The following is a 233,094-nucleotide window of genomic DNA, read 5'->3' as shown; positions in this document are numbered from 1 at the left end:
GATTTTTATTCAATTTTCAAAAGTTATGCAGACGGCTTATGTTTTTATTAAAGAGCCATTATCAGCGATTTCATGTAAGAAGCGGCAGCAAGCGAGGCATACAAATGCCAATCTTTGTTCGTACCATCCAGGTAATCACAAATGACCCAAATCACTATGAAACTCGTTTCTGTTGCCTTAGAAAGATCACCAGATTAATGAATCGATAATGACAATCTTCCCCGTTCCTGGGAAAATTCTCAGAGAAACATCACCATCTGTTCCATTTTCCACCTTTTCACCACAAGAGACGAGCACTAACGCTGGTCATGCTAAATAAAGGTGCCAACAGGAAGAATTTAAAATGGCCTACAAAATGTAATTCGCAGGTACTCTTCTAGGTCAGGTTATCCTGGACTACACCAATGACTTGGTGTTTCTTTTTAATTAATGGTATACGAACGAATAGTGCGTTAAACAGTACCTCACTTCAGGCCTCCTATCACATTATGACAAACACTCATCACCAAACAACATGACAATTTTGTATACGAAGATATATTTATTTACCTAAAAATATGGTTTAGAAATGAAATGTACCATGTACATAAATCAAACATCACAAATGAAAAACACTCCAATCAGACTATTCAAACTATCGTAAGAACAACCGTTCGCTCAAATACTCATTTCTATTTGATTGACCGAAGACAATACATACTTCGTGTACGTGAAATATTGATAAGGTATTTCATAGGTTCAGCGTTCCAGCAATGCTATTTAACAATTAGAACCACGTTGTTTTACAAATAACGTTTTTCAAGAAATACAAAACAAACATGTATTTCCATTTGTACAAAAATAAGTACATGTATTTAATTGTTTGTTTTCATTGTTTGTTATATGTTATAATTGGCTCAATTATATTCGTGTAAACGAGAGTATCGCAGCCATTTCACTGTGTTCCTAAATTAAAATTAAACAATCGCCAACTTTATTTCCATATAATATGTGACGACATACTCCAATATTGGTCAAATTTCAGACGTAAGACATTTTTCACATTGAGAAAGGTTAATTTCACATGTAATCTTAAAATACTCTTCATTTTATATCAATTGCGTTAGAATTATTTTGATTGACATAGAATATTGTTTAAAAATCACCAAACTATTTAATGTATTCGTAATGACAGGGTGCGTAATAAACGAATGCCCACGGAAACTGACAAACACTGCTTACTAAAACAAATGAACATAATTAGAAAATAGTAATATGGTAACTTCTCATATTCGTGTATATATAATACATTATAATCAATAATAATTAGTCTTATCATGTTCAGCAATAATGAAAAAGGCGAATTCATATATCTGTTGAAACAGCAACGGAATCGTACACAATTAAATACAGATAGTGAAATTCCAGAATAAATTATTGTCACCATTCCGCAAGTTTGTTTTGTTTTAAAGGCATACCACCTATACAGTTCATGACAATGCATACACCACATTATGTTTAAAGCTAAAGCTGCCTTTAAAAACAGTTGATCGGTATGCCGAACCTCATCATTATCACTTAATTATTTTTTTAAAAAAACGTTATCACGTTAAAAGAACGAGTTCTAGGCGCTAGACAATTTTCGGCCGATGAGATTGTTAATGCATCCTGTGTACGCTAACGTATGATCAGCATTATCCGTAGCAATGAAGTCCGAAATAGAAGAACGTTAACACAGAAAATGTAACATTGATGAAGAATATCACTATCCATGTAACCTTTTTGTAAGTACACAAATAAAATGCATAAACAGCATAAAAATACTATACAAAGACGAAGGAAGTCCAGTCTGAAATATATACAATAATAAGGTACATGTATATGCAATATGTATATATACTAAAACACAATTTGAATAACATATTTAAACTATACCATACAAAAACACAAAAGGCACATTCAATAAACGTGCCTGCGCTTTAAGTAAAATATATATTTGGTTTCACTAAACGTATAATAAAAATATATAAGAATTCAAAAGGATCATGAGTTTAATCAAACATGGGTTATAAAGGAATTTGTTTTTACAGAAATGCAAAATGACGATGATCAAATATGTGCCAAAAATTAAAATATGCATTGTATTCAATAAGCGTACGACTTAGAAAAATATTAACTAAAACGTCACGTTTATAGAAAAAACTTAATCAAATAAAATAAAATAATAATAATGTGTTTTACAATTTTCATCTGCACGTTTGAAAATATGTTTAAGGTCCATAAGCATTGCGATTTTTGCATGCGGTGAAGTTTGAAGACATGCATTGCCCAGTGATCATGAAGATTTACGGCATGTCTGCATCTCGACTATTTTTTACTTCTTCAACAAGTTTATAAAATCTAAGGAAGGCAAATTAATATGAAAATTTTTATATATACATCCACGTGTAAATGACAGATCTAGGTCACGTATGCTAAAGGAACATTGAATATGTATATTGCCATATTGTTTGAAATAGAATCCAACCAAAATACACTGTTTTACAGAATACAATCGGTATATGAACAATTACAACATCAAACATACAGCAACAAAAGAATACTTAAGTGGAAAAGCATAGGCTGGTATGTAAGAAACTCAAACCCTTGCAACAGATCATTTCATTAGATAATCAAGATGCTTTGATATCATACATCAGGGTTGTTTTTTGCAATAACTGTTATACTTGAAATTGAGGTAAAGCGCTAAAACGACTTCATTAAGGCTAACAAAAAACATTGGTCAAAACCCATGCTTGATCATTCATCGTAAAACAAATTTGGATCGATATAAAAGCAAGGACATGCACCATATATAGCACCATAAACATTACTGAATAATTAATGGTAATTTATATATCAAAAATACAAATTTTAAACAATTTGATAAAGATCTACAACACACTTTGAAGTAGACATTTTGCTCTAAACTTTTGATGCAATTGACTTTTGAAAACATACGTCTATGCACATTTTATATCTATATAAATTATTCACATAATTACATATGTACAAATGATCCTGGTGCCATTTTGGATTATGACCTTTTTTACAAAATTTAGGGTAACCATATTTTTTCTAACTGGCCAGTAAAATATGTATAACTAACTTTCATCATTAATATAAATATTGCTTATTATGTATTATCTTACTGAATAAGGTTTCAATTAAACTGCGGCTGGATTAATAACAATGCAAGTAGTATATTATAGACTTTATAAATTAAACGAATTCCGTTTATATTTTGGTTGTTCTTTGCAATTTCTCGAATACGTGTTAATGAGAAATGCGAGGTATAATGTTATTTCTTTGTATCGATTTTTTGGCCTGGGGCGTAGCCCTTAGGCCATAGCAATGATACAAATTTCTGAGACAGTCAGAATTGGCTGGCTGCCAAAGCCCACGAATGAATGAATTCCCAAAAGTCCGATTTACCACTTGGCGGTAATTCATGCGCAATCAAAGAAGTTCTCAATAACCCGAATGGTAAATACAGAACATCACTATATGACATGACAGAGACAGTAAGAAGAATTTTTTTCTGATACATTTTTTGAAGACATTACATTTGGTATTTATACACATATTTTAAGATATTGTTATTTTATTTTGAGTTGAATGTCTCATTCAAGAAAAAAGAAAATGAAAAAAACAACAACAGATATTCATGATCATTCTCGGAAATATACGAAGTTACCGGATATGATATTTCACTGCGCAGATCGAGCGCGCAAATCGAGCGCGAAAAGTTCTACGTGAGACAACGTACACAATCTGTACACCGTTCATTATCAGGGTAAAGGCCCAGTCTCACTATGATGCCGGCGGAGCCCCATTGCGTGATCCGGGATCTACCGGGATGAACCGGGTCCCTACCGGGATGAACCGGGGCTCCATCGGGGACGACCGGGATGAACCGGGGAAAACCGGGGCTCCACCGGGAAAGTATTAAAATGTTAAATAACTCCGGGATAACCCGGGAGTCACCGGGAAGGACCGGCAACGACCGGCGCGGTACCGGGAATAGACCCCGGCAGAGCTACGGTAGCGCCACGGTGAATGCCGTTAGAGTCCCGGTATAGCTACGGTATATAAGAAAACAGGCGTTCTGCCGGACCGCCGGGGCATTACCGGCGACGACCGGGGTAAAACCGAGGCGTTGCCGTAGCTCTGCCGGGGTCTGATGCCAGTATAGACACGGTGAGTGCCGGCGGTGTTACGGTATACCGGGGCTCTGTCGGCTTTCACCGGTACTCAACCGGGCACTACCGGCGACAACCTGAGCTATGCCGGGACGCTGCCGGCTTTCACAGGGGCACTACCGGCGACAACCGGGGCTCTGCCGGGGCTTCACCGGGATAAACCGTAGCCAGTCCGGGTTGACCGGGACTCTGCCGGGCTGTTGACCGGCTTCAACCGGGGCGGCACCGGGAAATAGTGTGACTGCGTTAAACAAAATTCTACGAATCATCCCGGTCCTCGCCGGTCGACCGGCGTTAGCAAACCGGGATTGGCCGGGGCTCTTACGGCAAAAGTGAGACTTGGGCTTAAGTGGATTTTCTTTTGTATACACATTACAAAGGAAGTATGAGTGTTTTCCTGATCTGTTAATTATGTAATAGAAAGCTATTTTAGGCTATTGAAAGTGATTTATTTGACGCCAACAATAACAGTTTTTGCGGCCATGTTGTTGTTGTTGCATATCTTCACCGCCTATGTAGACGAACCTCTACCAGATCTGCAGAGTTGAACAAAAGGTTATCGTTCCCACAACCAGTATCGTGTTGTCCTCCACCGTCTATGTACACTATAGTATATACACAACTATTGTCTTGTCTTACAGTCTCTGAGCTTCTGCACTCAACCGCTAACTGATCCACAACTGATCACAGGGGAAAGATCACAGGGACTGGGCAAATACGCGAAACTTTCTGGTTTTGTATAAAAAACAAATGATGTTTTGTATAAAAACAAAACATAATCAAAATATATTTATTTTGTGTTTTTTTTTCAAATTTGATTATTCAGTGGAGAATCAATGTAGTACGATAGTTGACGACATATCGCGCAAGCAAGTTTATTTGAAGGCGTATTGGTACAAAAACGTACAATGTATTAGTTTATTAATAGACATATAATAACGATCGCTACGTACAACTTCACCAAATAGCAGTACATAAGTGAATGTCAGCCGGCGGAATAGCTCAGTTGGGAGAGCGTTAGACTGAAGTTGTTTACGCAACAGTCATCTAAAGGCCCCCGGTTCAATCCCGGGTTCCGGCTCGAACGGAACTGACAATCTTTTCAGTCAGGTTAATAAATATAATAAAGCTTTATTTTATGTAGACATTTTAAAATCCATTTTACTACAATTGGACATTTTTATTAAAATTAATGGATGCAACGTGGTGACAACGTTAATTAACATTTCTTACATCACTTAAATATCTTATAAAAATACACGTGTTTTTATATTAACAAATAAATGCAAACAACACATCTATTATCCATGTATTTTTATGGTTGTCTATCATAGGCCTATCCCTACCACATATAGAGCCCTAAGCGCGACACGTATTATTGATAGTAACAATGAGTTGCGATAAAGGAAGCAGCCGCTTATCAAGGAGGAGCTGTGTTCCCAAACTTTCACAGGGTTTTTTTTTTTATCAATGAGGACCCAACTCAAACTCTATATGAGCAATATCGGACCATAAGTCCAGAATTATGTCTCTTTGAATTAAAAAATAAAAGTGAAAAACTGCTTGGTTAGGTGATTATGTCAACATTTTTCATCAGATTCTTTCCAAACTTACAACGAGCATTTTTACCTCATTTAAAATGAGAAACATCGGAACAATAAGTCCAGAATATTTTTTATTAAATTTTACAAAATAAACAATTTCCACTTGTTTAAAAGATTTCACAACTTTCGTCTGAATCTTTTCAAACTTGTTAAGTGTTTTTATATCAGTATTACTCGAACCCTATTGAAAATGATGAATATCGGGGCAATAAATCTTTTATGATCTTTTACTGAATTTCAAAGTATTGTGAAATGCAGCTTCTTTATACAATTTACAGTTTTCATTCATTTTTTTTCAAACTTTTACAGTGTTTTCATATCTATGAGTACTCAACCCCAATCGTAAATGAGCAACGTAAGAATAAGTTCAGAAACATCTCCCCTTGAGTATGAAATTACGCTTACAAGATGAAGCAGATTTTTTTAAACCTACACAGTTCTGTTCCATTAATGAAAACTGCACACGGATACCAGTAAAAAAAGGAAACCAATGTAAATAAAATGAACTATGAAATATTTGGGAGTTACAACACAAATTCATAGATAATGGTTATTTGGGAGTTATAACACTACATCATAAATAATGGTTATTTGGGGTTTATAACACAAAATCATAGATAATGGTTATACCAGTATCTTTTTTCTATTTTGTTTAAAATAATCGGCCAATAAATTAATATTTACAGTAGAAAAAAATCGTTCCATGTAACTTCATTGAGTGCCTTTTACACTGAAATTCCCGACGCTCTTTGATGCTTTGCAACAATACTTATCTTGTTTACAATAGTAATTAATTTGTACATGCAGTTTATATTAAATAAGGATCGCATATGATGTCATAAAACAAAACGATCTAATACACCTTCTGAACTCGAGTAAAGCTATTGCAGCTAGATAAATTGAGCCTTATTTTCAAATTATGGAACAAAAATACACTAAGAAAATATCAACTGTTTTTCAATTTTTAATTAAGCCTGGCACTCAGATCGCTTTGTCTTCCTGCTAATCTTTTACGGTGATATTGGTTCACAGTCTAGCTAAATTTTAATTATTTGCATACATGCAGCGATAAAGCTATGACATGACACGCGTATGCAATGCTTCTCTTATGCAATAACTAGCCTATGCAATGACTCCCCTATGCAACGACACGCTTATGTAATGATTCTCTTATGAAATTACTCTCCTATTAAGTGACACGCCTAAGCAGAGACATGCGAAATGCAGTGAAATGCTAACGCAGTGACATGCCTATACAATGATTATCTTATGCAATGACTCGCATATGCAGTGACACGCCTCAGTAGTAAAATGCTAATGCAATGAACTGCTTATGCAGTGACACGCCTATGCAGTGACACGCCTATGCGGTGACACGCCTATGCCGTAAAATGCTAATGCAGTGAAATTCTAATGCAGTGACACGCCTATGCAGTGAAATGCCTATGCAGTGACGCGCCTATGCAGTGGCATACCTATGCAGTGAAACGCATATGCAGTGACATGCCTATACATTGGCACGCCTATGCAGTGAAACGCCTATGCAGGGACATGCCTATGCAGTGACAGGCCTATGCAGCGACATGCCTATTCAGTGAAATGCCTATGCAATGACACGCCGATGCAATGAAATGCTAATACAGTGACACGCCTATGCAGGGACACGCCTATGCAATTAAATGATAATGCAGTAACAAGCCTATGCAGTGACAAGCCTATGCAGGGACAAGCCCATGCAGTGACACGCCTATGCAGGGACACGCCGATGCAATGAAATGCTAATTCAGTGACAAGCATATGCAGTGACAATCCTATGCAGGGACAAGCCTATGCAGTGACACGCCTATGCAGGGACACGCCGATGCAATGAAATGCTAATGCAGTGACACGCCTATGCAGTGACAAGCCTATGCAAGGACAAGCCTATGCAGTGACACGTCCATGCAAGGACACGCCGAGGCAGGGACACGCCGATGCAATGAAATGCTAATGCAGTGACACGTCTATGCAGCGACATGCCTATGCAGTGAAACGCCTATGCAGTTACAAGCTTTTGCAATGAAATGCTAATGCAGTGAAATGCTAATGCAGTGAAATGCTAATGCAGTGACACGCCTCTGCAGTGACAGGCTTATGCAGTGACTCGCACATGCAGTGAAATGCTAATGAAGTGACACGCCTATGCAGTGACACGCCTATGCAATGAAATGCTAACGCAGTGACAAGCCTATGCAGTGAAATGCTAATGAAGCGACACGCCTATGCAGGGACACGCCTATGCAGGGACACGCCTATGCAGTGAAATGCAAATGCAGTGACACGCCTATGCAGTGACACGCCTATGCAGTGACACGCCTATGCAGTGAAATGCTAATGAAGTGACGCGCCTATGCAGTGATGCGCCTATGCAGTGACACGTCTATGCCGTGACACGCCTATGCAGGGACACGCCTATGCAGTGAAATGCTAATGCAGTGACACGTCTATGCAGTGAAATGCTTTTGCAGTAAAATGCTATTGCAGTGACACGCCTTTGCAGTGGCATGCATATGCAATGAAATGCTAATGAAGTGACGCGCCTATGCAGTGACACGTCTATGCAGTGATATGCCTATGCAGGGACACGCCTATGCCGTGAAATGCTAATGCAGTGACATGCCTATGCAGTGAAATGCTTTTGCAGTGAAATGCTAATGCAGTGAAATGCTAATGCAGTGGCATGCCTATGCAGTGACACGCATATGCAGTGGCACGCCTATGAAGTGACACGCCTATGCAGTGACACGCCTATGCAGTCAATGCTAATGCAGTGAAATGCAAATGCAGTGAAATGCTAATGCACTGACACGTCTATGCAGCGACACGCCCATGTCGTTATATCGCCTTTAACATCGACCAACACGCACAAAACACATGTTTGATATTTGAAATATTTGTCATTAACTCACAGTATGAATTCCTAGCAAAACGTGACACCATCTAACATTAAAAAAATATTTTTCATTTTTCTACATGTATATTGAATTTTTAATCCATTTATGCCTAGCGTCTAGCGAAAAAGGGCCTTGGCAAACAGCGTAGGCCCAGGGTCTGCGCTGTTTGCTTGAAGAAATTTCTGTAAGAAATAATATAAATATAGAAATAAATATACTAGACATCCCTAATTTTGGAAATAAATTGGTCCAATTTAAAAGGATGGGAGAGTCCACTAGGCATAAATGGTTTAAATTATAAACGTTAAATGTGTATCTTAAAACTCTGTAAGGCTAGACAATAACTCAATGTGGTTTAGTTATGGTTTAAATCAAACTTTTTAATATATCCTTCAATCAATAGTGCAACAAGTTCCAGGGCAATTTATGTTAAATGTTATTTTTGATGAAAAAAAAAGCTTCTTTGATTTTGCATCAAAGAAAGCCTTTCAACAAATAATAACCATTATAAAACTAGACCATTAATTGTGGCAATTGAATGTTAGGACGACGCTGCTTATACGGCATTTTTGTTTTGACCATGTACAGATAATCAACTAATTTTGAATCCCTTTTAAACCCTCGTATATTTCGTTTATCTACACAACCGTCAACCATTATACTCCCATTAAAGATAAGATAATTATTATATTGATTAAAGATATTGAAGTACACAAACATAGTATAAATACATGCACACATATTATTAAGTAAGACGCTTAAATATCATAGCAGTCTAATTGTTTTGTGTTTATTTCTTTGCTATAACTTCTGCAAAACATGATGAGTGCAGCATTTCCTTAAATGCATGAATGCTTATTATAAATAGAAAATAGGAATAATACAAATAAATAAATTACCTTCGCATACGAACGAAAGTTTCTGTTCACATTGGCGAACGTTCAGCGATGCATTATATTTAGGATAAGTAGCTGTTACGCATTCGTATCGGTCATTAATTGGATGGCCAGTGTTCCAGAACCGACTGACATTATCTCCATCTAACCATTTTATAATTTTCGAGCATGGTTTTCTTCTTGCACCAACCCAAAAACCTCTTCCCGTATCTGCTCAAATAAATATGTTGGTTACGACTAATAAACATATAAATTTCATTATTAAGCAACACATTTCTTGATAAAAATGAACCTATTTGTTTATATCATATCTTTTATTTAAAACAAAATAAAGTACTCATTACATACGAGTGTTGATTGTACTGGATTAAACATTTTCAATTCCTACATTTTGATCAGAGAGGAATTATCAGTTATCATTACAAGTTTCGTTAGCTTGATCCCAAGAGACGTGATAGGCAAAATATTTGTAACATTTGGTTCCATCTTCTTTGTAGCATCGTCTGCAGGAACCCTCTCACAAAAAGGACATAACTTAAATTTTATTATTTATTTTAACTTCTAGTCTTTTTTCTGAAACGCAGTTTTTGGTATTTGAAAGGATTTTCGTTTCTTGCTACTTTAAAAGTATGGCTAACCTGCCGAAACTATCAATTTAAAAATAGATACGTAAGTTAATAAAACTCTGAAAAACTTCTTTCACGATTTAAGCAGGAAAATATTATCTTACACTAACAAACAAAGTAACATGGGTTAAAATAGCGAAAGGCATAGTACTGTATATTGCCTATCAAATATCCAGTTAAAGAAAACATACACAATTCATACAATGGCTGCGAATATATTTAATATTTACTTGAAAAGTTATTATTTCTTTTATAACTTCATTACAAGGGCTTTCCGATAATATAGTAGAATATAGCAACATAATAAGATCTATTCATATTAATATAAGAAACTTTTTACAGTTTTTTGAATAGACGATTTTTAGATTTTATGTAAACTAGGAAGTACCAATCGAAGTTTTACTTATACATGCAGTAAAAAAAGAACAATTTCGATACTGTATAGTGAGCTCAAGATAACGTCTTTTTAAATTCCCAACGGCAGAAACACTTTATGTTTGCATAAAAAAAGCATGTTAATGAATACATGAATATCTGGCGGCGTAACAGCTGTAATTTATATTGATTTAATCGCGGAATTCGTGATGAAAAATGTATGGCTTGTTGATTGCACATGCAGTAGCGTTTTACCAAATGTAATCACGAATGATCGTTGTTGCTAACGCTTCTTGTTTTGATGGAATTTCGCAGTTTAGTCTCTGCGTTACTCCAAACCTATGTTAATTTTAATTTGACTTGTTAAAGTGCCTTTTATGATTCATATGTATATGTTAATTTTAGTTATTCAACAAATGTGTAAACATGACTTTTGATGCGACTTAAGGTCAATCATAATCATCCATTTTTGCATTTGTCGATAGTAATGTGCTTCCGTATAATATGCTCAAGACGTGTTTAAACGCGAATAAGTTCAAAGCGCATTTGTAAAATGATATAAGAAATTATTGTCGGATATACTCTCGCTACTGCAATCCTTATGACATTAACGTTGAAATTTCTTTAATTTCATCGCACTTTAACACTTCATTTTAACTTCACAATATTTGATTTCATAATATACATATATATTTTTCATGCGCCGGTTTATCATGCCACTTAGTATTTCTTTATATGCATACATTTCATATTTCACATAAAATCTGTTGCAAATGGCTATTTGGAGACCAACTTTCTTTGTTAAAATTGTTTGGTTATAATATTAAGGCACTTGACACAAATATGCAATGTATCTACGATATTCTGAAACAGCTTATATGTATTGTACGATGTAAAACACGAATCATGTCTCAATAACTTATTAAAGCTTACCGCTAGCTTATACATACAAATACAGCTTGTAAAAAGAATATATTCAATCTTAAATATAACTTGTTGAACTACGGATTGGGTGGTAAATCAATTAAAAGAAACGAAATTTGAACAAAGTTATGACACAAAATATTACTCACACATATAACAAAATTCCAAAGCCATGTATAAGTAGACGGAGCGCGAGCAAATAGTTATTGAAATGAATATTCATATTGGTCTCACTGGTACCAACTAAACTACACCTCTATATCACCAACTTTAATATATTTATGCATTTGGAAAGCGAGAGGCCCCAAACATAAGTGTTTACAACGTTCGTTTGAAGTGAAAATAATACTCCCATATAAGTGTCTGCTTAATCATATAATTATAATTATATCTTTAATTAAAATAATTCCTTCGTCACTGGTAAGACAACAGTGGGCACTTTCAAGTCCAGGATATAAGTGCATATCAATAGTTACTGAATTTGTAATAGGTACTACGATTCAATTTCTCTGTAAATTCACAATCGATTTGTTTACATGTCTGAATTCTACGGTGGCATAAAGGGGACATAGGCAATATTTTATTTAACAGTCTCTATGACGTGCGCACGTCATAGCTATGACGTGCGCACGTCATAGAGTTGCATACAGGGGCATAGGCAATATTTTATTTGACAGTCTCTATGACGTGCGCACGTCGTATCTATGACCTGCCCACGTCATAGCTATGAAGTGCGCACGCGATAGATATGACGTGCGCACGTCATAGTTTATGACGTGCACACGTCAAGGCTATGACGTGCGCACGCGATAGCTATGACGTGCGCACGCCATAGTTATTACGTGCGCACGCGATAGATATGACGTGCGCACGTCATAACTATGACGTGCGCACGTCATAGAAATAGTTAAATAATATAACATAGGAAATATTTTTATTACAATTTCTATGACGTGCGCACGTCATAGTTATGACGTGCGCACGTCATATCTATGGCGTGCGCACGTCATAACTATGACGTGCGCACGTCAAAGCTAAGACGTGGGCACGTCATAACTATGACGTGCGCACGTCATATCTATCGCGTGCGCACGTCATAGCTACGACGTGCGCACGTCATAGCTACGACGTGCTCACGTCATAGTTACGACGTGCGCACGTCATAGCCTTGACGTGCGCACGTCATAACTATGACGTGCGCACGTCATTGAAATAATTTAACAAAATATTTCCTATGTCCCCTTTATGCCGCCGTAGAATTCTGCTTATGGCCAAGCTAAGTAGATTTCATTTATTATGGGTTGCTTGTTTGTAGAAGTGCGTGAATACATGTGCGTACTGTTTAAAATACGGTCTTGCAATATTGCTTGAAATAATTAATTATACAAAATACATAATACAATTTCAAAGTTTTTATAGACAGGAGCAGATTGCATAACGTAGCCAAGTAAATATGAGCAGACATTTACGTAAAACATGATATTTAATGCGATTGAATATGCAAAAAAACGTTTCTAAACATATTTTATACTAGCAAAGAAAACACTTGCACCGGTAGGCAATGAAATTAGCCTTTTCATATTACTTATGTGTAGGGCTTAAACGCTTTTGCTTAGAGGAGGCCGACTAAAAAACACATCAGCGATGACGAAGCATCTATTTTATACGGCTATATTATTTTGTGATCGGGTCACATCCATTCATCAACCCTTACTCCCGTCTCTCTTGTCTACCAAGCTAAATTTCTGCCACTACAGGAGTAAAAAGAAAAGTTGTTTCATAGTTTCAATAACAAGCTACTGATTCTTATGCAACAATTACTAAACATACGCTCATAAACATGCTATTTTTACAATAACAAACATATACATGAAAAAAATGGAAAAACAAACTTTAACAACGCATATTATTATTCATAAACTTTGATATCCATGACTGTTGACAATTCAGTAATATCTTAGCCGGTTAACTAACCGAAACGACCACTTAAACTGTTACATTTTCGAGAAAAGGTTAACCTTACAAAAATGAGAATGTTTTTCGTGGTATAACTGGTACGATTTTATGTCTTCCGTGCGACATACTGCCAACTTGCGCTGCCGACTAGTTAGAACAACATGCCGCACCATCGACGGTAATAAATAACGTGTCAACAAACAAAGTAGTAAAGCAATAATTCAGTACCTGTGTGGTTACAAACAGAGGGTACGTTTTGATAATTGGCACTTTAGTTATGTTTAACTCGCGACCATTTAACTAGCGAGCTGCGGGGAGTAGGGGCAATTAGCGAAAACGTAATGGACACATTTATCTAATTCGTGATACAAATCAGTTGAGACATTGGACGGCTTATGTTGATGTTTTGTCAACTGATATCCAACAATCATTGCTCGCGAAAAAAAGTATTTTTAAGAAACAATTTTATCAAGAATTGCATTTGCAGTTAAAATCTCGTCGAGTTAACGTCGTATTTGTTATATCAAAAATTAATATTAGTAGTAGTAATTTACGTCACCAAGCGATGCCACCACTACCGTCTGAGGCATGTTGTTATTGAATTAAGCAAATTATTTAACTCATTTAATTAATTAATATCAATTGAAAAGTTATTTAAAATATAAAATCATTAAATTTAGAATTCGTGCAATTGCTACAACGTTGCGCGGTACGGTGCGTAAACAGACATGCGCATGCATTGTCAACCCTTATACATAGTGGTTTGAAAATAAACAACGTTTCCCAACTATTGCGCATACGGCCCGGAAGCTTGCGTCCGTTCCATCGACAGCCGTGCCATCGGAGCCAGTGTTATCGAAAACAGGTCGTCTTGTTACCAAGGCTCGCAATCGCATCCGCAACAAGGTTGACCAAGTCATTTTCTTGACCAAATAAACACGATTGTTTTGTGCTTGCTCTGCATATACATGTATGTTTGCTGATTTGTTTGTGAACTGTAAGGTAGTCTTGCACTAGTTTAACGATTGTTTTTATTTTTTTTATTAAATTAATATGAGTTCAAACATTTTATACAGAGTGAACAAAGAAACACAACATTATTGTGAGCAATACGACGCGAACGTCGTAAGGGTCTCAACCAAAAATAAATTAATTACACGTGGCAATGGATATAATGTAGTTCTTATAACTTTTAACATATATGTTTAACGCGGTATAACAAAAATTCAAAATAAGCATACATTTACAAAATTATGAAAATACGTGTTATAATATTGTATACATAAACATTTAACTACTAAAGGTTTTTCGATTGACCGGTTAATAAACGATTACGACAAAAGGTTAAACCGGTTAATGTTTTTGTCATCTCGTGCATCCCTAATTTATATGGATATCCACAGATATACATCATGACAAAACTAAAAATATTAAAGCAGGTATATACGATTTTGTCAAATATTTATGAATTTATATAAAATGTGTAAAAAATTATTATATATATATTTCAATATAAATTAAAATAAAAGTTAAGAAGAACATGTGTCGAAAAATGCGAAATGAGCCAGATATTTAATTCTGAAATTGAAAACGGCTGTACAGCCGAATTCGCCAGCATGTATACCATACATGTACGATGTGAATCTTAACTTAGTTTAACGGTTTATTTGAATTCCCGCAACGATATCTATTCATATGACACACGAACACTAACTCCGATCCTAATACAAAGACGAATGCTTCGGTTATTGTAGGAAAATATGTACGTCACAATCGGCTCGGGGCGCTAATTTGTCTTTGCTGCATTTTATGAAATTCGGCTTTAATGTATAATTTTTCTTTCCCATTTTATGTTATTGTAACATATTTTATCAATTTATTACAATTAAACACATATAAAAAATCGTATGTATACCCGCTTTAATATGCATACTTAGAATTATCATCAAATTAAATTAATCAAATTGCTTACAAATGGATAAATGTTTGTTTAACAATAGGAATGTGTCATTGCTTACATGATATTGTGGGATTCCACACAGATTTGCAACACGGATTATAGCATACAACCCTTTACTAGATCTTAACACACATTTGATTGGCTTTTGCACAGCAACACTGATATTTCATTCGTATCCATTCACATATGAACTTGCATGTAAGTACAATTTGTATGTGGACAATGTATTCATTGCAGCTGATCTTCTTGATTATATTTCTTCTTGGCCTATAATGATTTGAAAAGTGTAGGTGTGTGATTTGTTTAGTTTTGGAAATATTTGAGCGTCGCTTCAGGAAACCCGGGCTTAATGAGTTCGTGGTGTAAATGTTCTCCCAGATTAACCTGTGCAATCCGCACAAGCTAATCAGGGACGACGTTTTCTTTTGTGTCCTCTTTTCTGCAGCACACGTTGCAGGAAAGAGACGAAAGAGAGTAAAAGGGAAAAAAAAGTTTCAATCAGACTTTGTTTTGTAGTATTATCTGATTACCTGATGTACAGTAGTTCAGGGGATATTGTCATGTTTTATTTTCAAGTGACGTTTTTGTGGGTAAACGTTATTGATAAAATCCTTTAGTGAGGTGGGTGTGATGCTGTAAAGATTTGCGAAGGCCAAACATCCGCGACATAAGTCAAAGCCACACTGATTTATCGCATTGATTTTACTGATAACCTTTCACCAACAAAACATTATCATCGCCGCAATCCTTCAACAAAATATTTATTTTTTGTCCAACATAACTTATCTGCAGCAAAGCATGAAACTGCGAATGTTTGTCAGGGAGTCGTATGTCGCCTTTGTGAACTTAATTAAATGTATACATATATAAATATTGATTAAAGCAGATAATTAACGTTCTAAGAGAGTCGTTATTCAGCGCATCATATCAGCATTTCTGTTGATGGGGATGCGATATCGTATTCTCTTTGCAGTTCCGAATCCGCGATTGTCGTAGTTTATTAAATGATTAGAGATTGAAATCAACATTTAATTAATTTCATGTAATTAACTGATTGTAACATATCCGTATTGTTAAAGGTCACATACTCTAGAGATTTGTCATTCAGCATTGAAATCAAAATGCTTTTACGATCGTAAAAGATACGTCTTTTTGTGTTAAATTAAAGCCTTTTTAACGCTCAAAATCAACGACAATTTCGTAAAGTATTTCGTAAAATAAAGTTAACACCTAAGCAAACTGTGTTCCTTATAGCAAGAGCCACAATTTCAACGCTAGATGTGGTCTGATTACATAGATTTTTGTAGAAACAAAATGCTAGTTTTTATTTATTTGTGACACAATTAATTCCATTTTAATTTCCCGCGAATATTTCTATTCATACGACACACGAACACTAAAATGGTATCATGTTAGTGTTCATGTGTCGTATGAATAGATATCGTTGCGGGTAATTAAAATGGAATTAAATATGCAAAACAATAATAAAAACGAGCATTTTGTATCTACAAACATCTATTTTACCAGACCACATCTGGCGTTGAAATTACGGCAATCGCCATAAGGAACACTGATTTGCAATTGTTTAACTTTATTTTACGAAACATTGTGTGAAATTTTGATTGATTTTGAGTAGTAATAGACTTTAAATAATGTGTTCATTTATAACTGTTTGTCAAACAATAAAAAACGAATCAATTCATAATGGCTTTGCATTGATTTCGTTGCATCTATATTTGATTTGCATTGTTGGCATTGTTAGAGAACTATGTTGGACTATTTTGTTTGAATTATATTGACTGCTGTTGCATTTGTTCATTCAAAGTTAGACAATTAGTATGAATCTGCTCGTGACCCCAGAGGATGCATTCGATATTGTTTTTTGCTTTATATTTGTATCATATGTTATGATAAATATATAAAATATTTGGGGTTGCTTGAAGTAATATGAAAGTAAAACACGTTATTTGTTACGTTGTAAAAAAAAACTTTAAAAACAAATATAATTGATCGTGTCCCAAGTTTCCACTATGTAACTGTATGCAAACGATATAACCCATTTGTTGGTTAGATCTATTTAATGTAAATTATGGTGCCTCATTTGTACGGAGCTGTACATTTGTCAAGTTATGTAAGTTTTCAGAGTTTTCCGTTTGTTTGTTTATATTAAGGGTTTTAAGCAAGTGTTTTGTTAGACACATTATTCAGTGTGGTAGAAAATACATTTTAAGCTCAAACACGATTAAAGACGTTTAGTTTTAATAAACTACGATTTTCATATGTTTGTAAATTGTTTAGTTTTTCTGTTATGTAAGACTAACGGGCCTCAGTAATTCACACTTACTCAGGTGATATGTACATGATCGATTCATGTCTATTTGATTGGTAAGTTTGAAAAGCTGTTCAGTTCGAGTTAATGAAAAGCATGTTTCTCGCTTTGGCGGTAAACGCTGCCGGGCGATTACAAGTATAAATCGGCAGACGATTCGACATACACGCACAGTTACAGACTATCTAGAGCACTAGTTGGGAAGCAACATTTGGCATTTAGGTAAGCTATTTGATCTTCCACTACATTTTTATACTCTTTTTTGCTAGGCATGAAATTAATTGTTGATTTATGATAAGAATATTGACATTATTTTTTTTAGGAATAAAGTTAAGTGCTGTTTGTCAGAACTTAGACATAATAGTTTGCATTTTTACAAGTTAACGTCGAAGTCGTGTTTAATTTTAAAAATATTTGTCAATGCGGAAACTTACATAAACCTGTTTAATTGTTTGCTTGTGTACATAATCCTACGTATACAGGCATGTATAATAATGACTTTGTAAATGTCTGTATCATTATCTTGTGTAGACGCTTTATGTATCAGTTTATTTAAAAATAAATTAGAGTTTGATTTAATTGAATATTACGCATATCGATGGAGTTTTACATTTATAATTCACATGTTAGTTGGTGACCTGAGTATTATATGTGCAACTCTAGCACACAGTGCATTTACGTTGTGCACGTATGGAAGCAAACAAGTTTATGATAGTCTTATAGGACATTGTATCATATATATTTATATTGTATGAATGTAAGTAAGTCGTTAATGACAATGTATTTACTAATGTCATATATTTTAGCCGTTTCAACGTGGTGAATCGTATGTCATAGTAGACGTCAGGTCGTCAACGCACCGATAGCGTTACGATGAACATCTCAAGTCTTAAGAGCGTCATATTAGTTGATGAGACCTACGACACCACGTTATTAGGCGGCGATAATGGGAACCGTTTGCACCGTTATAAGACCGGTCACGTGATACGTCACCAAAACGTTCTACTTCCGGGCATAGTCTGCTCGGTGTTTGTCAACCTTCTACTTCCGGGCATAGTCTGCTCGGTATTTTAAGTCCCCTACCGGTTTCACCGGAGGGGACTTATGGTTTTGTCTCCGTCCGTCCGTCCGTCACACTTTTCTGGATCCTGCGATAACTTTTAAAGTTCTTTATATTTTTTCATGAAACCTGTAACATAAATAGATGGCAATATGGGCATTATGCACGTCATTTCATTTCGTTCCTACGTGAAAAATTATGGTTGCTATAGCAACAAATAGACTAGACATACTGCTGAAAATGGTGGTTTTCTGGATCCTGCGATAACTTTTAAAGTTCTTAATATTTTTTTCATTTAACTTGAAACACGGATAAATGGCAATATGGACATGATGCACGTCATTTCATTTCGTTCCGACGTCAAAAATTATGGTTGCCATGGCAACAAATAGACTAGAAATACTGCTGAAAATGGTGGTTTTCTGGATCTTGCAATAACTTTTAAAGTTCTTAATATTTTTTCATGAAACTTGAAACATGGATAGATGGTAATATGTACATTATGCACGTCATTTCATTTTGTTCCTAAATAAAAAAATTTGGTTGCTATGGCAACAAATATATATTTTAAAAAATCTGGAATTTCTGACAATGGTGGAGCCGGTAGGGGACTTATATTGCTTGACAATAGTTTTGTTCAACCTTCTACTTACGAGCATAGCTTGCTCGGTGTTTGTCAACATTCTACTTCCGGGCACAGTCTGCACGACGTTTTACAGAACACTTCTTCTGGGCTTGTTACAGCTCAGGTTATCTGCAGTCTACTTCCGGTCGTGATACGGCTCGTAATTTGCTACTTCGCAAAACACTACTTCCGGGGCTCACTTCCGGCTCGCGTAATTGACGTCTGAAAATTAGTTCTGGTCTAGACTCTCACTACTACTCCACCACTACATCTACCGTTCATCTACAGGTCGATTACTTGATCTACAGACAAGATATAACATAAGTATTGGAGTTTTAAATAGCCATTAACGTTGATACTTTGTTGTTTCTTCTTTTCATTGGCAAATAGTTCACGTTTTTTTGTATCCGGTTCCGGAGGGATTATTGCGCTGGGTTTTCAAAGCTTCTGCCGTCCTGACTCGTTACATGGTGTCAGAAGTGGGATGATAACCAGGGGATAACACAACCAGAGTTAAGATACATTGTAAATGTTAACTATTTCCGAAGTAAGTAAGTTCTAATATTGTTGAAAGTTTTCGATTTTTCCCTTAGTATATTTTCAGACAAAGCAAACCAGTTGGTGCTGCTGTAGCTACCAGACATACCGTTGACCTTGTGCCGTTGAAATCATTCACTATTTGCCTGGTGATGAATCACACCAGTACAATTAGTGTACTTCATCTACAGTCCGACTACTTCATCTGCAGACACGATATTACACACATATAAGACGTTCACTTTTAAATGGCCATTAACTTTGATACTTTGTTGTTTGTTTTCATATCATATTTTCAATTTTTTATTGATTGTTCAAGATTGTTTGTATCTGGTTCTGGAGGAGTTATTGCGCTGGGTTGTCATAGCTCTTGCCGTCCTGACCGTTACACACTAGTTGAGTTTGTTGTTATGTTTTTAGACATATGTGTCCTTTATTTCAACAAAGAATTTTGTAAATATTGGTTCATACTGAAATATATTTTTTATTGATTTGAACAGTGGACGTGTATACACAGTCTGAGGATACAACAAACATGTTTGCACTTAAAGGTGGCCGAGGTGATGTTGATATATTTTCCCATTTTTGTAATGTGTCGCAAAAAAAAGTGATTATGAGTCAAAATGTGATATTATTTATGTCAGATGTGCAAATATTTGGTCAAAATCGGTCAAGAAATGCCCAAATTCAGTACAAAGATACGGCTTTTCATTTTCTGTGCATGCACAGATATGATCTAAATTTAAAAGACGCGCGGGTCACATGTAAAATCACGTGACCATTGCATCATTGTTTACAACGCCATTTGCAATGGATAAACCGCGTCTAGGTAGGCCTCCAACATTAACGCAATCAGCTCGTAAACGACAAAGAAAAGCATCGTACGACAAAAAGAAGGCCAGAAGTATCGATCTGGGAGATTCGCTAGAGGCATGGACTCGCCTGAAGAATGAAAATAAATGCACATACTCGGAGTTGGTGAAAATGCATCCATTAAAGAATTCATTTAAAAACGTAATAAATGAAGGATAAATTTAGGAATCGTCTCGTGAACATTTTCATATTTTGGAGGGAAACACAAGGAAGAAGAACTTTCGAGTTCCAGAAGGTCGTGTGGAGCGGGCCATCCAGTGTAGATAAAGAACGGACGTCTTCACTGGAAGGGCAAGAAGGAAGGTTCTACCCCGGTTTTAGTATACCCCGAAGGACACAGAACGACGACACCAGGCCGTTTAGACAGGGAATTTAGTGCAACTAAACCCGAACGAGTCTGCACTGAGGAGAGGAAACAACCGGGGAGGTTCTTCCAGAAATCCCCTAAATCTTCTTCAGTGGTAAGATTATTCAAAGGTAATCCGGGTTTTATATATCCGAAAACAGCTACAGTTCATGGCAAATTTACAAATACCCATTAGATTGCATTATTTCAATTAATTGTGGCATTAATTGTTTAAATTTACCTAAATTGTTGCATTTTCCTATTCTTTTGCAATTTGTGTAGGGTTTATAGTAAATTTTGGGCTAAACAGGGGAGGTAATTTCTTTGATTACAATTTGATAGTTCTTTGTTTGACATCAAGGGGAGCAATCGTGTTTGTTTTCCTTTTGATGACCATTGTGGCAGAACTGTAATCATTTTTATGAACAAATTTGGTTAATTTTTCCCATACTGAGGCCAACTCTAACTGTTTATATATTTTTGTACATTCCATATCGGGTAATATTAAGTGTCGTCATTGTTACATTTTGTTTATAAAGTAATATTGTTATAGCATTATAGATCGTTACTTTTATAAGTAATTCTGTATTGGCACAGTTACATGATGATCTGATAGTTCTGTTATTGTGTGAATACAGAATTGACAGTATAATTAGAAGTCACAGTGTGAATAAAGAAAGTACATATTATTTATTTGTTTGTTGAATAAATGTACTTGTTATTTATGATCTAAGCTGATTATTCATTTACAGGATTGCATTATGTGATTAATATTGATCATTGAGTGATAAAACTATAATTGTATAGTGTAAATAATAGAATTAATCATTTTTGTGCAATACGTAACTGTGTATATTATTTATTAATTAAATAAGTGCAATAGTTTGTAGTATATATTGTGTAACAGTAATTTTTAAATATTGAAAATGGTCATTCACGTTTATGTTGCCACTGTTGAACAGTTTTGTACATTACCTGGAGTTGATGAGTCTTTGGCTGTTCAACTGATTAAATTGAGAAACAGGCATGGAAGTTTAAATATGCTGTTAATGTCCCAGGTATTGGGGTTTTGGACCGAAAATCTAATGGGGCATGTAGATTTTAATTCAGAAGAAGAGCTGAGTACTGTTCGGAGAACGCCGCTTGAGCGATTGGGACTTTCGGAGGACATGAGCATGAAGTCGGTTGCAACTTCACAACGATCATCCAATAAGACTGGTGGGATTCCGGTTTCCTTCATGGCGCAACTTGACGAGATGGATTGCAGATACAAAGCGATGGAGGAACAGATCAATCTGAAAATTTCGAGGGTATCTGCGAGGTTGCATGCTGTCCCAGAGGTAAAGCCCAAATTGCATGTCGAACAATCTTCTTCTGATCAAACCATTAACCAAAATGTCAGCAATCATAAGGATTTGGTTTTTACCTCTTTAACTGGACATTGTCAAGATCCCATTGTACAGTTAAAGTTTAACGATGAGGCAAATTACAAGAAAATGGAATGGCATGCACATAGAAAAATGCTATCTCCTATTCGCCCAAGTCAAAATGTTATTGATTATCATGAAAACACATATCAACAGCGTGATCACATGGAAATGAAGCCATCTATCTTCAACCAGGGTCAACGGGGTATGGATTATCATGATAGGGTCAATAACCTACCTCATCAACAGGAACAGCAAAAGAGGGTACATGCAATGCATCAGGAAGAACGGGGTATGTATATGTACTATCCCGATGAGACCAGATATCAACAACATCAAGAAATTGTCCCAGGTGAACCTACGTATCAAAGTACTCAAAGACAGGAACGTAGACGGTTGGGTGCAGCCTACACTGTGGATACAGATCATGCCAGGGATCATTCTAGATCAAGAGCATATGACTATTCACCAAAAAGAGGTATGCCTAGACACCAACCGAACAATCTGAGATATGATGGGTGTACCAATTGGCTGTCTTTCAAACAAAAATTTGAAAGTTACTGTGCCGTCAATCGCTGGTCTGATAGTGAGTGCAGAGACTATTTGAATTGGTGTTTGGAGGGAAAGGCTTTGTGGACTACTTCACCATAGAAACCAGCATGCGAGAATGGCTGTCCTATACAGACATCATGCTGAAGATGAAACGAAGGTTTGGGACCAAAGAATTACCTGAACTGAGCAAAGTAAAATTCCACCAAGTCATTCAAGGTCAGCAGGAGTCTCTAGAAGAATGGGCAGATAGAGTACTTACTCTAGCCACACCTGCTTTTCGAAATCTCCCAGAGCAATACAAAAGAGAGGAGATTGTATCGAAGTTCTGCCAAGGATGTATGGACAAAGAAGCCGGGAAACATGCCTGCCTTCAACGACCCAAGTCCATACAAGAAGCTATCGACCTGGTACGACACCACCAGTACATTACCCAGGCGGTGGAGGGCAACAAGGTACCAAGGGGCAGGGCAGTCAATCTGGTCAGCAGCAGTAATGAGGATTAAATGGCTGCGTTTGAAAAAATGCTCAATAGTTTATCCTCACAGATCGAAACGCTAACGAAGCCTACACCGTTAAGGGAGAAGTCATCACCAAAAAAGACTTTTAGTGGCACATGTTTCTTTTGCCGGAAAAAGGACATATGAAGAGAGATTGTAGACAATTTAAGCAACTGGTTTCCGATCAGGAGGGAAGAGAGCCAAATAGAAGACCTTATTTAAACTCCAAGAGACAGGAGGCAAAGAGCCGGGCATCCTGTCAGAAGTAGAGTTGGGCTCATGCAATCTCTATGAGGATCTATCAACGTCTTCATGTGCCGGAACTTCTCCAAAAGCAGAAATTGGGATTGCAACCAATCCCATACGTCGGAGGCAGCTTCCCAAGATTCCAGGATCACAAGGGGTTCTCACCAATCCTACACAACGGAGGCAGCTTTCTATAATTCCTGGGTCAAGTGGGGTTCCGTCAAATCTCACCACTTCAACAACAACAACACGTTCAATGCAAAATCCGGATATGCCAAGTAACTCAGATGATGGAAATGGAAATCAAGAAAGCAATTCAAATGTACCAATTTCCCATAAAATTTCATATGAACAAGAAATTCCACAAAAACATATAGTTCGCGGAGGTTCTTCTTCAGTTGAGATCAAGGTTGGAGACATTCCAATTATGGCACAATTGGACTCTGGTGCCGAAATCACAATAATATCTACAAACATTTATGAAAAACTGAAAAGAAAACCATCCAAAGTTCAAGATGTTGAAATGAAATTGGCAGATAAAGATTCAAATATAAAAGGATTCATCATTAAAGCTATTTCCATGAAGTTAGGAAGTCAGACCTTTAAAGAACGGGTTTATGTGGCACCGATTAGTAATGATATGTTGTTTGGACATGACCTATTACACCATTTAGGAATTCTGCTGGACATGGCTTCGAATACTTCAATACTGAAAGACTGGTGAAAGAATACCTGTGCATTGTACTTTAAAAGAAAGCGCACCCACCGTGGCAAGAGTGACCATTATCCGAAGAACAGTAATTCCACCGAATACTGATGTTCGATTGAAATGTGCGATGTCATCAAAGCTGGATACAGATTACCATTTCCAACCGAATGAAGACTTGAAGCTGGTTGCACCCAGGGTGGTAAGGAAGAAAGTAGAAGACTCCATAGTTTGCTTGGTTAATCCCACAGAAAATTACCAAACTTTGAAAAAAGGCAAATTAATAGGACACGCCTTTACCTGTACCACAATTGATGATTCGGGGGAAGATGACATGGCACAAGTAGTCAATTGTCGTCAAATTTACATAAAGATACAAAAGAATGGGATGTTTTCACATTCCAGCGAAAACAGTGCTGCACCAGAAGAGAATGGGATGTTTTCACATTCCAGCGAACACAGTGCAACCGAAAAGAATGGGATGTTTTCACGTTCCAGCGAACACAGTGCAACCGAAAAGAATGGGATGTTTTCACATTCCAGCAAACACCGTGCAACCGAAAAGAATGGGATGTTTTCACATTCCAGCGAACACAGTGCAACCGAAAAGAATGGGATGTTTTCACATTCCAGCGAACACAGTGCAAACGAAAAGAATGGGATGTTTTCACATTCCAACAAACACAGTACTGCAAACACTACAACAGTTCCAGATCATCTTAAAGATGTGTACGAGGCATCCTGTCACAAGTTAAATGATGAGCAGAAGGTACAACTTGCAGGACTTCTTATAGAATTTGAAGATGTCTTCGCGAAGAAAGAGTTTGACTTGGGTAATTTTACCGAAATTGAACATGCAATCGATATCAAGGATGCTCTTCCATTTAAGCAAAGAATTAAAAAAACTCCAGGCTGCTTTGCAGGGGAAGAAAAGGCACATCTTCAAAAGATGTTAGACGCTGGAGTAATAGAGGAGTCTTCATCAGAATGGGCATCTGCTTCTGTTTTGATAAGAAAGCGTGATGGAACTGTAAGATGGTGTATAGACTGCAGACTACTCAACAACGTAACAGTGAAAGACAGTTTTCCTTAACCATTGGTAGAAGATTGCTTGGACACATTATCCGGTAATATTTGGTTCTCCAAATTAGATGCCAATTCAGCATACTGGCAAATAAAGATACAGGAGGAAGACCGGAAGAAGACAGCTTTCATAAACCAAGTATGGCCTCTTTCAACATGTCCGGATGGGTTTTGGATTGACGAATGCCCCCGCAACGTTTTCAAGAGTCGTCAATCTGATATTGAGAGGTCTCACGTGGAAAGCAGTCCTTGCATTTTTAGATGACATATTGGTTATGGGAAAATCTTTTACGGAGCATTTGAATAAACTAAGAACGGTTCTAGGAAGGTTACGGAAGCATGGTCTAAAGTTAAAACCGAAGAAATGCATCCTTTCCAGGATGAAGTTGAATTCCTAGGAAGAATCGCGAGTGGCAACACAATGAAGATGGCCAATAAAGATACAGAAGTTGAGGAAAATTGGCCAACGCCCACCTGTACCAAAGATGTGGAACGATTCCTAGGATTTGTCAACTATCACAGATAATTTGTGAAAGGGTTTTCAGACCTTGCTACACCATTATACTGCCTTACTGGAAAAACAGCTTTAAATGGGGATTATAGCAACAGGAAGCTTTTGAAGCCTTGAAAAGAGCTTTGGTTCAACCTCCTGTGTTGTCACTTCCCAATGGTATGGACCAAATCATTATGGACACCGACGCGTCAGATGTAGGAATTGGAGGCGTACTCAGCCAGGTTCAAGGAGGAGAGGAAAAGGTTATCGCTTACAGCAGTTTTTCTCTTACATCTGAGCAAAAGAGGTATTGTACGACTCGCAAGGAACTTTTGGCAATTGTGAGGTTTACCCGACAGTTCAAATACTATCTATTAGGTAGGATATTTACCATCCGAACGGACCATTCAAGTCTTACCTGGTTTTTGCGGTTTAGGGATTCACAAGGGCAGGTTGCCAGATAGATGAAAGAGTTGTCACAGTTTCACATGGTTGTCAAGCATAGGGCTGGTGTTCTACATGGAAACACAGATGCACTCTCTCGGCTTCCAGACGGCATGTTGCCTTGTTCTTCATATTTACCCGGGTTAAAGGTTAAGGATTTACCCTGTGGAGGATGTCCCTATTGCACTAGGGCAGATCAGCAGTGGGGCCAGTTCATTGAGGAGGTAGATGACGCAGTTCCTTTAGCAACTGGGGGTTTGACTGTCGAAGCAGCAATAGAAGCTGAAGATATCACAGCCAAAAAGTGTGTACTGACTACAGGGGAAGATGCAACTGTAGAGGAACAGGAGAATGCAGTTTTCTCCAACCTGTTGCTGGATGAACAGGAAGGTTTAAGACTGTTCAGAACTGTTTGGGATCCAGGAGGGAACAGGAAAGAAGATCCAGCGGGGTGGTTTCATGATCCCGTTACCAGGATAGTCTCAAAGCCGGGGTACTCTGGAGAAGAGTCCCGTGAGCCTATTTCTGGAGAGATCTACTCAGGAGGTAACAGGAAAGAAGATCCAGCGGGGTGGTTGCACCATCCCGTTACCAGGATAGTCTCAAAGCCGGGGTACTCTGGAGAAGAGTCCCGAGAGCCTATTTCTGGTAAGATCTACTCAGTAAGTATAGAAGGACCTAATGGACATCAGGATTCCATATGCATAAGTCTGCAAAGAAACTGTGCCTGTACAGTTAGACGGAGCTACATAAGTGCTGGGGATTCACTTTCCCAGAACTGAGTAAAACCCAAGAAGAAGATGAATCCATGAGGTTTTGTTCTGAGATGGTTTAAGACCAAGACAGTTCCTGAAGAAGGGGAGCTATTTTTAGCAAGTCAGGAAGCGAAAAGTTATTGGATCAACAAGGAGATGTTTCAACTTGTGGACAACGTTCTTTTCAAGATCCATAACAATTCTCATGACCTACTGTTGGTATTACCAGTTAGTTTCAGGGAAGTTGCCATGCAACTTCATCATGACATTCATTCTTCTGGTCATCAGGGTGTTGCTAGAACCAAAGCAAAGTTAAAGGAGAAGTTATACTGGTATAGTTTATCCAAAGACATTGAAAGATATGTTCTGACATGTGAAGTTTGTAGCAAGAATAAGAAAAACAAGAGCTATGGAAGGGTTCCGTTTACTGAGTATCAAGCGGGCTGTCCAATGGAAAGAGTCCATATTGATTTCTTGGGTCCTTAACCCAAAACACCAAGCGGCAACGAGTACTGCCTAATGATGGTCGATCAATTTACGAAATGGGTAGAGTACATTCCATTACCATCGCAGAAAGCGGAAATGACGGCTAAAGCGGCTATAGACACCTTTTTCGCAAGATTTGGTTATCTACTACAGCTGTTCTCCGACCAAGGGCGCAACTTTGACAGTTAATTGTTCCAGGCAGTATGCGAAGCTCTAGATATACACAAAACAAGGACAACTCCATATAGACTTGCAGCAAATGGACAAGTAGAACGTTTTAACCGTACTTTGATGGACGCTGTTCGCTGCTTTATTGGCAAGAACCAAAATACATGGGACAAAAACATTCAGCAGATTGCGGGTGCACTCAGGGCCTCTGTGAACAGAAGCACCGGTTTTACTGCCAATATGTTAATGTTAGGCAGAGAGGTCAACACCCCAGCGCAGTTAATGCTTCCCCATGTTCCCTGTATATATGACAACAAGGAAGAGTACGTGTCCAAGTTAATGCAGGATATTCAGTAGGCTCATGACACTGCCAGAAAATTCTTGAAATCTTCAACAAAACGGATGAAGATAAATTATGACTTGAGAGTTCTACTAAGGCCATATGCAGAATGGGACGTTGTGTATATTTTTGACACCGCCGTCTTGAAAGGGTGCAAGAAATTATGTCCACCATGGAAAGGTCCGGCAATAATTATACTAAATTTGTCTGCGTACCTCTACCGTGTTCGATTGAGAAACTCAGTGTTTGTCGTTATCCATGACCGGATGATGCCCTGTAGGGATCGGAAATTGCCTAACTGGGTCAAAGAAAACGGGTTAACAAGTTCCCCAGCGGACGCTTCAACGGACACCGCAGAGATATACTGCATATGCCGTAAACCATGGGATGGAAGATTTATGATCCACTGCGACTATTGTGATACTTGGTATCATGGATCTTGTGTAAACATTACACAAATAGACGCTCTGGACATTGACAAGTACAAATGCACTTCATGTAAAGGGACGAATGGGGTTAATTCTTTTAATCCCAATTAAAGTAAAGATTACAGCATTAGCTAAGGATCTGATGAGGAAAGCCAGCTCGAAGGATAAGCAGAAGTACAGCTCTTGGCTTGGGAAGTTTGCCAATGGTCTGAATACTGACAACGTTTGGAAGTTGGCTCCAAAAAGGACAAAAACAGTTCAAGATTATCAACCTGGGACAGGATCAAAAAACCTTCGTACCAATGTCGAACGGAGGCAGTTCCTGGTATCCAACGAAGGGACTAAGGAGGTCAAAGAGGTCGAGGTGGATGAGGACGAACTGCTCAAGACCACACAAGGAACCAATACTGTCTACGAGTTCGATATTGATTCAGATGAACTGTTCGACTGTTGGCCAGTCCCAAACCATTACAGGGAAAACCAAAGATGAGTAGCCCTGCCAAAACAAGGACCCTCACGATCCAATTTAGTCCTCAGACGGTCAAACTGGGGCTCTCCAGCGATAGCCCCACTGTGAAGGAACCTCACAGAAGAACGCCAGACAGAGGATGTCCTTATATAAGGCCAAGAAACAGAACCCCAGTAGGTGAAAGGGAAATAGCATGTTCCATTCCAAGAAACAGGACTACATCAGGGGAAAGGGACTTAACATGTCCCATCCCAAGAAGTAGGCCAAAGAGAATAAGTCGAACACCTGAACGGGAAAGGGACTTAACATGTCCCATCCCAAGTCCCCATTCGTCCTACGAGCGCTCAGGAACATAGGCAACCAAAAACACAAAGAACCTACGCGGAGGTGTGCAGAATGGATAAGGAACGTACTTTGTATAGAGACCGGAATGTCCGAAGTCGTGAAGGGGTTAAAGAACGTTCCTATGCCAGGACTCAAGGAAGGGATCAAGCGCGCCCTTATCCCAAGAAAAGATCACCCAAACTGGATAGGGCACGTACATTACAACGAGATCGGACACCGGATAGAACATCAGAACGTTCCTCGGAAAAACCCATTGCTGTCAGCTATTCTCCGAAAAGGGACATACCTCCATGCTCGGTACCTAGTAAGTCACGGGAGGAAAGAGAGTATCCAGCAAGATCCATTATATCGGGAAGACAGTTGCCTCCTCTGAGGGTTACTGTTGGAGAAACCGAAGATCTACAACCTCCCCGAAAGGTCCGGAAGATAGATACCCACTTACTTACTAGGAACGAGAGAAGAAGGATCGTTAACTGTTTATTCCTGGATGTGCCGGAGAGATCAAATACCTTAAGACACATGTGTTTCATAATCATGTTCCTGGCATCTTCTCGGAGAGTCTTCCAGAAGCTGATACAGATATCATTCAAGGCCGTATCCATGCTTTGGAGATGGTAGTCTCATGGCTGAAAGGACGTCCGGGTACCTTGGACGCTTCTGGAGTTTGCCAAGATGCATACTCTACTCAAAGAACACGAAGTAACTCCAAGACAATCGGAAATAATGAAGCACTTTTGCCAGTACCTTGGTCGTTCTGTTCCGGATAAGTTTCAGATACTGCCGCCAAATTATGTTGCTGTATTACATCACTGGAGAGTATTACACCTCATTAGTGCCAGTCTTCAGGTAGAGCGTTGTATGTTCTGGAAGAACTTCTTCACGGGACCTTTTTTCCAAAAGCCCCAGAGTGATCAAGAAGAGGATACGGCCAGTATGGAAGGAATGCATCCAAATGAATGCCAGGAAGTAGAGCTCCCCATGGCGGTGGATAGTCATTTTCATCCAGATAGGTTGTCCGAGAAAACATCCATCCCATGGGCAAAGGATATAACCAAACTTCTATATGCTGGACCAGTGGAGCCTAACCATCTAGTACGTCTAGGAGGGTCGGTAGCGGTATTTTGTGACCCATCTACTTACCCTACCATCAGTCAGCTGAATGTACTACCCGGCAACATCGTTGTAGCATTAGGCCTCCACCCACATCATGCCCGGAAGTCTCGCCGGTTACTGGATGAAGCAGTGGAGCGTCTACAAAGGTTGTTGCGGTCAGAGCGTGTAACGGCGTTTGGAGAAATTGGGATAGACCACTCCGACCCAGAATCCGAATGGGCATATCAATCGGAACTGCTTCGGCGGCTAACACCCCTGGTAAAACAGGAACACGTTCTGGAAATTCATTGTAGGGGGATGAAGGATGAATGCGGGACGGAAGCCTACCTACTTCTTCTTCATCATCTTAAGAAAAGAATCTCCCGCATGCAGAGGATCAACCTACATTATTTTACTGGTTATCCATATTTGTTGGAGCGATGGTTGGAGCAGTTCCCCGAGACGTGGTTTGGGTTCACCAGCATGGTAAAGAATTTTGACCGGAATCACCGTGACTCTTCGAATTTGGTAAAAGAATACAGACTTCTGTTGGAAACCGATGCGCCCTACTTTACGCTAGAGGGACAGCCATTGTCTTCACCAAATCAAATTTACAGGACAGCAGAGATCGTGGCCGAACTTCGACAAGTGTCAGCGGACCACATCCTGTCTGTAACTGCAAAAAATGCCAAGACGTTGTACCGGATCAAGGATTAATACTTCAGCTAGGTCGGTATTGGGGTTTTATTTAAAATCCCATTTGCTGTCAATTATTAAAAATCCGTTGTTTTTGTAAAATGGGGTTATGAATAAACAATCCGATTGAACAAAAGAAAAAAGTGTGAAGTATTGATTTTAATATTGGGGTTTTCAATGGAAATCCTATGCTGTTAAAACTTTAATATTGGGTGTTTAACATATCCCAGAAAGTTAAAGCGAGAGTTTATTTTAAAATATATTTTAATTTTGTTTTTAAGTAAATTGTCCGTGGAATGTTAATGCAGTCCTTTGTATGTTGCAGTCTGCATCTTCACTTCCGTTTCCGGTGCTCCGGGCCTCCCACACGGTAGTTGGTCCATCTACATCACTACTTCCGGTTCCGGTTACTCCCACCTTGCAGAGGGTCCGCCTCATCAAAGTCGGGGGGAGTGTTGTGAAACGTCGTTAGACGATACCGGGCCAGACGAGGCGGGGACTAGGCCAAACCGGAAGTGTTGTCGAGAGCTGCTCAGACTAGCATGGGCATAACACGACCGCGAGACGAAGCCATTACAACTCTCTAATTTTACTGTACATAAACCAGAATAAAGCATCTTAGTAAATTATCAAGGACTTGAGTTGTCTTATTAAGTAGAAACACTTTAATGGCGACGTGGCAAAAAAGAACTGTGAATGCGGGAATGGGTCTGAGCTGTTAAATGGTTTCTGGGAGGGCCATGCGGATGCAAGACATGCTGTAGCGGGCGTGTCTGGGCCTTGAAACATTTAAAAGGGGGAGGAGTGTAGTGAAATAAGGTCACTTCAAACAGCCTTGCTGTTGTGCTAGCTCTTTGGCGACGTGGCTTAAGTGTCTGACTACCACTCTGGAGGTCGTGGGTTCAATCCCCGGCCTGAGCTCAGTATTTTCACATTAATGCTCATCGCATCACATGCAAAAAAAAACGTCTCGGCCAAAGAAAAGTACGTATAGATCTAGGTCTATAAACTATTTAAATTGTTACGTTCTTTTGTTCATTTAATTTTACTTCTTTATGAATTCGAGAATTTGATAATACGAAAGCAACTTGGTTTCCGATTGTTGTTACATCGAACATTACTGGTGCAGATCACTCATTTAGCTATGGGGCCAGATAAATGTATCGAGTTATCAAATTGTTTTCTTAACATTTAGTTTCACAAAATCAACATGTAAACAAACTTTGTGACAAATATATGTGTAGATTACATTTGCACTGTTTATAAGTTGAATATAAAACATTGCCACATAATTGTGTTAATAAATGGCCGTAAGAAGTCCTTACCTTTTAATATGGTTATGCTTCTTAATACTTATGTAAACTCTGCTCTTCACATAAATGAAACCACCATAACACTTATAAGGGTTTTCAACTGATATTTTTTTCTTTTTATAAGTTATACATTATCCTATGTGTATCTAGTATATCACGGTAAGAAATGTAGTTCACATATTGCCTTCATTTAAGACATTCTGAGTCAGAGGAAAGTTCAACTTCAACACACTCAAAAAGAAGAAAGCTGTCTACACCAAAGTCAAAGCTTGTGGAACAACCACAATGGTCAAGTTAATTGTCAGATGTTGCACAAGCAAGTGGCAGGTATGATTATAAAAGTGATAGATATTGAATTTTAATGGCATTGTGCAGAGTTCTCTTACACGGCGTGCGAAATTCACACTAGTGAAAATCCATTCGGGCTAGTGGGAATAAAACAATTTATATAGTCGGGCTAGTAACAAAAATTCTTTTTATATATGTGTATTAGAATTTGGGCTATTACTTTAAAATCTAAATGTTGTTACTTTTATAAATATATGCAATTATGATTGCAGTTCAGGAATATCTGGCGTCCAGGAGATGTCGGACTTCACAGACATCGACCATAATAGGTGGGATTTGATAAAAAATATGAATTATGGAATTACAAACTTGTCTTATCACCACATAGCTCAGTTGGTAAGAGCTTCGTTTTATTATTCCAGGGGTTTTGGGTATGACCCTCTACCCAGCGGAACACACAAGTGGTAATTGGTCTTTAAACTATTTATATTGCCATTTGCCCACTAGTAGGCACTACCTCTGAATAATGATCTAAGTAGGGCAGCAGTAAGTTTTTTGTATGAGTATGTGTGTGTGGTACTTGCAAACTGCTTAGATAGGCTAATAGCTTTGCCAGGACTTGTGTGCAACACCATTGACTTACAGTGGTGATATGACCGAACTACTAGCTAGCAAGTTTTCTGGATTCTACCTTGACTATCAACGATCATTGAAAGTGTCTAACATTCTGCTCATTTAAGTCATTGATGATGAATGTTGATTGTCAATTTTTCAGACTAGTGCATAATGCCTCAAGCGTTACACATTATACTAGAGAAAGTTTTCTTCCAGTAGAATTAAACCAGAACACCCTTGCACTCCAGATTAATAGGCCATCTACCAATAACTCAGCTTGCTGTACCAGCTAAATGGCATATATGTTACAATTCTTTGTTACTGTTCATGTTGAAATACATTCTTTTTCAGTCCGAACAGAAGTGGGGAAAGAGCTTTCATAAGTTATGTGATAATTCACAAAATATAAATATATAAACATTTACCTTGTTCATGTGCTTCAGGCTTTATCCAAAAACAAAACATAAATCATAGTTTTATCATATTATCATGTAAATTGAAATATTTGGACATGTATAGAAATAAGTGCTTTAAGTTCTTTTCTGCCATTTTGCCAGATGGAATAATCCAGATCCCCCGTCCAGTCCAGATGCAGGTGCCATCCGTGATAGTAAGGACGCAACTTTCCAACTTGAGGAATGCCTTGACATTTCCTTTTCACATATGTTAGCATAATATAACATAGTTTGTTGCAACTTAGCTGAAAGTATAGATAGAATTTTCTCTTTTTAAAGTAGGATTGAATAGTTGTACTTTCTTTTTTGACTGAGCAAAAGTTGATGTGATTTGGTTCTTTTTCATAATAAACATCACAGGCTTTCTTTAAGATGAGAAGAAATGATCATAAGTAGTAGAACAAAAACGAGTTATTGGTCAAATCTGCATAAAGAGTGCATCTGCAACTAGATACACATACACTTTCCTATGACTACTTAGGGATGAACATTGTAAACCTTTTGAGTATCTTTTGGTGTATATAATCACATGTCTTGTTTTGTTAATTTTACCTTAGTATATTATAAACCTTTTACTTGACATAACAGGGAATCAGACATTGAGGTGAGCAACGTGCCAGATGTAGGGCCGATTGAAGCTGAGGTGCATGGGGACTTTGGTGATGAAGAGAATGATGAAGATGAAGAGGACAATTGTTCCCCCAAGCTTCAGAAAATTGAACAGCGTCACTGAGGAACACTGCAAGCAGCCCATGTACCTGCTCACAGATTCTTGTTTGGTTTCCCTGCTGGCTGACATCCCAGTATCCTGTAGATGTGGGGAAAAACGAAAGCCGACAAAAAAGAGAGTTGGGTCTGCTGTCACAGTAAACTGGAAAGGATATGTGACAAAGTGTAAATGTCTGTTAACTAAAATAAAAAAAAACTCAAGAGTATGAGATTTTCCTCCGAAAAAATCAGTAGTGGTTGTAGTAGTAGTAGTAGTAGTAGGAGGAGGAGTAGTAGTAGTAGTAGTGGTAATGGTAGTAGTAGTAGCAGTAGTACTAGCAGTATTGGTTGTAGCAGTAGTAGTAGCAGTAGTGGTAGCAGTAGTAGTAGTAGTGGTATTGGAAGTGGTGGTAATGGTTGTGGTGGTAATGGTTGTGGTGGTGGTGGTGGTGGTGGTGGTGGTGGTGGTGGTGGTGGTGGTGGTGGTGGTGGTGGTGGTGGTGGTGGTGGTGGTGGTGGTGGTGGTGGTGGTGGTGGTGGTGGTGGTGGTGGTGGTGGTGGTGGTGGTGGTGGTGGTGGTAGTAGTAGTAGGAGTAGTAGTAGTGGAAGTGGTAGTGGTTGTGGTAGTAGTATAAGCAGAAGTAGTAGCAGTATTGGTTATAGCAGTAGTAGTAGCAGTTGTGGTAGCAGCAGTAGTAGTAGTAGTGGTGGTGGTGGTGGAGGTGGTGGTGGTGGTAGTAGTGGTAGTAGTTGTTGTTATTGATGTTGTTGTTGATGTTGTAGTGTTTCTTCTTGTTGTATTACTAGTGGTCGTATTTGTGCAACTAGTAGTAGGAGTAGTAGTTATTGTTGTTGTAGTAGTAATAGTAGTAGAAGTTTCAGTCGTGGTAGTAGTTGTTGTAGTCATAGTAGTGAAAGTAGTGCTTGAAGTAGTTATCTATTTAGTGGAGGAGTATTAGCAGGAATAGTGGTGGTAGTGGTGGAAGTAGCTGTAGTGTATTAATATAATAACCTTATTATACTCTTTCTTCTTACAATAATAAATAATAATATTAAATGATGGTTTGTTTTTCTTCAGATTTGTGATTGTGGGAAGACGGTGAAGTCTTGGGCAAGCCAGCCAGAATTGCGTTACGGCTCTTTTCTGGGCAAGTTTATGCTCATGGCATCAACAATTTTGTCTTGCAACAACTATCAAAAGGTTGCATTGCTGGCCAAGATCATAAATCTTGGTCTCCCTCATAGAACAACCTTCCAGAAGATCCAGAGACATTTTGTCGCTCCTACAGTTGAGCAGTACTGGAGTAATATTCGAGCCTCAGCCATTGAAGAGACCAGAGAAACAAATGTAGTCATTTCAGGTGTGTTACTTTGTTTCATGTCACTGTGTTTTGAATTTGTATTAAATAATGTTTAGAAAAACAATAATGCCGAGTAATATGAACACTTAAAATGATCAAAGCGCTGAAGGCACTGTAGGTGTTCGCTGTTGTATAAGTTTAGACGCAACTTTTTTTTTTAATTATGTAATAGCTTTTTATATTGCAAGTTTTTAATGAACACAACCCATTAAAATTTATAAAGAGTGTGTCTTAAAGCACAGGTTCAGATGTTGTTGTTTTTTAATCAATAATAAAAAATATAATTTAAGCTTCATTTTGGGTAAACAGGGCTTAACGCATATGCATTAATTGTCATCCCAGTACCATAGACTCTTTAAACGAAAAACATTATAAATATCAGAAATGTCGTCCTTGATTAGCTTGTGCGAATTAAACAGGCTAATCAGTGTGCACAGGTAAATCTTATTTGACATGCATTAAGCCCCGTTGTCCCTGAAAACAGCCAATATGTACAGATTTCAATGATAAACACTTAGACTGGCCAATGTTGTCTTACAAGCTGTTAAACACTATTAGTCATATACACCCACTGCAGTGAACAGGCAGATGTGGTGGTTATCTTTCCCAGCAGACGCGTCTAGCATAAATGTGTCGTCTGCTAATAATGCGTAATAATAAGTAATTTTACTGAAACAGGCAGTGGTTGTCTTTCCATAGCGTAGTTAAGCAGTTAAGCGCATACTGATTTGCAAACTTTGCTCTGTAACATTAACGCTCACACTAAAAACTGATAGATGTCTTAACCTAGTGATTAATATGAATTGCATAATTTACATTGTGTACATGTGTAATTAAAGGTGATGGACGCAGGGACATCCCTGTCCATTGTGCAAAGTACTGCACATACACCTGCATGAACCAGCAGACGAAAGGGATCCTTGCCATGGAGGAGGTTGACAAAAGGGAATGCCAGCTTAAGGTATTTCAATCATGTGTGCCTTTTGTTTATACACAATTTAACTACTTTTTTAAAGAAAACTAATGAAGAATGTACAAAACCCAATCTGATCTGAAAACATCAAATTGCTGAGCATATTCTACACATGCTGGCAGTGATATTCTTAAAATAGTTAAGGGTCATCAATTTTTTTGTCGAGACCGCTTGAGGTGAGCTTGAAATAGTTGTCACAATGGCGGTTGAGTGTAGGTGCGTCCGTCCGTCCGGCTGGGCGTCCTTCCGGATTATGCTTGTCCGAACGTAACTCAAATAACTTACCATAAATGTTCACAATAATGAGACAGCCTGTTATGCGCAAAAACTGTGGAGCTATGAAAAGGTAAAGGTCAAAGTTTGAGGTCAAAGGTCAAAATTAGGTAATATTTTGTTGTCCAGCTCGTAACTTTGCCATACCTTGGTTAATATTGATATTACTTGGCACAAATGTAAAGTACAGTAAGAGGAAGTGTCGGGAATAAGACCCAGGTATCTATCTGAAAGGTAAAGGTCACACTTAGCCTTTCAAGGTCATATTTCAATATTGTGTTTAAATAGGCTTGTCCCTTCCATATCTTTGTAATAAATTGATGGATAAGTAGCGGGGTAGAAATATGATGATTAAATCAGTAAATTCTGGCAATTATGCAAAAATCATGCAAACTTTCCGATGGTTTGTGCATATTTACACATTTGCTAATACTAAGATATATTTTTCGTCAATTTATGTTGGTAAATATCATAATGGGAGATTTTAATATAAATACAGGACATGATAGCACATTTCAGACAACAATGACACAGATGGAATGTCTTGTGTGCGATACACTGTCTCACCGTGTTCACTATCACAATCCGAAAGCTCCAGATAAATGACTTTGCCAAAAGAGCAAACATTACGCTTTGTCCCAATTTCGCTTCTTTTCTTAACCTATTCACAGTCAACGGGCTCAATGTTGGCATTGGGCATCTAGTTATTACTAATTGTCTCGAGTAAAATAACTGAAACATGTATTGAAATGTTAAGGATACAGTGGTCAGTAACAAATAGCAAGATGTTTTTACTTCTCATTATTCATTAGAAATAATTATTTTACACAACCAATTGATGTCCTCAACTTCCAAGTTTTGTTTTTATACTTATAGTCTACAGTGATGGAAACATTTGCCTTCAAGAAAGCGCTTTCGAGGTTGTTGAAGGAGGGTGTGCAAGTGGTGGAGGTCGTAACTGATGCCCATTCTCAAATCTCGTCGCTCATGAGTAAGATTTTCTCTTCTTCCAATAGTATTTCTTACTTAAAAATGTCTTTTTAGTTCTTTGATTGAAAGGAACACTTTTGTTTTTTGTTTTTTAATTTTGCCCCAAAAGCTGTGATGTGGAATTTACTTGCTGAAATGAATTAGTTGTTTACAACTGTTTGCATAAGTTATATTCTTTTGCATAGAAAGAACATGGCAAGATTAAACATAGTTGGGACATGTGGCATGGTGCGAAGAATCTCGGAAAAAAAGCTATTTGCAGTAAGGCTTCAGTATATATTTAATTTGTTTCAGATACATTTCTATTTTCATATTCTTTATTTCTGAATTTCAATGATTATGACCCCCTTTGAAGAAGAGGGGGTATATTGTTTTGCACATATCGGTCTGTCGGTCGGTCCGTCCGTCCACCAGATGGTTTCCGGATGAGATTTCAAGAACGCTTAGGCCTAGGATCATGAAACTTCATAAGTACATGTACATTGATAATGACTGGCAGATGACCCCTATTGATTTTCAGGTCACTAGGTCAAAGGTCAAGGTCACAGTGACTCGAAACAGTAAAATGTTTTCCGGATGATAACTCAAGAATGCTTACGCCTAGGATCACGAAACTTCATAGGTACATTGATAATGACTGGCAGATGACCCCTATTGATTTTCAGGTCACTAGGTCAAAGGTCACAGTGACTCGAAATAGTAAAATGGTTTCCGGATGATAACTCATGAATGCTTACGCCTAGGATCACGAAACTTCATAGGTACATTGGTCATGACTGGCAAATGACCCCTAATAATTTTCAGGTCACTAGGTCAAATGTCAAGGTCACAGTGACTCGAAACAGTAAAATGGTTTCCTGATGATAACTCAAGAATAATTAGGCCTAGGATCATGAAATTTCATAGGTACATTGATCATGACTGGCAGATGACCCCTAATAATTTTCAGGTCACTAGGTCAAGGTCACAGTGACTCGAAACAGTAAAATCGTTTCCTGATGATAACTCAAGAATGATTAGGCCTAGGATCATGAAACTTCATAGGTACATTGATCATGACTGGCAGATGATCCCTGTTGATTTTCAGGTCACTAGGTCAAAGGTCAAGGTCACAGTGACAAAAAACGTATTCACACAATGGCTGCCACTACAACTGACAGCCCATATGGGGGGCATGCATGTTTTACAAACAGCCCTTGTTTATTTGGATATTGAATGAAATTATCCACCTAGGTTGTTGATCATACGTAAAGAATATAGACTGATAATAGTTAACAGTTTGATTTTTTATATAATTGATATATGTTATATTTCGACCATAAGAATTAGCAGCTTCATACAAAATGTAACAGTTATAGATCTGTTTCAATGATAGCAGCATGATATGTGTATTTATATTTGTTTGCACTTTATTGTTCTTATCAAAAACTTGCTTTGCTAAAGGTTTCTCAAGAGAGAGGGAATGAGGCGCTAAGATCATGGGTGGAGCCTGTTGTCAACCATTTCTACCATGCAGCAAAACATGCAAAGGGGATGCTCTGAAACTAAGTGTAAGAATAGCTCAAGTTAATGACTTGACATTGGCACAAATTAGAACTTTATATACTTTGAAAGTCTAACAGCCTGATAAGTATTTGTACATTTTTTTTCTCGATTGTTTGCAATATGATCTTTTTTTAGATGAAGATGGTAGCAGTCCTCAACCATACTGCCAATGTCCACAGATGGATACTGGGTGAATGTGACCATGAAGCTCTGGATGAGGATCAAGACAGGGGAAACATGCAATGGCTGGATCCAACAGGACACGAGATAGTGGCCCTGGAGAAAGTTGTACGTGAGACAAGATTCCTTGGAAATCTTCACCACTACACCACATGCCAGTATGTATCTGCTTCGTTACGAAAAGAGTGCTGGATGGGATTTTACTATCAGGATAAATGAAATAAAGCAATTTTGTAAGAGTAGTTGATTTGTGATTTGGAATATATACATATATAGTGTTATTTGTTTCGCATATATCAAAGTACATACAAACATCATTCTGCTTTTTGCTTATACTGCTTTCAGTTGATAAGAAAACCAACCAGCCTCAAAAGTTGTTCTGTACACTTAAATACAGTCTTATGGCAGACATTTTAGAATATTTTTAGATACATTTACAGTGAAAGTTAATCAATACGTGTATTTGCTTTTAAGGACAACATCAGAGCTTGAGTCATTCCACAACCACTTGTTAATGTATGCATCTAAAACACAGGCATACACGTAAGCATTTGATTTAATTTGTTATTTAAGTTGTACATTCACATACTTTGGAAAGATAATCAGATATCTAGTATGAACAAACCGATTTGATATCTTTCTTCTGTGATTAAAGTTAAAAAATTGTAGTCATGCTTTATAATTGATTTGAAAGTATTTTCTCTTAAATAATATTGGTTATGCATTTATATTTTGTTCTAGGTATCCAATATACAAGTGCAGATGCCAGCTTGAAGCCATAGATTATATGCAACATTTGGACAGGCTGTACAAGAAGGATACAAACGGTGAGCTCTGGTAAGTGGAAGAATGAATTATTTTATTTATTTAAACTACTGTGAAACCATTTATTTTCGTCGGCACAAAATTTCGCCCTTTTCATAAAAATGACTATTTCGTCCGCTCTTAAATTCGTCCATTTCTGGTTTTGAAAAAAAAAACAAAAAAAACGTCCGATTTGTTTGTAATACATGTAATACACGGTTGCGAAAAAATCCTGCTGGGGAAAGAGAGGTGACACTTGGTAGTCACTTGCAGGAGGTGGGCCTTGTTTGGCATATGCCAATTAACAAATCTGTTATTTTAGGTGATAGTAACTGTCCCTTATTATTTTATGTCATTGACACGTTCTTTGTTATGATTAGCGGATAAGTGGGACTGAATAATCGTTAACGAGTGTTTTAAACAATGAAGCCAATTGCCAATTAGTCTTTTTCCATTACTATCACGGTCAAACTGATAATAAGGTGTTGATCACACATCGTCATATTTTAATTGCGTTTAATAGTATTGTCTTTAATCCGGATTCGTCGCGTGTAGGCTGTATAAACTGCAACACCCCTGAAAAACACAATACACACAATGGGTAATCGATACAGCCTTATTGCATTCGCGTTTTACAGGAAATGTCAGTTGTCAGTACACTGTATAATGAACACCCCTTTGTGTCAAAACCGGATTTAACTTGAGTGTGAATAGTCGACGGTTTCATGTTCTTTGTATCAATACCATCTGTGTATCTGTATTATAAGTATACCAGTCAACAAACAAGGTGCGCGCTTCCGCATATGGGTATTCGGACGTTCAAAAAATTGACTTACATTTTAGCGTTCACGCCGTCGAACGCATTAAGCAGTATAACTCGTTTTTTTTCACTATTTCTTTATTTGCAAAAAATACTAGTGGCTTATAACTTACCTTGCAATCTTTTTTTCTCGCATGTTGCAAGTGTGCGAGTGTTAATTTCGAGCCCTGTGTATATGCGTGGATTACGCTGGATTTAAATGCCTCATGCCTACGGTAATTCAGTCTTATTTTTTTCAAATATGGGACATAATTGTTCGTTAGGATCTTGATTTCGTCCATCGGTCGAAGGACGAAAAAGGCGAAAATTAATGTCGGACGAATAATAATGGTTTCACAGTACTTGGAGTGTATTTTGTGCTTCCAAAAGATCTTTCATTATCAGATTATTTGCTCCTTTTATGTTGACTTCATCTCGTTATGTACATGGACTTTGTGGTCCTATACCACTTGCAATGTTTGTTAAAGTGTTTTAGCTTTTTTTGTTGCAGTATATCTATTTGTTTTAGCTACAAAAGGCAGTTTTTCAAGAGAGGGAACAAGTGGACAGTGTACCCAGTGTAGGTGACGAAGGCTTACAGCTACATTGAAAAGCTGATTGTTGCAGCAGTCAACGAGTACTTCACAGGCCAGAAACGAATCTACCATCCAATCAAAAGACAGGCTGGCGATCCCAGAAACATTGCTTCCACCATTGCTTCCATCGAACCACCACCGACTGCAGAACTTGTCGCTCAAAGGAAGTCAAGATTGGCAAAATGGAGGTAGAATCTGAACTAGGCAGATTATCTGCAAACATTCAAAGACACTGATGTCTATTGTGTTGGAATTTATTGAGTTTTTTGTTTTATATTTGTCAAAAAGATTCACAGGCAATCTAAAACATAATACTTTCAAGCATTAACACAGTATTATTAGCTCGGCTGTACCTTTACATTGGCTCTAAAATTAAAGTGCTTCCACCTACAACTTTGAAACTTCATATGTGCATGCACCTTGATGAGTTCTACACGCCACACCCATTTTTGGGTCACTAGGTCAAAGGCCAAGGTCACTGACCTCTAATATAAAAATTTAACTTTGCTTCTAACATCACAATGCTTCCACCTACAACTTTGAAACTTCATATGTACATGCACCTTGATGAATTCTACACGCCACACCCATATTTGTTTCACTAGGTCAAGGACACTGTAACCTCTAAAAAAATCTGTCAAGCTTTCGCAGCCGAGCGTGGCACCCGTTATGCGCTGCTCTTGTTTTTTTCAAACTTTGATCAAATGTTCATATCAACAGTGCTGTGAAGAAATTATGCCACCCTTGTGCTAGCTCCTCGATGTCAAGGTCTACTGAAGGATTTTTTAAATGCCCGTTCGAATATGGGTCATGCAGGATCAAAAACTAGGTCACATGGTCACTTAGTGCATTTCAAGCATTTAGCATTGTGTACGCTCTCTAATTGAAGTAGTTTTCATCCGATCTTCACCAAATTTGGTCAGAAGTTGTGCCCAGATGATATGTAGGTCAAGTTTAAATATTGGTCATGGTACAGTTATAAAGTTGTCCAAAACTTCAAACGGGCGTATCTTGTGACAGTTTGGCACTCTTGTTCACTTCTGAAGCAAGCTGTAGCTGTTTATGTCCCCCACTCTGTACTGGGCGACATATTGTTTTTGCCCTGTCTGTTGGTTTGTTTGCTAGTGTGCGTCAAACTTTAACATTGGCCATAACTTTTGCAATATTGAAGATAGCAACTTGATATTCGGCATGCATGTGTATCTCACAGAGCTGCACATTTTGAGTGGTGAAAGGTCAATGTCATCCTTCAAGGTCAAATATATGGGGGACATAGTGTTTCACAAACAGATCTTGTTTGTTTTTTTCAAACATAACATTTTCTTCTAGATCTTCTTATTATTCTTGACAAGTATTATGTAATAAACAACAGTTGCATGATTTGCAAATTTACACGTAGAATGATGGTGGTTATACTGCCACCACATAAAGATGGGAGTGGTTGGAGCTTTAGTGGAATCACTGTCCTGTCCATCCATCTCCAATGTGTCCGCTAAATAAATCCTATACCCCTAAAAGGATTTTCATCAAACTTTGTTTAATGTTCCCCTCAACAAGGTATGTGCATAATTTAGGCCACCTTTTTATTGGCTCAATGTCAAGGTCCCTTGAGGGTCAAAGGTCAGACAGCCAGAATTTCATGTTATGTCCATACCCATTAAATGATTGTTCTTCCCACTAGGCTCAATGTTCACCTCAGCATGGCAATGTGCATAACATATTTGGAAGTTAAGCCAGCTAAAGGTCAAGTTTATAATGTATGGTTTACGTGACAAACGGTCAAATTTGAGACAGTCATATCAGCACTATAAATCCCATACCCATTGATGTATTTTTCAAACTTTGTAAAATGTTCTCATAGATAGAAAATGTACATATTTTTTGTCTTATATTTTATTCCTATGCCTCATACACAGACTTTGTGTCTAGTCAAGAGTTAAATATGGTAGAAACTGAGGTAACAACGGTTGATTATTATGAAATTATATAATACATCCTTAAAATAACAATGCTGCAAATTACCTTTTGTTTTCAAATTTAAAAAGAGCATATTGTTTCCTAAAATAATTCTACAATTTCATTTCTGGTTGCCATTGTAATTGCTGTTTTCCAGCAATATATATATATAATGATTTAATAAATATCAAATAAATCTGGTGAGTTTTGTCAAATAAGCCTACATCCTATATTTTTTAATTCATTAAAGTGCTTTGGATTCAGAGGATAACTGGTTTGTTCTAAATACTGATGTTTATTTGCAACTTGCCAAGACTCACAGCTTCCTAAACTTTGGTTAATTTACTCCATTTTAGGTACATAAAATGTGCTGACGTACTTGAAATTTGAAAAAAAAGTATTTTAGTGATTTTATAATCACTAATCAGTTTCATGCTGATGGATATACCATACAAGTTGCTCAAAGTTATTCAATGCAATCAAAACTGCTCGAGACACTTTTATCCATCCTCACTATTTAAACATAAATCTCCACATGCATTCCAGCCATCTCTGTTACTTTGTTTACATTTTAAACTTAATGATTAAAATCATTATAATAACCTTTTTAAGCAAAAACTACTGACACATTTGACAACGCGTAGACAGTGTATTTATTATACAAAATAGCAATGAATAAACACATTATATAAATGCAATGAACTGGTCTTTCACCAAGAAGGTTCATATGGAACATAGAATCCATCTGGATCAGGGAAGGTGTCTCGTATGGCCCAGGTGCAGCAGGAAGGCACTGGTCTCATCATGCCCAGTCCCAGTCGGCGATGGTGAATAAGGATGTACTGGCGATAGCCAGCATGTCGATACGACTTGTTTACACCCTTTTCTGATGCTGCATGTCTAGCAAAAACATCGTTCCTGTACAGCATCTGGGTGCGCAGGACACCAGCATCTAGGATCATTAGACGCATCTCCTAAAATGTTAATAACACGTTTAAACAAAAGCTGTCATCAGAGGACAGCGCGCTCGACTATTCGAGTGCTTGACAGTATAACGTAACCCATCATGGGGAAATTGCTCATATTCAATAAGGTCAAGGTAATATAGTCATAGTCTAAGTGGAAGAGGACCATAATTGAAAAATATTGATCTATTATTGTTTACAAAAGTTGTACTCTATAGACAATTCTGAGTTCAGGTATATTTTCCACAATCTATTGAACATTTGTAGAGACATAAAACAAACTAATAGATTTTATTTCAAATTTGATAGCAAAAGCGATGGTTGGAAAGTCCTTCAAAAATAAAATAGTGTTTTTTTTTCCATATTTAAAAAAAATATATTTTGGAGGATGGTTTGGGTGGAGTCCAATGTGGTATGTCAGGTAAGTATTGTTTTGTCAACGTATGAATCAAATACGATCATAAATAAAGAAGCTATGGCAATTTAATCAAAATTTATTAATTTGACCTTGAGAGTCAAGGTCATTTAAAGGTCAAGGTCAATTCAACTTACCAAGTAAAGTACCATCATGATAGTAATAAAGTATTTGAAGAATGAAAGCAACAGCTTTGATACTTTAGGAATAAAGTGACCCTAAACACAACTTAACCAAATATTCAATTTTCTAAGTGAAAAAAGGGCCTTAATCCTTACAAAATGCTTGATACAGTTGTCTGCTCTTGTTTATAGATTGGGGTCATGTTGGTAGAGAAGCATGCAAAATATAAAAGTTATATTTCAAGGGACATCGAAAATATTTGAGGTGGTATGCAAACTTAAACATAGATTTATCAATAATGTGCAAATTCTAAGTGAAAAAAGGACCATAATTCTTACAAAATGTTTGATACAGTTGTCTGTGTTTGTTAATAGATCGGGGTCATATTGGTAAAGAAGTATGCAAAATATAAAAGCAATATGTCGAGGGACATAGGAAATATTGGAGGTGGTACGCAAACTTTAACATTCCAACGCTCACACACACGGGAACGCCAACGCCGGGGCGAGTAGGATAGCTCCACTATATATATTTCATAAATTAAAGTCGAGCTAAGAAATGCAAACATCAGGGTTATCAAGTACAAATATCTAATAAAATACACAATGAAGTAGAACAAATGGTTACTAACTAAGTTATACGTTATAAATTCAAAGTTATATACGAACAAGAGATGTGTTTGTCAGAATCACAATGACCCCAACTGCGCCGCTTTGAAGCCATATATTTGACCTTGAAGGATGACCTTGACCTTTCACCACTAAAAATGTGCAGCTCCATGAGATATACATGCCAAAAATCATGTTGCTATCTTAATTATTGCAAAATTTATGGCCAAAGTTAAAGTTTTCTGCAGACAGACATGCTGACTGACTGACAGACAGTTCAACTGTTATATGCCACCATACCGGGGTATAAAAATTAAATGTGTTTCTTTACAAATAACTTACAGCATTTATGCTATGGCACAGTTCTGGGCGCATACCACAGCACACATGCTGCTGCACTGTCTCTATGGGTCTGCACCGTGTGCAGATACATCAGTCCGGAAAGTCGCCCCGGGGCGGTGTAGATTGTGGACCAGCCAGCAGTTTGTCCGCAACGTCAAGTACGAGGAACGGCATCTTATTTGAAATCTCTTTAAGGAGATCCTTGGCTTCTTCACCAGTGAGTCGGTCCACCAAGGCCTTGAGTAAAGAAAACTTACATTGATTGGACACCAAACTAAAGCTCTTGTACTTATACATACAGTACCAGTTAAGCAGGTCAATTTTATAATAATACTTATACCACTATTTGTGAAAATGTTTAATTTTAATATACTTTATCAAAACTTTTCTTGATTTTTTATGATAAAAGAAAACAATCCTAACTAAGCTGAGAACATGACCTTGAAAGTTTCCGCTAAAAAGTACCTTTAAGCCATTGAATATTAAAAGGATTTTGTACATCATCGTCCTCATAAAATGAGTAATCTCAAAAGTAAAAATTACGAAAATTTACTACTTACATCACATTGCTCCTTTTTTTGTTGGTGTGTCAGCTGCAACCTGGTAACATCGTTTGCTGACAAAGTGAAAGCCGTCTTTGCCTTGGTTTTCCCCCGCTTTCCCCTGGATCGCCCTCGACCAGATTCATTACTTGGTCCTGGACGGGGTTCAAGCTGCCTACTGACTCCTCGTCCTCTTCCCCAATCAGGTGAAGGAAGAACAAAATCATATGATTCTGTAGTAGACCCTGAGCCTTCACTCCGATTCGATGATATTGAGCTCTGTAAAACAAATTACATGTAAACACATGTATATTCAATTTGTTAAGTTTAATATATAACTGAAATCAGAGATAAAGCACTTTTATCAGCCATTGATCTGGGTCAAAGCAAAATAACTATTCCACCAAAAAATCCACCAGATTGATAAACTGAAATATTTTACTTGAAAATCACAACAAGACACTTGAATCCAATGTTATTTGAGGTAGCAGTCATCATTATTAGCATTTTAAACCACTAGTCTATATCATTATGCATTAATAGAAACAGATAGAAAAATCTACAAGCCTGACCATATAAATTAATATTTTTTACTAGCTGGAACAACAATCCACTAGCCACGGGCTGTCGGACTAGTGGTTAGCATGTAGACTGGGCTAGTAGTCCAAATAATAAGACTTGTCAAAGAATTCTGAGATAATATATTTAGGTAATGCAGGATACACACATCAATATACAGGAAAATGGAAGTATCCGGTGCTACTTTTGCACTATCTTGACCCCTAAAAGAATTATTGATTGTAAATTTAACCCATTTATGCCTGGTGGACTCTCTCATCCTTCTTGGATTAATTTGTTTCCAAAATAAGGGATGTCTAGTATATTTATTTTTCTATTTATAATATTTCTTATAGAAATTCATTAAAGCAAACAGCGCAGAACCAGATGAGACGCCGCATGATGCGGCGTCTCATATGGGTCCACGCTGTATGCCAAGGCCTTTTTTCTAGACGTTAGGCATAAATGGGTTAATAAAGTTGTGCATTGAATGATAAATAAACATTTAATTACCCGTAAACAATGGAACAAGCAAACGGACAGGACTCGGCATAGCTAAAGAAACTTCAGCGTACAGTTTATATAGTATTGACAGACCTGTATAAAGTCGCGCCAGTCAAAAATCATAAAAAGCGACATTTAAAGTTATGGTAGCAAGAACTAAACTCGGCAAAGTTAAATAAACTATCATCAAGCATGACAAAAACTCCTTTTGTTTTCAATCTACAAATCGACCTTCTTGAATTCGCTCTGATATGAGAAATCGTTTTTAATTTTATGCGATCAGCTTGCATTCTCACTTTTTTCGAACATGATATTAAATACACAATGATCCTCGTTTATCCATTAAGACAAAAACATGTTTATACTCACGCACTTTGCTAGGGCTATCCGCAGACATAATTCGTTTGTTGTTATTTAGTGGATCTTCTTTGTTTTTAAAAGCGCGGGAGTGGAAATCACGTGATGTTGGCGCTCATGTGACCCAAAGCGTGCATACGTCACAGGTTCAAAATAGTCTTGAGGATTCCGTTATGTACATGATAAGGTTTCGTATTTATGATGCTTTGGCATTTTTTGGTACAGTTTTTGCGAAAATCGGTATGGAAGAGTTAAGCTTTAGAATGTATCAGACGAATGCTGATCAATTCTGGTCAGTTGAGAAAACCAAATTGTTGTGAGAAATATCAACTCGGCCGTCTTTAAAATGCTATGAAATGTTTGCTCATGTTCAACTGCATATAAATTTTAGTTTTAAGGTAATACCTTTGTTTAAAAGGATTCAATCGATCGGTTTGCTCACATCAGTTTTATTGCTGGAAGGAAGGAATCTCAACAAAGTTTTCTCACTGGTACGAATGATATATATAGTACAGCACTACGTTTTATGTCGAGATAAATCGCAAGCTATCTCATACATGCATGTTATCTATGTAACTAAGTGTGCTACTGTTTTACCAATGTTAATGCGTTTTAAAAATTCCAAAGTTTCATTTGCGTATACTCTGGTGCATGTTTAAACCCTGAAATGAATATTATTACTGAAATAAAATTAAATTACACCGTTTAAATTTCAACAAAATGGCACGTAATTTCAATAAAGTACTTAAAATTGATATTGCCGCCACCATTTATTTAACCGTAGGATGAATGATAATGGGTATTTAGCCAATAACGATTGGGCCTGTCGAATGCAGCATGTAACCGGAGAAGGTGCAATAGACCTCGTCTGAAGCACCAATAAGGTTGAGGTTGTGATGAACATATGCCCTTAGTGAAATAGTTTCTCCACCCTTGAGTTCCAGAACGGCCGCGTTGCCAGCAGAGAAGGCATGCACTGCGTTGAGAATGTTGAGGAATCCATTGACAACACTAAAATACAAGGGTTTCATTCCATCAATAGCATTCAAGATGTGTTTTCTTATAAATATACGTTCACAAGCAAAGTATTGTTTTTTACAAAAAAAAATAAAATAAAAGTTATCAAAGCGCCCGGAAAACATAGCATGCATATTTCTGTGTCTATGTTTAAAATTCATTATAATTTATGTAATTATTCATTCGTTCAGGCATTCAGTCGTTCGATTATGCAGGCGTACATTCCTTCGTTCATTCGTTCGATTTTGAAAACAATCATGCATTCACTCATTTATTGGTGTATTCATTTATTTATACATCAATTCGTTTATTCATATTTTGAGTTATTTATTTACAAAAAATATTAAATAACATTTCGTTTCCATGGAACTGTATTTTATTCACCTGTTTCCTCTATACAATGCGAGGGTCATAGCGCTATTTGCTCTAGACAGACAGTGGTAGTGGAACTCATAAATGCCAGTCACCGGTACAACAAATACACCAGTATTGTTGTTGTAAGCTTTTTTCAGATCGACAAATATTTTATTGAATATGACGTTTTGTCCTATCAAAACGGTAGCATTCTTGCTGAGTCCCACAGAAAAAACAACCACTGGTTCTGCGTCTTCAATAAACATAATTAATACTATAATTTCAATTCATGCTTACATTTACATAAACAATTACAATTAAAAGAGGAGTTGAATAGTATATTTCAGTATTTCTTCGATTGTGTTGGTGTATTATATGATTGCATTAAAAGATATCAATGTACTAGTATTTAAAAAGCATTTAAACAAAGTATTTAACCTATATACTAGCCTTGACAATAACAACGTTACATTGTGAAACTCATCTTTTACCCGGATTTCTTAATTCCTCATCCGAAATGATCTGTGATCCACCAAATGAAGTGAACTGGTAGTCATATGATCCAAACAATCGGCTAACATGACCAGGTCGGGAAAATACCGCGACCTGTTCGCCTGATGACAAATGTACGATCACCGTGTTACCGGCACTGGCCCATTCGAAATCAACATGGGCATAAATTGAGCAGATATACCTTTCCACGTGATCTTTGGTTGCCCACAGATCTAACCACAGCTCTTCGTTTTGCATCGATGTGCTGAAAGATGGTTTAAAGTATATATACGTGTTTTTGTTACGAATTTATAAGAGTACTTCATAAAATTCGTTGATATTAACATATGGCGTTCCTAAACTGAACTTCCTATTGTTTATTTCGTTTTTTTTTGTTTAAATATTGTGCTTAAACCTGATACTACTGATTTCATGTTCACGGTCGGTCCATAAGTCTCATATGGGAGTGAGAGTATTATTTATCGCGTTTACGTAATTATCATCAATTTGCAGTAGGTAAGATAATGCATGAACATATATGGCATGTTTTGAAATCACCAAGGATCAGTACACACATGTAAGTCAACGACGTTTGTTTTTCAATTTAAATTTAAAATTATATAAGAATTGTCCATTGGAAAATCTTAAGACGAATCGGCATTGCCTAATTTACTGGTATTCAGTTCATTATATGAACAATCCATATCCACTCTGTCCTGTACCATTTAATTGCTACAAACTGTTTGATAATTTATCTTGGAAGGTTAAATGTACTTTAAAGCATATCAAAAGTTTACAAATATCAGACGCCTAAAAAGAAAGTTTTTTAAGCTGGCGTCCGACATTGCCACAAAAATCTATAAATAGAATATGTGGTCGATTGTTATTTATATCGTGTGATATCCGACGAGGCTGATATGGCGTAGGAAAAGGCAAGGCTTGCCAAGAGGTATATGCGTCTATGGAGGGCTTCCTCTGTATGCGTAGCAAGAGCAGCATCGTCGGGAAACAACATCTCCCTGACCCGGAATTCAGTCACTTTTGACGTTCAGGTTGTGATTCAAGTAAAATCATAATCGACATCGGAAAAAGGCAGACTATCGGAAATTAGAAAATACCCGTTCCTATTATGAAGTCATATGTTAGTCCATTCCTACTTCAAAACAAGTCTCACTACGATATATAACATATTGACAAAATATTGATTGTGGATCTTTTTGTGACAAGTAAATTGATTGTTTGAAATCGATGCACCATAACAGTTTCACATAAATAGAAGCTACTGCCAAAACATTCGTAATCCCAGTAATTCGACATCCTCCAATATCACATGCAACAGTGTTCTGTAACCAACCTGCATACTATCAAATCATGGTAAAGAAAGGTATGGCACATAATTCGAACTCGAGAACATGTTGATGGAAAAAGGGCAACGACGGATTGATTTAAATCATGAACCAAAAACAATCCTGCGCCTGAAGAACTTTTGAAAATCAACAATTATAACTGTGATGTAGGTTAATCCTCTCGATACAACTGCATACGCTATGGTCTCCTGCACGGCCTCCAAACTTTGGCTTTTGACAACACAATATCACGTGTTATTCAATGTTATGGGCTTGTGGTCTTTCTTATTTTTTCAGTGTCCATTTTTGACACTTTGTAGGATTAAGTGCGTAACATAAGAAACTTACACCTAAGTGAAGACACGTTATCACATTTTAGTGCATAGTTGCATACATATAATTATTGATTGGTTTTGGCGACCATCCATGTGGCCATCTTGAAAAACACAACTATCCGGATGTCCGATTTTTGTAATCTGTATGTATGTTATAAAGTACTTTCAACCCCACCGAGATCAGCTAATATCTTTGAAACAATTGTGTTGGGACCACAGGCGGTTAGCGTGTGGCTATGATATTAAGTAGTAAAAACATTATTTTGAATGAAATATAATCCGATAATAACAAAATTAACTTCTCTGGAAAAAACATTTTCACTATCAAACATTTTTATAGCACAAGGTATTCAACTAAAAATCACCCGAAAACAAGGTACATCGCTTTGAACAGCCATAACTTCATCACTTGTGCATCGATTTCCATGAACTTGGTCCTATTCATCGCATAAATTAATTCCTTTCTGGAAATATACATATCTTTTAATATGTTTACAAATGCTGGGTTTTAGGTAATAACACGATACACAACTTGCGGGACCTACTCGCCAACGATCAGACCCGATTTATGAATGAAATCTTCAGGAGAAAAGACACACTTTCGCATTTGACCAATAAATCACTCGTGTGTTAAAAATGTCGGCCAGTTTAAATGTATGTAAACAAAGGTTTCAAACAAACAGTTAGTTTTGATGCATAATATAACGGCAAGAACGGTAAGAATGTGTTTTGTTTTCATACGTTTTATTGAATTATGGTATCTAGGTCCTTGAACTTTGCAGGGAAAATGCCCTTTACTCTGTGAAGATTTCAGTATTCAATCGGGTCTGATCGATGACGAGTAGGTAACAGGAGTTGTGTATCGTGTTATTTCTTACAATTTGATCCAGCATTTCTACAAAATATTGCAAGATATGTACATTTCCAGAAAAATTCATTTCTGCGTTGAATAAAACCATGTTCATGGGAATCGCTTAGTTGATGAAGTTATTGCTCCCTGTTTTCGGGATGATTTTGAGTTGAATACCTTGTTATATATATATATATATATATATATATATATATATATATATATATATATATATGAAAAGATATGCGTGAACAACCAGATATACAAACATACAGACAGACAGACATATTCCTATTGGAGACTTCGGCGTGTGCGCCTATCTTCTGTGCAGAATGAAGCAGACATACTGTGAAATCCCCATCCCCCCCCTGTGAAATCCCCATCCCCCCCCCCAAAAAAGATGGTTCATTCACAGTTATATACCCCATACTTTCACCGCAACACATCTTCCAATGTTGGAACAGTTTACATACACAGAAGGGACAGTTACATGAACATTTATTGCATACATGAAACCATAGTTGTATTTGGGCAGGATCCGATAAGGATTCATAAACTACCCTAACACTATGTTAGAGACACAGTGGAAATACGTTGGATCTAGAAAATACAGTGAAATTATGAGTATTTTTGTGTTTCAAGGGAGATAATTATATTTCACAACAACGTTATTTCTGTTTTCTGGGATCTATTAATAGATACTCGTTCACAGTCGATTGTTAATATATATATATGGAGAAAGATATGCGTGAACAATCATATATCTAGACATACCAACAGACAGACAGACAAACAGACAAACAGACAGACATATTCCTATTGGAGACTTCGGCGTGTGCGCCTAGCTACGGTGCAGAATGAAGCAGACATACTGTGAAATCCCCATCCCCAAAAAAAGATTGTTCATTCACAGTTATATACCCCATACTTATAAATATATATATTTGAATTTTCAGAGAAGTTGATTTTTCGTTATAATTCGATTCTATTTCATTCAAAATGATGTTTTAACTTATTAATTTTATAGCCACGCGCTAATCACCCGTGGTTGGGGTCGGAATGTATATAAGCTTGACTACGGCTAGAACAACGGAATTGTACGATAAGAAAGCAATTCTTTACTATGCATAATACTACTTAAACGTGTCGTGTTACAAACCTTGAGAAGTAAAGCACGTAGTATCCACTAGAGCGAGCCATGTATATCCCAGAAGTTAGGTCCAAATCACCGGCATCGTCAACAAGTTTGGTGTGGTATTGGACAATAGCGTCTCCAATTACGTTTTGATGGTGATTTGCAGTTACTGAGAATGCGATGACAGCGGCGTGCTCTCTAGAATCTATCATAAACAACCATAACTCATTTAACACTACACACGACGTACCGTTTGATCAATGTCATAGCTCTGTTTTCTTAGATTGAGTATCGGAATTCAAATTATGCATAATATAAAAAAGAAATATAACTAAGCTGAAAAGAAGCTTACACAGTGACTGAGATCCAAGTTGCACGCCTGTAAATGTGTTTTCTTTAAAGTCACTACTGTACAACGAAACCGGGGATGCATCTTTAGATTTCACCTTAACAGTGTCACCCACTTTAAGGTGAACTATTACAGAATTGGCAGCAACGGCATGACCACTGTTTACATGTCCGTACAGAGTTGCCAGAGATGTAGTGTTTTTTATCAAGTCCAGTATAAAATGCCCGTCTGTCCTGCTGCACCCAAATACACTGAATTTGTAAATTCCGTCCCTCGTACTAGTAAATATACCATTGAGAACGTTTGTGGCGGAGCTGTGAATGGTAATGTTCTGAAAGACATATAATTTTCAACAAAATGCATTTAATAAGCATACTCTTACCAAACGAATACATTGAGTATCATGTAAAATCACATTTAAGAAAATAGCACGTACATCATGTCAGTATTATATGCATGCATTGGAGCAACCATTTTTGCTGATACTGTAATATCAATTTTTCTTGAATGTTGTTTTTATTGTAATGACTTATGTTCATACAAACGCTCGCTTCCTTCCTATAGCTTGCCTCATTCCCAGCTAGATATAATTGTTATAAAACACATAGACAGTGGGAAACTACTTAACAAAACATACGACACAAGAACTAGAATATCGTTAAATTATATTTAAATAACTAAATGCTGCATTTGGCGACATTACAAATGCTTATATTTGACTTTTGACAGGTACATTTAAAGCGAAAAAAATGTTTTATATCAATTTTGATGCATTGATGTTGTTTAACATTAAAATCTTTTTGGAAATACATTTTCGCCAAGGGAAAGGTTTGCCTGTCCTTCAACTGGTTTAAACCTCAATTGGCCTTCTTCGCAATGACTCAAGTTTTATTCATTAGCGTTTGTGTGTGTCTTATGCCTTTGTCTTTAATATAAGTGTCAGGCCCTTGGTCATTTGCCGTTAGAAAAGAACATTGTTACAATAGTAATGAATTTTTGCTGATGCAAATTGATTACTACTCTGTATATAGTTTGAACATATGCAACCGGAACATATAGCTATACGTAACACGTTTCATAGGTCGGTTTATCTCGTAAAGGTTAGTATTGATGTACGGGATATACCGTGTGTCCTCATATAGTGCAGTATTGAGGTGAGCATGCCATAACAAAATACTCCTATGGGAGTAGATTTGAGAACTTGATGCAAAGAACAATCGATATTTCAGCGGGTTTTGTATTATTTCAAATAAATTAAACATACGTGTGGGTATGTTATTGTTGCGTTGCCTGGGAAATTCCCACTCGCTTGATATACCGTGAATGCTATAGGGTCGAACTTTGCGTACACTGTAATGTAATATACAAAATAAATACGTTAAACTACAATGTCATTTCCAAATATCGCTTAGATAACACCGTGATCTGTATATTATAAATAATGGGAAATCTAGACATGTATTAGAGCAATCAAATTAACAAAAAATGACATTAAGCATACGTTTAATTTCTTTTAAAACTTCATGCCTGTTTTAAAATATATACGTAGTACAATCCATAATGTATCGTAATGTATCGATAAAGGCTACGTTGTTACCTTGTGATACTACGGCAAACAAAAACATCAGTCCGATCATTTTGGTAAAGTTGCATAAATCTGAAACGCTCGGGCGCTTGATAAAATAATTGTGTAACTCGTATCTTATTCAAGATTCCAATTGCCTAGTTTTGTAGCTCAAAAAGAACCACCGCAGTCATGAAACGATGATAACCTACGATACGAAACATCTGTCGAAATCACTTGACAAGCATGTAAGGTCGTGTTTTGAGTGCAAATGTTTGGTACAAATAGATACGAAAGCGCCGACGTCGTTGAAAGTCTATTGGCAAGATACAGGAAAGTTTATGCTAAAGTAAATGTTTAAGGAACAGTTGATATAATTCGAGTCTTAAAGGCTTTCAAAAAGAAAACCTTTTTTGCAATAAGTTCAAATAAATGAAACAAGAAGTTGTTAAATAGTGCAAAACATCCTATTTCAATCAGAAAATCAGAAATATGTATCAAGGGATCTGGGGTTTTTGCGAGCAAATAAATGGCTGGATTTAAATGTTATTTCTGATTGGCTTGACGTTTATTTATGCTTTTGTTTCATTAACGTTATCATAACATCATTACTATTTACGAGACTGAACGACTGTTAAAGGGATCTTTTCACGCTTTGGTAAATTGACAAAATTGAAAAAAGTTGTTTCAGATTCGCAAATTTTCGTTTTAGTTATGATATTTGTGAGGAAAAAGTAGTACTGAACATTTACCATGGTCTAATATAGCCATTATATGCATCTTTTGACGATTTTAAAACCTAAAAATTATAAAGCGTTGCAACGCGAAACGATTGAATAATTTGGAGAGTTCTGTTTTTGTCGTTAAATTTTGTGAAACTACAAAGATTGCTTATATAAGGTATAAAATACGTGAAGATTGTGTATTCGGCGGAATAGCTCAGTAGGCTAAAGCGTTTTTACTTCAGGACTCTGGCAGGACTCCAGGGGTCACTGGTTCGAAACCTGGTCCGGGCAATGTTCTTTTCCTTTTTTTAATTTTATTCTTGATTTTTTACTGGAGCTTTTACGATCCAATGTTTACATTTATCGATATAAAGCATTTAATGAATAAGTTAAAAAAATGCCAAAATCTGTGAAAAGGCCCCTTTAAGACTCTTCGGATGCTCAAGTTATATATTGTTCTTTTTTTGTTTGTAACTATTCTTCATACTTTTACTATTCATTTTCATTAAAGCAGAAAGGAATAATTCGTTGGTGTTATTGTATTATTGTTGTTGTTGTCATAATTATCGACCTCGTTACATACGCAAAATATTACATGCACGTTGTATTTTTAGCACACGTTATGGATATTTTTATCCTTATTCAAATTGTTCAAATAATTAAAAATAATATACACATAATTTGCAGATTAATATCAAAATACTGTAGTTTGACCCCCTCTCGCGTCGCCTAACATCGCATGGTAAATGTTTGCCGCTACATAGTTAAATGATATTACAGCCCTAAAAAACTCGACAGTCTTCTGCAAGAAACGAGAAAAGTATTTATCCGTAAATACTTTTTACTTACTCCATTTATAAATACATTGAAAAAGTATCTTATCTCAAAATAAAATACTACGAAATTAACTTTGTTAAAAACACATAACTATAGTATGCAAAAATGTTGGGAATATATTTATTTTATTTATTTGAATGATGGCATATATGAAACAGGTTGTGGAACTACGATACTTTTATCAAATAGTGTTCCCGTCCACGTTTTTAATGGAATTGTTCACAGATTTTGGCATTTTTTCAAATGTCAATATATATGATTGCTTACAAATCGTTAATGTTGTTTTAATAGACTGAACTAATTTTTATAGTATATAAACAATTGAAACAAACTGACGTCACTGGATGCGCTACCACTGCACCACGCAAACTACGATCTTCTGGAGCGAAACATTATATCTTTAGCATAGGAGGTAATCACGTGAAATTCTATTTGGCGACTCCCATGTCTAGACAGTTATTTTTCGCCGTTTCACACCATTTATTTCTTGTATTTGATTTTTTAATGGCGCTCAATGTCCAGCAATATCAGTAAAAAGGTGATTTGCGTTTATTTCGTATTAACATCGCCCTATGTCAATTAAAGGGACATTTTCATTTTTAAAAGTAGTTAAAAAAAAACTTGTAGTTAGTGAAATTTTGATGCAACCAATTGAAACTTTAGACTTTGAATGATGAAAAATTGGATATGGGTACATTGTGTGTGCTTTCAATAAACATGACAGTCAATACAAAATCGTATATATAATAAACTCTGTAAGATACGTTATATATTATATCATTTCAAATTAAAACTACAAAATTGTCAACTATCCAAAGATATATTATTCATTTGAGTGAAGAAATGATTTATTATAATAACCATGATAAGTTTTTTCCGTATGACTTTGCCTTTTCAGGAATAATTTATCATAAAAGTTATAATAATTATATATAAAATAAACGAGATCAAGGATGGCTTTCTGTCATGTATAGCGTACTTGAATGACAAACAGATTCTTCCAAAATATTGCTGTCATTTAAATTATTTCCCTATCACTGTATACTTTTTGATATACCCATCGTGGAGTTAGGATAGAAATGTAAGATACGTGAGCAAAATTGTAAGATACGTTAAATACAATATCAAAAACACAAGGCCTAATGGAGTGTTAGTATTGTCACTCTATATACTAACTTACATTGTGATGTAAGTTTGACCCTTGTTATATCATCCACGCAGGCATTTACTGACAGAATAAAATTAATCTTATAAACATTGTGCCCTAAACATTAACCTTATGTAAGATACGTTCAGCCTGTTTGTTACGTTTTATGCAATAAACAGCACATCTATTCATTAACAGGAACTTTAAACATTAAGATTAAAGTATCATATCATGTATAACACAAAACAAATTATTATAAAACGGTAACTTATCCCAGCTTTAACGTATTAAATTAACCACGGGTCCAAAATCAAACTTTATATCAAGTTATAATCAACCTGTCTACAAAACTATGGTAATTAACCAAGATCATGGGTCTGTCGAGTCTATCTAATGTTAGTTATGCACGTGTGTGGTTTAAAGAATCTTAATATAGGATTTTGACAAATAGGAAACTGATTACATGAAAGCATATTAACGTAACTTGCCATAACGTATCTTACCAGCAGTTTTAGTTTTTATTACCATCATAAAGTTTTTCGTTCGAATTACAATAAATGTGCTATATCTTGTCATTATAGTGCAGGTGACTAAGGAAACTTATCCTGGAATATCACAGTTGTGTTCATTTGCATTATTCAGTCGATAGAGTGTTAACGTATCTTACACAAAATGTACGCACCAATTAAAAAAACGAATTTCGTCAATTTGTGGTGTTTTTAATTCTCAAACGATGAGTCTTATTACTATAATAAACATATAATGTGACCACTGTCAATGTCATATACATATAATTCAAACTATATTTACATTATTTCATACCAAATATGTGTTACCAAAATTTGTTAACGTATCTTACCGCAGTTCATGGGACACTCATTTAATATGTTATGTGAACATTATGAGCATGCTTTCAGTGTCAATTGCATATTTTAATGTTTTCCGGTTATGTTTCATTCAGTTCACAAACAAAAACCCTCTCTAAATCACCAGTTAATTATATTTTTTGTCCCTAACACTTTATCACCCACGCCTGGGACATTAGAAATATTACATTTTAAAGGTATATGTCGTCAAATATCAACATAAAATGACTTTTTAATTCGGTAAAAAGTGCTGTGTTCAGATAACAGCCATCGTTGTCTGTCCAAAACAGCTTCAGAACTTAGCACATTTAGTATCAATAAAAATAAATAGGCACGGGACAGTTAAAAAATAAAAATGTCCCTTTAATTGACAATGGGCGACCTACGTTTTATATCTCGGCTTTACTCCCCGCAAATTTTCTAATTGAAGCTGTAATAAGGTCATCCCGCTAAGAAATTTCACTGCGAGTAAAGTCGAGATATAGAGCGAATATTAATACGAAATAAACGCGAGTAACTTTCTTGCTGATGCGGCTGAAAAGTGAAGGGCATTTAACAAAATTAATACAAGCTATGAAAACGATAACAGTTAGGGTCAAAGCCTTGGGACGGTAGCGCAAAGCATTGGTCGTTTCATAGCAGCTAGTCCAGCAGTAATTATATAAAAAGTTATGTACACAAATAGTTTTGTGCAAATTTAGAACTATTTATTTTAACTTGATTGGATCGAAGCCTTAGCTTATTGAAACAAATTATAGAGTTCTTTTCCTGGGTAAAACCAGTACTTAATGTTTTTGAGGGAGATCTGAAGAACGCCCCACTGTGGAACACATGAACTCAATGTCGCGAGGCGGACACCATATCTATTACGCCACGACAATCTTTAAAGTACAACAGAAGTTACAAGAAATGCATGAGAACAACAAAATGATAATTTCTAAATATGGCATAAAAAGGAAAGTGCACAGATGTCAAACCAGAAACACGAACACAGCAGACAATTACTCATGGGTAACCGCCTTTAAACCGATACCCATAACATATAGGCTCGTATGTTGTTTCGGTTCGGACTAGAATTGACTTCCCTGCTTGATTTTATACGGACGCGATATGCTAAAATTGTCAGTATTTTGTCTCTCATTAGGTCCATATTGGGTGTGTGTCCAGTTATAGTCTATATTATACCCACATGGGAATTATTGGCTTTCAAATCGCGACTCAGGTGAGTTACATGTAGCATAACCAGGACTCATTTGTTTTTGTTTTGTAATTACAAGAATCGGATATAGATCACACACTTTGTCCATTAAGTTTATAAGCCCTGATTAAGTCCACGGCGTACCTACATGGAATAGCGCACAGGGACCTTTACTGGCATGTAAGTAATAAACCAGCATGGGCTTTTGCTTGAGTCATACTACTTAATGTAGAACACGTTTGACTCTAATCGGATGTTCTTTCTCTCAGTTAAAGTCCAAATTGTATGCACATGAGATTGATGAGATTTATGGCAGGGCTTATTATGAGTTTTCAAGTTAGGTTAACTTAACTGGCGGCCAGCAGTTTTTATAAGAACAAGATAATATATAAAGGCCCCTAACTGGGCCCAATGCAAATCAACTCAGGCTATCTTATATAATTCCACTATAGGTGAAAAACAGTGATCCATATATGTTTATTTATAGTGGATGTTAATGGGCTTCCTTGCTTGGTGTGATGTGAACCTGATGTCGGCAAAAAAACTAAGCCGTGGCTAAGTGGAGATTTTGTCCGCCTAGCGAACATCAGGCCCCGTGTTCACAAAGCAAATTGACATCGATTTTCTATGTCAAGTGACATTGATTTTCAATTTTTGTCATCGGTTCCCAAACTTGGTGTTCACAAAGAAAATCGATGTCAAATGACATCCAAAATCGATTTTCAAATTGCAATCAATGACACTGAAATTGAAATTGATATTGGGCATTGTCAAATTGAAAATTGATGACAATCACCATGGTAAGAAAACAATATGGCCGACATTGAAAGACGTCTTCGTCGCGCTCGATACATAAATGAATTGTTTCCAATGGATAGGAGAGTTTTCCGTGATCGAACGAACCCATTGGAAACTTTGTCCCCGATGGAAATTCGTGAACGGTACCGGTTTTTCCCGGAAACTATTCTGTTTCTTGTCAACATGCTGAATTTGGAGAGGGCTACTGAACGTTCTTGTCCTCTTCCGCCGCTCATTTCAACTTTAGCGGCATTGCATTTCCTTGCAACTGGCACACACCACATTGTGACGGCAGGGCTGCATGGAATCTCAAGGTCCAGTGTATCTAGAGCGGTCAAGCAATTCACGGACAGCGTGTGTCTACATCTAAATGACTTTGTTTTCTTCCCAAATATCGAAAATGTGCAACGGACGGTGCAAAAACAGTTTTATAACATCGCTGGTGCGTATTAGCTCTCAATATAATTTAATCGGACAATTTAATGATTTTTGATTGGTTGTCAAGTAAACAAATAAGGGGAGTTAAATGTTTCTTAGTCGAATCGGGCACAATTCAAAACGTTGTATGAGTACTGTATGCTAGATTTATACGTCTTGAAATAACATACGTGTATATTAAGTATATTACGTGTTTGATAAGTATAATAAACATAACTGTTTATTAGTGATTGTTATTTTTGGGAACACATATATTGACATGAAAGACAGAAGATTGAACTTGTAACTTTTGAAAAAAAAAATTGCGGAAACTTTGTTTGTAGTATACTCACATTAGTATCAAATTATCTAATACAAATGTCGATTAGGCTAACAATGTTATTGTCTTTTAAGGTTTCCCCCAAGTGGTTGGTGTGGTTGATGGGACACATATCCGTATTCAAGCGCCTAGCGCCAACAAAGACGATTATGTGAACAGAAAGGGATTTCACTCCCTTAATGTACAGGTAAAACAATAAGTGAAATAAAGTCCATGAACATTTCCTCAACTTGTATTTTTTTAGATTATATATGTTTAAAGGTTGTCTGTTAACAGTGAAAATTGCAAAACGAAACTAGTGACAATTGAATGTTCTGTTGTTTACTTGTATTATTGTGATATCAGACAAAATGACATTGTGCAGTGTGAATTTTATTAAGATTTGTGGTTTCTTTTTGCTCTATAGATGATTTGTGATGCCACTTTTCGGTTTGTTGACGTAGTCGCAAAGTGGCCTGGGAGCGTTCACGATTCAAGGATCTTTCGTGAAAGCGCCATACGTCAGCGCTTTGAAAGAGGTATAATGACAATTACATGAAGACTACTCAGTATTATGATTTTATTCATTCATTGCACACATTTATTTAAGCACAGAATTATTACCGGTACATCAAAATTAACAAGCACAATTTTATTTTATTGAAGCGTTTCCATCTTTTCAAGTAGGTTTGATCACCAGCCATATATATAAATTATCTATCTATCTATCTATCTATCTATCCATCTATCCATCCATCCATCCATCCATCCATCCATCCATCCATCCATCCATCCATCCATCCATCCATCCATCCATCCATCCATCCATCCATCCATCCATCCATCCATCCATGAATATATATATTAATGATCATTTATCAGTTGAACCACGAAGGTTTTTTCCGACATAGACCAATGCACCTGAGCAGTCATTGTAGCTAAACTATCATTGCAGCAGACGTCAACAAAAAACAACTTCCGCTTTACCGCTTACGTCCACAAAAAGTCGAAAAAAATCGATGTCGTTAAAACCGATGTTGAACGACATCAATTTTAAATAGCTTCGTGAACTCGAACTTTGTCATCGATGTCACTTGACAACGATTTTCAATGTCATGCAAAATCGATTTTCGATGACAGTAAAAAGTTTTGTGAACACGGGGCCAGGTCACGGGTTCTCTCTCCACTGAGTATTCTTAAGATCTCCTTATAAGACATCAAATACTGGTTCTACCCAGGAAACCATGCTATCGAACTAAACTAAGAAGGTTTAAACGAATACTATTTGGGTCCCTTATGGGTTTTACTAAAGTAAGTATTTTTTCGTCACACTCAATCCAACTTTAGCTTGACATGGGCTTGTTTGCTGCAAAATAGAATCAACTAAAAATAAGGAACAGATATTCAACGTCGCAGCTCTTAAAAACTAGAACACATCAATAAGCATCTTTAGAACATGAAACGATACCGTCAAAAACATGTTAAGAACATTAACAATTTCTGAACTGCACAATGAATAACAATGTGCAAAACACTTAGTATGGTTGAACCAATTTAACTTTGTTGTGACTTTGTCACATAATGACAAGGGAAGGTAGTGGAAAAAAATTATACTATGGAAGCGTATATGGTACACCCTGATGCTGTGATGATGTCAACATTCTATGATGGCATGATATGAAAAAGGTGTCATAATGTAAAAAAAATAACTCATCGTGTCGACTAAAACACTTAATGTCGTTATGGCGAGTAAAATTAAGAGGGAAAAACTTACAAAACTCTGACGACATACCATGTTATTTCACAGTAAATCGATGCAAACTAATCCGGCATGACCATATTATTGGGGTGTACCATATTCTATGACGGCATGATATCAAAAAGGTGTCATGGCGTAAAAAAATAACTCATCGTATCGACTAAAACTATGATGGCAAGTTATTTTCACAAGAGCATGACGCCAAATATTATGTTGATTTGTCGACTTAGATCAAAAAAAAATTTCGGGAAAAGCCGGAAACATTTACGTCGAGCTTTTATCTTAATCATTATGGCGAGTAAAATTAGGTGGGAAAACAATGTCGACATACCATGTTATTTCACAGTAAAAAGTCGATATAAATGAATCCGGCATGACCATATTATTAGGGTGTACCATATACGCTTCCGTATTTTTACTACTCATCGCAGACTGGCACAATAAAAAGATGGAGAGTAAGTTGGTTCCTTTTTCCTAGTTCCTTATTCCTTATTCGAATAAGGAATAAGGAACAGTTCCTTATTCCTTATTCACGATTCCTTATTCGAATAAGGAATAAATAACGGTTCCTTATTCCTTATTCACGCTTAACATATTTGACTAAGCTTTTTAAGAAAAATAATGCAAACAATTCTCAATTAAATCAAAGCTAAATAACAAGAATACATTTAATTTGTGCATAACGATACATATTCATGTTTCTTCTCAGCGTTTTAATAGGATTTTTTGAATAACCCGAGCCGGCATTATCTACTTCCAATTCTAACTTCAAATCAACCAAACCTTAAGCCTGTATACTTATTTAACATTTATGTGATATAAAAATGCAATCTAGTACATTTCCTAATTTTTGTTTTCATTTAAACTCAATTTCCTTTTTCGCGGCCGAATAAGGAAACGGGAACCAGTTCCTTATTCCGTATTCAAGCCGAATAAGGAACCTGCATTTTTTTACTGAAACATCAATGAAAATGATCAAAATTGTTCAACATATAAATGAACATCATTATATACATGTGTATACATAGGTTGGATATTTAAAATACGCATTGCAATACATTTCTACTAAGTTTTAAGTAATGATAAACCAGTTCCTTATTCAGTTTGAATAAGGAATAAGGAACTGGTTCCTTATTCCTTATTGAAATCGAATAAGGAACTGGAATGTACTTACTATAAATAATAAATCAAAATCGAATAAGGAACGGCATTTTCTTACTTAAACATCAATGAAAATGATCAAAAGTGTTCAACATATAAATGAATATCATTATATACATGTGTATACATAGGTTGGATATTTAAAATACGCATTGCAATACATTTCTACTAAGTTTTAAGTAATGATAAACCAGTTCCTTATTCAGTTTGAATAAGGAATAAGGAACTGGTTCCTTATTCCTTATTGAAATCGAATAAGGAACTGGAATGTACTTACTATAAATAATAAATCAAAATCGAATAAGGAACGGCATTTTCTTACTTAAACATCAATGAAAATGATCAAAAGTGTTCAACATATAAATGAATATCATTATATACATGTGTATACATAGGTTGGATATTTAAAATACGCATTGCAATACATTTCTACTAAGTTTTAAGTAATGATAAACCAGTTCCTTATTCAGTTTGAATAAGGAATAAGGAACTGGTTCCTTATTCCTTATTGAAATCGAATAAGGAACTGGAATGTACTTACTATAAATAATAAATCAAAATCGAATAAGGAACGGCATTTTCTTACTTAAACATCAATGAAAATGATCAAAATTGTTCAACATATAAATGAATATCATTATATACATGTGTATACATAGGTTGGATATTTAAAATACGCATTGCAATACATTTCTACTAAGTTTTAAGTAATGATAAACCAGTTCCTTATTCAGTTTGAATAAGGAATGAGGAACTGGTTCCTTATTCCTTATTGAAATCGAATAAGGAACTGGAATGTACTTACTATAAATAATAAATCAAAATCGAATAAGGAAGGCATTTTCTTACTTAAACATCAATGAAAATGATCAAAATTGTTCAACATAAAAATGAATATCATTATATACATGTGTATACATAGGTTGGATATTTAAAATACGCATTGCAATACATTTCTACTAAGTTTTAAGTAATGATAAACCAGTTCCTTATTCAGTTTGAATAAGGAATAAGGAACTGGTTCCTTATTCCTTATTGAAATCGAATAAGGAACTGGAATGTTCTTACTATAAATAATAAATCAAAATCGAATAAGGAACGGCATTTTCTTACTTAAACATCAATGAAAATGATCAAAATTGTTCAACATATAAATGAATATCATTATATACATGTGTATACATAGGTTGCATATTTAAAATACGCATTGCAATACATTTCTACTAAGTTTTAAGTAATGATAAACCAGTTCCTTATTCAGTTTGAATAAGGAATAAGGAACTGGTTCCTTATTCCTTATTGAAATCGAATAAGGAACTGGAATGTACTTACTATAAATAATAAATCAAAAACGAATAAGGAACGGCATTTTCTTACTTAAACATCAATTAAAATGATCAAAATTGTTCAACATATAAATGAATATCATTATATACATGTGTATACATAGGTTGGATATTTAAAATACGCATTGCAATACATTTCTACTAAGTTTTAAGTAATGATAAACCAGTTCCTTATTCAGTTTGAATAAGGAATAAGGAACTGGTTCCTTATTCCTTATTGAAATCGAATAAGGAACTGGAATGTACTTACTATAAATAATAATTCAAAATCGAATAAGGAACGGCATTTTCTTACTTAAACATCTATGAAAATGATCAAAATTGTTCAACATAAAAATGAATATCATTATATACATGTGTATACATAGGTTGGATATTTAAAATACGCATTGCAATACATTTCTACTAAGTTTTAAGTAATGATAAACCAGTTCCTTATTCAGTATTGTTTAGTTTACTTTTTCGCGGCATTATAATAATTAATCACATGCATATTCAAACCGATCGGAGTATGCTTACTTTAACAGTAAACATATACCAAATCTGTTTTGGAATCATTTTATTTGCTTTCACCTTTTTAGTATGATTCTCTTTTTTTCACGTTAGTTCTTCCGTTAACTTCAGAGATTAAATAAACAACTCTTAATCAGTTATTTCTTAACATGAATAAGGGACAAAGTCCATGTCAATGACCGTAACCATTTCAACTCTTTATTTATAGCTGGCTTAGGTATCGACCATCCGAATGTGTGTTTCTGGAATACAGAAGTGGTATCAAATACGCAAGTAGTAAATGAAGTTTAGTTCTCAGGTGTAAAAGCAAAGCAGAGACGAGCCAAATTTTAGGTTGTTCGAGGTGGTTAATAAGTTATTACCTAGTATCTGCCAATTACAGTTAGAATAGAAAACGAAACATATTTTAATAACGTCTATTGATTTGCTTATATAACCAACTAACAAAATGTCAATTTACTTGCACAACGATGTACTGTGTGATTGACACTGTGACGTACCCATTTTAAATTATATTTTCCAATAAACAACAGTAAAATATAAAGGAAAATGATTGGTCACAAACAAAAATGTTTAATTGTTTCGGATGAAGTGTGGATAGCAAAATAATGATTTTTTTTTCTTTAACTAATCAAAATTGTGTCGCATTTTATTACGTACTAAATATTCCCCAGATCAAGTGTTTAATTAAGTTTGTACGAACCTAGGCACACGATTATTAACCGAAGGATCTACAAAACGGAAATGGCCTCGATGGTGAACAGTTTTTCGCCGTTCTTAGCGTAACAGTTGCACTCTGTATTCGAACCGAGTAAGCAGATGGGTTATCATTAAATTAAACTTAGTAGAAATGTACTGCAATTAATGATTTTGATACCTAACCTACATTTTAAATGCTTTTCATTGATTTATTGGCTTCTTTGGTTCATTTATTTGTATTTTTTATTTAAAAAATGCCACTTCCTTTATTATTCGATTTGAATAAGGAAAAAGGAGCCATTTCCTTATTCATTATTCAAACTGAATAATAAACTAGGCTATCATTAAATAAAACTCAGTAGCAATGAATTGCAATAAATATATATTTTTTTATTTCCAACCTTCATCTTTATACCTTGATTTTCTTTGACAATTAGTATTCTTTGGTTTATTTTGATTTATGTTTGAGTAAGACGATGCCATTTCCTTATTATCGTCTTCATAATACTTGTTTTCAGTATCGTCAAATAGAATATAAAATAGAAATGTGACAGAATACATCCATATTACATAAGCAAGCTTAAATTACACACACAGCATCTAAAAAAATAAATATCCGAAAGTGACCGTTCGGAATATAGGCTTCCGAATAAGGAACTAACTTATTACTCAATTCCTTATTCAGATGCTTTAACTTCGGATAATTACATTCGGATCATTCTTGCAGAGCGCAGCTTTATGTTCGTTATTATTGGCTATGTTTATTGTAAGATTTTTTCTTCTATCTCTGATACAGTTCTTGAAGTTTTATGTGACCCCTTCCTTTTGCCAAGACTATACGGTATCTCATTACAAGGCATGTTTTAGACATCCCATTCCGTTCTATACGTAAACGAATACGAAGGGATATTATTAAGGATGCAAAGAGATTTCAACACGTCACCATACAAGCAAGACTGCACCGGAAGCAGCGGTCCAGGTGTCTCTAGTAGACTGGAAAGTTCAATCGAGATGCCTCAACATTTTATTTTATTTAACATTCAAACACCTGCGCGCAAACTTGCTGTTATAGTGTTTTTTCTTCATAGATTTGTTTAAATGCGAATACGCGTTTTCTCGCTCGTGCAAACCAACGGTAAATACGGCGACCTTCAACCTCGGCACACGATTATTGACCGTGGTATCTAAAGAACGGCGATAGTCTCAATGGTTGAGAGTCCTTCGCCGTTTTTAGCTTAACAGTTGCGCTCTGTATTCGAACAGAATGCCAAAATTGCGAACAGCGTTGTCGTCAGTGCGACATCACTGACGTCACCATAAAAAATGTCTGCACCGGAAGGAGCGGCCCAGATGCCTCTTGTAGTCTGGAAAGTTTCGTAGGAATGCCTCCGTTTTTTTATTCAATTTAAAGACAAATGCGTTCTCAAGCTCTTATTGAGTGTTTTTCTAATTAAATAGATTTTCTATCACTGAAAACGCGTTATCTCGATCTTGAAGCCAACGGTATATCCGGTGACCTTTAACATTGGCGCGGAAAATAAAGGTTGCGAGAACCAAAAAAAATGGCGCTCGTCTATTTGATAACCAGTCCTATTTTTCCGATGTTAGTCCAACTGGTTACTTTTCCTTACTCGGAAGCAAAAAAAGGAACTGGCTTATCATTTAACAAAAACCGAAGAAGAAATGTTCTGCAATACATATTTTGATACGCGACCTATATATACAATGATTTTCATTGATTTATTGGTCTCTTTGGTTCATTTTAATTGGTTTGTTTAGCAAGGAAATGCCAGTTCCTTATTCGATTTGAATAAGGAATAAGGAACCAGTTCCTTATTCCCTATTCAAACCGAATAAGGAACTGGGATATCATTATATAAAACTAAGTACAGATGTTCTGCAATTCAAGTTTTTGATACCCAACCTAAATGTAAAATGCTTTTCATTGATTTATTGGTTTCTTTGGTTCATTTAAATTAAGTTGTTTAATAAGAAAATGCCAGTTCCTTATTCGATTTGAAAAAGAAACAAGGAACCAGTTCCTTATTCCTTATTCAAACCGAATAAGGAACTGGGTTTTCATTAAATAAAACTCAGTAACGATGTATTGCAATAAATATGTTTAATTTCGAACCTACATATACCATGATTTTCATTGACATTTAGTATTCTTTGGTTAATTTTAATTTATCTTTGAGTAAGACAATTCTATTTCCTAATTATCGTGTTCATAATACATGTTTTCAGCGTGTATCGTCAAAAATAATAAACAATAGAAATGTGACAGATTACATCCACATAACATAATCAAGTTTAAATAACACACACAGCATCTATAAAATAAAATACCCGAAAGTGATTATCCGAAATCGCTCTTCTGAATAAGGAACTAACTTATTACTCAATTCCTTATTCAGACGCTATACTTTCGGATACTTACATTCGGTTCATTCTCGCATAGCGCAGCTTTATTTTCGTTATTATTGGCTATGTTTAATGTAAGATTTTTTATTTATATCTCTGATACAGTTCTTAAAGTTTTGTCTGACCCTTACCTTTGGCCAAGACTACACGAAATCTCTTTTCTAAGCATGTTTTAGATATCTCATTCCGTTCTCATACGTTAACGGTTACGAAGGGATATGATTAAGGATGTTAAGAGATTTCAACACGTCACCATAAAAGCAAGACTGCACCAGAAGCATCAGTCTCTTGTAGACTGGAAAGTTCCATCGAGATGCCTCAACATTTTATTTATTATTCAATAACCTGCGCGCAAACTAGCTGTACAAGTTTTTTTCTTCAGAGATTTGTTTGAGTGCGAATACACGTTTTCTCGCTCATGCAGACCAACGGTACATTCGAGGACCTTCAAACTCGGCACACGATTATTGACCAGGGTTCCTAAAAAAACGGCGATGGTCTCAATGGTTAATAGTCCTTCGCCGTTTTAAGCGTCATAATTGCGCTCTGTATTTGAACCGAATGCCAATAGGTTGTACAGCGTTGTCGTCAGTGCGACGTCACTGACGTCACCATAAAAGCGGGACTGCACCGGAAGCAGCGGCCCAGGTGACTCTAGATGTCTATTTAGTTTCGTCGAGATGCCTCTGTATTTTGTTTTTCAATAAAAAAAAGCGTACTCAAGCTGTTATTGAGTGTTTCTTTTTAGATAGACTAACTATCACTGAAAACGCGTTATCTCAATCTTGGATGCCAGCGGTATATCCGGTGACATTAAACATTAGCGCACGATTAAAGGTCGCGAGAACCAAAAGAATGGCGCTGCTCTTTTTGATAACCAGTCCTATTTTTGCGATGTAAGTCCAACTGGTTACTTTTTCCTTATTCGGTAGCAAAAAAAGATCTGGGTTATCATTTAACAAAAACCGAAGAAGAAATGTAATGCCTTACATATTTTGATACCCAACCTATATAAACAATGATTTTCATTGATAAATTGGTCTCTTTGGTTCGTTTTAATTGATTCAATAAGCAAGGAAATGCTAGTTCCTTATTCGATTTGAATAAGGAATAAGGGACCAGTTTCTTATTCCCTATTCAAACCGAATAAGGAACAAGGATATCATTAAAAAAACGAAGAACAGATGTACTGCAATTACAGTTTTTGATACCCAACCTACATTTAAATACTTTTCATTGATTTATTAGTTTCTTTGGGGCATTTGAATTAAGTTGTTTAATAAGAAAATGCCAGTTCCTTATTCGATTTGAATAAGGAACAAGGAACCAGTTCCTTATTCCTTATTCAAACCGAATAAGGAACTGGGTTTTTATTAAATAAAACTCAGTGGCAATATATTGCAATAAATATTTTTATTTTCGAACCTACATATACCATGTTTTTTTTATCACATTTAGTATTCTTTGGTTAATTTCAATTTATGTTTGAGTAAGACAATTCCATTTCTTTATTACAGTCTTCATAATAATTGTTTTCAGCGTGTATCGTCAAATATAATATACAATAGAAATGTGACAGAATCCATCCATATAACATAATCAAGCTTAAATAACACACACAACATCTAAAAAATAAAAAATCCGAAAGTGATCGTCTGAAATACAGGCTTCCGAATAAGGAACTAACTTATTACTCAATTCCTTATTCGGAGGCTATACTTTCGGATACTTACATTCGGATCATTCTCGCATACCGCATCCTTTATATTCGTTATTATTGTCTATGTTTAATGTAAGATTTTTATTTATATCTCTGATACAGTTCTTTAAGTTCTATCTGACCCTTACCTTGGGCCAAGACTATACGATATCTCATTACTATGCATGTTTTAGATAGCTCATTCCGTTCTCATACGTTAACGGTTACGAAGGGATATGATTAAGGATTTAAAGAGATTTCAACACGTCACCATTAAAGCAAGACTGCACCGGAAGCACTAGTCGACTGTAAAGTTTAATTGAGAGGCCTGAATATTTTATTTTATTTAATATTCAAACACCTGCGCGAATACTAGCTGTACTAGTGTTTTCTTCGTAGATTTGTTTTAGTGCGAATACGCGTTTTCTCGCTCATGCAGACCAACGATACATCCGGCGACTTTCAACCTCGTCACACGATTAATGGCCGTGGGATCTACAAAACGGCCGTGGGATCTACAAAACGGCGATGGCCTCGATGGTAAACAGTCCCTCGCAGATCTTAGCGTCACAGTTGCGCTCTGTATTCGTACCGAATGCCAATATTTCGTACATCGTTGTCGTCTTTTCGACGTCTCTGACGTCAACATACAGGCGATAATGCACCGGAAGCAGCGGCCAGGTGCCTCTAGTAGTATGGAAAGTTTCATCGAGATGCCTACGTATTTTGTTCTTCCATAAAAAAACAAATGCGTATACAAGGTTTTATTGAGTGTTTATATATTAAAATGCATTTTATATCTCCGAAAACGCGTCTTCCCGATCTTGGATGCATCCGTACATCCGGCGACCTTCAATAATGGCACACAATAAAAGATCGTGGGACGCGACAAAATGGCGCTGGTATCGGTGGTTACCAGTCCTATTTTTCCGAGTTAGTGCAGCTGGTTACTTTGTCATTTTTCACCCGCGAAAAAGGAACTGGTCATCATTACACATAAAAACTAGGTAGAAATGTACAAGAATACATATGTGCGATACTCAACCTACATTTACAATGATTTTTATTGATTTATTGTTGTTGTTTTTTGTAAGAAAATGGCAGTTCCTTATTCGATTTGAATAAGGAATAAGGAACCAGTTCCTTATTCCTTATTGAAATCGAATAAGGAACTGGGTTATAATTAAATAAATAAAAAGTAGAAATGTACTGCAGTTAATGTTTTGGATACACAACGTAAAAAACAATGATTGCCATTGATTTATTGGTCTCTTTGGTTCATTTTCATTTATTTTTTTATTAAGAAATCGCTAGTTCCTTATTTGATTTGAATAAGGAATAAGGAGCCAGTTCCTTATTCCTATTTCAAACCGAATAAGGAACTGGATTCTCATTAAATAAAACTAAGCAGCAATGTATTTCAATAAATATTTTTTTACATGTACCATCATTTCATTGACATTTAGTATTCTTTGGTAAATTTTAATTTATGTTTGAGTAGAACAATGCCATTTCCTTAATATCGTCTTAATAATATTTGTTTTCAGCGTATTTCGTCAAATAGAATATACAATAGAAATGTGACAGAATACATCCATATAACATAATCAAGCTTAAATAACACACACACACACATCTAAAAAATAAAATATCTGAAAGTGATTGTCCGAAATACGGGCTTCCGAATAAGGAACTAACTTATTACTAATTCCTTATTCAGAGGCCATAATTTCGGATACTTTAATTCGGATCATTCTATCATAGCGCAGCTTTATATTCGTAATTATTGGCTATGTTAAATGTGAGGTTTTTTTTAATTTATATCTCTGATACATTTTTTGAAGTTTTATCTGGACCTTACCTTTGGCCAAGACTATCCGATAGGTGCGTATCGAATAAGGAACTGGGTTATAATTAAATGAAACTAAGTAGAAATGTACTTCAATAGCTATTTTGTTATACCCAACCTACATTAACAGTGGTTTTCATGATTTATTGATCTCAGTGATTCATTTTCACTTATTTTTAATGAAGAAATCGCCAGTTCCTTATTCGATTTGAATAAGGAATAAGGAATCAGTTCCTTATTCCTTATTCAAACCGAATAAGGAACTAGGCTATAATTAAATATAAAAAAGAAGACATGTACTATAATACATATTTGTGATGCCCAATCTACATTAATAATGATTTTCATTGATGTATTGAGCTCTTTGGTTCACTTTAATTTATCTTTTTTGGCAAGAAAATGGCAGTTCCTTATTCGATTTGAATAAGGAATAAGGAATCAGTTCCTTATTCCTCATTGAAATCGAATAAGGAACTGGGTTATAAGTAAACTAAAATAAGTAGGAATGTACCTCAGTAAATATGTGTTATACCCAACCTATATTTACAGTGATTTTCATTGATTTATTGATCTCTTTGATTCCTATTTATGTTTTTGTTTAGTAAGAAAATGCCGTTCCTTATTCGATTTTGATTTATCATTTATAGTAAGAACATTCCAGTTCCTTATTCGATTTCAATAAGGAATAGGGAAGCAGTTCCTTATTCCTTATTCAAACTGAAAAAGGAACTGGTTTATCATTACTTAAAACTTAGTAGAAATGTATTGATATATGTATTTTAAATATCCAACCTATGTATATACATGTATATAATGATGTTCATGTATATGTTGAACAATTTTTATCAATGTCATTGATGTTTAAGTAAGAAAATGCAGGCTCCTTATAAGGAATGAATAAGGAATAAGGAACTGGTTCCCTTTTCCGTATTCGGCCGCGAAAAAGGAAATGGAGTTTAAATGAAAACAAATATTAGGAAATGTACTAGATTGCATTTTTATATCACATAAACGTTAAATAAGTATACAGGCCTAAGGTTTGGTTGATTTGAAGCTAGAATTCGAAGTAGATAATGCCGGCTCGGGTTATACAAGAAATCCTATTAAAACGCTAAGAAGAAACATGAATATGTATCGTTATACACAAATTCAATGTATTCTTGTTATTTAGTTTTGATTTAATTAAGAATTGATTGCATTATTTTTCTTAAAAAGCTTAGTCAAATATGTTAAGCGTGAATAAGGAATAGGGAACTGTTACTTATTCCTTATTCGAATAAGAAATCGTGAATAAGGAATAAGGAACTGTTCCTTATTCCTTATTCGAATAAGGAATAAGGAACTAGGAAAAAGGAACCAACTTACTCTCCATAATAAAAAGTGAAGCTTCTGAGTCCGACCTACTCTGTAGTAGACCACTATGATGTACCTTAGAAGCCTTGGGCGATGTGCAATTCGGACTCTCGTCAAGTAGCTGTAGCTGTAAGTGGAGTATCATCTTCCGAAACATGCCAGATCCATTTTATTAAAGTGAAGGATGGTAGAATTGTACTTGACAGGAAACTGATTCTAGAAGATTCCTGCAAAGTTGTATTGCCCACCACAGGGGCAAGCTGTATTTGAACTCAGGTTCAGCAATACATCAAAGATGTATAGATGGTAGTCAAAGGAGGCAGATATACAGAGATACGTGGAATAAATGCACAGGTAAACATATACTGATTATTGGTGTCATGATAAAAAATAGTTTATTATAACTTTCATTGGTTTGCTGGTATGTTCTTCTCAAAGAATAAAATAGTACCGCTTATTTTACAACACACAATCGCATATTGCTCAAGCAACATATTAAAAGAAACATTAACGTGTGATTACGAAAAATATATTCAACGCCAAATGAACTGTTTTGATGCACTGTTATTGCAAGAATCGACTCATGTCTGAACATTAACGGAAAGGAAATTTACATCGAAGCTCATCATCGTGTAAATAATTACATGCGTTTAAAGTGGATTTTAGAAATAAGGGATTAGTTTAATTAAAAACATTGTCCTTTGATATCTATATATTATGTAAAATGCTTTTTATGTTCATAAAGATACCTTGTTTTCTTATATTTTTATTTCTATGTTATACATGACCTATTTTATTTGTAATCTATTATTATTGCATACATTACAGCTTAATAACGGCTGTGATAAGATCGGTCCCATGCGTGTTGACAAAAACGGCCACCTCCTCATTTATTATCCTTCTCTCGATTTTTCGTATGATAATTTTACAATTATTGATTGTCTTCACTATTCAAGTGGCACTATGACAACCTTTTGTCAATATGTATATAAACGTGTTGTTTGATGTTATATAAGACACGCGGATAAAATGCAATTTTTTAAAAACAAAAGATGCATATTTTGTATTTTACATAGTCTAGTTCAGTAAATGTTATGTTATCCTATAAGATTCAGTTGGATCCTGTGCAGTATGTCCAGATGGAGGGAGGATATACGTGGCGAACGTATCCAGTAAGAAGCTGATTACACTGTAGTAATCCCTAATGTCTGAGGTGTGCCAGTAGGGGACCATGTAGTAATCCCTAATGTCTGAGGTGTGCCAGTAGGGGACCATGGCATATTCGAAAATGTTCAAAACTTGTAAACTTTGCGGAATAAAAAAACAGTTGATAATTATACCATGAACATTAAACAATGTAATGGTATTCAGTCGTCTTTTTTATTCTCTTTCAGATCGACATTCTGCAATATGTATCACTTATTTTCATGATATTACTTAGTGTTATGTCGATGTTTGTAATAACCATGTTTATCGCATAACTTTTGATGAAATTGGGTTAACAGATTTAAAATTTTAAAAGTCAAAATGTTTTCAATTTTAGTTAGATTAAAAAAAATCAAAGAGTAAATACATTACCACTATTTCTTTATCAATTGATGATCAATATATTACACATAATTAAGTGATGCAATGTACTCTTTTTTTAATCAGAGAATAAAACGAATTCAATAGAATATATTGATTTGAACATTAATAATACAATCTGGCGTTATCGAAACGTAGAACATTTTGTTTTACATGACTTATTTCGACATTAAAATTTAACAACAATAAGATCACCTATCAAAAGTAGACTATATTCTAAATTATAGAAAATTATAATTAATACGTTTGGGCGTAAACTCTAAATTTTCAAAAACAGAATTTCTCAGTCTAATACATTTAAATTCAAGTTAAGCCTGATTTCGCAATATTTTGATTAAATTATATAAAATTATATATGAAACAGTTTCTATAATATCATTTAAATCAACTATAACCTATAAATTAGTCATCATGTCATAACTGTTGGGATATAATTCCTCATACACCTCATACATTAAACCCGGCATACATTTTAAACGGAATTGTTGTAAGATAACTTTTTATTTATGTTGTGAAGACTCTTTCGAATAAACAGATCATACAGACATTTGCAAATTATGTAACACGGACAGACCAAAATCAAACCTATTTCACAGGTATACGCCAAAACAAGATTTGATTCAGAATAGTTCATTGCCATTTTCCTAAAGAACGCACCAGATATGGCGTATAGGTTTTATACATGTTTAGAATTCTAATAAAGTGTGTTGTAATACTCTGCCATACATTAACTTTTGCGATTGTAAGACTTGTTATACTAGCTATTTTACATTTCATTAAGCTTTTGTTTTACCTTCACATTATGTTCTTAAAAAAATAATCTGTGGACTATACCAATAATACCATATTATTACCTTGCTTTTCATTGTGATGTTATGTAGATAGTAGAAGTATTGTATTATAATCTAGATTGTATCCTAGGGGTTGGTATTTTACGTTATTGTATTGTTTTGTTATTGTTATTCGCTATCATTCTCCCTTAGTCCTCTATATATTCAATAAGTAGTTATTCAAGTACACTTTCGGCATGTTAAAAAAATATAAGGCACTCCCATCTTATAAGACTAGAAATTGTTACAGAGACGGGAAAGTTGTGGAGCAAATAAAATAATCACAAATACATTTATTTTTATGTATACGTAAATGTGTTTTAATTATTTGTTTTATTTGTAAAATGAATATATGTTTTGTATAGTGCAATTGATAAGAAATTGCATAATAGTAGACTATGTAACGATAACATATTATAAAAAGATAACATAGAACAAAAACATTTTTCTGTGTGAGCCCACAACAGGAATACAGCATATTAAGTAGGAAGCTTACAAAAGGAACAAGGTTACTCTTACTCAAAACACAAAAGACTTTCAAGACAGGTCAATGATCTACGTAATTCAAGTACTCAGTCTAGCGAAACCCTAGATCTTCGAAGATGATATTTATTAACAAGAGCACCGCATAACGGGTGCCACGCTCGGCTGCGAAAGCTTGTCAGAATTTGTGTTTCTTTAGAGGTCGCAGTGACTTTGACCTTTGACTTAGTGACCCAAAAATGGGTGTGGCGTGTAGAACTCATCAAGGTGCATCTACATATGAAGTTTCAAGGTTGTAGGTGGAAGAACTTCGATTTTAGAGCCAATGTTAAAAACCTTTACAAACCTTGAAACGGACGGCGGACACGAGCTGGTTATGACAATACCTCGGGTTTTCTCCGAAAACAGCCGAGCTAAAAATTAAATGTTATTCTTTTTAAATGATGTATATTGTGTGTATATAATTTAAATATTTTATTTCATATAATGTTTAAGTTTTACCCGTAATTTTCTTATTTCGTACCACTTATACTGTGGGTGCCCACAGAATCAGGGAATTATTTATTGTTAAGAGCAACTAACATTATGAAAGTGATAAATATTTGAGTTCTTTCCGAACGATTTCACATCGTTTATTTTCTCGCCACAGTCTCTCTATGCAGTCAGCATTTTTATTATTCTATGTATACATCTATTAAAACAACAGTTTTTGTTCAACACAGTGAGTTAAATAACTCTAAATAAGCAAAGGCATGCATACATTTCAAAAGATGGTCACAGACAAACCGTAATAGTGCATGCATCATGCATTAAAAAAAAATAAAAAAAGTAAGCAGTCAATTATAGGGTCAGCCATATCAATTAAACATCCCTTAAGAAGAATTTTAAATGTGTTAAACGCTATCTTGACATTCAGTTAAACGAGTTTCATGTCTATTGGATTTATTATGCCCGGATACCAATACAATATAATCAGCCATTTAATGTAATCCTATTAGACAGGTTATACATAGAAATTGTATTAGAATTAAATCACTCCCTACGGTTCATAGGCTTAAATGCATGCAAAAAAAGCTTTTTGAGTTATTAAAAAAAATCATAGTCTTCAATTCATAATTAGTGAAAATCTGTTTACAGTCATGTTGATTGTATATTCATCGCCCATTCCTAAGCTTTCGTTTTGTTCTTACCCCGAACAATTAGATGGATAAATTAAATTTTGATTGTTAGAAAATGCTAGTAATCCTTTAATGTGACGTTATGGTTCAAGTTATACTATACAAGATGTGATTCAGGAGTTCTTTATTGATTACACAACACAACATGGTTAACATTATTACATTATTGTATAAATGCAAACCACTCAAGGAGTAAGGATGCCTATTGGTGTCCATCCTACTTGCATTAAATAAATGCGAACTTCAACCCATAATGTTAACCAGGCACACAACTGTATTCATGCTTTGGCTTTTGACATCGCGTGCGTTAGAAAACTAAAACAGTCGTTTGCGCATTATTTTACTTAGTTTATTGTATTGCCACTGTGTCTCTATGCAGTCTTGCGATTTTATTAGTGTATGAAAACATATCTTATTACAGCAGGGTTTAACACAACAAGCTAAATAAATCTTAATATGCAAATGTATTCATACATTTCAAAGGATGCAAACACACCCTGTATTACTGCATGCATCACGTTGTTTTCAATCATGTATATTGCAACACAGCGGCTCAATATTAATCTAATTTGAAACGAGCAATCGCGTGAAGAACAGTGATCGTGCTGAAAGGTTCTACATGGGCATGATTTTATTACTAACACTTTTTAATTTGACAAATTTGTTTCAAACGTTCTTGATACGATCTTTTAATTTATTACAGAGCCATTATCAGTGATTTCATGTAAGAAGCGGCAGCAAGCGAGGCATACAAATGCCAATCTTTGTTGGTACCATCCAGGTAATCACAAATGCCCCGAATCACTATGAAACTCTCGTTTCTGTTGCCTTCGAGGGATTCCAACACAGCTTCGTAGTCTAAGTCGTACGCCAGAACGTTATGCTGCAATGCAAAGTCCACTCGCACATCCGCCGCTCTGCTAACTAACCTGCCGCCCCCGATGGTTCCAATAAAAACACGCGGACCGGTCTGATGGTTTTGAGGAACACTTAAACAACGGTTCTCCAAATGGTTTTGGTTACACTCGTTCCGCGAGACAAGAGAGTTGTTACCGTTTGCATGATGCTTGATGTTGATTTCTTGCACGGTCATCTGCGCAAGTCCTTCTTCTAGATAACGCTCCCATGGGCTTGGGTGAATTACATCAGATTTGACGATGGATTCTAGACTGAGAGCAACGTTTTGTAGTATCTTGTTCTTACACGAAAATTGCCGAGTTTGGTAAATGTACTGCTTCGCATTCACATCCTGCTGCACCGCTTTGCAATGCACATACATTGGCTCGTTTCGCTCGCTTGTCATTGACACCACGATATCCCCGAGGAGAACTGGATTTGTGATGACATTCTGATGTGAAACACCTCCCGCAACGCCCACGAGGAACACGTGTTCGACTGATTTGAATATTCCTGAAAGAACATTGTATTGATTTAATCTATAACGACAAGAGCAAATGAACATCTTGGGAAACCGCTAATTTACCATAACGCTGAATAAAAAGATTGCGTATGTCTAATGCAAAAACATGTTATGACAGCAGTTTAAAGATACACATATTTTACTATCGTACAGAATCGTTAAAATGTTGATGTACGCAAAACACTACAATACAAATAGGATTTGAAAGCAATAGGAAAACTTCAAATTAAAAGGCGCCCAGAAAAGTAAAACAGTTCGTACTGCTTTTAAATTATGTAAAACAAATATTCTCAACTGAAACGGTGATGAAAAAAAAACATGCTGACGACCACAATGAATATTCTGTCGACCATGATGATGAATTACCGAGTAGTCGTGTGACGGTGTTTTCTGCGGAAATTCGGGCAGCCTTGTTCGACGTTGGGAGACGGGCTAGTTTCGTGCACACAACTTTGAAGCGACCTATCGTTCCCACGGTATACACCTGGCATTCGCCTAGTATGGAATAAAGATTTCCTTGATGAACTACTAGCGTTTAATATTGAGGGTATAAAAACACATGTATGTCAATTGAACATGTCTGTTAAACGTTGGATTATAATTAGGCCATGCTCTAACAGATAACACTGGTATTTCACTCGTTTCATAAAACTACAAAGTGTGTTTGTTTTGTAAATGACGAGATTTATTTATTTAGAAAATGTTTTACAAATTACTGAATGAATAAAGAAATTAAGTCAATAAAGGAAACTAACACACATTAAAATCTTACGATATGACTACCTTTACTTCTATTTAAAACAGGTGACAATGATAATAAATTGCGTATAACACCAAAACCGAGGAAAACACTCTGGAAACTAAATACAGGGAAAACAAAACCGTTGACGCCAATGCAACGCCAATTCAAACTTGTTCTATCCGGGAAATACTTGGTGATCATACAAACAAATGGGTGGGGATATTTCAGACAAGTGAAAAACACATTACTCACCAATATAATTTCGCCGAACTTCGGAAAAGAGAACAACAAATAAAAATGATGATCAAAATCAACATAATTAAGCAATAAAACAAATACATACATAAACATATGACAAATCTGCTTTCATTTGAACAAAGCGGAAAATGATGGTATTTGCTAATCTCTTTTACGACCATGCCGTAGAAATATATCCAAATATTATATATATATATATTATATTATATAAAATAATATATAGATATAATATATTACACTGATTTGATTTTTCTCACCGCAAACTTACAAACTATTACAAAATTTATAAAAGTAAGAGAATACTAAACATAAGTGCTGCTTTTAAATATGTTAAATAAATTCAAATAGGAATGATAATACCTTCCGTCTTATATTTGACAAACGTCGTCTTATCGTCAATCATAGTGTCGACAGCAAGCTTCTCACAATACAAGGAGGTTATAATGGCGATAGTCGGCTGGTCCTTGCCCAAGAGTTGCGGCATTTCTCGCACGAGTTTCATTTCTGAAGTTTAACATATTATTATTATTAAATTAAGGACACATTTATTATTAGCTAGTGTTGGATCAAAATATTACTTTTGTGTAAAATGTATAATTAATAGCCTGTCCTTTTTAGCTGCAAATGCAATATCTAAAAGCTGAACGCAAATGTATATTATAGTAAAACCAATACACAATATGTGCATTTTCAATTGAAAAAACACATTCTGATATGTACGCCAGAACATCCTATGAAACTTATCACGTGTACCGTGTGTCGATCCGCTTTGTGCCTCGTGTTGAACCCTCATCCAACGTCCCACTTCCAGCTCACGCACGTGACGAGATTTCTCAAGCTCTTTCATCATTAGCACGAGGGAACCGGCATCAAAACTTTTACCAGACGTTAGTCTAAAACGAAGAAACATATGTTGTCGACAATATCACCTAGATTTTTTCTAAGACCAGTTTACGTATTGAACTGTTTTGCATTTAATTAATTGTATACGCATATAACGACGCTTGTTTCATGTTTTTTTAATATGAAAAAAAATGATTCTAGAAGAAGTTTGTGTCACCAAAAACACGTCAACTTTACTATATTTTATTTGACAAACACACGGCTGATGTTCGAAAAGTTTTCTGAAATAGTTCAAATTATCACACAATCACCTGACTCGTTTGCCTTTAAGTTTACGAAAAACTGTCTTAACCGATTAATAATAATTATATTATTGTAACCAACATCTTCACAGTTACATGAGCCAAAGACCTATAGATAACACAGATTGGAAACTCTCCTCTTCGCGATAGCGATATGCGATAATATCTAACGGCGGACGCGGGTCACGTGACATTGATTTTGGAGATGCCGGTGTACCTGTAGATTCTTCCCTGTTCCAGCTACTGTCGGCCATTTTGTTATAAAGCAATCAATTATTCTTCGTAATTAGTCGTTAATATTTGTTGTCGTAGGGTATTCTGAGCATGATCTGGTAGTTTATATTATATTGATATTGTTATTAACAATCTTAATGTGTTAATTAGTGTTTTTAGCGCTCGGTTGTCAGTTTGCAGAGCAATGAATGTCTGAAAGCGCAACGTTACGAACTTCGAGTAGTGAGCAAAGTCGATCGCCGAAAAAAGACATATTGAATATTTTTTGTGTGAATAAATATATTTATTTATTTTCTGTGTTGATAATTCTTTAGGTTTTGGTAGTTATTATTCTAATTAATTATTAATTTATCGGAATGTGAAAGAGAACACTGGATTCGTTCATTTTCGATAATTTTTGAAAATTTGAAAGGCCCGAAGCATTTTTTTTAAACATCTTCATTAAGCATCACATATTGATAACGTAAGATTTTTATGCTAGGTGAGATGTTAATCTATGTATGATTTATAAAAAGTAGACGAAAATGAGGTATTTTAAAGGATTTCGCCTTTGTACATTTTGTACTATTTTATACTGTTATTCCATTCAATCATTTTTCACACCTGTCGCCAAAGTGGTTTGTTTCCATTTGACAAACTTTTCTATTTCTCATCCCATATCGTTGAAGTAAGATTTTTATGATAGGCAAGATGTTAATCTAAGTATAGATTTAAACAAACCAGAAGAAAATAATCAATTTAAAGTATTTGGCCTTATACAATGTTGGTACAATTTTAAGCTCTTTTCTTCTGTTGTACAAGATTGCTGTCAAACGTGTTTTTGTTCTTTTTGATAAACTTTTTCATTTTTCATCCCAAATAGATTAAGTCAGATTTTTATGCTTGGTGATATGTTTATCTAGGTATGAATAAACTAAACTGGAGGAAAATGTTCATTTTAAAGGATTTTGGCCTTGTACAAAGATGGTACAATTTTAAGCTCTTTTACCCTATTATACACACATGTCGTCAAAGGTGCTTTGGTTCATTGTGAAAAACTTCGTCATTATTCACCTCAAATCGAAGAAATAAGATTTTTATTCTGGGTAATATGTTTATCTTGGTATGAATAAAAAACAAGATGAAAGTACAATGTATGGGTTTAAATTCTCATTTAATATCTTTTATTAGTATTACCAGTTTTCCTGTCAATGTTACACATGCAAGTTAATATACAAACATATTTTAACAGATAGCTGTGAGATTACTATTAAAACACAAACAAAATCTGTGAGATGACTATAATTCGCCGGCCGCGGCCACTGATCACACAATTAAAATCAATCAACAACGCAAACTGATAATTGAAGTTAGGATCCCTTCTTTTAATTAATTCTCAAGAATAAAGAAAAAACACACACAAAGCATCTTCTCAGTTCGCTAATTGATCCGACGATTAACACGCGCGTGAAATGTTTTTTTCTTTTCGCGAAATCCTAGCCCACGATACTTAAAGCTTAATTTAATTACCAAAAGAAAAAAACTGGATTACAAACAAAACTTTAATAACCTATAACTCATGAATAAGATCTAAATAAAAAGAGAATTAAACAATTGAAAAAATCTACACAATTAATATTGAAATAAGTCTAACTGAAACCGTTTTTGGATCGAACGATCATAGCATTTATTATACTGTAATGTTGTTTTAATCAGAGACTATGTGTCCACATATATCTATCCGTTTTGAAATAATAATATTTTATAAGGTTTTAACTGTTTGAAATACCAAATTATACAAGAATATTTTATCAGCAAAAGCCTTTCAAATAAACTACTCAACAGCATTCTCGCCGCGATTTGGAAGTTTTTAGCGCTATTTCTTCAACGATCGCGGCATTATAAATTCTTATTGTAGGTAAATAAAATCGAGATGTTATAAAAAACATAATTACAAATGTTTCTATGAAACTTCATTTTATAAAAATCGGATCATTATTGACCAAGTTACAACCGCCTTTCATAGCGCCGTAACATTTTCGCATAACTTTGCTCGATAATCGTAGCCGTTGCTACTGACGCGTCGCTATCTTATCACAATCGTGATACACCGGCTATCTCCGGACTACTCCGATTGATTCATGGAATAAATCGTCTGCCGATCCTCAGTGTATTTATCGGTTTATCGACCACGTGACCCCGCCGAGAGATAGTCCGATAAGGCGCGAAGTTTCCAATCTGTGTTATCTATAGGTCTTTGCATGAGCGAACTAGTTCGAATTTATTTTCAAGAACATACACCTTTCAGCAAACAGATTAACAGATGAAAAGTTGTATTGCCTACGGGTTTTGTCATGAAAGTGGCAAACTTATTTACAATTTAACAGATTATCATATAAAGTTATCACGGTGGTAAATTCTCCTCCTTTTTCTGTGTACAATTGACATGACGCCTTATCAGTGATCGCTCCGCCCACTTAATCACGTGGCTCAGCGGGAAGAAAACCTAGACAAGCTAACACCAAAATGGCTTCTTTGCCTATAAACTGCATATAGATTTACGCGATATTCCGGATGATTTTATGGACTTGTTTAACACCATAGTACACTTGTAAAGGGGTTGATGCCATTTAGTTATTCTGCAAATGCAAAAAATATACGATTAAAGAGAACATCAGCTATTTATAACGGGTAAATCGGTACATTAAACACGCTCTCAAACGCTTGCGCGCTTACCGAAATCGAACCCGTTATTACGTGTAATGGTGGTATTTGCAATAAATTAACACTTCACCGGTATTTACCCGTGTTATTAACAAAATTATTACCGAAACATTTCCCCCTACCCGTGTATTTGACACGAAATAGCGCTTTATAACTGGGAATTCGGTGAAGTTTTACGCGCTTTCTGACGCCGGGTGGGTACCGCAATCCCACATGTTATTGCGTATAAAAGTGATATTAATCATATTAAACATTACTTATGGAGATTTATCAATCACTATAATTTAAAGCGCAAAAACAACACAGTAAGTTTGGACATTGTTTGATATAAAATTAGCGTTGTACGAAATGGAATACGGTCAGGCTATTATAAATTAATAAGGCTACCAATATCAGACGCTCGCGCAGGTACCGACTTCCTCGAAGTTACCGCATTTATTGGTTAACTAATATCAGTAATAATAACTCTTTTACAATAGCATTTATCGATACGTCTTTATTAAAATAATAACAAAATGATTTTCACTTGTTTCTGACACACACAGAAACGCGATTTTTAACGGGGATTTCGTAAAGTTACACGAATTGGGTACCAAAATTCTCAATTATTTTACAGGCACACGTGACATAATACATACTTAATAATGATTAGTTATTGCTTATATGACATTTCAAGTTTGTGAAATAAATTAATGTTCTATAAAGGGGATCTCGGTAATTCTTGAAGCTTCCACTCGCTCTTGTCAAGACCGCATTGCCGCGTTGGAAATGGTATAAATTTAATTCATCTAACTTATCTTCAATGTCACCAACTAATCTGTCAGGATATCGATTGTCCGAGTTACATAATCCCCATTGACACCGTTTAACCATTTTTAATCGTTTTTTTTAAAGAGGAAAACAAAAGAAACTCGTTGGAATAAAAGTGAACCTAAACATGTAGCTTGTCTAGAAAATGGCGGACAGGTCGTTGCTAACGAGTGCGCCCGATTAATCGATCGCTGATTGGTGGATCAATTCTAGTGGGCGGAGCGATCATAGATAAGGCGTCATGTCAATTTGTTTTAGAAGGTGAAACAGGCGCTACCTTACTCAAACCAATTAACGAACTTGGTGCCGTGACAGGACACAAATGACGGACATGTTAAAGGATGTACAATGATTGTATAATAATCTAAATAGCACCATTATCCAGTACTGGCGGAGACATAATAGCACCATTATCCAGTACTGGCGGAGACATAATAGCACCATTATCCAGTACTGGCGGAGACATAATTGCACCATTATCCAGTACTGGCCGCGGCCACAATATAACCATTATCCAGTACTGGCGGAGACATAATTCAAGTATTTTAAACTATCTAAGGCGATCAGTGCAATAGATTTGATACAGGTATGATTCGATTGTGACATGTATATTCGGAAACTTATAACAGTGACTAATTGTGAACTATGGATTGGTTCAAGCTGAAAGAAGTAGGTTACGTGTGTTATAGCGTAACATGGTGCATAAGCGTTGACATGGTGTATTTTTTTGTAAGTTTTGGTTATAATAATCTGTTTTAATTTTCATATCTATTTGTCTATTTGAAGACTTACTCTGTAACCGTTTTGCGTCGATAATATCGTTGTAAAAGAGCTACTTCAACACAAAAAACAGCAATGTATTTTCAAACATTTAGACAGAGCGGTCTGTTATTCACCCCTGTATCCTTATGGTCTTAATTTTATTCGTTTGACCCTTTGCATGTCGTTATTCGTAAAATCATCATTTTAACGATTGATGGTACTGTCAATTGCACTTGAGGCAAGATATTGCGTTACACCCAAATGTGTTGCAAGTACGGTGTAATAAAGTAATAGTATCAATTAATAATTTACTGGACAATATCCTGAACAGACAGGCTGTTGGGGAATACGTCCTCCAGGCAGTGAAGGATTCGCTGCTTCTTCGCCATCCAGAGAATCTGCTTGCGGATTCGAGACTTCTTAGCCTGCTGACTGTAGTCGGTATCTACTTCTTGTTGTATTTAAAACCAATATCAAACTTTTAAACAAATATGTATAAATGTTTCCATACCTGAAAGGCATCGAAACATCTTGCCTGAAATACCGTAATCTAAATTTGTATTACCAAAATCGTCCGGCCATTTTACTAATTATAATTATAATTATTATCCTTTTCATAATCATCGTTGCGTTTGGCCAAATCCTCGACATAAGAGTCATCATTATTACATATTTCATCCACATTTTTCCCTACGGTGGACATGCAATTGTGGAAGTTGTTAATTTTTATCTTTTTGTAAAAGCATGTTGTAAAATTCTTAGAAACATTAACTTACCCAATAACTCTGCGAATTCAAACTGACCATGCGACGTGTTGTCCGTCGCCACGGCTAGTGAAGTTATGGCGAAACGTTTGTTTTCTGGTAGCTTCCAGGAGACAAACCTCCCCTCTCCGTAATGGGCTCCTCTTCCAACCTCGATGAGATTGTTTCCCCAGCTGATCCAGAAATAACGTAATTCCTAAATAGAATTATGGTATAATCTTCAAATAATTGTGGTATTGATGAACATGTCTGTGAACAATTGCACGGAAAGCATAAAACTTTATTGCTCGACATTAACCGTCTCCGTTACGAAATGATACATCGCGCATCACCATGCGAAAGCTCAATATTACGTTTACTTAGCGTTCTATAATTTTACCAGAACCTACGACGTTTACACCATTATTTAAGCTGTCAACATTATTGAAAAACACTCATAGGAAATGTAGAAGTAGACGAGCATAAATGTTCCACGAATAAGCTTTCCGTCCGGGAAACGGTACGCACATTAAATGTGATACAAATGACAGAATATTCTGGCTCGATATAATATTGAACTGCCGACAATGATAAATGTAAACGCAATTTACCGTTCCACTCAGGACGTTAGCCGTCAACGCCTCGGCGCGGACGCTTCCCTCTATTCCGTCCTTGATCATGGAGCGCGTGTTCCCGTCTCCGCCAATCAGTATCTCGATGGTGCGCTTGTGTAGCTCCCCGTAGGTCGCCGAGAGTGCGATGTGGGCGTCGCATTTGGCCTTAATCATCAACGTCAAGAACGTCTTGTTGCTCATGGAGATCTCCGGAACGTAGTTGTACTGGTAGATGTCCGGAGTAAAGAGACTAACAAAGCTTTCTGTTAAAAAACATAACTAGTATTATATATTTTTACTTTCTGCTTCAACTTCAAATGCTGCGTTTGACTTGTTGATCACAGAAGAAGCTGCTGCTTTTGTGATAATTCAGCTTAAAGATTTTTTTAACTAAACAGACATGACAATCCTAAAATCTATTAATTTTTTTAAGGAAATCTTTAGCCTTAAATGTTACAAACGTGAAAATGAAGTACTTTTAGGTAAAGTAGCATTAATAAAAGTATATAAATTTAATAGTTAATATACGACCCTTTAGAAAACATATAGAATATGTGATATGTAATAACATCTGAAACAAACGCACATTTCATACAGTTTATTAAGGAAATTTTAAAGTACATACGTAGTTAAACATTTCACAACAGTTTTTTATGTGAACTCCTATTGCTTATGTTTTCAAAAACGTTTAAATACTAAACTTCAATATTTACCAGTAGAAGTATTTGAATATTATACAATTATCTATTTTCAAGAAATTAAAAAAAGTGAGAAAGTTACGTAAAGAACTTAAATCATTTCTTTTTATTTTAACCCATACAGTACAGTGATACCGTAAAATCAGCCAAGGTCCGGTCAGCTGTGGTAATAACAGGAGATTGTATGAATAAATTTAAAGATCACGAGGTCCTTCGGCCCTTGAGGTTGATAACTGTGAGAAACAATAGTGTTTCGCACACACCTTACTGTTTTCAACTAAATGGAGACTCCCGAAAGTTGGGGCATGATTTGAACTCAAGCTTTAATTTCCAACAATCTATATTTAACGTATAAGTATGCAATTGTTTAGTTGTCTTCTTTTCGGTGCGCGCGCATGTGTGTGTGCGGGGTGTAGGGATGTGAACCGGAGAATCGCTCATGGCAACCAACAAATAAACTGATATTCGCCAGGACTGGCAGGTGAAAACGTGTTACTAAGTTGATAAGCACGCGTACAAACTCATGCGATTCTAGACAAGCCGCTTAGGGTGATGGTTTACTTACTGATAGGTGGCGTTGTTTCTGGCGTGTGCACCTTGTTCACCTGCTCAACCTCCAGTTCCACCCGCCTCAGGAGCACGTAACTCTTCATCAGAATCATCGCCTTCGTCATGAAGCTCATGTAATCTGAAATATACATGTTGGGCACGTAACTCTTCATCAGAATCATTGCCTTAGTCATGAAGCTCATGGAATCTGAAATACAGGAGCATGTAACCTTCATCAGAATCATCGACTTCGACATGAAGCTTATGTAATCTGAAATACAAGAGCATGTAACTGTTCATCAGAACCATCGCCTTCGTCATGAAGCTCATGTAATCTGAAATACAAGAGCATGTAACTGTTCATCAGAATCATCGCCTTCGTCATGAAGCTCATGTAATCTGAAATACAAGAGCATGTAACTGTTCATCAGAATCATCGCCTTCGACATGAAGATCATGTAATCTGAAATACAGGAGAACGTAATTCTTCGTCAGAATCATAGCCTTCGTCACGAAGCTCTTGTAATCTGAAATACAAGAACACGTAACTCTTCATCAGAATCATTGTCTTCGTCTTGAAGCTCATATAATCTGAAATATACAGGCTGGTCACGTAACTCTTCATCAGAATCATCGCCTTCAACATGAAGCTCGTGTAATCTGAAATACAGGCTGAGCTCATTCAGTGTTACATATGGATTGAAGTCGTTATGTCTGAAACGCAGTAGTCTGAGAAAATAAATTGAAGCTCACAAAGTCTGAAATATATACTGAAGCTCATTAAGTGAGAAATACCGATTCAAGCTCATAATACAAACTGAAGCATATAAAGTGTGAAACACAGATTGAAGCTAATGTGACTTGAAAAAAAGATTGCACTCGCAAAGTCTGACATACAGATTTAAGCTCATTTAGGCTGACACTCTTTTATACTGACAAACTGATTAAAATTATTTAAGTGTTAATAATACATTCAGCTATATGGAGTCTGAAATACAAAATTAAAAGCATATTGTCTGACAGTCAGATCGAAGCTCAATGAGTCTGAGGAAAAGATTGAAGCCCGTGAATAATCTTAAATGCTTTAATACAGATTGAAGCGATTTAAGAAATGCATATTGAAACTTAAAAAGTCTTAAATGAAGATTTGAAGTTAAGATTGTTGCCAATTCAAACGACGGAAAAAATGAAACTCGTGTAGTCTAAAGTAAATATTGAAGCCCATGTACACTGAAATACCGATTGAAACTCATATAGTTTGGAGCAATAATTTATGCCTTGGTAGTCAGAAATACAGGTTCAAGCTCAATTGATCTCAAGTAATGATTAAGTTCATTAAAGGGGCCTTTTCACAGATTTTGGCATGTTTTGAAGTTTGTCATTAAATGCTTTATATTGATAATTGTAAACATTGGATAGTAAAAAATCAAGAATAAAAAAAGAAAAAAGGTAACCCTCAGCAGGGCTCGAACAACTGACCCCTGGAGTCCTGGAGTAAAAAGTCTACCACTGAGACCACTCGGCCATCCTTCCGTATACAATGCCAGATCTATTTTATACTTTATTCAAGCAATCATCGTTGTTTCAAAAAAATATAACGACAACAACAGAACTTTCCAAATTATTAATTCGTTTCGCGTTGCAACGCTTAATAATTTCGGGTTTTTAAATCGTCAAAAGATGCATATAATGGCTATTTTAGAGCATGGTAAATGTTCAGTAGGCCTATAACTGTTCCCTCACAAATATTATAACTAAAACGAATATTTGCGAATCTGAAACAACTTTTTTAATTTTTACCAATTTACCAAAACGTTGAAAGGCCCCTTTAAGGTTAAAAAACAGATGACGCTTTTTGGTTGTTTAAGTCTAATCACAAACTAATATATTTAGAATAATCTGAATATGAAACCGGGTGCTCCAAAAAGACTCTTCATTTCAAACAAAGCATATATTGTGAGCACTGGGAGTCAAATGACTAACAAATTCTGTATTCTATAAGTAAGGTATAATTGACAATGTTCAACACACATACGTGTATTTAAAAGTGTTGATTTCTATGTTAGAGTGTTGTCTTCCCCCCAACATCGATGAGCTCGCTTGCTCGAGGTCCGAGAATTTCAATTTCGCTCTTTGGAACAACATATACATATCACAGGCAATGAAACCTACTTTTTGGAAATGACTCCGGGCACATAAGCTCCTGGAAATACTGGGTGAACGTTCGCTTCTTGGTCAATCCATCCGGCTTGCCTCTAAACCAGAACCTGAGCGTCCAGAAGTCCTGGACGAGCTCGTTGTTCTGGTCCTTGTTGACTAGGTACGCAAGAAACTCCAATCGAGCCTCGGCAGGGTCGCCATTTTCAGGGACTAATTTTAGAACACAGCCGTGAGTGAGAATGTTTATTACAGTTATTATAAAACATATGAAAAAGAGTGTCTGTTTCTATATTTAAATGAAACATTCAAGTCAAGACATGATATGAAAGTAGTTTAAATAAAAACATGTCTGATTTGATCAATACTATCATTTACAAGTCGTAAAATGTTAAAACTATTTTCAAATTTTGTTTGAGCAAACAATATACAATCATTTCCTATAAAATAAATGAACTCATACTGTGCGATTTTTTGTTTACGAGAAGCCCCTTATAAGGGCCGCCTGTCACGTGGTGTATTTTAGCGCCCTCTACATCATTTACATGACGTCTGTCGAGCCTCGCTACGGCCTTTGAATCCCGTTTTCCAGCAGTAAGAACAATATCTGAAAATAAATATAAAATGGTAAAGCTACATGTATGCTTAACCGAATGTTTGCAAATTATACCGCTAAATTACTTATAAGATATAATATGTTTGAAAAGCGAATTATCTATATTCGAAAATATGTTCGTTTACTTGTAACACATTTCAAATAATTAAGATATTGTTGGGGGAAACGACAGAATGTTGGGTGATTTAAACAATCGAGTACCTGAACGAGTCATTGACTAACGTATCTAAACGATAGCGTAACTGATTTATTACCCTCGGATTCGTTGGCGTTCACAGTCATTGGTTCCAGTTTGTCCCGTGTGTTAATTCTAAGCTAAAATAAGACGTACTCATGTAATTAAATGTCAGTAAATAGCCGATTCTCCGCTATAGTCAGTAAGTCGATCCCTATGGGAAATATCTGTACTCAGTGCTGAGGTGACAAGCAAAATATAACATGTTCAAAATATCTGTTTCGACATATTGATATGTTTCGACTTGGATCATAGAATATTGTCTCAACAAAATCCAGTATCCATGGAAATTTAATAAACAACTTAATCGTTTAGTCGCTAAATCGACCCAAAAATTCGATTCAAGGCTAAGAATGTACCCTTTTCTTGCAGACTGTCATTTAAATTGATTAAAGTCTATTTTTTGTTTTTAATGGATGTGATATTGGATATCTGTAAAATTGTCAATAATTCTTAATCACATTATTCTGCTTTATGAAGACCATGATTCCACCAATCGTGTGTCCCATTCTCGGTTTTAGCCGGGTCAAAAACGACTTGCTCACTTATCCTGTAAACGCCCTCTACACAATTATAGATTTGCTGAGACCAGCATTACTCATCATCATTTTATAGAGTACATTACATAACGAGAAAAGTTCTTACCGTAACAACATGAATCGTCCTTTAAATCAGCACATTTCAATGTATGTGTCCGACACAAACAGTTATTTCAATGACAAAAATTCTAATTTTTATTAAATAAAGGCTATGGAATGTATTCTCCTATTTCCGAGCTGCGAATTGTCTTTACGCTCATATTTTATCGATCCCATTCTGCATGCGCACGGATCAATCCGTCTGTTTAGTGTTACAGGCGCGCCTGTTCGCTGCTCGCAGCAAGGATCGATGCATTTGCTAAGGACGCATCGCTCACTTCCAAACGCTGCTAATTGTTATTTTGTGTGTTCGCCATTTTTACATTTTTTACTCATACGAAGGCGGCAACTAGATCTGCTCACACTGCAACCAGTTCGAGTTTCATATACTCGTTTGTAACTTACCAAGACTGTATAATGTTGGCTTTTTTACACCAACATTGTATATGCACGTTTATTTGGCTGGGCCGGAAATCACTAACCCTCAACATAAGGTCCTTGCCTTATTAATTTGAAAGGAACGTCGATTATTGAACTATGTTTTATTTCAAACACTTTCTCTACTGGTAAATTATAATTACGGTATACACAATATTGCTGTCGGTCACTTTTCGACTCAAATGTCGTGAATACCTCTGTTAATATATAAACAAATAACGTGACATCGATCTTTGAGCTCTTGCTTATAACAAAGGAAACACAAGTCGTGGATCAGTAAAAACCACAGGTAGTTAGCGTGTGGCTATGATATTAATTAGTGAAAACATGATTTTGAATGATAAATAATCATATTATAACGAAAAATCTACTTTTCTGAAAAACAAAATTCACTATCAAATATATATATAACAAGGTATTCAACTCGAAATCACCCGAAAAAACATCGCTTTGAAGAGCCATTACTTCATCAATTTTGCAGCGATCTTCATGAACCCTGTCTTATTCAACGCAGAAATGAATTTCCTTTCTGGAAATGTATATAATTATCTTGTTATATCTACACATGCTGGGTCAAATTTTAAGAAATAAAACGATACACAATCCGCGTGACCTACTTGACAGCGATCAAGTGATTTCGAGTTCAATACCTTGTTATATATATATTTGATAGTTAATTGTTTTTTCAGAAAAGTTTAATTTTTCGTTATAATATGATTATTTATCATTCAAAATGATGTTTTCACTAATTAATATCATAGCCACAGGCTAACCACATGTGGTAAAAACACATGAAAGTTGATTGACGAAAGGAAAAGAATTTAAACCACAATTGACAACACCCATTCAGAGAGTATCAAACGCCGAATGTTAATTACACGAAGAAGGATATGAAAGTTAAGAGGAGTGTGAGAAGGGACTAACGAATGTTGATGGCTGAGAAAAAGATTTATTAAGTATAGTAAAACTACTTACATGACAGAACACCTGAAAATCGGCAGCATTGAAGAACAAGAACTACACGTAGGACATGCTTATGAGATGGACAAAACCTTTACAGGGAAGCAACGGAAGAAACACCACAAGAAGAAAAGGAAAGAATTGAAGAGCTAAATCGCTCAAAAAACCATCGAATTTCGAAGAAATTTAAACGGCACTGACGACCCTCAGACACGGAAAAGCCCCTAGAGAAGACCAATTGTCCACAACAAATGTTCAAAGCTGAGCTTAAAGTACCATCTAAGATCTTAAAAGGAATATTGATCTGATTTTGGAAAAAGACGTTTTCCCAACACAATAGAACAAGGGAATTATCTGCAAAATACCACATAAAGTACACGACTGCAGAAACTGGAGAGGAGTTACATTAGTACCTATGGCCAGTAAAGTGCTCAGCAAGATTGTTCTTACTATGATACAGGCAGGACTGGATTCTTCACTCAGGAATGTACATGCCGGATTCAGGAAATCAGAGGAATCTTCGATCAGATGTTCATCGTCAGAAATATCCTGGAACAAGTCAACGCTACCTTAAAAATTCACTTCGTTGAATTTTAAAAAGCAATCGATTCCATCCACAGAAACCGTCGTTGGGTCATTATGCCTCAATTGAAAATTCCCAAGAAAGTGATTCAGATAGCAAAAACCTTTTACGTGGACTTTCAGCGCTCTGTAGTAGACGAAAATGAAACATCAAAATAGTTCCCAGTTAAATATGTATCTCAAGACAACTAAACTGGAAGCACATGCTGCTGAAGTTGCACTAAAGCTAAATGCTAATAAGTCATGAAAACCAACAGCAAGTATAAAGATTAAAGGAAGGTTTGAGGCAAAGAAGTAGAAGAGATGGAAAACTCCATGTACATGGGCGCAGCTGTATCAAATGACGTTGGATGCATAGCAGATGTCAGAAAAAGAACAGAACAGGCAAGTGCTCGGTTTAAACAGCTATCAAATATCTGATAAGCCGGAGACATCGGCAGAATAAACCAATCTGACCCTGTTCAAGAGCTGTGTGTTATCAGTTCTAATGTATGGTCATGACACATAGAAACTAACAATGGCGAAGAAAGCAAGCTAAATATATTCCAGAACAAGCGTCTTAGGAGGATCTGTAGAATCCATTGGAACTCAGCACGAAGTGCAGCCGCATACCGACCCCAGGAGATTAAAATTACCCAAGCCGTATGTGCCTTCTTGCATGGAGCAAATTAAGGACAAGGTAAGAAGCTCGGGACATTGGCATATTAATGACCGTTTCAATGTTGAAATTAAATTATGTGAACATTATTAAATGAATGATGTAGTTTCAATATAGACAATATGTGTTATGTCAGACAGACACACGAATTCGCGAGCACATAAACTCAATATTATTGACAGCTATGGCGAGCTAACTGCAAGTGGGCTCCATAAAAAAGAACACTAATTAAATAATCGTTGTAATTTATTGGTGCAACAGAAAATAATATCATTTTCAGGACACTATCAAGTTCCAAAAAGAATTGTTGAAAGGCAGAACAGCACGCATACATCACTATACACGCAAGGTCTATTACTTTAAATTCATTCATAGTATGGGTTCTGGACAACGTTTTATATAGATCGACAACAACGCTATTTAAAGGAAAGCTTCAATTAAGTTTTCTTTCACACAATCTATCACAACATACAAAAACAAAGTCTATTGATAGTATCAGACATCGATTATAAATATTATAAATATAAACACATAGAACGCACAAATTATAAGTTGGTCCTCTATAAGACACCATTCACAAAACTTTCATGAACGATATGTCTTAATGTTATCTTCATAGGAAAAAGAAATATTCCAAAAATAACTGACAGCACATGATTGTATAGTTTATCAGTTTACATCGACAAAAATATTTTAGGAAATATGCTGACATATATAACCAAGTTTTATAATACATTGATTGAATACACTATTATAATAAAAAACAACGTTATTGTTCACATTCGGGTTAAACCATCTTATATAAAGAAGGTCATTGGCAATTAACTTGTGAACATGTTTTGTAGTTTTGGAAAAAAAAATAGCATGATACTATGTTTACACTCTAAAAATCATAACAAAAAATTAAAGAAAAATGTATTTGCCATTTTATCATAGTAAGAAGCCTTCAAAATATCTTTAGAAAATGGTTCCTTATAATATTATTCAGGTAAATGAACGTGCATATATTATTCACAACAAAAAGAGATAAATAGATCAGAAACAATCTCATTACTGATATAAACTTATAATTGTGAAAAGAATAGGCATAGAAAAGTAATTCAAAACAAATTATCTCTTTTTCATATACCATATACAAATACGAATTTGAATAAACAAAACAACTTCTGAATTCGTTATTACTTCCCTTTAGCATGTAATTTTGTTTATTTTCGTAACTTCGAATATATTTGGATTTCAAGTTTTCTTTTAACGGGTTCATAAAAGAATATAATATAACATATATTGCACAATTCTTTGCATTAAATGCCCTCACAACTTAAAAACTTGTATTTATTTTATATATAAAATATTATGCTTGTAAATTATTCAAAGAGTATGTATCATTGAGTGGCTTGTGGTATGGGGCATCACGCAAATAATAATGTGTTGTCACTACAAGGTGCATTTAAAATATTCTGGATCTATATAAGCTCGTGAAAAAAGGTAGATGCACTGTAGATATATTTGTGTCTGATATAAATAAAGTAATCACAGAAAGAGATAAAAGTATTGTTCCCTAACTAAATAATACAACTTAAATGACAAATTATAGAAACACGCCAATTTTCAAATGCTGCCAGAAAACTGGCCATAATGCCTCACTGTCAGTCTGAGGTATGAACTAACGGACATCATCACACCATTTTGCCCCCTCAAAGTCTATTTAAGGGACTTCTTCATAGTTATGAAAATTGGCAATTAGAAAAAAACCAACTTAAAAAAAACAAGAGCTGTCACCATAGGATGACTTATGCCCCCTATAAACGCTTGATAGAAGTTATGAGCATTTTTCGAAACCTAAACGCAGATTTCGAAACCTAAACGCGGACCCTAAGTTCAAGGTCAAGGTCACAGGGGTAAACATTTTTAAGCATATGGAAAGGCCTTGTCCATATACACATGCATACCAAATATGTAGGTTATAACTCAAGGGACATAGAAGTTATGAGCATTTTTCGAAACCTAAAAGCAGATTTCGAAACCTAATCGTTGACCCTAAGTTCAAGGTCAAGGTCACAGGGGTAAAAAATTGTGTGCGTATGGAAAGGACTTGTCCATATACACATGCAAACCAAATATGAAGGTTATATCTCAAGGGACATAGAAGTTATGAGCATTTGTCGAAACCTAAACGCAAGTGTGACGGAAAGACGGACAGACAGACAGACGGACGGACAGTCCGATCACTATATGCCCCCTTTTCTTCTAAAGGGGGCATAAAAAAATCTCCACTGTTGCGGGGGAAATCCACCTTTGTTTTAAACTCCATTTATGTCAAAAACAAGCTGTTTTATGACCATATTTTGCCTTAAAGAATGACCTTTACCTTTACCTTTTAGGTCGGGAGACAAGTGTTACAAGTGACACATCAATATGCCGCCTTCTTCGAAGGAAGGCATTAAAAGGTATACACTATAAATCAAAATAAGCAAAATAACACTTCTGATTCATAGACAAATGTTAAAAATATTGATTAGTTTATGGATATTCTTTAACAGTGAAATAACAGTGAAATAACAAAGTGCTTTTAACACTTTTAAATACAATTTTGATAAAATGTCCTCATGATGTTAAAAATAAAGCTGCTGTCCATTTTTATTACATGATTGGTGCAGACACAGTTTGTTTTCGCTAATACCATGAGGTTTCCAGTTTGAGGTGAAGGCATTTTTTTATATTTCAATATGCACCAAAAATGCATAGTCCTTGCCAACAAAATTTATATAGGACTATTAGTTAATTTGTGGCCCTGGTCTTAGTCCAATTGAGTTATAAAACTTTGCCTTCATTTCCAAATCCTTGCAACAATTATGCTTAAACAATCTTATCAGACCAAATGTCAGTCAGGTAATTCTCACCAGTATACAGAATAATTACATCAAACTTCCCAGCACAGGTAGGAGTTTTAAAAAATTAAATAGATTCTATTCTACCATTGTCACTTGTGGTACAATTGGTGTTTGATTATTTTTAACTGTTGAAATTTGCGTGTTTTATAAATGAATTAAAGCATTTGGCATTTAAACTCCTTCATTTTTAAGCTTTTAATTTAAAAGAATAAAAAAAAAGAAACGTGGTGGGGCAATTCACCTCCAAACGCAACTAGGTGCTTTGTTACTGTGCCTTATACAAATATTTGGAAAGACTTACTTAACAATTGTTTACAAATTTATTATGAATCATGTAATGATGATAATTGTTTTTCGGACTATAAAGGAATATTTGGTCTATATGACTATTGTATAATAATAATTTCTGACACAGACTGTTTCAATAAAAATTTCCTTAAACTATTATAATTATTTTACACAATACCCGATGTTAGTTACTAGTTTAATTTTTATGACACTTTTCACAAACACGAAATCTGTGAAAAAGCCCCTTTAATTCTGAAAGTATCGCTGGGGTGTGACCTAACAAACACCATTAGAACGTCAGGCTTCATGGCAGCAAAAAAACTAATGGACACCATTAGTTTCCTTGGGATCGACTGGGTCCGTGGTACTGTAGCAGGCATCAAGGAACAGTCCAGCAATCTCAGAGACCATCGAGCGATCTGGAATTGACTGCGACATCCCATAGATAGCGCCCTGAATAACAGAAATCAGCTCATGTTGAAATGCAATACTTACGTAAAACAACAATGGGCCCAGACTTGAAATTTAAGGATTGCTTCACATTCCCTGATGTAAACAAACAATTTGGTGAGGGATTAACACACCACAGATAAAAAAGGATGTTCTGTTTGATATAAATTGGACATGAAAATAGGACCTCTGGAGTGAAAACCAGGCCAACATTGTTGACAACAGATAAAAAAAGGTTATCACAAAAGCACAACATCAGCAAGTTATGCTTGGGTGAATTAAAATATGAGTATTTTGTACAAGGTCCGATAAATGGCAACACATTTAACCCAACACAAAGAATGATGTTGTGTTTGGGCCGGACAAACATTGAAAGATTGCAGTTGTGTAATGGATATGGAGTCGGCCTTGGGACAAGAAGGTCTTGTGTCCGCTCCCCACTATGAGAGCATTCTTGAGCTCTTCCTAAAGGCATCAAGTAATTGTTCTACCTAGAAAACAGACTCAAGGGAGTTACAATGAGCCTTAAGCTTTGGATGCAATCCAGCAAAAAATAAATGAACAGCGCTCTGTGAAACGAGGTTACAATGCCTGTGCGTAAAGTGTCGTCCCAGATTAGCCTGTGCAGATGGCACAGGATAAACAGGGATACGCTTTCCACCCTAACTGGATTTTCGGACATGCTTTACATGCTTATCTGGAATGACACGTTCCACACATGGATTAAGACCCCATTTACAAAGCGAAACTCAAATAGAAATACAACTAAATGTGTCTTGTTCAGTGAAAATTGGGCAAAATGAATGTGCGTAAAGTGTCGTCCGAGATTAGCCTGTGCAGTCTGCACTGGCTAATCAGGGACTACACTTTCCGCTTCAATGGTAATTTTGGTTTAAAGGAAGTCCCTTTTTACCGAAAATCTAGTTTGAGCGGAAAGTGGCGTCCCTGATTAGCCAGCGTGGACTGCACAGGCTAATCTGAGAGGACACTTTATGCACATGCATTAAGCCCAGTTTTCTCAGAACGCGACACAAATACTTACAATGCCTCCACACTTCGCCTTTGGATCCTTCATGATCTCCTTGACACAGGACCTAGCCTCCTTCAGGAAGGCATCCGCTGCCCCGGGCTTTGTGTGGGGTAAGGTCACACACAGATGGATTCTGGGAAGGTAAACAATCCGTTTCAGGGAAACAATATTGCTTCAAGATGATTCGTATGATGATCAATTAATGGGAGAATATTAGAAATTGCTTAAATGTTCATGGATATAAAACATAATTTTGATCACAGTTTCCCACTTTTGGTTTTTCCATTCTCTTGTACTGTAGACAATTCGAGTTTAGGGATCCACCTCAAATTTAAGGGAACATGGATGAGTTAGACATATCAGTTTTATAAATGTATATTGTTTTCCTAAATAAAAAACAATACCTGCAACAAAAACAGTATGGGAAAAATAATTTTGCCATCAAAATAATCAATTAGACATTAACTACAAACAATACAAAGATATTAGACAGCATACATTTTCTACTGTTGATTTTGCAAATCCGAGTAATACATGCACAGAAGGCTGCATGTATTTCTATGAACAATTTTTATACTTGTGTAAACAGAAGGCTAAAATATGCCATGTATTATTGTAATGAAATAGTTCAGGCACTCTCAACTAATTTTTGTAATTTTTTGTTAAATTGGAAGAGGTCCCTTCAGCTTTAAATTAGCAAAAGCCTGCAATCCAACCACTAACAAGTGTTCAACCAGGATTGCACTGATTCTCGTTTTATAAGGTAAGAGGGTTTGTAAAATGTTCTTGGTGTCAACTAGTGATATATAATTTGGGGTTTGCTATGTCAAAGTGATGGTTTTAGTGACTTCTGCTTAAACATAATTTTTTAGTTGAAAAAAAGTATCTTGTACAAGAAAATAAAGTCTAGACAGAAAGCGTTGTACCTGATTAAACTGTGCAAGCTAACCTGGTATGACACTCAACACACATGGATTGTGCCCAGTTTTTCCAGAGAAAGACTCGTATATGATTTGTACGTGCTTTGTCAAACTTTGGTCCCTTCAATACTTACGCGGAGGGGAACTGCAGGACACTAAGGCAGTACCCCTTGTCATGCAAAGCGTCCGACAGTCGGAAGATGTTGAAGTCATGGGACGCAACGGCAACGACGGACACTTGTGGTTCTCCCAATATGTACAGACCTGGGATCTTGGCGAGCCTGAAAAAAGTAAAGAACAAATATTAAACGCTGAAGAGTTTGCAACAAAATCAAACCAGATTATCGAACAAGATATATTCATAAAATTAAATAAACGCACCAAGCATATTTTATGAAAACATCCTAGATTAAGGCATTTCCTATATTGAATGTGTTTTCACCTTATGAAAAGCCACTGTGACCTTTGCCACTGACTATTTGACCTCCAAATCAAATAGCATATTCCTGGGCTTATTTCTAAAGCACCAAGTAACCTGCACACTTACTTATAAGACAATTGGTCAAAGTGGGCTCTAGATATCCTACGGAAAACAATCATGTAACAAGCCCCTGTGGCCCTTTGATCCTCGATCTAAAATTCAATAGGCATCTTTTTTTTCCTCAAAAGTGACCACCTTCATTGATGGTGAGTCAAAGCAGTCTCTAGCTATCATAGAAAATGCAAGAACAGTACTCATCTTATGGACTGACCAACAAAGGATCAAAACCATGGGCATGTGCGAAGAAATATACCATTATCCTTTAAAAATTGGCATAATAATGTAAGGCAAAGAATAACTAACATAAATGAAGAATCAAGTCAATTTCTGAAATACTCAGCACTTTAAATTTAAAGTTTGGAGGTTGGAACTTCCAATTGTACCATATCATTGAAAGCCCTTAATAGGATCCTAGTTGACACTAAAATACCTTAAAACATAAAATAACCTCCAACGTTTTAAGATCTTAATCTCAAACATAGTCTTACCTAAAATATTCCCAAGTTAAATGGCAAGAACAAAAGAAATAACATATTACATAATTATGCATACATTTGTGTTATATTAAGTTTGAGTTGAAAATATTTTCCGCTCATAAGCCAAAGATTTCATACTCAGCAGCAATGTATCTAGTGGTCTTGATGATTTGACGGGTGGTCTCCACATAGCCTTGTTCCCCGAAGTGCATCATGGCCGCCCAACACGAGGCGATGATGGCACCAGACCTGCTGCCTGGAATTAGTTAAAGCAATTTCAGCTTCTGCATAATTCCACCAAATCTTGGACAAGGCTATTAAAACTGTATAAACTCCTTGAAATATTACCAGAAAAATTTCCAGCAGAATAGTTTCAAAAATCTGGGCATGTACTCAAAGTCTTTGGACACTTTTTTCATGTCAGAAATTTAGATAATAAAAATCATTCTGAAAATACAGTTCCAAAAATTAAGAGACACACTGACAAAATACCTAATGCATAAGAAGCTCCTGTATTCCTGTGCATAACATATCTACATGTATGAATAAAAGCATGTGCTTGTTTACCCCACATTATTCAGTATTAATTACCAAAATATATTTTTATATATTTTTAAAAATAATTTCAATGCGTTTTACTTTGTTTTATCGAAAGGTATTCCAAGGCTGTACTTTGACCACAGTCTGATGATTAGTATGTGTTAAACTCTAGTAAGAATGCTTTATTTACACCCAAACAAAACTATTGTTATTTAATTGTCTTTAAGACATTAAACGTTGGCACAGTAAATTTGGCAAACTTAAGCAAGAACATAAAGCTGTAGATAATTGAATGATAAATAAGCAATAATGAATGAATCACTTATTTTCATAATCAATTGAATTTAAAATGTCTTTACACCAAAAAGTGCCATTTGATAATTAGACCTAGTTGTTTCCTTACTATGGTCACTTCATTAATTATCGTGTGAATCCCTTGTCTTTTAGCAGTATAATATCTATTTACCAAAATAACGCATTTACAACTGTCTTGTGACTTCTCACATTCATTTGCCAGGTTTTATGACAGTTACCAGGTTGTAAAACAAATGTGTAAATATGTCACCAGATAAAGGAAAAACGGTTCATTTGTAATAAAAATGTCCTAAAATTTATGTCATTAATTTTGTGGGTAAATCTGTGTGTCCAAAAATCGGAGTCACAAATTCAATTATTTTAGCTTAAAAACAGGGTGTCAGAAAACTTGAAGTGTCCAAAAACTTAAATTTTTGTTTACTGTGTTTGTTGTTCACTGGCCAGTAAAATGGAGTATGGTTCAGATAACGATACCTTGTGGCCAAAAAGTTCATGCTGTACCTGCAAGGGTAGGTGAGGCATAAATTCCACCTGACCAGTTGGGTTGCACAAAGAACTGGTACTTTCTGTACTCCTTGTCACTGTACAGGATTACAGACGAACCCTTTGGGGCAAACCCATACTGAAACAGGAAAGTGATTTATAATGGTGTGAGAAACACTGATGATCCTTTCGTGGCAAATCTGTACTGAAACAGGAAATTGATAATGGTGTGAGAAACACTGACAATCCCTTGGGGGCAACCAGTTCTGAAACAGGAAAGTAATTGATAATGGTATGAGAAACACTGACAATCCCTTGGGGGCAACCAGTTCTGAAACAGGAAAGTAATTGATAATGGTGTGAGAAACACTGACAATCCCTTGTGGGGAAACTGTTCTGAAACAGGAAATTGATTGATAATGGTATGAGAACCATGGACGATCCTTTGAGTGCAAACCCGTACTGAAACAGGAAATTAATTGATAATGGTGTGAGAAACACTGACAATCCCTAAGGGGCAAGCCTGTACTGAAACAGGAAAGTGATTGATAATGGTGTGAGAAACACTGACAATCCCTTGGGGGCAAACCAGTTCTGAAACAGGAAAGTGATTGATAATGGTATGAGAACCATGGACGATCCTTTGAGTGCAAACCCGTACTGAAACAGGAAAGTGATTAATAATGGTGTGAGAAACACTGACAATCCCTTGAGGGCAAACCTGTACTGAAATAGGAAAGTGATTGATTATGGTGTGAGAAACACTGACAATCCCTTGGGGGCAAACCCGTACTGAAAAAGAAAAGAGATGGACAAAGGTGTGAGAAACATTGAGGATTTGATGGGGGCAAATCCGTTCTGAAACAGGAAAGTGATTGATATTGTTGTGTGAAATAGATCATTTTAAAGGAACAAACTCGTACTGAAAGAGGAAAGTGATTGATGATGGTGTGAGAAATAGGAAATTTTAAAGGGTAAAACCCGTACTGATAGAGGAAATGTTTTATTGATGGAGTGAGAAAGTGGATAATTTCAGAATGTTGATGGGTCCTAGTCATTGTCATGACAGACGGCACTTCAGATGCTTGACACCGACATGCCAAGAACATTCAAGGTCATGAACAACAAGATGTGTTTGTGAAACACTATGTCCCGGTATATGACGTTTGACCTTGGAGGATGCCCTTGACCTTGACCCTTCACCACTCAAAATGTGCAGCTCCATGAGATACACATGCAAGTCAAATATAAAATTGCTAGCTTCAATATTGCAGAAGTGACATTACACGAGCAATTTTGACCCATATATTTGACCTTGAAGAATGACCTTGACCTTGACCTTTCACCACTCAAAATGTGCAGCTTCATGAGATACACATGCATGCCAAATATCAAGTTGCTATCTTCAATATTGCAAAAGTACTCATCAAATGAGCGATTTTGGCCACATATATTTGACCTCTGACCTTGAAGGATGACCTTGACCTTGACCTTTCACCACTCAAAATGTGCAGCTCAATGAGATAAACATGCATGCCAAATATCAAGTTGCTATCTTGAATATTGAAATATTGCAAAAGTGTACATTAAATGAGCGATTTTGACCCATATATTTGGCCTTTGACCTTGAAGGATGACCTTGACGTTTCACCACTCAAAATGTGCAGCTCCATGAGCATGCCAAATATCAAGTTGCTATCTTGAATATTGAAATATTGCAAAAGTGTACATTAAATGAGCGATTTTGACCCATATATTTGACCTTTGACCTTAAAGGATGACCTTGACCTTTCACCACTCAAAATGTGCAGCTCCATGAGATACATATGCATGCCAAATATCAAGTTGCTATCTTCAATATTGCAATAGTAATTGCAATTGTTTAAGTTGGCGCAAACCAACCAACAGACCAACAGACAGGGCATAAACAATATGTCCCCCACTACTATAGTGCAACTTGAAATCATATTGTATGAATAATGAATTTTTTTATAAAACAAGATAGTTTAGCATTAATCTTATTTTTATGATCTGCTGAATTAATAAAAGGCTAAAACATTTGTTTATAAAACATTAATTTTCAAATTACATAACATTGGGACACCTATTACAAGCCATACCTGTATAGGCCAAACATCCCTCAAAGTTTTCTTAAGGAAAACCATGGAGGCAAAGTATCAATATTAAGTGATGACCCATGCATATAAAAGATATTTATCAGGGGAATATTAAAACATGGTTTCACTTAATCTATAATCAATATTGAACTGACAAATACTATAGCCTACAATTTAAAAAATAAAATTGAGTGGAGATATATTTTTCAGCTCAGACGCCAGAATACCTTGTAAAAGTGCATTACCGTAGACGTCAAGTATTCAGACAATCAAATACAAGCAGTCATAGTGCCGAATCTCATAAGGTACCTTATGTGTATCAGCCGAGATACTGGTGATTCCGGGCACGCGGAAGTCCACCTTGGGAACATCAAAACCAGCCTTCTCCATGAACGGAATGAGAAATCCACCTAGACAGCAGTCAGTGTGAACCGGGATGCCATATTTCAAACCCAACTGTAAAATGATCCCGACAAAATTGTAAAAATATTTCACCATTGTCAACCTAGACAGCAGTCTGTGTGAACTGGTATCCCAAATTTCAAGCCCAACTGCATCATATTAAGGACCAAGTTGTTCATAAAATGTAAGTTTTGTTAAATTATAGCTATGATATTGTTTTTTTATGCATAAAGATTTTATATAATCATCAGTGAATCAATCTCTCACCACATCAGAACAAAATATCATTTAGTTCTGAGGAATTTTGCGTTAATAGAGAAGTTCATGCTAGTTAAGCACGTGAAGAACAAGACAATTGTCTCCACACTTTAGTCTTGGTTTTTTTTAATCAACAATAAAAATTTTGAAGAACCGGGTCCCCATGAAAAATGTAACACATAGGAGCCTATCTGACATGGATCATTTTAAAGTACAGCCAGAAAGAAAGATTTTAAAACAAGAATTATGCTAACTTTTGGTAGTAATTTTTTTAAAGCATAAAATACTGCTCTGGCATTGGTTACTGCAAACTGTGACAAATGTATTGAAAATAATATGTTTCTTCAAATATTTTATTCCATCTTGGCAGAATGTTTTCCCTATAACTATAGCCAAACTAACTGGCAATGTCGTTTTCCCAGAGTGAGGCTATTATAATGGCTGACACAACTTACAGCTGCTATTTCTTCCATAGGATCCACAGAGCCGTGTGGGAAACCAGGCGCAGACCCAACCAACTGAAAGTGACACGTACAAGATTAGTTTAAACTAGGGATGGCAAACCTAAGCAAATTCGTAACCGGTTAACCTGTTTCGATATTCGAGCGGTTAACCGACTGTCGTATTGACACATAAATGAAAAAAAAACTTCCGAAAAACGTATACGTTTATAAACAATTACATGTCTATGCAAATTTACTCTGTCCTGTTGATTTCTTGTAACCTAATTACTGAAACCATGTTATCAATTAAATACTGTTTATTTACAAATTGTGTTGGTCCTTTAAATTGGGAATATACATTTGGAATCCAATACTTAGTCATTTCTGAAAGTAATTTCCGACATTGTTTACATGCTTGTCGGTGAACTGTGATGTTTCTCTGTTGTAATATTACCTTCATGTCATTTACACATATTTTTTGTTCTACACCTTGACCAATGAAAGCTAGTGAAGAATTCGAATTATGTTGTGTTTTATTAACACTCATTATCCTTTAAGAATTACGTGCATTAACAGTTTGCTCATTAATAACAATTGTCAATAAGCGTAAATATATTTTACAATGGGCATTGTGGTTTCCTTACCTCTGTTTTTAAGGCCTGTTTATACTAAATGTCTTTATTAGGGTGTTTAAGTTTGCAATAGTTGTTAAAACAACAGTGATCGGGTGTAATCACAGTGTCCAGCTTTATTGATTTTATCAAGCAATGGTAGTCAACACAATGGCACAATAAAACCTGTTCATTAATCCGCTGCATCCCGATAGTTTACAACTCTAATTTGCTTTTGATTCGCATGGGGCATCACGGGGTGGTTTACAAGTAAACATTTATGGATGTAAACACACTGGGAAGTGATTTATTTTCAAATAACTTTTACAAACAATTCATGTTAAGAATTTCAACCAGTGTATACAAGACAGTGTTTATGTTGCTTATGGCAATGTGAAATACATCAGAATTACTTTATTTAATAAGCCTGTGTTCTTGGCCAAATATTCTATGTGTATACCATTCATTTACACAGTTATGCTGCACGCAAAGTTAAATTTTGGCACCAATTTCAGAGGACATCTTGGTCCCAAACGTGGACACCATATCCACCAAACCATTGCGAGCATGGTATTTTGTATTAACCCTTTGCATGCTGGGAAATTTGTTGTCTGCTAAAATGTCGTCTGCTGAATTTCTAAAATTAGCATTTTCTTCGATTTTTTTCAAAGAATATTATCAGAATAGCAAACAGTTTGGATCCTGATGAGACGCCACGTTCTGTGGCGTCTCATCTGGATCCAAACTGTTTGCAAAGGACTTAAAAATTCGGTTCCCGCATTGAAAGGGTTAAGGGTTTCACTTACCATGCATGTATTCTTGTTGATGGCACTTCTCATTTTACGGACATTCACCTTGCATGTTATTGGATCGACCGGTATATGAGTTATCTTCATGTGAAACATAGCTGCTGCCTACAAAGATATTTTGTTATTTCAACACTTCATGACTTATATATGAATGTTATTTTTGTGTAATTGGTGTACTTTTTTGAAAGCTAGTGAAAATTGTTTGCAAATTGTGGATGCACATTAACCCTTTCAAATACTATTTGCAAGTATAATAAAAATAGAAAAATGTTCCAATACAAATTGCATGTTTTATGTCGACAAATCTTGAACACTTATTGAAATCAGTGGTAGTTTTTTTATTGCAAACATGACAAATAGTAGTAATAAATTACATTTTTCCAAATAATATTCAACAAAATAATTCAATTAATACCTAAGTGGAGGCATTGCATGCAACCATATAAGAAATAAAAGCCATTTGTTCAAAGAATCAAAACTTTATTAACGCAGGTACTTTTTTACCTAAAAAAAGCAGCTGGAATAAGGTATTGTCCCCTATGACCATCGGTCGCAAGCTATGAAAATTTTGTCACAAAATAAAAGTTTGCTCCCCCAAAATACAGGCTAAAGATAACAGCATTATAACAAAGTAACAGAAGAGCTGTGATCATAATTAACAACACTGACCTTATCAAAGGCTGCATGAACTGTTGTGGGTACAATCCTAAAACGTAAACAAAAAACTCATAGACCGCAAATAGCATTCACAATTTTTTGTATTAAAAGGTGAAATGAAACCTTACACACTATGATTGATTAACAAATGCTGTCAGAGGACAGCGCGCTCGACAATTCGAGTGCTTGAAAGTATAACGTAAGCCATCATTGGGAAATTGTTCATATTCGATAATTTATTAGACAATCAAAAATAAAAAAAGGAAAAAAAAAATAATAAAAAATGGGGGGGTGGGGGAGGGGGGGTAGGGAGGGTGAGAGGGGGATATAATGTGGGGTGTGGTAATATATTAGATGATGTATAAAAAAAAAATATTGGGGGGGGGGGGAGTTGGGGGGGGGGGGGAAGGGATTCTGGGTAGGGGCGTGGGGTATTGTTTGGGTGGAATACATTGTGGTATTCAGGTAAGTGTTGTTTTGTCAAAGTTATAATAAAATGTGATCATAAATAAAGAAGTTATGGCAATTTATGCAAAATGTTCAACTATCTAAGTGGAAAAGGGGCCATAATTATGACAAAATGCTTGATAGAGTTGTCTGCTCTTGTTAATAGGCTGGGGTCATGATGGTTAACAAGTATGCAAAATATGAATGCAATATGTCAAGGGACATTGAAAATAGTTGGGGTAATTCGCAAACTTTAACATTTGCTGCATATTCTGAGTGGAACAAGATGCGTTTGTGAAACACAATGTCCCCCTATATGACGTTTGACCTTGATGGATGACCTTGACCTTGACCCTTCACCACTCAAAATGTGCAGCTCCATGAGATACACATGCATTTCAAATATAAAATTGCTAGCTTCAATATTGCAAAAGTGACATTACATGAGCAATTTTGACCCATATATTTGACCTTGAAGGATAACCTTGACCTTGACCTTTCACCACTCAAAATGTGCAGCTCCATGAGATACACATGCATGCCAAATATCAAGTTGCTATCTTCAATATTGCAAAAGTATTCATAAAATAAGTGATTTGGGCCACATATATTTGACCTCTGACCTTGAAGAATGACCTTGACCTTTCACCACTCAAAATGTGCAGCTCCATGAGATAAACATGCATGCCAAATATCAAGTTGCTATCTTCAATATTGCAAAAGTACTCATAAAATGAGCGATTTTGGCCACATATATTTGACCTCTGACCTTGAAGGATGACCTTGACCTTTCACCACTCAAAATGTGCAGCTCCATGAGATACACATGCATGCCAAATATCAAGTTGCTATCTTGAATTTTGAAATACTGCAAAAGTGCACATTAAATTAGCGATTTTGACCCATATATTTGACCTTTGACCTTGAAGGATGACCTTGACCTTTCACCACTAGAAATGTGCAGCTCCATGAGATACATATGCATGCCAAATATCAAGTTGCTATCTTCAATATTGCAAAAGTTATTGCAAATGTTAAAGTAGGCGCAAACAGACCAACAGACCAACCAACAGACAGGGCAAAAACAATATGTCCCCCACTACTATAGTGGGGGACATAAAAATGGCCATAATTATGCCAAATGCTTGATATAGTTGTCTGCTCTTGTTTATAGGTTGGGGTCATGTTGGTTAACAAGCATGCAAAATATGAAAGAAATATGTCAAGGGACAAAGAAAATTTTTCGGGTAGTACGAAAACTTTAACATTTGCACGCTAACGCTAACGCAGGCGCTAACGATAACCCAGACGCCGGGATGAGTAGGATAGCTCCACTATATATATTTTATATACAGTATAATAGTCGAGCTAAAAATCTAATCCATCAAATGACCAGCAAAGAGTTCAGCATTTGAAATTCCTTATTACTTAAATAAAACATTACCTTGCAGAATATATTAAAGAACATGGTTTTCCATGTAACTGAATCTGTATAAATTTACAGCTTTTATTAACACAATGTCCTCGTAATATTATTTGTGCATGCACACATTAAAGGGTCTAATGTCTAATTAATCCAAGAAAAAAAGGCATTCATAGAATATTGGTTGGTTAACGAACATTCACAAAGTTTTCACCATGCGTACATTTCTGGGTATCTAATGCCTTGTTCCCTGGCCCTGTTGCGATAGGCAAGACACATCAACAGGATGCTTTCTGTTCCACCTGTCGTAATCTGCAATGAGACAAAAGTACTAGTGCATCATTCATACAACTGTGGTATTAAATGATGGCAACATGACAAATACTCCCTAAATTGTGCTGCATGTATAAAAAAGTTGATAAAAGAGTGCCACATACCTTTTTTATTTTTCACCTAGCATAACTTAATATTATAGGCGTAATTCCAAGGAGTTTAAATGTTGTAAATTAAACGGGTACTAGAAATTTGGCATATAAATTTGTGTCAACTGACAAAAAAACGGCGGGACGAAGAGATGGATAGGCTGATGGACATATTGATGGACAGACAACAACGGTGATTTAAGTGTACCCCTCTTTTCTGGATATCGGGGTTTATAAAAAGCATTATAAAAAATGACATAGCTAAATATACAGCTCAATAAAGGAATAAATATGAGATCTTTTGTACCCAAACGCCAAAACATCAGCATGATCCTGCTGAACAGTGAACGATAATTAAACACATAATTATGAGGTATATACATGTACATGTACTTGTACCCAGAGTCCTTAGAAATATTTCGAAACTGAACACATTTCTAAACCTTATTTTGTATTTTATTACTATTTAATATATTCAGAGTATAATTGGTGTATTTCTGAAATAATGACTTTAAAATCAGATTTTCTGAAATACCGGTAATGATTTTTTGTTATTTTAATTTAAGGTGGGAAAAAGTTGTGTCTCGTACACCAACAACAATGTTTTATTCTGTACTTGTGACTTCACCAAAATATGCTTTGAAACCACAAGAGGTGATCATTCAAATATCCAACATACCGTTCCACAGCTATTGCTGTCCCCGTTAAACATGTTGCAGCACATTCTCACCACCTCCGCCTCAATCTTGCGAACGTCAGGGAACATGTCAGGATGGAGTGGATTAGTCCACGCAAATTTTTTGTATGCCTGGAAAGTCATACAAACAAATACTGCTTTTTTTGTAAACGGGGTGCTATTGCCAGTCAACTAAAATCCCTGAACATTTTGCTGTTGTTAAAAAGGGAACACTGGCCTTACAAAGCTTCAAGTGTTTAAGCATTTTAAAAGCATTTACATGCATTCAAAGTATCTTACAGACTGCAAATAAAACTTGTGTTTTTTACATAAAATTCAGCCCATTTACATATATGAATGTATAAAAGCTGCACCCCTTGTTTATATTTAGAGAACATTTACCCTTTATAGAGTATTAATTTTCTATTAAGGTCCCTATGTTACCAAGCGTGTAAGATTTCCTTCAAGATAACATATTTACCTCTGCATTTGACAATCTAGCCATCAATATCATGTTTATTATATGGCCTTTGTGCATGTCTGAGTGTCGAGTTTGTTTTGGTATTTTTAACTATCAAAACAAGTATTATGAGATTTTTACGTTGTAACGTAGTGTAAACAAGAGGGCCATGATGGCCCTGTATCGCTCCACTGTTTTTTCTTTGCGAAGAAAATGTGCAATGCGCATGGGTTGAAATGTACTCAAGCATTTGACTTTCTCTTTCTATCCCTAGTCCCACTGGGGGTTTAAAGTTGGAAGGGTGAGCATTTTTATATATGGAAAAAGTTACTACAGTGTTAACTAAACAGACTTAAAAGCCCAGGAATTGTTGCACAGGTCCTTTGCTTATAACGTAGGTACATTTATCTCTCCAAAAGATATTGTCATTCTTTCTATGTCACATATTTTTAGATGCTGAAGATCAAATCTACGCATATGATTTGAAACAGATTCACAAGACCCATAGTAATCAAAATGCCTTAACCCTTTACCAAACGACACATTTTGGACTTTCCCAATTTGAAAGAGGTTGCAGACGTCAATTAAATTAAAATGGAATATGAAGGAAATTATCAGGTAGGGTAGAAATCATTGTGATAAAAGGAGAAATTGCTCATCAACCCACACATCCCTAAGACCAACAGGCCTGAGAATATTATGATAATCTAAAGATTATTTCTTTATATTTATAAATGTATTTAATTAAGTAATACATTTGACTTCTAAGATCAATTCATAACTTATATTAAGAAAATTATAAAATGGTCAGAAATATATATGGATTGTTGAGCAATTGACAATCATATCCACAATTCATGAGTCACGATTCACAAATGGAACAATGAATCATTAGTGATTAAAAAGCAGCATATACGATAGTAAAGAACATTGCACTTCATTAATTTCAACATCTTCTCTTGGATACAAAGTTTGAGTTTACTGTGCAGTGTCATATATTGACTTTTCTTGAAATAATTATGTTCATGGAAGTTGTGTTTTTAAAATCAATAACAAATTATAAAAATGGTTTAAACACTACAAAAGACATGAAATTAACATGTCATCCAAAATATTTTCATCCGGATATATGGTCACTTTCGACATATTAAAATAAAACCTGACTTTTTTCAGTTTGTAAGAAAAACATTCATAACACATGTTCTTACTTCAATGCCTTTGTAAGCAGTCACCATCTGACCTAAAATGGCACTAAATAACAGGGTTTTATCTCATGTTTTCAAGATGTTGATGTTGTTGTTGGTCACAGCCAAACGGCCGCAGTAATCTCCACTGGTAAACGTCATATGATCAGTTTTGTGAGCCCCGGGGCCGGGTCAAATTTGAGCCCAGGGGAATAATTTGAACAAATTTGGTAGAGGACTATTAGATATCACTACATACCAAATTTAGTAACCCTAAGCTCTATAATTAACAACAAGAAGATTTTTAAAGTTTGCACACAATAGGCCTTATTTAAGCATATGTTTATTTTTGTGACCCCTGGGGCAAGGTCAAATTTGTTCCCAGGAGCATAATTTGAACAAACTACGTGGAGAACTATTATATGTCACTACCTATCGAATTTGGTAGAAATAGGCCCAATGGTTAAGGACAAGAGAATTTTTTTAGTTTGCACAAAATGGGCCCAATATAAGCATATGTTCAATTTTGTGACCCCTGGGGAATGGTCAAATTTGATCCCAGGGGCTTAATTTGAACAAACATGGTAGAGGACTATAAGATGTCATTACATACCAAATTTGGTAGCCCTATGCCATACGGTTATGGACAAGAAGATTTTTAAAGTTTGCACAAAATAGGCCTTATACAAGCAAATTTTCGATTTTTTGACCCCCCAGAGCAGGGTCAAATTTGACCCCAGGGGCATAATTTGAACAAACTTGGTAGAGGACTATTAGATGTCACTACATACCAAATTTGGTAGCCCTAGGCCCAATGGTTATGGACGTAAAGATTTTTAAAGTTTTCACAAAATAGGCCTTATATAAGCAAATTTTCAATTTTTTGACCCCCCGAGGCAGGGTCAAATTTGACCCCAGGGGCATAATTTGAACAAACTTGGTAGAGGACTATAAGATGTCACTACATACCAAATTTGGTAGCCCTTGGCCCAATGGTTATGGACAGTTAGATTTTTAAAGTTTTCACAAAATAGGCCTTATATAAGCAAATGTTCAATTTTTTACCCCCCCCCCTGGTAGGGTCAAATTTGACCCCAGGGGCATAATTTGAACAAACTTGGTAGAGGCTTATCAGAAAACACTACATAGCAAATTTGGTAGCCCTAGGCCCAATGGTTATGGACAAGAAGATTTTTAAAGTTTGCACAAAATAGGCCTTATATAAGCAAATTTTCAATTTTTTAACCCCCTGGGGCAGGGTCAAATTTGACCCCAGGGGCATAATTTGAACAAACTTGGTAGAGGATTGTAAGATGTCACTACATAGCAAATTTGGTAGCCCTAGGCCCAATGGTTATGGACAAGAAGATTTTTAAAGTTTGCACAAAGTAGGCCTTATATAAGCAAATTTTCAATTTTTTAACCCCCCGGGGCAGGGTCAAATTTGACCCCAGGGGCATAATTTGAACAAACTTTGTAGAGGACTATAAGATGTCACTACATACCAAATTTGGTAGCCCTAGGCCCAATGGTTATGGACAAGAAGATTTTTAAAGTTTGCACAAAATAGGCCTTATATAAGCAAATTTTAAATTTTTTAACCCCCCGGGCAGGGTCAAATTTGACCCCAGGGGCATAATTTGAACAAACTTGGTAGAGGACTATAAGATGTCACTACATACTTAATTTGGTAGCCCAAAGCCCAATGGTTATGGACTAGATTTTTAAAGTTTGCACAAAATAGGCCTTATATAAGCAAATTTTCAATTTTTGACCCCCCGGGGCAGGGTCAAATTTGACCCCAGGGGCATAATTTGAACAAACTTGGTAGACGACTATAAGATGTCACTACATAGCAAATTTGGTAGCCCTAGGCACAATGGTTATGGACAAGAAGATTTTTAAAGTTTGCACAAAATAGGCCTTATATAAGCAAATTTTCAATTTTTTGACCCCCCAGGGCAGGGTCAATTTGACCCCAGGGCATAATTTGAAAAAACTTGTTAGAGGACTATAAGATGTCACTACATACTAATTTGGTAGCCCTAGGCCCAATGGTTATGGACAAGAAGATTTTTAAAGTTTGCACAAAATAGGCCTTATAAAAGCAAATTTTCAATTTTTTGACCCCCCGGGGCAGGGTCAAATTTGACCCCAGGGGCATAATTTGAACAAATTGGAAAGAGGTTCACCACATGAACATTCCTGAGAAATTTCATCAGAAATGGACCAGTAGTTTAGGAGAAGAAGATGTTTAAAGAACAAGATGCGTTTGTTAAACACAATGTCCCCCTATATGACGTTTGACCTTGTAGGATGACCTTGACCTTGACCCTTTACCACTCAAAATGTGCAGCTCCATGAGATACACATGCATTTCAAATACAAAATTGCTAGCTTCAATATTGCAGAAGTGACATTACATGAGCAATTTTGACCCATATATTTGACCTCGAAGGATGACCTTGACCTTTCACCACTAAAAATGTGCAGCTCCATGAGCTACACGTGCATGCCAAATATCAAGTTGCTATCTTAAATATTGCAAAAGTATTCATAAAATTAGCGATTTGGGCCACATATATTTGACCTCTGACCTTGAAGGATGACCTTGACCTTTCACCACTCAAAATGTGCAGCTTCATGAGATAAACATGCATGCCAAATATCAAGTTGCTATCTTCAATATTGCAAAATTACTCATAAAATGAGCGATTTTGGCCACGTATATTTGACTTCTGACCTTGAAGGATCACCTTGACCTTTCACCACTCAAAATGTGCAGCTCCATGAGATACACATGCATGCCAAATAGCAAGTTGTTATCTTGAATACTGAAATACTGCAAAAGTGTACATTTAATGAGCGATTTTGACCCATATATTTGACCTTTGACCTTGAAGGATGACCTTGACCTTGACTTTTCACCACTCAAAATGTGCAGCTCCATGAGATACATATGCATGCCAAATATCAAGTTGCTATCTTCAATATTGCAAAAGTTATTGCAAATGTTAAAGTTGGCGCAAACCAACCAACCAACCAACAGACCAACCAACCAACAGACCAACAGACAGGGCAAAAACAATATGTCCCCCACTACTATAGTTAAGTTAACGCACGCACGCACGGAGGCACACACGACGGACACAGGACCATGACATAAGCCCCGCTGGCCTTTGGCCAGTGGAGCTAAAAATGTCTCATGCATAGCATCGCAGCAAAATATGACATAAAACTTCATGAACGTAAACCTTTTTCAGTAATGTCAACCTTCTAATTAGTTTTTATCCTTTGTGTTAACTTAATCCCCAAACCAGGTCAACACAACTAGTCTTTAACTGCTGAATGATATTGTCATTCACAAGTTATACAGTGATACATTTAGCTTTAACAAGTTGTTAGCCACCCTTAATACATAAACTTGTTCCATACTGGTTTTGATTAAAATCAACAAATATGTAATGCTAATAAAAATAATAAAAGATGTCAAGTGTAAAATATCAGAGCCTTTCGTGTGAAACACACACAAAAACTAAGCACCACCCACAAAAATTTTCATAGAATTTACATCGATATAAAAGCAACAACCTGGCCGCTACAAAACGTCAGAAGTCATAAATGTATGTACAGGGAAAAGATATAGAAGCAAACAGGCTACAGAGTGCTAAAAAGGATCATGCAGAATAGTTGGACCAATTCCTATACTTATCCAGCTAATTTGCAAAATGCAGAGGTTTTATCAGTTTAACTTTTCAAATAAGTTTTGTAGATATAGAGTAGGAAAAGCTTATTCATCATTTTTAAAAATATATTCAATAGAAGAAAAAATCAACATTAATTTTAATTGACAAACAGCCCTGAGAAACAGTATGTTGGTGCCAAAACGATTCAGGGAACAGCACCGAACTCAGTCTTTATCTTTCACTAGTGTATAGCAAAGCACTGAACATGTGTACAATGTAGATAGCAGAAACATTAAGTTTTTACTCATTGAATTCTACATTTTATCTCTGAATAATGTTACATTGGTGATGATGTCTGTAAGTTCCTCTCCTCCGTTGTAAACTGCACCAGACACTGTTCCCTTGGACCACTCCACTGTCACTAAAGGCACCAAGAAAACAGAGTTAAGTTCTGTCAGTTTGAACCACCTTACCTTACATAGAAAAACATATTGACCCTGATGTTTTGAGACACAATTGTTTTCATATGAAATATAATTTGGACAGATATTAGTTTTTATGTTGCTTCATATAATTGACTGAGTGTTTTTCAGACCTGGATTATGGATGACTAGTAAACTATAAGTTAAGAGTTTACATTTGTTTCGGCTTTTACATAAAATCTTAATAAACTCTTGTGTCTTGTCTTAAAAGGGCCTTTTCACGTTTTGGTAAATTGACAAAATAAAAAAACATTGTTTCAGATTCGCAAATTTTCCTTTTAGTTTTGATATTTTTGAGGCAACAGTAAAACTGAACATTTACCATGCTCTAAAATATCCATTATATGCATCATTTGACGATTTAAAAAAACCTGAAAATTATAAAGCGTTGCAACACGAGAAAAATTGAATAATTTGGAGAGTTCTGTTGTTGTCGTTATATTTTGTGAAACTACGAGGATTGCTTATATATAAGTATTATATACCTCGCTCATTGTACAAGCACGGATGGCCGCGAGGTATAAGCGGTAGACTTTAACTCCAGGACTCCAGGGGTAAGTGGTTTGAGCCCAGTTGAAGGTTACATTTTTTTCTTTTTTCAATTGTATTTTTTTTTCACTGGAGCTTTTCAGATCCAATGTTAACTTTTATTAATATAAATCATTAAATGAAAAACTTCAATACATGCCAAAATCTGTGGAAAAGCTCCATTAAATATTATTTGTGGAGACTGTTATTTAAAAAAACTTTTTTTATTTAACAATGTCCATCCACACCAACCAGGAGTGAGGAAAACTAGCACCGTACACAGAACAACAGGAACCTCAATCATTGAATAGTCTCAGTTTTCAGTTTATTCGCAAAATCAGCAAATACATTGCTTTGGCCACATACTTAACACATATACAAAAGGATGAAAACACAAATGATATACTAAACAAACAAAAATATCAGTGAAACTGATGGATGGTCCCCGATGATGCGCTTTGTCAATCTATGTGTTAACAAGGAACCGTCGGAGACAGGTGATGCTCCCCAAAGTTTTTTTTTGTCACAATATTGCACTATATATTCAGATAAAAGGAAACATCTTGAGGGGCATAACTTTGGATGGATGGTTTAGCAACTTCAAAAAATTCAAAGAGCCATAACTCTCTAAATAAAGCATCTAACCAGAACCCACAAATAACATGCGCATCTCCTCATGGTAGTTAAGCTTCCCATAAAGCTTCATCGAATTCCAGTCAGTAGTTGGGGGGACAAGAATTGCACTATATGTACAGTTAATGGAAAATTTCAAAACTCAGTGAAAAATCATGATCAGAACCGGCTGATAATATGCACATCTCCTCTTGGTAGTGAAGCTTCCCATAAAGTGTAATTAAATTCCGGTAATTAATTGCTGAGAAATAGCCCGGACAAAAATTGTGCACAGACAGACGGACACACGCACGGACAATCGAAGCGGCGACTTTATGCTCCCCCCCCAAAAAAAATGGGGGGAGCATAATAACCACCTTAACAAGGGCTGTTTGTAAAACATGCATGCCCCCCATATGGGCTCTCAGTTGTAGTGACAGCCATTGTGTGAATATGCTTTTTGTCACTGTGACCTTGACCTTTGACCTAGTGACCAGAAAATCGATAGGTGTCATCTGCGAGTCATGATCAATGTACCTATAAAGTTTCATGATCCTAGCCATAAGCTTTCTTGAGTTATCATTTTAAACCATTTTACTATTTCGGGTCACTGTGACCTTGACCTTTGACCTAGTGACCTGAAAATCAATAGGGGTCATCTGCGAGTCATGATCAATGTACCTATCAAGTTTCATGATCCTATGTGATTGATTGTCAGAGGCATGTGAGTGATTGCAATAGGTGAGTGATTGATTGATGATGTATGTGATTGCTTGCCAGAGGTATGTGATTTGATTATCATAGGTGTGTGATTGATTGATGAGGTATGGGATTGATTGATGAGGTATGTGATTGATTGTCAGAGGTATGTGATTGATTGATGAGGTATGTGATTAATTGATGAGGTATGCAATTGATTGATGAGGTATGTGATCGATTGATGATGTATGTGATTGATTGTCAGAGGTATGTGATTGATGAGGTATGTGATTGATTGATGAGGTATTTGATTGATTGATGAGGTATGTGATTGATTGATGAGGTATGTTATTAATTGTCAGAGGTTTGTGATTGATTTGATGAGGTATGTGTACCAGCTTTCAGAAAGGCTTTGCAGTCTTATCCAGTCATGTCCAGCAGCAGCCAATTGTATAAATCTGGACAACTCTTATCAGCAGCAGCCAATTGTATAAATCTGGACAACTCTTATCAGCAGCAGCCAATTGTATAAATCTGGACAACTCTTATCAGCAGCAGCCAATTGTATAAATCTGGACAACTCTTATCCAGCAGCAGCCAATTGTATAAATCTGGACAACTCTTATCAGCAGCAGCCAATTGTATAAATCTGGACAACTCTTATCAGCAGCAGCCAATTGTATAAATCTGGACAACTCTTATCAGCAGCAGCCAATTGTATAAATCTGGACAACTCTTATCCAGCAGCAGCCAATTGTATAAATCTGGACAACTCTTATCAGCAGCAGCCAATTGTATAAATCTGGACAACTCTTATCCAGCGGATAATCTTTGGTTATGTTCATGTTTAGGATATATTTTTTAGTTTAACTATTGAATAATAAAACATATCAAAACTGGTGCAGGTTTCGGTTACTTTTTTGATGAGATTCAGAAAAGGTATTTGACTTCAGTTATCTTTATCCAAATAAAGGTTATCTTTTGGATTGGCTTAAGTAACCCATATTTATACAATTGGACCCAGGATTTCTTAAACAACTGCCTTACTGTTTCAGTGTTCTGGGAAAACTAGACTTCATACATTTGTGTGAAGTGTCATCCCAAACTAGTCTGTGCAGTCTTCACAGGCTGATCAGGGACAATACTTTCCGCCTAGACTGGATATTTAATTATAGAAGACCTCCTTGAAATGAAAAATTCCATATACTAGTAAGTGAAAAGTGTGGTCCATGAGGCTCACTTGATATGCATGCCTGCTTATAACAATATTCATTCTCTGAAATATCCCAGTATTATTCAATACAAAAATAATTCTTAATATGACATCAAAGTCAAATGTGTGTACTTTAAACAATTATACACAATACCTACCAAGAGATTGGTACTTGTCCAGTTCCTTCATGATTTGAGCCTGGAAGACAAAAAAAAAGTAAAAACTTTCTGGTCTAATATCACAATAAGGAACAGTGAACAATGTTGTTACGTGTATGAATTAGTACTGTTCAAGACCAAAATTAAGATTTGATTGTGAATAGATTAAAATAGGTCTATCAAAACTTTACACGCAATGACAATAATTTTTTTACATTAGAGCACTGGCTAAAATTCAAAACACTGAACAATCATGATTTCAGTTTCATATATGTTGGGTATAAATGACACAACAAAAGCTTAAGCAACAGGTTGAATTGTTGCAAATAGCTGTTAATGTCATATGTTATCTCTTCAGAAACTTAAATATTAGAACAGTTGAATTGACACATCAAAAGCACTAAATCTCATCAAAATGCCCCGACCCCAGCCGACTGATCAGTGCATAATTCATATATGGTGAAGTTGTATAGTTCAAATTCTTTTGCAAAATTTGTTAACAGTCTTTTTATTGCGACATTATAGCTTTCAATCAGCTATATGTAATTTGCATTTTAATGTCATGTTCATGTCTTCTTGTTGATTTAATACTATCTTTAAGTTTCATAGCATCTTGTTTCTTTTTGAAAATGGGTTAAAATGCATTAAATGGGTCATTTACACAATTAACAGTCCAACCTGACTTAGTGGTCACCTGAGTATAGCGGTCAGTCTTGATCCCACCCCCATGACAAATAACACTCTTTTATTACAACTGATTTTAACAATCACCTACCATGAATGAGCGGCCAGGTGTATTTCATATCTTAAGCCATTTTTTACATGTGTTAAGCCATCATAAAGCTGATTCATTGTTTTAGTTGCAAAAAGTAAACACTCAAATTTATCTGGGTTATTGTCTCTTACCTCTGGTACCACATAATCTATTGTTTGGTAAAATAATCTGATTGCTTTAAGTGCCTTTGAAACAATAAATGCACCCCATATGAGAAAACATATGTGAGTGTTGACAAGGCTTGTTTCCATGGGATCGCAATGATAAAATCTTTAAAATAAAGTATTTCATAGTACATGTATGTAACATGTTTTAAATCACTATTGCTTATTTACTGAGCCCTTATTAGTACATCACACCACTAAGGTAATAATTACGTTATTAAATAAGAGATTAAAAATGACATTTAAAGATCTTTCTTTAATTGAGCTTTCGAGCAAACAAATCAATTGTGTTGGTAACCGTGCTGGTGAAATGTGATTCAGTTTACAACCATTATGTTGAGCTGTCATTTGGTTGGTAACAGTATTTTATGAAAGATTAATAATTGGAACTAGTATATGCAAAAAAGGTTCATCAACTCAGATCTACATAACAGTTACATAAATAAGTTTGTGTGCAGTAGCAAATACATACTTTGGCTGGTAACAGTATTTTATGAAAGGTTAATAACTGGAACTACTATATGACAAATAGGTTCATAAACAAGTTTCTACATAACAGTTACATAAATAGGTTTGTGCAAAGTAGCATATATACATAGTTATTTCTTCAAAACAAATCTGGCTGTGACTCTCCCTATTATCTACATTTTATGAGTCAGTGGAGAACCATGCTAAGTAGATGTTGAATACACATTATATAGCATAGTTTTGCGTGACTGCTTGAATATAAAATGAAATGAAACCTGATCATGAATAAACAAATTATTTATTTCCTGCTATTTCTACAACACAATATGAAAGTTGAATAACAGCATTATGAAAGAAATATTATGAAATACCAGTTATGTATGAAAGGTTAAACTTGATTAAATTATGGACTCATGATAAAGATTGGTTGGTCAAATATCAATGTTGTACAGATCAGATATATTGCTTGTGTAATGAAGATAACATTTTATTTGTAAGGGTTAAAGTCATCTCATTCAAATTCACCATCAACTAAATAGGTTTGCAAATACAATAGAATTGTTTATTTTTCATTGTACAAGATAAAATATGCACCAAATTGGTAACTTTTTAAATTTCCTGCAGCAAAGACTTGATATTTATTGTTTATAAAAATCACTGCTTGTAATACTTAAAGCCATTGACAAAACAAAAATGAAAACTTAACATTCATTTAATAAATTGTAAACTTGACTTAACATGTTAGGTGTTCGTCTGTTTGTATTTTTCACTGTTTTTAACAGTTTTTCAGAATATATACAGGATATCACTGCAGTCAGTTAACCATTTCCCAATCAGAGGGAAAGTGAAAATATCTATGTGTAAACAGCATAAAACCAGAACATCCTGCGATTAACTGGCAGTGTGTTCAGGCTTTATGCTGTTTGCTGCTCATCAGTATCTAAGGGTTGGTAATGAAGCCTTTAAACCTTGAATCTAATAAGAAAGGTCTTTTAATTAATAAAATTTAATTAAAGAAGGGACTACAAACCTGTCAAAACATGTATCTAAGTGGTAAAGGTTTAAGCGAAAAGCCCTTTTGTGGATAAACTGGTTATTAATTCTAAGTGCACATCCTATACCAGAAACTTACAAATGCCCTGCTTGATGGTGAGGGAGGTGGAAACTGGCAGCAGAAATAATTTCATGACCAATCACTAGACCAGCTTTGTGCCCACGCAGAGAAAAATAACATAATTAAACCATTTCCCGCTCAAAAGAAAAGTAAAAATGTCTTCTTACAACCAGCATTAAAACAAGAACAGCCTGCAAGTAACTTGCAGGCTGTCCTGGATAAATGCTGTTTGTTGATCATAATATAATATCTTAGGGTCACAAATGAAGGCTTTTAAACTTAAATCTAATAATAAAGGCCAGAAATTCAATTTGATTTTCTATGGGATTACAAAAGCGTAAAAGTGTGTATCTTAGTCGTAAAGGTCTAAATAGCCAGTTAATGTTCCTGATATTGTAATCACCTACCTCTGACATGCCTTTGGCGGGCAAGCGTTTAACATAAGGCAGGCTTCCAATGCCCTTCTGAAAACCATCCTCGACACCCTTAGCATTTTTGTCCACCTCCTTCTGAATTTTACCCTTGACGATTGGCAGATTCTTTACGAACTTGAAAAAGCCCTTCACAATTCTTGCCTTTATGGCTGAAAAAAAATCAAAGAATAAGGTTTAATAGATTATTAAAAGAGCATGTAAATACCAACAACAAATATCGGCGCAACACTATGAGAATTTTGTGCAATTTTTAATACATTGAAGAAAGTATAAATGATTTTAATGTCGACATTTTATTTCTTTGCAATCTTAGATGTAGGTACCGTAAACACATTAATATGAGTGAGGACTGTTTAACAAAATGTAAATGCTTAAATATGGTTTAAAAAAAAATAACTTTAATTAAACTTAAAACAAAAATAAGGGCAAACCTAGTTTAAAACACAAACAAAGGTTACAAATTTGTGATACATTATTATTATATTATAAGTAAAACAGCTTTTTTTCAATCATGCACACTCAGACTTTTCTATTAGAAAATTAGTCAGTCTACAAACCATGCAACAACTTGTTTACATGAACACTACAACATGACTGTATATTTTTTACAAGTGACTTACATGTATATCTTATGATAAATTACATACAAATAGGTAATAACAGGGCTTGCATACAAGAACTTCCAAGGATGCAGCAATGTAAGTTCTGGGACTTTTAAAATTATTGACATTAAAATTCAATTATATTAGATAATGAACAACCTACCAATAAAAGATAAAGATTAAAGAATCTGTGATTGATCTTCTTACATACATCTTTTACTTTTTGGATATGCATTTGAGCCTTGTTCTGAGACAACAGGGCTTAATGCATGGGCGTAAAGTGTCATCCCAGATTTGCCTGTGCAGTCCACACAGGCTAATCAGGGACGACACTTTCCGCCTAAATTGGATTTTTGCTAAGAAGAGACTTCCTTTAAACAAAACTGTCATAAAAGCAGAAAGTGTCGTCCCTGATAACTAATCTGAGTCGACACTTTACGCACATGCATTATGCCAAATTTTCTCAGAACACGACTCATTTAAACACTAAAATCAGGCTCTGCCAAAGTCCGAAAGCCATTAGAGAAAGGAAGTAAAACTGCATTAAATAAACAATACTTAAGTCCTCATAGTTGTAAAAGATTCAGGTCAAGTACTTATTTGAAGTTCACAGGTCAGTAAATTGAAATTTGCACCAGTATTAGTAACCAGTTTACTAAACCTTTAGGCTATTTCCCAGACATAGTTCTGGGACTAAAACTGAGAATGACCATTAACCTGAACAATAATTAAACAATGAAATTGTAGTTAATTTCAATTCTATCAGCACAGAATATGTGATGCTCAAAATTGTACAACATCATGAGAAAACCAATTAAGTATTCAGACAGCAGGGAGATTGTACATCCAGATTTTAAAATCTTTATGCAAGCCCCGTCAATGCCATCAATATTATTTTACGGTATTCTTCGTCAAAAATCCACTGGTATACAGAGACGAGCATAAGAGTGACTCCAAACGTGAACGCAATAATCTGCCATCCTTCGAACTGCTGGCACGAGGCATTCACCTTTAGCCTGGCTTCCTCCAGGTACGGTGCAACGTTTTGGGCCACATCCTGAAAAAAGAAAACGCCATTCATGTGTATTTTCCAGGTTGTTAATGTATATGATTAACCCAGACAAATATTATCACTGACTAGAATTAACACAATTTCAAAATGTGTATCCAACACTTATTTTCAATGTGGACGTGCAAAACTTTCTGGCAGTACAAGACATTGTTAAAGTCTATGAAAACATCATAACTAACATTAATAGGATGAGTGAAATAATAGCTGTACCAGGAAAGTGAACATTAGAATATCCGGTTAATGTCTCACAGAACTATCTCACATCCATTTCATAAGCAAAACTTCAAATCTCAAGGCTTGTAAATTTTGAAGTGCAACAAAAACCTGTAATATAATCACTAATAGGAAAAGATGAATGTAGTTGCTGTCAAAATAATGTTTTTTTTACAAAAATCAGTTATTTTTCCTTTTTCTATTTCTGTTTCTATGGTATCATGTGTATACTTTATAAGAGGGCCATGATGTCCCTGAAGCGCTTACCTGATTTCAATGTAATTAAATTGCAGAAGATTTCACTCTGTGACCTTTTTATTGACCCCACTTGACACAGGTTCAAATTTGGACGTAATATTTTTTCAAGACACAACATTCTGACCATGTTTCATCTAGATCGACACATAAATTGAGGCTTCTGGCGTGGTTATATGACATTTTTAAGATTAGACATTGGACAGTCACATATGAGACCAAGTAACCTATGTTTGGGACACATGTGACCCAGGTTCGAAACCAGGTTCAAACTTAGCCTAGATATTGTCAAAATAAACAATAATACCAAGTTTCATCAAGATTGAGTCATATATGTGGCTTCTAGATTGGTAATGATGTTTTTCTAAGATTTGACCCTGGACAGTCATATATGTGACCTGGATTCGAACACATCCTAGGTATTGTTAAGATAAACATTCCGACCTTAAGCCGTGTTAACCTAGTTTTTGCGTGCACTGACCCAGACTCAAACTCACCTTGAAGAGTGTTAATATAAACATTCTGACCTAGTAACAATTTTGCTTGAGATTAAAGGTGTTTCTAAGAATTTATCTGAAGACCTAGTTTTTGGGAGCACATGTTCCAGTTTCAAGGTCAGCCTAGATATTGTCAAGATTAAATTCCGACAAAGTTTCCTAAAGAGTGAGTCATAAATGTGGCCTTTAGATTGGTAATGATATTTTTCTTAAATTTGACCTCATGAAATTCTGTTTGGATGCGAATGACCCAAATTTGAACTTAGACTAGATGCAGTCAAGGTAAATATCCCAACCAAGTTTTATCAAGATTGGGTGACAAATGTGACCTCTGGAAAGTTTACCAGCTTAAACTGACAAAACACCACGACAAACAACTGACAACAATAGTTTAGCATGCGCACTCAGGTGAGCTTAACAGAAACAAAATAGAAGAAAAATAACTGATTGGTAAAAGTACTTTCAAAATTGCATTTATTGTCAAAAATGCTTGCTATCTCTCTTGTTTGTATTATTCATTTCTTCAGTCAGAATAATGATCATGCATGTAATGCAGTACTGGATGCATCCTCTATTAATACAGAATGCCTTAACCCTTTCCCACCCAGAAGCAAAGTTAAAATGGCTATGTGCAAACAGCATAAAACCAGAACAGCCTGCAAGTAACTCGCAGTCTGTTCAGGTTTTATGCTGTTTACTGCTTATCAGTACCTTAAGGTTGAAAATGAAGCTTTAAAACTTGAATTAAGTAAGAAAGATCTTTAATTAAATGTAACTTTCTAAAGGACTACAAATGCGTCAAAATACCTTTCTAAGTGGTAAATGGTTACAGTATGACATGTAAACAGCATACTCAATTAGATAGATGGTATGACGGCATGCAGTCTTACTCAATCATGACAGGCTCAGAAAGTTTTGGTTAACAAAGAAACCTAAGTGATAATGGTAAGAGTTTGCCTATCCCTAACCCATCGCAAGCCCCATCACCTAGCTCTAACCCTAGACCACAGTCACCTCAGTCAGAGAGAGCGAATAAGTTGAAAGTTCCCTCCGTTTCACATTAAATAGCCAAGGTTGGAGTAGTCTGATGACAAATAAGCAAAATAAGCAGGGCTTTATTAAAGGATTTTATATAGTTGCCCAGAAGGCAAGTTACTTTGACCGTCATCTTGCATCGTGACAAAAGCTTGCTAAAAATTCTATGGTTAAACATGTATAGATAATGATTTAAATAAATGTATTTCAGCCATGACATGTGTAACCCCAATTACTAGTTATTAACAAGGGACAAAATTGTCACAAAACCAGGTTTTCATTGTGAAAAAAAATCTGATAAAGGGAGACAACTCAAACTGAACTTTTGAAATGAACAAACAAAATTAACCCCCTTTGTAAGTTTGTTTTAAAATAAATCTATTTTTAGTCATGGCGACCTTGACATTGGAGATATTGACGTGATTCTTTTGTGCGACACACCGTCCCATGATGGTGAACAAATGTGCCAAATGATTTTAAAATCTCATAATGAATGACATAGTTATAGCCCAGACAAGCTCATTTATGGCTATTTTTTACCTTTGAACTCAAAGTGTGACCTTGACCTTGGAGATATTGACGTAATTTTTTCGCGCGACACACCGTCTAATGATGGTTAACAAATGTGCCAAATGATTTTAAAATCTCACAATGAACGACAAAGTTATGGCCCGGACAAGCTTGTTCCGCCCGCCCGCCCGCCAGCCAGCCAGCCAGCCCGCCCGCATTCGCCAATCTAATAACCAGTTTTTTTCCTTCGGAAAACCTGGTTAAAAATTGTAAGCAATTTACAGATAAAAAACTTTGATTGTTTTTTCTTTAAACCTTCTTAAATATCACAGTTTCTAATAATGGTTTTAAAAAATCACTTCACGTAACTGCTTTTACATGCTTTCCAGACTTCATAGTCTATGATGGAGTTTTATGAAATTACCAGACAGTACATAGCAACATTTTATTCTTCATCCAGTGCTGATTTCATGAGGTTAAGAAAGTTTGTTTGTGTGATTTTTTTCTAATGTCTCTTTAATGGTAGGATTTTGCTTTTATGATTTCTGAATATTTGAGGATTTTACACATTCTCACACATTGTCTCCATAGTTGGACACATTGCTCCATATTTTCATAGTTTCATATCATGTACAACTGATAAACATAGATATTGACCCATAAGAGATAATAACTTTAACTGGAAAGAAAAATACCATGGTTAAGTCTCTATGATATTTGATTGCCTGACAGGAAAACCTGCTTTTGAAAATCACTTGCCCCCAGGTATTTTTACCAAGCCCAGCATGGGCAAGCGGGTGTCAGCCCAAGTTAACCACTGATTAGTGCTGTATGTTCTATACACATCAGGGTTTTCAATATTCATATAACAATGTGAAAATGTGCAGTTAAAAGATAATGTTTTTTCTGACAAATATTGCTGGTGCTGCAGGTGCTTTCTTGATATTTTCCATGATGGTTAAATAATCATTACTGATAGCAATATTTATTTTATTTATCATTTGTAACATATAAATACAAATCAACTATCAAATTGACTTTTTTTTTAAACCTTTTTATTTAAGCTTGATTGCATTACAAGCCAAAGCTTATATGAAACGCTCTCTAGTCCGTTTTTCCTTGGTGTCTATGGGGAAGATCTAAAGAACGCACCCACAGTGGGGATCAAACCCATGACCTCCCGATCGCTGGGCAGACACCATATCCACTACACCACGGCGATCAAACTGACTTAGTGAGTTGTGTATCTTTAAAGGTTTAACACATAGACTGAAGAAGAAATGCTTTATTTAATCAATATGCTTAAAGCCACACACCTTGAAATGAAATACACGTTAATTAATACATATCGATGCAATTTGAAAGTGTGTAAAATTGTCGTTAAATCTATAGCCTAGTTAGCAAGTAATTAATTAGTTTTCAAACGGCTTTTTAAACGAAAGTAGGATTTCCATACGTATACATGTGTGCGTCAATTTCGAAAAACGTGATTATTTTTAAGTTTTAAAGCTCAAAAAAGACGGATTTCTACCTTGTAACCACCAGATATATTATAATTGGCTTAGATAAAATTAAATCTATAGCCTAGTTAGCAAATAATTTATTATTTTTCAAAGGGTACCGCTTTTAAAACCGAAAGTAGGATTTCTGGACGTATACGTCCGTTTCGACAAACGCGATTATTTTTAAGTTGTTAATCGCAAAAAAGACGGATTACTACCTTGTAACCACCAGATATATTCTAATTGGCGTATATAAAATATGTTTCTTATTTATTCTTAAATTTACTATGCCAAATAAGGTGTGTGGCTTTAAAAACATGTAAGTTCATATTTAATTTATAAAAAAATGTTACTCAGTAACTTGACAATGTTTTTTGTCTAATGTGTTATAAACAACGCGTTTTTCATGTGGCACATTGGATGAATAAATATTTATCACGCACTGACATACATGTAATAGCTTCTCAGGAATAAGAACATAATTAAAGAAGAATATATGTAAACATTATTGCAAACAATGTTAATAATGCAGTCTTAAAACTTGATCTACCAGCACTTCAGTTTGTTACTAATAAAATCCTTATTTTGAATGCAAGATTGGGGCATAATTAAATTTAACATACGGTAGAGTCGGTAGTATTATTATGGCTAATTATTATACAAAAAATACCTAATGTGCAATGGATTAAAAGGCAAGTAAAAGGATCCCCGATGGCTAATTCAACTCAATGTATTGGCCCATTATAAAATTCTTATGTTAAACTATAATCTATAACCTCAGTTGAATCATCATACATGTACATCAATGTACATGTATTACTGCATACTTTACTCTGCACCTGTGCATTGTTCCCACTGTGACCACAGCAGCCAGGGCATCAATAAACAGGGGTTGAATACACAGGATTTGGGGGAAGTGATAGAATAAAAAGGCTGGTAATAATTATAACTTAGGTTATTCTTTTCCAATACATCTTCATTAATGGTAAACAAATTAATAATTGTTTATAATAACATACATTTTATACAATATCTTTTATTTTAACTACAAAGTAAACAGATAAATGTATTGCCTTAAAGAATATGCCATATTTTATTGGGTGAAGTGATCAAATATAAACACACACAAAAAGAACAACAACATTATTCAAGTCAAAACAAAACAATGTACATACAATGTACTTAAGCAGTAGAGACATTTTTGTTCTTATCCACAATTTGAATCACTAAACACAGCAATTTAGTTTGCCCATGGGGAAAAGTAGAGTTACCATGCCTATTGGGTAAAATTAATGTGAAAAATGTTCAGCTCAGGTATTTGGGGTCTTTTCAATCTTTTAGTACTTAATTGTTCAAACCCATCTAAAAACTCTTGCTGCAATGTACGGTTTTAAATGGTGATTTTATTAGTTCACTTGCAGATAATGCGATTTTGCCCCAAAGTTGATGTAACTTTCATTCCCTTTGGCCCTTAGGGTATTTTCGGACAACAATTGTTAATTTTGTAATTTTGCTTAAATTGGGATTGTCCCTTAAGAAGGAAAAATTGAAAAAATCATAACATTATAAATACTGTCTGGAGTCTTCATTATGATAATAGTAAAACCTGGAAGTATGGCGGGTCTGGTAAAGACGTGGTATTTCAATAGCGCAATCTGGATTTTATTTATAAACAAACCTGCTTGCCAACTTTTAAGATCTGACAGAATACATTTCTTGCAGCCAGTATGAATTGATTTTTTGGAAAGAAAATGTTGAAAAACTCTTGACTCCAACAACATTTGAGTTTATAAAGTTTAATTGATCTTTTATAGTAAAAATCGGACGGTGCTTGAAAATCACTGATATTTATTTATTTCATGTCTAAAATTTCATGTTTTTAAATGATTGTTAATTAAACTTCATATCAACAATATCGAACAAAATTGTATCATATCTTGAGAAAAAACAACAACAACAAAACGCTGACAAAACGATCCAGCTTGAATCTAAATAAATAAAGTTAACTATATAAAATGTTAAAAATCTAACAATAAAACGATCAAAGTTATTTTACCGTGGCGACTTTCTTGACGACCTCCATTTTGACCAAAATGTCAAAGTCTCGTCAATTCTCGTTGAACTTTAAATCAAGACTCAATGGTCACATGACTTGTACGCGGCTCTGACAGTCGCCGGAAGTGAGATAATTTCTTCTAAAATGGAATGTCAGTTTCTCGGATAGGAATTGTTGAGCTTCTGGTAAGATAAGCCAAAGAAAAAAGGTCTTCACATAAAAACATTCAGGAATTAAATAGTAAACGTACGTTTAAATGTCAAAATTTCTGTATAGAACTGCTCTTTTTGTTTTCCTGTCACAATCAAAACAGTGGACATTGGTGCAAAATATTTATCCATTTAATCGTACAATTACACATTCGTACCCTGTGAAGTTTAAGTTTATTTCTTGCAAGCTGACACATTTTGGGTGGAGAAAATAAGCCGAAAGTGGCACAGAGCACTAACTCTGGTCAGGAAGGCCTATTTACCCTTTTCTCAAATTCTAGACATTAATTGCAATGGTTTACGGAGGTTTTGTCACACTTAATTTACTGTAGAGAACGGGTAGAGGGTTCGTCACAATGGTAATATATAGGTGTGAATAATACCGAGAAACTTTAGTACCTTTGATTGACACCTTTTTTCTGTTATCAATCAACATGTTTTTCTTTTCTGTTAAATTCGATAAATTGAAGTATTTAGTTAGTATACACATGCAATTAAATGACAATACAATGTTGATTATGATTCACAAAAACATTTATTCAAATACAACAAAATATTACACAATACATTAACATAAAAATCTTCTTAATAAACGGTATATTAATATACTGACTACAGCACCCTTCATCATTTTGCGATACTGTCTTAGACTGATACCAGTGTCACAAGACAGGTGTTGCCATTTTTCACATTGATCACACAATATTGCGCGATCATCGTCATTCACGTTCCGTTCGCAGAGTATGCATGGATATTCTGAAGCCATGATTGGATTTTGTGGTTGCAATGAAACAACTCCCCTACTATATACTCTTGTTTAACAGACGCTATTTACTCTATATGTATAAATACAGTACACTCCACGCGTTTTCCCCAAAAAACGCGCTCCTTCCGCGTTTTTTTTTTCTGCTAGCGAGTGTTCACGCGGCGTTGGAAGAGCGAGGTGAACTCGATAAAACGCTCAGCGTTACGCCGCGTTCGCTAATTCCCGCGGCGTGTATTACTTTAGGCTAGTCGGTAAATGCAGACACTTTCCGTTCTTATCAGTGATCGCCACGCAACGCCGCGTTAGCAGTGTGCTACTGGGCATGCCAAAAAATAAAAACATTGTTAAAATAAATTGTTTAAATACTGTAGTACATGTATAAAAAAGATAATTGTATAGAAAATTAATACGTATACAAATTATGTTTTTTAATTCACAGGTACGTCTACAATATGAATTAGTCTAATATAATACATTTGACAAATTAATATTTAAATCATAACACATATGACACAAGAATAAATGTTCCGTAAAATTTTCAAATGAGAATAATAATTAGTAATCCGAAACACACTACAATTTTTAACCAGGTTTTCCGAAGGAAAAAACTGGTTATTATATTGGCGAATGCGGGCGGGCTGGCTGGCTGGCTGGCTGGCGGGCTGGCGGAACAAGCTTGTCCGGGCCATAACTATGTCGTTCATTGTCAGATTTTAAAATCATTTGGCACATTTGTTCACCATCATTGGACGGTGTGTCGCGCGAAATAATTACGTCGATATCTCCAAGGTCAAGGTCACACTTTGAGTTCAAAGGTCAAAAATTGCCATAAATTAGCTTGTCCTGGCCATAACTATGTCATTCATTGTGAAATTTTAAAATCATTTGGCACATTTGTTCACCATCATGGGACGGTGTGTCGCACGAAAGAATCACGTCAATATCTCCAATGTCAAGGTCACCACGACTATAAATAGATTTAAAAAAAAAAAAAACTTACAAAGGGGGTTAATTTTTTTTGTTCATTTCAAAAGTTCAGTTTGAGTTTTCTCCCTTTATCAGATTTTTTTTTCACAATGAAAACCTGGTTTTGTGACAATTTTGTCCCTTGTTAATTGTTAACACGACGTTTACAAATGCTTCCAATATACAGTCATCATGTATATTTCCCGACAAAAGCGCGCGAAAATTATGCTGCAATGTACAAGGTGAAGGTACAATGTATACTCCTGCAAAGCGTGCGTGTATTGATTTTGTTGATACAAACTTTGTAGTGCAGAGAACATTGTTGATTTCGGTTAAAAGTTACTTTGGTATTTATTAACGAAATTATATCGCGAATAAGTTGATATTTCCTCTAAAATAATTTCAAATCGAACACGCCGAATCTTTATCGTTACGGTATTTTTGTAGAGTAATTATTTTAACACTAATTGTACTGTAAACTGATTACAGAAGACTGTATCTGGGCGGAACTGGATTTTAAATGTTTGACGTATAATATGAAAACACGCAAAGCTTGTCTACTGACCTATTGTGTAGACTGCTGTCTGCGGTGTTTTGACAAAAGGGATTAACATGTGTGAATGTCACTCTGCCGATTTGGTCCATAATTACTGGTAAACATTGTTTAGAATGTCGACGCAACAAGAATACAACTGTGAATATTAAATGCAATTATCAACTCAATAGTTACCACCTTTTAGCAATCAATGGAATAACCTACAAACAAAGAGAAAATCAATGCATTAGCGAGCAGAGAATTGACTTTGTTCCGACAATTAAAACCATTCCTTATGCATTCGTTGAACGTGTTTACTTGAGTAAGTTATGCCTGTAGACAGGAAGCGGCTTTTCTTTGATTACGTCAAACTGTCAATTCACACAGATTTGCAAGATTTTTAGGGTCCTTGGTCATTTGTATTCATGTTCAGTATAGACAAACACCTGCTAACATGAAAACTTTGGATTAAATTATCAAAATAAAAACAATGTTGCAAACTGTGTTTATATGAATTGGTAAGTATTAGTTAAAAGACGACGTTTTGTGTGTCGTAAATCAACGAGTTTTTTATACAACAACAACTACTTCTACAACCACGTCGGGATCGATCTATCTTGGTTGTTTTTTTTTAATTGTAAATATTATACTACATGTACATGTATGTACTTGTAATAAATGTAATTTTATTTGAAAATCAGGAAGTCAAACAAAATTAAATTGATCGTTATCTCGTAAAACGCGGAGTTTCCCCCGCGTTGCCAACGCCGAGGGCCGCCGTGTCGGCTTATCAGTTTTGCCGATTGTTAACCGCCGCGTCCAAAATCATGCAAACGCCGCGTATAGCGGGATTTTCTTAATCTCCCTCCAGGTCGAAACCCGCGGAGTATGGAGGGAAATTGGGGAAAACGCGTGGAGTGTACTGTGCCAATTTAAGCCAACTTCATTAATTGCCAATTAAAGGCGTGTGTCGCTAATTGATTGTTTGCAATGCGCTGATTAATATGTTTGCACTATCAAGTAATCAATAGTTGAAATATCTTAAACTCGTAGATTGGTAGTCGTGTTTTCATGTGTTCCACAAATATGTGTTTTATTCATATATTACGCGCACAGAAAAAGTTGATATTATGGTAGAAAAAAGGATAATATGCAAAGTGTAATGCAAGTGTTACATTTTTTGGATAAAATCAACAGTAAAGACAAAAAAGTTACTTTTTAAATCATTTTTATTAAAATCATAGGACATTAATTATTGCTTGTTACATGTGAATATATTTCTATTTAAATATAAAATAACACTGACAAAATTTTACAGTGTTAGTTGGTACTACAACTACTAAAATTAATACGCTTCATTATAACAAACAGTACGCTGTTTAACCTAAGTCAAACATAAATAATTTAAATAATATATACAATTAAAACCATCATTTGTTACAAAACTCAACGCAATAACGCTAAAAAATAACATAAAGAAGCATATATCCCAATATATTTATTAACAACATCATATTCAATTGCAATATCATTTAATTCTATACAATATATCAGTGTGACGAAACCTCCACTGCCCTCCTTCATAATATCAGTGTGACGAAACTGCATTGTGACGAAACCTCCATCACCCGTTGCAATTATCCAACTCCCAGCTATTGATCCTTTGGGTCGTTGGGATTTGCAACTGGTTACGGCATATTTCATGTCAAGTCTGCCGCCCGTAATCCAGGCGACACTTTAATTGGTAATATGAGCAACATAAACTATTTTTTGGCATAAATAAACACAAACAGATCATATATAAAAATAAATTATGTGCAAATTAAAGCAATTTAGGGCTTAACACTAAGGCACGTCCGAACGACATTCACTGCCTGTACCTAGGTCCGGGCAAGCCAATGTCCCAGGGACATGCCCGACCGGTCGTGTGTATTTTGGGAGGGATTATGTGTTCTATATCAATAAATTGCATTACAAATAAGCTTTTCAAAGATGCAACAATCTTAATACAGTACGATCAGATGACAATTAAATCCCAGAGTGAAGTCAGAGACAACAAATGGATCGTACCTCAAAATAGATTTGGAACCCCCTGATTGCAATAAAAAAGAGGCCGATAATTCAGAAAATCCCCGGCAGTTTTCCTGGTAAAACACGTCAGTACCTATTTTTAAACGGAATTCCGCTAGATACGGTTTTTGATTGGTTTCCTCGTAGTGACGTGTTTTCTCGATATAAATTTGTTAAAATCTAAAAGCCGGGATCGCCCAGGATCGTCCGGGGTGGATGAAGGCAACTCGACATTAACACAAAGTTACTATAAAATTATTAGTTATTTATCAATTTTAAATAATTGTAATTTGTTTGATCGATTAGAAGTGTTTTGACAATCTTTTTTACTCAATTCAATTAACAAAACTAATATTAATGGTCGATCCCGGCTTTTAGTAGAGTTAACCCTGTACAATTGTTACGACTACCGTAACACATTATTTTGCAAAACCTAAGATTCACTTACCATTTGTTGTCAGACGGTAACCGCGGCAATCTATGTAAAAAAAGGTTTGGCTTTAAGGGTGGGGATGGGGGTTCCTCAGATAAGAAAAGAAAAGGAAAGGAGGAAGGTAGGAGAAAGTATGAGGAAAAAAAAGGAAATTTCTCCCGAAATGGCGCGAAAATTACAAATAGATGTCTTAAGTAGATGGATATTGAATTCATTATTATTAGTAAGGCAAGCTTATAAGAATTATTGAATCATAATTGCGCATCTCTACGCACAAGAAAATACAAGTTTAATGATAAATATAAAGGTTTTGATACACTTGGGTTAGGGCACATGAAAGATTGGTCAGGGCAAGTAGGTTCTGCATTTACAAGCCCAAATGGGCTAGTTGAAAAAAAAGTTAGTGTTAAGCCCTGCAATCGACCAGTCGCCAACTCCGCCCACATTTTGTTGATCAGCCAATCGGATATCGATTTTTCACACACCCCCCAGCAACGCTTATCTGGCCGCCATTTTGTCCGACAAACAAAGCGTGTTGTACATATGGAATGGACGTAATTTTTAAGAGTTTACACAGATTTTATATCAAATGCATGATCATTACTGTTCGATCATTATTCAAAATTGTAGGTGCTATACATACTTTATAAAAGGTTATTATTTTATCTTTATTTCTTGAACATATGAACGAGTAATAAGAAAACAAACACAATAAATAGTTTAACCACACCAGGTGTGTGTTCTATAAAACGTGTTATACCGTTTGATGCACAATATTATTAAGCAGTTTGGGCAACATAATAATTGCCACACGTGCTTATTAATCTCAGCGTAATTGTCGATGATTAATAAATAACAGTATGTTGCGTGGATCTCAGAATGAAGGAACATTAAGGCATTGTTAGGTACTGTACACAAGAAAAAATAACTATTTAATTACTTAAATGATTTCCAATTATATATTTATTTTCTGTGGATCATAAACAAGGGAAAACATTATAAATGGTTAACTTAAATACTGTTTTAACTAAAGTAAAAACAACACAAAGGTGATTTCAACGCGGCTAAGCCAGCTTAAAGCGACTTCAAGTGTAAAATGTACGGCTTATAATACAACAACAACATTTCTAATACAACATATATTGATACGGGGAGAAATGTGAAAATTGCAATTAACATATAAGGGCCATCTTGTTATAAATAAGCAAATGCATAATATGCTAAATGTATTCAATTCGAATGTTCGTGAACAGCACCGTAATACCAACATTTCATTTTTTGATAGTGAAATGTAACAGGTTCGCATTAAACATAAATGAAATAAAATGCATATTAGACTATCTGTTAATGAAACCACGAAATTAGGCCTGTATTAAATTATGGTTACAATCAAAATTTAATTTATATCCAAATAAAAATATCGGTGTCTTTTTAAAAATAACACAATAAAACAAAGATCTAAACATTTTTTATTAACCAAAAAACCCATCATTATATGGATATGTCATTTGCATTTAATAAAAATATTTTCAAAATTATATATGAATAGCCACCGGGTTCACTGTCAGACGGTTGAATACAAGTTCAAAAACAATATGAAATAAATGCTCATTTTTACAACGGATTTTTCATCACCTCCCTATATAATATGTATAAGAAACGTTTCTGATAGTCAGTCTGCCGTTAACTCATTTATTTTGATTACGCCATTTCTCTCTAAAGTTTTTATGATTGTATTAACGTTTTACAAAGCAGTTTAGGTTAGTGTGCGGCTTTAATAATTTATATTATAGAAAAGAGCATAATACATCATTACAAATATAGAATTTCCCTCACGTAATCCGCTATAATTGCGATCTGCTTGCCGGAGTTTTCTAATCACTAGACCACGTGACTATGTGGGCGGAGCGATCGATAATTTGGTGACTGGTCAATTTATGTGATGTGGTGTTTCTATGTTGTATCCATAAAAGCTCAGAGCATTCTACAAACACTGAACAACATCAATGATGATTTTTTTTGTTTGACTGCTTTCTTATTTTAATTATCATTTCCCTTGTGTTAACCTGTTATGCGAGCTTTGAAAAAAATTATGGTTCACTAAATAATTTGTCAACTTAATTGTGCTGCAACACTGAACCAGTATATTGATATACATACCATGTATATCCATGTGTTTCACGTATTGTACCTCTATACAATATTCACCATACCATGTATAATGATTATCATCAAAATCCATTAAGTGTTATCCAAAATATCCATCTGAAATATCAAAATCCAGTAAACAGAATCATCAGTAATAGATAAAAAAACAACAAGTATTGCATAGAAAAGTCTATTATAGGGAATTAAGTTTCATAATTTTGCAGGATTTGGACTTATACATTCTTATACAAGTATGGAAGAAAATAAATACTTATTCATTCCTTGATTGCATGATTGTAGTCATGTGAACATATTTATGTTTTTATCAGACTTTATCTCCACAACAAACAATTGACACAAAGAGCATGTGCATTACAATTGTAAAAAACATTTTATTTTTAAGCACGTGTACAGTAAAATTAGAAATTAATCAAGACTATTTTGAGCATACAGTACACTCCACGCGTTTTCCCCAAAAAACGCGCTCCCTCCGCGGGTTTTTTCTGCTAGCGAGTGTTCACGCGGCGTTGGAAGAGCGAGGTGAACTCGATAAAACGCTCGGCGTTACGCCGCGTTCGCTAATTCCCGCGGCGTGTATTACTTTAGGCTAGTCGGTAAATGCAGACACTTTCCGTTCTTATCAGTGATCGCCGCGCAACGCCGCGTTAGCAGTGTGCTACTGGGCATGCCAAAAAATAAAAACATTGTATAATAAATTGTTTAAATACTGTAGTACATGTATAAAAAAGATAATTGTATAGAAAATTAATACGTATAAAAATTGTTTTTTAATTCACAGGTACGTCTACGATATGAATTAGTCTAATATAATACATTTGACAAATTAATATTTAAATCATAACACATATGACACAAGAATAAATGTTCCGTAAAATTTCCAAATGAGAATAATAATTCGTAATCCGAAACACACTACGATTTTTAATTGTTAACACGACGTTTACAAATGCTTCCAATATACAGTCATGTATATTTCCCGACAAAAGCGCGCGAAAATTATGCTGCAATGTACAAGGTCAAGGTACAATGTATACTCCTGCAAAGCGATTTTTTTATACAAACTTTGTAGCGCAGAGAACATTGAATTTTGTTGATTTCGGTTAAAAGTTTCTTTGGTATTTATTAACGAAATTATATCGCGAAAAAGTTGATATTTCCTATAAAATAATTTCAAATCGAACACGCCGAATCTTTATCGTTACGGTATTTTAGTAGAGTAATTATTTTAACACTACAGTAATTGTATAGTAAACTGATTAAAGAAGACATCTGAGCGGAACTGGATTTTAAGTGTTTGACGTTATGAAAACACGCAAAGCTTGTCTACTGACCTATTGTGTAGACTGCTGTCTGCGGTGTTTTGACAAAAGGGATTAACATGTGTGAATGTCACTCTGCCGATTTGGTCCATAATTACTGGTAAACATTGTTTAGAATGTCGACGCAACAAGAATACAACTGTGAATATTAAATGCAATTATCAACTCAATAGTTACCACCTTTTAGCAATCAATGGAATAACCTACAAACAAAGAGAAAATCAATGCATTAGCGAGCAGAGAATTGACTTTGTTCCGACAATTAAAACCATTCCTTATGCATTCGTTGAACGTGTTTACTTGAGTAAGTTATGCCTGTAGACAGGAAGCGGCTTTTCTTGATTACGTCAAACTGTCAATTCACACAGATTTGCGAGATTTTTAGGGTCCTTGGTCATTTGTATACATGTTCAGCATAGAAAATCACCTGCTAACATGAAAACTTTGGATTAAATTATCAAAATAAAAACAATGTTGCAAACTGTGTTTATATTAATTGGTAAGTATTAGTTAAAAGACGACGTTTTGTGTGTCGTAAATCAACGAGTTTTCTATACAACAACAACTACTTCTACAACCACGTCGGGATCGATCTATCTTGGTTGTTTTTTTTTTATTGTAAATATTATACTACATGTACATGTATGTACTTGTAATAAATGTAATTTTATTTGAAAATCAGGAAGTCAAACAAAATTAAATTGATGGTTATCTCGTAAAACGCGGAGTTTCCCCCGCGTTGCCAACGCCGAGGGCCGCCGCGTTGGCTTATCAGTTTTGCCGATCGTTAACCGCCGCGTCCAAAATCATGCAAACGCCGCGTATAGCGGGATTTTCTTAATCTCCCTCCAGGTCGAAACCCGCGGAGTATGGAGGGAAATTGGGGAAAACGCGTGGAGTGTACTGTAGCCATGGCTTATCCAGTTAAAAAAAAAAGATAAGTTTGAAAAAAAGCAACAACACATAATTAAGAAAATTTATGGTCAAACATTAACTTGTTAGCATCTATCAAATTTGTTAATTCAGTTTGTCTGAGTTCTTAACTAGTTATTTTGCAAATGTCTATTTGTCTGCCAGGTGGCAATAACTATAGAAATAAACAACAAAACAAGCAGCAATACAAACAGTTACTGGTATTTAAATTTTGACTCTACAAAGGGATTTGTTTATATGTACATATTTTTGTCTATTTTACCGCTTAAAGTCTGAACTTTACACATTTAAACGTAGAAATTGAAAATGTAAAACAAGAATCTGAGACATTATAAAAGAATGGATTAAATGTTGCTGCCATCAGATTTCAAACCTGGGTCCTCAGGATCAAGAGACATGCCCCATAACCACTTGACCAATCTGCTTTGTGCTTGTTTGGCTGATGTTTTTTTTTCATGTATGGTCAGCAACTTTCAAAAAAATGGTATAAAAAAAATAATCAATTGTTTTACAATACTTTCATTTTATTATGCTCCCCCAAAATTTATTTTGGGGGCAGCATATAGTTGCCGCTTCGTCTGTCCGTCTGTGTTTCCGTCCGTGCACAATTTTTGTCCGGGCTATTTCTCTGCAACTAATGACCGGAATTCAATGAAACTTTATGGGAAGCTTCACTACCAAGAGGAGATGTGCATATTATCAGCGGGTTCTGGTCGGATGATTTTTCACAGAGTTATGGCCCTTTGAAATTTTCTATTAAAATTTTTTTGTCCCCCCAACTACTGTGCCCTCAAGACGTTTCCTTTTATCTGAATATATAGTGCAATATTGTGACAAAAAAAACCTTTGGGGAGCATCACCTGTCTCCGACTGTTTCTTGTTTTATATAGTTTTCAACTTATGATTAATTACAGCAAAACTGTATACATTTTAGCGAAATATTATGTGATTTACAGTAAAACAATTGGTACATGTATGGTACTACAAAATGTAACGTTTGCACTAACATGATAAAAGGTGAATAATAAGCAGGAGTAGAAAATAAGTAAATTGCGAAATGCTTGCATCAAAAAGCAAGAATCTGCTTCAATTGACATTCTTGAGTCCTTTAAAAGATAAAACCTATTAAAGAACAGGAATAAAGATTGAGAAAGATTTCAGTAGAGCCCAAAGTCATTAAATTTGTATTTTAAAAATGTTACAAACTGCTACAAATTGCTCTGAATAATAATGTGTAAGTGTACCTGCATGAGAAGGCTAAGGTGATTTGAAACAACATTTGTGTCATTTTGCAGGTGTTTGGATGGGCTTACAAGGAAGAAATTATGAAACTTGTTTAGGTAAGTGGTGCTCAGTGAATACTTCAAAATTCACCATATTAACTTTTACAACATTACTTATTTAAAGAATAAGAACTTGTATTGTTTTAATGAAGGTGCATTTAATTTTACTTTAAACGTTTATCTTTTCATTTTATAATCATTCACTGATTTTGAATCCTAAATTGGCTGGATTTAAAACACATTTTTACAAGAGTTGTTATGACTTTTGGAGCTTGAAAACTTGCGCTATTAACCAGGTTTCTAAAGAAGTGTAAAATCCTAGGTATTGAGTGAGGTAGAGTTAGAGTGAGGGCACGCATGCGGGCAGAGTCAAGTATGTAGGTTGCATTGACCAATATTGTTTTAACTATTAAATATGATATCAAGCTAGCATGGAGACCTGGTATGGGATTGTATTTGGAGTTGCAAGGAAAATGTCACTGTTATGAAAAATAGAAAAAAATCTGCTCAACAATTTTATTTTGCATGGAGATGTTTAACTGAACTTGTGTGCTTACGTAAAGAAGACTTACCTTTGGATTTCTCTTGGGGCCAGTCCATTAAAGGTAGCTGTTTCTGAAAATAGAAAAAAACAATAGGAAACCGGTGGTGTCAGGTCAATTACTTTTGTTTGGAGAAACAAATCATAATAAAACTAAGGATATAACAAGCTTGCATGGAGACATAGCTAGGGATCGATTTTGGGAAGTGTCTAGGAAAAATCACTTTGTATGCCCACGGTAGGTTGGCATATAGCAGTTGAACTGTCAGTCCATTTGTCTGTCTGTCTGTCTATGTGTCGGTCCAAAAACTTTAACATTGGCCATAACTTTTGCAAATTACTTGAAAATGATTCACCCATGGAGAAAGATAATACAACAGTTAGCTAAAATGGATAGCAACTGAGCCATGATGTCACTTTAAAACATGTTTGAACAGAAAATGAACACGTTTGTGTAAACTTCTTCTTATTTTTTCTGATTTCATTAATCACTTTCAACCAGTGTTTTTCTTTTTTAGCTCACCTGAGCACAACGTGCTCATGGTGAGCTTTTGTGATCGCCTTTTTGTCTGTCGTGTGTAGTGCGTCCGTCGTCAACATTTGCCTTGTGAACACTCTAGAGGCCACATTTATTGTTTGATCTTCATGAAACTTCAGAACATTTGTCCCAATGATACCTCGACCGAGTTCGAAACTAGGTCATGCTGGGTAAAAAATAAGTTGACTAGGCCAAGAATTGAAAAACCTTGTGAACACTGTAGAAGTCACATTTTATGCCCAATCTTCATGTAACTTTGTCAAAATGTTTGTCTTAATGATATATTGGTTCAAAAATGGTTTCGGTCCATTGAAAAACATGGCCACCAGGGGGCGGGGCAGTATTCCTTACATGGCTATAGAGAAACCTTGTGAACACTCTAAAAGTCACAATTTTTGCCTAATCATCATTAAACTTGGTCAAAACATTGGTTTTATTGATATCTCGGACGAGTTTGAAAATGGTCCAGATCGATGAAAAAACATGGCCGCCAGGGGCGGGGCAGTTTTGTCTATATGTATATAGTGAAAACATGTGAACACTCTAGAAGTCACATTTTTGGTCAAATCTTCATGAAACTTGGTCAGAACATTTGTTTCCTGGACACGTCGGTTGAGTTTGAAAATGGTTTGGATTGGTAAAAAAAACATGGCTGCCAGGGGGGGGGAGTCTTTTTCCTTATGTTTATATAGTAAAAAAAGCTTGTGAATACTAGAAGTCACATTTTTTGCCTAATCATCATGAAATTTTGTCTAAACATCGATTTTATAGATGTCTCGGACGAGTTCGAAAATGGTCATGATCCAGGTTTTTTTTTCCTTCTTTGGGACCCGCCGAAAATCGGCCCTTTCCCCTCGGATTTTTTTTCCCCTCAGCTGGTAAATTTTCCCCTAGATTTCATTTTCCCCTAAAAAAAAAAAAAATTTTTTTTTTTTTTTTTTTTTTACCTTTAAATATATAAGTTAACCTGATCCACTGTAGAAACTAGAAAAATCTTGCATAATTAAATTATCTGTTGCCTTGAATGTGTTTTAAAAACAGTAAAATATGTTAAATTGATTATTTTAGACTTTGCTTATTTTCCCCAAAATCCAGCTTTTCGGACAATTTTTTTCCCCAAAATTCGACGTTTCGCGCAATTTTTTTCCCCTCAAAAAAGGCCAGGCCCTTTCCCCAAAATCAGATAAAAACCCCTGTGATCGGTGAAAAAACATGGCCGCCAGGGGGCGGGGCAGTTTTCTCTATATGTATATAGTGAAAACATATGAACAGTCTAGAAGACACATTTTTTGCCCAATCTTCATGAAATTTGGTCAGAAAATTTGTTTCCTGGATATGACGGTTGAGTTCGAAAATGGTTGGAATCGGTCAAAGAACATGGCTGCCAGAGGGGGTCTTTTTCCTTATATTTATATAGTAAAGAAGCTTGTGAACACTCTAGAAGTCACATTTTTTGCCTAATCATCATGAAATTTGGTCAAAACATTGGTTATGTAGATATCTCGGATGAGTTTGAAAATGGTTGTGATCAGTGGAAAAACATGGCCGCCGGGGGATGGGGCAGTTTTCTTTATGTACATGTATGTATATATTGAAAACATGTGAACAGTTTAGACTACACATTTTTCGCCCAATCTTTATGAAATTTGGTCAGAACATTTGTTTCCTGGATACGACAGTTGAGTTCATAAATGGTTCGGATCGGTAAAAAAACATGGCCGCCAGGAGGGGGAGTCTTTTTCCTTATATTTATATAGTAAAAAAAGCTTGTGAACACATCTTGGTTGAGTTAGAAAATAGTCGTGATCAGTGCAAAAACATGGCCGCCAGGGGGTGGGGCAGTTTTTTCTATATGTATATTAAAAAACATGTGAACAGTCTAGTTGACACATTTTTTGCCCAATCTTCATGACATTTGGTCAGAAGATTTTTTCCTGGATACGATGGTTGAGTTCAAAAACGGTTTTGATCCATCTAGAAACATCTAGAAACATGACCGCCAGGGGGGGGGCATTTTCCTTAAATTTATATACTTGAAAAGCTTGTGAACACTCTCAAAGTCACAATTTTTTGCCAATCATCATAAAACTTGGTCAAAACATTGATTTTATTGATATGTTGGATGAGTTTGAAAATGTTCATGATCAGTGGAAAGACATGGTCACCTGGGGATGGGGTAGTTTTCTCTATATGTATGTAAGAAGCATTTTCCTTATATATATTTAAAAAAAAATCTGGGTATTAAAAACATGGCTGCCAGGGTGGGTGGGGTAATTTTCTATATAGGCCTATTGTGAATACTTTTGAACACCTTATTTTTAAAGTCAGTCTTCTCATACCAATAATTTAAAACATTTGCTAAAGAGTTTTAATCTTTGTTACTCTCCATCTTAGTCTCTCAAATGAGCGACCCAGGGCCCTTTGGGGCCTCTTGTCTATAAATAGCATTAGAAGCTTAGATTGTTGCAGTATTTTGGGAATGGTTTCTAGGCCAACCATTTGAGGATTATATTTGAAAAATATTATTGGGAACAAATCCTTTTATCAGACAGGTACCAAAACATAGGTGTTAGCATGGCCAAAAATAATCAATAAATGTACATATACATAAATTGCCTTTGCTTTACGCTTTCAGGTGGAGAACCTAGTAATGATGAAGTTGAAGGAAAAGTCAAGGTAGCAATTCCACTATATTGACCAGACCATTAGTTGTTTAATCAATTCCAGCCATACGTTTTTTTACCTGTTTATCATCATACTACATGTGCCACCACCAGCATGTTCTTGTATCAGAGCTAATGATGGGGCTCGGGCCATTAGAAGTAGTCGCAGAAATCAGCATAAGAACTTGGCAGTCTGTAGTGCATTTGGTTCCTGTTGGTACTAATTGTTTGGGGTTAAACCAAAAACCACTTTCAGCTTGAAAACAAAGATGTAGGTTTTAAAATGGGACTTAGTGGTAATCTGTTTGTGTAATGGCTTCAGTATTTGTTTGATGATAGAGTGATGCCTTTGTATGCGTCTTGAACATTGATTTCTCCGAAATTCGCACTTGCTATATCACGCAATGGACAGTGTAGCACACAGCACGACCAATTACCCAGTCCCACAACCAGCAGTGAGCCCCTCACGACGATTTCACGTCCTGGAAATCAGTGGCTTGAATTTAGAAAATGATTCACCCATGGAGAAAGAAATGGATGAACAGGGGCAAAAATACCTGGACAAAAAATCAAGTTTTAGTGCCACAGGCCGGGTGGCAAGTATTAATACAGCTGAAAAATACCAAAAATCTGCAAAAGCCGTAGTCCCAAATGAATTATTACTGTCTCATAGCAATTATAAGAGTGTTTCATGTAAAGGTGAACAGAGTTCCGACTTAACCAAAGATATGCTTGTTAAAACAAAAAATACGATTAATACAGAAAAGAATGAATGCAATGTTGAGAGGCACCACTCCGATGGAGCTAGACACAATGCCTACTGTGAAATGACCTTCAAAAGGTCGGCATCGTCGCCAAATCAGCTTGAGGTTCATGGTGCTAATGTTTACAAAACTATCACTGCCACAATGGACAATCTATGTTCAGCCTTATCTGACGACTGTGATGAGACTTCAATGGACAGAAAAGAGTCTGCCGAGTCAGGATTTGAAGAGCAGGCAGCCAATTCTGACACTGGAACTTTAGAAAAGAGGAAAAAACTCCAGGGCGATCCCACTAGCGTTTCAGATCTTTCTGAGGTGGGTTCAGACGACGTGTTGGGAGCCCTGGCTGTGTCTCAGGTCTCGAACAAAGGCGGAAACTTGTCATCGCCTTCGGACCGAGCCTCTGAGATGTCGGAGAGTACTCTGCTGCAGCTTGAGTCTGAGCCTCTGCTAGAGGATACCTCAAGCAGTCTGTCATCCTCATCATCGGAAGATATAGACATTGACGAACTTACGCACGAGATGATATTTGAGCGAAGTTTGTCCGACTCAGGTGGTATGTCGCCTGTTTATCACAAGGAAGTCAGGGGTTTATCTGCAAGCAAAAGTGCTGAAAAGTTTTTCTATCGAAAACCGATTCTACATATACATGGTATCAATGATCAACAAAATGTCAGGGTAAGCCGAAGTCAAGAGAACTATGTTGGGAATGGTTTTACATTTGTAGACATTGATTTGGATGACACAACCTACTCGTTGGATCAGATTCCAACGACTCTTGACACGCCAGATACGCCAACAACCGAATGTACTGAACCTTTTGGTTCTATTGTGTCAAGACCTGTAGAGTGCACAACTTCATATGCCTCAGCAGTCAAACAATCTTCTTTTCAAACCAGTGTTCAAAGTAATGAAAGCCATGACTCAAAATGTTTTGTCCCAGGATTTATCACCCTTGACAATAGGTCATTAAATGAAAAAAGGGATCTGAATAATGTTGCTATTGCATATGATAGATCTGTGAACTCTGAAGAAAGTTCTACTGAAATGTCACATGAATCTCAGGGGGATGGTGCTGATAGTACCGATGATCCCGATGGTGCTATCGTAGATACTGAAGACATTTCTGCTGATTACAATGACCCAGAGGATAATAACGAATATGACCAAGATGAGGATGCTGACTGTGTGCTTGTAATTCAGGAGGGACTGTTTGCCCTCCCAGCGACAAAAAGTGTCGACCTTCCGTCGGCCCAGAGGCTAGCCAAACGCTTGTATAATTTGGATGGATTTCGGAAATCTGATGTGGCCCGACACCTCTGCAAAAAGTAAGCAACTCTGAATGGCTTAGTATCGCTTGCCTTTGGTTTGCAGTGCTGCTTTGGAGTCTTTGTTCTTCGTCTGTATTCGTCCACCGTCCTTTGGTTCTACAAACATGCCCATGACTTAATCAGTAACTGCATGACGCCAAGTTCCTATCTTATAGCGAGCTTGAACTGTCTATTGCTTTGGCTGTGCTTTGAATTTGTTTCAGAAAGTACAGTGTTTTTGTATTGGTTGAAAATTGTTTGAGAACTTTAATGCTTTGTAGTGATGCACCTTATTATTTTTTAAAAAGTACTTCCAAGAAAAAACATACTCTTATCAATTGATATAAGAAAAGGGCAATATAAAAATATTCCATTTATTGTTGAATGGGAGACACAATTACTATATATATTTTTTATTTTTCTAAAATCATTACAGATTTCAACAAACTCTGAATAGGCAGCATAGATCTTAATTAATTATTGAACTCCCTAATGAAAATGTGATTGAAGCAAGTGTTTATGGGCATGTTTTCAGTAGTTTTTGTTTCTTTCTGTTTCACAGTGTTTATGACTCTGTTGCGTTTGTACACGTAGCATACAATGTATTACATGTAGCTGATCACACACTTATATGTAGATATATGTACCCAGCTCTTTTTCTTGTTTCATGATATTATCCCACGTATAGAATTCCTGAAACAGAATTAATGAAAGCTGCCTGTTTATAGTTTGTTTTGTCTGTGCTTTGTATATGGACTCAATTATCCATACAGATATTTTATACACCTTAATATCCTAAGTGACCTTAGCTAGTTACTGTTTGCAAGTCACAAGTAACTTGCAAGAGCTTATTGCATGGCCGTTAATACCGCTTGCCACCTCTTTTTTGAGATGCATTAATAAACGAGCCAATTCAACTTCCGAGATGGCACTCAGGCCTGGATGTTTTGAAATTTAATGGATAATTTTACAGGGTAATTAGGTTTGATATGTTTTTTAACATATTTCGCCTTATTTTTAATAATCGGCCAATGTAGTGCAATTCAGCGATTATAAATTCATCCAAAGATGTACAGAAACATACAATCACAACCCATTTGGAAACGTGAGGACCTTTGTAAGTTGTTCATTTATTAATGCATCTCAAAAAAGAGGTGGCGCGAGTGATTAGCGGCCATGTATTGAAACTGTCTGCAGAGCGCCATTTCAAACTGGAAAATCAAAATCAAGCACCGGTACATAACTTGGACAGAACTTTTCAGAAGCCACAAGCACACGTTTTCTGGGAATTGTACAAGAACTGCTTTTAATTGAACAGGCTTTGTCTATAGTCTGATAGACTTAAGCAGAGATGCAGTGTAGGAATAATTTTCTGATGTCTTCCTTTGTTTTGTTTTTGTAAAGCAGGTATTTCAAAGTTTTGACATGAAAAATAGTGATCAAAAGTGAAAAAGAGCATTGTTTATCAGCTGTTCGTCTGTTAGCCTGTTCGTAAGTGAAAAGAAGCATTGTTTACTGCTGTTTTATTGATACTGCACTCAATCCTGTTATTAAATTCTGCTCTAAGACCAATCCATCATCTTTAACCTGTGAATGTTGTCCGTTTTAATGGGTCATGCCCTTGAAATGTTATGCTTTATTTAAATTTCCGATTCAACAACATTTACATGTATACTTGTCATTTAGTTATTCTTTGGTTATACAATATACATGTAAATATTGAATTATTAATTTGCTAAAATCTAACCACAGTTAAAAATCTATAAACACTGTGTAACTGAGTTTGTATGCAGTTGATAAATTTTGTTGAAAGTAGACATTTTGAGATCAAATTAGAGAAAGGCAGCTTTCTGTATAAATATATACATGTTACATGTAAGTATCTGGAACAGGTTCTTATTATTTGACTAACATGTATGTAATCAATGTTTAACCTGGTCTTGTATGTTTAAATTGTGATGAACTTAGTTTTAACACCTTGTACATGATTGAATGGCAAATACTGGTAGAGAGGTGAGAGTCCATTAATATGTTACCTTATACTTTGTAATAACAATTAAATGGTATTACTTTAGTTTAACATTAAACACTTAAGAATGCGTTCAAGCTAAATATATAATCTGATATTTAAATTAAACATTTTTTTTAAATCCTAATTGTTCTAATTCTGTGTAACTTGCACTTTCAATAAATACAATTTTACAGGTATTTTATTTACCATTTGGTTTAGACTTATTGCTTGGTTGAAGCAGTCTATCTTTGTATGCAATAATGATGCTGAATGCAGATTTAAATTGTTGTCATGGTTATATTGTTCACTCAAAATGTGTTAAATCCCTTGCGCTATGGATGCTTACATAGATTTTAATCCATTATTAATCTATTGATCTTTTCTTTCCTGTTTAACTGTTTATTTACTTGACAGCCTTCAATGAATTCTGAGTCAATATTTGAACATAAATTTATAACAAGAACAGTTTCTGTAACATTTAATTTCCTTTTTAGCTAGAAGCCTATAAATTAGATTTCTAAGGTCATGAAACGTGAAACCTATGAAAAGTTTGTGTAAAAGAAATAAACATCTTCAATAATAAATATCTTCTAAGTAATTCTTTCTTTATTAAATAAATGGAAAAATCTTGAGCTTTAAATCAGAACCATAGCCACTCAGGCTAGATACATGTACATGTATGTATCTTTATGTAATTAGCATGCTCATAAAGACTCGTGAACACTAAAAAACTGGCCTGTATAAATAAATATATATAGATATAAATATTTATGCCCCCTTCGACGAAGAGGGGGTATATTGATTTGCACATGTCGGTCAGTCAGTAGGTCCGTCGGTCTGTCCGTCCACCAGATGGTTTCCGGATGATAACTCAAGAACGCTTAGGCCTAGGATCTTGAAACTTCATAGGTACATTGATCATGACTGGCAGATGAACCCTATTGATTTTCAGGTTACTAGGTCAAAGGTCAAGGTCACAGTGACTCGAAATAGTAAAATGGTTTTCGGATGATAACTCAAGAATGCTTACGCCTAGGATCATAAAACTTCATAGGTACATTGATCATTATTGGCAGATGACCCCTTTTGATATTCAGGTCACTAGGTTAAAGGTCAAGGTCATAGTGACTCAAACAGTAAATGGTTTCCGGATGATAACTCAAGAATGCTTACGCCTAGGATCATGAAACTTCATAGAAACATTGATCATGACTGGCAGATGACCCCTATTGATTTTCAGGTCACTAGGTCAAAGGTCAAGGTCACTGTGACTCGAAATAGTAAAATGGTTTCCGGATGATAACTCAAGAATGCTTACGTCCAGGATCATGAAACTTCATAGTTGCATTGATCATGACTGGCAGATGACCCTATTAATTTTCAGGTCACTAGGTCAAAGGTCAAGGTCACAGTTACTCGAAACAGTAAAATGGTTTCCGGATGATAACTCAATAATAATTAGGCCTAGGATCATGAAACTTCATAGGTACATTGATCATTACTGGCAGATGACCCCTATTGATTTTCAGTTCACTAGGTTAAAGGTCAAGGTCACAGTGACAAAAGACGTATTCCAAAATGGCTGCTACTACAACTGACAGCCCATATGGAGGGCATGCATGTTTTACAAACAGCCCTTGTTTATTCAATGATTTCAAGATATTGTTTGTAAAGCTTGCAATTTTTGCTGTGTCAATTTCTTTTTGAATTGTGCTTTGTCAATTTCTTTTTGCTTGTGTAATTACTTAATGTAGAATTATCAAATAATGTCCTAAATATTTATAAACAGATAAACTCACACATTTGCTTTTGTTTAAACCTATTTATTTAAGCTCAATTGCATCCTTAGCCTATGCTTATTTGAAATTTTCTCGAGTCGTTGTCCTGGGACTAGAACCAGTACTTTTGCTTTTCCTGTTATACCTTTGTTTAAAGGAGTACAGTACTTGTTTATGTGTGCAAGTAAGTACAGCTGTAACCACATTCTGACAAATTGAAGGTGCTTCAAACTATGTTATTAGTATACATGTTTGTTATTTATAACACTGTGTTCACATGTAGTATATGTGAATTTGTCACCATCTTTTCAAATATACGATGCATATGTTCCTGATGTATACATCTTTCTGCATTTAATATGTACATCTTATTCATTAATCTTTTTAAATGTAACATGTTTACGTTGCTGTATAACATAGTGCCTTAGATAGGATCTTAAAATTTGAAATATAGAAATTACTAAAACATTAATTATTTCTCACCTTTGTTCTTGTTTTTAATCAGAGTTTTTGACAATGGTTTTGCTATTTCCTACACTGAATGTTTTTGATTATAGTTTTATGATTTGGATTATATTAACTTGCATTGAAAATCTTGTATTTTACATGCTTCCAAAGGTATTGTATTTTTAAATAAGTAAAAAAAATATTTAGAAATTATTAAAGATCTATATAACATGTACATGTATCTTGTATTTCTTTCACAAGTCAAGTTGAAACCAGGCCTTTCCTGAGGATTTAGTTAAAGTACTAGGGCATTATAGCCATAGACCCAGTGTTTGCAATTTTCTTTTTTTCTTATATTAATGTGTCCTACCTATATTAATTTCTGAATTACTCCAGAACTAAAACAAGCGCACACACACACACACACAATTATTGGAAATTTAGGTAAAAGGGTACTCCTGATTTGAAAATGTAGGCATAGGTGTGCCCTTATTTTCCCCTACCGGTTTCACCGGAGGGGACTTATGGTTTGCGCTCTGTGTGTCCGTCAGTCCATGAGTCTGTCACACTTTTCTGGATCCTGCGATAACTTTAAAAGTACTTAATATTTTTTTTCATGAAACTTGAAACATGGATAGATGGCAATATGGACATTATGCATGTCATTTCATTTTGTTCCAACGTCAAAAAATAAATAAAAAATATATTTCTGACAATGGTGGAGCCGGTAGGGGACATATATTGCTTGGCAATAGTCTTGTTTGGAAATTCCGGCACCGAGATGCCAGTCTGTGCTTACAATTTTGATGGGCAAGGCCTGCTTTCATATATTTATAGCCTTTAAATAAAGTCCATTATCAGCAATCAATGCTTAGACTTCAAATTCCTACATATTCTAAGATTTACATGTAAGAATAATTAACATTCTTAAACCGTTATTACAAATGCCACCAATAATTTTATAGCGCTTGATAGGTCATTGAAGGCTTAGGTTCTACAAATGGGTTACGGAAAATATACCAAAATGTTCCCCCGAGTACGGCCGGTTCCTCTAAGCCTATTTTCAGTGGCTGGGGTACATTAAATTATAATTGAAGAGTACTGGAGATACTTTTAAGTAGAACCTAAGCCAACAACGACCTCTTGAGCCCTTATACTAGCATGCTTATTTTCCATAACCCTTCGTTCCAGAAATGACTTCAGCATTACAGTGGCAGAGGAGTACCTTAAGTTCTTCGATTTCACGGGAAACACGCTGGACGTGGCCCTGCGCAAGTTCCTCCGTCAGTTCTCCCTTATTGGGGAGACGCAGGAGCGAGAGCGAGTGCTGGCCCACTTCTCGAGGCACTTCATGACAAGCAACCCAGGCACATATAACTCTGAAGGTCAGTTCCCCCTTTCCCTGTCAGAAGTAAAGTGAAAATGCCTTTATGCAACCAGCATTAAACCTGAACAGCCAGCAAGTGACTCACATTCAGTTTAGGTTTTATGTTGTTTGCTGCTGATTTGTATCTAAGGGTTTGAAATTTCTCTTTTCTAGTGAAAAGGTCTTTCATTTCATTTGCTTTTCTAACCCTTTAACCCTCTCCCACTCAGATATTCATTTTGATCTGTTTGTCGTCCCTTTTAAAAATGAAGTAAAGATATGACCTTTCTCTCTGGATTCATTCATTTGGAAAGTCTTCATTTCAAACCCTAAGATACGGGTGAGAAGCAAACAGCATAAAACCTGGACAGCTTGCGAGTAACTTGTAGGCTGTTCTGGTTTTATGCTAGTTGCATATAGCCATTTTAACTTTCCTTCTGTGCAGGAAAGGGTTGAAGGGATAGCTTACTTTATTCGGGCAAAACCACTTTACCTTCTACTTTGAATGCCAGTATCTTATAAACAAGACACTTTAAAGTTTTAGGTATTGGGTCAATTATGGGATAAGTGGTAAACTGGTAATCAGTCTTAAAATAAATTGTTTAACCAAGCACGGCAAAAGTCTATAAATGATTTGTATTGTGGGAAAACGGGGCTTAATGCATTCTGCACATGTTAATCATGGACAACATTTTCTGCTTGAACTAGACTTAGCAATGAATTGACTTTATTCAAACAAAAAATACAATTAAAACAAAATTTGGGGTCTGTGATGAGCCTGTTGAGACTTCACCTGCTTAGCTGGGACTACACTTACTTTGCATGTAGCTGGGACTACACTTACTTTGCATGTAGCTGGGACTACACTTACTTTACATGTAGCTGGGACTACACTTACTTTACATGTAGCTGGGACTACACTTACTTTGCATGTAGCTGGGACTACACTTACTTTGCATGTAGCTGGGACTACACTTACTTTGCATGTAGCTGGGACTACACTTACTTTGCATGTAGCTGGGACTACACTTACTTTGCATGAATTAATCACCGTTTTCCCAGATTGAGGGTTTAATGTTATAGTTAAGAGCAAGAAAATGTTACCAAGCAGCGGATGTGAAACAGCTTGTGATAAATAGGTAATACAACCATCTGTGTCCAAACATGTGTTGTGGTTGCATCTGTGTCTGTGACACATCTGAGATTTATTCACAATCATCCTGAAGCTGAATTTCAAGCTTATACTCAACAATAGAAATAAAGCAGCCTTTAACCTTTTACCACTTAGATATACATATTTTCTGGCATTTTTAGTCCCTTAGAAAGTTAAATTTAAATTAAAGATCTTTCTTACTAGATTCAAGTTTTAAAGGCTTCATTTCCAACCCTTAGATACTGATGAGCAGCAAACAGCATAAAACCTGAACAGACTGCGAGTTACTCGCAAGCTGTTAGTTTTATGCTGTTTGCACATTACCATTTTCACTTTGCTGCTAAGTGGGAAAGTGTTAAACATTATGCTTATAACAATACAATTATTGTCAGCCTATGGTGTATTACACAAACATAGAAGTATTATAATTTTGCTTTACATAGAAACATGACATTTTTCATGGACGTTTTGGATTCATTAGTCTGAGGCCCAGTATAAATGAGCCGTGCTCTGTGAAAAGGGGGTTTAATGCATCTGCTTAGTGTCATCTCAGATTAGCCTGTGCAGTCTGCACAGGCTAATCAGGGATGACACTTTCCGCCTCAACTTGTTTTTTGCTATGATCAAACTTTGTTTAAATGAAAAATATCATACAAGCCGAAAGTGTCGTCCCTGATTAGCTTGTGCGACTCTTTCCCACGTGCATTAACTCTTTCAGTGCTGGAACCGAATTTTGAAGGCCTTTGCAAACAGTTTGGATCCAGATGAGACGCCACAGAACGTGGCGTCACATCAGGATCCAAACTGTTTGCTATTCTTATAGTATTCTTTGAAAAAAATCAAAGAAAATGCTAATTTTAGAAATTCAGCAGACGACATTTTAGCAGACGACAAATTTCCCAGCATGCAAATGGTTAAACCCCTTTTTTACAGAGTACGGCCCAAATGTGTTTGAGAGTTTCAAACTTTCACTGAAATTGCTTTACTGCAGCATGTTAGCTTTTTCTTTTGCCAACAACTCCCGAAACATATGCTCACCACTTTGTACTTTGCAAGTCTATCATTAAACGTCTGGCAATGTTAAGCTAACAGTAACAATTTTGTTAATGACAGATTACAGTCTTCGCGATCAATATGTTTTAGCTTTTGTTAAATGAACTCTTACAAGATTTCTGGAGAAGCCTTATGTTAAAATACATGTAGAGGTCTAAAATGACTTGAGAATTATGTCTTGATATATTTATGCGTGAAGAATGATTTCAAAAACACTGGCTGATAATTTAGAAAAACATCAGGAGCAAATTTGCACGGTACTTATTAGCCCTGCTTATTTGTGTTCCTTCCACATCTTGTCTGACCTGGTCTAAATCAAAGTGTTTACAATTTTATATTTATATAATTGTGCAAAAAAAAATAAATGAACACATGACTTGATTATTCTCTGAAAATGTTATGTCTGTCTTTGCTATCAGGGCAAACAAATATTTAAAAAAACTTGTGACACAATGACATTGTGACTTGAATTTTCATTTTATGCTAGATATGGTACATGTAAGTTGAAGAGATACGTCTGGTACCTGCTGGTTGACTCATCAATTATCTTGTGCCAAAGTGTTTTTCATTCTAAGTGACTTTACACTGTTGTGTGTTTTGTTAATTCTGCAAAGTCTTGCAAAAGTATGTATGTATCAGGGCAAATCATTTATAGAAATTTACACAAATATTATATTGAGTTGTTTATCTGTAAAGCACCCATAGTATCGAGTTCTGGCGTGTATGGGACTGTTTCAAGACAGAGTATCAAACTTTTCAACCACTGGCAACCACATTTCCTGGGTAGAACCATTACATGGTGTTGTTTGAGAATGCGTTAGGAATAAGGATTGAACTCACAACCTTTTGATGGCAACATGACACCATGGCTTTTACATTTCTCTGACTCTATTGTATTTTCAGATGCCTGTCACACACTCGTTTGTGCCATTATGCTATTGAACACAGATCTTCATGGGCAGGTAAGAGCAGACAACTGTGCTCATTGCAAGATTAGGGGATCTCATAGAGAGATTATTCGCCAGAGTGCTGTCCCCTTTCAACATTTAGCTGCCCCCTGCTGGTGTATTGGCATTATGCTAATGACTGTATCAAGTAAAATTTCCAAGAAGAAATAAATCTTACAACTTGTATGGTTTAGAGTAAAGTAGGCTTTGTTAATAAAACTATTATTGAATCACATGATGGGATCACAGTGATTCACAGTATTGTTTTCTTTACAGAAGTTTTGATAGGAAGTTTTGCTTTTTTTAAAGGCTGTAGGCAGGAAAATGGCCTGTGCAGAGTTTATTGAAAACTTGACAGATCTCAATGATGGTGAAAACTTCCCTAAAGATGTCCTCAAAGCCATATACCATGCCATCAAAGCAGAGCCGATAGAGTGGGCACCGTAAGTGGAATTTTCACGTCCATCCCCTTTTCAGGGTTGGAAATACTGTGAAACCATTATTAATCGTCAGGCATTAATTTTCATAAATTTCGTCAGTCAACCGATCGGCGAATTTAAGATCCTAACGAACAATCATGCTCTATGTTTGAACAAAAACAAACACTAAGTTGAACAATATTTTAAAACTTTACCGTAGACATGAGGCATTAAATTCTAACATAATCCATGCACACATTCACTGCTGTTTCGTAATCAAGATTAATCCGGTTTTGACACAAAGGGATGTATATTACACAAGGTACTTAACTGACACGTTACACTTCTTTAAAACGCGTGTGCAGTACAGCTGTATCGAATGCGTTGACTTCGTTTATGTAGAACGGTAATGAATTAGCGCTAATTGTTTATAACTTTATTACCCATTAGGTGCGTTGTGTTTTTCAGGGGTGTTGCATATTAGCCATCACGCAGCGAATGCCGATGAAAGACAATAAACCAAATGAAAAGATGACGATGTGTGATCAACATGCGTATTTATCACAAATTAATAAAGAATATTTTTATTGCTGTTTGTTGTTTGATTGTTTGCGTTTAACCACACTTATTACTATTTTATATGTATCAATTTATTTATTTTTAAATTATTGACGTTATTGATTTACATGTGTATATACCGGTAGTTTACTTTTTAAGAACAAACACACACATAGAGTTTATAATTTTAATGTTGATATCAGAATAAAAAAGCATTTTATTTGATAAAAAAACACTTAACAAACTGGAACCTCTTTCGTATAACACAGATAGTTTTAAAATGGTATTGACAGCATTTTAATAAAAATCATACCAACTAGAACACATACCCAAGAATATAAACAAAAGTGACTAGTTTGATTTGCTTGCAAAAAAATACTTCATTTTATTTAGAGAGCAAAAAAACAGGAAACAACATTGTTTCATCAACACAACATGGACAGTTTTTTTTAAATCAGTCCAGCTTTAAGACTAATTGGCAATTGGCTTCGTTGTTACAAACACTCGTTAGCGGTTATTCGATCCCACATGTCCGCTAATCATAACAATGAACGTGTGAATGGCATACATTAAAAGGGTCCATTACTGTCCCTTGATAACAAAAGACTAGTTAATTGGCATGTGACAAACAGGCCCCACCTCCTGCAGTGATTCTCAAGTGTGTTCCCGCATTCGTACCACGATTTTTCGCAACTGCGATTGATCGCAAATATGTATTACACACAAATCGGATAGTGACTGACGCATTTTTTTTAAATTCAAAATCAGAAATCGGCGAATTTATGTGCTGACGAAATCGTCATTATTATAAAAATGACGAACTTTTGTGCTGTCGAAAATAAATGGTTTCACAGTAGGCTTCTAGATTTTCTCTGAGAAAATTTAGGTGTCCTCTGTTCCACAGGTTTTGAAATACTGAGTGTTGGCTACCTTTTATAGAATAAACAACACAACATTAAAAGAAGGTTATTTGACATGTAATGATATATATAATTTCTCTTTTTATGATAGAAAAAAATGTGAACTATTGTTAAATTATAGTTCTATGAAATCAATATAACACACATTTGACAAATATTCTCTATGTAAGCATAATTGGACTGGGTTTCTTTTGTTAGTGATGACAGCATACCGGAGCCTGAGCAGGGGCCAGTTCTTGACCCCATTGTATCCAGTCTACCTAACTTACCTGCAGCCATAGGAGGAAACCCCTTCCTTGATGTAAGTGCTCTAGAGCTATGGGTATGTCTTTATTACGCTTTCTCAATAATAATGTTCAACTTATCAACCTAAATTGCTAAAATTGTGTAAGCCTTAGGTAATGTATTGAATGTGTAAAAGGCGCTTGTGACACAATAAGTTGATCTCTAAAAGTCATGATACTCATTGCAAACTTTCAGTTTAAAACGGATACAGTTAGTTATGTCCAATGAAATGTGTTGTAACATATTGTCGTTTAATTTTTTACTCTTTATTTGTATTGTTTAATTTAAGCAAAATTTAAGTCCGATTTTACAACGATGAATGTTCATACTATATAGCATACAGTACTGACACCGTGTACTTAAACAAACGCCACTCGCCGCGGTGTTCATATCACTGTGTTCGCTTACCTATATGAACACCGCGATGGGTGTTCAGATCAAATGGAGCGGTGGCCGTTTGCCATAAGGCGAACACCGTGAATCACCGGGGACCCATAATATCTACCGCGGTGTTCATTGTGTCCGCTAAATATAAAATAATTGAACATAAACGTATTTTATTGATCCCTTTCATTTAAAAGTGATAATGAATAATGTATTTTACACCCATGCTCATGACAGTGTTTTCTGACTTTAAACACAACATATAAAAGAAAACCGTTTTCGCACCTAGCTGTATGATACCACACCTGGAGGAGTGATAATTGTGTGTTTGATTATGCAATTAACAGTTTGAATCTTTGGAGAGCTCATAACTGATTGTATTAATCGTATTATCCCGAGCCTCTTGATTTCCCGATACATACGTGTGAACTGTCTCAATCGCATACATGCAACTTCTCCCATCTTTATCCATTACTCGATAATCCCATATATGCCCGATTTCCATTTTTAAAAGCAAATTATGGGTGCGTAATGAAGACAATAATATTGACAAGAATGTCAATAACACAAATGTTGGCAATTTTCAAAAGTATCAAATGAATTTAAGCATATGATTCTATTTAAAGATTTGATGAAATAAGCGCCCAATCAGGACAGTTGTATTCCAACATGCGTAAAGCACCTGACACAGTTTGCACGCAAAGCTATTTTCGGTTTCAACTTCTACATTAAATAAATGAATTTCTTTGTCCTGATAACAAGCGCGTGAAAATTGGCGTGGGTGTATTTATTTGTAAATAATAATTTCCTAGCGGGTACAACATTGAGATCATTTAATTTCCATTTAAAGTTTCGTTGTGAATTTCAGCTAAACTATCAGGGTATCTTGCAAATTATTTGGAATTGACAATTCCTCTAAATAAAATATAATTTAAACACGCTGTATCGTTACCGTTACACTGTTTCAGTTCCTACATTATTGAAAGAATTATTGTATTGTATACTGACTGCACACAAGTGTATAGTTACATACTGATGCAGTACGTAAATTTGGACAGTACTTAAAGGCGGACACAAATAAATAAATGATTTAATAATCACTTGATTTATTTGAAACTTGATATTGGTTGATAAAAAGGGCAATAACATTGATTAACACCATAAGAATTTATAGTATTGATCATCTAAACGCTTTATTTACGTTTCCGACTTTACATACTGTCCGAATTTAAGTACGCATACATGTGCACATGCATGTAATATATGTGTAGTATATGATTTTCTTTTGTGCATTTACATTTAAAACGCGCGAATGACCCTCGCAGACAGGTGTTTACGGTCGCTGCGTAGCATCGTGGTGATCAGGGGTGTTCCTAATAACGATAGCATGCAATTGCGGTGATTTCTGGTGTTCGCTGAACACTGTGGTCAGTAGCGTGTCTGTCCCCCACGAAATGTCACCCATCGGGAAAAGTGAACACCGCAGACAGGCTTTTTTTTATGCCCCAGGTAGGGTGCCATATAGCAGTTGAACTGTCCGTCAGTCAGTATGTCAGTATGTGTGTATGTCAGTATATGTGAATGTCAGTCTGTCGGTCCGTCTGAAAAAAACTTTAACATTGGCCATAACTTTTTCACTATTGAAGATAGCAACTTGATATTTGGCATGCATGTGAATCTCATGGAGCTGAACATTTTGAGTGGTGAATGGTGAAGGTCAAGGTCATCCTTCAAGGTCAAATGTCAAATATATGGCGTTTGTCTGTCAGAAAACTTTAACATTGGCCATAACTTTTTCAATATTGAAGATAGCAACTTCATATTTGGCATGCATGTGTATCTCATGAAGCTGCACATTTTGAGTGGTGGAAATTCAAGGTCAAGGTCATCCTTCAAGGTAAAAAAAACTGAAAAAAATTCAAAGCAGCGTTCTCATGAAGCTGAACATTTTGAGTGGTGGAAGTTCAAGGTCAAGGTCATCCTTCAAGGTCAAGGTCATCCTTCAAGGTCAAAGGTAAAAAAAATCAAAGTGGCGTTCTCATGAAGCTGCATATTTTGAGTGGTGGAAGTTCAAGGTCAATGTCATCCTTCAAGGTCAAGGTCATCCTTCAAGGTCAAGATCATCCTTCAAGGTCAAGGTCATCCTTCAAGGTCAAAGGTAAAAAAATATCAAAGTGGCGTTGTCATGAAGCTGCACATTTTGAGTGGTGGAAGTTCAAGGTCAAGGTCATCCTTCAAGGTCAAGGTCATCCTTCAAGGTTAAGGTCATCTTTCAAGGTTAAAGGTAAAAAAAATATCATAAAAGCGGCATTATCATGAAGCGGCACATTTTGAGTGGTGGAAGTTAAAGGTCAAGGTCATCCTTCAAGGTCAAAGGTAAAAAAAAAATCAAAATCAAAGCGGCGTTCTCATGAAGCTGCACATTTTGAGTGGTGGAAGTTCAAGGTCATGGTCATCCTTTAAGGTCAAAGGTCCAAAAAAATCAAAGCGGCGCAATAGGGGGCATTGTGTTTCTGAAAATCACATCTCTTGTTTTTAAGTACAGGGTGCCTGTACTGTAATTGTCTAGTTTGCATCATATCATCATAAATATTCAGTAATGTTTATTATTTTACCAGGGCTGCAATATTTGTATTCAATTACAGATCCCCGATCCAGAAAATACCACAGCCTACAAGAAGGGATACATAATGAGAAAATGCTGTGTAGACCCTGATGGAAGAAAAAGTAATAATATTGTACCAGAGTTCAAGGATTACTTGTCATGTTATAGTAATTATGTCCATATGAGCGGCTTTCCGGGAAAAGTTGGCTTAATACATGTTCATAAAGTGTCATCCCAGATTAGCCTGTGCAGTCTGAACTGGCTAATCATGGGTGACACTTTTCCCTTTTATTGAGTTTCTAGTTTCAAGGTAGATTCTTCTTAACAAAAAATCCAGTCTAGGCGGAAAATGTATTCCTTGATTAGCCTCTGCGGACTACACAGGCTAATCTGGAAGACACTTTGCGCACATGCATTAAGCCAGGTTTACCCAGAACGAAGCTCATATTGTTCGTAATAGAGACCAAAGAATACTATTTGTCTCGAATAATAAGAAGTTTATTAAGAATTTCATTTTCATTTTACTATTTGCACAAGTATTTGCAGTACATGTGGAACAAACAGGCTGAGTAGTAGTGACTAAATATTTGTGTAAAATTAGGCGTTTTTATTTTCGCTAATTTCAGCGGCGGTTGGCAAACGGGCCTGGAAGATGTTCTACGCGGTGCTAAGAGACATGATCCTCTATCTGTACAAGGACGAACAAGCCCTGAAGAAATCTGGGAACATGGGGTCACACAATGCCATTCGAGCGCACCACTGTTACGCCACTAAGGCCACAGACTACAGCAAGAAACAGCACGTGTTTCGTCTGCGCACCGCTGATTGGGCCGAGTATTTGTTTCAGACGTCCAATACCAAAGAGTGCGAGGAGTGGATTAATGTTATGAACTTTATAGCAGCCAGTCTCTCTGCGCCGCCGTTGCCGGGGGCGGTGGGATCGCAGAAGAAGTTCCAGAGACCTCTCCTCCCAGCAACGTATACCAGACTGACGATGGTGAGTTACAGTTAGCAGCTCTTTGGGAAAACCAGGTGTAATGCGTGCATGTAAATTGTCATCCCAGTTACGCCTGCGCAGTCTGTGACTCTCTTCCCCTTTAATGTGTTTTTTTTTTCGTTTTAAGGAAGTATCTTAAAAAAAACAACAAATGAGGCGGAAAGTGTTATTCCTAATTGTGGACTGCAAATTAATGGGTTTTTTTTTTTCTTTTAAAGGAAGTTTCTTCTTAACAAAAACAACAGTTGAGGCGGAAAGTTTCATCCTTTATTCTTGACCGCACAGGCTATTCTAGAATAAGGCCTATACAAAAAAGTATTGTTTCCTGTATAATATATATAAAAAAAGAAAAAGCATTTTGAAGCAAAATTTTGATCGAGATTTGACTGTTAATATCCTGATTTTAATGATCTGAGTTGCAGAACATGCTTTCGTTTAACTGTAAAATACTATTGACAGATCGTAAAGGAGGAAGTGCTTGATGCGCATGCGCAGTAACATTTCATGAATGTTCACAAAAAACATATTATTTTTACTGCTCATAGTTCATATTTGCTCTCTTTTATTTTCAGGTTTTAATTCTAGGAAATAAATAAACTTTTGATCTTGAATTATTTGCCCGACATTCGGACTGCTAACATAGCACTTTCAAACGGACCTGTCTTTAAATTTCGGTCAGGTCCGACGGTCTGGCACTTTTGGGAATGTCTGTAATAGTTCAAATAATAGAGTTACCCCACTTGGAGGTATTTTGTTCATGTATTTTCTTCTGTGGAGTTCAGGGTCTATAATTGTTAGCAAATAAAAATACAAGCCTCGGTCTGGGAAAATGGGGTTTAATGCATTTGCGTAGCCTCGTCCCAGATAAGACTGTGCAGTGAGCTTTCTGCTTTCATTAAATTTTTTGTTTAAAGGAAGTCTATTCTAAACAGAAATCCAGTTTAGGCGGAAAGTGCTATCCGTGTGCAGACTGCACAGGTTTATTTGGAATGACTTTACGCGCATGCATTTTTTTATGGTACTTTTTAGGCGGACCAGTTGATTTGTTTCGAGGAGCACCTCAGTCAGACGGAGCTGGATCTGCAGGAGCACCGCCAGTTCCCGCCTGAGAAGGGCTCCAAGGCCAGCATGATACAGCACTACATTGAAAAGGAGACGTACCTGACATTTGAGGTCAGATGATACTCAGAGTGGAGAAAATTAATTTTATCTCAGTTTTACAGCGAATTCGGTTGATTAAAGGCCCGTTGATTAAATTTCTGCTATAACCATGGCACACGATACACAATTAGCTTGACCCAGTTAACATCGATCCGACCGTATTTATGAATGAAATCTCCAGTTGGAAAGACACACCTTCACATTGGACCAATAGAATCACTCGTGTGTTTAAAATGTCAGTTAGATGAAATGTATGTAAACAATAGTATGAAAATTTATTATTCAAAATGATGTTTTCACTAATTAATATCATAGCCACATGCTAACCGCCTGTGATGGCAACAAATAGACTAGAAATATTGCTGACAATGGTGGATCCTGTGATAACTTAAAAAGTTCTTCATATTTATACCCCCACAAACAAAGTTTAAGGGGGTATATAGGAGTGAACTTGTCTGTCGGTCGGTCTGTCTGTCTGTCCGTATTAAGTGTCCACTCTCTAATTCAAGTAGTTTTCATCCGATCTTCACAAAACTTGGTCAGAAGTTGTATCTACATGATGTCTAGGCCAAGTGCGAACATGGGCCTTGCCGGGTCAAAAACTAGGTCACGGGGTCACGTAGTGCGTTTTAAACATTCAGCATGTTGTCCGCTCTCTAATTCAAGTAGTTTTCATCCAATCTTCACCAAACTTGGTCAGAAGTTGTATCTAGATGATCTTAAGGCCAAGTTCGAACATGGGCCTTGCCGGGTCAAAAACTTGGTCACGGGGTCACTTAGTGCGTTTTTGAGCATTCAGCATGGTGTCCTCTCTCTTATTCAAGTAGTTTTCATCCGATCTTCATCAAACTTGGTCAGAAGTTTCATCTAGATGATCTGAAGGCCAAGTTCGAACATGGGCCATGCATGATCAAAAACAAGGTCACAGGGTCACTTAGTACGTTTTACACATTTCACTTTTTAACCTCACCATGTTGTCCGATCTCTAATTCAAGTAGTTTTTATCCAATCTTCACCAAAATTGGTCAGAAGTTGTATCTTGATAATGTCTAGGGCAAGTTTGAATATGGGTCATGCCGGGTCAAAAACAAGGTCACGGGGTCACTTAGTGCATTTTAAACATCACAATGTTGTCCGCTCTCTAATTCAAGTAGTTTTCATCCAATCTTCACCAAACTTGGTCAAAAGTTGTATCTAGATGATGTCTAGGTCAAGTTTAAATATGGGTTATGCCGGGTCAAAAACTAGGTCACGGGGTATCTTAATGCGTTTTAAACCTCACCATGTTGTCCGCTCTCTAATTCAAGTAGTTTTCATCCAATCCTCACCAAACTTGGTCACAAGTTTTATCTAAATGATCTCTAGTACAAGTTTGAACATGGGCCATTCCGGGCCTAAAACTAGGTCACGGGGTCACTTAGTGCATTTTTTAACATTCAGCATGGTGTCCGCTCTCTAATTCAAGTTGTTTACATCCGATCTTCACCAAACTTGGTCAGAAGTTTTATGGAGATGATCTTAAGGCCAAGTAGAACATGGGCCTTTCTGGGTCAAAAACTAGGTCAAGGGGTCACTTAGTGCGTTTTAAAAATTGAGCATAGTCCGCTGTTTTTTGTGAAGACGACATGCAAAATATGTGTCAATGCGGCATGTGGGGGGATTTGTCAGGTCTGTGACAAAGCTCTAGTTTTTCATGAAACTTGAAACATGGATAGATGGCAATATGGAGATTATGCACGTCATTTCATTTTGTTCCTACATCAAGAATTCTGGTTGCTATGGCAACAGATAGACTAGAAATATTGCTGAAAATGGTGAATTTTCACCGGTAGGGGACCATATTGCTTGACAATAGTCTTATTTCCACCCAAATGTTCTGGAACTATTCTGAAGTTCATGCACAAAATCAGACAGTTTTGTGCAAGATGGTGATGTGCATGTTTTTTTCCTCCCGAATGTTCTGCAATTGTTCTGAATTCATTCGCAGATCGATCGCCTCAAGGAATACTGCTACCTTCTGAAGGCCAAACTGCAGGCCCAGTCACAGGAGCGGTTGGACGCGTCGCTCGTGGAAACCACGATAGGGGAGGACGAAGAGGGCATCAACAAGTCGAAACGGTTGGCAACCGTTAGTGCGGCCAACGTTGTGGGCCTTAAGAGAGGCCCTGTGCAACGAAGTGCTTCTGATAGGTACAGTTATAAGGCTGCTATTTCACACGCAGATAAAGTTAATCTAGATTTGATATGAGAACCGTTGTTTAGTTTAGGATTTATGTTTGTTCACAAAAGTGTAATATTGTGCGCGTATTTAGGCTCTAGATTAGATCACCTGTTGTGTATACTCCATGACATTATTTTAATGATGATATTGTTATTTTTGTTTAAGTGCTTCAGTCATCACATTTGTTTCAGTTGTTGATTCTCTCTGTCACGGTGCCAATACCAAGTGACTTTTTCGGATGTGTGTTGGGAGAATAAATCACTACCCAGTTAAAAAATTTAAGGATCTCTTTTTTTAATATTTAACCATTTTTAATGGGATGAAGTAGAGAGCCCGCTCATTCGTAAGTGTTTTCTACGGGTATCATGATCTTTTGAAACAGATAGGTATTTTTTCAGTAAAGTGCAACCGCGCGTTTGAACGGGTAGAAAAATGTCGGATCAGTGGATGGACTTCATATTACAAACATGCGGTTGCACTTTGCGGAAAAAATACTTATCTGTTTAAAAAGATCATGATACCTATATAAAACTCTCACGAATGAGCGGGCTCTCCACTTTATCCCATTAAAAATGGTGAAATACTTAAAAACACATCATTAAAAATGTTAACTGGGTCGCGCTTTATTCTCCTAACAAAGATCTTAAAAGGTCACGTGGTATTGGCACCAAGTCTGTGTTTTATATGTACAGTCATTGTTGTATCCAGAAGACTTTCAGATCCATGTATTTAGTATTGGCACATTTACCTGTCATTATATACACAATACACATGTACATTTTATATCACCAGAAATCATGTATTCAGGCTTTTTTTCAAACTTTTGTTGAACGCAGCTAATTAGTGTACAGTTTGATATACCTGCTCTAGTATTTAAAATGCGGTTTAATTGATCTAACGAACAATCCTCTCATTGCTCATCTTAATATTATTACGTTTTGGTTTAAAGATTCTTCAAAATTATCGTTTCTTTACTGGGAGGGGGGGGGGGGCATTAGGGGCTTTATTTTGTGGGTGAAATAGTGCTTCCTAGAGAAATCTGCTGATATATGTTTTGACTTCCAAACTCCGTTTTTGGTCACAATTTCAAATGAAAATGTGTTGTTTGCTTCAGAGGACTTTTTTCTAAGAAAAACAAGAAATTATGGCAATAGATATATGCCTGTTGGGAAGGGGGTTTATTGGAGTCGCCCTATTGGGCGCTGGGTTTGTTGATTTGTCTGTCTGCCCTTATATTATATTCCAAGTCTATGTAGAGATTTACTTCCACATTTTTAAAGATAATATTTAAATTGATGTTTGTTATTGATTTCAACAGTAGATATGCAATTTCTCAAGCCATCTGCAGTGACCCACACATTCTTGAGTTGTGTGTCCTTGAATATATCTGACCAGTGATGTAGGGATATTAAATGGAGCGAAATTTGTATCAGAGCTCTAGTTTTTTAACTTTTCTGTATTAAGGTATTTCTAATATAATAAAATAACTATAAGAAAAATATTGTGAAAATAGAATGTTCAATTGGTAAGTTTGTGTTAACCAAACATTTTGTAAATATAATTCTATTTCTTTTTAAAATAACAAACTTCAAAGTAAATCGCACAGTTGTTTGATGTATTGCTTTTGCATAGATTCCTTTTTGGGTGTGTTTAGAATTTCATGTCTTCTTTGTAAGCAAGGTTTCTTAAATGAAATCCATGTTAATGATATGCTTATTAAGCAGACAATTATACCAAATATTTTTTAATATTTCTTGGGTGCATTTATGCATTCTTTAACGTGATGTTTTCTGTGAATGTTTGAAGCCAGTACTATTTTCATTATCTTACTAGGCAGTGGGAAGTCAGCATATGATATGATGTTGTGTACATTATTTCTTACATTCAATATTTCAATATTTAAAAAAACTCACGGTGCATGGTTATTAATTCATGTTACATTTTCTCTGACATCTTCTCTTTTCTTCTACTTATCATGTTTATGCAGTCATTTATCGATTATGTATGAAAAAAAGTATGTTGCATCAGTACTTTAGTTATTGGTTTAATTTATGGCAATATCATAAAATCAACAGCCATATTTGGTATACGTGTTGTACATAATAATCATTGTTGAAATCCATATGATCCACGTTGGTATCGGGATAATATCGCCCTTTGATATAATCCCTTCATGTTCATTTTGATGATTGGGACAAACTAGGTCTTGTTTGTACCACCAAGACATAGTTCTCCACAAACAAAAGTGGTCGTGTTCTAATAAGAAAATAGCAGCGAACAAATTAATAGAAATTATGCCATATGCAAATAAAAATAAAGGATATATTTGTAATATAGGTTTGCTTATTTATCATCATTATTTACGCAACAACTGCTACTAAATGCAATTGCTATATTAATCAACATCGTTTTGGATATGATATGTGTGTTTATACAGAAAACAGAAAAGTCAACACAGTTTTCTATGTAGAAAAATAATTTATTTTTATTTTAAAAAATATATGGTGTATTGTATGCATAAGTAAACTTTGCCCAGAAGGGATTAAATCCAGACTTTAACCCTTTCAGTGCGGGAACCGAATTTTGAAGGCCTTTGCAAACAGTTTGGATCCAAATGAGACGCCACAAAATGTGGCGTCTCATCAGGATCCAAACTGTTTGCTATTCTGATAGTATTCTTTGAAAAAAATCACTGAAAATGCTAATTTTAGAAATTCAGCAGACGACATTTTAGCAGAAGACAAATTTCCCAGCATTCAAAGGGTTAAACAAATCAGCTTTATTCTTTGTATGTGTCTCTGTGCAGATCTGTTTGGATTTAAAGAGTCTGAATCTCTCGTAACAAATTTCATTTTTTGTGTGATCTCATCTCTGTAAAGCATCTAGTCATGATTGCGTTGTGAATAGGATAAATATTTTGTTTAAACAATTGAAGCCTGTTTTTACTAACCAATTCTAAGACTTAAGTCAAAGAATAAAAACTGTTCTTTGAACCTGTAGTGTTCTATTTAGGTTGTGCTGTACTGGGGTATTGTCAGTTAAGCAGATTTTTTCCACTTCAAACCTAAGCTAGTATTACAAATGTTCGTGAATCTGCTGAATACATTTAACAGTGACAAGTTTTTGTTATTTCTGTAGGGGGGGGGGGGGGGGGGGGGGGGGGGGGGTAGGGTATCCGCCTCTCAAAAGGTGGTTTCCAAGAACTAGCCACTGGTTCTTACTGTGCTCCATTGTTGAGACTAATTTGGGGTTAACTATGTAATTTTTCTTTATTCTTCAGTATAAATATTTGTTGATGACACAAGCAATATTGGTAGTCTGAATTTATTCAAACTCGGAATTACCTTTCTTGGATCTTAATCTTTTCTATAATCTTTAGGTTTTGAATTGGTTGGTGAATATGGTTCTAGAATGTGAATCTATAGTGTTGTGAAAATAAAACTTGGTATTTACTTTTATGACTTTATTTTCCTGGAGTTTTTATTATTTTATTCAAAACTTTTTATGTCCTTGGAAACAAAAATTTCTACATAAGGAGATTGACATATACTTTCGCGCGTGTATGTCAGCATCTTTTTATAGGGAATAAACAGCTGTTTTCTTATGGAGAAAATCACTTAAACTAGATTTGTTACATTTTTTTAGCATTATGAAAACAGAAATTTTATTAGAACAATTCTCATATCTGGAAGATGGTTCACAGATCCAATAACAGGTACCTTAATCTTATTTATTTTATTTTAAATTTGTAACAGTCGAAAACAATTATTGTTATTCACTTAAAGAAAATGATGTATAAATTTATGTTCCCAAAATGTTTTGTCTTCAACTTTTGCTTTATCTTTAAAATTTCATGTATTCTGTGATTGATAATTTTCTTTGCTGGTAACAATTTCTTAAGCTAATTTTAGCAATGGTCGAATGGACTGTACATTTATGTGATTAAAAAATATGCTTTGTTTTAACAAATCATTTTTACAATTTTCTATTACTTAAATGCAGGAAAGAAATTAAAGAATTTTCTTTATTTACCTTAATTTACCATAATATGCACTTCATTTTCCCTAGCTTTGGGTGATTTAAACTTGATCTTAATATACATGGTCAATTACTGTAAACATAGGACATGTGTAAGTGGTCCTCTTCACAATATTTGCTACATGTCAAGTGCTTTGTGTTATTTAGTCTTTGCTTCCAGGTCATTGCAATTTTGATGCATTTAATATTAATATACATCGTTGTTTTGTATGTAACAATTAAACTAGAAACCAAATCATGACTTATAAAATCCTTTTTTTTGTTGCAATTTTTACTTATCTTTATCATACTGTGTCTCTTGTGAGTTTTGTCCTTGTAGTAATTTTGTTAAAAAGCTTAAAGTGATATTATGGGCATTTTTGACTGTCGAATTGAGCTGAAAAGAATTAACAGGTCAAGAGAATTAGTTAAAATGTGGTAACTGACCAACTATCTAAAACTCATCTTGCTACCAGTTGTTTATAAAAAATATATATTATTTTCGATATTTTACATGACTCACCCAGTCCTCTAAGTCGAAATGATACGTAAAACAAAATTGTGTCTTTGTGTCGTATGAACGAATCGGCATGAAAACTACAATTATTTTTCTCTTTCCGGGATATTGTTTTAGTATGTTGATGCTGCATTAACAAATTTAAGTGTATATGAAGTGAAAACACCAAAAATGAACAACGTTTGCGATAGACACCTATATACTGTTAGATGCCCAAAATATCACTTTAATTAAACAGACACTAGAAAAAATAACTGCAGAGTACTGAATACAATTTTAAATATGGTTTAATTTCTTGTTGAATACACTGTTAAGGTAACTTAGGCTTTGGTGTTGTCTTATAATCGGTGAATTTTCTTGAGTAGTATCTGATTTTCTCACACCTGTGTAATTTAGCTATATTTTCATAAACATTTTATAGAAAATTGTATTTGAACTTATATCCATTTGTCAAAATTATTGAATGTAAGGTTCAGGTTTTAGTTGTTCGCATTTTTGTTGAGGATAAAGGTCTACTTTAAGACTGTGTCTCAAGCTTTGCTTTATTTAGGCTGTTGTTGATAGGTAAAAAATAGGTGTTTAAAATGTGATGATTTAAAACAATCAGGTAAAAAGTTAGTGTTTAAAATGTGAATATTCAAAACAATCATTGGCATAAACCTTTAAAAAGTATGCGTTTTCGGAGGCATCAGCGATTGCCCTCTCCGTCCTTTGCTACAAGGTTAACGCCTAGATGACATGTTTTGTGTAACATCATTGCCACTGTCTACACCGCTTTGATTCTTGCATGGATGTTACATTTGAGCACTTTCAACACACCCACATCACCTGATATAGTTTGATCTTGATATTGGCCTTATTTTGTACTGATTCATATGGGCAAATTAATTAATACAGACAAGGCTTAAGCCTTTACCATTTAAATATGTATTTTAAAGGATTCCTAGTCCCTTAGAAAGTTACATTAAATTTAAGACATTTCTTACTAGATTCAAGTTTTAAAGGCTTCATTTCCAACCCTTTGATTCTGATGAGCAGCAAACAGCATAAAACCTGAAAAGACATCGAGTTACTCGCAGGCTGTTCTGGTTTTATGCTGTTTGCATAAGCCATTTTCACTTTGCTTCTTATGGGGGAAAGGGTTAAATTGTGGGCAACCACATTTATTTAAGGCAGCATATTGTTTTTACTGCATTTTGGTGTCTACACACTTTATTTTGAAATTTCATTTACTGAACTTGTAAAACATTTTGGTGTCTCAATATAAGCCTTTGGATGTCAAATGAATGTTTTGATTGTTAACATGTGAGTATCTTTAAGTATTTGATGCTTTGCGAGACATAAATCTTCAGCTAGTCATTTGTTAAGTTGTTTCTACTGTGTTTGCATATGTCTCTTTAATTTTATTCTGTACATATATAAGCTTTATAGTTATGCTGAAATATTAATTTATAATGTGCAGTTTTACATCCAATACTTCGAAATGCGTTTGTGATATCTCATTGTAAACCGTTCATGGTTTTTAAAGAATAAATCAACCTGCAGCTGACAGTTCAAGAACTGTTTAAGACTCCTTCAAGAGTTTGTGATGTAAGAACCCTTGTCATAAAGCAAGGTTTTGGTATATGTTAGGTGCTAATCTATATGTATAAATTATATGATACCGTAGTGCTAGGGAAAGATTATCATAGGATTATTTCTATTATTGCTTGTATTTTATAAAAGGTGTTTAAGTATTTCATAGGCTATGCCTTTAGTAATATTTTGGGTTACATTCATGTTTCAGGGTTATCAGAAGCTATTGTATTTTTAGCGTCACATTTTTTGTTTCAGGGTCATATAATCAGAAGCTAAGTTATATTCTGGGTTACACTTTTTAACAGAGCTCTAGAAAAAAGATTTAGCCTAAAGGGTACCTTACTTTATTGTTTCAGACATAAAGGGCATTTAGGAATATTGAGGGTATTTTTTCATTTAAATAGAAAACTGACATAGTACATGGTGTGTTTAATCTAGAAATATTGTTATTAATTATAAATAAATGCAAACAGATTTTTTTTAAATGATGATATGAACAGACTTTCTTTGAAATATTCAATTTACAGATGTTGTATTTCTGTCTTGATTGGGTTTTTCTTACATATAGTACAGGTATTCATGTAGTACATGTACGTGATTTAACTATTGACATATTTCGATATACTTCCTGCAGGAGCTGCTTGTTGCTTAAAATGTCCCTTATATGATCTACAAATACGATGGGCCACCATTTTGATTACAAGCTTCTTTTGATTGACTTACTTTTGAGTCAAAGGTTTACTAACACTAAAAACTCCACTGGATTATTGGTAAAACCGGTTGCGCACTTTAATCAATCAAAAATATGTCCCAAGATTTGTATTGATTAATGTTACCTATTGGGATGATTTTTAATGCATTTTTATGTCCCCCTGCCACTACAGTGGGGGACATATTGGTTTTGCCCTGTCTGTTGGTCTGTACGTTGGTCTGTTTGCTCCAACTTTAACATTTGCAATAACTTTTTCAATATTCAAGATAGCAACTTGATATTTGGCATGCATGTGTATCTCCTGGAGCTGCACATTTTGAGTGTAGAAAGGTCAAGGTCATCCTTCAAGGTCAGAGGTCAAATATATGTGGCCAAAATCGCTCATTTTACGAATACTTTTGCAATATTGAAGATAGCAACTTAATATTTGGCATGCATGTGTATCTCATGGATCCGCACATTTTGAGTGGTGAAAGGTCAAGGTCATCCTTCAAGGTCAGAGGTCAAATATATGTCGCCAAAATCGCTCATTTTATGAATACTTTGGCAATATTGAAGATACCAACTTGATATTTGGCATGCATGTGTATCTCATGGAGCTGCACATTTTTAGTGGTGAAAGGTCAAGGTCAAGGTCATCCTTCAAGGTCAGAGGTCAAGTATATGTTGCCAAAATCGCTCATTTTATGAATACTTTAGCAATAATGAAGATACCAACTTGATATTTGGCATGCATGTGTATCTCATGGAGCCGCACAATTTGAGTGGTGAAAGGTCAAGGTCATCCTTCAAGGTAAAAAAAATATCAAAATCAAAGCGACGCAAAAGGGGACATAGTGTTTCTGACAAACACATTTTTCTTGTTTATTATATTTTTCAATTGCGTAAATACAAATGTACGCAGATAAGCATCTTATCTGGAGCTCTGCTTTTTAATGTTTGATTTTCCCTTGTATTCCAGTGGGTCTCTGTAACAAATTGCCTGCACAAATGTTGAGTCCCAAACAAATTTGGTTGAATGCAAATTGTTAGATTGTGTTTTTTAAGAAATATTTTATAATGTTCAGTAATTTAAACACCTTTTTCTTGATTAATTTATCTTGATTTAATTGATCTATCACCACAAAATGTTACTAGGCACTTTCCTACAATGAAAGACTTAAAACAAACTTTAACAAAATAACTAGCTCGGCTATAAGATGGCCAAGTCAACTTTAAAATATTATAGCAGCATAATAAAATAAAATTGCTAGCATGTTTTACTTCATTAATTTTGAAATTGTTGCCTGTTGATACAATTTGCAACGATTTTGATCAAGATCATTGCATAATTTGATGTGTTAACAATACTATAGCAATACTTGGTTCTCATCTTTATTTGTAGGAACAAGGAAATGAGAAGTTAATTTGTGATGTTAGAGTGTTTGGCAAAATTATCAGCTACAGAATTTATATTCATATGTTGCAAATCTATCATGATTGTTAGCTTGTTTGTATGTTAATGCAGCTCATACTTGATAGTCAACCTAGATAACAAGTTTATCTGGGGGTTGACATATGTATCACAAATATAAACTAGTCTAGAAACCAAACTTGAGTTGTGTTTCTATTGATTCTATGAATTCATCCTGCAGTGCTTTTTGGAAATTATACACACTTTGCAATAGGCACAATTTACATTGTAAAAAACCAACAAATCATTTACTGTTAATATGCATACATTTGAATTAGTGTTTGTAGAATTCTGATAGATCACATGATATGTTGTTCTAAATTAAAAGAGTCCCATGGCAGGAGAAGTAAATGCGATTCAGACAATCTACATTGAACAACAACACTTAAATCCTCATTTAAGTGTTGTTATATACATTTGTTGTTCTTCATTAATATGAAGGAAATTTGAACAAACCTTGTTTGTACCAGGCATTTTTGAACAGATAAATGCCATTGAAAAAAGGCAACAGTTTGCACCATTAAAGTTAAAAATAAAACAATTAGAATTGCTATAGATTAAAGATAATTCCATTGACAGCATCTGTACATAAAATATAAAATATTTAATTTTATGATTGAATGCTGAATTTCATCACAAACCATAGAAAGAACCATATATGTGTATACAAAATACATGTGTATGTTACTTCTCTATTTATTATAGACATGTATGTTACTTCTTTATTTCTTTTGATGCTCCGGAAGGGTGGCATATAGTTTTTGAATTGTCCATCAGTCTGTCCGTCCGTCCGAAAACTTTAACATTGGTCATAACTTTTGCAATATTGAAGATAGCAACTTGATATTTGGCATGCATGTGTATCTCATGGAGCTGCACATTTTTATTGTTGAAAAGTCAAGGTCATCCATCAAGGTCAAATATATGGCTTCAAAGCGGCGCAGGGGTGTCATTGTGTGGCTGACAAACACATCTCTTGTTTAATAATGTGAGGAAATCCAGTAACTATTGCATTGGCATATTAATTAAAACTAGTTCTTTTTAGAGGAAAAGTAATTAATTAAATTGACATTTTGAATGATACTTCTGTTTTTCATCTATATGATGAACATTAAAGAAGTCAATACATTTCCATATCTTCGCTTCACGGCTTGACTTTTGTTTCATTAATTTTTGCCTGTCATGTTAGCACACAGCACTCATTCTTGAATGACGTTTTGTCATCACAGTTTATAAACGTTTTTCTGTTTGCCCAGATTATGCTGTTTTCGGGAATCAACATCATATAATACTCTAGTCTGACCAATGAAAATGTTGGTCACACTTGTTGTGTTGGTAAGTTCTGTAACGCTAAATGCAATAAGTTGAAATCCCTACCTGTTTTGAGTTCTATTTTTCTATTGGTCAAAAGCACTTCATTTGTTGTGGTTTTATTTGTATTTTGTTTGCAGCATTGTCATGTGTTCCTTTTTTTATGACTGGTCAGTTTAACTCGCACAGTTTTGAGTTTGAGTTATGTTTAGTGATTTGTTAAGAGCACATAATTATTATTTCACTTAGTTGTTTGCATGTTTTCAAATGTCACCAAAATGTTTGCAGCGTTGTGTGGATTGTTAATGTCAAGACTTGATTTATTCCTTATTTTTTTTATATACAATATAATTGCATGTTTTTAAGCTCACCTTAGCACAAAGTGCACATGGTGAGCTATGGTGGTCACTCTATGATCGCTGTGTTGTGGTTTTCATGTGTTCTGTCAACTTTAAGCTCTTTACCGCACTTGAGGCCACTTATTTAACCCTTTCCCACTCAGAAGCAAAGTAAAAATGGCTATGTGCAAACAGCATAAAACCAGAACAGCCTGCTAGTAACTCGCAGTCTGTTCAGGTTTTATGATGTTTGCTGCTCATCAGTATCTAAGGTTTGGAGATGAAGCCCTAAAAACTTTAATCTAGTAAAAAAGTTCTTAAATTAAATATAACTTTTGTAGGGACTACAAATGCTTGAAAATTATACGTATCTAAGTGGTAACGGGTTAATGTAATCCTTATGAAAAAGGCTCAGAATGATGATCACAAAAATATCTAGGCCGAGTTGGAATCTGGGAAACATCAGTCCAAAAACTAGGTCACCCTGTCAAATTTTAGAAAAACCTTGTTATCACTCTAGGGGACACATGTATCACTCAATCTTTATAAACATTTGCAGAATGTATATCTTGACAATATATGTTCAAATCTTGGTCATATGCGTCCAAAAACTAAACTAAATCGCAAGGTCAATTCTTAGTGAAACCTTGTTGCCTTTCTAGAGGCCACATTTATGACTTAATCATGAGGAAACTTGGTTAGAATGTTTATCTTGACAATAATGTAAGCCTAGTTCGATTCTGGGTAAGGTGTATCCTTAAACAAGGTCACATGGTCTGATGATTGAAAAAAGATTAGAGACCACATTCATGACTCAATCTCAATCAAACTTGGCCAGAATGTTGATTTTGACAATAGGTAAGGTAAGCCTATTTTGATTCTGGGTCATGTACATAAAAAACTAGGTACACAGGTCAAATATTAGAAAAACTTTGTTACCTTTCTAGAAGCCTAATAAATGACTCGATCTTGACAAAACTTTACAGAATGCTAATCTTTCAATATCTTGGCGGATTTCGGTCACCTAATCAAATCTTAGAAATACCTTGTTACTACCAAAGAGGTCACATATATGACTCAATCTTGATGAAAATTGATGACAGGTACATGGTACATGAGCCAAGTCATGTGTGTCTAAAAACAAGGTAACCATGCAGGTAAAGATTCGATAATGGGTTTACCTCTAACTCAGGTCAGTTCATCAGGATCATCATGGCTCCTTGTTTGTTGTTTTTCTTTTATTTTCAAATCGCTCATTTTATTTTGAATGCTGCTTAAAATTGTTTTCAAGTTATAAACATTCTTAACATTGTGTGCATGCAAAGTTACATATTTTAGTTTCACAATGAATTGAACAATTTGGTTTAATAACCGAGTTGTTTCTCTTACAGAACAAATGTTATGTATTAAACTGAATGTTTAATTATATAAGCCAGTACTAATGGAACATGTTTTTTATATATTTAATAATAAATATTGGATTGAACTTTTGTGGATTGAAATGTTATAAATCTAGTGTATGTTTATTGCAGTAAACAGACACTTAAACAGAGGGAAGATCGTATTTAGTTATTTTGTTTGGTTATTGGTAATATATAATTGCTTCTTATAGGTAGAACTGTTACCTTGTGCTCACATTTACTTGCGTCTATTGCAAATAAAATTCAGAAACTGCGGAATATTCTGTTATGCGTATTGTTGTCCAAATCAAGAAATGTGTAAAATTATAACAAATTATGATTTAAATAACTTGGAAAGGATGGCATTAATATCTTGATAAAACATTTTATTTAGTGTCAGATGTTTCATTTGTTTGTTTTTATGCCCTTTTTCGAAGAAAAGGGGGCATATAGTGATGGGACTGTCCGTCTGTCTGTCTTTCCGTCACACTTTGCGTTTAGGTTTCGAAAAATGCTCATAACTTCTATGCCCCTTGAGATATAACCTTCATATTTGGTATACATGTGTATATGGACAAGGCCTTTCCATATGCACACAAATTTTTACCCCTGTGACCTTGAACTTAGGGTCCACGTTTAGGTTTCGAAATCTGCTTTTAGGTTTCAAAAAATGCTCATAACTTCTATGTCCCTTGAGATATAACCTTCATATTTGGTATGCATGTGTTTATGGACAAGGCCTTTCCATACGCACACAAATTTTTACCCCTGTGACCTTGACCTTGAACTTAGTGTCCGCGTTTAGGTTTCGAAATCTGTGTTTAGGTTTTGAAAAATGCTTATAACTTCTATCAAGCGTTTATAGGGGGCATAAGTCATCCTATGGTGACAGCTTTTGTTTTTTGTGTTTGTTTTTTTCGAAACAGAAAACTAGTTATTATTTTTAGAGGTTGAAATAAAATACTATAAAAGTTATCTGCATTCCAAATTATATATATATATATATATATATTTTATTCAAAGACAGAATTTGGTATAATTGCAAAAAAGCGTTGACATTTGCTTAAAATAACAGTTGTTGCTATGCATCGGTATTATAGGCAATGTGACATAATTTGTATTTCAGTAAACCACTTCTTTCAGAATTTTGTTTGCATTTCTTTGCAGATGTTGGGCTCTCGAAAAACGCTTCTGTGTACTCTTTTCTTTTATCAGATCACCATTTGGCTAATGTATACTTTTTTAAATGATAAATTGTCAAATTGTTAAATTGTATTGTAAATTCTGCTTTGATATGACAGTTTTGGAGTTGTATCATTTCAACTATAGTTTCCTTCATTTGGACTAAGTATAAAACACAATTTTTTCTCGCTTCAGGGAACAAATTGAGAGCCCAACATCTGAGGAAAACATGGAGAATTCTGACTCGAATGGTGTTTTACAAGACCCAGAATATAACGAACATGGGGAGCTGGTACACTCGGAGACTATTGATACGAAACTATAGCGTCATACTCTCCTTCATACATACAATGTCAATGAAATTTACGTTTTTCATTTACGGTCTTGGCTGTGTTAAAATCCTCACCTACAAACTGACTTTGTGATAATGACATGCCATCTTTATGAATAACATGCCTGTGCTAGAGGAGGAACGTTTATAATTGAGCCGTGTTCTGTGAAAAAGGAGTTTAATGCATGTGCGTAAAGTGTTGTCCCAGATTAGCCTGTGCAGTGCACACAGGCTAATCAGGGACGACACTTTCTGCCTAAACTGGATTTTCGCTATCAAGAGACTTATTTAAACAAAAATACCACAAAAGCAGAAAGTGTCGTCCATGATGAGCCTGTGTGGACTACACAGGCTTATTTGGGACAACACTACGCACATGCATTAAACCCCTTTTTCACAGAGCCAGGCTCAATTGAAGACTACCACTATATTATATACCTAATATAAACGTAAGTCTTGTGATATCAAGGTGATAGGGTTTGATACGTGTACCTCAGCTTTAGCAACTGTCACATTTGCAACATTTTTCACCATCATCTTCATGTATAAAAACCCGTTAAGATCCCTTTACTATTTCAAAGTAACATTTTAAATACCTTCCGTCCGCAGTAGGATTTTAGATCATAGGGCTATTGTGAATAGTATATGAGAAGCTTCATGCAAAAATGGGTCTTATGACAATATACCCATTTTCAAAAATGCTGCTCAATTATATAGCAATAATGTGCCAATGTCTGTGCTACAATATCGTGCATGACTTTAGACTCCATGATAATGATGCATGCATGTCACATGGCCATTTTGTACCACTTTGTGTTTCCGTAGGTGCGTAACTTTATATTTTCAATTGAATCTGTAATATAAACAATGCTTTGAAGAAAAAATGCTGACAACTACAGCTTTTTAATGATTTCGTATGCTACAACATAAGGGCTTACAGCTTCAGGTATAAAAACATAGGAAATGTCATAGGTTATCAAGAAGAAAATGGAGACAACTATTAAAGGTTTATAAGACAGGAAAAGTTATTTAACTACCACAAAAGAGGCTGACACAGACAACAAAGTCAAGATGCCATAGGTTGTCAAGAAAAAGAGTGTTATCGTAATTAAATGAGGACCATAGTCAGCAAGAAACAAAGATTATCATCTCTGTTATGTGGTTAATTGGAACAATTGATGATGAATTTAAGCAAAACAATCTCCTTGAAGAAGCTGTCCATGCGTAGTCAATATATCGAGGGTTTACAAGTAGAAATTAACTTATTTATAAGGGTTATTAAATCTTAACATTTTTCTGTCTTTTTCCTTTTCACCAGTTTTGCACAATTATTAATGCATACAATATTATTTATGTGCTGATGCTACAGAAGTTAGCCAATGTCTCAATAAGGTAACCATTAAGGAACTCAGTAGTGTAAAAATGTTAACATTGCCAGGTTTTTATATTGGAATCATCTTGCCTGTTGAAAGAAAACTTTTTGAAAGTCATATAATATAGGAATACCTTTATATAATATAAAAGACACAATAATAATGAAACTCAACAATGTGACCCCTTAGATGTGGACCCTACCCCAGATTCATAATGTTTATGAGCCGTGCTCTGTGAAAAAGGGGTTTAATGAATGTGCGTAAAGTGTCGTCCCAGCTTAGCATGTGCAGTCCACACAGGCTAATCAGGGACGACACTTTCCGCTATTATGATATTTTTCGTTTCCAGAAAGTCTTTTGTTAGCAAAAATCAAGTTTTTGCGGAAAGTGTCGTCCCTAATTAGCCTGTGCGGACTGCAAAGGCTAATCTGGGACAACACTTTACGCACATGCCCCTTTTTCACAGAGCACGGCCCATATGTTTGTAAAAGGACCAGTGTACATTATTTTGTTTCTCTTATGGTCTGAAGCCCTTGAACCCAAAAACTTATGGTAAATCATATTAACTGTGAAAAATCTAAATTAAGTTCCAACATGTTTAGCCTTTTTAGGAAGCTCAAATTAGAATTCAGAATGTTTTACATATTCATTAAATTTTGAAATTTGCTGTTATTGAAGATGAATATGTTAACCATATTTCCTGATATTTATAGACATGTAACATAACCAAGTCCCACGTTTTGTATAAATTTGTAAAATTGTTGTCAATAGCTTGTTTGTCCTATTTGTTTTGTTTCTGTAATATTTAGATTTTATTTTTGTTATCATTTTTAATAGTTTACATGTTTTACAAAGAATGCAGTTTAGTTCAGGATTATCATTTAATTATCCCCTGCCAAAGGCGAAGGATCATATAGAATTGAAGTTGTCCATCTGTCCGGCTGTCACAAAACTTTTTAGGGCTATATCTCAGAAACTATATATGATATCAACCTGAAACTTCAAAGGTGAATAGATATCAATGAAGAGAAGTGCCATGCACAAGAACCATAACCCTACACTTTCATTTAAACGAGTTATTGCCCTTTGTTTTGTTTTTTTGTAAGATGAAATTTAACAGGTCTATAGCTCAGATACCATGCCAGATTTTAACATGAAACTTCATGGGTTTATTGATATTAATGATAAGTGCAATACTTAAGAGCCATAACCCTTCACTTTCTTAACTAAGAGTTATTGCCCTTAGTTGTTTTTGTAGGATGGAACTTTTCAATGCTATATCTCAGATACAATGCACCCTTTCAACATGAAACTGCATGGGTGTGTAGAAATCAATCGGAAGAAGTGTCCTGCACAAGAACCAAAACGCAGCACTTTCTTAACTAACAGTTATTGTCCTTTGTGTTTTTTGTTTGATGTACCTTTTCAAGGCTTTATCTCAGATACAATATTTCAACATGAACCTACATGCGTGTGTAGATGTCAATGAGTAGAATTGCAATTTATAAAAACAATGATCCTACACTTTATTAATACCTATTGCTCGTACCCTAGGCTTAATGATTATACTGTATATCAAGGGATTTGCACTGATGCATACACAAAGTTTATTTGGCGGGGGATATCAATTCGATGAATTTGCTTGTTTGTTATAATTTTAAGCTATTTATTTTTATCAAGTCGAGACAAATAAATTTGTAAACTTTTAAATTATTACTGTTTAAATGCATATATGAAACTATAAACCAATGCCTTGTTGAAAAAAGCAAACAAATAAGTGATTGAATGTTTTTAAATATTATACTAATAAAAAAAAAATGTTTAAAATAATGTTTGAGCTTGACTTTAGGCAAATCATTTTTCTTGCCCCTAAGTGAACCTTTGAGCAAGCTAAAGTGTTTTGGTAGGCTATTTTCTCAAAGATGGTGTTAGGGATTTTAATTAAATATAAACATGGATAACCCGTTATTTAAATGAATCCATCGGGTAATTTTTTTTTAATAACTGGCCGTTTTACTCCTCAATTTTAATTTACACATACAGTGTAAAACTAGGCATGTTAAAGCGTGTTGGTAAGCTAGTTTTGTTGGAATGGCTTGATGGATTTTATTGCAACTTAAAACATGCATTTTCTATATAATATGGCAGCAGGGCCAAATTTGGTGCACGTTTTGAATATTTATGCCCCCCTTCGAAGAAGAGGGAGTATATTGTTTTGCACATGTCAGTAGGTCGATCGGTAGGTCCGTTGGTCCGTCCGTCCACCAGATGGTTTCCAGATGATAACTCAAGAACGCTTAGGCCTAGGATCATGAAACTTCATAGGTACATTGCTCATGACTGGCAGATGACCCCTATTGATTTTTAGGTCAAAGGTTAAGGTCACAGTGACTCGAAATAGTAAAACGGTTTCCGGATGATAACTCAAGAACGCTTACGCCTAGGATCATGAAACTTCATAGGTACATTGATCATGACTCGCAGATGACCCCTATTGATTTTCAGGTCACTAGGTCAAAGGTCAAGGTCACAGTGACTCGAAACAGAAAAATGGTTTCCGGATGATAACTCAAGAACGCTTACGCCTAGGATCATGAAACTTCATAGGTACATTGATCATGACTCGCAGATGACCCCTATTGATTTTCAGGTCACTAGGTCAAAGGTCAAGGTCACAGTGACTCTACACAAAAATGGTTTCCGGATGATAACTCAAGAACGCTTACGCCTAGGATCATGAAACTTCATAGGTACATAGATCATGACTCGCAGATGACCCCTATTGATTTTTAGGTCACTAGGTCAAAGGTCAAGGTCACGGTGACTCGACACAGTAAAATGGTTTCCAGATGATAACTCAAGAACGCTTACGCCTAGGATCATCAAACTTCATAGGTACATTGATCATGACTGGCAGGTGACCCCTATAAATTCTCAGGTCACTAGGTCAAGGTCACAGTGACTCGAAACAGTAAAATGATTTCCTGATAATAACTCAAGAATACTTAGGCCTATGATCATGAAACTTCATAGGTACATTGATCATGACTGGCCGATGACACCTATTGATTTTCAAGTCACTAGGTCAAAGGTCAAGTTCACAGTGACAAAAAACATATTCACACAATGGCTGCCACTACAACTGACAGCCCATATGGGGGGCATACATGTTTTACAAACAGCCCTTGTTGTATAATAATATGAGCCATTTTTAACTTAGACATGTTCATATACATTTCATAGGCAGGTTTATATTAAAATCAAATTGCACATGAATATACCTTGTTCAAAGAATCCCACCCCTCCCCAATTGTGATTGTGTACAGGATGGGTGGGGTAAAGGTCACTGTTGCTTAAAATAGCAAAATGGATTCCACTTAATTCTTCCTTCATTTTTATTTAATATACAATGAAAAAATCTGCTCTATTTATGAATATTGAATGTAGCTATTTTAATTAAACTAAATTTATAAATACCTAATATTCATTTATCGTTAGAGTTACATGTCATTCCTGAGGTCAACATAAAATAGAAAAATTGGATTCCGTTTAGTAATTAAACAACTAATTGAGCTTTTGGCATGCTACAACATACACAGATGGCTCCAATCTTTATTTAAGATTGCAGATGGGTGTAAGGTCTATGTTCATAAATATTGATAAACAGTTTCTGCTCAATTACTCACTAAAAATTTAGCTTTTGTATTGATACTACCTTTGTTGTACTCGGAAACTTGAAAACAAATTGAGGAGGTGTAATTAAACTAACGATAGTTGCGCATAGGATGGGATCAAGGTCACTGTTACTAAATTTGGGAATATTTGGTTTTCCAATGAGGCACATTGGGTCAAAGTCAAGTGTCAAGGTCACTGTAAGTAAATTAACCAAAATAGTGTTTACTCAGAATCAAAATGCATGTGCCTCTGAGGATATTTTGCAAATTTGACTAGTTCTAAATTACTTGGTAGCTATATATATATATATACAGTTTGGTTTAGAAAAAAAGCTGCAGAAGCTGTGACAAGCACAAGAAAAGACGACCATGCAATCCTTTGACAGCTCTTTTGTGTTTTTAAGTTAATTACATCTTAATATTGGCAAGAAGCATTTAATAAAATATTGATATAACACTGATATATTTGTATTTTTTTTTTTTAAATGGTTTTGTTTTTGTTATTTTTTTTCACTTGTTTGTTTGTTTTTTGTCTAGTTTCTTATTTAAATTGCACAAGGTCCCATTTTTATTCACTTTGGTTATTTGTATGTACATGTATGGCATAATTATCGCAAATATTCATTTACACACATTTGCAGTACACAACATATTTTTATTTTTAGTACTGTACTCCATATCAGCGTCAATATGATATTTTTATGCCCCCGGATCGATAGATCGGGGGTATATTGTTTTTGGCCTGTCTGTCTGTCTTTCTGTCTTTCTTTCTGTCTGTCATTCTGTCCCAAAACTTTAACCTTACAGTCAAGTTTTGCAATAACTTTTGAAATATTGAACATAGCAACTTGATATTTGGCATGCATGTGTATCTCATGGAGCTGCACATTTTGAGTGGTGAAAGGTCAAGGTCATCCTTCAAGGTAAAAGGTAAAAAAAGCAGCGCATTAGTGGGCATTGTGTTTCTGACAAACACATCTCTTGTTTGTAATTTAATGTTAACCTAATAGTTTTCCTGTTTAAAAATGGAAATTAAATCATTAAACTTCACTATGCAGCAAACAGATAGTTGAAAATAGGGCAATACATTTAAGTCACTAAACACTTATGACAGATTTTGAAATTTAAGGGTTTTAATATCAACATTAAGTTATCGCATTTTTTAATGATAACTAATTTGCATTGTGTTGTATTTAGTGAGAAGTTTCGTCCATGTGTGTATACATTTTCATAATACTGAGTTAATTATTTTGTGTCAGAGATAACTCCAGTTGATTATTCACTAGTGACAGAGTTTATATCCTTAAGACAGGAGTTTGTGATTTAGTTAAGTCACGTGTGACATTATGAATATCCTTGTGGCAGAGTAAGGTCATTTTCTTGCTTCTTACTGGCATAGTTTTGTCCATGACAAATCTTAACAAGTTTTAATTGCATCTTAATGGATATAACAGTCTTTTAAACATTTGATCTTTAGTTGCACTGGTTGAGAAAGTGCAATTTATTGTGTTAAACTGTCCCGTCACATGTATTTAGTAATATATATTTTAGTTATGTGTTTTAGTTAGATCAGGTTACCGGTAGCGCCGTATGGAATCCAATCTAGTTACACCCCTATGATATTGTGCCATAATCAAACTTGATATCACAAACAAGTATGCATTTAAATAGGAACCTGACGTGTAAAGTACCTGCATACTGCATATATTATATAGTTGAATATGTATTGTGCCAAATAAAAGATGCATCTGCTTTTTGGAAGCAACATCAAATTATAAAAAGTTGTCTAGTTACCGGCTGAAAGTTCATGATTGCTTTATAAGACAAATAGGTCGATCTAAACATATACATTACGAGAAATAAGTTTTGAGTGGAATAAGGAATCACAACAGAAAATAATTAGCATGCGTGTCTGCTGTAATTCTTACAATTCCAAGTGGTTTTGCTCTGATGTATCACAGTGATACGAGCAACTCGGACCATTTCCCAGGATTTTTTCAAAGGCCCCTGAACAAAGACTGGCAGTTGGCAATTTGTTAATTGTTTAATTTGATGTGTCCTACATTAGTTTCTATCTTACTTCAGAGCTAAAACAATCGCACAAAGATGTTATTTCAAGTACAGCGCGGACCATGATTATATCATGTATACATATGGTAACCCTTGATTTGGAAATTCAATAATCGTTGGTGGAAATTGTTGTTTAATAACCACACATACGAAAGAAAGGGCGTTTATTGAACTTTTAATAACGATTACCGGGTGTGCGAATAATTATTTCGACTAACGGGATTTGGTTAGTATCCCCCGCAAAAGACGGAGAAATATAGAATTGGGATTTTCCGTCCGTCAGTCAGTCTGTCATTTAGTTAGTCAATCCGTAGGTCAAAACTCGGCATGGCTTTATCTCAGAAACAATATAAGATATCAACATGAAACTTCATGAATGTATAGATATCAAAGAGGAGAAGTGCCATGCACATGAACCATAACCCTAGACTTTCTTAAATAAAATTTAGTATCCTTTGCTGTTTTCGGTATTGTGTATCTTTTCACTGCTATATCTCAATACGCTACACGATTTCAATATGAAACTGCATGGGTGTATAGATATCAATGAGGAGAATTATATTGCCATAAAATAATAACCTTACACTTAAATATGTTTTGTTGTATTATACCATATTATGATATGCCAAGTGATTTTCACCCATCCATTAACACATTTTATTTGGCTATGGATATCAATTTAAAGAATTTGCTTGTTATATTTGAAATTGAAGTGATAACCGTGATTTATTCTGTGCTCTGGCAGGGGTTTGGAACATGTCTGTGACGTTTATAAGTAATGGTAGATTTAACCACAGGTGGTTAGCGTGTGGCTATGATATTAATTAGTGAAAACATCATTTTGAATGATAAATAATCATATTATAACGAAAAATTATTTTTTCTGAAAAAAAAATTCACTATCAAATATATATATATATATAACAAGGTATGCAACTCAAAATTACCCCAAAACGGGGTGCATCGCTTTGAACAGCCATATCTTCATCCATTGTGCAGCGATTTTCACGATCTCGGTCTTATTCAACGCAGAAATGAATTTCCTTTCTGGAAATGTACATGTCTTGCAATATTTTTACAAATTCTGGGTAAACTTTTAAGAAATAACACGATACACAACACGCATGACCCAGTTGACAGTGATCATGCTGTCTTTAGACTGAAATCTTCACGGAGTAAAGGGCAACTTCCCTACAAAGTTCATGTAGTTCGATACCATAATTCAATAAAACGTATGAAAAAAACATTATTACCGTTCTTGTCGTTACATTCTGCATCAAGAATAACTGTCCAGCGCCGTTTGAATTCTTTGTTTACATACATTTCAACTAACTGACATTTTAAACATACGAGTGATTTCATTGGTCCAATGCGGAGGTGTGTCTTTACACCTGGAGATTTCATTCATAAAGACAGCATGATCACTGTCAACTGGGTCATGCGTGTTGTGTATCGTGTTATTTCTTAAAAGTTGACCCAGCATTTGTTCAAAGCGATGCACCCCGTTTTGGGGTGATTTTGAGTTGCATACCTTGTTATATATATATATTTGATAGTGATTTTTTTTTTCAGAAAAGTTAATTTTTCGTTATAATATGATTATTTATCATTCAAAATGATGTTTTCACTAATTAATATCATAGCAACACGCTACCCACCTGTGGTTTTAACGATGATTACATATGTCTATAGGAAATTAAACGAGTGTTGTTTTAGTATTTTCAATAGAATTAACCATAAAAACAAAATCCTGCAACGATGTATATATATATCAAAGTGTATCGTAGTTGACTTTGGTGCGGCAGACTAATATTTCTTAGTGAACGGAACAAAGATGTATACAAAACACCATGTTTTGCATCTAATGACGTGTCTTGCCAGGTTCAATTATAGATGAAAATTAACACAGGGCAATATACCTGACGTAGTTTTGGCTACCATAACTTTAAATGTCGCTTTTTATGATTTTTTGACTGGCGCGACTTCTGTCAATACTATATAAACTGTTCGCTAAAGTTTCTTTAGCTATACCTGACGAGGCAATAAAATTGTTCTTTGGAATGTTTTCGCCTAGCGTTTATGTAGTACAAATGTATTCAGCAATCAGGATATCCCTTTGCTTTCTGGGTAAACAGGCGATTTAAAACTAACCAACTTACCACACCAAATGAACTCCGCCTGATCGGTTAAGATTTTGCAAAAATCTTAGTAAAAGGGAATCAAAAATCATAAATAAATTATCAAGTTAATAATAACAATGAACGCCGCCATATTTGATTGAAGTTCATTATGTACGCTTGATCATATTCGTTAAACCGGAGGGCAGGCGGATTTCCTCACCAGAATCTTGCTTAGGATTCCTGAAGTCGGTGTATCGATAGTTCTCCTTGTCTCTTACCATGATGCAGGATTTTTAGTTAGAGGGGCTGAAAGAAACGAGTGCGTCGATGGCGTTGAAAGCATAGTTGCAAGATACGGGGAAGTAAATGTTAAGGTCAAAATATACTAAATAGTTTCCTTATATGTTTTAATGTAAAAACGACAAATTTGAGCGAAAATAAATACAACATTTTGCACATAGAGACCCCCATAACCATACCTTTTCTTGATGGGCATTCTATGCTGAATCGATTTAAGCAATAAAAAAGATATGTCATGTTCAACCAAAAAAGAATTCGACTCAAATCAAAATCGACTGTTTTTGCACCTTCTTTTTTCGGCCGTTTCCTAGTGGATTGTAACCTTTTGCAGTACCATTTTTTACTTTAATCTCTAACTTTATCCTAATTCAGGTATTTAATAGTGAACACCTATGCTTACCCTAGCAATATCTCCAAACGATAAAACCAGAACAACAGTCTAAAGTGTAAAACATGCCTTCGAGGAAAATATGATGATTTGTTTAGACAGGGACCTATACAGTATAGGTCCCTGGTTTAGAGAGTACAGACCTTCATGACTCGATTAGTCATGACTCGATTATTTAGTTTATTGTCCTTCATGACTCGATTATTCATGACTCGATTATTTAGTTTATTGTAACCTTAACAATTTCTGACATCACGAGTCGCCTCCCTTGTTGGTTCATGCTACCAAAATGTTCTGTTTTTAGAAACGGGAATTCCAAATCGTGACGAATGTGAATGGTTACAAAATGACATAACTATGAAAATAAATAGGTAGAATTACATTATTTCACGCATACCATTATGCAACCATCCGTTTTCTTTTCCGACTTGATACATTTACGGCATTCCATTTAATATTTTACAGACACAACACTCGTCCAGAATTTGCGCGAATCCATTAAATTCGATGCAACATTTAAACAGTTAGCTCTACTCGTAACGTTAATTTCTGGCTCAAAGTAAGTCATTTTAATTTCAATTAACATATCTCTGTTACTTTCAAAATCTACTTCATTAAATCCATAGAAAGGCTGGTAAGAATCCATGTCATAAATCAGAAAACATTCATCGTACTCCGCCATTTTTTTTTACACATTTACAAAGAACGAATGTGCTTTATGCCCCACTTCCTGTTGAGAATATGTTAATTTCTATTTATAATTAACCAATGAAATTCTACAACCAGGGCCTAATAAATTTGACCTCTCCCAGAACAGTAAACAAAGGAAATAGAAAGTAGGTGGGAGATCACTATCAACCAGAACAGAATTGTTTTACGAACGTAATTTGTTTTAGTTTCTTAGGTTTTTTTCACGTAAAACGGTCTAAGAAAAATTCACTAAAAACGTTGTCAGCAATATTCTTGGAAGAAAACGTTAGAAAAACGTTTCTAAATAAAAAAAATGTTAGAATTACCATATACTATATTAAACATATATTTCGTCTGATTTTTGATCAGGTAAGGCTTCATAATGGTCAACCGTTCCATGTCGGTTTTCGAAATGTAGCTCTAACATAAGCATAGTTGCGTAAAAACAGCAACAGCATGGCAAAATACAGATCACGTTTTGCAACGTATAATGGGAACATACTCGCATGAACACACTTCGCTTTGTGTATAATTCACGTCATACCAAACTTAAAGTCATAAAGCTGTTTCATTTGTGTACAAAATATCGCATCTATCTGATACATGTAGTTACACATGTTTGAACTCCGCTCGACATAGGAACCGACCGATTAACGGGATCGGACACACTACGTGTTTTATATTGGCCCGTGAAAGGGATATAAAGTTTGCCTCGGCCTGATATCGGGTTTTACAAACCACAAGATCGGATGTATAATGTGGCTCTACGTGGGCCCGACATTTGCAAATTGACGTCATTCAACCTACTTTTGCCCTATTTGCAATGGGATTCCACTGCTTTCAATAAAACTTTTGACGATTAATGACCTATTATTTTGCCAAAGACGATCGTTGCTTTATTCATTTTAGTCATAGAAATCACTGTACTTTCTTTTGAATGAGTCATAAAAAAACGAATCATATTTGACAGGATTTTTCAGATGCTAGTTGTTTTCCCGCTGTGCATGGTACAAATGGTATTTTCCAGACACTTTTCATTGTATGTTTAGCTAAAAAAAAAGATATATCAACGAAAAGGAGCAATTTGAGCTTATCAGGGTGCATATTCAACGGGGTTTACACATGGGCTGGACAGAATGTAAACACACCGTTAAGAATTTTATTTTTTCAAATATCTCAAGTTATTAAAATACATTTGCAAAACTCTTAAGTTAATAAAAAACAGTTTTTCTTGCAGTTTATGTCGATATCTTCAGGTATAAGAATATATCTGTGAATACGTCTGAAATCGGTGACACAATTTCACTTTGCGTGAAACATAACCGTGCTGTACACATATATTTTTTTAACAAGAACACATGCTTATTAAATAAAGCAATTCTGATGTATTTCACATTGCCACAAGATAAATATTGACGCAAAGCATCAAAGGGCGTCGGGAATTTCAGTGTAAAAGGCACTCAATGAAGTTACATGGAACGATTTTTTTTCATACTGTAGATATTAATATATTGGCCGATTATTTTAAACAAAATAGAAAAAGATACTGGTATAACCATTATCTATAATTTTGTGTTATAACCCCCAAATAACCATTATTTATGATGTGTTATAACCCCCAAATAACCATTATCTATGATTTTGTGTTGTAACTCCCAAATATTTCATAGTTCATTTTATTTTCATTGGTTTCCTTTTTTTGACTGGCATCCGTGTGCAGTTTTCATTAACGGAACAGAACTGTGTAGGTTTTTAAAAATCTGCTTCATCTTGTAAGCGTAATTTCATATTTTTCTCAACTTCAAGGGGAGATGATTCTGAACTTATTCTTACGTTGCTCATGTACGATAGGGGTTGAGTACTCATTGATATGAAAACACTGTAAAAGTTTGAAAAAAAAAATTGAATGAAAACTGTCAATTGCATAAAGAAGCTGCATTTCACAATACTTTGAAATTCAGTAAAAGATAATAATAGATATTGCTCCGATATTCATCATTTTCAATAGGGTTCGAGTAATACTGATATAAAATCACTTAACAAGTTTGGAAAGATTCAGACGAAAGTTGTGAAATCTTTTAAACAAGTGGAAATTGTTTATTTTGTCACATTTAATTGAAAAAAATTCTGGACTTATTGTCCCGATATTTCACATTTTTAATGAGGTAAAAATGCTTATTTATATGAAGACACTGTAAGTTTGGAAATAATTTGATGAAAAATGTTGACATAATCACATAACCAAGCAGTTTTTCACTTTAATTTTTAAATTCAAAGAGACATAATTCTGGACTTATGGTCCGATATTGCTCATAAAGAGAGTTTGGGCTGGGTCCTCATTGATAAAAAACCTGTGCAAGTTTGGGAACAATTGGATAAAATTTTGGATTTCGAACAACGATTTCATAATTTCTCAAATTCTAAGGAAGATAACTATGGACGTAATGGTCGGATAATGCTAAAGGGCCCATACCACCTGAATAGTAATACGTTTCGCGCTTTGCGCTCTATATGTGGTTCTTAAAAAAAAAGGAGTGCTTGACTCTAGGGAAACGGGTTACTGGGACACAGCTCCTCCTTGATAAGCGGCTGCCTTTATCGCAACTCATTGTTACAATCAATAATACGTGTCGCGCTTCGCGCTCTATATGTGGTAGGGATAGTCCTTAGGGCATATGATAGACAGCCATAACAATACATGGATAATAGATGTGTTGTTTGCATTTATTTGTTAATATAAAAACATGTGTATTTTTTTAAAGATATTTAAGTGATGTAAGAAATTTAAAATTAACGTTGTCACCACGCGGCATCCATTAATTTTAATAAAAATGTCCAATTGTAGTAAAATGGATTTTAAAATGTCTACATAAAATAAAGCATTATTATATTTATTAATCTGACTGAAACACATTGTCAGTCGCCGAACTGTTCCGCTCGTGCCGGAACCCGGGATTGAACCGGGGCCTTTAAATGATGTTGCGTAAACAACTTCCGTCTAACGGTCTCCCAACTGAGCTATTCCGGCTGACATCATTTGTGTACTGCTATTTGGTGAAGTTGTGTATAGCGAACGTTATTATATGTCTATTAATAAACTAATACATTGTACGTTTTCGTACCACTACGCCTTCAAATAAACTTGCTTGCGCGATAGGTCGTCAAATATCGTACTACATTGATTCTCCACTAAATAAGCCAATTAGAAAAACCACAAAATAAATATATTTTGATTATGTTTTGTTTTTATACAAAACCAGAAAGTTTCGCGTATTTGCCCAGTAACTGTGATCTTTCCCCTGTGATCAGTTGTGGATCAGTTATTAATTAAAACAATTAGCTTTGCATTAATGGAAATAAATGTTGTAATAAATGTAATAGGCACAAATGCAGTACTTATTTACACTAATTTACACAAAAAATCACCACTACTGTATGTAAGATATTCTTAAAACAAAAATATCTAAATTGATCCGTAAAAAAACTTCTCCTCCCATAAGCGAAAAAAAGCATATCATACTAGTCGCCGCTCTCCAGAGCGACGCCAATAAGCAGCATAATTTCTGTCTTGTATGCTCTAGTTGAAATTCTCAAGAAACATTGTTTTAAAGGGACGGTCAACCACGACGACGAAGAAAAGAAAAGTTGTAAAATACCATATTTTTTACAATTATTAGTTTATATTGATTAAAATGCCACGATTGGTATATTATATTACTTGAAAACAAGTTAATATTTTCAGTATATTCGGTATTAAAATTTCGCGATGTGAAATCGAAAGTACATCGCGAAATTAGGTGACATAACGATATACACACTATAAATAACGCAAGGAGATTGATCAATTTATAAATAAAATATATACAATTCACTACGCATGCACAATTTGCATTCCTGGGTTTACCACGTGGCGATGATGATCAATCTACTGGCGTTATTTATAGTTAACTGGTAGATACCTGGTAGACATACCCAGTAAAATTTATTACCGAATATACTGAAAATATGATAACTTAACAACTTTTTTAAGTAATGTAATATAACAGTCGTGATATTTTAATCAAAATAAACTAATAATTGTAAAAAAAAATAATATTTTACAACTTTTTTTCTTCGTCGTCGTGGTTGACCGTCCCTTAAACAAGTTATTCGAACAAAGCACCACTTACCGGTTACCACAAAGTCACGTAATTCTGCACCCTGGTTATGCTAACCAATGAAAAGCTTACAGTAAATTATCACGGATTATTCAGAAAAATATATAAAAAAGATTGAATAAGTCGAATATAATAAAAGGATGGAAGGGGGGTACACCATGTCTGTCCTTCTCTTTGTGCTGATAAAAGCTCTAAGAATTCAAGAAGAACTAATATTTGCCGTCGTCTTAAAAGTGAACAATAATATTTGTAAGTGTGTTGATTCATATTAAAGGGACTGTCCAATGGATTATTTTCCTGAATTTAGCAGGCTATTATTTTGATATTAATTAATAACATTCGTTAATTTGAACCATATCCAACTCAACCTTTTGCTAAAAACTACAAAACTAAAGAGCAACAGCCAAATTGTATTACGACTTTTGCGTCTACCTTGGGAAATCCCTTTCTATTTGTATTTCGCGCTTCGTGTCACGTGATTCACACACAAACAAACAAATTGGCGGAGGCTTCGAAATCTACAATGAGCGTACCAGTAAGAAAATATGTTTTTTCGGCGTCAGCTGAATACGCCAGCTTTTCACCTTAGCCTGACCTTTGTTAGCGTCCAATAGAATTCAAATAAAACTTCCCGCGGCCAAGTACAGATGAATACACTTCATTGACTGCATTGGCTGATTTGATAATACCACTAGAACATTGGAAACATGTCCGCGTCTTTGTAACACTGTTTTACTGCGTGTTCAGCATGAAACAGTTTTATCTCTAATAAAAAGGCTTTATAGATAGAACAGTTTTACACTCAATCTCGACATCAATACAGTTTGTGCGTACATCTTTTATTTTCAGAGGATTTTCAGCGCGAAAACGTTGTGTACTTAAAGGCCATGTTCTCATATTAAGTACTGACTTCCATATTCCTGTCAACATGTTATATGTAAAAGTATAAAGAGCAGTGGAAGCGATGCCTCACTTTAATGTGTTGCATTTCAACCCGCGAGGTATAACGGGTCAGTTCGCGGTTAGTGTGTTTGAATGTCAGAGTTTATATACAGGTCAGACCTTCTGTGCTGTTCGGAGTTCGCGGTCAGTTATATAATAGTTATATAATAAAGACGCTATAGCGTGAACTAGGCGAACCAGAATTTTCTTTACCACCAGAAAGATGTGAAATGAAGATATCCAGCGATATTATTTTATGGCATGTCAATAATAGATTCTTAATGTGTTTTCAACAATACCATGATAAATATTATTTTTAATTAATTAACAAGAATTATTCCATCATATTTACTAATGTATTATTGCAGCATATTGACTAATGTATTAAGTATGAGCGCGATGATTCTCGATACTGTTAATAATCGAATCAAATACACGTAGCAATTCCCGATAAACCACTCAAACAGGTTTGTTCGAAGAACGCGCGTATACATATTTAAAATATGTACGGAGACTTCGCGTGTGGCCGGTTGACTTTGGTTTTCTTTTTTGTATCTATAGGTTTATGACCAGCAATATGTAATAATGTAAAATAAGCCGCGAAAACTCCGCGTAACATCCCGTACTGCGTTTGATGCAGCTAAAAACTGCACAGAAAAAGATATTAGCTATCCTTGATCTCATTCATTTAAATCTTTACCTTCCATAAACTCCAACCACAATCAACGCCGTATATCTTTTTTTTAAAGATATTTCTTGTTTGATTTAATCAAATATAATATATTAAGATTCCGATCTTATTTTATTTAATTCAACAAGATGAGTTTATCTGCCGTTGAATGTTAGCGGATTGTTGGTCTTTACCTTGCAATTCGACGCTAAATGTCGCTGGTTTACAAATTTAGATCAAGTTAGTCATACATACATTTCAATAAATGAGTTTTTAATCAAATACATTAATGTTTATATCCTTTTCCTGATAACGCAGTAATATGGGGCCTATATGGGACCCTTATGGGCATTTCCATATAGGCTAGCCAATATAGTTCCTGAATGAGTCCCATATGGGACCCGTATGGGACCCATATGGGCTGCATATAATTTGCTTATGCATAATTTTCTATTTTTGGGGTAAAATAATAGCAGTTAAGATCAAGTTAGTTATCCATACGTTTTAAGAAATAATTTTTTAATCAAATAAATAAAAGTTAATATCTTTTTCCTGATAACACAGTAATATGGGACCTATATGGGACCCTTATAGGCATTCCCATATGGGCTAGCCCAAATAGCTCCCAAATGGTACCATAAGGGACCCGTAAGGGACCCATATCGGCTGCATATTATTTGCTTATGCACATATTTTCATTTTTTGGTTAAGATATTAGAAGTTCAGATCAAGTCAGTCATACATACGCGTTAAGAGATGAGTTTTTAACAAAATTAATAAAAGTTTATATATTTTTCCTGATAGCCCAGTAATATGGGACCTATAGGGGACCCTTATGGGCATTCCCATATGGGCTAGCCCAAATAGGTCCCAAATGACTCCCATATGGGACCCGTATGGGACCCATATGGGCTGCATATTATTTGCTTATTCATTGATTTTCTATTTTTGGGTTAAATGGTAGCAGTTTAGATCAAGTAAGTCATACATACGTTTTAAGAAATTAGTTTTTAATTAAATAAATACAATTTTATATTTTTTCCGTATAGCGAGGTCATATGGGACCTATATGGGACCCTTATGGGCATTCCCATATGGGCTAGCCCATCTAGGTCCCAAATGACCTCCATATGGGCTTACCCATATGGGTTTGCCCAGAAACAACCCATATGGGACCCATATGTGCATGTTTGCTGGGAATTAGACGATAGTAGACGACTCCAATGCATGAAAATGAGAATCAATTTAACGTATTTTGATTTTATGATTTTCTCGTTTTGACTTTTGAATTTTGTGTTGTTTATTTTGCAATGTACGTTTTACATTAACTTTTAAATTTTGCTAATAGAAGCCAGTGGATTCTTCCACAGTAAATTCGTGCCCAGATCCTAGAGCACAAATAAGTCAGTGTATTATTTATGTTTTTTTATTTAGGCCAAAACAGAGGGAGAGATGAGAAGAAGTAAATGCGTGAGACAGCCATCTAAGAGAATGTTGTTGTATTCTCAGGACACAGATTCAGTAAGTTTATTTTAATGCTCTTGTGTGTACACATTTTAATTATGTGCCAGTTATTCGATAAATTCTCCCACCTGGTCAACCGGAGGGGTATAGTGAATTATGTATATCTATTTGTGACCAGACGAACTAAGAAGAAATAATAATATCACCCTTGTCCGCTCTGTGTTGATAAATGCAGGTTTGACTATAACCCATTATGATTTACAAGTTAGAACTATTATTGTAAAGGCCTGAGAGTTGAACAGTCACCTTGGCTAAGAATAGTAGGACTTTTTGCTTTTTTTTCACAATATTTAGGTCCGAAATCTGTGGATGTAGGCTGTGGTTGCAAATAACATGTAGTAAATCAAGAAATGCACTATAACTCATGTGATTAGGTCATGACATTGACATCATGATTTTGTCATTTTAGGGTTACTCTTTTTGCTATTATTTATTAGATTTTCTGCATTACTTGGTTTTTTATCAAATGCATGATGTTTTATTTGTTACACTCAGGATTCAAGTCTACAGAAGAGTTAAGGAAAACGTCCTGCCAGAAAGATCCAGAAAGTTGATACATTAGCAACAATAACTAAGTGGTGCTCTTGTCACAGATGCCCACAATACGAGAGAGTGGAAGATCGAGTTTGCTGTGGGATGGTCCCAGAATTATGCTCAAGTCACAGACCTGTGAGTAAGATTCATGTATTATGAGTTTCTGTAACTGAATATCTTAAGTTTTGCAGCGTCATATTGTGTTATAACAAGGACTAAGAAATGGGTCAATAATGTTCTACCATGCAAACCTATTAAATATCCCATCTTAAAAATTAATCCTGTTATAAAGGCAATTTTGTCATGTGGGAAAATCATTTACTGAATCATTATTGGCTTATTAAAATGAATTTCAGCTAATGCCAACAAAGATGCTAAGTTCTAAGACATTGTGTAGTTGTTTGTCATCTTGCTATTTTATTCAATGCAATTTATGTTTTTACATGAGTAAAGAAAGGATTACTCTTTTTTTGCTTAAAAATTGTTAAGTTTGCATACCATTTCAATATTTTGTACTCCATTGATCCATTGCATTGATACCATCAACACCTTTCCACCCCTTTATATGAGTCGCGTCCTTAGAAAATTGGGCATAATGCATGTGCGTAAAGTGTCGTCCCAGCTTAGCCTGTGCAGTCTGTACAGGCTAATCAGGGATGACACTTTCCGCCTAAATGGGATTTTTGCTAAGAAGAGACATTTTAACGAAAAATGTCATAAAAGCGGAAGGTGTTGCCCCTGATGAGCCTGTGTGGACTGCACAGGCTAATCTGGGACGACACTTTACGCACATGCATTATGTCCAGTTTTCTCAGAACAAGGCTCATATAATCTAGTGTGCTGTCTCACTGACTGCTGATTGGAGTTACATTTGCAAGAAGTTTATTGTAAAATCTGTTACAATTTCTTTGTAGGAGATGACTCTTTCGGTGCTGGATAGGATGACCCTCTACAGTCAGCAGCAGTATCAACAAGATGTGTTTTCCTTTTATGCAGAGACACTAGAAGATGTCAATAAATCTTTCAGACATGCTGCATACAGACAATTTACCATCTTAATGCATGAGAATAACTGTCACAGCATGTTGTGTTAAATTAATAAGGGAGAAGTTTCCTAGTCCTTAAGGCCAGTATACAGGCTTCGTACCAGGTGAAGGCCCAGTGTTCTAATAATTTTGCATATTTATGCCCCCCTTCAAAGAAGAGGGGGTATATAGTTTTGCACATGTCGGTCCGTCCACCAGATGGTTTCGGGATGATAACTTAAGAACGCTTAGGCCTAGGATCATGAAACTTCATAGGTACATTGATCATGACTGGCAAATAACCCCTATTGATTTTCAGGTCACTAAGTCAAAGGTCAGTGACTCGAAACAGTAAAGCGGTTTCCGGATGATAACTCAAGAATGCATACGCCTAGGATCTTGAAACTTCATAGGTACATTGATCACGACTGGCAGAGGACCCCTTTAGATTTTCCGGTCACAAGGTCAAGGTCACAGTGACTCAAAACAATAAAATGGTTTCCAGCTGATAACTCAAGAATGCTTACGCCTTTTGATCATGAAACTTCATAGCTACATTGATAATGACTGGCAGATGACCCCTTTTGATTTTCAGGTCACTAGGTCAAGGTCACAGTGACTCGAAATAGTAAAATGGTTTCCTGATGATAACTCAAGAATAATTAGGCCTAGGATCAGGAAACTTCATAGGTACATTGATCATGACTGACAGATGACCCCTATTAATTTTCAGGTCACTATGTCAAAGGTCAAGGTCACAGTGACAAAAAACGTATTCACACAATAGCTGCCACTACAACTGACAGCCCATATGGGGGGCATGCATGTTTTACAAACAGCCCTTGTTGCTATTCTTTTTCATTTATCAGACATAGAACTTTTCTTAGTTTTGATTATTTTTTTGTTCTGGCTCCTTTTTTGAAACATTTATATTTATGCAAATCATTTGAGTTATGCTTAATCATTTGGATTTTTCAGTTCTATGCATTTTGTTTTGAAAAATCAATTTGTGTGAAATGTGCTAGTTTATTATTAAAACTTGCACAGCAGTTTTTACATTTGTATGCTTACTTTGGTGTCATTTGAATGAAATGCCACGAGTACTCTGGATTGTAAGATGAAAGAAATAAAAGAAGCAATGACATATTTCTTAAGAATACTATGTAAATAAACTAATTGAAAATCAAAATTCATTTCTTGTATACTTATTTTATTTTCTTGTTTGAACTTAATAGTTTGATTTTTACACTTTTTAGCTCACCTGAACACAATGTGCTCATGGTGAGCTTTTGTGATCGCCTTTTGTCCGTCGTGCGGCGTCTACATTTGCCTTGTTAACACTCTACAGCCGTAAAATAAAGATTGGTCTCAAGGATATTTTGGATGAGTTCAAAAATGGTAACGTTTGCTTGAAAAGACCGTTCATAAAAAAACAGTCAATTGTGTATTACCTGTTTTTATTTTTATTTTTTATATCTTTTGCTTTTATTCAATTTTAAGTTTGCATTTTGATTTTTTTATTATGCCCCCCTTCGAAGAAGAGGAGGTATGTTGTTCGCTCATGTCGGTCAGTCGGTCCGTCCGTCCACCGAATGGTTTCCGGATTATAACTCAAGAACACTTACGCCTAGGATCATGAAACTTCATAGGTACATTGATCATGACTGGCAGATGACCCCTATTGATTTTAAGGTCACTAGGTCAAAGGTCAAGGTTACGGTGACTCGCACAGAAAAATGGTTTCCGGATGATAACTCAAGAACACTTAAGCCTAGGATCATGAAACTTCATAGGTACATTGATCATGACTCGCAGATGACCCCTATTGATTTTCAGGTCACTAGGTCAAAGGTCAAGGTGACTCGACACAGTAAAATAGTTTCCGGATGATAACTCAAGAAAGCTTACGCCTAGGATCATGAAACTTCATAAGTTCATTGATCACGACTCGCAGATGACCCCTATTGATTTTCAGGTGACTAGGTCAAAGGTCAATGTCACAGTGACAAAAAACGTATTCACACAATGGCTGCCACTACAACTGACAGCCCATATGGGGGGCATGCATGTTTTACAAACAGCCCTTGTTTATTTTTATTTGGAGTCATTTTGTTTCACACTTGATATTTGTTAGATTAGGTTTCTTAAAATACATTTTAAACATGACATATGCTAATGCATGATTAAACATTTCGAAATCAATAAAAAAGCAACAAGTTGCTGTTGAAATTAAAAAAAATAGTATCTTATTATTGTTCAACCATGTTTTGTATATTGTGTGCTTTCTTTATGTAGTAACCTGTGCAGACCGTGTACATTTTAGCTCAGCCGATTTTTTCCTATCTATTAAATTGATATACAATTGAGGTATTTTATTCAGTGTGATATGAACTTGATCCATGCATTGAAGTTTGATTTTTTTTTACAAATTTTGTATTATATTCATCTGGTGTCAGAAAATGGATCGAACTCAATACATGCACATAGAAATGTGACAGGAGTTGAGAACTCATTGAAGTTGGTTCGAGTGTATGATGCTGGCATTTAATTATTTAGGTGATTTGCATTTCAAATGGGTATGGCCATTAAAAAGTATTAAATGTTGATGTGTAAATAGAACACTGAGGCATATCTGGATACACTATCACATTCATAGTATCGATAATTAAAGAGGAAACTACTCTCGAGGTCAATTATAAGAGGCTTAGAGACATTGACTACAATGGTTTATTAAATACAGGTAATAAAGAAGGCAATGAAAAACACATATCGATAATCAAACAAAAAACTAAACATTTTGTAAGAAAAATTGTGTTTTTTACATGTGTAACAAGAAACCGGTGTAGACTGGTGATGCTCCCCAAAAGTGTTTTTTTGTCACAATATTGTACTATATATTCAGATAAAAGGAAACGTCTTAAGGGGCATAACTGTGGACAAAATTATACGATGGATGGATTAAAGCTTCATTGAATTCCGGTCAGTAGTTGGGGAGAAATAGCCTGGACAAGAAATGCACTATATGTACAGTTTATAGAAAATTTCAAAGGGCCATAACTCTGAATTACTGTAATAAGTTGCTGAGAAATAGCTCGGACAAGCATTGCACTATATGTGCAATGGAAAATTTCAAAGGGCCATAACTCTGTGAAAAATCATCCGATGAGAACCGGCTGATAATATGCACATCTCCTCTTGGTAGTGAAGCTTCCCATAAACTTTCATAGAATTCCAGTCATTAGTTGCTGAGAAATAGCCCGGACAAGAATTGCACTATATGTACAATGGAAAATTTCAAAGGGCCATAACTCTGTGAAAAATCATCTGAAGAGAACCGGCTGATAATATGCACATCTCCTCTTGGTAGTGAAGCTTCCCATAAAGTTTCATTGAATTCCGGTCATTACTTTCTGAGAAATAGCCTGGACAAAAATTGTGCACAGACGGACACACGGACGGACAGACGAAGCGGCAACTATATGCTCCCCCCAAAATAAATTTTGTGGGAGCATAAAAATGTATTGATAAAAAACGCACAAAATATAACATAAAAAAAATATTTTATGCTAAATTCAATATTAAAACTTCCTAAAAAATGTCATTGCATTGTACAACCAAGAGCATTCATTATTTATAACATAATGTAAGATTGTACATTTTCAAAACACTTCTAAAATTATATTTACACTAAAGATGTGAAACTTAATAGTTATCTAACAAAGATAACTTCTGCGTCAACTTCAAATGAATATCAAACACGTCTTGGGCAACAATTCATTTTTTCGCTTTTCTCAATCTAGAGACATGCTGATCTCCAAGTATTGATGTAGGTGGAGGGGTGACGGGGGCTATAGTTGACCTAATTCTTTTGGAGTCTTCAGGCAGCTGTTCACATTTGCCACTTATTCTTTTCTTGCCTATGGTGAATTCATTTATAACTTCAGTGATCAAACCGGTTATGTATGTTTTTTTCACAGGCCTTGTGCTCCAATTACAAGCAGCTTTTGAGTACACCTTTTTTCTCCTGAAAGATTGTTTTATAACTGACATGATGTTTGAAAAAATGAAATGACAATTGCTAAAACAAAACAAAAGAATAAAGATCTATAGACAATATATATGCCATAATATAAATTTACTGATTCAGTGCATACTTTGCTGCAGTAGTTCTTTTATGACAGGAGCATTGTTTGCAAAATGTATACTTATTATTCATATCACATGAATGTGTCAAATTTGAGCTTAAATACATCATGTTTGTAAATTCAATTTAATTATTAATAATAAAAACTTTCAATAAGTAATCATAAATCTGTAAATTGATCCTTACAATTCAAAATTTAATAAAAACAGGAAATGTGTTTGTCAGAAACACTATCTCCCCTACTGCGCCACTTTGATTTTTTTTTAAATATCATTTGGTAGGTTCAGATGAACTCTTTAAAGCTTATTACTTCTCTTGAATTTGTTTTTTTTTACCTTGACCTTGAAGGATTATCTTGACCTTTCACCACTCAAAATGTGCATGCCAAATATGAAGTTACTATCTTCAATATTGCAAAAGTTATGGCAAAATGTTAAAGTTTGACGCAAACAAACACACAAACCAACATACAGGGCGAAAACAATAATAAAAATACCTCTCATTTCCTTCTTTGTCCAACAAAACAGGACGATTCAAGTGTTTTGAATAATCTATTGCTGCTAACTGACACCTGCACAGCTGAAAAAAATAATTTTAGAAATGAAACTCAGAAAATATCATGCAACTCATCATGTGAAAATCTGCCTTTAGGACTTTGATGATGTTACACTAGATATGAACTAATTCAACACCAATGACTTGACATATTCATAATCAGAATTCATTTCTTGATTAACTACTAGTTGTTTAAACATCCTGTGAACAAAAATACAAAAATCCTGTTCATAAATAATTTTACTATCACATGATGAAACAAGAGCACGGCGTTACGGGTGCCACGCTAGGCTTCGAAAGCTTGTCATAATTTTTTTTAGAGGTCACAGGGACATTGACCTTTGACCTTGTGACCGAAAAATGGGTGTGGCGTGTAGAACTCATCAAGGTGAATCCACATTTGAAGTTTTAAAGTTGTAGGTGGAATCACTTTGATTGTAGACCAAAATGTAAAAGTTTTAGCACGACGCCAGCGGACAACACGACAACGAGCAGCTGGCTTACGACACAACAACGACGAGCTGGCTATGACAATATCTCGGGTTTTCTCCGAAAACAGCCGAGCTAAAAATATATTCATATTTTAGTCATTCAGGCAGTTTATTACGAGACTTGTCACAAAGGGTACATCATTTTTACACTATTAAAATGTAAATTCTCAAAAAGAAAGAGCATAAATTCCTTTGTTCAATGAATGAGCATGTGTTCATAAAAAAAGAAACACTTTAACAAGTGTATTTTTTAAACATTTAACTTTTTATTTACCTGAAAGCATTTCGCTTTGGTTTGGAGCGTATCAAAAGATGATTGTTGAAGCTCTCTAGTTCAGAAGTAGTTCTGAAATTTAAAAGCATTGTACATTTCTAAAACACATCTTTTATACTTATAAGGGTTTGTGTGTGTGTAAGTCAAATCGTGTTCATTATATAGCAAAATAATTAAGGGAATTTATAGAAAAGTAGCTATGAAACACAAACTGAAAATGAAGAAGACTTACGCATCGATCAATATTCCCATCATTTTCTCGTCCTTTTCAATCCCAGTAGCTTCTTTAACTCTTCTCCATCGATCACACTGAATACCAATGTCTATTATCCTTTCCCTTTTATTACGCCTGTACCTTGCATCTCTTGTTTTTTTTTAGTCTTAGCGCTAGCACTTGCTTTTGTCCGAACCATCTTGAATTCTTTTCGACCGCATATTCGTATTTGTGAAAAGTGATTTTCCAATAAAAATATTGATTTAAATATGAAGTATATTTTATTGGTTTATCAAAAATATTCAATGAAAATCAATTATTTGCTCAACAAGCTAAATCTCTTTCTTTAGAAATAATGTAATTTCTATGCCAAAAATAAATGACAGTACCATGTACCACGTGACTTGTCAGCTGATTTTCAGCTACATTTATTTTTAGGTCAAAAACGTCGAGCGGCGTTTTTGAAATATAATATGGAATTCCCATCCGCTTGGGCTTATGTGTTGGTCTGTGTTATACTTCCTTTAGTCTGCTTTGAGTTTTTATATCCTTAAATCAAAGGCGATAATCGTTTTTAATATCTAAAACAATAATTTTATATTTTGTTCAGACCATAATCCATTGGACAGTCCCTTTAATAATAAACCTCGACTGTGGGTAGGTTAAAATCTGGAACATGAAAACCCTGCGTTTGAGGTCATGAAAACATTAAAGGGGCCTTTTCACAGATTTTGGCATTTTTTAACTTATTCATTAAATGCTTTATATTGATAAATGTAAACATTGGATCGTAAAAGCTCCAGTAAAAAATCAAGAATAAAATTAAAAAAAGGAAAAGAACATTGCCCGGAGCAGGTTTCGAACCAGTGACCCCTGGAGTCCTGCCAGAGTCCTGAAGTAAAAACGCTTTAGCCTACTGAGCTATTCCGCCGAGTACACATACTTGACGTATTTTATACCTTATATAGGCAATCTTCGTAGTTTCACAAAATTTAACGACAAAAACAGAACTCTCCAAATTATTCAATCGTTTCGCGTTGCAACGCTTTATAATTTTTAGGATTTAAAATCGTCAAAAGATGCATATAATGGCTATATTAGACCATGGTAAATATTCAGTATTACTGTTTCCTCACAAATATCATAACTAAAACGAAAATGTGCGAATCTGAAACAACTTTTTTCAATTTTGTCAATTTACCAAAGCGTGAAAAGATCCCTTTAATAGCCATGAATACATCGTAGACGGTTATTCATAATCACGACGTGTATGTAAAGATACTGACTGCGTTATTAAAACTGCTAAACGCTGCATTCACAACCCAATAGAGAGCGGATTATGTCGATTCATAACGACTCATTTCATGAACGACAGAAGCAATGCGAGCTATTGTTATGACACAATTTATATCTAAGTAACATTTGGTAAGAACTTCTATACATTTGAAGTAACGGATTATCGGCGTGAGGGATAAACATGGAGGTGGAAGTAACAGTGGCCCTCGTTGCGGCAATCCTCGCGATGTTGATCGTGTAAGTATTGACAGTTTTGCTCATCAGTCAGTTTTCTGATCATACTTTTAACAATACATATAGATCTAAATCGCAGTTGAACTTGAAGATTACAAAATGAAATAGATCTACCACCGCAATTGCACATTTCAAGCAGGGGGAGTGGGGAGGTTGAGTATTATATAGTTAAATCATTCTAAAATTGTGTCATTTGCTACTTAACATTAGTCACACACACGGGCAAAACTTCAGCAGGGCATTGCTTAATTCAAGGACACGTTACTCTGCAACAACTCAAGATCGAAGATCTTCTTGCACTTTACATTGTATAAACAACATTTCTACAATGTTCCGTTTGCACAAGTTTTAGATCACATAACTCTGCATAATTACTGCGTGATACACATAATTACTGCGTCATACACACAGTGTGTTTCAGAGTTTATTTACAGGTCCTACCGGCCTTTTCACGAGGTCTTTGAGGTCCGACCTGTAATACACACGATCAATTTCTATATAATATATAGGATCTGGCACGAGTTGTCATATCATACCATATTTTATTAAACGAGTTCAGAAATTGTGTGTTTGTATGCGAGCCTTTGGCGAGCTTACTAACGAATTTCCTGGACGAGTTTAATAAAATATGGTTTGATATGACAACGAGTGTCAGATCTTTTTAATCACATGCTTTTAAATGTGCGAATTAAATAAATATTTACGCAAACATAATGATAAATCCCGAATGTCGTTTACATTTCGTGACGTCATTTGACGCATTGCAGCAAAATAACAAAATGCGATTGGTCAATAAACGAAAACTAAGCCAATGAAAACGCTTAAAAATGCTGTATTACACGTGTGTAATATAAAAAAAATATGTAATGATTGCATTACATGGGAATCAGGGAATAGCATATGATAAATATATATATGGCAAGACATTAATTATTTGTGTGTATGACGCAGTATATAAATAGTGTAAATTTACCTCTTTCAAGTTTCGTTTCGCTAAATTGAAAACGTTCTTTTTACAAAGTAAACATGTAGAACTATATGCGAGTATCCCACATTTGTACTTAACTTCTAAAGCACAAAATTCTGCACACACACAAATGCGACATTCACACGCATAACGTCTAAGTATGAAATGATATGTATGTAGACGTATGTGAATAAGCATTAGACTAGAGTACGACTCCAAGAACACATGCACGCTGATGAAAGTGTCAAAAGTTTGTTTACGTTCAAGCTTACAGAACCCATAATCCTGTAAAAAAAAACGCGTTGAATATCACAAAATGCACTGCTGCGTAGTATCAACTAATTTATGCGCGCGTGTGTGTGTGTGTGTGTGTGTGTGTGTGTGCGTGCGTGCGTGCGTGCGTGCGTGCGTGCGTGCGTGCGTGCGTGCGTGCGTGCGTGCGTGCGTGCGTGCGTGCGTGCGTGCGTGCGTGTGTGTGTGTGTGTGTGTGTGTGTGTGTGTGTGTGTGTGTGTGTGTGTGTGTGTGTGTGTGTGTGTGTGTGTGTGTGTGTAAGTGTGTGTGTGTGTGTGTGTGTGTGTGTGTGTGTGTGTGTGTGTGTGTGTGTGTGTGTAAGTGTGTGTGTGTGTGTGTGTGTAAGTGTGTGTGTGTAAGTGTGTGTGTGTGTGTGTGTGTGTGTATCAGAGTTTATTTACATGTCTTACTGGCCTCTTCACGAGGTCTTAGTAGCTCGACCTGATTGGATAATTTATAATGAATGTACTGCTTTAAAGCGGGTATATACGATTTTGTCAAATATTTATGAATTTATATAAACTGTGTAAAAAACTTATTATATATATATTTCAATATAAATTAAAATAAAAAATAAGAAGACCATATGTCGAAAAATGCGAAATAAACCGGATGTTTAATTCTGAAATTGAAAACGGCTGTACAGCCGAATTCGCCAGCATGTATACCATACATGTACGATGTGCATCTAAACTTAGTTTAACGGTTTATTTGAATTCCTGCAACGATATCTATTCATACGACACACGAACACTATCTCCGATCCTAATACAAAGACGAATGCTTCGGTTATTGTAGGAAAATATGTACGTCACTATCGGCTCGGGGCGCTAATTTGTCTTTGCTGCATTTTATGAAATTCGGCTTAAATGTATAATTTTTCTTGTCTATTTTGTGTTATTGTAACATATTTTATCAATATATTACAATTAAACATATATAAAAAATCGTATATACCCGCTTTAAATAACCATAGAGCGTTTACTTACCAATGAAAGTAATGCAAATTAAAATGAAATATGGAAATACTATATGAACTGTTTATAATATTATCAACACACTACTACATGGGTTCAGTTGGATAATTTAAACACTGAAATAATAACTTTGATTTGGCTACTACCAAAAGCTGTTCTGCTTAAGCATTACTGGTAAGTTTGTATCGTCATATGATATCGCTATTAAAAGCCTATACAATGTATTTATAAGCAAGTTGGTATGTTTATCCGGAGCACAGGTGTTGGGCGCGTGGCCAATTCACTGAAACACTATCGATATGTCATAAAACAACATTTTTCATCACTTTGAGAAAAAAAAATTCTGATATAATATTATATCAGAATTTTGTTGGGTCAAAGTGATGAAAATTGTTGTTGTATGACATATTGATAGTGTTTCAGTGAATTTGTCATGCGCCCAATACCTGGAGTGCGAGTGTCTACTCTTTAAATTGATACAAATCGTGTCGAGTAATTTACTTGAAGAAGTTGCAACTAATGCTTGGCATATCCTGTAATCAAAGTACTGACAGTACTGGTGTGACGATGCTTTTGAAGAGGATGGATATAAAACATCAATTTAAGTCTATCTATATCACCACAATTGTGTATGTTGATACGAACATTTGGGAACGATACAAAATTTGGGTACGAAAATTTTGGGTACGAAAAAAAAATTTGGTACGAAAAAAATTTGCGTACGAAACATTATTGGTACGAAATAAAGTTTAGGGGTACGGGAAAGTAGTACCCGTGGGTAACTTGACCCATTGAGCGAAACTGGGAGGCGGGTCACATTCTTGTTCATTAAGTATGGCAATACCTTCATGATGATTCTCGAAAATAGGTATGAGCACATAGCCGGACCATGTGAGCTCAATCGTATGAGCACTTGACTATCCGAGTTCGCCCACGAACATATGGATAAGTTAACTAATAGCGAAATGATCTTATACATGTATATGCTTAAATCTAACAATCGAACGAAATATCAAACATGGTATGTACACTTAGGTGGTTGTGTAATTTCTGTTAGAATATCGTATTCAATATGTAAATTTTAAATGATTGTGCCCGCACTTGAGTTTGTTGCCATGTTTGAGACTATACGCGCCTAGGCTGCACCCAGTCTGTGTATTTGTGTTTTCCAAGGTAATGAGTTACCTCCGCGCTGAGGCTGCATAATGTTGGGACCCGGAGTGTGTCCAGCACTCCTACCTAATAAGATTAGATTGACGACAGTTGGGACGAATTTTGAATGATAGCTGCAATTTCCAGCTATTTGTTTTGTACTGAAATACTTTTTAATTTTTAATATGGTCAAATGCTGCGGGGGGGGATGAGATTATCCGGAAAAAACACCTGTCCGGAATGGTGACCACAAAACACACAAAATATAACATTGCGCCGGGAGCGGGAATCGAACCGGTGTCGTAAAGGTGAAAAAGCTAACGTCCTTACCACTGCGCTAGCGGGACGGACAACTGCGCAAGGAATTGTTGTTATATCTATATATATCATAGCAGTGCAGCGTTTACAATTTGCAGGTTCGAAATTGTTCGCATTCTTTAGTTTTGTGATCACGTAAAAAGTTAATATTACATGTTTTATTCGCAATTTATTTACTAAATCGAGAACAAATATCAAACAAAATAGAGAAAATATATAGTTGTTTCATTGGTCCATAAAAATAAAATGGATGTAAAATTGCTAATTTTAAATTAACGTTCTGATACACTTATTGAATCTGTTTCCCCAGGATATGCTGTTCTATTAATATTTACCTTTATCAACACGAACGACAACTCTGCTAGGAGAATGTTGAAAATCAACGAGCAATCTCCTACGCAGTGGGGAATGCCAAGGGAAGTAACTAAAAAATCGAGTTATCTCAATCGGACTGGCTCGGTCTTTTACATATGTTCCCATTGTGAAGATTTTTTTTACTGGTTATCAAACCTTAGACGACGCTGTTCCAGCATCGTCAAAAAATATATACTATTCGGCACCCGGTCAATCGGGACTATATATCACATCGATACAAACAAAAGATTTGGCGCTCACTCCGCAAATTAATACTAAATTCTTTTACAGGCACCTGTATCGGCATTTTACTCAACTCCGACGTAACGGCATACCAGGCCCAACCCCTTGGCCGTTGGTGGGCAACCTGTTGCAGATGTTTTACAGGGTCAGCATGATGTTGGTTGCGGTTTAGGTTTCCCATGTTATATAATGTCGATTTCATCTTCCTTCTTTTGTATATGAACCCGTCATTGTGGATATGTTAAACATGAGTGTGTTTATGCGGTAGGGTGGCATATAGCAGTTGAACTGTCCGTCAGTCCGTCTGTCTGTCAGTCTGTGAGCCGTCCGAAAACTTTAGCAATGCCCATAACTTTTGCAATATTAAAGATAGCAACTTGATATTTGGCATGCATGTGTATCTCATGGAGCTGCACATTTAGGGTGGTAAAAGATCAAGTTCAAGGTCATCCTTCATGGTCAAAGGTCAAATATATCGCTTCAAAGCGGCGCAGTAGGGGCATTGTGTTTCTGACAAACACATCTCTTGTTAACCATATTCAACTAATTGGTATTTCGTATTTGGTTTGGTATAGTATAGAGTATACTGTATTATCTAAATTGTGGAAGCAATATAATGAGGAGATGTTGTATTTTTGCTAGGGTGTTAACAAGACAGACGAAGAGTGGTTTCAAAAATACGGAAAAGTCTATGGGTGAGTAAAGCGTTGAAAAGCAAAGACATTATAGTAAAAAAAATTTTATCGATTAATATTCCCCTAACTAAAACGTGATGATTTTGGTAAATTATTGTTAAAGAAACGTATGTTTGGGATGGTTGCTCACAGTAAAGACGTAAGGAGACAAGATCTCAAACGGAAGAGATGGTGGGAGGTCTACATGTAAAGAACGAAATAATAACTGATTTAGTCTATTCCTTCAGATGCTACTTTGGTTACCAGCCCCAGGTTGTCACTTGCGACCCTGAACTTATCAAGAACGTGCTTGTGAAAGACTTCCACAACTTCACCGACAGGCCGGTAATTAAACACCGACCCAATATTGTTACAGCATAATTGAATCCTGGATTGGTATTGAACCGTGACCGTAGTAATACATAAACAATACTAATTGCAAGCTATATTACATAAGAAAGTCTGGATTGTGTGTATTAAATATCAATCAAGCCCCATTTAATTAAAATGTATTTATTAGTAGAAATATTAAATCGGTTATAAATTATCACAAAGGTTGAGTGCCGGTAAAGATAGTTGATATATTTAAGGTTCCGAAGAATATTCCCCGATTGCTGTCGGAAGGTCTGTTTTTCATGCAAGGCCGTAACTGGAAACGTGTTCGGAACCTTTTGACGCCGTCGTTCAGCGCTGCTAAACTCAAACAGGTATCATCCGACTTCCATAAGGCGTTTTAGTACTCACATTTACCCATTTATGCCTAGTGGACTCTCCCATCCTTCTAAATTGGATCAATTTATTTCCAAAATTAGGGATGTCTAGTATATTTATTTTTATATTAAAAATATTTCTTACAGAAATTCCATTTTAGCAAACAGCGCAGACCCTGGTGATACGCCGCATCATGCGGCGTCTCGTCTGGGTCTACGCTGTTTGTCAAGGCCTGTTTTCTAGACGCTTGGCATAAATGGGTTAAATAGTCAAATCAGGGACGATTCTGATTTCATTGTATTTTTCTTTAGAATAAAGTATTCTCTTTGAGAAAATACACAGTTAGGATAGAAAGTGTCGTCCCTGATTAGCCTGTGCGGATTGCAAAGGCTATACTGGCACGACACTAAATCCACATGTATTAAGCGCCTTTTTCCCAAAACTGGACTCATTTATTTTCACTGATCTGATTAAATCAATACCCTTAGCATATTTTTAAATAACCTTACTAAATGAGGAAATGTTATGTTTGGATTTTTTGTAATCATATTGTTTGTTTTAGTTTTTACCAATTATCGACAAATGTGCATCTGTGTTAGCGACGAACATTGGCAGCCAAATCAGAAAAGAGGTGGACGTTCGAAAGTAAGGTCATATTCCAAACGTTTGTTTAATACTATACCGAGTTTTTCTCATTTAGCAAGGTCCAGTGAGTATATTCAGCAAAGTCGATACGAGATATTAAATTTTGCAATCGGCTTAAATTTGTGGAACTTTTAAGCCGACAGACTGACAGTATACACAGTGATTTAAACATTGTCTTGACATGCTATATTATGCATTTACTTAACAAAACTTGTAATATCGTCAGAACATTTGTGTTCGAATTTTGTATGCAAAATTGGTTATTGTAGCATGTTCTGCAAGAATTTATACTATCATACGATCATAACTATTATCACAAAACACCCGTTTTTCAGATATGTCTAAATTTCGTTCAAATTATAATTGACATAGAACTCTTTAAGTCTGGTATAGATGGAATTATTCAAATGTACATTACTTATTACATGGCAAAGATGTGTCATTGACTAATATTGCACACGTTTTGCCAAGATGTTTTATAAATGTGTTTTGACGGGTTTTTATTTAACAGGATATTTTCGCACTTCACGATGGACGCCATCGCTTCTACCGCTTTTGGTATCGACATCGACTCTCAGAACCAACCGGAAGACCCCTTTGTGACACACATTGAGCGTTTATTTATCCCGAGTTCTTTTACAAGGATTTACGTCGTGCTGACGTGTAAGTTATTTTGTTAGGCCTCACGTTTTTTACGTTTAAATGTAATCAATTCATCTTTATTTTTTAATGTATAACACGTATTACCTATTAATTATGTCAAATTAATCCATTTCCGGTTAGCCTCGATTCCGATTTTGGGCGATGCGCTGAAATATCTCGGATTTTCCTCGTCGCCCGGCAAAACCATAGATTTTTACCAACGCACCGGTCAGACTCTTATTGACGAAAGAAAGAAACACAAAATGGTACTTTTATTTTTAGTGGAGCTTAGCCTTCCGAAATGTTTCATTTTATGAAGGTAAATCCTATTGTTAAACACGAACTTTCATCTTTATATTTTCTTATTTAACGGGAAGCGACTTTCCTTTTTTGCAGGAGCGTGTCGATTTTATTCAACTGTTGTTAAAAGCGGAGTTTGATCCAGCAAAATCCGAATATATCCAGAACGGGGTTGATATTGGACCGAGCGACCTTTCCGAAGATATTCAGCAGAAAGAAAGTACGTGGTTGTTTTGTTTGACGCTGCTCGGCATATTTGACTTTTTATTGAAATTAGATAGTAAAATACTGTTTCTGAAATCACTTCACTAGTTCACTTAACGTCTATACGTCATTGTTAGCGGACTTGACATTGCACGTTACGTTTTAAGAAGATAGACGCATGTTTATCTTGCTTTCTTTTTTCATCGTTTCATGTTACGATTCGTAGAAAAAAGTTATCAGTGTTGAGAAAGAACAAACTGACATTAACAACGATAAGCATAGGTGCACTCCGTGATTTTCATTTATAGGATTTCATGGTTTGACAGAAACTACTTACCAGTTTATTTATGGCCTTACAGATGTAACTACATTGTAAGGAAGTTGATGCACCATTTCACCATCACTCACAGAAATAACTGACTTAAAGTCAAGCCATGCCATTTTATCGCTATCCCAAATAGAGTTACGGACTTTTTAAATCAAGTCAGTGCGCGCCAAAAGAAAAACAAACAGATTAATAAATCAACTCAGTGTATCATCATTCTGGCCTTTGGGTGGCGGGGAATCAGGGACGATGACACAGACATCATCCGCTATTGAGGACTGTTGTGGGCTGTTGAGAGTAGCTCATCCATGAGTAGGGACGTCCACTCTTTCCAGTAATGCGTACTCGTTTAAAGTATTTCGTCGTTTTCAAGCCGAAAAACTATTATACTATCGCTGAAAGATTTAATATAGTTTGAAATAAAATGAGCCTCGTTCTGAGAAAACTGGGCTTAATGCATGTGCGTAAAGTGTCGTCCCAGATTAGCCTGTGCAGTCCGCACAGGCTAATCAGAGACGACACTTTCCGCTTAAACATGATTTTCGGTAAGGAGGGACTTCCTTTAAAAGAAAAATACCATACAACGGAAAGTGTCGTACCTGATTAGCCTGTGCTGACTGCACAGGATAATCTGGGACGACACTTTACGCTCAAGCATTATGCCCAGTTTTCTCATAACGCGGCTCGAATCATTACACTATTTCCACATCACTTTCAGAGCTAACGGACTTTGAAATCAACGCCACGGCGTTTGTTTTCTTTCTCGCGGGGTTTGAGACCACGGCAAGCTTGCTTCGTTATTCCACCTACGTACTGGCACTTCATCCGGATATTGAGGCCAAGTTGCTCCGAGAGATTGAGGAAAACATTCAGGAGGTGCTAAATTTGTTGGTCCTTACTAAACAGAATTTACCTCGTAAATGTGTTATGTAATTCGTCTTTTTTGAAGTGACAAGGTTCAGATGATTTCCTCTTCTAATTGTAAAAATGTTTAAAAAAAAACAGTTTTTAATTTCAGTGAAGATAAATCCGAATCCAATATCGGGACAGGGGGACTTTATTTTAGTCTCTTGAGGCGTTTCCTAAATCACACACGAAACTGACATTCTGATGTCGCATCCCAACTTTTATTTTGTATAAGAGTTTTTTATAGTGTTCGAAAAAAATCAAAGGTCCTATAGATCTGCGTCTTCTTATATTTGAGTCGAAGGTATCACGTAACCGACATTTTACCCATTTTATATGTACACGTTTAGGACTAAATGTTATATCAATATTTATTTCAACGTGACATTTAAAGCATATTATTTAAATTATTATTTGGTTAAAGAATATACTTGCGGTCCGGTTGCTGTAAACCCTTAGCTTAGTTTCACGCTGACGGGTTTGTTTTGCTAGGGGAGAATACTGTTATTACTATTACTGCTCGTTTATAAGAGTTGTTTCCCTTGACTCGATTTTAACGTTATACGTTTTGAATGTTTACGAAATATAAAAAAGACAACTGTTTTATCAGGGACCTATACAAACATCCTATGTATAGGTCCCTGGCTTTACATACTTATACAATTTAATACGCGTTGTTTTTTTAATGACAAAAGCAAAATACTAGTAGTCGCAAATACGAACAAATGTTCATGTCATTATCGGAATATTTAACAAATTGTTTAACATGCAAAAACAAATTGATACGCTTTGATTTTATAATGACAAAAGCGAAAAAATCGCTAATTACGAAGAGTTATTGATAAAAGCATTTGAATATTAATTTGTGCACATGCTTTCACAATTCAACAACCGTTAGTTTTATAATTACAAAACGAAATAGTCGCTAATTGTGAACATTTATTTATAAACTTAATTGAATAATAATTTTTGTACATGTGCATATGACCAAATCAATAAGCGTTCTTGTTCACTATTCTCTTTATCTTTCATAATCCACTTTATACAACAGTATTGCCGTGTCGTAAATTCTGGAACAGGATATTGCCGACATATCCCTAATGATGAATCGATCAAAATATTAAAACGACTGTTACACCGTCCATCCGCGTGTCGTAATATATGTTATTTATGTCCATTTAATTTTCATTCGTTGTCATCCTAATAAATTACGATTAATAATCCGTCGTCGTATCTTATATTTACAAGTGTGACTGATGTTTGTTTGCTATATTGTAGGAAAGTCCGACGTATCAAAATCTGGCTACGTTAAAGTACATGGATCAGTTTTTCAACGAAGTTCTTCGAATGTACCCGCCCATTACGAGGTAAAACATTTTTTTGTATGGAATGGACAATGCATTTGCGATTTTGCACCAGACTCGTTAAAAATACGCGATCCTGTGCATTAAAAACTTTATGTTTTCGACTTTACATCAGAATTCCTACGCAGATTTAATCTTAATTGTTGTTCATTGATCGGTTAAAATCATGACAACGAAAATTGTCTGTTTGGAAGTGAGCTATGAAAACGGGTAGCGTATTGGTTATATAATATCATGTTTATGTACTTATGAAGCAATTGTTCTTTTCCATGTTCGTTGCAATTCTTTTTCTTTCTATGTTACGTAAAGCTTTCATTTCTGTGTCCGTGACGTAGTTCGTAGTTCTTAATTTCTGTATTCGTGGACATATTTGCATATGTTTATTTCTCAGTGGCGTCATGCTTTAAGTATTATCGTTGTTAAGTAATGGTTCCATTTCTGTCTCTTTGACGTTATCATTCTACCACAGACTGTCCCGCACGTGTCAAACGGATATCCGGTACGGTGATATGGTGATACCACGTGGTACCAGCGTGGTGGTTCCAGTCTGGACCGTTCATTACGATCCAGAAAACTATCCGGATTCGGAAGTGTTCGATCCTGAAAGGTAGTTGTGACGTCATTGTGACGTCATTTGCATTAACTTCCTGCAGCGATTGTATCCAATGAAAATTTCTTTCAGATCGAAACCAATCTATGAGTTTGATACTTTTATTCTAGTGTAATAAAACAAATGATGCAATTTTCTTCACAAACCAATATTTTAAATATTGTTTTCAGTCAAATGAGAAAAAGAAAAAAGAAAAGAAAAAGACATTCGTACGTAAACCCATCGATGGTCGCAAAACTATTTCAATCGATTCTGTACATCTTGTAATGACCACCAGGACCGTTTTAATAAACATCGTAGTACATATTTACGATAAAATACATTTTTCGAAGATACATAATTGCTTAAGTCCATATCATATGATTATAAATTTTCAGTACTTAAGTAATTACGTTGGCATCTCAAGCGCCGTAAATATTTGACGAGCATGGCGGGCTAGTTCGTCTTCTTATTAAGATGACAAAATTCTCTCTTAAGTTAAAATTGTCGTACGATCGTTTATGAAACGGCACCTGCAGGATTTTAAGAATTATGCTCGGAATCGATCAATCATTTCCGTGGAGGTCGCTTCTGTATTGCCCGGAAATGATAAGTTTGTTGAGTTGTCAAACATACCAAAAACGGCATGAATGTTGACTGGTTTTCACTGCAATATCCTGCTGCATGTTGGTATTAAGTCATTCTAACGGAAAATCTGTGTAACTATTGTATGCCTTTCCTGATTGGCTATGATAGCTTAGATGCTTTTTAAACAACAGTGTTAAACACAATTGCTTTATGAATGTTTGTCATCGTGATTGTCATGTTCCAAAATCGTCATCGTACTGCTACTGATATGAGTCGCGCTCTCGGAAAACCGGGCTTAATTCATGTGCCTTAAATATCGCTCCAAGTTAGCCTGTGCAATTCGCACAGCTATATCAGGGTCAAAACGTTGTTTTACTCTTTTATTGATTGTTTTCGGTTTAAAGAATTATATCAAGACAAAAAGCCAGTTTAGGCTAAACGATGCTTTACGCACAAGCGTGAATACCAATTCTCCCAGATACCGGTTCATATAATTACTATATATGAGTCGCGTTCTGAGAAAACTGGGCATATTGCATGTGCGTAAAGTGTCGTCCCAGATTAGCCTGTGCAGTCCGCACAGGGAAATCAGGGACGACACTTTCCGCCTTAATTGGAGTGTTGCTAAGAAAAGACTTCATTTTAACGAAAAATGTCATACAACCGGAAAGTGTCGTCCCTGATTAGCCTGTGCGGACTGCACAGGCTAATCTGAGACGACACTTTACGCTAATGCATTTTGCCCAGTTTTCTCAGAACGCGACTCATATTATGTTGGACGTTCCTTTGTTGGTTCAACAGGTTCAGCACGGAGGGTGGTAAGACGTCGGGCGGTGCGGACGGGATGACATTTCTGCCTTGGGGAGTCGGGCCTAGACACTGCATCGGAATGAGGCTCGCCCAGGTCGAGGCCAAGATAGCGCTTGTGCACATCCTCCGGAAGTTCCGCTTCGAAAGGACAGAGAAGACAGTCGTAAGTGTTTATGATCGGAATTTGTGTTTATATACCTCGAATGTCACACAATGGTCTTCTAAACATATGCGGATAAAACAGTCGTATGTGCATGGAGGTTAAACTCGAGTAATGAACCAAAATTGCCACCAGTGCTTCAAATCGATTATCGTAACAGTCGTTGGTATTTGATGGTTACAGTCTATAATTAAAAACAGTGATTTGCCTCATGTTTTCTTCAAAACTGCTACACAGAAAACAGACGAAATGGCATCGAGATTATCGTTATCAAGTCATAACTCTTAGTTGTCATTTTTATGCCTTGAAATCGTTGCTGCAAAAACTCGTCAGAGGTTTGCATTTAAAATAAGGTTCTACTTATACCACTTAATGTGACCCTGTCTGATTTTTATCCCCCGCCAGAGGCGGAGGGATAATGTTTTGGCGTTGTCCGTCCGTCCGTCCGGCACTTTTGTGTCCGGAGCCATATCTTGGAAGTGCTTTTGCGGATTTCATTGAAACTTCGTATGAGTATATATATGCATAAGAGAAATGCACACCAAATGGCATTGTACACTATCTGTTAAAAACAGAGTTATGGCCCTTTGTATCTTGAAAAAATGCTTTTTACTATAGGTTCTTTTGTATCCGGAGCCATATCTTGGAAGTGCTTTGGCGGATTTCATTGAAACTTGGTATGAGTATATATATGCATAAGAGGATGATGCACGCCAAATGGCATTGTACACCATCTGTTAAAAACAGAGTTATGGCCCTTTGTATCTTGAAAAAATGCTTTTTACTATAGGCACTTTTGTGTCCGGAGCCATATCTTGGAAGTGCTTTGGTGGATTTCATTGAAACTTGGTATGAGTATATATATGCATAAGAGGATGATGCATGTCAAATGGCATTGTATACCATCTGTTAAAAACAGAGTTATGGCCCTTTGTATCTTGAAAAAATGCTTTTTTTCTATAGGCACTTTTGTGTCCGGAGCCATATCTTGGAAGTGCTTTGGCGGATTTCTTTGAAACTTGGTATGAGTATATTAGCCCTGCCAGAGGCGGAGGGATATTGTTTTGGCGTTGTCCGGCTGTCCGTCCGTCACTTTTGTGTCCGGAGCCATATCTTGGAAGTGCTTTGGCATATTTCATTGAAACTTCGTATGAGTATATATAAGCATAAGAGGATGATGCACGCCAAATGGCATTGTACACCATCTGTTAAAACCAGAGTTATGGCCCTTTGTATCTGGAAAAAATGCTTTTTACTATAGGCACTATTGTGTCCGGAGCCATATCTTTTTTAACATAACAGATGTTGTGTTCACTCTGCAACACTCTGAAAATTGAGTGTATATAAACATTGAATGTTTTTGTGGAAAACGCACGACTTATTAATTCACCTAAATAAATTGTGAAGGGTTAAGAACCTTCCTTTGTCTTAGTTTTGTGTTATTGTCCTCCGTCCGTCCATCTATCATTATGTTCATCCGTCCAATTTGCACCCATCCTCAAACAAAGCATATGTTGCGGGGGATACCTTGGGCCTTTCAGGCCCTCTTGTTTTCTCAAAATGTAGGTTACCATCAGCGGCAATCACCAATTTGCTATCATTCTAACATAGTGCAACGTATATATGGCTTAATCTACGCTATTATTTTATTTTGGGCCAACAAGTCACGTGGTTCTACTTGCATGGCAAAAACAAAAGGTGATAAAGTAGGTCGGCTATTTTGTGTCGTTAACTTATTGTACTTTTTTGGCGTTAGGTTCCTCTTGAACTACTCCACGTCGGTGTGCTGAGGCCCAAAACTCCGATCTTGCTTCGTGTTGCGGCGCGATAAAGAGCGCATCGGAGTTGTTTCGGAATTCACATGCAGTAACACACTATTGGGGGGGATCTTTTGTCGATGTTTGAGAAGCATTCAAAATTGAGTGTCGCATTTCTACGATATAAAGGCTATCAACAACGATATCACGAACACCAGAGTTTACTGGCCGGTCTGCACAAAGATTACCGGGAATATATTTATTGTGTCAAGAAACACACAACAACAGTAGCATATGTTATGGGTCGCTATTCACAAAAACATGTTCACAGATGCCCGCTACAGCTTTGTTGATAGTAGTGTAACACCACACCCTGTGCATGCTAAATATTGTACTATATGATGTACTTACCTTGCATAATCAAACTTATGTTTGTTAAATATTTCAGTATACTGCTCACAGTTTAATTTAACAATATGTGTAAAACCGTTGATTGTGTCCGTTTCATTTTATTTAATATTAAAGATACGACATTGCCTTATTTATTTGATAATTTTAAACTTCGATAAAATCGAACAAACATGCTTCCAGTGTTTCAGGTTATGTATGTTCTACATTTATTGGATATTCGCCCTTTTCAAAGAACTGTATGGTTCTATCTGTAATTGATCAGAATCCACCGGACTATCTTCACAGTGCGAAATTGATCCATTAACCCAAGTGTATTAACGTTGAATGACAGTTCAAGACAGTAATTATTCCAGCTCCATTTTATGTCACTGGTGCGAAAATCGAATGGACAGTCCAAAACTTGTGAGGAAACATGTCACTTCTTGTAAATGGAACGCTAATGAAGGCGTCTGAGCTTGATTGACATTTCCGGTTTCACGCGTATTGGCCAGGATGTATTGGTGTCATACTGGTATACCTGATTATTAGCGACCTTGAAAATGGAGAAGATTGACCTTATAAAGCTGAGGTGTATGCATAATGTATACTTAAGATACAGGTTATCGCAATCCTACAATGAGCACTTGTCTGCATTACTCTGTATACAACACACATGAACGAAACGATACTGTATCTGAAAATGACAACGGTATCAGCATGATTTTTACCAAATAAAACAAGCAATCGTAGTGAATTTTGTAATCAAATATAATGTTTAAAGAGGTGACATAAAACGCTATGTGAATACTCACAGGAATATGACCACAAAGCTCATTAAGCAAAAAGGAGTACAAGTCGTACATTTTATCGAAATTCCCCATTCGCTGGAGGTTCCAAATTATGTAGTCATGCAATGCCCAACCCGTGTAGAACGTTGCTGAAATGGTGTATCGTCTATAATATATATATATTCTTAACTAAATATTACATGTATATATGTTTCCCCGCCGCATTTTATCAAACCGCCTTAATAATTATATGAACACATACCACTATAATTATGTGTTAATAGTGCGACATTAAAAGTTAGTCAGCTTTCTGAATTAAGTAAACTAAAGCGCTGGCATCTGAATCAACAGTTTATTCATTAAAATGCAACCCATTTGTATCAATACGTCGTGGGAACGATATGCGACGCAGGTCTTGCCTTCTTCAAATACGAAATCGCGGGAAAATTATCATAAATCCTGGTTAAGACATAAATAAAAACGTCCTTGCGTCAAATCTGTGCGGTCGTACAAATCGCTTTCGTCTTTTGTAATTTCATCATTATGATCCGCCAATTTTCTGTTGAGGATTAGCTAATACAGGCATTCGCGTTGATAAACGTAAATTGTAAACCCGGATACAGATCGTGTGTGGTCAATTTTGCGGACCAATGATTCGACAATATTGGTATGCTATAACGTAAATAGATCAGCAAATCTTGCAGTTTTATTCATAATGTGTGTGCGATTGGGGGGGGGGGGGTATAATACATGTAGTTGCATGCTGAATAGTTGTTATGATTAAGAATGATGCAACATTGCTACCAAGTCCCCTTTTATCAATTAGGATTGTCTCGTAATGGGTGCGAGTTAATGATTGTCGCATGCGAATAAGAAGGGCAGTATATACCGAGCGATAGAGGAAAGAGAGGAATGAATGAGTGAGTTCTTCAACCAGTTTGACAACTGGTGAGCGACGAAAAAAAAGATAGAAATAGTGATCAAGTCAGCCAGTAAATCACATAGAAGGGCTGTTAAGAGCGTGTATCTAATGAGAGATGGGTATATATGTTAGCGAGTAATTGAGCGAATGAGTAAATAAGGGGGAATTTATTCTTTGAATCGCAAAATTCTGGATAGTATGTAAACGGAAAAACTGTTGTAGGGAGTGAGCGATTAAGCGATTGAATAAGGAATTATCGAAATATAAAACCATATTTTGTGTTACCTCATTAGTAAGTATTAGTGAAGTAAAGCATTTATTGAACACATATATTGAATTAAAAGCCAGCCATTGCCTTCAGTATCGTTTCTGCAATATCCACGGGGTTTACATTAATCATATTAAACACACCTCTTCGTGGGATTCAATATTATACAGTTCCAACATATATTTGGACCGTGCTCTGTGAAAAAGGGGTTTAATCCATGTGCGTAAAGTGTCGTCCCAGATTAGCCTGTGCAGTCCGCTTAGTCTAACTAGGGACGACACTTTCTGCCTTAACTGGATTTTTGCTAAGAAGACACTATCTTTAAACGAAAAATACCATAAACGCAGAAAATATCGTCCCTGATTAGCCTGTGCGAACTGCACAGGCTAATCTGGGACGGCACTTTAAGCACATGCATAAAACCCCTTTTTCATAGAGCACGGCCCATTTATAACTTGGTTATTCTTACGCGGAAATGTGGCACAATCAATTGTTGATAAACCTAAAAGTATCAACCGCTGTCTTACACCTCGTGGTTGATTGTCCTATAATAAAATGAAATGCGAACGCATGTTTTGTTTTAAATGTTGAAGCACTTTAGAATATATCCTGGTCAGGGTAACATGGTAGTTAAAGCTTCAATAATGCGATCACATCGCTAGATTTTTATATGTATGCAAATGAATGCAGCATCTAACAGGTTTAATTAAAAAATTGTTTAATGTTTTCAACCGGCATGGGCTGTTCTTCACTTGTAACTGCTGTTATAAAAATACATTAAGTTGAAGTCGTACATATCGAACGAAAACTTTAATAATGTATAGACTATGGTGGCATAGAGGTGACATTCACTTCTATTTCTGTCTCGTTTCCACGAAATACTTACTCGAGGAACGACTTACCAACTCGTGGGGACCAGAAAGATATGTCGTGGAAACGACTTACTAAGTCGAGGGAACAAGATCGAAAAAAGAAGAGTGCAAAACTTAATCAAGGAGGAGTGCAATGAAAAAAAAGAGCGATACAGTAAATAAAGGGGGGAGCATTTAACAAAAGAGAAGAGAACGAGTAGCAATGTCGTGGGAACGGCTTACTAATTAGAGGGAACGAGATAGATAAATAGAGAGGTGCACAACAAACAAGATGCTTATTGGTTGACCAATTAGATTTGACAATTTTTCTCTCCAAATATTTGAATATTTTAATTATCCGTGAATTTTAATAAAGCAAAAGGAGAAACCAAATATTTAAGTCGAGAAAACTAAATATAAAAGCCGAGAAAAAATTTATCACATTGAGAAAGCAAAATAATGTACTACATTGCTCTTTTATTTTGTTTTGCATTCCTCTTTTTTTACTATTTCGTTCCCGCGACAAAGCCATATCGTTCCCACGAGTTAGTTAGTCTGATCCCTCTAGTTACATGAAATTCTCTCTTCTTTTGTGCACTGCAGCCCTCCTTTATTTACCGCACCGCTCTTGTTTTCATTGCACTCGTCGATTATAAAGTTTTGCACCACTCTTTTTTTCTGTCTCGTTCCCTCGACTTAGTAGTCGTTCCGACGACATAGCGAACTCGTTCCCACGAGTTAGTAAGTCGTGCCCTCGAGTAAGTACGTCGTGAGGACGAAAATGAAAAAAAAAGAGGAATGTAATTTAAAAAAATGAGTTCATGCCACCGTAGAAGACCCTGTATTAGCCAGACTTCAACGTGAGGACACAAATGTCTTTACTAAAATAGTCATTTTGGAAGAAGTTAATTTTATATTTAGTCCATTTACAACAGAGCCGTTATGATATTTTAATATATAACTTTTCCTCTAAACTTAACACAATAACAGCGTGATAAAAGGTAAGCTTTTAAACAAAATTCACGTCCGTGCGTTACTAATTGCTCCGTTATGAATACGTGTACAATTTATTTTTTTAGTTAAGGATTCGATACTTTTTACCAACTTTGTAGTCGTAATGCCTTTTTATTTCAAAATGATTTAACCACCTTCTGCACATAAAATGTGAAGTAAAAAAAGTCACAAATGCAATGTTTTACATAATAATTTCATTCAAATTCCATTTCTCAATCTTTGCGTGACGTAGAATGAATGCACCGTTTGTAATATCATCCTCTTGTATTTGATTCATAGCATATCATGTGAATTGCAAAGCCGATTGTATGTATAAAGACACTTATTGCTACATGTATGCCTGCAATTAAAGGGATCTTTTCACGCTTTGGTAAATTGACAAAATTGAAAAAAGTTGTTTCAGATTCGCAAATTTTCGTTTTAGTTATGATATTTGTGAGGAAACAGTAATACTGAACATTTACCATGGTCTAACATAGCCATTATATGCACCTTTTGACGATTTTAAAACCTAAAAATTATAAAGCGTTGCAACGCGAAACGATTGAATAATTTGGAAAGTTCTGTTTTTTGTCGTTTAAATTTTGTGAAACTACGAAGATTGCTTATATAAGGTATAAAATACGTTAATTAGTGTAATCGGCGGAATAGCTCAGTAGGCTAAAGCGTTTTTACTTCAGGACTCTGGCAGGACTCCAGGGGTCACTGGTTCGAAACCTGCTGCGGGCACTGTTCTTTTACTTTTTTAAATTTTATTCTTGATTTTTTACTGAAGCCTTTACGATCCAATGTTTACATTTATCAATATAAAGCATTTAATTAATGAATTAAAAAATGCCAAATCTGTGAAAAGGCCCCTTTAATGTCTGAGTGGCGTTTTAACAACGGCAACAAGTGGTACTCCGCACACGGTGAGCAGGTAGACTAGCACGGTGGCTGTAAAAATAGCACTCCACGTGTTTAAGCCAAATTAGAAATACATTAATTCTGGTTCCAACTTAATTTACAAGTTAGAATAACGTAATTATGTGCAGTAAGCTGCACTTGATATAAGGTCGCTTGGGGACAATTGAGGTTTACCTGTTGTTTTTTTTTTGTAATCTTTTTTCTGGCAGTAAATATTATTTGTGTGTTGTGGGAAAATAATAATGATAAATGGTCTGTAAGCTAAACCGGATTTCGTTTTTTAAATGCATACAACCTGTCAAAACTGTGTTGTCTTCTTTTATTATTAACATTTCACACGCGTATTTGGTTGCAAAATGCTTTTCAATTAATACCTGTAACACTACATGCCAGTTTATTTTCAGATAAGCAACTTCTCGTATTTTGAGCAATTGCTATACACAATAAATAAATTGCACTAGATTTACACAATGATAATAAATGGATCGTATTCTCTTAAATCTCATGAAACAAGATGCGCTTTTATGCGAATGGAAATGTGTTGCCGAAATGAAGACCAATGTCATGAAAGTAGATGTAAATATTGTAACATTAAGGACGATAGATTTATACGAGCGTGAAATATTGTCGAGACACTGCATCGAAATTAGGCTCACATAAGTCCACATGCATTAGGCGTTAGTTGCTCCTCCCTCCCGCAACTCTGCCCCCATTATCCGCAGCTGCTATCCTCCTCCCAAAACCCTCAACATTGCCTGTTTGTTATACAAAATATTAAAACAACAAGTTCAAGTCGATTTTTAAAATATATATATATATTTTTATAAATATATATATTAAGGTATTTGACTTCGACACTTGAAATGCTTATTTCGGCACCAGCCAACTTGCGAACTCACTACTCTTATCAATTTTCAACCGATTTGCAAAATCGTGATATCAAACAACTCAGATGACATCAAACTTAAGGAAAAATCGATGCCTGTTAAAATTTGTCTACCATAAACGCGTCCATCAAACGGCAAACTTGCAAAAACATTTCCTAAAATCTGTCTGGCTACAGAAAAATACATTGCAAGCTTGCATAATTCTGTTGGAAAGTCACTAACATTGAAGTAACACATCTCATACAATCAACATTTAAACCAAGTTAATATTTGCTAGCAATATATATCCCTCTTACTCCAATCTGTTGCAAGAATCAGCTTTCCAACTTCTCAACCGATTCCTTTCAGAATTGCTACGCCATGTCGAGTTGAACATAATAGTTTTCAACAAAGCTGTGCTCTCATTGGTTTCATAATGGACGTGTGACTATTTCCTAGGTAATGGCGTAGCAATTGTGAAAGGCACCGGTTAAATAGTTGGATAGCTGATGTACTAACCTTGCATTATCAAACCGTATGGTTATTAATTATTTCATTATATATGCGTATAGTTTTAATTATTTATAATGTGCTTAAAAGAACAGTACAGTGTGTTAATTCACTCTACACTTGGAGACTTTTCTAACGCATCACTTAATCATATCAATATAGCTCCCTTATTTTTGAACGGCTTGTGTTGAAATTTGGAGACCAAGAATAATTCAACACAATATCTGATAATTCCTGAAACTTTAATTGAATTGAAAAACAACAAAATATAAACTTAACGAATTAAAAACGTCACTTCAAAGTCAAATTCGCAAACTCGTACAACGGTAATTAATAACAATGTGAAAAGTAAAACGCATAAACTAACACGTCTTAATAACTGACCGCCTTGCAACAAGCTGATTGGGCCGTTTCGCTCCTGAATATTCATACGAGCTATATTGCTTTTCTTTAATTAATTTTTTGTTTTTCTTGTGTAAAAACTTACCTAGAATTATAAAATTGAAATTAAATTGGAATAACATGTATAACACCTTTTACTACACTTTGTGATTTTTCTAACGCAACACTTTAAAAACTTACATATCTCAGTAATGAGTAAATATTTTTATTTAAAATTGCACATGTGACAATTTGATTTATGTGCAAGCTATCGATTAAAATCATTCATCCGTGACGATTCGGAGACGCTGTAGAGCAAGTGGAAAATGTAGCCTGTAAAATGCAAAGTGCGCAATTGCGCTCCTGAATATTTATACGAGCTATATGTTTTGTAAATTAATTTTATGTTTTCCTTGTGTAAGTACCCATCTAAATAATTTTATTTGAATAAAACTAGAATTTAATCGCGTTTCAACATTTCCACGTGCAAAAATATGAAACCACACCTACCCCACGTGCTTAAGCTTCCAATCGTCACAGATGACTGATTGTATCGTGGCTTGCATAGAATGGTAGCCAATGATTGTATGCAAAATTTTAAATCAGTTATCTTTACTCATAACTGAAGATATTCAAGTTTGAAAAGTGAATGCGTTACCAAAGTCCCCAGTGTATTGACTATGAAAGAAAAAAAAATGTTGCCACATTTATTTGAGAATTTTTAAACTCTGATTACAAATCGAACAAACATGCTTTCAATTTTCCATATATAATATATATATATATATATATATATATATATATATATATATATACATAATATTATATATTAAAATGGCGTATATTCAATAAATGTACATTTATGCTCATATATATATGTACATTTATTGAATAAAAGCCATTTTAAAAGCAGTGTATGGTACTATATTGATCAGAAATCCACCTGACCGTCTTCACAGCGGGAAATTGATCCATTATCATTTAGGTGTATTTTACGATGAATGACAGTTCAAACAGTAATTATTCAAGCTCCATTTTATACAACTGTTGCCAAAATCGAATGGACAGACAGATCTTGACATTTCCGATTTTCTGCGTATTTGCTAGGATGGTCTTGTACTGGTGTCCTCCGGGTGTACCGTGATGATTTAGCGACCTTGAAACTGGAGAAGGTTGACCTTGTAAAGCTGAGGTGGTATTCATTAACCCTTAAAGCGCTGGAGCCGAATTTTAAAGGCCTTTGCAAACAGTTTGGATCCAGATGAGAACGCCACAGAACGTGGCGTCTCATCAGGATCCAAACTGTTTGCTATTCTGATAGTATTGTTTGAAAAAATCGAAGAAAATGCTAATTTTAGAAATTCAGCAGACGACATTTTAGCAGAAGACAAATTACCCAGCATGCAAAGGGTTAAGTATCTTTGAGATACATGTTATACGATTTTATCAAATATAACAAGCAATCGTAATGAATTTAATAATCCTTATTTAATGTATGAAGAAATTTAAAAAAATAAATAAAACCACTGCGTGAACGCCAAAGGGACCATGGCCAAAACGCTTTTAAAACTAAACGGTTAATGTTATACATTTTATTATACTTCACTATTCGTCGGAAGTTCATTTTTGTACTTCGCGCAATTCTAATTCCATGTTTAACTTTGCAAAAAATGTAATTGTCTTCTTGATATCTATACCTAAATATTGTAAATCTTTTTCTCCTTGTGTTATCACAAAATTAATTTTCTGGAAATTCCATCCTTACTTAATAAACAGCTTACAGACCAGACTTTTATAAAAGCGCGGACATTTACAACTGTTAATTTATAAATACACAACTCGTTTTTAACAAAACGTTGTCGGAACGAAATATTAAGACTAAAAAGTACCTCCCTGCCACCGTTGACTAAGTCGCGAAAAAGTAATAGCTAGATTCTTTATTCCTCCATTCATGGAGAGCTTAACACATTTACAACAAGTATTTACATCATTAATGTATACAATAGATAATAATATGTGTATATTAATATATGTACATGCATATCAACAACAATAGAGAGACGATTTTATAATTAGACATTCACAAACTAACAAACTAGTCTCAGCAATAGTAAATCCGAATAGAGATGTTGTTCGAGCAAATCGGTATTCTGTATACGTAAATAGACATGTAAACCTTGCATGTGTATGCATGATGCGTGTGTTGTGTTTGCACGTCCCTTGATCAATAAAGATGTACCCCTAATAAGTGAGAGTTAATGATTGTCGCATGCGAATAAGCTGGGAAGTATATGCTATAATTCCGTGAGCGATAGAGGGGATAGATAAATGAATGAGCGAGTTCTTCAGGCAGTTTAAAATTGTGTGGGCTTAAAGGAACAGTGATTGAGGTAGCAAGTGTGGGTGTGAATGTCTGAGTTTATGAACAGGTCAACGCTGAGTCTTAGCGACAACCTTATTTGCTGATCTGCTCCTGTGACCTTTCAGGCGGAAACATTAATTTTTAACAAAAGTAGGTCAAATTAACCGCGGCTGCCTCGGTATTCGCAAAATAAATAGTTTTGATCCTAAAAGACCAGTGCACGGTCGCCAATGAGACCTTAATGTGCACTGGTATACAATTCAAAGACAAATCGTGTCTGGTTGCCCTAATTAGGGCAATGTTACTCCGCCAAGCGAGTGCTGACACTCTTCCGATGTATCTATTTCCGCTCCTGGCGCGCTGCGCCGCTTTTATTTCCGCTCTTGAAGTCACCAGCCGTGGACCCTAACCCCATAAGGGTTTCCCCAGCACGTTAAGCGTACTGAGTAACGTCGTCCCGGGAAGCTTACATAACTTGTATAAGCCAATTAAAGGCCACCCCTCGAGGTCCTGGTCTGCATCACTGCACAGGTCCGCTCCGTCCGTCTTCTAGGCTGCCACCTCCGTCCTTCCGGCAATGCAGTGAACCCACTATCCACCTACGGACCATTACCATTCCGCTTGGCGATCCTTTCAAGTTCTGCGAGTCAGCGATGTCAGCGTGAGAGGACGTCCGGCTCGAAGGATTACGTTACTCGCTGGATTAACAGAGCCGCCCGCAGAAGTTCCCCTATCCGATCCTCCTCAGACGACGGTGTGAAAAATTTTCCACCTACGGACAATTACCATTCCGCTTTGAGTTTCTTCGGAGAAGTATTTAAGAAAATCTTCTGCGGGTTACTTTTCGCCGCCCCGGTCGCGACTTGCACGATCCCGCTGCTGACCGAGCTAGGTTGCCAGTAAATTACAGAAAAGGGAATGTTGAAGCGTTTGGATTGAATGAGCGACTGGGTCAGAGAGGAGGTCGCTTAGTTGGTGATTCAGTTCTTCAAAATGATTGAGTATATATCTTGGCGAATCATTTAGAGAAAGCATAAATAAGAGGGATTGATTCATTCAAATGCAAAATGCTGGGTATTATGTGAACGAAAAACGCTGTTTTAGGAAGCGAACGATCAAGCGTTTGAATAATGTATTTCGAAAGATAGAACAAGATGGTGTGTAATCTTACCTCGCGTACCAGTATAAGTGGGGTGAAATATATATATGAAAAGAGGTTAAATGCATGTGCGTAAAGTGTCGTCACTGATTAGCCTGTGCAGTACACACAGGCTAACCAGGGACGACACTTTCCGCTTTAACTTGATTTTTGCTAAGAAGATACGTTCTTTATACGAAAAATATTATCAAAGCGGAAAGTGTCGTCTCTGATTAGACTGTGTGGACTACACGGGCTAATCCGGGACGATACTTTATGCACGTGTATTAAACCGCGTTTTTACAGTGCAGGCCCATTTATTTTTTAGCACAACACAAACAGGCCGGCTCTTGTCTGCAGTCGTGTTTCTGCAATATTTTACCGCAGGGTTTATATTATACTAGAGATAACAAAGTCTTCATTTGATGCAATATGACTTATTTCCGAATATATGTATAACATGGTTATCAAAGCACACTATTGTAAAGTATCATTCGACAGATAGTTCTATAATATGTAGGCTAAAATAAAACAACAACAACTGAAGAATTCAATTCAACGATCATAAAATATAAAAATATATCAATATCGATAAAACGCACAATAAATTAACAGCTATTCTTAATATAAACGGAGATATGACTTAATAAATAGTCGATAAACACATAAGTGTCAATAAATGTATGACACCAAAAAGTTGAGTGCTCTATTTATAAATGTGAACGTATTTTTTGTTTAATACAATGTCCTGGTCAGGTTAGCCCGGTAGATCATGCCTCAATAATGTTATCACATTGTATAGTTGTATATGTATGCAAATGAATGCAACATCAAACGGTTTAATTGAAAGGAAAGTATTGTAAGATGTTCTTAAAGGGGCCGTCCAACAGATTGGTAAATTGAAAAAATAAAAAAAAGTTGTTTCAGATTCAAAAATTCTCGTTTTTGTTATGATATTTTTGAGGAAAAAGTAATACTGACCATTTACCATGCTCTTAAATATCCATTACATGCATCTTTTGACGATTTGAAAACCTGAAAATCATAAAGCGACGTGCGACGCAAAACGATTGAATAATTTGGAAAGTTCTGTTGTTGCAGTACTATTTTGGGAAACTACGAGGATTGCTTATATAGGTAAAAATACATCCGCTTTAAGCATGAGCATGGATTGTCGAGTGGTCTAGGCGGGAGACTTTTTACTCCAGCACTCCAGGGGTCAGTAGTTCGAGCCCTGTTGAGGGTTACTTTTCTTTCCTTTTTTAAAGTTGTATTCTTGTTTTTTTACTGGAGTTTTTAGGTCAAATGTTTAAATTTATCAATATAAAGCATTTAATGACATGCTTAAATACATGCCAAAATCTGTTGGACGGCCCCTTTAAGGAGCGTGCGATGCTCTCCACAGGTAACTGTATAGAAGTAATTAAAGTCATTAAAATACCCATCAAATGTGGTCATATAAATTAAACGCTACACATTTTAAATAATATAAAGACCCCGTATTATATAAAACTGAACGCGCTTGAGAACAAAAACTATTTTCTGAAATAAATATTAGATATTTGATACCTTTTGGTAGCGGTTAATTTCAGTTTTAGTGCACTTAGCGCAGGTAGACTGGCACGGCGGCTGTAAACATGGCACTCCACGTGTTGAAGTCAAAAAATAAACAACATAATTCAGGTACCAGTATGTTCTACTAGTACTACGAGTTACAATAATTATATTCAGCTGCAAATGATATAAGGTTGTTTGGGGGCAATAATTGAGGTTTACCTGTCTGTTTTATAACGGTTCTACTGACATTGAATGATATTTTTATGTTAAGTGGGAAAATGTAATAATGATATATGGTTTGTAAAATAAACCGGATTTCTTTTTTACTTACAACCTGCTAAATGATGTTGCATTCTTTATGATAAAAACTTACAAGAATATATTGTTGGAAAATGTTTTACAATTAACCCATTTATGCCTAGCGTCCTGAAAAAATGACATTGCAAACAGCGTAGACCCAGATGAGACGCCGCATAATGCGGCGTCTCATCTGGGTCTGCGCTGTTTGCTTAAAGGAATTTCTTTATGAAATATTCTAAGTATAGAAATAAACATACTTGACATTTCTAATTTT

The 233,094-nt window shown here is 35.5% G+C and overlaps 6 protein-coding genes and 3 long non-coding RNA genes across 17 annotated transcripts; 5 read left to right on the top strand and 4 right to left on the bottom strand.

Annotated features, from left to right (window-relative positions):
* The first annotated feature begins 27,471 nt into the window (after positions 1-27,471).
* Positions 27,472-32,120, top strand: LOC127868530 (uncharacterized metal-dependent hydrolase HI_0454-like). The gene is made up of 2 exons (XM_052410376.1): positions 27,472-31,524; positions 31,817-32,120. The coding sequence occupies exon 1, from the start codon at positions 30,376-30,378 to the stop codon at positions 31,510-31,512; it is 1,137 nt and encodes a 378-aa protein (XP_052266336.1). The 5' UTR covers positions 27,472-30,375; the 3' UTR covers positions 31,513-31,524; positions 31,817-32,120.
* A 6,839-nt stretch (positions 32,121-38,959) lies between these two features.
* Positions 38,960-186,742, top strand: LOC127868532 (uncharacterized). The gene is made up of 2 exons (XR_008044167.1): positions 38,960-39,008; positions 183,669-186,742. It is a non-coding gene; the product is annotated as an uncharacterized LOC127868532 (long non-coding RNA).
* Positions 49,513-56,403, bottom strand: LOC127868529 (uncharacterized). The gene is made up of 7 exons (XM_052410374.1): positions 56,237-56,403; positions 55,904-55,989; positions 54,643-54,970; positions 54,315-54,495; positions 50,624-50,889; positions 50,163-50,385; positions 49,513-49,772 (listed from the first exon to the last, which is right to left on the bottom strand). Exons 1-7 carry the CDS (start codon positions 56,274-56,276, stop codon positions 49,565-49,567), a joined length of 1,332 nt encoding a protein of 443 aa, XP_052266334.1. The 5' UTR covers positions 56,277-56,403; the 3' UTR covers positions 49,513-49,564.
* LOC127868525 (uncharacterized) lies at positions 78,863-93,877 on the bottom strand. The gene is made up of 13 exons (XM_052410371.1): positions 93,723-93,877; positions 93,097-93,157; positions 92,690-92,833; positions 92,242-92,439; positions 90,086-90,208; positions 88,820-89,085; positions 88,242-88,425; positions 87,778-87,910; positions 82,565-82,704; positions 82,172-82,315; positions 81,806-81,823; positions 81,178-81,306; positions 78,863-80,801 (listed from the first exon to the last, which is right to left on the bottom strand). Exons 2-13 carry the CDS (start codon positions 93,122-93,124, stop codon positions 80,089-80,091), a joined length of 2,220 nt encoding a protein of 739 aa, XP_052266331.1. The 5' UTR covers positions 93,125-93,157; positions 93,723-93,877; the 3' UTR covers positions 78,863-80,088.
* LOC127868528 (sphingosine-1-phosphate lyase 1-like) lies at positions 96,582-132,421 on the bottom strand. Of its 2 annotated transcripts, XR_008044166.1 has the most exons (17): positions 132,272-132,421; positions 126,032-126,188; positions 124,503-124,678; positions 121,575-121,614; positions 118,224-118,303; positions 112,556-112,684; positions 111,678-111,766; positions 109,597-109,633; positions 108,925-109,032; positions 107,520-107,582; positions 106,714-106,860; positions 104,306-104,426; positions 103,088-103,205; positions 102,067-102,213; positions 101,025-101,145; positions 98,378-99,985; positions 96,582-98,212 (listed from the first exon to the last, which is right to left on the bottom strand). XR_008044166.1 is itself a non-coding variant. In XM_052410373.1 (16 exons), exons 1-16 carry the CDS (start codon positions 132,296-132,298, stop codon positions 99,854-99,856), a joined length of 1,692 nt encoding a protein of 563 aa, XP_052266333.1. In that variant the 5' UTR covers positions 132,299-132,421; the 3' UTR covers positions 96,582-99,853. The 2 variants fall into 2 exon arrangements, 1 of the variants encoding a protein (XP_052266333.1); XM_052410373.1 differs by having other exon boundaries at positions 96,582-99,985.
* LOC127868524 (PH and SEC7 domain-containing protein 2-like) lies at positions 132,354-186,742 on the top strand. 8 transcript variants are annotated; one of them, XM_052410370.1, is made up of 13 exons: positions 132,354-132,456; positions 142,967-143,011; positions 146,669-148,788; positions 154,198-154,391; positions 157,482-157,540; positions 157,835-157,968; positions 159,621-159,723; positions 162,737-162,818; positions 163,323-163,693; positions 164,723-164,866; positions 166,842-167,044; positions 176,609-176,687; positions 179,779-179,921. In XM_052410370.1, the coding sequence occupies exons 3-12, from the start codon at positions 147,101-147,103 to the stop codon at positions 176,652-176,654; spliced, it is 3,024 nt and encodes a 1,007-aa protein (XP_052266330.1). In that variant the 5' UTR covers positions 132,354-132,456; positions 142,967-143,011; positions 146,669-147,100; the 3' UTR covers positions 176,655-176,687; positions 179,779-179,921. The 8 variants fall into 8 exon arrangements, 4 of the variants coding, with proteins under 4 accessions (XP_052266330.1, XP_052266329.1, XP_052266327.1 ...); XR_008044165.1 differs by lacking the exon at positions 176,609-176,687 and adding an exon at positions 184,240-186,742 and having other exon boundaries at positions 132,356-132,456; positions 179,779-183,813; XR_008044164.1 differs by lacking the exon at positions 176,609-176,687 and adding an exon at positions 184,102-186,742 and having other exon boundaries at positions 132,356-132,456; positions 179,779-183,813.
* An 8,445-nt stretch (positions 186,743-195,187) lies between these two features.
* On the top strand, positions 195,188-201,638 carry LOC127868519 (uncharacterized). The gene is made up of 5 exons (XR_008044158.1): positions 195,188-195,221; positions 197,733-197,819; positions 198,318-198,491; positions 199,271-201,030; positions 201,175-201,638. It is a non-coding gene; the product is annotated as an uncharacterized LOC127868519 (long non-coding RNA).
* Positions 201,639-202,090: 452 nt separating this feature from the next.
* Positions 202,091-205,253, bottom strand: LOC127870412 (uncharacterized). Its single transcript, XR_008044804.1, has 4 exons — positions 205,078-205,253; positions 204,846-204,917; positions 204,022-204,104; positions 202,091-203,405 (listed from the first exon to the last, which is right to left on the bottom strand). It is a non-coding gene; the product is annotated as an uncharacterized LOC127870412 (long non-coding RNA).
* A 1,033-nt stretch (positions 205,254-206,286) lies between these two features.
* On the top strand, positions 206,287-221,103 carry LOC127868518 (cytochrome P450 3A41-like). The gene is made up of 14 exons (XM_052410361.1): positions 206,287-206,592; positions 210,941-211,037; positions 211,535-211,587; positions 211,815-211,911; positions 212,157-212,273; positions 212,840-212,922; positions 213,434-213,585; positions 213,706-213,830; positions 213,961-214,084; positions 215,112-215,269; positions 216,578-216,666; positions 217,133-217,270; positions 218,642-218,813; positions 220,567-221,103. Exons 1-14 carry the CDS (start codon positions 206,537-206,539, stop codon positions 220,639-220,641), a joined length of 1,536 nt encoding a protein of 511 aa, XP_052266321.1. The 5' UTR covers positions 206,287-206,536; the 3' UTR covers positions 220,642-221,103.
* Positions 221,104-233,094: the final 11,991 nt, after the last annotated feature.

Source organism: Dreissena polymorpha, chromosome 2, assembly GCF_020536995.1.
Source record: "Dreissena polymorpha isolate Duluth1 chromosome 2, UMN_Dpol_1.0, whole genome shotgun sequence".
Taxonomy (NCBI): Eukaryota; Metazoa; Mollusca; class Bivalvia; order Myida; family Dreissenidae; genus Dreissena; species Dreissena polymorpha.
The sequence above is the reverse complement of the archived record's forward strand: the minus strand, read 5'-3'. Positions and strand labels throughout refer to the sequence as shown.

Excerpts from the sequence above, each read along its gene's own strand:
- LOC127868530 (XM_052410376.1), top strand. The coding sequence starts at position 30,376 with ATGCATACTCTACTCAAAGAACACGAAGTAACTCCAAGACAATCGGAA.
- LOC127868529 (XM_052410374.1), bottom strand. The coding sequence starts at position 56,276 with ATGATCGGACTGATGTTTTTGTTTGCCGTAGTATCACAAG. Across the intron at positions 50,890-54,314 it reads TACGTGCTTTACTTCTCAAG|CACATCGATGCAAAACGAAG; the intron begins GTTTGTAACACG and ends ACCATCTTTCAG. Across the intron at positions 50,386-50,623 it reads TGAGGAATTAAGAAATCCGG|ACGCAGAACCAGTGGTTGTT; the intron begins GTAAAAGATGAG and ends TGTTTATTGAAG.
- LOC127868525 (XM_052410371.1), bottom strand. The coding sequence starts at position 93,124 with ATGACTGTGAACGCCAACGAATCCGAGG. Across the intron at positions 92,440-92,689 it reads CGTAAACAAAAAATCGCACA|TCCCTGAAAATGGCGACCCT; the intron begins GTATGAGTTCAT and ends TTCTAAAATTAG. Across the intron at positions 90,209-92,241 it reads CCCGGAGTCATTTCCAAAAA|ATTACATGAGCTTCATGACG; the intron begins GTAGGTTTCATT and ends TGTATATTTCAG.
- LOC127868528 (XM_052410373.1), bottom strand. The coding sequence starts at position 132,298 with ATGGAGGTCGTCAAGAAAGTCGCCACG. Across the intron at positions 118,304-121,574 it reads GGACAAGTACCAATCTCTTG|TGACAGTGGAGTGGTCCAAG; the intron begins GTAGGTATTGTG and ends TGGTGCCTTTAG. Across the intron at positions 102,214-103,087 it reads ACTAGATACATTGCTGCTGA|GCTCGCCAAGATCCCAGGTC; the intron begins GTATGAAATCTT and ends TACTTTTTTCAG.
- LOC127868524 (XM_052410367.1), top strand. The coding sequence starts at position 147,101 with ATGGACAGTGTAGCACACAGCACGACCAATTACCCAGTCCCACAACCA. Across the intron at positions 157,969-159,620 it reads GAGCCGATAGAGTGGGCACC|TGATGACAGCATACCGGAGC; the intron begins GTAAGTGGAATT and ends TTCTTTTGTTAG. Across the intron at positions 164,867-166,841 it reads AGACGTACCTGACATTTGAG|ATCGATCGCCTCAAGGAATA; the intron begins GTCAGATGATAC and ends ATTCATTCGCAG.
- LOC127868518 (XM_052410361.1), top strand. The coding sequence starts at position 206,537 with ATGGAGGTGGAAGTAACAGTGGCCCTCGTTGCGGCAATCCTCGCGATG. Across the intron at positions 217,271-218,641 it reads GAAGTGTTCGATCCTGAAAG|GTTCAGCACGGAGGGTGGTA; the intron begins GTAGTTGTGACG and ends TTGGTTCAACAG. Across the intron at positions 218,814-220,566 it reads AAAGGACAGAGAAGACAGTC|GTTCCTCTTGAACTACTCCA; the intron begins GTAAGTGTTTAT and ends TTTTGGCGTTAG.